The sequence below is a fragment of the Schistocerca piceifrons genome, chromosome 2, assembly GCF_021461385.2.
Source record: "Schistocerca piceifrons isolate TAMUIC-IGC-003096 chromosome 2, iqSchPice1.1, whole genome shotgun sequence".
Lineage (NCBI taxonomy): Eukaryota > Metazoa > Arthropoda > Insecta > Orthoptera > Acrididae > Schistocerca > Schistocerca piceifrons.
Window position 1 is genome coordinate 156,405,157 of NC_060139.1, and position 288,358 is coordinate 156,693,514.

Genomic DNA, 288,358 nt, shown 5'->3' on the forward strand with positions numbered 1-288,358 from the left:
TGTGGAGGTACGTGGCGTTAGAGGCCTACACTAGAGTCATGTATTTCTCGTTAATAACGAGTCTCTAACTGCGTACGCGGTGATGACGGCGGATAGCAACCCAGATGGGTTAGACAGGATTTAACGGCAGGGGAATTTGGTCACCGAGACATCAACATGAGGTCTCTCTGATGCTCCTCAGACCACTATAGCACGGTTCTGGCTCCGACACACGGACAGTTATGCTGCTGAAACATGGCTTCGCCGTTGAGCAAGACACAAAGCATGAAGGGATGCAGGTGGTACGGATCTATCAGCGTGTCTTGGGTTATTACCTATACAAGCGCAGGGGAATGTCTCCCATGCATGATACTGCTCCCACCAACCTGCGTCCGTGATGCACGTTTTGAGCCACCCTTCATCTCGATGATGGCGTTTATGGAGACGACCATCGATCTATTGTAGTACAAATGCGATTCACGCTAACAGCCGACAGGATTTCAGAGATCCACGGCCGAGTGCCGATGGTCTCGTGCCCACTGCACGAGAATACGTAGAGGTGGTCTGCTGTGGAGTTCCATGTTCAACGATGAACGGTTTGCTCCGAAACACTTGTGCTCTTTTGGCAGAGGTGCCACAGAACACCGTCTATTCTACTTTACTGAGCAGACAAGCCTCCGAACCCTACGTCCTGTGAAGAGTCCAGGACATCGAACCGTTTAGCGACTAGTGGTTGTTTCACTGTCCTATCTCTTTCCGTAGATGCTCACGACAGTAGCACGTGAACATTCAACCAGCTTTGCCGTTTCAGATATAGCTGTTCATAGGCTCTGCGTAATGGCAGTCTGCCCTTGTCAGCATCGCTTATCTCAATGGATTTTCTCATTTGCAGCCCGTAAGTTCGCTAGGCTCGTCTCCCATCCGTGTCTCTCCGCTTACATACTTTTGTTACCGCGTCACGTGCTGCAACGCCACCAGGTGGCATCCAACGGCGCGGTGTGCAGTGGTCACAATGTTTTGCTTTTGTCAGTGTATAACCGATTAGTAGTATTTTTATTTAGACATGTCCATTCCGTTCTAGCGGTCGAATTGTTGGCACTGAGTGGCACTAATACTCCAAAAAATTATCTTCTGAAATGTAATTAAGTGAGTTGAATGATCGTCACTTTACTTCGATTACTATGTCGAGTACTGATTAATATTAATACCTTGGTCACTGATTGCAGCTACCTCTTTTTGGCGTACTGGAAAGTTTCTAAGCCTAGTAAATTATTATTTACAAAATCTGTAACCACTTTCGTCCCTTATGAATCATGAAACCGACAACTTTTCACTGATAACGTCTGTGAGGTCCCTAAATTTTGTAAACATTTAAGACTGCACAGTTATAACAAACTTTCATGATTTCGCTAAGTTAGACTTTAAATAGCACTTTCCCTCGACTTGGTAATACAATCTAATTCCTGTTCATAAAAAAGCCGGCTGCTGTGGCCGAGCGGTGCTAGGCGCTTTAGTTTGAAACCACGCAGATGCTACGTTCACAGGTTCGAATCCTGTGATGTCCTTAGGTTAGTTAGATTTGCCTCTGAGCACTATGGGACTTAACATCTTAGGTCATCAGTCCCTTAGAACATAGAACTACTTAAACCTAACTAACCTAAGGACATCACACACATCCATGCCCGAGGCAGGATTCGAACCTACGACCGTAGTTCCGGACTGCAGCGCCTAGAACCGCACGGCCACTCTGGCCGGCTTTTAGCTAGGTTTAAGTAGTTCTAAGTCTAGGGGACTGATGACCTCGGATGTTAAATCCCATAGTGCTCAGAGCCATTTGAACAAAAAAAAAAAAAAAAAAAAAAAAAAAAAACTCTTCAGATCCTGAAATTCAGAAAGGTGATTCAGAATTTTCCAAAATAATAAAATCCAATCTTTTTTTTTGTTTTCCACCTTTCTCTTAGCTGATTTAAATTCGTGGTGGTAAGAACCGTCTATACATCTAAATGAAGGCAGTTGCCATACACGTTTCGCATCTTTTATTTTGGGAAGTATCATCAGTGGCCTGAAATACATGTTTCCTTTTATACATGCAATAAACGTATCATGTGGTAGATATAAGATGCTGTTGTATTACATTTTGTCATGTTTTTCTCTTGTTTTCTAGGTTAGAATCAGCTTTTGTAGCACCAATTTCGTAAATTCTATACATACTTTTATCTTCTTGTCCAAAGAAACAATCCGTTTCTTTTCGTCACACTAATGGACAATACTGCCACATAGCTAGTTTGAGCGTGGCTATCAGAAAACTGATCGTATATTATTTAATTTTTGTTTTATAAATGCTATATGTCTGAGTCGGGCACTGTCTTGGCTCGGTGTACAAGTGTTCTCAGTTCCTGTTCTTCTGCGTCGAATGTTGGCAATTGTCAGCCTGTAGATATAAGTCGGTGTGTGTTGGTTTGGGACGACCCATCGCCACTTACTCAGTCTGTTCATAAAATTGACCTGAACGTATGAAGTAAATCGATGTTAAAATAGGTTTAAAAAGTAATATTTTCCGATACTCCTTCACGAAAGAAGACGAAATAAATATTCCTGAATTCCAATCAAGATCAACTGCCAAGATGAGAAACATAGAAGTAGATATCCTCGGTGTAACGAAGCAGCTTAAATCACTTAATAAAGGCAAGGCCTCCGGTCCAGATTGTATACCAGTCAGGTTCCTCTCAGAGTAAGCTGATAAAATAGCTCCATATTTAGCAGTTATATGCAACCACTCGCTCACAGAAAGATACGTACTTAAAGACTGGAAAATTGCTCAAGTCACACGAATACCCAAAAAGGGAAGTAGGAGTAATCCACTGAATTACAGGCCTATATCACTAACGTCGATTTGCAGTAGGGTCTTAGAACATATACTGTATTCGAACAGCCGGCCGGGGTGTCCCTGCGGTTCTAGGCGCTGGAACCGCGCGACCGCTACTGTCGCAGGTTCGAATCCTGCCTCGGGCATGGATGTGTATGATGTCCTTACGTTAGTTAGGTTTAAGTGGTTCTAAGTTCTAGGGGACTGATGACCTCAGAAGTTAAGTCCCATAGTGCTCAGAGCCATTTCTACCATTTTTGTATCCGAACATTATGAAGTACCTCGAAGAAAACGATTTATTGACATATAGTCAGCACGGATTCAGAAAATACCGTTCTTGTGAAACTCAACTAGCTCTTTATACTTATGAAGTAATAAGTGCCATCGACAGAGGATGTCAAATTTTGTCAATATTTTTAGATCTCCAGAAGGTTTTCGACACCGTTCCTCACAAGCGTCTTCTAATCAAACTGCGTGCCTACGGAGTATCGCCTCAGTTGTGGGACTGGATTCGTGATTTCCTGTCAGAAAGGTCACAGTTCGTAGTAACAGACGGCAAGTCATTCAGTAAAACAGAAGAAATATCTGGCGTTCCCCAAGGAAGTGTTATAGGCCCTCTATTGTTCCTGATCTATATTAACGACATAGGAGACAATCTGAGTAGCCGGCTTAGATTGTTTGCAGATGATTCTGTCATTTACCGTCCTGTAAAGTCATCAGATGATCAAAATGACTTGCGAAATGATTTAGATGAGATATCTGTATGGTGCTAAAAGTGGCAATTCACTCTGAATAAAGAAAAGTGTGAAGTGACTCACATGAGTACTAAAAGAAATCAGCTAAATTTCGATTACGCGATGAGTCACACAAATCTGAGGGCTGTAAATTCAACCAAATACTTAGGGATTACAATTACAGATAACCTAAATTGGAACGATCACATAGATAATATTGTGGGTAGAGCAAACCAAAGACTGCGATTCATGGGCAGAACATTTAGAAGGTTCTAGAAGGTCTAACATAGAGACTGCTTACACTACGCTTGTCCACCCTATTCTGGAGTACTGCTGTGCGGTGTGGGATCCGCATCAGATGGAACTGACGGCAGACATCGAAAAAGTACAAAGAAGGGCAGCTCGTTTTGTATTATCGCGAAGTAGGGGAGATAGAGTCACAGACATGATACGTGAATTGGAGTGGCAATCATTAAAACAAAGGCGTTTTTTGTTGCGACGGGATCTTCTCATGAAATTTCAATTACCAGTTTTCACCTCCGATTGTGAAAACATTCTGTTGGCACCCACCTACATAGGGATAAGTGATCATCACGATGAAATAAGAGAAATCAGGGCTCTCACGGAAAAATTTAAGTGCTTGTTTTTCCCACGTGCCGTTCAAGAGTGAAACGGTAGAGAGACAGCATGAAGGTGTTTAATTGCACCCTCTGCCAGGCACTTTATTGTGAATAGCAGAGTAATCACGTAGATGTAGATGTAAATAGCACTTTCCCTCGAGTTAGTAATACAATCTAATTTCTGTTCATAAAAAAATAACTCTTATCCAGTTCTCGAAACGCAGCAATGTGATTCAGAATTTTTCAAAATAATAAAATCTCGTCATTTCTTTCTGTTTTCCGCCTTTCTCTTAGTTGCTCTGAATTCGTGGAGGTATGTACTGTCTATGCAACTAAAGGAAGGCAGTTTGTTTATTGCCATACACGTTTCACTTCTTTTATTTTGGGAAGTATCATCAGTGGCCTGAAATACATGTTTCCTTTTATACATGCAATAAACGTTTCATGTGGTAGACATAACATGCCGTTATATTACATTTTCCCGTATTTTTCTCTTGGTTTTCAGTTTAGAATCAGCTTTTGTTGCACTAATTCCATAAATTCTATACAAACTTTTATATTCTTACCTAAAGAAACCATCGTTTTTTTTTCGTAACACTAACTGACAATACTGCCACATAAGTAGTTTGAGCGTGGCTATCAGAGAATGAACATATATTATTTGATGTTTGGACCATAAACGATATCTGTCTGACTCGGAAACTGTCTTGGCTCGGTGTACAAGTGTCCTCAGTTCCTGTTCTTCTGCGTCGGATGTTGGCAATTGTCAAGATGCAGATATAAGTCGGTGTGTGTTGGTTTGGGGGTACCCATCGCCACTCCCTCAGTCTGTTCATAAAATTGACCTGAACATATGAAGTATTTCGATGTTAAAATATGTTTCAGAAGTAATGTTTCCGTGAGGTGAGATTCAATGGCCGTAGAGAATTTTATAAAATGCATTTTAACCATCAGCTGCTTACCTCCTCGTAATGAACCTCATACAACATGGTGCGCAATTAACGGGATCGAATCTCTTATGGTGCCCGAGGCGGCAACTACTGCCTCAGGAGAAAACTGTAGCGCTCACGAACAAGGGAAGGAACATCAACCACCCGAAACCTGACGCCCCACACATCCTAGGAGCAGACACAGTACAGAACTCCAGACGGCGGCCACCGAGGCGAGTCTGCTGCGGCGTGCACGGACAGAATACGCAATTCCTACAGCAGCCTGATTCGGCAGACAGCGCACCTTGTAAGGGCGTACCGAACTCACAAAGCCAAGAGAATGACAGGGGCACGATAGAAAACCGGAGCAGCCGCCATCAGTATAAGAAAGGTTTCTAACATGTCGATAGTGCTGGGAAGGCACCTGGCGGATGTGGACCTATAGTGCACGTCATTTACGATGGCGGCCGAGTTTAGGTTCGTTCTGCGCATCTGACGTCACAAAACACAGTCAGTCAATGAACAGAGAACGACGTTGCCAGAGCTCGACTGCAGCGCAGAGCACGGACGAGTGGTTTCAGTTTTAGAAACGTTCAGTCATAAATAAAGTAATTGAACAAAAGCAATGTCTTGATAGCAGATTTTCTTTTATAGAAAGTTTGGAAAAGCATTCTCTATACCAGTTGCTTCATATTCTATTAATTAATTAAACCAAACAAGCAATAAGCCTCCTAATTCAGGCGATTGCAAGGACAGGTATTTGTATCATTCTCACAAACCGCTTTTTCGCAATAAAGAGCAGCAGTAATTGTTTATTTCCTGTTGTACTTCGACGAAACGTGAATAATTTTCATAGTTAAACTAACAGTGTTTGTTGGTATGTTGTGTGATGTTTTAGAGTCCTCCAGGAGTGTACTTAAATAACGAGCTGCGTTAGCATAATGGTTAAGGTACGTGGCTGCTAAGCAAAATGTTCCAACTTCAAACCTTGTTCGGAGCAAAACATTTTCTTTATTTAAAAACAATATCGATGCGTCTTACTTCATGAATTTTATTCGTTTGAATGTAATTCTTTGAAATTTCTAGTTCTTTATCTATTCATTATAATCATAACAAGTTTTCGGTTTTTCTAATTTTGTCCTCCAATATTTCTTTTCACAGCAACTAAAACAATGAAAAGGCACACATACAATATTAATGTTATCTGTTTTGTTTGAATATCTTCTCTTCTGCAGTCGCCTTTTTTACTATTCATATAGAAATATATTCTTTGTGACTGTATTAAAAGTGATGACTAACTGAAAATCTCAGCTGCCGACAGGTGTTGATATACCTCGATGTGGACAGCTGAAGATGTGTGCCCCGACCGGGACCCGAACCCGGGATCTCCTGCTTACATGGTAGACGCTCTATCCATCTGAGCCACCGACGACACAGATGAATAGCGCGACTGCAGGGACTTATCCCTTGCACGCTTCCCGTGAGACTCACATTCCCATTCTTTCGAGAACAAGTTACTGTCTTCGCATATACGTATGAAAAGTATTATTTACAGCAGAATTTCGGCTCGTACGTTGCCGAGCTACTTGATTGTCTGACGCAATTCTTTGCTTCGTTTCTTTGCCAACATCATCTTATCCAATGTTTTCGTCAAATGATCTTTGTTTTGGCAAGTATTTGCTGTCCATTGTGACAAACACAAATTTTTTGCGCACTGCACCTCACTGACAATATATTTTAGTTTCTGTGTTTTATTACGTCCACAATTCAGTTTTGTGTACTTCGCCAATTTTGTTTTAATCAGAACTTTTTAGAAAAAAGCGAAATGATTCTGGTACAAATAAAACTTTTATTACAGTCGCGAAAGACGGAATGATTCTCAATATTACATACGACACCTATCTGGTACTTAAATTAAATGAGATATTTTTATACAGTAAATTTTATATGAAATTTAGGTATACTGTCCATATTTCATTCTCAACATTGTGGCAACTAACATCGACCATACGGAAAGTATACGCTATGGACTTTTACTTCTGCAAACTCTTCAAAATTTCGTGCAATGGTTTACTACATTTAATGCTGCTCAATAACTGCGTTGAACATCGAAACAAAATTAAGTCATTTATGGGGGGAAGGTATCAGTCAAGATGATGTGTAAAAATCAAATTTTTGGGCGAAATAGTTTTTGTGAAATCGAATGATAAGTGTGTCAATGCAGTCGGAACACCATGTGTCAGCACAGACGAGCAGTGAAGTGATGAGAAAATCGCGCACAGCGTGGAATGCGGGGAGCACGTCTCTGAAGAAGCGAAAGGGCTAATGCGGCCGTGGTGGCTTTACTTCATAAACTGCGCACTCCCCCCTAAACGTAAGTTTGCGAACTATACTATACTATGGCGCTGCTTCTCTTGGCATGTGCGTCGTTTGCAACTGGCAACGCAGCAATCTCCCGCGTCTGGGCGGGCATGCGCGAAGATAAAAGAATTCAACTACAGTAGGGAACGCCTTGGTATGGCCGCCACCAGGGAGAAGAATAACACAACCAAGTGACAACCAAGAAGACGAGGCGAAAGGGAACGAATACACTATGATTCACCTAAGCAGGAACAGCAGGCTCTGCTTACTTGCATCGGCCGTGTCTGGACTGCACGTGTGTCACGTCTGTCTGTCTGGTCGCAGTGGGCGCGGATGACTTTGGGAACACCGCCCACTGCGCAGGCATATAAGTATAGGACACGGTCAGCTTGTCGACCTGTCGCTGGAAACAGCTGATGATGACGCCGAGTTACGACGTCGAAATTTTGTATCAGAAGACGCAGGTCGCCGGCAGTACACCCGATTCCACGAGATGACATATACAGGGCTATTCAAAAAGAAGGAACAGATTGAAAACATTTATTGCTTTCAAACTACAAAAGGTAGAAACCCAATCCAATGTGCCTGGAAAGACAAAGGTTCACATTTTTATGTATTCAATGTGAGCACCATGTGTTACACCAAAAATGTCAAACCGATGGCTCATTTTTACCACACACGAAGCAGCTGGTCTCTCGTTACCACATTCACAGCTTCAGCAGAGCGATGTTGCAGACATAAGAGTCAGGCATAGTGGGGGATAAAAACGCGGTCCCTTACGTAACCCCGAAGACCTGGGAGGCCACCGGCGATGAAATTCGTCTTCTGCTCCTTCTCTTAATACAACGTCCTGGAATGGTGTCATTCGAGTAACGTCGGACGTACTTAGAAAATTTCTCTAAGCACGTCTGACGTTACATGAATGACACCAAAAGTCTACTGAATGACACCAGAAGCCTACGACATCACATTGCTGAAGCTGTGAATTCGATAACGAGAGACCAGCTGCTTCGTGTGTGGCAGGGAATGAGCCACAGTTATCATATTTAACACATGTTTCTCACATTGAATGCATAAATATTTGAACTTTTGTCTTTCCAGGAACGTTAGAATTGTATTTCTATCTTTTTTAGTTTGGCTGCAGTAAATGTTTGAGGTCTGTTCCTTCTTTTCGAATAGCCCTGCATTATGAGCTTTTATGCTTGCATATGTATTCTTCTAAGGTAGTAATGGTATTTTAAGTCGTTGGGAAGTATAGAGCGTTGATCTTGTTCCTGTCTACTACGACAGCGGTTACATATGAAAAAGATAGGTGCATAACTGTATACGCGCACATAGGTTGGTAGGGTATAATTATTACGATAGGTGCAGAAATTTAAAATAGAATAGCACAGAAATCAACTGATCGTGATATAACTGACATTGCCTGTATAACACCCAGGGTGGAAAATGGAATTTTGTTTTATTTGTCCGAAACGTAAATGTATGTGTGACTGAGAAGTCCACGTTAACAGTTTCGAAATGAACAGAGACTTATGAAGGGTGATGCTATAGAAGAATGCCGAAGATTCGAGGGATTGGATAACGATTGAAGTCTTACTGAATTGGATTGGGGAGAAATAATTTTATGGCGTACGATCAGTAAATGAAGCGATCGGTTGATGGAAGACATCTTGAGGCATCAAGAAATTGTCAATTTGTTTATGGAGGCAAATTTGGTGCGTAAAAATAGGAGAATGAGATGAAGACTTGACTACGCTAAACAGGTTCAATTGGGTTTAGGCTGCAGTAGTTGTAAGCAGGTGAAGAATCCTGAACACCACAGTCTGGAATGCATGGAATGCTGCGTCACACATGTCTCTCGTTCCAAGATCACAGCAATAAGATGTTTCTCAAATATTTCACTCAATGCTCAGTGACTTTCTTTCTATAACTAAAATAAATAATTTTAAAAAATAAAATAAATAGAGAACAGAATTTTCACCTGGACTTTTACTGGCAAAAATTTTGATCGGAGCGAAAACAAGACTTCCAATTAATTGCATAATATAGAGTCCGAATTTTCACAGCGAAATTAAGAGTAGTAAATGTGCTAATGTGATGCCGAATTGACCGTCAAGAAGACTAGTTTTGCAGTAAACGGTTTATTTGCTTTAATGTAACTGCGGCAATTAGAAAAACTGTAATTAGTCATTTGAGGAAAACTTTTTGTCCGAATTTTCAAACCCAAACTAAAGGTGGAAAATGGACGAATGGGGTGTCAAATTGACCTACATGATGCATAGTTTTGCTAAAATATACCTTGTTGCCTGGAAGTTGTCAGGATGATTATGAAAAACTTACGTAGTGATTTGAGGGGAAAATGAAATATTTCTTGAGGAGTTGGTGCTAGCAATGTAAATAAACTGTCAAAAAGTTCGTCTTTTCAAGATATACTTATTTTACGCATAAAAAGTTCCATTATTGTGATGCTTTGATGTTAAGAAGGCTTCCTTCGCATTAAATACTGGATTTAGAACATTTCGAGGACAGCAGGCGCTAGAAAAGCGAATGATGTGTCTAAAAATGACCAAAACTTGAAGAAGGGAAAAATAACTGCCATGCATTTTGGGAAATCATTTTACTAAAAATAAGAAATAAAACAGATAATAGAAACATTTAACATGTTTCTAGAATGACGCTCGAATTTGTGTACCGCCAACGACTTACTGGTTGAGAATTTAAATTTCAATGTTTAACTCATAATTGGCGGATATTTATCCGGTGGATTGTGTAGTGTGAGGTTATGTGGGATTGATATATTTTAATTATCTATGCCTGAAGGTGTAAAAAAAGTTCTTTCAACTTGTCAGTCTCAAAATTTTCTTCAGTATTGACCCCTTCAGATATTAGGAGAAGGAAAATAGCTTCTCGTTCGGCACATCTGCAATGCAACATTTAGGGCATCATTCGAAGGTGAGTCCAGTATCTCTCTAATTTCTTTTCCTTCTAATTTTTAGACAAGTCTTTCACAAGCATTTGACGGTCTTTTGTCAAAAAAAATTTTAATGTATTTATTCACCACGTGTTCGATATAAGTAACAAAATCTGTATGTACAGTTCCATCTACTTGTGTCTTTGTTACAAATGTTACTTTTATTAAAATATATTAACTATTTGTAATGCTGGATATTTGCTTTCACAGGAGAATGGAGACACTATAATTATTTTGAACTAAGCTTCCTCGAAAGTGACTAGTACTGATCAATGGTCAAAATACAAGTGAGACTACTGTCCAAGATATACTGAACTACACGAACTGTGAAACACGAATCGTTTTTAATACAGTGATAATTTGAATGCCGCGATACTTAAACAGTACCTCAGTGCAACATTTCGCATACTATGGGTAGTGAATGCGAAGCGGGCAGTCAGACGCACGTTCTAATAATTCGTCCCAATAATTAGTCCTGCGGTACGGAAACTACAGATACGTCTAATTAACGAGCGTTTAGCCGCAGTCAGAATAGACGTAGTCATTTCAATAGCATCAATACTGGTATAAATGCGCATACTAAGCGTGAAATATGGTAATTAAGAGCCACCAACGTGGGAATTCGTCTCCCATCAGCTAATTCTAAACTTTTTAGTGACTGAACGGAATTTTCTCCTTCCACAGTCTGCTGCCACAAGGTTTAAAGAACACATTGTGTTTCTGTCGAACAAATCTTTGTGACGTGTGGAGTATCTTTCCTGTTCGCATTCTCTCATTATCTCTGTTATTGCCTCAGGTTGGCAGCACCGCTGGTTGTTGCAATGAAACGAGCGGTGGATTTGCCAGCAGAGGAGAGATCGCATGGTGTAACATGCGATTTCAGGACAGCTGATGTCAGTGGTCTCAGATATTTCCGGGTGGGTATTGAGCTGCAAGGACATTGTCTTCGCAGCTAGGAATAGGCTTCGCAGTAGCTGCGCTTGGAACGCCACTCTGTGATTCCGAGGTGCCGTTTGTTGTTTTCTGGCCTGTGAATATATTGCGGAGGGACACTTGTTCCCGACGTGATTGTTGGACGGTTGCTAGTCCTCTAGAGCTGAATATCTCAAGCAACCCGGTGTCAGCTTTGGTCGTGTGCTCCCTACCTGTCAGTCATTTCCGATTATTGGTCGTAAGGGCTGCCTGTAGATTACGACCTGTTGGTCCTATTTGGTGCTGCTGTTGGTTTCCTCTTAGATTCTCAGAAATGGCGGTGAGCATTTCACTTCATGATTGTTAAGTTTTTTTATGTAATTTGGCCGTACCTGTGGTCGCCGTCCTAATTATCCGAAAACTTGCCAGAAGAAACGCCGGTGAACCAGTTATGTCTGCTCGGCTACGAAATTTTTACCTACCAGTAACATGCTATTAGTCCTACAGTACCAGTAGAGCACCTAGGTGAAGTCGGGGAGGGTAAAGTGTGGGTCCAAATGGCAAAGCTGTATGCAATTTAAGTCACTTCTGTGACGAGATAGTTAAACTTTGTTTATTCTGCCTTATTCTACATTGTGTGGCAAAACTGTCCCTTACTTTGAAGGTGGTTTGTCCTATGTATGTATAGGGTGCAAAAATGGATTGTTCATCTATGATTCCTGTCTTGCGGAGACGTCGACTCTTGCAATTCTGACTGTTCGTTTTGTGTGCATATGGATCCCGTAACCGGTGAGTGCATACTGTAATTGTAACAGTAAATCTGGTGGGCAGTTGCTGTTTAAGTAATTATGTCACCAGTTAGTCACTATTAGTCTGATGGTCAGTTCTTGTTTAATTCATTGGATAATTTTATAAAATTCTGCCAGTAGCTCATTTCTATAAACGCAACAGTAACTCTGGTGTGTAGTTACTGTTTAACTCATTGCATGATCTTACGAAATTCTCGCACCACCTGATTTCAATTATAGTGACAGTAAATCTGGTGGGCGGTGCTTTTTTATTTATTGGATCATTTTATTAAATTCTAAGACGAATTGTTTTCAGTAAGTGCAATGTTAGATTTGGTGGACCAGCATTGGTTAATTTCGTTAAATTCTGCCACAATTATGGTGACATATGGTGTTCGTATCAAATTTTCTGATTCTTTAAATAAAGGGGTTTGCTTAAATTTGTATGACTCTATTCTGGTGCAGCTCATTACCGCTCACACCATCTCCCTAACGACATCAATTTTGACTTGGCATGTTCCTAGGTTTTACTACGCAGTTACCTTCTTGCTGATTTACCTATTTTTTTGCGACTATGTAAAAGTTTATTTGTCCGCAGCTCGTGGTCTTGCGGTAGCGTTCTCGCTTTCCGGGCACGGGGTCCCGAGTTCAATTCCCGGCGGGGTCAGGGATTTTCCCTGCCTCGAGATGACAGGGTGTTGATGTGTCGTCTTCATCATCATCATTCACCCCCATTACGGTCGGAGGAAGGCAATAGAAAACCACCTCCGCTAAGACCTTGCCTAGTCGGCGGTGAGGATGTCCCGCATCGTCCCCTATGCTCCTCAGAGTATGGGAATTCATCATGATCATGTAAAAGTATCAGCAGCCCAACAAGCACAGTATATGTGCATTTACCGTTATATTCTTTCTATGTAGTGTTTTCACATACTTAATTCTTAAATCTTCACGTGCACATTGTATCGATTTCAAGAATTTTGGACCATGCTCTTTTATGGGTGTGGGTATTTAGTTCATAATCTATGTGTCATAATCCTACGTCCAAATGCAATATGCTAGGCCTTCTTAGTGTCCGCCACTAGCTAGGTTGAATCTGGCCAGTTAGTGGAACGTTCAAACACTGGAATCTGACTGCTCCTTAATGGCAGTAGTGTTTGTTTATTTATTAGACTCGTTATGTGCCCGTGTTTCAGAGTCGATGGGTAAATTTGTACCACTGTTGAGTTAATATAGAAAGTCATTTCAACACAAATTCCGAAAGCTATTATTTTACTTTCCTAATTAACAATTTTTTTGGCTTAACTTATTATTACAGCCAAAGGGTCCCATAGGGACTCCGATTGCAAGGATCAGGCTTTTCAGTCCCAAGAACAGTTGTGTCGATTCTTGAGATGTTTTGTTTATTTTTTCGTACATAGTTTATAGTAATAAACGTAAATAAAGTGAGACGTGATTATAATTTGTACGTATCTGATTGTTGGTAAGAACCTTACTACACAATAGAACTACCCAAATATGATGAGATCTAAGAAACAGTGGAGGGTGCTGCGACATCCATAGGGATCGTTGTACTTGCATTCGGTGACTCCACCTTTCACACATGGTTAATGAACTGAATAACTGATTAAGATACCCGACACTGCCTGATAAGGTTTTGAAGCCACCGCTCTCAAACGTCGACGCAGTAAAGCAGAAAACTATGCATCTCTCAATTTGTCATGAGGAGCAGACCTTTTGTTAGGGATAAAGTGTTCGCTGATGCTTGCCAGCGATGCAATACGCCTTTTTACTGAATTCGCCGGTACTGGGGAGACGAGATTCCACCGAAACAGCAGGTCTTATACTAAACTGATTTTCGAAATCTGCCTACTACTGCGGCGGGGTGGGTTAGGAATGCGTCGTCTGTGTTTGTTCACTGTCTCTCGTCATGCTGTTCACTACAAAAGTTCCACCTACCTCAGTACGGCGTCAGATCACCGGCCCGTTTCTCTGTATACGTAGATACTGTTCAGACGATGTTAGAAGGTGCGTTGAAATAAAAACACCGTCAATACTTACGTTTGCAAAGTCCGCGTAAACTCTGCCGGCAAGCTATCCTGTAATATCTTATAACACAATTTTCGGGTGGAGGGCGATTGCTTCATCTCTTTAGAAAAATGAAAAAATTCTGCAGCGAGTTCTTTTATTTCTTTAGGTTCAAAATTAAGCACTTTCCACAAGCCCGAATTTAATTAACGAATAACAACACTGTCCTCAGCTCACATTTCATGCAACCCAGTACACAACTTAGGTAGCTAGAAATGTACTAATGTCCAACTCGAATTGTTAAGCGATCTACAGTCATTACTCTGCTACAATATATGAGTTTCACTTTCAGTGGATTTCTATTAACAGAAATTGCTCGCCAACTATTACATAAACGGGTATGAAACATGCCACGCGGAATTCTACATTGGCCGAAAGTTCACATACGTTTATCTTTCCAAAAGATCACTTCACAAAGCTAAGATTTTCACAATCTATCCGTAAATGCAACTGTTTTCACGACAGTACAATCCGGTCTCGAGAAACCAGTAACTTCTTCATTTTACTCACAATGTAGACGGACACGTCCAACATGAACTGTACGTCCGATAGCTATCCAGCGACTGACTCCCTGCCATTCCTTCCAGGGCCTATAACTACTTGACAGTGTGCGGGAATTGCTTAACGCTGATTTGTTGTTCAAAATGACCAGCCAATCAAAACAATCCTTCGAGTTCTTACTCGTGCTAAAACTGTCTTACGCCAAACAACATTCGCAAATGCGTTTACGCCACTTCAACATGCAAATATAAATAAAATGTTTAGCAAAACCGAACGAAAAGAAAACTAATCTTGAAATAACTTTTGAAAACTATTACTCTGCAAATGGCGATTCTGGCTGCCTTCTTACCAAAGCAAGTACCGTTGAATATACATCAGCACGGTGTGGAAATTACATTTTTCATTGCAACTTGCTTGCTTAACACTTTCCCATGACATAGTTACGTTATGTTTAACATGAGATAATATTCTCATTTACTCACAAAACAACATATTAAATAAATAATTATCTTCTTTGAAATTCAAACAAATTTAGCTAACATTTTGTTATGTTCAGTAATGATTCCAAAAGATGCTAAAAGGCAAACTGTTATCAATCCTAACTGACTTTGATCTTACAAGTGTCGGTTTGGAGTGTTTTAGGTAATTTTCTCTAACTCTGAAAGTATGCCAGCTAGAAAGCTGAGATTTTTGCACAATCTTCTTTTAATAACAAAGGGCAAAATATTGACTTTTAACTAAATTGAATAATATTTAATGTAGATTATTTGGATTGTTAGGGGCTTGAATAATCTGTCGCTCGAATTGACACAGGTACCGCTTCCCACGGCTAGGCTAGCGACAGGTGCGAATCAGTCACGCTAAGATACAAGTGGCTGTTTCTATCACCGCCAACGGCTACAAAGCTATGAGCCGTACTGCAAAGTTGTGCAATAAATGCTATGGCGTATTGACTCGCGACGTTACACAACCTACCTCAGGAAAATAGTAAAGTGATTTTCAACAGTTAAAACTTAACAATGAGTAGCTCTAAGAGGAGAAAGATAGTTTTGCCATTTCACACAGAGCAGATGATTGATTGTATGCAACACAGTCTGCAAACGCCTGACTCGGAGGGCCTACTCATGCCACCTCTCAGAGATGTAGTTAATAACGAAAGGTGCTCGAGGTCGTCAGGAAGCGTCAGCGAACATATTACGTTTCAAACAACAATATTTACCCTTGACGTAATCTGTTCTGTGACATAGAAGCTATGCCAAGTATAGTGGGAGAAACTCGAACACACGCCCTATAGTCCCGCTCTCTCCCCATTCGATTATCACGTCTTCGGTCGGTTAAGAAAGGCCAACGATTCCTGTCGGACAAGGGTGTGCAGCAGATAGTTACGGACTTCTTAGCGGAGCAGGACAAGGCATTTTACGTCGGTGGGATGAGTGCGCTCAGTACTCACGGCAGTTTTGCCTGATTGGCTTGCCGACTCTGAAGTGTATCGCCTTCGAACTGAAACTTTCTTCTCTCCCATTACGCGGGATGTAAGTAGTATAAGTACAGTATAGTATATTTCCACTGGTGACTGAGGAATGTGCACTGAACCACAGTCATCAGTATTTCAATCATCGCAGATCAATACACTACCGGCCATTAAAATTGCTACACCACGAAGATGACGCGCTACTGACGTGAAATTTAACCGACAGGACGAAGATGCTTTGACATACAAATTATTAGCTTTTCATAGCATTCACACAAGGTTGGCGCCGGTGGCGACACCTACAACGTGCTGACATGAGGAAACTTCCCAACCGATTTCTCATACACAGACAGCCGTTGACCGCCATTGCCTGGTGAAACGTTGTTGTGATGCCTCGTGTAAGGAGGAGAAATGGGTACCATCACGTTTCGGACTTTGAGAAAGGTCGGATTGTAGCCTACTGCGATTGCGGTTTGTCGTATCGCGACATTGTTGCTCGAGTTTGTCGAGATCCAATGACTGTTAGCAGAATATGGAATCAGTGGGTTCAGGAGGATAATACTGAACACTGTGCTGGATCCCAACTACCACGTATTACTAGCAGTGGAGATGACAGGCATCTTATTCGCATGGCTGTAACGGATCGTGGAGCCACGTCTCGATCCCTGAGTCAACAGATGGGGACAGAATGAGATTTTCACTCTGCAGCGGAGTGTGCGCTGATATGTAACTTCCTGGCAGATTAAAACTGTGCGCCGGACCGAGACTCGAACTCGGGACCTTTGCCTTTCGCGGGCAAGTGCTCTTTCAACAGATGGGGACGTTTGTAAGACAACAACCATCTGCACGAACAGTTCGACGACGTTTGCAGCAGGATGGACTATCAGCTCGGAGACCATGGCTGCGGTTACCCTTGACGCTGCAACTCAGACAGGAGCGCCTGCGATGGTGTACTCAGCGACGAACCTGGGTCCACGAATGGCAAAACATCATTTTTTCGGATGAATCCAGGTTCTGTTTACAGCATCATGATGGTCGCATCCGTGTTTGGCGACATGGCGGTGAACGCACATTGTAAGTGTGTATTCGTCATGGCCAGACTGGTGTATCACCCGGGATGATGGTATGGGGTGCCATTGGTTACACGTCTCGGTCACCTCTTGTTCGCATTGACGGCTCTTTGAACAGTGGGCGTTACATTTTAGATGTGTTACGACCCGTCGCTCTTCCCTTCATTCGATCCCTGAGAAGCCCTACATTTCAGCAGGATAATGCACGACCGCATGTTGCAGGTCCTGTACCGGCCTTTCTGGATACAGAAAATGTTCAACTGCTGCCCTGGCCAGCACATTGCTGCTCGCGTTTGTCGAGATCCAATGACTGTTAGCAGAATATGGTATCGGTGGGTTCAGGAGGGTAATAGGGAACACCGTGCTGGATCCCAACGACCTCGTATCACTAGCAGTCGAGATGACAGGCATCTTATCCGCATGGCTGTAACGGATCGTGGAGCCACGTCTCGATCCCTGAGTCAACAGATGGGGACAGAATGAGATTTTCACTCTGCAACGGAGTGTGCGCTGATCTCTCACAAACTGAAAACGTTTGGTCAATGGTGGCCGAGCAACTGGCTCGTCGCAATACGTCAGTCACTATTCTTGATGAACTGTGGTATCGTGTTGAAGCTACATGGGCAACTGTACCTGAACACGCCATCCAAGCTCTGTTTGACTCAATGCCCAGGCGTATCAAGGCCGTTATTACGGCCAGAGGTGGTTGTTCTGGGTACTGGTTTCTCAGGATCTATGCACCGAAATTGCATGAAAATGTAATCACACGTCAGTTCTAGTATAATATATTTGTCCAATGAATACCCGTTTATCATTTGGATTTCTTCTTGGTTTAGCAATTTTAATGGCCAGTAGTGTAATTACAGCCATTAAAAGTCGTATGTTATTAGGTTGGTTAGTACCTCCAAGCACATTTGGACGCGTGGATGTAAAAACGTTGATCTGTACTGACAGGCGTAGTCCACTTAGTCCTGCAGTGGGACTGTGTAGAAAACATCAAGTCGTAAAGTTTGTGAAGTGTTTTGGAAAGACTGTTAGACGCAGAACAAAACAACAAATACACTACTTTGTTTACATATTAAGGTACCGCATAAAAATATCTGCATATATACCCGTTATACCCTGCATATTGCTGACGACGTTCATGTAATTGTTTAGTTAGCTCTACAGTTCTTTTCGGGTCACTATGACACAAAACGCTTATAAATTTCGTTTCCCGTTATTTAAATACCAAGATAACCTTGTAAATTCGGTTGATTTGTCTGAAAATGCTTAGGAAATACGTGTGTGAGAATGCTTTAAAATATTTTAGGTCGTTTGGTCAAAAGCTTAATAGTGATATATGTGTCGTTCAGGTCATAATGATAGGACATAAATATGAGTAATGTTAAGTATTTGTTAGTTTTCCGTTCGTTATGATACAAGGGCACAGTTAAAAGTAATGCCTCAGAATATTTTATGTGAAAACACTTAAACCTTTTAAAGAAAAAAAACCTTATTAACATTACTCATCTTTATTCTTCATGTCTATATATTTATTTCCCAATGTCATCACGCTGGTGATGAACACATTTCTTCCAACGAGACACCCATTTGTTGGTACCGTCACTGTAGAGTGTTTGAATTTGTTGACGGAGCCACAACTTCACTTCTGCTTGCACCGCTTCATAACTATCAAAATGAAATCGTAGAATGTGTTCTTTAAATTTCGGAAACGAATGAAAATCGAATAAAGCCAACCCGGGACTATGTGGAGCGTGATCATTGACAGTAAACAGATGACACAGGATTGATGTAGATGACACAGGATTGCTGCAGACTGGCAGCGCTCGTGTGTGGTCAGGCATTGTTGTGCTGAACCAGAGTGTGCTCCATGTGTGGGCCAACTCTTCGAATACGAAACTCTATTACAGCACACTGTTTCTCACGCACCGACATAGTTACGTTACACACAGTCAAGTTAGACACAACAATTCGGAGCTCTCTAGCGGCAGAGGGCTATAAATATATAAACATCGTGAATAAAGATGTATAGTGTATAGATTTAAGTGTCAGGAAGTCGTTTCTGAAAGTATATGTATGGAGTGTAGCTATGTATGGAAGTGAAACATGGACGATAAGTAGTTTGGACAAGAAGAGAATAGAAGCTTTCGAAATGTGTTGTTACAGAAGAATGCTGAAGGTTAGATGGGTAGATCACATAACTAATGAGGAGGTATTGAATAGAATTACGGAGAAGAGGAGTTTGTGGCACAACTTGACTAGAAGAAGGGATCGGTTGGTAGGACATGTTTTGAGGCATCAAGGGATCATCAATTTAGTATTGGAGGGCAGCGTGGAGGGTAAAAATCGTAGAGGGAGACCAAGAGATGAATACACTAAGCAGATTCAGAAGGATGTATGATGCAGTACGTAATGGGAGGTGAAGAAGCTTGCACAGGATAGAGTAGCGTGGAGAGCTGCATCAAACCAGTCTCAGAACTGAAGACCACAACAAAAATGTTAATAAACTTTGTTTTATATGAAAATAATTAGGAGTTTGCATATAAAAAATTCGGAGGTTCAAAAATGGTTCAAATGGCTCTGAGCACTATGGGACTTAACATCTATGGTCATCAGTCCCCTAGAACTACTTAAACCTAACTAACCTAAGGACATCACACACATCCATGCCCGAGGCAGGATTCGAACCTGCGACCGTAGCAGTCGCGCGGCTCCGGACTGAGCGCCTAGAACCGCTAGACCACCGCGGCCGGCTATTCGGAGGCATTGCCACTCAGCACACCCTCGTAATAATGATCTTCGTCTTTCCAACTTATTCTGAAAAATTAGTAAAGACTGTGTGTTTACAATAACACGATTTCTTCTTACTTTTCAAAAGAAATTGGTTAATACTTCACAGTTATTTGAATATTTATTGTTCTTGCTCGGTTCGATTTGTAACACTAGCTGCCTGAATGATTTTCAGTTGGAAGAAGCAGTAAATTACTCAACAGATGAAGTGACATTTTCCGAGTTTGAAGACCGGGTCAGTAACGCATCTGAAAGCATGTGTTCTAATGACAGTGATTACGATCCACAGCCTGTGCAAAACAGTATAAGCCTACAGCCCTTTCGTTCTAAAAATAAGAGTATACAGTTGAAGTTACACCCAGTGACTCAAAATGGTTGCCTATTAGCTTCGAATGTCTTGAAGAGTATTCCAGCAGTTACCTGGTATGCAACTAGCTGAATAACTGACGTCAAAACTTCATTTGAAGTAGTGTGTTTGTAAGGTGCTTCAAGATGAAATACCAGAGATATCAATTACTGAGGCGTTGCGAACTGATCATCTACAACTACAGCAGATAAATATTGAGTATTCTGTTTTCACATGTACTTAGGACTTATTACTTACCGGCATATCACTGACGTGGGGAATCTACAAAAAAATTCGTGTGATTGGGATACTTGCGGGACATATTTCGAGCAACCATGTCGGATCAAACATTCTGTATTACGTATCCCGTGAGTTGATAAGAAATCCACGAGAAAAGAAAGGTGATGTACTGATAAACTTGCTGCAATTCTGGGAGAAGTAGATTGAACGGTGTTATCACTGTTTCCAATAACATACTGGAAGACAAATATGACAAAACTATGAGAGAAATGTTTCTGGACGTTATTTTTGCAATAAATTAATGTCGGGTCATACTGACTAAAACAGTTTCCAAGAGGGCCAGAGACAGAAAGAATGTATGGTATTAACCTTAAGGCTGGTTTGCTTCGACACAGTGGATCGTTATGGGAAAGCCACTGAGCTGGCCTCAGAATTTCTTTTAACATCAAAGCAAACAGTACATACATTGGTACTTGAGTAATACAGGAAAATACATACACAATTAAAATCATTTTGCTCCCAATAGCAACAACATTGTTAATTTAAGAAAGCAGTTACAATTAAATTTCTGGTGTTGGGAACTACAAACAGTTTTACTAAGTCTGTACTTGCATTACATTTCTTGTCACGAGGAAGTTCAAAGTTCAGAACAGTTACTCTTTTCCCAAAAAGCACTAGTTTCAGAGAGCAGCTTCAATTATATACATACCAATTTATTTTCGTTAAACTTTTTACGTATCCCAAACAGCCATGACTGACAAACGGAAAAATTATCGAGATAAATTTAAAGTAGTTATGAATAGACAAGATTGCCAGGACCAAGTCAGACACAAATAGAGAAATCAAGTTGGTTGCAAAACACGAAAATTTCACTCAACCTAATGAGAGCAAAGGACGGAACCGTTAAAACATCAATTTCTTCAGAAAATGGGCGTGAACCGAAATATTTTTTAAACACGCCACTAATTTCAGCAGAAAACTGTTGTGTCGGTAGCTGGGCCGACACCGTGAAGTTGAGATGGCTGAAAAGGCAAGCTAGACTAACGCAGACGGGCGTTATGTACTGGAACAGGATACGTAATTAATGTTAGGAAGAAAAGTACGGAGCAGGATTAATACTTATCTTTAATATCATTGTGGTACATCGATCTTGACGATACACAGGAGACTTTAAGTTCAATCACTGTATGGCTAATGGCGCCTTGCTAGTTCGTAGCCATTAACTTAGCTGATGGCTATTCTGTCTCTCGGCTAATGAGAGAGAAAGGCTTCGTACATCTGGTCGGTAGCTAGGTTCTCGTACAACTGGGGCGAGTCCTCTCTCGTATCACGAGACCTGCCTTGGTGGTGGCGCTAGGTCTGCGATTACACAGTGGCGACACGCGGGTCCGACATGTACTAAATGGACCGCGGCCGATTTAAGCTACCACCTAGCAAGTGTGGTGTCTGGCGGTGACACCACAAAAACTAGGCGTAATTTTCCGCTGTGGCTAACTGGCTGTACCAGTACACAAACATGCAAGTTTTCATTTAGCAAGGACGGCCATTACTGACCAATATAAGAGGTTAACTTAAATACGAGGGTTGGTACTTTAATAATGGTAACTACACTCCTGGAAATGGAAAAAAGAACACATTGACACCGGTGTGTCAGACCCACCATACTTGCTCCGGACACTGCGAGAGGGCTGTACAAGCAATGATCGCACGCACGGCACAGCGGACACACCAGGAACCGCGGTGTTGGCCGTCGAATGGCGCTAGCTGCGCAGCATTTGTGCACCGCCGCCGTCAGTGTCAGCCAGTTTGCCGTGGCATACGGAGCTCCATCGCAGTCTTTAACACTGGTAGCATGCCGCGACAGCGTGGACGTGAACCGTATGTGCAGCTGACGGACTTTGAGCGAGGGCGTATAGTGGGCATGCGGGAGGCCGGGTGGACGTACCGCCGAATTGCTCAACACGTGGGGCGTGAGGTCTCCACAGTACACCGATGTTGTCGCCAGTGGTCGGCGGAAGGTGCACGTGCCCGTCGACCTAGGACCGGACCGCAGCGACGCACGGATGCACGCCAAGACCGTAGGTTCCTACGCAGTGCCGTAGGGGACCGCACCGCCACTTCCCAGCAAGTTAGGGACACTGTTGCTCCTGGGGTATCGGCGAGGACCATTCGCAACCGTCTCCATGAAGCTGGGCTACGGTCTCGCACACCGTTAGGCCGTCTTCCGCTCACGCCCCAACATCGTGCAGCCCGCCTCCAGTGGTGTCGCGACAGGCGTGAATGGAGGGACGAATGGAGACGTGTCGTCTTCAGCGATGAGAGTCGCTTCTGCCTTGGTGCCAATGATGGTCGTATGCGTGTTTGGCGCCGTGCAGGTGAGCGCCACAATCAGGACTGCATACGACCGAGGCACACAGGGCCAACACCCGGCATCATGGTGTGGGGAGCGATCTCCTACACTGGCCGTACACCACTGGTGATCGTCGAGGGGACACTGAATAGTGCACGGTACATCCAAACCGTCATCGAACCCATCGTTCTATCATTCCTAGACCGGCAAGGGAACTTGCTGTTCCAACAGGACAATGCACGTCCGCATGTATCCCGTGCCACCCAACGTGCTCTAGAAGGTGTAAGTCAACTACCCTGGCCAGCAAGATCTCCGGATCTGTCCCCCATTGAGCATGTTTGGGACTGGATGAAGCGTCGTCTCACGCGGTCTGCACGTCCAGCACGAACGCTGGTCCAACTGAGGCGCCAGGTGGAAATGGCATGGCAAGCCGTTCCACAGGACTACATCCAGCATCTCTACGATCGTCTCCATTGGAGAATAGCAGCCTGCATTGCTGCGAAAGGTGGATATACACTGTACTAGTGCCGACATTGTGCATGCTCTGTTGCCTGTGTCTATGTGCCTGTGGTCCTGTCAGTGTGATCATGTGATGTATCTGACCCCAGGAATGTGTCAATAAAGTTTCCCCTTCCTGGGACAATGAATTCACGGTGTTCTTATTTCAATTTCCAGGAGTGTATTTATTTACAGCTCGTACAAAATAGATATGTGTTTCAGGGTCTTACTGACCTTCAAAGTAGTCACCAACAATGTGTATAACTCTTTGCTAGTTATGTGGAAGTCGTAGAATACTCTTAACAGTGCCAGTTGTGTTGACAGTTCGAGCGGCGCGGTCTATTGCCCGACGAATCTGCAGCAGTTCTGAAGCGAATGCCGTGAAGTGTTTCCTTCAGTTTAGAAATCCAGTTGAACTCACAAGGGCTTAAGTCAGGGGAGTGCAGTAGGTGGTACAGCACTTAGCAGCCTAATCAGTCGAACAAGTCAGTAACAGCTTGCACTGTACGTGCTTGATGCATTGTCCTGCAAAAAGATGGTTAGGTCCTGCAGAAAGTGTCATCACTTCTGTCTCTATGCTGTTCACCTTTGGAACACAACCTACGACCAGCTTGGGCTCTCAGCTCGGAGACCATGGCTGCGGTTACCCTTGACGCTGCGTCGCAGACAGGAGCGCCTGCGATGGTGTACTCAACGACGAACGAATGGCAAAACGTCATTTTTTCGAATGAATCCACGTTCTGTTTACAGCATCATGATGGACGCATCCGTGTTTGGCGACATCGCGGTGAACGCACATTGGAAGTGTGTATTCGTCATCGCCATACTGGCGTATCACCCGGCGTGATGGTATTGGGTGCCATTGGTTACACGTCTCGGTCACCTCGTGTTCGCATTGACGGCACTTTGAACAGTGGACGTTACATTTCAGATGTGTTACGACCCTGGCAATACCCTTCATTCGATCCCTGCGAAACCCTACATTTCAGCAGGATAATGCACGACCGCATGTTGCAGGTCCTGTACGGGCCTTTCTGGATGCAGAAAATGTTCGACTGCTGCCCTGGCCAGCACATTCTCCAGATCTCTCACCAACTGAAAACGTCTGGTTAATGGTGGCCTAGTAACTGGCTCGTGACAATACGCCAGTCACTACTCTTGATGAACTGTGGTATCGTGTTGAAGCTGCATGGGCAGCTGTACGTATACACGCCATCCAAGCTCTGCTTGACTCAATGCCCAGGCGTATCAAGGCCGTTTTTACGGCCAGAGGTGGTCGTTCTGGGTACTGATTTCTCAGGATCTATGCACCCAAATTGCGTGAAAATGTAATCACATGTCAGTTCTAGTGTAATATATTTGTCCAATGAATGCCCGTTTATCATCTGCATTTCTTTTCGGTTTAGCCATTTTAATGGCCAGTAGTGTATTAAAGTTAAAGCCTTTACACTACCTTCACTAAGAACGCCAGTAATATATCAAAGGAACCCTGCACCATTTAAAAATCATATTTTTTCAAGAACACAGCTTTGACTGGCCAGCGGAAAACGAGCAGTAACACAAGAACAAATACGAACAACTTAAATTAGAACCATCACATAGACAGTGTTGTGGGTAGAGCAAAGCAAAGACAGATTTGTTAGCAAAACATTTAGAAAGTGCTACAGAGCTACTAAAGATTGCTTACACCACGCTTGTCCGCCCTCTTGTGGAGTATTGCTACGCGCTGTGGGGTCCGCACGCAGATAGGACTGACGGGGGACATCGAAAAAGTTCAAGAGCTCGATTTGCACTATCGTGAAATAGAGGACAGAGTGCCACTGACGTAATACGTGAATTGGGGTGGCAAAAATTAAAATAAAGGCCATTTTAGTTGCGCCAGTATCTCTTCGTTAAATTCCAATCACCAATTTTCTTATCCGATTGAGAAAACGTTCTTTTGCTGCCCATCTACAAATGGAGAAACGATCATCGTCATAAAACAGGAGAAATCAGAGGACGCACAGACATATTTAAGCGCTCGTTACTCACACGCGCCGTTCGAGTGTGAAACTGCAGAGAAATAGCTTGAAGGTAGTTCGATAAACTCTCGCCAGGCACTTAATTGTGAACTGCAGAGTAATCATGTAGATGCAAATGTAGTTAAAGAGAATTCAGAGCCTTCATGCTGAAGCAAGCAACAATGAATTAATAATATAGAACAAACTGATGTAAAGGCATACGAGCTTTTCGTACAGTTACAGAACAGTACTCATACATGGCACACCAAACTTCCAGCCAGCTGACACACACTGAATGGCGCCGTTTTAGCGTACACTTTCTCAACTGCCAGTGCATCATCACACTGTACAAGGTAATTCCAGGAGATGCCGAAATCACACAGAACACTGTAACAGACAGAGAAACGCAGTTAGGTAGAGCATAAATTACGTAGCACGATCGCCACAATACGACCTTCACGACGTTAGTTGGTACACAGCTGCGTCTGACTTAGAAACTCGCCTTCAAATCAGTGCCTTGCAGAAATTTAACAGTTAACTGAAGCGTGAGAAAACAAAACACACATTCACCTTCGCGCTGGCCCTCATAGCCCAAAGCACAGGAAGTCTACTCGTAAATGAAAGAGAAACGGAGAAACGGAGAAAATGAAGGAACTCGTTTACAAAGTTCGGGAATGCTCACCACAGCTGCACAGGCAGGGCGTAATTGGAGCCAGATCGCAGCCCTCATCACAACCACGCACCAAAGGCGGCGCCGCGGCCACAGGCCCGGCACCAACAGGCCGCCGCGCTCCGCCGCATACGCCCCCGCTGACGGCTGACGGCGGCCACCCGCCCACGGTCGCACCGCGCTGCCGCTACGGACGCGCAAGCAAAGTGCGTGGTCCCAACAACGGGCCCTCGCTCCGTGCGCTCCGCTGACAACGTCAGCTACCTCTCTCCACGCAGCTCGCGCGCACTCTCTCGCCAAATCCCCACCTACGCCGTGGTCCGCGCCCCCCGCCCCGGCACCGTACGTCAGTATCCTTGCATGTCCGAATAGATCACTGAGTGGATTACATGGGCTCTGTATAACAGCCTTGTATGTACAGTCGGTGACAGAATTCGCGAGATCGCGCGCCTATTCATTACGCTCAACCGCAAGGCTTTGCTGTCCGGTTCACAGCATAACGGACTAGGAGACACAACGCTACCAACGTCGTCAGTTACATGGGTACCGAGTGTATGTTTCACGATACAAAAGTTGAGAAGAAAACAGCTATCTCCGAGCGTCACAGACGGTAGTAACAATATGCTTTTTACTGAGACATGAGGTAGGTCGGACAGATAGATTTTAAAAACTCCACTGACCTTTTCCCAAACCTTTTTAAACTATTCACAACCGACACATTCCTTTCTCCATCCCTTTCCTCGTAACTTAGTGAACGACACCTGCAATAAGAATTGTGATGTTACAGTTGGAGGCACATTATTGAGGAATATCTTGCTTAACAATGGGCTAACATGATACGGATGACAGGAAGCAAATTATCGACAGTATCTAATATTTAAAGTAACCTTGATCACAAAAAATCGAGTCGACCGACGTCCAATGGGTGCTTTACTGGCACACTTGTTGGACTCATGCTAACAATACTTGGTCGTTGGGGGACAGACAAAATGCGTCCTGTTTTACAACGTGTAACGGAACTGAAATGATGGTGGGCTGACAGTAATTTGGAGCCCGCGTGTCGGAAACGGGCTCGCTGGTGTGAGACTGCCAGGGAGTGCACCCTGATGCCATCTATTGGCGAAACTGGGAATTAGCGCTGCCTCTCAGACAATGCACTAAGATATCGGAGTCAAATGTATTCTTTTTCTTGGTAATTAAAAGCTATTACTGTATGATTTAATGTTATAAAGCGCTAGTAGTAAATTATTATGACTGGTATGAACTCCAGGGTAATAAATATAAATATTCTTAAATACTAAATGATTTCGGTGAAAAGGTGGTAGGGGAACGCCCCCGCTCTTGGTGATATGAGCGTAGCTAGAGGTAGCTGGAGACACAGGGACTGAACAATGGAATGGCCTGGGGAGGGTTGACGTGACCGGACGTGCGTAACTGTGCTCACGCAAAAGTGATTGTGCAACAGCGAAGAGGCGAATATCGTCGCCGTTTGTGGAGTGGAACGCGACGAATGGTTGTCGAAGCCGTCTCTATGCCACTGGGGCTGATGGTAAGAGTTCCTGCGCCCAGATTTTATGGCGGACGTGCAGTAGCTTATACGAGTGCTACAGCTCGTAGTTCCAGCCGCCATTAAGGGCATGAGGCGTGAAGAGCTGCGTTAGCCACATGCATCTCACCACCAGCACCGACACGTCTACCCAAGGCAAGACTGCTTGCAATTGTTAAGTCGAACTTTGTATACATGTAAAAGGAGAATACCAGTTTTCTTTTGTGCAAGTGCAGAAGACAGAATATAGTAATGAGTAAAATTACGACGCATGTTGTTCATTGTAAAGTGTAGTGAAATCAGACTGAGGCCACCATCGCCTCTTTCATTTACAATTCTTTTGGTTGTAGAATACTTTAGCGTTTAAGAATGTTGAAAAGAGCAATGGTCAAACCAGAATGAGTCGCCTATTTATAGTTACTTAAATTTTTCTGAGTAACCTTTCAAGTAAAGTCACTTAACTAATTCTATAGCAATTGTCCAAAGAGTAATATCCAAAATCATTAAATAAGTTGAAGGATAGAATTTTGTTAACCTAAGTTGCATAAGTTGTCTTGGTGGTAATTACCAAGCCAACTCACAGAAATTGAGAGAGTATTTGCTTTGTAGAATCACCTAGAATGATCAGAAATAGTAATATTCAGAATTAAGTTTAAATTCAACTTAAGCCGTTTCACTTTGAAACGAGCCAAAAAACTGATTTATTCTTTTGCTCCTTCAGAGCTGGCGACCGTAGTTATAAGTATTTTCAGGAGGATTCGACGGTAAGTCTGCTGCTCTCGTCGTGCTGATAGGATTATCCACTGCTGCTAGCAGTGGTGATTGGATACATAAGCTCACTACCAAGTTAAGTGGGTCAGGTAGGCAGTGTTACCGTGTGAACTGTAGGGCACTGTAGGCCGTGGATCGAACCCGTTCAATCATCACAGCTCTTTGAGAAATAGTCCGGTTAGGAGTGTACTAATCCAATAGGTAAATACTGGCGAGTAACGGTCAAAAATGTATACGCAAGTGAATTTAGCAAGGTCCATGTAGCACCTAGTTAATGTGGTGCAATGGCGAGGGTAGGAGTGGAGTAAAAGTGAGCTGAGCTTGTGGCAGCTGTGCTGTCTTCAAAGATTAATAACGTGAATTCACTACTAACTCTTACCATTAGGGCTGAGCTATTTACGGTTAAAATACGTAGCAGTAAGCGCAAAGGCGTGACAGCTACAAGTCCGTATTGGCTTTATACATACGGAAGTAGGAAACGGGTCATTCCGTCAGTGGAGGGGTTAAAACAACCGAGTCAGTTGAGAACATACCCCATTTACTGATGGAAAAATTCGGCGGTTCGGTCACAAACGTTTGTTACGGATCACTAGGGGCCACGGTGCACCACGATGTTAAGTTTCCACCGACCCGTCCTGTCAGGCGCTAGATTGGCGGCAACTGTTTGGCGTGGAGGATCGCTGGTAGTTTTCTCGAGAGATTTCAACACTTTCGGTTGATGTTGCAATGAAAATGATAATGTAAATTTAACAAATATTAGCTAGTTGTGTTGTTTCTAATACACTTCCTTCTATAGAAAAATTATGAATATATTTTACAGGATGGGACGTATGGGCAGGCGGTGGGCGTTATGGAATGAAAAGGATAATTTTTAGATAAACGCCATTTATTGGCGAAAGCATGTTAAAAAGGGGTCACATGGGCCTAGGGAGGTGAGGGTGAGCCAGAGCGTAGAGTTTGGCGAAACATAGTTCGCGAAGCTAACGAAAGTGGTTGTCTGCCAAAAGTAAGTCCACAGTGCCACAGCACCGGGAGAAGCGGGAAGTTCTACACTGCTACAGGCCGTGTATCCGACTCGCGGGTGAGCAAGAATACAAGAGAGCGGGCCCGGCAACGGGCGGCCGGGTAAGCCTATATTCGACGAACCACGCGGCTTCCTCCGCCCTGATTGGTCGAGATGGAGAAAACCGTGTGGGCGGCACGGAATTTTCCAGAGAACCGCCTGCTAAGCGACGCCTGGGGCGGTGTTATCTCGTCAGCACATGAGGGAGGTGCGTAGCCTAGGTGACCTTCCTCATTGCTGACTTCCTGTCGCTAAACCGTGGGACGAAAGAATTTACAGGTGGTCGACACTGCCAGCCGAGGCTTGGCTATAGCAAGAAAAAAGAAGTTACCGTTTGAGAGCTCATACAATAAAGCATGTTGCCTCGATCTCGAAATAAGAGTTCTAACGGTATCCAAACAACAGTAAAACTTCCAGGAGCAGAGTACAGTGGTTCTTAATTTTATTAATGACGTTTAATACACAGAAACAGGAAAACGAATTTTGTAATTTCTCGCGTAAGAATAGCAAATGCACTCAAAACTACTAATCGGGAACCATCATAGCTGCGGCTAATTGTTCCAAAGTCGGTAGCTTTTTAAGTAGGCTGTTTAGGTTCTTATGTTGGTAACGCCAGGTAGCACTCTGTATTAAAATCACTGACTGTGCTGTGTGCAGTCCGTGGATGATTTGCATTGTTGGAATATTGTTATTGTAATGATGGACAGTTAGATGTGAACAGCGCATAGCGTTGCGTAGTTGGAGGTGAGCCGCCAGCAGTGGTGGATGTGAGGAGAGAGATGGCAAAATCTTGAGAGCGGACGGTCTGGGCGTGTGTGCATCAGAAGGAGTAAATTTGTAATATATATATATATATATATGATGACTTTTGAACATTATTAAGGTAAATACATTTTTTGTTCTCTATTAAAATCTTTCATTTGCTAACTATGCCTATCAGTAGTTAGTGACTTCAGTAGTTAGAATCTTTTATTTAGCTGGCAGTATTGGCGCTCGCTGTATTGCAGTAGGTTGAGTAATGAAGATTTTTGTGAGGTAAGTGATTCATGAAAGGTATAGGTTATTGTTAGTCAGGGCCATTCTTTTGCAGGGATTGTGAAAGACAGATTGTGTAGCGCAAAAAATATTGTGTGCCAGTTTAGTGTTGATCAGAATAAGTAAACAGAGAAATGTCTGAGTATGTTCAGTTTTGCTCAGCTGTTTGAAAATCAAATAACGTAAGAGGTTTACCGGCACTGTTATTTACAAAATTTTTCTAAGGGGATGTTTCAGCTTATTAAAATCATATACGGCACCAAAATATACTGGGATCTAATACTAACCCATACGATAATTTCAAATAAAAGAACCGATCTTTGCTAAAAGATAAGCTTATTTATTGAATCTTAAATCATCGGTGACCAGCGATGGTTCGAGTGCTGTCTTTGTCCCATTTTCTTTCATGTTGGCTTATTTCTCATTATTTTTTCGTGACACAGAAACAAACGCATATAAAATTTTAATAATAATGAGTTTCGTAAACATTATGACGAAATTATTGTTGTAATTCACAGTCTGGTTCCAAAATCAGGATAAAATCTGGACACTAAGGAAAAAAATTTGAATTTCTGGAAGCCATTGTGTTTAAACAAATAATCTCTTCGTGACATAATTACGTTTTTATTCCGTATTTTTCAATAATGGCAAAAATCTACATTTTGAATCGAAGCAATATTAAGAATTGTAAATGGGCACGACATCCGCCTCTGTCCTGCTTTATTCTAATCCGATTTCGTGCCAGTCGGCAGCGGGAGGACATCAAGATTGACTAGAACTCCGAGTAACACATGGATCACCTTTTACTGAACTCGGACATAGTTTCCCAAGGAGCAGGCCTTAATTTCATACTGTGTACAGCGAAGCTGAAGGTGCTGAGTAACTTGCAATAAGTAAAAATTCGAGCCTGAGATTCGAATTTTGGAGTTTATTCTTCGAAAGTCGTCCTGTGTCAAAACAAGGAGAAAATCCGACGAAGTGCGACTAAGACTTGTGCTCTGACTGTGTCATACAGACTAAATTATATACATTGGTAACAGTATGTAATAATTTCTTGTTGTTCAATGGCTTGGTGGTTGCCTCTCAATTGGATGCCACTCCGGCGACTTGCATGTTCCTACGATATGCTAGTTACCCAACTGGGGAAAGGTACCTATTGTATACAAACCACGTGTTGCTTCTGACAACTCTTCTCATTGTTGAGAGGTGAGGGGTAGGTTAAAACTAAGACTAAAAAATTCCGTGGGTCGAGAAAGATTCATTCTAGCGACCTCTCGAATTCCATACAGGCCCTTTACCGCTAGACCACGAGGACCGAGGTATCATCAGGTAGATGGTCTGTAGGTTTTGAAAGGTTAGTTTGACAGTGTCAATATATGTGACATATTTGGCCGTATGTCTCTATTACAATGCCTTAGAAACTTGAATAATTTACCTCGCCAAGGGACAGTAGACCTCAATATTGGATATAAATTTTAATTATATACATCTATCCGTTCCTAAGAAAAAGACGTCTTAACAGACGAAAAGATAGACTGACCATAAATCGCAAAAAATGTTTGTTGTGCGATATGATTTCAAATTAGCGGTTTTCGCACTTTTTCCTTTACTCGTACTGTGAAACATTACATCTCATTAAATTTCATGAGTCTAGGCCACTGGGCAGTATCCAATAGGTAGTGATTGAGTTAGAGAGTGTCTAAATGCGTGACATAAATGGACCAATAATATTTTGACAGCATTGACTTAAAAGCTTAATTTTCTCAGACCGCCAAGTGACCGTAGACCTCGCTACATCAAATAAATTCCAAGGTGTTACCTTTACCTGTTGCTGAAGAAAAGGGGTCTTAAGAATTGGTCAGACATACAGATAGGCAGGCAGAAGATGGAAGAAGGACAACAAAATGAGGCTACAAGCAATACGTTTGTACCGACTCATTTGCAAAATCCTAAAAATGAGGAAATATGAGAGGGTTAAACGATTCCTACTATGAACTTTTGAATATAGGAGCCGACATTAATTCTGCTATGAGCGCATATGAAGTAGGAGAGCGTTGTCCTGCGGTGAGACTCAGTTACTAGCTAGGAATCAAAACTGCGGCGCCCTGTCTGTGATGAAAGGGTGTAGGTTTCCGGGTGGCGTCCGTCACTTCTTCATAAATACTATGTCCTTGCAAAATATTGAGAGTAAGTAATACTTTTCTCCTTACAGGAGAAGGGTAGAAAGTTTCCTCACCCACTCGATCCATTTTATAAGACAAGTTCATGACCTAGACTAAAAATAGACAGAAGCATAAAATACCATTAATGGCCAATCTCTAGAAAATCAGTTTCAAAGTTATCAATGCTGTTCGTAATACGTAATATATTCAGAATATATTTGGAGATTGATGGCGCAGGTGTTAACACGCTGACGCGTAAAGCGAGGTCCTAGGATCGAGTCGCTTCCCAGCAGGTTTATTTATTAATGTGCAGCCTTGTGCGTCACGAAATTTGCTATCAGTATAGTTGGTTTTCAGAAATACGTAAGATATGTGTCCAGTAACCATTTTTTAAGAGAATATGATATCTAAAAATCTGAACTCTCCAATCAAACCTTTCATATGATGACTCACATAATCACAGAAAGAACCATTGAACGACTAACCAAAATATTTTCTCATCCGCTGGATAAGATTGTGTTCCTGCTTCTCCCCCCCCCCCCCCCCACTGCCAACGGAAAATCTGATTGTGTGCAGATGTTATGAGGAGATCATCATTGTCACCGAGAAAAAGTAACAGAGATACTTCGAATCATAATGTGAATCTGTTCTATGGGCACTTCTTATTTCTACGTAAAGAATGTCCTTGAACACAGTCCTTATGGGACATATTGTATTCATTTATTAATAAAAAGCACGATAGTGAATATAATGTACTATATCAAATAAGTGCATACTGAAGAAGCTGCCTGATGTGAACTGAAAACGTCGACATTCCATGCGCAGACAGAATGCTGATCACTGAGCTCCTACTGCTCCAGAACGAAAAGCATTTATCCCTATTGGACGTCACAAAAAAAAGGTTCAAATGACTCTAAGCACTATGTTACTTAACACCTGCGGTCATCAGCTCCCTAGACTTAGAACTACTTAAACCTAACTAACCTAAGCACATCACACACACAGCCATGTTCGAGGCAGGATTCGAACTTGCGACCGTAGCAGCTGCGCGGTTCTGGACTGAAGCGCCTAGAACCGCTCGGCCTCAGCGGCCGACTGGACGTTACAGTCATGTACTTTACATATGTTGAATGACGGCTGGATAGTTGAAGGGAAGTTCGCATACCTTCGCACCTCTCCCTACTAATGAAAATTCACTGAGTGAAAAGCTCATCGTGCAATGTCCGCTGACTGAGAAGCGTTGGAAATGTGTTCCAGGGTCCCCTTACATTTGGAGCTTCAACCAATTAATTGTGAAAATACTGTGTATGGAGACATCTGTCTCTTTAAATTCATAAAAATAGAAATATTCGGCCGTGTCTTCAAACGCCGAATCTACGAAACCGATAGGGATCTAAATGTTTAACGTGCACTTGTTTCTCATCGTATTCTGTCTCGTTAATGAAAATAACTCTGTATTACATTTCCTCTGACTGCAGTGACACTGAGAGACCTATTTACTCATAAAAAAATCTTTTACGTTCACAAAGACATACTAATGTATTACGATAGCATGAGTTACCATTTTGCAACTTTATACTTTCACGTTACCAGTACACCTAACACAAGAAACATTAGTAAAACGTCTGACGTATACTGAAGACCATTCCATGAATTTTAGCTGCAGAAGATTGCCGTATAAGACGGAAATCCTGTTTATGCCCGTTTTCCGCGTTGTTGCATGTTTCAATTTGTTCTTAAGGGCCACCTCCTACCTACGCAAGTGTCAAAAGCGACATAAGGGGGGGGGGGGCGGGGGGGGGGGGTGTTGTTTGGCTGTGTGTCGGGGCGGTACGCTCAAATGTCCTGTATGTGAGCGACGATCTCCTGCTGCACGATAACTACTAGAGTCAACCAACTGTTTTTGTAAAACAGCGTCCATAAATCGTAGAATATTGTAACTCAAGAATAAGGCAACAAAATTAGCCTTAATTGGGCAAGTAAGGCGATAAAGGAATTTTGTGCATGAAATTTTCAAAGCGAGAAATCTTCATGGAGATTTTCATAATTATTTATATAAGTAGCTACGAAGGTCGCTAGACAAATTATTCGAATTTATGGTGATGAACAGAGACACTTTCGACTGTCTCATCAATAAATTAAAGTACTTTTGTATTGTATTGTATTGTATTGTATGTCTACCGGGGACCTAGAAACGACGGAGAGGCTCCGTCCCCGCTGCAGCCGCAGTGGTCCACAACCCCACGACGACTACCGCAGTCCACTTCACCCCTCCGCCACCCCACACCGAACCCAGGGTTATTGTGCGGTTCGGTCCCAGGTGAACGTCTCACACCAGACGAGTGTAATTCCCATGACTGCGTGGTAGAGTAATGGTGGTGTACGCGTACGTGGAGAACTTATTTGCGCAGCAATCGCCGACATAGTGTAACTGAGGCGGAATAAGGAGAACCAGACCGCATTCGCCGAGGCAGATGGAAAACCGCCTAAAAACGATCCACGGGCTGGCCGGTTCACCGGACGTCGACTCAAAAACTCCGGGTGGATTCGTGCCGGGGACCAGGCGCTCCTTCCCGCCCGGAAATTAAAGTACTTGGTCAGATAAGAAACACTCGTCTCTAATTTATTGCCGGCCGGAGTGGCCGAAAGGTTCTAGGCGCTACAGTCTGGAACCGCGCGACTGCTACGGTCGCAGGTTCGAAACCTGCCTCGGGCATGGATGAGTGTGATGTCCTTAGGTTAGTTAGGTTTAAGTAGTTCTAAGTTCAAGGGGACTGATGACCACAGCAGTTAAGTCCCATAGTGCTCAGAGCCATTTGAACCATTTGTAATTTATTGACGGGACAGTTGAACACATCTCTGCTCATCCCCGTGTATTCGTATAATAAGCAATGCTGTAACCAATTATAACACTTTAAGTATGGCGAAATATGCACTAAAATTCAACGCTGTTAAATGTGTAACTCAACGAATTCGGAAGTTGCATTCACTCGCAGTCATATCTTAATCGTGAATCATTATGAAACAATAACTTAATTGTGACATGTAGATCACATTTTGGCTTCAACATATGACTTTTGCTGCTCGAATTATTTTTTATTTCGTTACTTTAGCTGCAGACAAACAATATAAATGTCTGGAAGCTAGTACTGAAACAAATTGTGATATAGAATGGACCCAAATTACAACATGCTTCGAACTACTTGTCGCAATGTCGCAATAGCTGCCAAGTGGTCCAGAAATGCATATTACATACGAATTCAAACAGAATCTGAATGTAACCTTATTAAAGGCCCATGATAACAAGATCAGAATTGGTGACGACTAAAATTTTTACTGTTACTAGACAGGATGTGTTATGCTTATCTATCAGTGTAAAGGGCTCCGCAGCCAGTTCCCAGAAAACATACTTTGAAACATTCAGAACTTTCCCTACGTCACACGGTACAATTTTTGAAATAAAACCTGGCCGGTGGTCGGCCGCTGCAGAGTCTAAGCCCACGCCGATCTCGCGATGGGACAATAAACTGGCTGCACTGATAATTCAGGTCTGGCTGTCTATACAGTCTTGCAACACTGTGAGAGGCTGCGATATTTCATGGAGGAAGTCTAGTCTTCAATTCGAGTTTGTCGTGTTGTCTACACCCATGATAAAACGCATGACATGTGAATACGACATCAAAGAGTCGAAACCACTCCGTGCTTACTTTTTTTGTTTAGCGCACTTCGTCTGAATGCTGATGTCATGAGAATAATGGTAGAGCAGCTACAATGCATTTCGCTTTCCAACATACCAGTAATAACAGTTCCACCCAACAACATTTTTGGGACACATTTCTTGGCAGTCTGTCTGCCTCTGAACACCACAGCTATCCGGGACCAATTTACAGTCTCCCGTCAGCAACTGCTACTCTGAGTCTAACAAAATTGTCATTAGCTATTACAGAAATTTAGCACAGAGTAAGCATATTAATCAATATGTTGATTTCATATCTATTCCCCTGGCATATGGGTACTATGTGACTAACTAAACTCAAATTCGTATCGTTGACGGTCGATTCGGGCTTCTTCAGGGAAGTCTGTGTAATCATACAGCTTGATATTCCCAGGACGGACATACATGGCCATTAAAATAGCTTAGTGAGTTGAGAGTGTGAGAAGATGTGTGAAGATTTTCTTCAGATTTCATTAAGGACTTCATTCAAACAGTTTTTGTTTCCATTAAGTGAAGCGGGAAAAAAAAGAACTCTTAGTGCCCTGTCACCCACAGCGACTAGAACCAACAACCCAGACTGCCTCATTCATTGGGTTGGATTGGTTTGTTTGGAGCAAGAGACCAAACAGCGAGGTCATCGGTCTCATTGGATTTGGCAACGACGGGGAAGAAAGCCGGCCGCTGTGGTGTAACGACGTATTAGTTTTCGTTTGATGTATGTATGACCATGTGCAGACTTCGTCACCTACGTCAGTTACAACCCACTTCAAAATGATTCATATTCTTTTAAATTGTCATAGGATGGTTCTTGAACGAAACTGTAAAACATCCGTTGAGTCGTGTGCAAAGAATTACATCACTTGGGCCAATTGGTTTTTGTAACTTTTCCCAATTTAAATTTCGTTTGTTTCTCCTCAGAAATTATATTGACACACGTTATCTTGATCTAATCGATATCAGAATCACACATTAAATAAACTTTTTAGATTCAAAGTTTCGGTGAACGACGTAAGAATTACTAATTTTGTCAAATATATTATTAATCCGTTCACACAATTCTTCATAAATAAATCTTCAAGACACGTGTTTCAACTTTAATAGCATACACTATTTTATTAGCTTCCTACACATACAGATGTGAACTTGAGCGTTGACAGACAGTGACTGACATTTCAATAAGATTAAGCTCTATATGACATCATTGTTGTACAAAAAGAGTATAAAAATTCATTTTTAATTTTTAGAAACACGACGCAACAACTCGGTTCCAGGATCTTCTGTTGCTCCTTGGCTGTCGACCCGCGACGTATAGCGGCCAGCAATTTCCTCTCTGGTCGCGGCAACGAAGATGCTGTCCCCGTTCGTTGCGCCGACCTCTCCGTACATGAAACACATAAAAAAAATACAAAACTTTTAGATAATTCACATCTATTACAAATAATAAGAAAACACATAAACAAAACTAAATTAAACTTATAGTCACCTGCAAACTGGGCTGACTTTGGTGGATGGGTGACGCTTAATTTCGTCCCACTACATACCCCACCCACAAGCTCAGTTTGTCAGGTTTTAACCGAAATTAAAACTTTTCAATATACAATATTTAACTGTTAATACATTTTCCTCACATTTTACGTAACCTAGAGTCCTTGCTATTAGATAGATTTAATCCTTTTAATACGATATTGTTGTGACTATTCGTCATTTACTCTTAATTGTGCTATTATGGTAATTCGTAACCGAATATAGGGAGATTGCTCCTCTTCAGTTAATAGTTGCTAATAAATACTAATTTAGTACGTTCTTTAACGTTGTACATTAGGACAGAGCGTTCAAATGGTGATAGATTAGTTTCAGTTTCATTTATTTACTAGAGTTATTCTTTCCAAGAATGTATATTACTAATAAGTTTCTCACAATAACTAATAGTACTATTTACTTTACGTCATTCTCTTCCCTAATGCCTTATTTATGCCTGAGGTCAAGAAGAAATCAAGCAAAACTTTCTTTAGAATCTCGGCACGGCTTTCTTTACCTTCGGACACCTTGTTGGGTAATGGCCATTTATTTAGGAGAAACAAGCGAGAGAGCCCCGTTTGGTGTGTTCTATATTAACACTATTACAAACCTCTATTAAAGGCACTCTGCTATGTTCTCGTGAGCCATATAGCTCTGGACGCCCATGGTCCCTAAAACTATTAACCATCCCCTTTGGTTCCTACTATCCGAGTAAATTTAAAATATGCAAAATTCCTTTTGACCTAAGAGCAAAATTTCTTCCATCTAAATCCCCCTTTTGATTATCTTTCTCTTTTTGAAGTACCAGTAGATTATTGTAGAACACATGTTTAAGCTTTCTGTCATTTATTTAAAATAACACGTAACTATCACGAAAAACTTCACATGAATAAACTATGAACGCTCTTCCGTGTGTAACATATACTAAATATTAACTTATTTAGGAATGAAGGGTTTCATTTGATCAACACTATATAATCCTTTAATTACACCTGATGAAGGTTCCATAAGAAGTAATACTTTGGGATGTACAATCTTATGTACAACATATGGACCTTCAAAGATAAAGAAGAATTTTCTACATTCCTTACCGATCTTAGAACTTTTAGGATGAGATCGTACTAACACAAGATCTCCTACCTGAAATGAGGGTTCTATAGCCTGTTGATTATAACTTTTAATTCTCCGTTCGGCATTTTTTACAATCTGTTCGCAAACTTTTTCGTCTGGAATGCATTGTTGGATCTCATTTACTGGTGGCCAAGGTAAAGCAGCTAGAAAAGGCTCACCTATAATTCGTTTGCCTAAAATTTCTATAGGTGATAATCCCGTCGTTAGGTGAGGCAATTCATTTAATATCTTTTCGAATTCAGGCATTAGTTTGGCCCACCGAGTATGTTTATGTGCACAATAAGTTCTACATAATCGTCCTAGTTCTTTCATGACTCTTTCTACTAAATTACTTTGAGGGTGATATTTCGAAATTAAGATATGTTTGATTCCATATTGTCTTATCATATCTTGAAATCTTTGACTAATAAAGGCACTACCGTTATCAGACATAAGTCGTTTAGGAATGCCCCAGTTAACAAATTTCGGGTGAGGCAGCGTATAACGCTGGCTGTATTCGCTCGTTTCAAAGTATATAGCTTCACATGTTTGGACCAACATTCCATTACAACAAACACATAAGTTAATCCTCCTGAACTACGAGGCAGAGGGCCGAAAAAATCTAATGACAGTAGATCCCACAAACCTCGAGGAATTACAGCATATAATTTATAAGGCTTAGATTTGTTATTAACTTTAACCTTTTGACAGGTTTCACAAGCCCTAATAATACTTCTCACAATACGGGACATATTTTTGAAATAATAATACTTCAATAGATGTTTAATACATTTATGAATTCCAAAATGCCCGTAACCTTCATGAATATAAGTAATTAACTCGTCCACAACAGTTTTCGGAATGCAGATTTTCCATCTCTGGTATTCCCTCTGTGCTTTCCAATACAACAAGTCGTTAGAATATAACCACACACCCCGGGTGTTAACTGCTTCGTCCCCATTATTAATGTTTTGTATAATTCGTAGAATAACATTTTTCTTTCCTTTATATAATACGGTAACCTACTAATTAGGACTCGTATTAAATGACTTTCAATAATTGGTTCTTCAATTAATTTAGCACGGTTTAAATGCCATTCAAAATAATTCCTATAACCTCCCCACCGTTTAGAATATGGAGGAGGGTCTAACAACTCTAAAGTTAAGTGTTGTTGTTTTCCTCTTGACCAATAATTTTGTTTAAACTGCTTAACAAAATCATCCCAATCCCTGAATTCAGTTCCATGCAGTACTGCCCATTCCGCAGCTTCTGCTTCTAAATGTCCTATTACAAATTGAATGCGTTTTTCATTACTCCATTTAGGAGATAATGATGTTTCAAAAGCTTTTATAAAGATTATAGGGTGAAGTTCGCCTCCTGGTTTGAATACAGGAAATCGACTTGCTACATTTGAATTTGTCGTTATGTCATCCAGACATTCTGCGAGAGAAATAGTCGGATTTTGTTTAGGTTTCAGAGACGGAGTTGCATCGGATTGGCTTGCCGTGATTGCTTTATTCATATTGTTGTCGTCCGTGCTAGCAAATTCGATGCGACTGTTGTCTCTGATTATGTTATTACCTCTGCTAGCTGAAATGTTCTCGTTATTATCTAATTCCGATAACCGTTTAGTAATTTCCTGTATCCGCATTTCTGTATTGGATACGCGATTAGCTAATATCGATTCTTCACTGTGTTCACGATGTGAACGCTCTGTACCTTCATCAGTGTTATTATCTTTGGCAGTCTCAAGATTACTGCATATTTCAGTAATTAAAAATTTCATGTTTTCGATTTCGGTATGGTCCTTTTCTACTTGATGAGTTAATGTCTCTAATTCTACATTATCTATTGAAGAAATCTCTACAGGTTTGGTAGAGACCTCTTTAATAGATTTCAATAATTCTCTGCGAACAGTTTCTGTTTGCATAGAAAATTCATCTCGTAACATATCGTTATTTTTCTGTATTTCATTTACAACTAAGATATTGACACTATCTAGTCTCTCGGTTAAGTCAGTGATATCGTTTCGCATGCGAGCTTTTTCCTCGCGCGATTCCTGGATATGTTCTTCTAACCTTTTACAATTATCAGCAATCTTATTACTAAGTCCTACTAGTTTTTCCTGCATTTCAACTTTAGAAGCCTCTATTTTATCACTTAATTCTCGACTGGTTTCATTAAGATGTTCCTGTAACCTGTCTGTCGATTTTGTTAGCTCCCCTTTAAGTTCCTCTTTTAATCTAGCCGTCGATTCGTCGTTAGACTGTTTTAATTTAGCAATAGATTCTTCGTTAGACTGTTTTAATCTAGCCATAGATTCTTCGTTAGACTGTTTTAATTCCTCTTTTAATCTAGCAGTAGATTCTTCGTTAGATTGTTTCAATTTAGCGATCGCCCTAAAAAGTGATCTCATGCTCCTATCGGACATGGATTGCTCTGCGTCTGACATTTCACTTCCCGACATTATTGTAAGATATTAACTAGTTACACACGCAGACTTGTAATCAACAATCCTGTAAAAGCACACTCCCTATGTACAACACTCCACTTCCAACTTGAAACAAACTCACCGGACACTTAATATTGTAATTTGTAGTTCTCGATGATCAGTGTGCTGCTATGGGCTGCAGATGTAACAGCCGTCGATGCAGCCGCTGAGATGCTGCGACCCCGTTTCCGCAACCGGCAGGACGCTGAGTCGAACACCGGAAACGTCGCTGGCTGCAACCACGCCCGGCACCGCCGTAGACAGGCGAAGCCCTCAGCAACACCTCTAATACCAGCCGGAGGAACGCCCCGCAGCTGACGTACTGGGCCTATTAGTTTAGGGAGAAAAAAGGTTGTCGGGGTCAGCGTTCAGCTGCTGCCCAACAGATGCGCCTTCTCGTGGAACCACTGCGTGACCGTACTGCTTGGCTGCGCTCCGTCAGATGCCCACACCCGCGAAGTCGCCGCTGGCTGGTGAAGGCTCCACGAAACTCGCGTTGACTTCCGAAGGACTCTTGATGCTTTGTTTCGTACCTGTGTGCCTTAGTTGCACACAAGTCCTGTTTCTAAGGTCGCCACGGTGCGGTGTAACGACGTATTAGTTTTCGTTTGATGTATGTATGACCATGTGCAGACTTCGTCACCTACGTCAGTTACAACCCACTTCAAAATGATTCATATTCTTTTAAATTGTCATAGGATGGTTCTTGAACGAAACTGTAAAACATCCGTTGAGTCGTGTGCAAAGAATTACATCACTTGGGCCAATTGGTTTTTGTAACTTTTCCCAGTTTAAATTTCGTTTGTTTCTCCTCAGAAATTATATTGACACACGTTATCTTGATCTAATCGATATCAGAATCACACATTAAATAAACTTTTTAGATTCAAAGTTTCGGTGAACGACGTAAGAATTACTAATCTTGTCAAATATATTATTAATCCGTTCACACAATTCTTCATAAATAAATCTTCAAGACACGTGTTTCAACTTTAATAGCATACACTATTTTATTAGCTTCCTACACATACAGATGTGAACTTGAGCGTTGACAGACAGTGACTGACATTTCAATAAGATTAAGCTCTATATGACATCATTGTTGTACAAAAAGAGTATAAAAATTCATTTTTAATTTTTAGAAACACGACGCAACAACTCGGTTCCAGGATCTTCTGTTGCTCCTTGGCTGTCGACCCGCGACGTATAGCGGCCAGCAATTTCCTCTCTGGTCGCGGCAACGAAGATGCTGTCCCCGTTCGTTGCGCCGACCTCTCCGTACATGAAACACATAAAAAAAATACAAAACTTTTAGATAATTCACATCTATTACAAATAATAAGAAAACACATAAACAAAACTAAATTAAACTTATAGTCACCTGCAAACTGGGCTGACTTTGGTGGATGGGTGACGCTTAATTTCGTCCCACTACACCGCGCCCTTTCAGAGGAACCTTCCCGACATTTGCATGGAGCGATTTTGGGAAATCACGGAAAAACAAAATCAGGATGACCCGACGCGGGATTCAACCGTCGTCCTCCCGAATACGAGTCCAGTGTGTTAACCACTGCGTCACCTCGCTCGGTCCTAGACTGCCGTCGGTTGGGAACAACCATGCTGAACCACTTTTTTCCATTTTGTTCGTTATTGTGTTTGTTGTTTCTTCTGGGCGTACGTAAACTGATACCTCCTTCAGCTGACCGATAAATGCTTCACTCAGCTCGTTTCATTTCACAGAGCAGTGAAACCTCTGACCGAACACGCTGACTACCATGCTGGCATCACTGAGCTAACGAAACGCTGCTACCAGTGGACCTCTCACATCGCATAATTGGTCATTGAGCCTCATGGCGCACCGTTAAACGTAAGTACAGTTGTTACATATATAAAGGACGTGCGAAACCCTGAAGCATCGACTGCACACTGATCAGCGCAGCGCTGAAAAATGGCATGAAGAAGGCGCTTGCCCACGCGCCAATCTAAGGCGCCCCGATCTTTTTGGATTTCTGTCATCGACCATTACAAATTCTCTCCTTCCTTGTTTGTGTCGGTGCTGACTCCCACGGTAGCCGACACACGATCTGGCGACGAGGATTGCAGAACCAACGCTGCCTTTGGTCTTCACTATTCCATCACAGCGCCTTACTAATTGTATAATGAAGGCTTTCACGACCGGGTGACATGGCTGTTGATATACTTGCCGGGATGTGAGGTCGTGGTCCAAGAACTTTTCTGCTCCTTACGTTTCGTCCAGAACTGCGCTGGACTTCCTCAGAGGCGCTGCTCCGCTGAGTCTTGCCGACGGCCTTACTAATATTTCTCTCTTTTCTTTCAGAGGCGCATTCCTACTAATTGTGTGCTCCTCATTAAAATGGCTTCTAACGCGCCTCCTACAACACGTGCGCCTAACTCTCCGGCTGCTGTTGGCTTTGATCTAGTGCAGTTTACTCCAGAACCAACAAATGTCGCAGTTGATGACGACTCTCCAGCAACTCATTAATGGGAAAGCCGCCGCCGCATCAGCTCCGCCATAACAGCCAGACACGTCTACAACACCGCCTCCGTGCTTTGCACCGTTCCGAGATTTCAGTGAACAACAAGAGGAATGAGACGAGCACTACATTCAGTTCGATGCTCAATGTGCTGCACATTAAGTCAACGGCGGGAACAGGAGTTTACCGCTTCGCTCAAAAGTTATTCCCGACTAGTAGGTCAGATTTGCTTCCTTTTGAAGATTTAGTTTCTCACTCAGTATTATGATCAGGCACAGGTTGCTGCAGCTCGTCACAAGGTCTTTACAATACTGAAAAACTCATAAAAGACATACCCTCAGCGAGTCACTCTATTTCGGTGTTTGACATGACAGTGTAGTTTTCATTGTAGCTATGGACAGTACTATAGCGACGCAATGATTTGTGATACAATTATGGAATGTGTCGGATTGTAGGATTCGTGAACAAATTCTTAAACATTTTGATCCTACTTTGAAACAAGTGTGACTCATGTGATAGTGCCGTGGAAAACTTTGAGGAAGCTCCCATTCTATTTGCAATGTATTAACCCAAAGTGACAAACAGGTACGATCTTGAGACCGATTGCAGCCGCGTGGTCTGAGGCGCCTTGCAACGTTTCGCCCCCCCCCTCCCCCCCCCCCGGTTCGAGTCATCTCTCGGGCATGGCGTGTGTATTTTCAAAAATTGAGACCGACCGCCGCAGGCAAACAGGCCACAGTGCCGTAGTCAGAGTAAATAAGGGTCAATGCGTGTGTCTGCTGTGAAGTCGTGTCTCCACTGCTTTTCCACGCATGAAAGACAACATTGCCTTTCACGGCACGCGACTTGCTTTGCCTGCGGAAACCAGCTTATGTATAGCTCTAGTAATCGGAGAGTACTTTCTGACTCTGTGAATGTACTTTTTTTCTAAAGTAGTATGGACCGAATCACTCCGCCCAAGTGCTGTGCAACGACAGTAAAAAAAAAAACAAACGACAGTTGACAAAAAATCTTGCACGCAACCTACTGCGAACAAGGGCCAGGGCATTACAGTCCTTGGTACGTGAAGTTTGACAGCCATATTCCAGTCTCACACAGAACAAGGACATTTACGATTGTGAAAATATTTTTGAATTAGATAAATTTGATTTGTTTGATCTTCATTTTCAGGGCAACGCACATTCTGTTTCTGCTTTTAACCCAAAAGACAGTCTTACTCACTTGACTGAGGAATTTCCTGATTTATTTTCTGAAGCTGTTAACAGAGCAAATAATTTTATGGTGTGCGTTAAAAAAAAGATCAATGCGCAACGTAATTTATTTCGGGCGGGTCCCGTCCGTCATGCAATTAGAGACAAAGCTGCAAGTGAACTTACAGAATGGCAACACAATGGTGTTATGGCTTCTGTTCAGGCTAGTCAATGGGCTTCCCCTTAGTCATCTTACCAAAACCTCCTGGAAGACTTTAAATCCATTGTGAATAGACAAACAGTAGCTGATACTTGCCCTTTGCCTCGCCCTGAGTAATTAATGGACAGGTTAGGTGCAGGCTACTAAAATGCAGGCCACTATTTTAAAAAAAATTTACTAAGACAATGCATATTTGCAAATTCCGTTAGATGACGAGTCTCAGAAAGTGTCTGTGGTCAACACACACTTAGGGTTGTTCAAATTTTTTCGCTTACCCTTTGACAGCGCTTACGCGCCTGCCATATTCCAAACCCACGTAGAAAAGCTTACCGCATAAGTTCCTTGCTGTTCAAATTACTTGGACGATATTGTGCTGTCAGGACGGACACCGGCGGAACATATAAGTAACCTCCGTACTTCTTTTAAACGTTTTCAGCTGCATGTTTGAAGTGTTTCCTGGAAAAATGAGCCTTTTTATAGACTGAAGTTCAGTACTTAGGTCGTGTCCTTAACAGTAAACGTGTTCATCCCTTTCAGTGAAATTTCCTGGCTATCCGGGACATTCCTGCCCAGCGGAACGTGACGGAATTGCAGTCAGTTGTTGGGCAGATGAACTATTTTATTCGGTTTGTACCGAACGCAGTCCTGATCTCAGCTTCGATGCATCGTTTGTGCCGGAAGAATGTGCTTCCTGTATGCAGCAAAGAGTGTCAGCGTGCATTCCAGAAACTGAAAAATGCCTTTTTGAGTGTCAGGTGGCTGGCCGCTGTGGCCGAACGGTTTTAAGCGCTTCAGTCCGGAACCGTGCTGCTGCTACGTTCTCAGGTTAGAATCCTGCCTCATGCATGGATGTGTGTGATATCCTTAGGTTAGTTAGGTTTAAGTAGTTCTAAGTCTAGGGGACTGATGACCTCAGATGTTAAGTCTCATAGTGCTTAGAGCCGTTTGAACCATTTGAGTGACAGGTGTCTTTTTCGTTTCGATCCGCGAAGCCTGTGGTTTTGGCAGTGGACACTTCTTCATACGGAATCGGAGCAGTCCTGTCGCACAGATCTGGTTTACATTATAGGCCGACTGCTTTACCTTCTAAGTTATTGACCAAGACTCATTGTGACTACTGTCATATCGAGAAGGAAGCGCTCGCAATTATATAAGGACTGACACAGTTTCACTATTATCTGTTTGTTCGGGAGTATTACCTCGTGACGGACCATAAACCATTCCAGTCTTTGTTTCATCGATCCAAACCTGTTTTACTACGCATGGTTAAGAAACTGGAATGCTGGGATGCTGGGATGCTGGTATTTGTTACAGTCACGGTAGCAGTATGAAATATTCTACCGGCCCACATCGAAGCAAGCGACTGCTGACGCCATTTCTCTCCTACCTGTTGGTGCTGATCCTGAATTCGATGCTACTGCCGCACATTGTTATCAGGTCGATGCGCAGGACACTGAACTTTCACAGACTTTTCCGCTGAACTACAGGTAAATTGCACAGGCCACAGACCCTCACTTGAACTTTTTGTTGCACTATTTCGGTACTGCTCGGACTAGTTCAGTGAAAAACATTCATAAATCTTTTGTGCACCGATATTTTGCTCGTTCGCGTAGCCTCTCCATCCAGCACCATGTGATTTTATTACCAAACGACTCTGGACATTCGCTCGTGCTTATTCCTGAAGTGTTGCTAAGAGATGTGATGCGATTGCTAGACCAAGGCAATTGGGGAACTGTATACACAAACCTTTTACCGCCTCGACACACTACTTGACCGGGCATGGATGCCCACATTGAACGGATGACGTCACAGTGTCGCGCTCGAGCTGAGAATCTGTCGGCCCCTCCGCAAACGTTTTCAGCTTGGCCGTAGTCTCAATCGCTGTGGCAGCGAAAGCATATTGACTTTGCTGGCTCCTTTTGGAGCGCTCGTTGCCTTATTGTCGTCGATTCTTTTAGCAGATATCCGTTTGCAGCGCCCATGAACTCGAGTACGTCGCGTAGTTTATCCTGACAACGGACTACAGTTTATGGCTTAGAACTTTGAACAGTTTTTTGCTGCCAGTTGTGTCACTCACCCTACCACTGCTCTGTTTCATCCTCAGTCGCACGGAGAAGCTGAACGGTCGTGCATTCGTTAAAGCGACAAATGAACAAACTATGCACCTCCCACACACGGAAGCAAGCGCTGCTGATCTTCCTCACAACGTACCGCTGCCAGCCTCACAACGGTCCGTCACAGGCGGAGCTTCTACTTGGTTGTGCCGCCGCACGCTGCTCCAGTTGCTGCCACTTCTGCACCATCTGTGTAACAGGTGAAGCTGGACCCATCGCCTTCCTCAATGCAGCAGCTCAGTCTCCTGGCGCTCGTCCCGGCGTCCACCATGGACATGGCACGGTCATCAATCAGACCGACTGAGGAACATGGTGGGTACCTTTCCGGGGGTTTTCCGACCAACGTTCCTCTCGGAGTGCACAGAGCGCAGGACGGATGTGGGGAGTCGGGCGAGAGCTCGGCCTGGGTCCCAATTGCGGCTCCAGCTTCCTGCCCCCCCCCCCCCCCCCATACCCCCTCCCAAAGTTGTCGCTAGATGGCTCCCTACATGACAGCGGTGCTGCATTTTGTGGAGGAGGAGTGTGCAGTCCTAAAGCATCACTTGCACACCGGCCAGCGTAGCGCCGCCAAACGGCATCAAAAAGACGCTGACCCGCGCGACAGTGGAAAGAGTGGGCAGTGCCACACCTCCAGGAAGACAGAATTCAGCCCCTCCTGTCTACACTGATGTAAGGAGCAGCCCATCGCTGGTCGGCCCATTCTGGTTGCAACTTCGACAGCATCAATACTGAGTAATAGAAAGACGTTACTTAGCCTGCGTTCTTCGAGTAGTAATAGCGAGTACGCACTTGTATGCAAGAGGCACAGGAACCTTAGTGTGCCGTGGCGGCGGTATTCCCGATCGATTCTCGATCGTTGGGCCTCCGAGTGGTGTTTCTTTCTCCGTTGCGGGGCGCCTCCCGGCGGCGGGTGGCGCCTTCTCTGCCCGGTGGCGTGTGCGCGGGCTGTGAAGTTTTGGCCTTTTGCGCTGGCCGGGGCTGGTGTTACTCGCTGCTCCCCGGGTCGGTGGTTGGACTCGTCGCCTCATTACCAGCTTTCCTGCCCTGTCTGACTGCGCCTTGCTGAGGTCTGGGTGACAATACTCGTGCTGGATCATCTTTCTCGCGGCGATTTACCTGGACCGCGCCTTGGCAGGAACTTGTGGCTGTGCTGCTCCCGGATATAGTTTACAGGGGAGTACTTTTCTGTCCTCGGAAGTTTGGTGCTGTTTGTGTGTTTCAGCGTGCTATGGCTAAGAAGATTATCTTCGTTGTTATGACTGTGTCGGAATCGTGGGCAAACCTCAGTGTTCGTGTTTCTCGGCATTCTGTGGGGTGATGTACCTTACTTAGTGTGTTTTTCTTGGCGTTTTATTGTGCCGTTGCAGAACTTCGTTTAACTTTTTCCCTCCTTACACTTCTGCGGAGTGCCTTTGGATCCTGTGGACTGTAATTACGCTTGTGTCAAGTTCCAGGGTTTTGGGGGATAATTCATTAAATTATGTTTTGGAATTTATGGGATTCTGTGTGTTTGTCTGGGAGTTTTGCTGGCCTGTGCCCGTACGATTTCCTGTTTCCACGCTCGGACGTCGTACGTAAAGATAAGGCGAGTGAACTTTGGTAGTTCCCGTCCAGTGGTTCGGTGGGCCCCGTAACGAATTGGTCTTTTTTTTTTTTTTTTTTTTTTCCTTGCACCCTGCCTGTCGTATCTCCCTGGCTTAAGGTTGGCTCCTCTGGGCCCGTGGGCGAGTGTATATGTGGGCTACGGTGATCGTTTCCTGACTTGTTTGCCGTTTCTTGCCGGCTTCTCTGCATAGACTGCCGAATCTGTAATTTGGTCTGTGCCATGTTATAGTTGCTCAAGTTGGTTCGCACACTCCCCTTGGTAATGACATCTGCGCACCTATGAGACTGAATAATGTTTTGAGCTATCGTAAGCTGGCGGTTGTCGCTGTGTGTATTACATTTTAATTTCTATTTGAGTTTTGGTGTAATTGTATTTTGTCAACAGAGTTAATTTGACGTTGCCTACTGCTGCGATGTCAAATGTTAAAATGTAGTCTTGGGCTCCTTGTGAATTTTTATGTTGATAACTGATGCAACATTTTAGTGTAATGATTTATCTTTTACGTTTTGGGGAAATTTTATCTTGGCAAATCCTTGGGATTAAATTGTGCAACTTGTGTCTATGATCTATGGAAATGTTGGGGTAAATTGCACTTTCTCGTTAGGCCTGTCACTTGATGTTTTACTAAAGGCATTAAGGGATATTTGTTGAACGTTTAGAAAATAGTTAACTATCATAAATTTAATCCTACCTGTGAAACCATATTTGTGTAGAGTTCTTATTTAAATTTCATTGTCTACTGTTCATTCCAATAAAGCCACCCTGTTAAAGAAAAAATTCTGGTGCTACCATTTGTTTCCCCCTTGTTCCCCTACCAACGGCTCACACAGGATTCAAAAGAAGCTTATTTTCTTTTTAGAAATATCACTTTGTTTTCCTGACATTGGTCATTGTAACTTCTCACCTTCCTTGTTTGTGTCGGTGCTGACTTCCACAGTAGCTGACACAACAGTTCTGAATACCTACAGTCCAGAAATGAAATATTGCTTCTCAGCGTCTCATCGTACACGAAGATTATACTGCGTAAGCCATCGAGGTGGAAAGTGAATGTCAAGTGAATTTAGCAGATCTATTTAGGGCCATACGCGGAAGCATATGCACTCCCACAGTGTTTTAAAATATTTACGACACTGTTGGAAATTCTAACGTGTGCTAGAAACAGCAGCGTAGCGAGGTGCCTGACGCGCTCGTCTTATGCGGGCTCTAAGAGAGGCGGCGCGAGCGCGTTTGAATTTACGCAGCGTTATCCTCTGACGCTTTTGACGTCGCCTTTTAGGCTATCTATTTTTAAGTCAGTCAATTAGATTTAATCCAGAATTTCTCATTCTCTAATCTTTCCGGCGTGAAAGGGAACTGTTATGCTCAGCGTTATATTGTATCCATGTAGGGATATCAAAGCCGGTGATGTAATTTTTAAAGCATTCCCGGCGAGGTGTTGTCATGTTGATCAATCGGGTTTCTTCCGGTTATTCCTGGCTTTCCTGCACGGTATTTCAACTGCGTGACTCGCAGTCTTCTTCAGGAGCTGTCTGATACTGATTCCAGTGTGGAACGAGTCTTGTATTTATGCCTACGTAGTGCTAGGCGTCCGCTCTGCGGTCCGCGCCGTGTCTGGCGCTCTGTCTGTGGTGTGCGCCGACCAATAGCAACGGCTGTAGCTTTCCTTCTAGCTGCGGCTGTTCCGAACGCTGTGAGCGTACTTTGTGGTTATTATCCGTTAACAGTATAGCTGAATTAAGTTCTGAATGGCGTCCAAGCTGTGCTTGACGTTTTATCTTCCGATTGTCGTCATTTGAGCCCTTCTGTGAGTTAGTATGTTCTGTCACCTTGCTGTGTAGTGTTAGGCGTTCCGTCCGAAGATCTTGGCCCCCAGGAGCGGCTGCAGTGTTAGTTTCATACGGATTGGGTTCAGATTGTTTCTCCAGACTCGGAAGAACGTCCTTAGATACTGTGTCTGTTGTTTGAACTACCCTTTCACGTACATCCTTTGTTACATATACTCGGCTGTTATCTCCAATTCCATCTTTATACTCGTGTCTCTTGAGGTCTGGATGTTGTGCACGTTGCGTCTTCAGAAGATCGAGTGGTGGGTTCCAAGCCAAGCTCAGCTGGAAACCGGTGTTCCGGTTACTGAGATTCTCCACAACCTTAATCTCAACAGATTCTTTGACGAAGCTGCCCCAGTATCTCGATGTTTGTGTTAAAATCTTGGCATCATTATACTTGATAGAATGATTGAGTTCCGAACAATGCTCGGCAATCGCTGACTTGGTTGCCTGTCTCAGTCTGGTATGCCTCTGGTTCTCTTTGCACGTGACGTCAATGGTCCTGGTCGTCTGGTCGATGTATACCATACCACATTCACATGGTACGTGGTACGTGGTAAACGGCCGATTTCTGTAGACGCAGATCGTCCTTCACAATCCCTAATAGAGCCTATCGGCCGAGCATATTGCAAATGTGCAACCTATTGCTTTTATTCTTGTATATCTTCAGGAACCCCACGTGTGGAAACGGCGCAGCCCCTTTTGAACATCTCGAGAAAAGTACCCATTTTTGTAGAATACGGATTGTAGATGTTCTATCTCCGTCCACAAGTTGTCTGGATCTGACGGAGTTCGTGCCCGGTGAACCAGTGTCCTGAATACATCATTTTTCTGTGCCGTGTGGTGGCAACTGCTGCCTTGCAGGTACAATTTCGTGTGAGTGGGTTTTTCGGTACACGCCTAACTAGTACATCTACGAAAGGGAGTAGTCCATCGTTTTCCATGGTAAATTTAATGTTAGGGAATAAATACCAGACTCGTTCCACACTGGAATCAGTATCAGACAGCACCTGAAGAAGACCGCGAGTCACGCAGTTGAAATATCGTGCAGGAAAGCCGTGAATGACTGGCAGAAACCTGATGGATCAACATGACAAAGCTGGTGATGTTAGTTCCGCTTATGCAGGATCTTCCATTACGCTTACAAACGAATAAAACATTTACATTATTAGTTTATAACGAAGCTTATTTCAGTGGAATAAAAACTATCTGGATATCATTTCCACACATCACGAAACAGAGAGATACCAAATACTTTGCACCTTGAAATCTACAGTCTGTGTGTAATCTTGTGTGTTCGTGGGGATGGAAGCAAGAAGAAATATAGTTAACTAATTATTCGATGCCATGCAGTAATCAACTCATCTATATACTAAATAGTCTGTTCATTGCTTTCTTAATATTTCCCACCGTGTTTGGTCCGCAAATGATAAAAAGTATCCAAATCCAAGTCACTGATGGTTTCTTCGAGTCGTCGTAGCGACGTTGATGGTTGGCGTTCGGAAGTAGAACACCACACCAGCTCCAACTTATTGCGTCAAGATGATTGGAAGACTTACTAACTGACTGACTTCGAAATCGAATGTCACAGGTGAAATAAGCACAGGATTATCTGGAATTTAAATAATACTTTGCATAGATGTGTAAAGAAGGAGCTCTAATTTATGCACTGCCGTTACTCATGCGAATAGCATCACAACAAAATTGTCAAACACAGTTTTGCCTTCAGAGTTATTACATCATCACCAGCAGCTGAGCCAAGGGTATACCACGGTCATGGTCACAAATTCCCAGGTATCCGTAGCAGTTGCAGAGTCCATACTACATATTCGATTGTCGAGTAATACACTGTGATGGGAATTTATCTGTCATCACGGTGAGAAATGAACAAAAAATTGTTGCAGAGCCCTTCCTGCGTCGTTGGTTGTTGTTTATTCTCATTGGGTTTTCCTTATTGCCCAAAACACAAGACGCCAAGCTGCATGAGTACATTCTGCGTGTGGAAACATCCAGCATTCCATTCTTCCAGAACCATTGGTAATGTGCATCGGCACGCGTCTGAGGAGAAGGTTGATGATTAAAAATAAAAACTGGCTGATCGTTCAGTTGGCGCAAAGAAAAACTGTTCTTGTCATTTTGTCACTGTATACCGTTCTTGATATATGCGGCCAAAAAACAGCAACTGATCTGATACGTATCGGTAGTGTAACGAGATCTGAACTGGACATTAGTCTTACGTTAGATCACAGGACGAACATGGTGCCTTGGGGTTAACATGACGCTAATGCTTTCCGATTCTTTTACTACTCTGGTGGTAGTTAATATAGGCAGGTCAGAACGGAATTAAAGATTGACGTGCAATATAAGCGTGTAGTGACCTTCCTGGAGAGATTTAAAACAATTCTCATCTATTCTTCGACAGCTGCCGCACATTTTTGAAGACTGTGAAACAGACTGAAGAATACATATCATTTGTTTTAAATATCGATACAGTTGCTATTCTCTCTCGCTGTTTATATCGGCGATAGTGACTAATCAGGTTTATCAATAAGGAAAGAATATTGCGGGAATTTAGCAGAATGGAAATAAGAGAACGATCATAGAAACGCCAAACATCGTCAGCAGTAATGCTAGTGCCATGGTCATGAGAAGAACTTCATGGAGAGCTAGCAATGTCCTGACTGCTACCCGTAGCCTGCCTCTGGCAGTCTTCAGGAGAGCTGCGCTACCCGACGCAGGTCTAAGACTCACTGTGCATATCGTGGGAAAAGCTTTCCATTAGATCGTTCTGACTATTGGATTACGGATATCACATAGAACAAAGCGGGAATTATATTAGAATATTAGAAGTACTCACAATCGAGCTGCAGTAGCCCATTAGAAAGAGTATTTTATGGTGGTTTAAAATGTTATTAGGGAGGCAAAGCGTATGTAGCACGCAAATAGCAGATAATACATAGTATAAAATTAAAACCATATGGCCAATCTGAAGGAAGTGTCTGGTCAGCAGCACAAGGTTGACGATAAAAAGTCAGTTCGTAGTAATAATGTTTCTGATACTGAAGTCAGATATATGTACAGTATTTAACACTTTCTCAGCATTGCTGCTGAATTAAACAAACACTTAGTTTCTGTAGCGAACCATATAACTCTCTTGGAAAATGCCTTTCCCAGACTGACGTCAGAAATACTCCTCTGTGTTACTAACAAAGGGGAGACTGAGTCAATAATTAAATCACTAAGGACTCATGGATATAATGGGATACCGAGGAGAATGTTAAAGCGCTGTGCTCAACATATTAGGTCTGTACTTAGGCATAATTGTAATTTTTGCTTTAAGAATGGTCAGTTTCCTGAACGCTTAAAGTACTCGGTAGTTAAACCGCTTCATAAAAAGGAAGAAAAGGGTAATTAAGACAATTTTAGACCTATTTCTATGCCATAACTGTTATTGAAATGGCGGTGTATGTAAAGACAATTGATGATTTTATTTCATATAATTTGCTATGATGTGTACAGTTCGGTTTTGAAACTGCTGAAAATGCTATATTCTCTTTTGTCTGTCAGGTACTGGATGGATTAAACAAGAGGACTCGAACGTTGGGCATCTTTTTCGATTTTACTAAGACGTTTGATTGTGTTGATCACAAAATATTGCTCCAGTAGTTGGACCATTACGGAATACAGGGATTAGCTCACAATTGGCTCATCTCTTGCTTTAGCAACAGACAGCAAAAGGTCATTCTCCACAGTGTTGTGAATGGATATGATGTAGGGTCTGAGTGGGGCACAATTAAATGAGAGGGTGCCCCTGGGATCAGTGCTGGGGCCACTCCTGTTCCTTATTTATATAAATGATATGCCCTCTAGTATTATAGGTGATTCTAAAATATTTCTGTTTGCTGATGACACTAGCTTGTTAGTGAAGGACGTTGTGTGCAATGTTGACACTGTTTCAAATAGTGCAGTTCAAGACATAAGTTCATATCTTGTAGACAATAAACTAACGGTAATCACAGCACGACTCAGTTTTTACAATTTCTGACAAACAATTCAACATAACCTGACATTTTAATTTCACAGAATGGGTATATGAATTTTGGGACTGTACAATTCAAATTCTTATGTATTCAAGTAGTAAATTATAGTGGAAAGCCCACGATCGGGATCTTGTTCAAAGACTTCATGCTGCCATTTTTTCTTTACGAACGGTGTCTGAAGTAAATGATAGTTCGACGCGAAATTACTCTCTTTTGTTTATTTTTCTTCGCTTATGACGTACAGTATTACATTTTGGGGTAGCAATTCCCACTCTCAAAGGATATTTTTGGTTCAGAAACGGGCTGTTCGGTCATTAAGTTGTCGACCACTGTTCATTAGTCGGTGTATTCTGACATTGGCTTCTTGAGATATATATTTACTGCAGTTTCTTGTTAAAAATATCTGATTATTCCCAAGAATTAGCAGCTTTCTCTCAGTTAATATTACACAGAAATGCAATCTGCATTTGGATCGCACTTCCTTGACTCTTGTGCAGAAAGGCATCCATTTCCTGTAAGCTACCACAAGAATTCAAAAATCTTAGCTGTAATCCACGCTCTTTCAGATCGAAACTAAAGAGTTTTCTCATGGATCACTCATATCCTGTCTAGGAGTTCCTTGAAAAATTTAGCCGATTTCTGTGTTATATTGTTGATTGCGCTTACATGAACTTACGGCTTGCCTCTTTTTGGGTTCATAAACATTTTATTTTATCTGCTATTACTTTTATGTTGTAGTTTCATGCACTAACACTTTCCAAGACATTGGAGATTTGCTCCTCAATTTGATCCTATGGAACTAGAAGTGTAAAATAAAAGGTGAAAAAGCTGAGTTCCCGACTGGCAGTGAAGTTCAAACTGGGCAGTCATGCCTCCAAGAAGAAAGACCAAGAAAGCTAGAAGACCTGACGAATGGATGTCCTGGCGTGTTTATATGTTGAGCTGGTCTACGGGACGGCTGAAAATCGCTAGCAGGTTACACTATTTACAAATACAAATGAATTGCGCTCTTAGGCTATTCGGTTTGCGGTGGAACCTTATTTTAACATACCTAAAATTGATTGCAAGACTACTTTGTCCAAACCATCAAGAAACCTTAAGATAGCTCGTAGTGTTGCTGTGTTATGCACAGTCATGAATCCTATACAACTAGACTTCAGGAATACGACTAAAATGTGGAGATATTTTGGGTAAAAGACTAATATAATGGTATGACCGGGAAATAAATCAAATTGTGAATTCACGAGAAAAATGAGTATCACTCCTGATGCAAAAAAGAAGCAGACGTTGATAAATATGCAGTTTTGCACTCTCTTGCTTTCTTTGCCACCAAATCTACCATAGATATTCCATGTAACAAGCTTGTGCAGAGCTGAGCTTGCTTAGTTTTTCCTGTACCGATTGATACTGAGATGAACGAAGTAAAGATTGTGGAGATATGACTTCATAAACACTGAGATGCGTAATAAACTGATGAGGCAGGCATGATGTTCTGTTTTTTTTCACTTTTTCGCTATTAAAGCTGTTCCCAAAACCTCTTTACAAATGTATTAAAAAGTATCTAGAACCACACATGTGTTCCAGTGCAAAGTTGTGTAAAAATTTCAAATCAATCAGTCTAGAACTTCTCGAGGTTTGCTGCTGTCAAAATGTTCGGCTCTGCTTTCTTTCTCGCAGACCTGATAGCACAATGTTTGGCTTCTGCAAATTTCCGTACTGTACTGTTTGACTTCTAATTCTGACCACTTGCGGAAAATGTTTATCGTGACTAGTCCTACTTTCAAACATTCGCTGACGCAGAAAACCTAGGCGTGATGGACTCACTGAAAGCAATTAGTTGGTATTACAGAAAGCTTTTGGGTCCCCTGGGAACCTGTATTTACTATTTACATTCAGATAGTTATATTATTCCTGTTAATGTCACTAGTGAGAAGAAAAATACAGAAACTATTAAAATGTTCCTGAACTGTATACTGTGCATTAAAATTCTATGCTGCTATGCTACTGCATTGGTTATTATAATCTTCATATACAACATGGTATCCAAGGATGACGAAAATTTCAGAAAAACTCAGAATGGGAAAAAAATGGCATATCGTCTATGGCTTCTCACCATCAAGAATATTCTTACCAACTGCGTTTCCTATTATTTATTTGACCATCACTCTTTGCAGACCAGCCTGCTCTTCTCACAACGTCTTTTTCGACTTGCTTCTTCATCTGCATAATAATTACAGATTTGTTCAACAAATAAACCTTTAAAGAGTGTATTCCTTAAATTAAAAACTTTCGTTTAATTACTATATTTTGAAACTTATTACTGTATCTTTCATTGAAATAACACGTAATAATGAAGTTTTGGATTAGAATGTCAAAGCAAACTGCTAACGCTTTCAATAAAATAAGCTAAGAATCATGTCATTTTCTTTTGAATAACTTATTAATTTTTCAGAGAAGCTCTGTACCTCTCAAAATGTTGGACACGGTTGTTGTGTTGACGGTGACTCAGAACTCTATTGCGTATTTTGCTTTCTTTTTTTCCGGTCCTCCTTACCTCCCGGTCCTGCCCGATTTTCGACCTCCAATTATGCCTCCAGCGGTGAGCTTCTCCGCTAGTATATTTTTAGCGATGGCATGGATATAGAAAACGAGCACTTCTCTTGACGAATTAAATATTACACATCCTGTTGAAAATTAATTTGTTAGTCCAATTTAAACTTGTAACTTTTCCTTAAGATGACATGAACTTCTACTTTTTCACAAAAAATAGAGATATCTTTTGAATGTGGTTGGTTGACAAAAAATAACGTATCTGATAATGCTGCTCATTATCCGGTACAGCCGCCTACTGTTTCCACAACGGCCCGAAGTCTGTTGGGCATTGATGCCACAACTCTAGTCACGTAATTTAGACATTCATAAGTAACTTGTTCCAAGCCTCATTAATCGTATATGAAATGTATCGGCGGGTAGAAATTAAAAGTCCCTTTTCGTTTATAATTCTAACCATTTCTGCCAAAATATTCGGAGTGGCCGTGCGGTTCTAGGCGCTACAGTCTGGAACCGAGCGACCGCTACGGTCGCAGGTTCGAATCCTGCCTCGGGCATGGATGTGTGTGATGTCCTTAGGTTAGTTAGGTTTAAGTAGTTCTAAGTTCTAGGGGACTGATGATCTCAGAAGATAAGTCACATAGTGCTCAGAGCTATTTGAACCATAATATTCTCAACTGGATTAATGTCAATTCCTTAACATGGCCATTCAAAAACAATATTTTTGTGGTCGTCGAACCACCTGTTAACCACACGTGGCATAGGAACGGACCATCGATCATGCTGGAACAGGATCTGATCATTGGGAAATCTGTCGGCCGCAAAAGGCAACATGACATTCTCCAGAATGGAAATATACTGTAGTTGCGCGCTTCGAGTTTTCGTTCAAGTTCCCAAAGGAGCCCAAATCCGTGGGTCGATATACATGCCCATACCGTTACTGATTCCCTACCACTTCTTCGGGAACTGTAAATATAGCTTGGATCATACACAGCATATTTTGTCTGGTAAACAACTACTCTTCGTGTCGAGGCCGTGCAAAAAACTTTTTCGTTTGTAAAATTCATCCACCTCCAACAATGGACAGTTCTAAGGACATTTGCAGCAGCAAAAGCAAGGAAATGAAAATGAAATGGCTCTGAGCACTATGGTACTTAACTGCTGTGGTCATCAGTATACTAGAACTTAGAACTACTTAAACCTAACTAACCTAAGGACATCACACCCATCCCTGCCCGAGGCGGGATTGGAACCTGCGACCGCAGCGGTCACGCGGTTCCAGACTGTAGCGCCTAGAACCGCACGGCCACACCGGCCGGCCCAGCAAAAGCAAGGCAGTCTTTTCTGTGGGAAATAGATATGTCTCTTTCTGACCAGCGATTCTCGCTCGCAGTCCACCTTATGGACGAAGAATGACGGTTCTGTGGCTAATAGGGAGGCTCAAGGCTTGCTGAATTCGTTGTGCGTTAACGAGTGGATCGTTTTTACTGAAACGGCTATCTGCCGATCCTGAGCTACTGCTGTTTTGCAGCGAGCATCAGTATGAGGCGGTTTGTTCACGTTACAGTCTTCTCCCACTCGTCTGCTGCATCTCGCAACCGTCGCCTTGTGAAGACCCATAATCCTTGTCTTGTAGCCATTCGGAAAAAAAATACTTGTTCATGTACTGCTGTTACAGCACCCCTGCCTGCCTGAGGCAAATGATACATTTAGCACTGGCTGAATCCTCCGTTGCGTATTAGGGGAAGGCGGGGCAAAATGGGGAAGCTAACTTTAAACCCTTACAAAAGGGAAAAAATAAACAAATTCAATTATATTTGACTATAGTTTGTTTGCTTAACCAGTGAATTACAATAGCATGCAAAGAAACCTGCAAACTTGTTGAAACATAAGCTACCAATTCCCTTCTTGCCCCATATGAGGGGTAAGATGGGGAACTAACATGAATTCATCTCTAAAGCTTAAATAAGGACTGGAATAACGAAGTCATGTGACGATAAGGTTTCGAAACATGGTTCTGCAAATTGTAGAATCAGGTATTACGTTTTATTTAATCCTCTTACTTTCACACAGTACACAAGTGTTGACAGCCTCGTCATCATCACTATCCCTGCACAAGTGTCGTGGGCCCAGCGTCCGCAGCTAGTACACCGTGACCAGCCTCATTCAGAGAAGTCATAGCAGTATAAACATTCTTCGCTCTCTTCCTCGCTGTCATTCGACCTCAGTTTATTATCCCTTGAGATGAAGGGGTGGTAGAGACGTCAGTAACGTTCCTCACTTTTTATTTGTCATTATGTCGTTCTGGTGCTATCCCAGGTTTATTCAACGTCTTTGTGAAGAGTTTTCGTTTACATGCAGCACGTTTGGGGACTCCTTTTCGTTTAATTTCTTCAGATAGTTCACTCCTATAACGATATTCGGTTAAAACAACGGGTTTCCCACACCTGTTAGATGGTTTCCTTTTGGTTTTTTATCCACCTTTGGAATAGCTAACAACATTTCAGAGCTGGTAACCTGAAAGTTAGACGAAACAGAGGCTTGATCGTCAGTTGTTAATTGTTCAGGTGTTTCACATCTTGACAATATCTCTGGCATTTGGTCTTCCGTTTCTGTAAAATTCGGGACTAATTTTCGTAAAGGAGGGGGATGTGTAGTGTCGCGCAATAGTAAAGAGTTGGAAACGTGGAATATTGTCAGTTTCGTTGCCTATGCCGAGAGCCAGAGGCAGTAGGTTAGCCAAGAGGTAAGTGGATTGCTCATATATCGGAATGTGTCGTCACGCACGGGCAATGGCCTGGTTACACACAACAGGCGAGGGAGAATTAGTGTTAGACGGAGACTTTCGTAGAGTGCAAGACAGAGGTATAGCGTCAGCTGTACTGCATTTCACAACTTCGTGTAAGTCTGCCGTAACAACACGTAACTCTGTCGCAAGAACACCTAAGGGGCGAGTACGACTGATGAATCAGCAGTGTAAGTGGAACGAATGCGTTCAATACAAACGAGCATGACGTCAGGACGTCGCTCGTGCTTCCTTTAAATACGCCTGCTTTGATAGCAACAAGGCACTCCCAGTTAGACTTGCAGTTAGATGTGTACTTGGTCGCTGCATAGCGCTCAGCTGGGTGATAGACATGTTAATCTTTATTAAGAAGATGTTGCAGTAAGGGCGGCCCATCCAGCAGCTGACGTGAGGGGACAGTACCAGCTCTGGTCCTCTCTGCTGCCGCTGTCAATCATCAACCCAGGATTAGCAGACATCGCGGCAGACTCGCTCACCGCCAATGCTGACCACGTCAGTGAGCCATCGTTGAGATCGTGCGGGGCCTAGACCCTGTGCATCCGACGTCACAACCGGGTGAGCCGACGATGCTGGCGGACTGCAGCCCGTTCCGCCCATCCACCCCGGACGAGCCACCAGGAGGAACAGGGAAGAAGACGGGGTGGGGTAGAGTACACTCCGCATTACGAGAACGCCTCTCGTGCTGACAGCGTTGGGACGCCAACCCAGAGCCTCCTACGCGCAGCAGCTTGCTGTCCCCAGCCGAACCGGTCGCCCAGCCGGGCGCCGCCAGTCACGCGCGGCCGAAGTAAGGACATTCCTCCGCTACGTCACAGCTTGCGGCGCTGCCCTAGCAAGACTGTGCGGCCCAGATCTGGTGTCATCGTTACGAGTCAGCGAGGACTCGGGGAAGGTCGTTAATATCACCAAGCCACATTGTACTCGGCAGGAATAAAGGTACTATGAATTAATAATGTTTCTTTGGCGTTTCTTACGCTTCTGCAGCCATTTCCTAGCATCCTGACAACTGGAGAGGTCACTGCTCGGCCATCCAGTCCACTGTAGGCGACCGGGACCACCAGGGCGCCTACAGTATTAAATGAATTGAATAACCAAACATCAGCCACTGGGAAATTTTTTGATCTCTCAAAGCCTTTTGACTGTGTGAAACCCAAAATTCTTGTAGATAAGCTTAATTATTGTGGTAAGAGTGGGACAGTGCACATATGGTTTAATCCATACTTAATTGTATGAATGCAGAAGATTGAAATTAACAGTACAGGTAGATTGCAAAAATTACCAGAGTCCTCTAATGGGGAGATATCAATAATGGTGTCCCACAGGGTTCAGTCTTGGGTCCCTCATTGTTCTTAATATATATTAACGATATGTCACTCTGTATTCATGAAGGTGCGAAGTTACTTCTTTTTGGTGATGATACAAGTATAGTAATCACATCCAACAAGCAAGAATCAGCTGAGGAAATTGTAAATAATGTATTTCACAAAATTGTTAAGTAGTTCTCTGCAAATGGACTCTCACAAAAATTTTGAGAAAACACAGTTTATACAATTCTGTACAGTAAATGGCATAACACTATTGATAGATATAGACTATGAGCAGAAGTGTGTTGCTAAGGCAGAATACTCAAAATTTCTGGGTGTATGCATCGATGAGAAATTGAATTGGAAGAAACACATCGATGATCTGACGAAACAGTTAGGTTCAACTACTTATCGTATTAGGGTTATTGCTACTTTTGGTGATAAACATATCAGTAAATTAGCCAACGGTGCCTATTTTCATTCACTGCTTACATATGGCATCGTATTTTGGGGCAATTCGTCATTAAGAGAGAAAGTATTCATTACACAAAAGTGAGTAAGCAGAATAATAAGTGGGGTCTACCCAAGATCACCTTGCAGACATTTATTTAAGGAACTCTGGATACTGACAGTACCTTCTCAATACATATATTCACTTATGAAACTGGTGATTAATAGCCCATCCCAATGCAAAAATAACAGAAGTGCATAGCTACAACACTAGAAGGAATGATCTTCACTATTCTGGATTAAATCTCACTTTAGCACAGAAGGGGGTGAATTATGCTGTCACAAAAAAGTCTTTGGCCATTTGCCAAATAATATTAAAAGGCTGACTTCTAGCCAACCAACATTTAAAAGCAAATTAAAAGCATTTCTAAATGACAACACCTTCTACTCAACAGATGAGTTGTTAGATATGAGGTAGTAACTGTAAAAAATAAATAAAAAAAATATTATTTTGTGTAAGGAAAACTTATATGAAAGTGACACGTTCCACATCATCATGAAATGTATTCATGATCTATAGAACAAGGATTAATGTATGTGTTATGCACATAAAAATATAGAAACTTCGTCCACAGTGCTTTGTAGAATGTGCTTTGCTTGGGAAGCATGTGATGCACCTTAAAAGAACGCTGGACCAAACAAACCACATAACATCGACTCTGGCAACTAAAAGATTCTACATAGTTTTCAGGATCTACACTAGAATTTGTCATCAATTACCTTAGTATCCCATTCCACTTACGTTCACTATCACCACCAGCCTACTGGCGTGGGAACGGGTCATCACATATCCTCGCTGTGCTGCTAAATTGGGGAAGAAAGAGTTAGCTGGGTTTGATTCCAGGTCGTTCCAAGACGGTTCCGAGATTTAAAGTTGGTTTTCTACACTCATTTAGGCGAATGGTGGCATAAGCGATTTCAAAATTCCTATTGCAATGTTAAAATAAAGAGACATTTCAATACGCATCCATAGACTATTCTAAATAACAATATGCTGCATTTACTGTGTGAATCATGGGCGTTTACACCAATAAAATCAAATTGTACTATCACCAAAACAAGTTATTTTCTTGTCTCGCAGAAAGGCATGAAAGGATAACTCCAATTACTTTTATTAAATATATTTTCATTATTTTGGTAATATGGTAATTTGAATGAATAGTTATTTTTAAAATCGTTGCAATATCGTCAGTTCCAGAATGTATCGATTACATTCACGCTTATCAGTCAGAGGACTTAAATAGTGTGTATCATATAGAAAATTCTGACTTATTGAAGGTATAGTTTCTCGAAACTGACTGCGAAATCTTTGGCACCTCTTATATCAGAATAATATTCCCAGTTTACGAAGGTAAACTAATCGCTAGCTACTGTGACATTTAGATCGCGGAACATTTACGAGATTATATTCCTCTTCTGTTCGATGTTTTATGCGATATCCCCTTCTGAACACGCTAAAAAAATCATCTGCAATAACCAGTTCTGAAGACGCTGGCGGATACAGCGATGGTATAACAATTAGTTCCAGTCTTATTATTTTTTTTAGGTTTATACGTCATACTTTCTTTCAGTCTTACTTCCGAGCACTTGCGTGTCTTGTTTACCGATGTAACTAGTCAATTAACAAATAATAAAACGGGCAAGTAACCTCGACGTTCAAAAAGTATGTAAATGACGTGAGTTAATTAACAAATAATTTCCCTTTCAATTGTTGCTTCTCTGCCTCGTGATGACTGGGTGTTGTGTGATTTCCTTAGGCTAGTTAGGATTAAGTAGTTCTAAGTTCTAGGGGACTGAAGACCAAAGATGTTAAGTCGCATAGTGCTCAGAACCATTTGAACCATTTTTTTGAGTTGCTACTGGCCGCAGCCGTCAGGTTTACCCTATTCCATATTCAACAAAATATAACTTTAGCGCACTACACACTATGTTCTTAAAGCCTGACGACTTGCTTCTTACGTTAGCAAGTCAAACATGTTATTCAAAACGTGTCGTTTAGCAACGAAAGAATTATCGCGAAATATGGCAAGTAAGAAGAGGGCTATAGCAACTACCTCTATAAAAAAGGAAATTTCCAAACACGCAACTGAAAAATCGAAGAAATGCGATGCATTCTCTAGTCTACTCAATCACAGCCCATGTCGCGTCGTCGAACCGGTGCATACGGTCAGCGAGAGTTCTGCATCATAATAAACTGTGAAATTAGACAACACGGTGAGCGAAAATGAACATTTGATTCATACACGGCAGTCTACTGCAGCTAAAATTCATAGAATGAACTTGAGTTTGTCTTAGACGTTTACGTTAGATGCACCAGTAATATAAAACTGTTAAATGATGGCTCAGAGTGAGATAATAACTGAAAAAGCTTCTGTGATATCACATATCGTATATAAATAAATAGTTCTCGTGTTGTCATTACAGTCGGAGGAAATAGAATACCTGGTGCCAGTACAATAAACATCTCCACGTACCAAGATCTTACTTGTATGTGTGTTGAAACCAGACTGGTCTATAGGATAAAGGATTTCTTGTCCTACGCTTTCCATAAAATTACTCTGTCGTTAATGCAAGTACCTTTCGAATAAAGATAAATTTTCAATCACAAGACAGAATACCTTGAAAACATGCCAATATTAAAAATTGATATTCGTAACTCTTGTATATTCGGCCTAGGTTAATAAAGCTGAATAATTCCATCTTTATGAACGAGTGCACATAAAAAAAATAAACCTATGACATGGACTTGATCCTACGACCTGATTTTACGCATCGGTGGGCTACCCATCAGCTAATAGAGTCTGAAAATATTATGTATTCCACAGCATCGACAATTTTTTAATCCAATTTTCTCGAGATTGGTGCAGAATTGCATTAACTTGAGTTATGTCGAAAATGGATCGAATGGGTGAGAAAACTTCCCTCCACCCTCTTGTAAGAAGAGAGCATTTTCGCATAGTAGGATTTCCTCTCCAAAGAAGAAGTTGAAAATCCGAATCTTGCTCGTGGACTTTTATTTCTTACAATTTACCTTGCATGTTTAATTTTACAGTTCACAATATCAAATTAATGCTTTCCTCTTGGGAATGATGTCAGAGGGCAGTATAAGACAACTGTTGAGAAGTCCGCTTTCTCGAGATTCTGTGTCTGTGTGTGTGTGCGTGTGTGTGTGTGTGTGTGTGTGTGTGTGTGTGTGTGTGTGTGTGTGTGTTTTTATGGGGATGGGGGTCTTACGGGTTTGTGTTTGGTATAGCAAAGATCCTGTGTTCAGTACTCACCACCAACAAGAATTTTAGCTCACATCAAAAGGCCTCCTTCGCTTCTGGCAGTGGCAGGTGAAGAACTCTAGGCTCTGCCGTCATTCGGAATTCTCGTCAAATGTGATGTCCTCGTCCGACCACCAAATGGAGCGCAATCGGCTTATAAGGGGCCACTGATACTGAAAATAAAATGACACGTGTTTGCCACTCCTGAATTATTGAAATAAATCAAGGTCAAAGCTGATGACGGGAAATCACATTTTCATGCTGTAGCTTTCGTACACGTAATTACGCGTCTAGCCAAGCGAGGTCGGCAGTCGAGGCATTAGAGCACCAAACCACTGGTTCGTGTTCGACTCTTGATCGTAGCTTTCTTTCGTTCCATATTTTTTTCTGTCCGTCTGCTAATATTTTAATGACCTAAATACCCTTATTTGCCTCTCTGCATCGGGCGGTGCATTTAGAACCTGGATCACACATGTTTTCCACGAGCAATGCGGCGAGAATTCGTTCGTGTGTTGCGTATGGTGCGAGAACTATTTATGTTTTGTCTGTTTCTACGATAAGTGTCACCCTACTCACAGTGAAAACGTCCGCAAATAGACAATCAGCTGGAATTACGAAGTAATTTACTTACTGTGTATTTTTCTTCTACGTACAGGGTGTAACAGAAATGTTCGACGCAAATTGCAGGCCACATTCCTCACATGCAGACGAATAAATTATATGTACAGGGGTCTGGAAACACTTCGGTCCCATGTTACAACTCATTTCCTCCAACTCATTAATCATGGGAAACACACAAGAACAGAACGTTAGAATCATGGGGAATATGCACTCCTGTTGACGTCTGATCACTTTGTGCACCGGAATTGTTCTGTTTTACATGACTTAGTTGCCATTCGACGCACGTCGTTGCTTGTATACAGGTAACGTCAACTGTACCAGCGAGCAGTACGAGAGTTGCAAGCACACGGGTTATTATGTATAGTTATTCACGGAGTTCGGTCGTGCAGTGGCAGTGTTCACAAACGCAGGTAGGGCACGTGCCCATTCGAAGTACGGATTATCTGACGGCAATGGCTCTTGCGCTCAACATTTCTACCGAGAGAGAAATCCAGGACTAAGGTGCCCCTACAGGAAAAGCGTGTGAACCCGTTGATGACGTGGGACATTTAAGCCTGATACCCGCGACCGAGAACCAACTAGAAGGACGGGGACATTGCTAGGGGAGGAGGCAATTCGTCATGCAGTTGACGACGATCCTAGAGTCAGTGAAAGACATTGTAGCTGCAACAATGAATGCTGACCACATGACTGTCTGGCGAGTGTTACACGACAGCCAGCAGTGTCCATACCATTTACTACGTGTGCAGGCACTATCAGCCGCTGACGGTCCTGCTCGGGTACTCTTCTGTGCTGAAGAAAGTGTCAACACTAATTTTAGTATAATGGTGCTGTTCACAGATGAGGCATCATTACAGTGACATCAGCTGTTCATGCATGGGCATACGTCAATCCTGACGCAACTGCTGAAGCAAGTCACCAACAAAGGTTTTCTATCAATGGTTGGGTCGGCATTGATTGTGACTATGTGGCTGGGCGTCATTTTCTTCCACCCAGGCTCAACGGACAACGTTATCATAATTTCGTAGGTAATGTTCTACCTGATTTATTAGAAGATGTGTCTTTAGCTGTGCGACAAAACACGTGCCGGTACTTCATGCGCTGTAGAACACTTCATTTGAGTGTTAATGCCGGTAGCTTCGAAATAACAGATTCGTTGACAGAATAATAGGTAGAGACTGACCAGTAGCCTGTTTTCATGCTCTCTGGACCTAAGCGCATTGGACTTTTATTTGTTGGGGCTTTTGAAAGCTCTTGTGTACTGGAACACGAGTACTAGATGTTCAGAGTCTCCGTGCCCGTATTATGGAAGGCTGCTAAACCATAAGCAATACTCCAGGGATACATCAGCGCATCCGAGATTCACCACGACGGCGGGTCGCTATATGTATCAGTGTCCACGAATTGAAATATCGAATATTTCTTATGAGAAAGAGATGCATGTGATATACTGATGCGTTCTGTTCGTGTATATTTTCCATGATTAATGAGGTGGAGAAAATGAGTCGCAACATGGGCACAAATAGTTTCCCGAGCCTTGTTCATGTAACAATTTTTTCGTCTACGTGTGAAGAATATGTCCTGCAATTTGTGCCGTTCACTTTTGTTACACCCTGTATTCAGTAAAAATAACCTTAAAAATGTATACTTTTTTGGTTATTTATCACAGCTCCAGATGTTTTACTTCCACAAAAGCCAAAGAAAAGTACTCCGGTTACACAGGAAAAAATGTCAAGTAAAAGTGTGCAAGGATCAAAAATCAGACACGGACCTGCAGTCTAACAACTCGGTCCTCATCCCCCCCCCCCCTTTTGTTTCTGCAATTCGTCGGGGCGGACGTCATATGACACGTGGTTCAGTTGATCACTGAATACACTGCTGGCCATTAAAATTGCTACACCAATAAGAAATGCAGATGAGAAACGGTTATTCATTGGACAATTATATTGTACTAGAACTGACATATGGTTACATTTTTATGCAATTTGGGTGCATAGATCCTGAGAAATCAGTACCCAAAACAACCACCTCTGGCCGTATTAACGGCCTTGATACTCTTGGGCATTGCGTCTAACAGAGCTTGGATGGTGTGTACAGGTACAGCTGACCATACACCTTCAACACGACACCACAGTTCATCATGAGTAGTGACTGGGGTATTGTGACGAGCCAGTTGCTCGGCCACCATTGACCAGACGTTTTCAGTTGGTGAGAGGTCTGGAGAATGTGCTGGCCAGTGCAGCAGTCGAACATTTTCTGTATCCTGAAAGGCCTGTACAGGACCTGCAACATGAGGTCGTGCATTAACCTGCTGGAATGTAGGGTTTCGCAGGGCTCGAATGAAGGGTAGAGCCACAGGTCGTAACACATCTGAAATGTAACGTCCACTGTTCAAAGAGCCGTCAGTGCGAACAAGAGGTGACCGAGACGTGTAACCAATGGCACCCCATACCATCACACATGGTGATACGCCAGTATGGGGATGACGAATACACGCTTCCAATGTGCGTTCACCGCTATGTCGCCAAACACGGATGTGACCATCATTATGCTGTAAACAGAATTTGGATTAATCGGAAAAAATGTTTTCACACTCGTGCACCCAGGTTCGTCGTTGAGTACACCATCGCATGCCCTCCTGTCTGTGATGCAGCGTCAAGGGTAACCGCAGTCATGGCCACCGAGCTGGTAGTCCATGCTGCTGCAAATGTCGAACTGTTCCTGCAGATGGTTGCTGCCTTGCAAACGTCCCCTTCTGTTGACTCGGGGATCGAGACGTGGCTGCACGATCCGTTACAGCCATGCGGATAAGATGCCTGTCGTCTCGACTGCTAGTGATACGAGGCTGTTCGGATCCAGCACGACGTTAGGTATTACCCTCCTGAACCCACCGATTCCATATTCTGCTAACAGTCATTGAAACTTTACCAACGCGAGCAGCAATGCCGCGATACGATAAACCGAAATCGCGATAGGCTAGAATCTGACCTCCTCCAAATTTGTCCTCCTTACACGAGGCATTACAACAAAGTTACACCAGGCAACGCCTGTCAACTACTGTTTGTGTATGAGAAATCGGTTGGAAACTTTCCTCATGTCAGCACGTTGGAGGTGTCGCCACCGGCGCCAACCATGTGTGAATGCTCTGAAAAGCTATTCACTTGCATATCACAGCACCTTCTTCCTGTCTGTTAAATTTCGCGTCTGTAGCGCGTCAACTTCGTGGTGTAGCAATTTTAATGGCCTACAGTGTATTTCACTCAGGGTCTTTTTTTCCTTTTTGTTACGGAGGGCAGCCCCCCCCCCCCACCCCCCATGAACCATGGACCTTGCCGTTGGTGGGGAGGCTTGAGTGCCTCAACGATAGCCGTACCGTAGGTGCAACCACAACGGAGGGGTATCTGTTGAGAGGCCAGACAAACGTGTGGTTCCTGAAGAAGGGCAGCAGCCTATTCAGTGGTTGCAGGGGCAAAAGTCTGGATGATTAACTGATCTGGCCTTGGAACACTAACCAAAATGGCCTTGCTGTTTGGGTATTGCGAACGGCTGAAAGCAAGGGGAAACTACAGGCGTAATTTTTCCCGAGGGCATGCAGCTTTACTGTATGACTAAATGATGATGGCGTCCTCTTGGGTAATATATTCCGGAGGTAAAATACTCCCCCATTCGGATCTCCGGGCGGGTACTACTCATGAGGACGTCGTTATCGGGAGGAAGAAAAACTGGCGCTCTACGAATCGGAGGGTGGAATATCAGATCCCTTAATCGGGCAGGTAGGTTAGAAAATTTAAAAAGGGAAATGGATAGGTTAAAGTTAGATATAGTGGAATTAGTGAAGTTCGGTGGCAGGAGGAACAAGAATTTTGGTCAGGTGAACACAGTGTTATAAATACAAAATCAAATAGGGGTAATGCAGGAGTAGGTTTAATAATGAATAAAAAATATAGGAGTATGGGCAGCCTTCTACAAACAGCATAGAGAACGCATTATTGTGGCAAGATAGACATGAAGTCCATGCCTACTACAGTAGTACAAGTTTATATGCCAACTAGCTCTGCAGATGACGAAGAAATTGATGAAATGTATGATGAGATAAAAGAAATTATTCAGGTAGTAAAGGGAGACGAAAATTTAATAGTCATGGGTGACTGGAATTCGAAAGTAGGAAAAGGGAGAGAGGGAAACATAGTACGTGAATATGGATTGGGGCTAAGAAATGAAAGAGGAAGTCGCCTGGTAGAATTTTGCACAGAGCGCAACTTAATCATAGCTAACACTTGGTTCAAGAATCATAAAAGAAGGTTGTATACATGGAAGAACCCTCGAGATACTAGAAGTAGTCAGATACATTATATAATGGTAAGACAGATTTAGGAACCAGGTTTTAAATTGTAAGACACTTCTAGGGGCAGGTGTGGACTCGGACCACAAGCTATTGGTAGATTAAAACTGAAGAAACTGCAAAAAGGTGGGAATTTAAGGAGATGGGACCTGGATAAACTGAAATAACCAGAGGTTGTACATGGTTTCAGGGAGAGCATAAGGGAACAATTGACAGGAATGGGGGAAATAAATACAGTAGAAGAAGAATGGGAAGCTTTGAGGGATGAAATAAAGAAGGCAGCAGAGGATCATGTAGGTAAAAAGACGAGGGTTAGTAGAAACCCTTGGATAACAGAAATATTGAATTTAATTGATGAAAGGAGGAAATATAAAAATGCAGTAAATGAAGCAGGCAAAAGGGAATACAAACGTCTCAAGAATAAGATCGACAGAAAGTGCAAAATAGCTAAGCAGGGATGGCTAGAGGACAAATGTAAGGACGTAGAAGCTTATCTCACTATGGGTAAGACAGATACTGCCTACAGGAAAATTAAAGAGACCTTCGGAGAGAGGAGAACCACTTGCATGAATATCACGAGCTTTGACGGAAACCCATTTCTAAGCAAAGAAGGGAAAGCAGAAAGGTGGAAGGAGTATATAGAGGGTCTATACAAGGGCGATGCCACAGGACATCGTGTTACGACTCAAACTGTGCGCAATAGGCTGAAAGATACGAAGCTGCACTCCCGACGTCCATGGCAAGGTCCATCTTTGCAACCACGACACCACGCAGCTCGACAGAGATGGGCTCAACAACATGGCGATGGACCGCTCAGGACTGGCATCACGTTCTTTTCACCGATGAGTGTCACGTATGCCTTCAACCACAAAATCTTCGGACACGTGTTTGGAGGCAACCCTGTCTAGCTGAACGTCTTAGACACATTTATCAGGGAGTGTAGCAAGGTGTAGGTTCCCTGCTGTTTTTGGGTTGCATTATGTGGGGGCGACGTACGCCCCTGGAGGTAATGGAAGGCGCCGTAACAGCTGTACGATACGTGAATGCTATCCTCCAACCGATAGTGCAACGATATCGGCAGCATATTGGCGAGGCATTCACGCCCCCATCGTGCACATCTTGTGAATGGCTTCCTTCAGGATAACGACATCGCTGGACTATAGTGGCCAGCATGTTCTTCAGACATGAACACTATCGATCATGACTGCTATAGATTGAAAAGGGCTGTTTATGGACGACGTGATCCAACAACCTGTGACATATCTACGCCGAAACGCCGTTGAGGAGTGGGACAATCTGGACCAACAGTGCCTTAATAAACTTGTGAATAGTATCGTGCGACGAATACAGGCATGCGTCAATGCAAGAGGACGTGCTACTGGGTATTAGAGGTACCAGTATGTACAGCAATCTGGACCACCACCTCTGAAGGTCTCGCTGTATGGTGGTACAAAATGCAGTGTGTAGTTTGTTGAGCAATAAAAAGGGCGGAAATGATGATTATGTTGATCTCTATTCCAATTTTCTGTACTCTCGAAACGGAGGCGATGCTAAACTTTTTTTGATGATTGTATTAATTACGTATCTATAGAGGAAACTTTCGCGTGTCGTAACACAGCTTATTTATATCTGTTAGTTTCACACTAATATTTTAGTTGCAGCATCAATAGAATAAGTTGAAACCAGTCGACGAGAGCATTTGAATTAAATTTCCACTCTAGAGAAAACTACCAGCGATCCGCTACGCTGACAGTTGTCTCCATTCTATCGTCCGGTAAAGCTGGTGGGCGGAAACCATCGCACGTCCTGTCGGAACATTGTGATGCAGAGTAACCTCTAGTGATCCGTAACAAAGGGTGTAGAGAAAGATATCCTTCCTCTGTCCTGTCAACGAATAAGTATCATTAGCGTGGTTCCAGCATGTGGGCCCGTGAGGCTCTCACCAAACGTTTGTCGAGTCGATATGGTGTAATCAAGGTTGCTTTAAGTGATATATAATTCCTTTCCGTCCGCTAATTCAAGGATTTTCGTGTTATGTAACCAACTTTTCCAGTCTAGTGCGTCAGAAATGTCAGAATCACGTTGCCCAACTGAAACTGCGACAAAAGGGATGGGTAAAAGAATGTCTCATTCGTGACGGGCTTAGCGTGTAACACCGAGATGACACGAGCAAGACAGTGAGCGATAACCATTGCAGAAAGAAATGCGTGAATTGGTTTTCTGGCTGTGATTGTCTTAGATAACTGTTTTCCTCTCAGCTTTCGTCTCGTTGTGAGATTTATTAGTTGTAACGTGTAATGTTATGTACCAGACAGTAAAGGTTTGCAGTTGAACATAACGGATAGAGAAGGGGTTCCGCGAATTCTGTCACCGACTGTATGAAACAAATGTAGAAATGGCAGAAATGTATAGCTCCAGCTGTGACAAAATATTTTCTTAGAAATGTTGATTACCTATTGCGCCCCATAGGGGCTGAATTTCCAGAAAAACTGAACGCGTATTTTTTTTATTTCTAACCGAGAAGTCAAATACCATTTGTCATCTATATACCGTTAAAAATCCGTTAGTAGTTCTTCAGTAATTTTTTTTTTTTCAGAAAAACTTTCATCCAGTGTTTACCCCCTTAGTGGCAGAATTGCTAACACTGTTTAAAGACTTTTTTTATTTTCTCGCAGAGAAACGAAACACCAGTTTTCGTAGTTGTACCTTCAAAATTCCCATTATAGAGACATACTTTCAGAGAGCCTTTCATCCCCTAAGTTTGGACAATCCCTTCTTAAAGGATGCCTATAGTATAAGATCCAAATCCTCTGCAAATTTCAAATTTCTATCCTTAGCTGTTTGGCCTGGGCGATGATAAGTCAGTGAACCAGTGTGACCCTACTTCCACCCCCCCCCCCCCCCCTTTAGGGAATGAATTAAAAAAACAGGAAGCGCATATTTCTTCATCTATAATCGAGAAGCCGAACACCGATGTTCAAATATTTAGCTTTAAAAATGCTTTCGCAATGAAATAGTTTCATAAAACGTTTCACCCTCTGTCTCACCTCCTTAGGGGTTATATTTCCAAAAACAGCGACATTCGTATGTTCCATTTCTAACAGAAAAGCCAGATACAAATTTTCGGAGATTTCGCTTCAAAATGCTTGCACAGTGAAATATTTCCCTCCCCCCCCCCCCCCCCCAACCCGGTTTCCCCACATAGGGGTTTTATTTATTTCTAACTGAGAAGCCAAATCAAAATTTTCATAGAGTTAGCTTTGAAAATGTTTTCATAATAAAATAATTTCGTAATAAATCTTGTCAACTAGTTCACCCGCATAGGGGTTCAATTTCCAAAAACAGCGAACCACGTATTTTTTTATTTGTTACCGAGAAGTCAAATACCAGTGTTCAAGGATGTAGCTTTAAAAATACTTTCTAGCTCTTTTACAATGATATACTTTTTAAAAAGCTTTCACCCATTATTTCACCCCATAGAGTTAAATTTCCTACGCAATACCAGTTTTCGTAGTTCTAGCTAAATATTAGCTACATCTTTAAACATAGGGTTGATGGGAAAAATCTCTTCTTAGTCGACGCCTACAGTATAAGATACACACTTCTCCAAATTTCTTATTTCTATCCTTCGCGGTTTGGGCTGAACGGTGATCAGTCAGCCAGTCAGTCAAGACATTGCCTTTTATGTATAGAGAGCTACCCGTGCGATAATTTGTTTCCCACATTTGTGGCAGATTAACGCTACAACATTCTGTACCGAGTTGGTGGGGGTGTGGATAATAACGCACCAGCCTTTTACTCAGTAGATAGTTGGCGCAGCTGCTTCCAGTGTAGTCAGCAATGTGTGAATCGTGGGAAAACTGGAAATCAGTCAAAATTCTTTCAACAACCTGCTCGCGTTTTGAACTTTGCAAACGTCGGTGCCCCTTGTGTTTGGTAACTGCTCACACCTACTAAAAAAGCCCGCCGAGAAGAAGCAGTAATACAAATGTTATCGCTGTGTCATACCAGTACAGATAGTGTCTTTAGCCGCCTCATCACCACGGAAGGGCGTTTCGTAAATCACTAAAATTCCGAGCGAAACAATCAGCGAAAAGCTGTTGATTCACCACAGCCGAAAAAGGGGAAGATCCACCGATCGCTGGACAAGTTGGTGTTGAATGATTTTTGGGACTGCGGTGCTAACATATACACGTATGGGGTAAAAAGTTCCGGGAGTGTATTACTGAACTCTCCTCACAAAGCTGCCTAACAAAGAATCGGGAGAAACTGTCCAGACTGATGACCAAAGATGTTAAGTCCCATAGTGCTCAGAGCCATTTGAAACTGTCCAATTGGGCACCTTAAATCCACGACCAATTTCAAGCTGAACATTGTCATCACACAGACACACATGCTGCTTTCGTACACACTGTATCTTTAGGTTACCAAATTTTGCCTCAGTCTCTCCCTCCTGACCCCACCCTCCCGTATTCTCCTGATGTATCACCTACTGACTTCTACCTGTTTCGTTGAACAAATAATCCGTTGCTTGACAGATACTTTCAGAACAACAACGTGATTTTCGATATGTAGCGTTATCAGAACAATCAGAATGCAAACTTCTACAGCCAAGTTCTCTGTCGAGGCATAAATCGTTGGTAAAAATGTGTCGTAATGAAAAGTGAATTGGTAGAAAATGGGCTAATACTCTCTCACATTTATGGAAGTAGTTTGATTTGTTGCGAGGTGATAATTAAAACTTAATGACTGAACATCAGATATCTACCACTGGCTACGCCTTACAATCCAAAATCTGCTTTAGAGTTCTTTGTCTCACTACTATGTAATCCAGCCGGTATTTTCCTGTGTCTCCCTCTCTTTTCACCTCCTCTTACAATTGATGAGACGTGTGTTCGCTGTTACTAGTTGAAATATATTGCACACTCCCCTCTCGTTTCTACTACCTGGTCGGTATTAGTCCGTACATCACTGTTCTATCCTTTCCACTATAACAGCGTTCAAATTCCCCTTAGTTATCGGACCACATACTGACGTACCCGTGTAATGAAATTGGGCTATTCGAATAAGGGGCAAAGTATGCGAAGTACAAGACCACAACAAAGAAACATTCAACTCGACGAAATTCAATTAGTTTGTGTAAAGCATCCCATACGTCCTCTCGAAACGCGTAGCTGTGAATGAACACTGCTTTATTACGTGTTGTATGTTACAAAAATGCCACTATTGGTCGGTGGAGCAACATGTAGTACTCACAAAGGGGTATGAGCAGCATTCTCTCCTCTTTTGTACTTCATCTACTCTTCCAAGAATCGACATTTTGAGCGGTGAGGTAATTACGGAGTTACAAAGCAGTTCTCAGAAATCTAGAGCTTGGACGTGCAAAGCGCTGTTTTCAGTCGGAGACACCTTTATCACCGACAGTGACCTCCTACAGAGGTAATTATGCTGAGGGACGGCAACAAAACAGGACGGAGGAGACTAGTAGTTGGCAATTTGGAAATGGCTTTCGACGATGTTGCTTACGAATTTTTATCAACACTTCTGCACATACTAAGCTTCGTCTGTTTGCCAGTTTGCCTGCCTAAAGATAGAGTATAAGTCTTTCTGCCTGATTTTGGTCCTCCTTATGTTTCTTCAGACCATTGTTTAAATGTTCAAATGTGTGTGAAATCTTATGGGACTTGAATGCTAAGGTCATCAGTCCCTAAGGTTACACACTACTTAACCTAAATTAACACACACACACACACACACACACACACACACACACACACACACACACATGCCCGAGGGAGGACTTGAACCTCCGCCGGGACCAGCCGTCAGACCTTTGGTTTGTGTTTCAAAAATGACTAAGCACTATGGGTCTTAACATCTGAGGCCATCAGTCCCCTAGACATAGAACTACTTAGACCTAACTAAGCTAAGGGCATCACACACATCCGTGCCCGAGGCAGCATTCGAACCTGCGGCCGTAGCAGCAGTTTGTGTTTCAAATTATTAGTTGTCTGTCAACTTCCATCCTCTTTCCACAAACTTCTAAATTCTTCCACCTTTTCATTTAGAGACATTAATTATTATTCTGTTTCTTTCTCTGTAAGGGATAAAATACAACGAGCCTAAGGCTATCTACAACATATACAAAAGGGCGTGGAAGCGAGGAAATATGTAGGAAGCGAATGGGATAGACTTGTAGCGAATCCCACATAATACTAAATTTCTCCATGGAACAAGCAGTATGGGGAACTAAGGAGAACTATGGAAACTGAAGTAAAGCTCAGGGAACTCAAAAGAAAATTTTTAGTTTTACCAATAATAATTCTATCAGTGGGCACAGAGTGAAAGGCAAAATATTTGGAAGATCAGCTGAACAGAACAAATGGTCCTGAACCATGTTTATGAGATGAAATTCAATAATCTGAAAATGGGGTAAAGAAGGGTAGTTAAATTTAATCTACTGAAGTCAGGGGAGGTAGATTACTGAGATTCTAAAAGTAGTTCACGAGTTTTTACCATCTGGACAGTGAAATAAATGCCAAAGGTAAAAATAAATGGCATATAAAAATAACCTTACAACACTGCAATACAGTACTTCATTATCACATTACTTATTTTTGCGTTTTCGATGTTACGACGGCTATCAAGAAAGTACATTACGTTTTGGAATTAAAAATAAATAAAGTATTGGAAATTTTTTTTATTATATACAAATGAAAGCCACACTTCAATACTACTCTTCTACATAGTTGCCATTTAAATTAAGGCACTTATCGTAGCGATGGACGAGCTTGGAAATTCCTTCGTCGTAAAATTCGGCCGCCTGCGCCTTCAACCACGTGGTTACCTCTTTTGGGACAGAAAAGGTGTGATTTTTGTGGATTTCCTGGAAAGAGGCACTACAATAAACTCTCAAAGGTATTGCCAAACTCTGCACAACCTCAGAAGAGCAATACAAAACAAGCGCAGGGGAAAGTTGGACTCAAAGATCTTGCTAATTCACGACAACGCCCGGGCCCACATGGCAAATGCCACTCGTTAAGTTCTCGAATCTTTTAAGTGGGAGTTGTTTCCTCATCCGCCGTACATCCCGACCTGGCACCGAGCGACTTCCACTTATTCCCAGCAATGAAGAAGTGGTTGGCTATGCAGTGTTTTGATGACGACCCACAGCTTGAAGAAGAGGTAACCACGTGATAGAAGGCGCAAGCGGCCGAATTTTACGACGAAGGAATTTCCAAGCTCGCCCATCGCTACGATAGGTGCCTTAATTGAAATGGCAACTATGTAGAAAAGTAGTATTTAAGTGTGGCTTTCATCTGTGTATAATAAAAAAAAATTCCAATACTTTATTAATTTTTAATTCCAAAACGTAATGTACTTTGTGGATAGCAATCGTATTTTAAGGTCATAAACGTACGTACTTTATTTTCTTGAAGGATTGTAAATGAAACTTATCGAAAGTAATTTAAAAACAACGTTGTGAGAAGTGTAGGAGACATACTAATAAAGTCACGGACTTTACAATGTATAACAACAATCTTTAACAAAAGATAGTGTCGGCAAGGCACTAGTACCATTGGTACGCGAGAGCTCACACAGAACGCGATGCAAGTTGACAGAGTATGAAGTAGGACGCGAGTAACTGTGAAAGCGCGCAAATTATATGTGTGAACCCATGTGGTGATAAAATAAGCAAGGCATTCTTAAGATAGCAAGCAGTCAGTGGTGTGGGCCACAGTACAGTGTTTATTTGGGAAGATTTTCAAGAGTATTAAGGAAAGAAGTGTGCTGTGTAGTCAAATATAACAAATTTTGCTCGTCATGGAAGACGAGCCTTTTGTGTAGGAATTGTTTTTGTCTAAGCCTTATGTTCCACATGCAACAGTGCTGCTTCAAAGTAATACTGTTCGATTTCGATGTTTGGAAACGTAAAATACTTCTCAGCGAAGTAGGATCCGTTACTGATATTTTACAGTTTTTGTCAACTTTAATTCTTACTCACTGTCAACACTTTTCCTACGTCATTAGCACCAACATTCGTATTCTATTCCTATCATTATACAACCTGTAAGTAGGCTGTTTAGGTTTTCTTATTGGTAACGCCACGTAGTGCTCTGTATGAAAATCACTGGCTGTGCTGTGTGCAGTCTGTGGCTAGTTTGCATTCTTGTCTGCCATTGTAGTGTTGGGCAGCTGGATGTGAACAGCGTGTAGCGTTGCGCAGTTGGAGGTGAGCCGCCAGCAGTGGTGGATGTGGGGAGAGAAATGGCGGAATTCTGAGAGCGAATGATCTGGACGTGTGTCTATCACAAACAGTATATTTGTAAGAATGGATGCCATGAGCTGCTATATATATTATGACTTTTGAGCACTTTTAAGGTAAGTACATTGTCTGTTCTCTATCAAAATATTTCATTTGCTAACTATGCCTATCAGTAGTTAGTGCCTTCATTAGTTTGAATCTTTTATTTAGCTAGCAGTATTGGCGCTCGCTGTATTGCAGTAGTTTGAGTAACGAATATTTTTGTGAGGTAAGTGATTCCTGAAACGTATAAGTTAATTTAGTCAGGGCCATTCTCTTGTAGGGATTATTGAAAGTCAAATTGCGTTGCACTAAAAAATATTGTGTGTCAGTTTAAGCACAGTCATGTACAATTTTTCTAAGGGGACGTTTCAAACCTTACGTTACTTTATTTGAAACAGAGGTGAAGTTTAATATGAAAATATTCATTATACCAGAAGTTAAATCGTAAATTTTGCTATTTCAGTGAAAAGAGAAAGTTTACGATACTTGAAAGTATTATTTAAATTTTTGAAATTTAACTATATTTTTTCAGAAATAAGCATATTAATGATCAATTATAATTTCCCTGCCAAAGTAATAATGCATAATGTAATTCAGTAGTGTTATATAACTTTAGGTATTTATTTTTGAACTATGTAGTTCTGGCTTTGTACTTTAGGTGTCGCCTTTTCTGATTGCTGTTAACTGTAACATATTTAGTGTTCAGGTGTTAAATTTCTTGTATAGAGTTTTGTTAGTTGGAAAGAAATGGTTAGTGAAACCTGAACACAATGAAGATTATAGGAAAGTATCGTTTTTCTATTAGTACCATGTTACGTGTTGCAGTTAGTAAATTACTTATTGAATTGTTGAAAAGCGTTCAGTGTCATGTTAATAAGCTTTACATATTTTCTTATACCTTGCATTTTCAATACATTTCTCGCGCGTACATTGACCCTTGTCGCTTAGATGAATTTTGGTAACCCTTTCGCAAATTTAAAATTCAACTCGACATGTTTGATAACTTTTTCTCTCAAGCGAACTGGTGACCGCATTAATTCAAAATCAAATTACAGTTTTGCTAGATTTCAAGTTCTCAGTTTATAACTTGCGTTCTAATTACAAACCATCAATACAATGCAAGCACTGCAAGTGCAATATGTTTCGTTTGCACTATAAGCTCCAGTAGTACGCTTATTTGCATTCTGTCAATAGAAGTTCTTCGGAATTGATATCTTTTCTGAAAATTACGAAACATTAAGTACACGTATCGTCAATTACCGGGGAGTGCCGGTAGCCTACAGCCTGACAATAGCAAGGAAAGCGTTTTTGAAAACAAACCGAATATATCGAATACAAATTGACGTGCTAGGGTGGTGCTTCTGATTGTCTTAGTCTGGATTCTAGCGTTATCTGCTGGTAAAACGTGAATGATGAACAGCAAGGGTAAGAGGTGATTAGGAGCTACTCAAATGTGCTGCAACAGAACAGTGCTGAAGATTACGGAGGCAGGTCGAAAAGTAATTAATCGGTATGAAATCGAAACGGGGCGAATGGAAATTTAAGAAAAAGAAGTAGTCTGTTGACAAATTTAGCCTGATTCATTTGGAAATGGAGGAATGCGTCTATGTGTGTGTGTGTGTGTGTGTGTGTGTGTGTGTGTGTGTGTGTGTGTGTGTGTGGAGGAGAGGAGGAGAGGAGGATATGTAGGCAGGACTGCAGTAACCACGTTCAACTGGATTTAGTTGAAGTAGTCATGTGGAGGTGAAAACAGTTGCACACGATAGGTAAACATGCATCTACATCATCTAACCTGCCCTAGGACTGAAGGCTGCCACAGCAGATGGAGCAACATCCCCATACAGAACCTGACTCTCTGGTCCCAGCTCTGCTTTTTCATGAGATATAAAGCAAAATTAGCCAAAATCTCATTGAAGGAGCCTTGCTGCAACTCTTGCAAAATGTACAGCCGAGGGGCCATTGCCTGCTGAGTTCGTCCACAATGACGTCTTATTGAACGTTCAGCGTTCATACTTGAACTATCTGATCAAAAGTATCCGGACACCTATTAGTGGAACCTAATATCTGGTTTCTCTGTCCATTCATAATGGCTTTAAATCTGCTGGCGATAATTTCAGTGAGGTCTCTGAATGTCTGTGGAAGGAATAGTAGCCTTTTCTTCATCAAGAGCCGTAACCTTAGAAGGTACAGATGCTGGTCTAGGAAATATACATCGAAGTCAGTTTTCTAACTGATCTCAAAGGTGTTCCATTGGGCTCAGGTCGGGACTCTGGCCAGGCCTGTCCGTTTCAGGAATCTCATTGTCTACAAACCATTTTTTTAATGTGGGACAGAACCCCTCCTCGCCAACACCGGCATTATGGGCAACACGTAGGTCTACTGCCATCTGTGCATAGCTGTTAGTTTTCACTAAGTGAGGCCTTCGCAGAATTTGGGTACTACGATGTCTGCGTACGTCTTGTTACAACCATTAATACTCGCTCCCCTGGAGATAGATTTGGTGGAAAGCTAAACGAAGGGTAGCGGTTAAAAGGGCAGGGAGAAAAAAGTGCCAAGGCAAGAGCCATGGGAAGGAAACATCTGCAATAGTCGTATCGGGCAGTAAGGACAATAGCGGAGTGCTTGGTATCTGTGACAGAGCACGCAGTAAGTTAGTGGTGGGTGTCATGAAGGGCGATATCTTTGACGTTGCGAGGCGTTGTCACTCTGAGGCTGCAGCTGGGTACTGGCGTTGTCCTCTCGGCCAGCTTCAGCACACCTGTAACAGTTGAGTTAATCATCGGTTAGCGTTCAATAGTCCATATACCGGATGCACAGTGTAAGGTAGTGTTGGCAGTTTGTGCGTCGGTGGGCGAGTTTATCGGCTACCCTGCTGCTGCCTGTTGGTCGGCTGTGGTAGCAACTGGCATATCCAGTAAGTATTCTAATAGTTCATATACCGGATGCTCAGTGTAAGGTAGAGTTGGCGGTCTGTTGGTGCGTTGGTGTGCCAGTTTATTGGCTTCCCTACTGTTGCTTGTTGGTTTGCTGTGATAGCAGCTGGCATGTCCAGTAAGCATTCTAATGTGTAGGAGCTTCCCGATGTTGTCGCCTGTGAGTGTGTGTTAGCTCGCCATAGGTGGTTTTTTTTTTGGGTGGGGTTTAAGGGCACTCAACTGCTGAGGTCATTAGCGCCCAGTCACTGTTGTTAGAGCACATGGAATCTAGTAAAACTCAAGGGGATTGGGGGGAACACCAGAAGGACCTGACAAGGATGCAGATAAAATAAGTAAAACAGGTTAGATGTCTTTGGACAAGCCAGTTAAAGTTATAAAACGCAGAATACGAGCAGCTGCTCGAGCGTCATCAGCTAAAATATCTGGTAAAGTAGATGGCAGGGACAGGACAACACGAAATTGACTAAAACAGGGACACGACAATAAAGCATGGTGCACTGTTAATGCCTGACCACAAGGGCACTGCGGGGCTAGGTCACCGGAGAGCAGGTAGCGGTGGCTAAACCGGCAATGCCCAATCCGCAACCTGGTCAGAAGGACCTCCTCTCGCCGAAATGGTCGGGAGGAGGTTGTCCAAGCAGTTGGGAGCGGTTTGACTGCCCAGAGCTTGTTTCCTTGGAGGGATGACCAAGCATCCCACCACAACGACACAAGGCTCTTACATACATGACAGGGCACAATGGGAGGCTGGCCGAGGCAGGAGGACTGCAGCCTTGGCTGCAGCATCCGCAGCCTCATTCCCAGGCACTCCTACATGTCCGGGAACCCACAGAAAGCTGACAGGAGAGCCACCATCAGCAAAAGAATGGAGGGACTGCTGGATCCGTTGCACCAAGGGATGGACCGGATATGGAGCTCCAAGGCTCTGAAGAGCACTGAGTGAATCAGAGCAGAGTACATACGATGAATGGCGGTGGCGGCGGGCATACTGAACGGCCTGATGGAGAGCAAAAAGCTCGGCCGTAAAGCTCGAACATTGGTCGAGGAGCCGGTATTTAAAGGTGGCGGCCCCGACGACAAAGGCACAGCCGACACCATCGTCAGTTTTGGAGCCATCGGTGTAAATAAAGGTGTGACCGGCAAGTCGAGCACGAAGTTCGACAAACTGTGAGCAATACACTGCAGCCGGAGTACCCTCCTTCGAGAGTCAGCTGAGGTCAAGATAAATATGAACCGGAGCCTGGAGCCAAGGTGGTGTCGGGCTCTCACCCTCTCTGAAGGTGGTAGGGAGGACAAAATCCAATTGCCGAAGCAGGCGACGGAAGCGGACTCCGGGAGGCAGCAGGGCAGACACATACAACCAATACTGACGGTCGAGAGAATCGGCGAAGAAGGACTGGTAAGAGGGGTGGTCGGGCATAGAAAACAGCCGGCAGGCATACCGACACAGCAGTATGTCGCGCCGGTAGGTCAATGGTAACTCGGCAGCTTCAGCATAAAGACTCTCCACAGGACTAGTGTAGAAGGCTCCGGTCGCAAGACGTATCCCCCGATGGTGGATGGAGTTGAGCCGGCGTAAGAGGGATGGCCGAGCGGACGAGTAGACGAAGCTCCCATAATCCAGCTTCGATCGGACAATGGACCGATACAAGCGAAGCAGGACAGTGCGATCTGCTCCCCAAGGTGAACCGCTAAGAACTCTGAGGACATTAAGGGAACGTGTACAATGGGCCGCCAAATACACTCCTGGAAATGGAAAAAAGAACACATTGACACCGGTGTGTCAGACCCACCATACTTGCTCCGGACACTGCGAGAGGGCTGTACAAGCAATGATCACACGCACGGCACAGCGGACACACCAGGAACCGCGGTGTTGGCCGTCGAATGGCGCTAGCTGTGCAGCATTTGTGCACCGCCGCCGTCAGTGTCAGCCAGTTTGCCGTGGCATACGGAGCTCCATCGCAGTCTTTAACACTGGTAGCATGCCGCGACAGCGTGGACGTGAACCGTATGTGCAGTTGACGGACTTTGAGCGAGGGCGTATAGTGGGCATGCGGGAGGCCGGGTGGACGTACCGCCGAATTGCTCAACATGTGGGGCGTGAGGTCTCCACAGTACATCGATGTTGTCGCCAGTGGTCGGCGGAAGGTGCACGTGCCCGTCGACCTGGGACCGGACCGCAGCGACGCACGGATGCACGCCAAGACCGTAGGATCCTACGCAGTGCCGTAGGGGACCGCACCGCCACTTCCCAGCAAATTAGGGACACTGTTGCTCCTGGGGTATCGGCGAGGACCATTCGCAACCGTCTCCATGAAGCTGGGCTACGGTCCCGCACACCGTTAGGCCGTCTTCCGCTCACGCCCCAACATCGTGCAGCCCGCCTCCAGTGGTGTCGCGACAGGCGTGAATGGAGGGACGAATGGAGACGTGTCGTCTTCAGCGATGAGAGTCGCTTCTGCCTTGGTGCCAATGATGGTCGTATGCGTGTTTGGCGCCGTGCAGGTGAGCGCCACAATCAGGACTGCATACGACCGAGGCACACAGGGCCAACACCCGGCATCATGGTGTGGGGAGCGATCTCCTACACTGGCCGTACACCACTGGTGATCGTCGAGGGGACACTGAACAGTGCACGGTACATCCAAACCGTCATCGAACCCATCGTTCTACCATTCCAAGACCGGCAAGGGAACTTGCTGTTCCAACAGGACAATGCACGTCCGCATGTATCCCGTGCCACCCAACGTGCTCTAGAAGGTGTAAGTCAACTACCCTGGCCAGCAAGATCTCTGGATCTGTCCCCCATTGAGCATGTTTGGGACTGGATGAATCGTCGTCTCACGCGGTCTGCACGTCCAGCACGAACGCTGGTCCAACTGAGGCGCCAGGTGGAAATGGCATGGCAAGCCGTTCCACAGGACTACATCCAGCATCTCTACGATCGTCTCCATGGGAGAATAGCAGCCTGCATTGCTGCGAAAGGTGGCTATACACTGTACTAGTGCCGACATTGTGCATGCTCTGTTGCCTGTGTCTATGTGCCTATGGTTCTGTCAGTGTGATCATGTGATGTATCTGACCCCAGGAATGTGTCAATAAAGTTTCCCCTTCCTGAGACAATGAATTCACGGTGTTCTTATTTCAATTTCCAGGAGTGTAAGAGAAATGTGGAGACCAACACAGTTTCCTGTCCAACGTGAGCCCTAGAAACTTAGTTGTTTCCACGAATGGAAGAACAACGCGACCGAGATGTGAGGATGGCGGAAGGAACGCTTTATAGCGCCAAAAGTTGATACAAACCGTCTTCTCTTCAGAGAACCGGAAGCCATTTGCCACGCTCCTTGAGTAGAGGCTGTCTAGACAACGCTGAAGGCAGCGCTCCAGGAGGCATGTTCTCTGGGCACTGCAGTAGATCGCGAAGTCATCGATAAAGAGAGAGCCTGAGACATTAGGTGGAATACAATCCATAATTGGATTGATCGCGATGGCAAAAAGGGCTACGCTCAAGACGGAGCCCCGAGGCACTCCGTTCTCCTGGAGGAAGACGTCGGACAATACGGAACCCACACGTACCCTAAACTTTCGATCCGTTAAAAAGGAATCAATAAAAAGGGGCAGGCGACCGCATAGGACCCACCTGTGCATAGTGCGGAGGATACCTCCTCTCCAACAGGTATCATAAGCCTTCTCCAAGTCGAAGAACACGGCTACCGTTTGGCGCCTTCGCAAAAAGTTGTTCATGATGAATGTCGACAAGGTCACAAGGTGGTCAACAGCGGAGCGGCGGCGACGAAAGCCGCATTGGACATTAGTAAGTAGCCGTCGAGATTCAAGAATCCATACTAACCGAGCATTAACCATGCGCTCCATCACCTTACAGACACAGCTTGTAAGAGAAATGGGGCGGTAACTAGAAGGAAGGTGTCTATCCTTCCCGGGTTTGGGTATAGGACCAACGACGGCGTCACGCCAACGCATGGGGACCCGCCCCCCGGTCCAGACGCGATTGTAGGTACGAATAAGGAAGCTTTTGCCCGCCGGAGAAAGGTGTGCCAGCATCTGAACGTGAATGGCATCTGGCCCCGGAGCAGAGGATCGGGACAGTGCAAGCGCACGTTCGAGTTCCCACATAGTAAAGGGGGCCATTATAAGTTTCCAGATTCAGCGAGTGGAAGGAAGGTCGCCGAGCCTCTTCTGCCTCTTTCCTGGGAAGGAAGGCAGGGTGGTAATGGGCGGAGCTTGAAACCTCCGCGAAAAAGCGGCCAAAGGCGTTGGATACAGCCACAGGATCAACAAGGACCTCATTACCTGAGGTCAGGCCAGGTACCGAGGAGTGGGCCTTAATGCCCGACAGCCGGCGCAGGCCACCCCAAACGACGGAAGAGGGAGTAAAACTGTTAAAGGAGCTGGTGAAAGAGGCCCAACAAGCTTTTTTGCTGTCTTTGATGACTCTACGGCATTGCGCTCGGAGTCGTTTGTATTCAATACAATTCGCCAACGTAGGATGGCGGCGAAAGGTGCGTAAAGCACGTCGTCGAGCATTCCACGCTCCGATCTATAGAACGCCAGTTTTTGAGTTTTTGTACGTTTCCATTTTTTCTGACGTATGCACAAGACCCCCACCTTATGTATTAGTTCATGAATTTACATCTGTGCTGAAAAACAGATATGCTTACGCTGTACCCTCACTAAAACTTGTGCTAACTGTACTGTTCCTTGTTAAATATTTGCTTGTAGGCACGCTTATTTTATTTCCTCACTCTCTCAATCAAAAGATGTATTCTCGTAGGCCTTAGTTCTTTTGAGGCAAAATTTTCCTGGTGATGCATTTTTCTCTTCTCAGAATAAGATTTACTCTCTAAAGTGGAGTGTGCGCTAACATGAAACTTTTTGGCAGACTAAAGCTGTATGCTGCCCCGAGACTCGAACTCAGGACCTTTGCTTTTCGCGACCAAGCGCTCTACTGAATGATCTACCAAAGCAAGACTCAGGCCTTCTCTCTCCCCCCCCCCCCCCCCTCCCTGCCCATCACAACTTTACTTTTCTGTCAGCATCTGAAATAGATCGAACGATGTTCATGTTCACACTGCACACGACAGCCAATTCGTTCACAGTAAACAATTAACTCCAAACACAAAGTAACGTTTCTGTAAATCATTAAACTCAAGTAATATGCCTACCAACATTGTCACATAACTATAAATAGAAATGAGGCGCTTAGACCCATAAGGGCCTAAAGCATACCGCCGTCGATCCCATATATCAGAAGAACCATTGATACACCTTGTCGTGAACTTTCATGTGTATAATGTGGGCTTACAACACAGATAAACTTAACTCATCATAAGGTCAACAGACTTCAGAAGCTCTAATAACTGCTCACAATTGATGGAGATGTGGTTTAAGCGCATCAAATGGATGACTATGATAAAATTCATAACTCATAACTCATTCAGAAACAAACAAAATAGGTTTACTATCGGTAAATTCTACTATTGGATATAGAGAGTGAATTAGCATATCTTGCTGTTATCTAGCAGGATTTATGCCGAGCGAACGGGCTTAAAAGTCTACTGCCGTGTACTACCATCTGGTGGCACTGACAAACTTCTGGTTCAGTAGGACATCGTTAACCGTTCACGTTATTTGTCAAATACGCATGTATTTGGCCCATAATGCAATTACGTTAACCGGGTTCCGCATGTGCAAAAGGTCCGTTCAAAAAAAAAAAAAATAAAAATAAATAAAAAAAAATTAAAAAAAATGTGTGTGGTTATTCCTAAGGGACCAAACTGCTGTGGTCATCGGTCTCTAGACTTACACACTACCTAAACTACCTTACGCTAAGAACACACACATCCATGCCCGAGGGAGAACGCGAACCTCCGACGGAAGGGGCCGCGCAATTCCTGACATGGCACCTCTAACCACGCGGACACTCCGCGTGGCACAAAAGCTCCCTAAAACGTGCAAAACTGAAGGTGTGCTCGCGACCCTAATGCCAAGTTTCACCGAGTCTAGACGAGCAGTGGTGCGGAGATTTCAATGCCGTATGTTTCCGATTGCAGGGTCTATGATACGTCTAACAGCATTCAAATAAAAATATCCAGTAGATCAGGAAGATCTTGAAAGTTAGAGTGTTTACGTGCTCTTGTGCTCTTACACAGCAGCCGACAAATAAATGTTAACCAATGTCATTGTACTGCTTCATGTCACCCTCAGTGTGTGATTCAAAGCTGTCTGTATAGTGCTCCAGTATGATATTGTCACCACTAGCAGTCGCGTTCCCACACTCTGAAGCCATCTGCCGCACAACTCACTGCACGGTACTGTGTCCCTAATCATTGTAGAGAATTGGCATAGGGAAGAGAATCTAATGATTAGTACTAGGAGTACTGCTGTAACCGGTCACGCGGAATATACCCAGATGCTAAAGTAACACGGACCCCTCACACAAAACAAATACGCTTCTCACGGCGAAAGATGCTCCTAAGTGCACTAGGAGGGTCTGTGAATAAAATAAGGTCTTAGTGCCAAGGGCAAGAAGTGGATATATAATTCTATAGAAAACATAATTTATGGGGCTGGTGAAATAATAAAGAGAAGGTGCAGAGACTGATGGAACGGAGGTCTGATCATTTAATATTAAAAGACTACAACCAAGGTGTGGACGGGGCCAAGGAATTGACATATCAGACGTGATTTAACACATAAATAATTTGTTCATAACAAACAATACGTAACACCAACTACGTAAATCTGCTTCGATACTTACGATTGCCCAAAATGGGAGGACCACCACTTTCGAATTGGAAGGGCTTTAATGTAAGAAACTAAAACGCTTATTATAATTTTTAAAAATTATAATAACACAGCACATAAGTAAGCGCTAAGTGAACGCACTCTTAAATCTTTAATTATTAATCACAAAGCGTGGGTTTACCACATTTAAATTCTCATTCCAATATTAAACATAAATACATGAATTCACAACACAGCATGGCTTCAAAATTTCTACCTGGACAACCTATGGTCCCAAAACTCTCGTACTACATTCCAGCCAATCACATTAATAACTTATAAGCACGGTTGGTAAAATAGAAACTTTTGCACTACGATCAATTTTAATAAGCCACAATCACTCCAAAAAACATCAGAAGTTCGATACGCAGTATGTAAGCATGTTTATACAATCCTTCGGACCAAAATACGCACGAGGGCCACCATAACAGAAGTGCGCTAGTTGCTTCTAGGATAGGTGCTTCCATTAGCTTAATCACTGAGCAGATATTTACTTAAGCGACAGGTAAGATAGTTAATGCAAATAGAAGGTATTTCTAAAGTTTTTTTTCCTTCCTCCCTTTTAACGAGGGGGGTTTAGTAAGGTGGAAATTACACTTTGAGGAGACGCAATATCAATCTAGCGGACACGCCTTCACGAGAACGCCATGCCACTACACACGTACTAAACAAGCCGCATATCCGCTATTCAAGCTAAACATTAACAACACAGTGCCATATTCCTGACACCCCAATAGTCGGGATCACAACAAAACCAAAAATCCCAAGAGCGCAAGATCCAGCATAGCTTCAGAACAGATCTTACTTCATGCGATTATCTTTACAAATACAGGTATCGAAATGAAAACAAGAACGTGTAACAACATTCCCTAATCAGCACAATGTTCTTCTTTAGGTCCCGATAGCGCTAGACAACGCTGACATGCCAATGTTAACAAACCTCTAAGGCAACACCCTCCAACTGACAAGCCGAAACCAATGTGACCCCTTATCAGCTCCGTGACAGGTCTCGAACCCCCAACTACTATCAGTGCAACTCACTTAGAATAAATACAGCGCAAATAGTATGGCGGACACATATACCCAGGGATTAACAGAACACTAGACTGAACTAGAATTAACTTTAATAATAAAGCACTAGATCTTGGGAGACAAGGAACTAACTCCCCAGCCGAAATTCTGCAACCACAGGGCGGGAGAATGAACTACCAAAACGTAGAAGTGCCAACGTACACAAATAAGTACCAAAATACACCACTACATCGGTTAGCAAGGATGAGTGGAGGAATCTGCACTGTCAGAATTGCACCAATGAACAGAACAGAGGATTGCCACGGCGGTGGCCACAAGGCGGGAAAGACTACTGGATGAACTCAATCCCAAAGGACGATCAACTTGAAACATTCACACTTAACTTCTTTTCTCCTTTCCCTCGGCGCACTTCGTCGTTTGTCCGGGACTGCTGTGCACAATTCTGAGCCGTCCCCAGTCGTCCCGGTAGACACCCACCCAGCCGAACTGCTCCCGGACTCAAACCCTCGCCGAACCGCGGCTCCACCCCCCCATGATGGTTACTGTTTGTTTGCCTTCGTTGACGCAGGCGATGATTAGAGTGCCATCCGCCTCCCGCGGACAATCACCGAAGAGCGGACAGAGTGGCCCAACCAGGCCGGCATTCCTCCACGGGTAGAAGTGCGGGTTCGATAACAACACCCGCACGCGGAAGGCAGGATGTCGACGTCACAAGAGCAGACACGAAGGCCACTGCGCGACAACCTCCTCCATCGTGACCGCGCTTGCCTGTAAATAGTACAGGCCAAAGAGTCTGCTGCAGTAAACACGTGAGTCGGTCGTGTTACCAACCTACGGTTTCTAAGTACGCCAAAGACAGAACTCGCCATCGATAGTGGGTACACTACGGGCGGGAGTTCAAACGAAAGAGCTTCATAAAAGACCAACCCTGAACAACCGCGGAAAAACGAAATAGAAGCGAAGCAATAAAAGACAGAAACGAGATGCTAGAGCCCGATCCCGCCCAAACACTGTAGATTACCAAAAATATCGGCTCCACACGACGCTCAGGAAACGAGCCGTGGAACGATGGAAGTACACACGGCTCAACTGAGCTGCCTAACTGTAAGGTTCTAATTATAAGCATTTTCGCAGCTGAGTTGGAGATAGTGCTGGATATGCACTCGTTACATATTCGGGTTACAACAGGGGCTGCAACACATGAGCACAGGTTGGAAAATTGAAATGAAACCCACACTAGTATAAGGAATGTAGTAAACATACGAATGGCCACAAGTGCACCTACCTGCTATATAATAACTTATAGCTGCTTCATTATACATATCTATGTAACTATAGGAAGTAGGGAGCAGTGAAAGAAACAACCAAGATACTGTTCAGGTAACATAGTTTATTTCAATGATGGGCTGAAAACAGATGAAGATGCAGGAGCCAGGAGATATCCCGTACTTCCTGGACTTGAGGATCCAGTCTCCTTAGGAAAACTGGTTACGGTGTACCAAGAGGAGCTATTCCCTATCAGAATATGCGCGGAAGAGAATATACGTAGGTGTTAGAACTGTTGAAGCATCTACATTCATGCTTTCACTCATTCAAGCACCTCAGAGCTCTCTATCAGACACTGAACGAGAGCAAAGTTCGTTGCTCGGGGACTGGATGCTGCGTTGGTTTCACGTCCCCATCGTCATGACTAACATTTCACTACTACCATGGCTGTATGGGATACCAAGAGGCCCTGGTGAGGCTAGGGGAAAGCACTTTCCCTCTCAGCGGTGTTGTGAATATGTCTGTCAATAATGCCTCCAACCTTCTTGGCATATACTCAAAAGCAGAACATAAATGATGGGGCTTCCAACGAAAATACTGTAGTAAAAGCGGGGTACGCAAATGGAATGAAGCGACCCCACTTTTGGCGCCATAATGTAGTAATAAAATACTATTCGCACTGTATTACATCCTATATTGGGCGTTAACAAAAGTTAATCATTGAACGCAAAATGACTGAAATTAAGACAGTTGTTGGAAGAGCAATAGTCGTGTTCACTCTCTTGCGAGATGACGCACAAATTATGCATATAGAGTTCTCAGTGTCTATTTGACTCTACAAAACGACGAAGCAGTAACTGGGCATGTATGAGACATTAATCAGTTTCACCACCTGTTGAGTGACGGAAGTGGTTGTATACGATACGTTGGTGGATGGCTTAGTGCCGCCTCGATGTGTTGATGTCGACGTGAGCCGATGACGATCGCCTGTCGATTGACAGTCTGTGGCTACTGTCTCCGCATCTCCGTGTACTCCCGGCTCTACTGGCATCGATGGGATCATCACGACCTGCGGTCTGCTCGCTGCTTCTTGTGTCATAGGCGACCGCCCATGTCGGTAGACTAACGCTACTCCCCTTGCTTAGGCGCTGGTCAACACCAAGTACGAATTTTACAAAATGCCTAACACTGTGCTGTCTGTGATAATGTTATTTATTCTGTTACCGGTTTCTGTCGTAAACCATCACCAACGGCTGAAAAAATTATCGCAGATGTATCACATATCATACACGTAACGTACATCAAAGCATATATGATATACGTTACATCTGCGATATTTTTTTCTGCCGGTGATGATGGTTGAGGACCGAAACCGGTAGCAGAATAAGTTATATTATCACAGACACCCAGTGTGATGCATTTTGTAAAAATAAGTCTACTCCATTGTCTGGACCACAGCGGCCATTCGGAGCCTTCTGATGCTCTTAAGGTGTCTCATGCAGAGTGGAACGGCATTTCTGCAGACCTTTAATCATTACAGTCGCAGTGATCCACATCGAATAACGCTTCAGAACTGTTCATCTACGTTACGGTATAATGCAATTTGGCAGCGCACACTTCAAGTAGCATTAAATGACGTTTATAAGTGTATCCAGAATTCATTTTATTAATATGCTAGCGAACCACATGGGCTCACCACTGGTAGTACTAAATATCATGCCGGGCGACATGTCTTGCGTAGCAGTGATAACTCGTACACACAAACCTTCCTCGTAAATCAGTCTGTCTATTAATGAAGGCCGTAGCGAAATATCGACAGTAGTTCCACTGCTTAGCTTTCACATACGGACAGAAAAACGTGACTAGAGACTTCAATTCATCATAAGCCAGCCAATTTTCACGAAATATTTATAAATTTTATAGAGAGATATTACGTTTATAGAGAGATATCCCTCGTAAATTAATATTTTTGTTAATAAAAACCGTATCGAAATCCCTACAGTAATTCCTCAGGTTAGCCTTCACATACAAACAGAAAGCGGCCTATAATTTATAATACGTATAGATTGCGTGTTTCTAGGTTACCATCGCCTCTCCATGTACAAATAAGGTAGAAGAAGGAGACCTGATGGTGGCGAAGTTGATCTTACGAGTGACAGACCACACTAAAGTAAGGAAATCTAACCGAAACTATTACTGGTTATGTTGGTACATCACTCTCTGTATAGGAACCTATTACGTACACTGAGAACTATCTGGCTTATTCATTAGACTCATGAGTTACACATACAGGTACATATGGATGGATAAACAGCCCACTACGCAATCGCCACTCTCGGAGACCGGGTTTTACATTAGAGTACCTTCTCCTCGATAAAATGCAAATCTGGGGTAAGAGATCTTTTTCTTCCTTGTTAAATAAACAGCAGCGGAGCGGGTTGGTGCTTCCACCCTCCTAGTCACTGTAGGGAGTGCTTGGAACAAAGACTCATAAAGGAATAGAAAATGGTTGAAACTAAAGATAACACTGAGGGAGAATGGGAAAGATTAAAATCAGTAATGCTGAAACTAGCTAATGAGGTACTTGGAGAAAGTAAAGTATAAAACTGAAAAAGGGGTCTGAAAATACTGAAAACAAAAATAGCTAACAGTATTAAAGAAAACCAAATTGCTTATTACGGCTCTTTACAAACACAAACAAAGGAAACCTGTGGAATATATAACAGAAAACAAATAAAACAAAGAATTCAACAAAAAGATATCATAGTGAATAATGGCAAGATTCACTGCTAACGCTGAATGTGTCATTCATGGATACAGACTGTATCTTTTAAACTTACGAAGCATATGAATAAAATGGAGAAAGACACTGCAAACATTGATATAATAACAGAAAATCAATGGACACATCACAACAGGAAGGTACGACGAAGACAATGCGGAAAGTCATTCTATAAAAAGTGATAACTCTATAGATAAAATTGACGTAAAATAATTAAAAACTGCCTTGAATTTAACAAAAAGTAGAAAAACGTCTTCCTTAGAAGAGATTAATGCTGAATTAATCAAATATGTAAGAATCATATTAAATTTTTAGTTTCTACATTTTTAAATATATTTTGGAGGAGCTGTTCTGTACCTGAAGAATTGAACACAGCTAAAATTATTTCTATATTTCAAAAAACAATAGAAAAGACACAGGAAATTATATGGGGATGAGTTTACTAAATGCAGGATATAAACTATATGAGAAAATTCTTAATCACAGATTACAAACCATTGACTATGCAATAATCTCACAGGAACAATCAGGCTTCCGAAGGGGACGTTCGTATAATGGTAATATGGTTATAATAAGGCAAATTCTTGAGAAACATCGCGAATTTGGTTTAAAACCTCATTTAGATTTATTGATTGTGACGAAACCTTGAAAAGGTAAAGAGTCTGCTTTTATGGAAAATATAGAAAGAAGAGCTTTTCCTAAATACCTTACGAATATCAGAAAGAGTCTATACGTAAATATAAAAGTAGTTATAAGTTCATATTCCTGAATGTCAGATGAAAGTTCTATAAATCAAGGCGTTTGACAATGATGTAGCCTATTACCCACATTATTTACTTTGTGTACTGATGAACTATTTATGAAACGGAAAGATGAAATATTGTTAGGAATTAAAATAGGATCTAACATGCCATTAAATACTATTATATACTGACGACTAGGTAGTTATTCAGGAAACAGAAGATAATTTACTAAAGTAGTAAATAGATTGAGCCAAAATGCGAGATACTACAACCATATCTGTGAATAAGACGAAGATAAAGGGCTTCAAAGGAAAGAGTCCAGTCAGATCGAAAATAATAATTAATGAGAAAACTTTAGAATGAGTATCCTACTTCAATTATGTAGGACGTGATATTACTTTTAACTACGACAAAGACATTGAGAAAGAGGTTAATAAATAAGAAGATATCTGTGTAACAACTGGGAGAACTTTAGGAAGAGAAACAAGAAAAGAAACGCAAATGAAATTAAATAAAGCACCTACTCTAGCATATGGTTTCGAATCACGGACAGTAACAAAAAAAATCACATATACAGGCAGCGCAGATGAAATTTATTAGATGTGTACGAGTCTGTAATGAAATGGATAAAATAAGGAACGAAAGACTAAGATCACAGTTTAAATTTTTTTTTTACTGACGGGATACATAATAGAACAAAGTGGAAGGGTCATGTTGATAGAATGACAGAAAACGTATTGCCAAAAAAGGTAGTGGATTGTCGGCCGACTCGAAAGAGGGAACTGGGTAACCATCGTAACAGACAGGTGGATGATAGAGACCTGAACAAGTGACCACAGCACCTAATCCTTAGAAGGAGATGATGATGATGATGATGGTGGTAATGATAATAATGTGCACTGCTACCTGTTGCCCCAAAAACTCATGAACACTCAACTCTGCACATGTTCAGAACAAAGTCCTCCCAAACTAAGGTTATATTTTCGTAGAGTCAATGTGGCTACCGAGAAAGACAAATGGTACTAAGCATAAAAGTATTTACTCAAATTAAAATTAAAATTTTTCAAGTTTTTAAAATAACTTCATTATGAGGCCCATCAGTAACAATTACAAAATTTGTTTCAGCAGTCGTTCTGTGTTCTCTCAAGACTCCTGACATATACCACTGGATAATGGCCGAAATCAGTCATGGTTTTTAAAATAATACGATAAGTCCAACTCCTGCTAACATTTTATTCGAAGCTAATACTACACTTAGCTGTGGAACTGCGTCAAGATGTTCCAAATGTTGGACAAGAAATTTAGTTACAGGATTAACAGTATCATTCATAAATTTAATGCTTGAAGTATAAAGTAAAGCTATTTTACTCCTCAAGAAAGAAATTAACTTGCTACGAATGCTTAAGATTTTTTCCATTTATGTAGTTATTAAAGATGTAACTAAAAGTTGTAGAATGTAGTTATTCGGGAAGCAAAATACTTATGCTCACCAAAGTGCAAAGGATATCAAAAGCCGACTGCCAAAGACAAGAAAAGCGTTTCCGAGAAAGTGGAATTTGATAAAATCGAATGTATATTTGGTATTGGGAAGTACCTTCTGACGATTTCTTGGAGTGTAACCTTGTACAAAAATGAAACTTTGCTGGTGAACAGTTTTGAGAAGGCAATAGAAGCGTTTGAAATGAGTTACCAACGAAGTATGATGAATATAAGTGGATCTTCAAGTAATGAATAGGAAGTGGACCGATGTACAGAAAAAGGAAATTTATGAAAAAATTTGACTAAACGAAGAGATCGGCTATAGGAGACGTCCTAGAATATCAAGGAATTGCCAGTTTGGTAATGGAAGAGAATATGTGGGGCTGAAAACTGCAGCGGGTGGTCATTTCTTCAATACAGAAAGCAAGTTCAAATTGAAGAAGTTATTAAGAAGTGAAAAGGCCTGCTGAGGCTAGACTAGATTGGAAAGCTGCAGCAAAGCAGTCTTGGACTGTAGATGACACAAATATGAATCTAAAGTTCTCCTAGTCTTGGCTGTCGTTTTATGTGCATAGCTCGGGAACGGTGCATTTATGACCCATGGTTATCTGTCAAATCATGCTCTGTTCACCGCCTGCTGTCCTGAACATAGACACACGTTCGTCAGTCACGTATTGTTCACTGTATTTTTGATGCAAGAGTTATTTCATTTTTGCAGCTACACAGACAAAAGAGTAACCCATATTACGGGCTGCGTGGAAAAGGGAGCGGGCAATTCATAATAGTTTCATGGACATGGGCGAAGCAAAACGGATTACAATTTCTTGCAAAGTAACACTCAGAAATTCTGGAGAACTGTATTGTTAGTAATCATCAAACATATTAAACCTCGCTGTTTTAGAAACAGGTACCTTCTACATATGTACTTAACTGACGTAGTACAATCAGTATGATTTTTCTGCATATTACTTTCCTCTAAGACAGGTACCTTTCAGGTACATGGTAATACTTTCTGTATTCAAATTTTTTATAGTTTCTGACATTGGCTTTTAACACGAGAAGAAATATCGTTAACTGAAGGCACAACGAACAGTTGTGAAAGCTTATATAACAGACAATCGTCTCATCTTTTCAGCAGCAAGAAGAATAGCGCCGAACGGTTAACCTCTAAATATTTATGAAATTTTACGACAAATGGCTTTGGGTCCACTTGCACAAATCTGAATTGATACGCATGTTTCTGTGGCAGCGCAAGGATATATTTTCCGTTTACGAAAATATTTGGGTTTTAAGACGGGTGATTTTGTGGAGAGGGGGGAGGGAGGGGGGGGGGGGGGGGTGGGAAAGGTCAGACGGCAGCTGCTCTCCACAGCCGCTCGCTCTTTACGACGTCGTACGTAACCGCGTGACAGTAGTATTGGGGGGGGGGGGGGGGGGTAAAACGCAAGTAGTAATATGTGGTAAGGCATACCCACCAATGTGTTGTATTAAATATTATACGTAAATGGAAAGATGCAGCTAAGATATGTTTCCAGGTCACTCGTGATAACACTTCTTTGCAATAACACTATGTTGTCTTTGGGAACTAGATGGTGCCAGAGAGTGCTTGCATTTATTCATCGAACCACAAAAAGTCAAAATACTTTCACACCAAACTTTTACGTCAACGAAAGATAGCTTGTTATTCCTTTTAAGCAGATTTTTCCTCCACAGCAAGTATACCCTTCAGGATGCCCCAGTATGAATAACAGAGATGAGCATGACACACACGAGCACGCATATTGTGTTCATGCATGCAGTGAGTAACCTCAACCAGTGCGTGAGCCCTCAGCGGAAGTGAGTATGTTAACAGGAGAGCAAGAGCAGCGAAGAGATGGCTTATGCAGGATTGCTGCGCGCGAGTGAAGAGGTGACTAAATTCAAACGTTTGAGTGCTGCTTTCTGTGAGTTCAACACATTCGTCTTGCATTAATATGATCTTTCGCCGTATTTTATAAACATTCTATGACATTTCATTACGACGTCTCAACGTGGTCTGAAAATCGAAGCCGAATACCGCTGCAAGAATATTTCGTGAAATGTATCTTGGTGCATCTCTGGCCTCACAAGTCCGACGTGAGCTTCTACCGTGTTCTGGAACATGTTGAAGAGGATACTTACCCCTTTGTTTGTCGTGTCAAAGAGCTACTGTACATGGAATCCATATCGTTATGTAGAGTGTGGAAGCAATCTTACCACTGACTTTTCAAATTGTCCAAGGCGTTGAGTGCACTGCCAGCCCAATGAGGCGATTTACCTGCAATGGAAGCTCCCGACTCAATATTACAACAGCCATACTCACAAGGCTGCATGCGTACATTCCTGGTTTGACAAAGGCTCAAGCAACCTATCACACTACGACTGGCCAGCTAAATCACATTACTTTCGTACAACAGAAAATTTCGAGACTGTTGGGAGCGTCGGATGAAATGTAGCAGTCAGCATCCAGGCAATTTCGTAACTTAACGAGAGGGTTTCAGTTGCGTAGGGCGTACCTGAAGCGATTAGTGGATTCTCTTCTTCCCCAAACTGAGGCCATTATCAACACTAGCAGCAGTGTCTTTCATTTATTTGCTCTTCAGAGTGACTACACTATTATGTCATGATCATTTACACAACTCAGCTTTCAACAGTTGCACTACTAAGCCACCAAAAATTAAAAAAAATGTTTTGATGGAGAAAGAAAAATCTTTTTAATTTCTAAGCATTTCAGTTATAATTAAATTAGTCTCTACAGAATTAGTTTGTAAAGTCATTAATTAGTGCAATAGAAAGAATTTTATAATTAACAACTGAACAATGGTAATGGCACCTTTTCTGTAAGTCTGAGAATAGATTTGTAAACTGATAACTAAAATTAATTTTATTAGGCATCTGAGAACCGCCACATCATTCGTAGAAGACCAGTAAACCTGTAGGGAATGGTATTCTGAGCTTTGCCAATTCTGAGAAGAGTTGTTCTCGATCTTGTTGGAACTTGGAACAAGCGAAGATTAAATGATTAATTAATTGTTACAGTTCATTATTGGAACCACAGATTTCTGAATTTCTTAGTTTCAGCACTAAAAATCAAGAGGAGAACGGCCTTGACTTAATCACATTCGAGTGAGTAGAGACAGCGCTGCAGGTCTTCTTGATGAATAAATGCGCTTCAGTTCCACTTGATAAATCCTTTATTGGGATAAAATCGTACACGACTCGGGCTTGAGGATATAAATCCCATCTTCACGCGCTTGACTGCGTACGAGAAAGTCGTACCAGTCATGTAAAAAAAACATAAAGGAAAAAAACCCGGAAAAATTTATCAAGTAGCATGAGAGATCCCATGCAGGTGAGGCATGAACAGATTCACCGAGTCGACCAGCACCACACCGAGTGAAAGGACAAGGAAAGTGCCCAGCTCGACGCATATCATGCTAGCCCAGCAAAACGGGTCGACAGGCTGCAGTGTACTGACATATAGTGAAACCAGAGCCGCGTCTGTGGAGTTGATCACACTCGCAACACTTCCCATTACCTATGTTTGATGCTTCTTATTCCGTTTCCCACAGGGACCTGATTTCCATTTTTATTTGATGTAATAATTCGATAAATTGTGGTAAGTTGTACGTCATTAATGTAATGTCTGCTACAGATAAATACTAATTTTCTTCCAGTGTGTTCATGAAGCACACAACTGTTGCAAAAAAGTGGCGTTCCATGTCATAAAGTTTATCGCAAAAGTAATCTCTCTCTCTCTCTCTCTCTCTCTGTGTGTGTGTGTGTGTGTGTGTGTGTGTGTGTGTGTGTGTGTGTGTGTGTGTGTATGTGTGTGCGTGTGTGTGTGTGTGTGTGTGTGTGTGTGTGTGTGTGTGTGTGTGTGTGTGCGAAATCTTATGGGACTTAACTGCTAAGGTCAACAGTCCCTAAGCTTACACACCACTTAACCTAAACTATTAACACACCCATGCCCGAGAGAGGACTCGAACCTCCGCCGGGACCAGCCGCACGAAAGTAATCTGTAAAACATGAACAAAGTATTTAATCATAAACTGAGCGAAAAAAATCTGTGAATTTAGGGCTACTTTTTATCGAGTTCAAATTTATAGGTCTCTTTTACTATTAATACTTATAAAGTTGTGATTTTTTTACACATCGTATCTGATGAGGCAGGTAGTATTGCTGGCTACTGACACAAATCCTGCATTCGAATTCTGGTGTCTTATGGCGCGTGAAGTTCTCAGAGTAGATCCACTCAGAGCCAGAAAGCAAAAATATAAGTAAGCATCAAAATTCGGCTGTAGCTACATCGAGGGAGGGTCTGGGAATAATTCATTTGCAGCAATAGCGGATACAATGGGAGCCACCGGCTTTGAGCGGGACACAGGGTCCGCAGATAAATTGTGATTTATACCACATTTATTTATTTCATTACATCAATACAGTTTTCACAGCGTCCATCAGTATTCTCCGTGCCTTCCGTAAAACTGTTGTTTCCAAACAATTTATCCTGGTATAGTTAATAAATTTTAAAGTTGTGTATGGAGAATTGGCTCGTGTGCTCCACGTTTGTGAACACGGTGCTAAAGGAGTAAAGATCGCTTTGTCATCGAATACAAATACAGGTACAAAATTGTCCAATGTAATGGCAACATTATTTGACTTTTTAACTAACTCTGTTGTGAAATGAGCTGCGTAAAGTAGATACTTTACAGTCTGGAGCGGCCATGCGCTGTACAGAAACTTCCGGCCACTGCGCGGCCACTGCTGCTCAACCCCATTTGCCCAGAGGTGGAGGTGGCCGCCCGTGGCGCAGGTGGCGGCTGGCGGTAGCTACAGCGAGGGAGGGTCTGCGAATAATTCATTTGCAGCAATAGCGGATACAATGGGAGCCACCGGCTTTGAGCGGGACACTGGGTCCGCAGATAATTGTATTTGCGCTACTCCAGTGGAACCCGCCACCCCGTCTCCAGATACTTGCAGCCTACCTCTTCGATGTAGCCTTTGCTGCAGACACAGGACTCAGATTCAGCAACTGTCAACTACAACGGCTGTAATTTGTGTTCTGCCTTATCGCAACCAGCAGCAGGCAAAACAGAGCATGCCCGTATTGCACCTACGTATTGTGAACACCGCAGTATTCACCACCTGCTGCGGAAATTGTCGTTTGCTTTTCGCGATCGCTGTGAAAGAAGCTACAAAACGAGAATCCCCTTTCCCCTCGATGAACGCACAGAAAAAGTTCTATGACAGCCGTTAATTTTAATCTATTCGTCACTTTGTATACTGGATGGAAATGACAGTTTTCGGTTTGCTGGGACTGGTATCAGTACAGAAAAATGGTACGGATATAGCAAGGCTCCAGGGGCTCATATTCGTAAGGAAGGTTCAGATCCCCATCCGAACGTTCAGAATTAATTTCTCACTATTTCCATAATTTACTTAAGGCAAACGGTGGGTTGGTCCCATTCAACTGCACAAAATCTCCTGGAACTCTTTCAAATCTCCTCAGAAGCAAAATAAACTCCAGATTGAAACGAACGTCCGTAACCGTCATCCAGCGACGCAACAGAGCATCGCATTCATAGGACACAAGCCTTTCTACGCGGCAGCTAGCTAGCTCCATCATATCCACTGGCCATTGTGTCAAGTAGCTGCAATCAATGAGTAACGGACACCGTTAAAACACGTTCCGCCTACGGTCCGTTAGCACACAAACGAAGTTAAATTTACTGCCGAATGTATGGCACAGTGGGACCGCCGGCGCTTGTCCCTTCAATGCTCAGTAGTGTCGGTAGGATGACATTTCCGGACATAGGTTCCTGTCCTGGATTTGGCCTGAAGACATTTAAAGTGTCCTGGACGTAAAAATGACTGAAAAATCGGAAAAAAATTTTAGCCACTATCTGAAAGACAAATTTCTCCCGTTTCCAAAAATGTATGGTTTATTAACCATTGTTATTATAGTCTTAAAAACTCGTTGACCAGATGTCTGCACACTGGCTTCAGACAAGGAATATCACCATAAACATTCCATGCCTGCCACAGTCATGGAAACAGTAAAGCCAATACACAGGCACCTTGCAGATAAAAATTACTTAGCAAATGTCTACATGGCCGTACAGAAAACCCTAATATGACTTTCAACAGCTGCGTGTGGCAGCGAGTACCAAAAACAGAGTTTGTTGGATGGACAGTACGGGTGTGATGGATGCTGCCATTTGTTTCAATGATGGTGTAATCAGTAGGACAAAACTAATGGACAGATTAGGCATCCATCCAGGAAATAATATGGTAGCTGCTTTAATTGCCATTGATCATGAGCGACTAGTCAAAGCTGAAAGGGCTGTTGAAGCCACCACTAAAGAGTCTAGAGTAAGGAAAAGGCTCCTGAAGAAGTCTTCAGAGGATAAAGAAGCGGTTGACCAGCAACATTATGCTGCTGGAATGATCTGAAAGAGGCATACGGTGAGTCAAAAACATTGTGAACATTCTTTCTCATTTTCTCGAAATTACATTTTCAGACCATTAGGTACATATAACTTCACAATGGCTTTATCCATGTTCACCAAATTTCTCTCAAGTGACGAATGGTATAGTATCTTTTTATTGTGCTTAATACATCGCAGAAATGATCTATGTTTGTCGTTCTGTATATAATTATAGCGGTATTTTTTAGACAAAATAGTAATGTGGTATAATAAGGGTTTCTATCTTTCCTCAGATATACTCCAAACTACAAAATGAGAGGCATAATGTGTTCCTACGAATGTTGACAGCAGACTACCACAGTTTTAATGCCATAAAACTGATGATGCACCAGAAAATGGTACCAGAATGGGAGGTGTATTATAAAAAAACTCTATTAGGGTAAATACTGTAATTCTTAAACTGTAACAGATATTCCAATAAGTTTCCTTTCACAGCATGGGCTAATGTCATTCATTGTTGTTAAAAAACCACAACTTCCTCCGCATTGTAGATCAAGAGTAATGTGCACTGACAGCGAGGTATAAAAATGCACCCCTTTCCCGTCCAGGTCCCCTTAAAAGAAAAAAAAAAAAAAAATGTAGCCCATGTCTCTCCAAGCGTTTACATCTACATCCAAATCTACATGGATACTCTGCAAGTCACATTTAAGTGCCTGGCAGAGGGTTCATCAAACCACCTTCACAATTCTCTATTATTCCAATCTCGTATAGCTCGCAGAAAGAATGAACACTTATATCTTTCCGTGCGAGCTCTGATTTCCCTTATTTTATCGTGGTGATCGTTTCTACCTATGTAGGTCGGTGTCAACAAAATATTTTCGCATTCGGAGGAGAAAGTTGGTGATTGGAATTTCGTGAGAAGATTCCATCGCAACGAAAAACGCCTTTCTTCTCATGCTGTCCAGCCCAAATCCTGTATCATTTCTGTGACACTCTCTCCAATATTTCGCGATAATACAAAACCTGCTGCCCTTCTTTGAAATTTTTCGATGTACTCCGTCAGTCCTATCTGTTAAGGATCCCACAAAGCGCAGCAATATTCTAAAAGAGGAAGGACAAGCGTAGTGTAGGCAGTCTACTTAGTACATCTGATAAATTTTCTAAGTGTCTTACCATTAGAATGCAGTCTTTGGTTAGCCTTCCGCACAACATTTTCTATATGTTCCATTCAATTTAAATTGTACGTAACTGTAATTCCTAGGTATTTAGTTGAATTTATGGCATTTAGATCTGACTGATTTATCGTGTAACCGAAGTTTAACGAATTCCTTTTAGCACACATGTGGATGACCTAACACTTTTCGACATTTAGGGTTAACTGCCAATTTTCGCACCATTTAGATATCTTTTCCAAATAGTTTTTTAAATTTTTTATGATCTCCTGATGACTTTATTACTCGATACACGACAGCGTCATCAGCAGACATCTAAAGATGGCTTCCCAGATTGTCTCCCAAATTGTTTATATTGATAAGGAACAGCAAAGAGCCTGTGACACTACCTTGGGGAACGCCAGAAATCACTTCTGTTTTATTCGATAACTTTCAGTTCAGTTACTACGAACTGTGACCTCTCTGACAGGAAATCACAAATCCAGTCACATAACTGAGACGATATTCCATAAGCACGCAATTTCACTACGAGCCGCTTTGGTGGTACAGTGTCAAAACCTTTCCGGAAATCCAGAAATACGGAATCGATCTGAAATCCCCTGTCAATAGCAATCAACACTTCAAGCGAATAAAGAGCTACTAGAGTTTCACAAGAACGATGTTTTCTGAACCTATGTTGAATGTGCGTCAATAGACCGTTTTCTTTGAGGTAATTCATAATGTTCGGACACGATATATGTTCCAAAATTCTATTGCATATCGACGTCAACGATGTTGTTGTTGTTCTTGTGGTCCTCAGTCCTGAGACTGGTTTGACGCAGCTCTACATGCTACTCTATCCTGTGCAACCTTCTTCATCTCCCAGTACCTACTGCAACTTACATCCTTCTGAATCTGCTTGGTGTATTCATCACTTGATCTCCCTCTACGATTTTTACACTCCACGCTGCCCTCCAGTACTAAAATGGTGATCTCTTGATGCCTCAGAACATGTCCTACCAATCGATCCCTTCTTCTAGTCAAGTTGTGCCACAAACTTCTCATCTCCCAAATCCTATTCAATACCTCCTCATTAGCTATGTGATCAACCCATCTAATCTTCAGCATACTTCTGTAGCACCACATTTCAAAAGCTTCTATTCTCTTCTCGTCTAAACTATTTATCGTCCACGTTTCACTTCCATACATGGCTCACTCCATACAAATACTTTCAGAAAGGACTTCCTGACTCGATGTTAACAAATTTCTCTTCTTCAGAATAGCTTTCCTTGTCATTGCCAGTCTACATTGTATATCCTCTCTACTTCGACCATCATCAGTTAATTTGCTCCCCAAATAGCAAAACTCCTTTACTACTTTAAGTGTCTCATTTCCTAATCTAATACCCTGCGCATCTCCCGACTTAATTCGACTACATTCCATTATCCTCGTTTTGCTTTTGTTGATGTTCATCTTATATCCTCCATTCAAGACGCTATCCACTCCGTCCAATTGCTCTTCCAAGTCCGTTGCTGTCTCTGACAGAATTACAATGTCGTCAGCGAACCTCAAGGTTTTTATTTCTTCTCCATGGATTTTAATATCTACTCCAAACTTTTCTTTTGTTTCCTTCACTGCTTGCTCAATATACAGATTGAATAGCATTGGGGAGAGCCTACAACCCTGTCTCACTCCCTTCCCAACTACTGCTTCCCTTTCTTGCCCCTCAACTCTGATAACTGCCATTTGGTTTCTGTACAAATTGTAAATAGCCTTTCGCTCCCTATATTTTACCCCTGCCGTCTTCAGAATCTGAAAGAGAGTATTCCGGTCAACATAGTCAAAAGCTTTCTCTAAGTCTACAAATGCTAGAAACATGGGTTTGCCTTTCCTTGATCTTGCTTCCAAGATAAGTCGTAGGGTCAGTGTTGCCTCATGTGTTCCAATATTTCTACGGAATCCAAGCTGATCTTCCCCGAGGTCGGCTTCTACTAGTTTTTCCATTCGTCTGTGAAGAATTCGCGTTAGTATTTTGCATCCGTGACTTATTAAACTGTTAGTTTGGTAATTTTCACATCTGTCAACACCTGTTTTCTTTGAGATTGGAATTATTATATTCTTGACATACATCTTGCTCACCAGATGGTAGAGTTTTGTCAGGACTGGCTCTCCCATGGCTCTCAGTAGTTCTAATGGAATGTTATCTACTCCCGGGTCCTTGTTTCGACTCAGGTCTTTCAGTGCTCTGTCAAACTCTTCACGTAGTATCATATCTCCCATTTCATCTTCATCTACATCCTCTTCCATTTCCATAATATTGTCCTCAAGTACATCGCACTTGTATAGACCCTCTATATACTCCTTCCACCTTTCTGCTTTCCCTACTTTGCTTAGAACTGGGTTTACATCTGAGCTCTTGATGTTCATATAAGTGGTTCTCTTTCTCCAAAGTTCTCATTAATTTTCCTGTAGGCAGTCTCTATCTTACCCCTAGTGAGATAAACCTCTACATCCTTACATTTGTCCTCTAGCCATCCCTGCTTAGCCATTTTGCACTTCCTGTCGATCTCACTTTTGAGACGTTTGTATTCCTTTTTGCCTGCTTCATTTACATCATTTTTATATTTTCTCCTTTCATCAATTATATTCAATATTTCTTATGTTACCCAAGTATTTCTACTAGCCCTCGTCTTCTAACCTACTTGATCCTCTGCTGCTTTCACTACTTCATCCCTCAAAGCTACCCATTCTTCTTCTACTGTATTTCTTTCCCCCATTCCTGTCGCTTTTCCTTTGTGCTCTCCCTGAAACTCTGTACAACCTCTGGTTTAGTCAGTTTGTCCAGGTCCCATCTCCTTAAATTCCCACCTTTTTGCAGTTTCTTCAGTTTTAATCTACAGTTCATAACCAATAGATTGTGGTCAGAGTCCACATCTGCACCTGGAAATGTCTTACAATTTAAAACCTGGTTCCTAAATCATTATATAATCTATCTGAAACCTGTCAGTATCTCGAGGGTTCTTCCATGTATACAACCTTCTTTTATGATTCTTGAACCAAGTGTTAGCTATGATTAAGTTGTGCTCTGTGCAAAATTCTACCAGGCGGCTTCCTCTTTCATTTCTTACCCCCAATCCATATTCACCTACTACGTTTCCTTCTCTCCTTTTTCCTACTACCGAATTCCAGTCACCCATGACTATTAAATTTTCGTCTCCCTTCACTATCTGAATTATTTCTTTTATTTCATCATAAATTTCTTTAATTTCTTCGTCATCTGCAGAGCTAGTTGGCATATAAACTTGTACTACTGTAGTACGTGTGGGCTTTCTATCTTGGCCACAATAATGCATTCACTATGCTGTTTGTAGTAGCTTACCCACATTCCTATTTATTATTAAACCTACCCCTGCACTACCCCTATTTGACTTTGTATTTATAACCCTGTATTCACCTGACCAAAAGTCTTGTTCCTTCTGCCACCGAACTTCACTGATTCCCACTATACCTAACTTTAACCTATCCATTTCCCTTTTTAAATTTTCTAACCTACCTGCCCGATTAAGGGATCTGACATTCCACGCTCCGATCCGTAGAACGCCAGGTTTCTTTCTCCTGATAACGACGTCCTCTTGAGAAGTCCCCGCCCGGAGCTCCGAATGGGGGACTATTTTACCTCCGGAACATTTTACCCAAGAGGACGCTATCATCATTAACCATACAGTGAAGCTGCATGCCCTCGGGAAAATCACGGCTGTAGTTTCCCCTTGCCTACAACCGTTCGCAGTATCAGCACAGCAAGGCCGTTTTGGTTAGTGTTACAAGGTCAGCTCAGTTAATCATCCAGACTGTTGCCCCTGCAACTACTGAAAAGGCTGCTGCCCCTCTTCGGGAATCACACGTTTGTCTGGCCTCTCAACAGATACCCCTCCGTTGTGATTGCACCTGCGGTACGGCTATCTGTATCGTTGAGTCACGTAAGCCTCCCCACCAACGGCAAGGTCCATAGTTAATGTGCCTGTAATTAAATGGATTACTCCTACTACGTTTCTTGAATATTGGTGTGACCCGTTAAACTTTCCAGTCTTTGGATACGGATCTTTCGTCGAGCGAACCGTTGTATATGATAGTTAAGTATGGAAATAATGCGGCAGCTTACTCTGAAAGGAACCTAATTGGTGAACAGTCTGGACCAGAAGATTTGCTTTTATTAAGTGATTTAAGTTGCTTCACTACTCCGGGGACATTTACTTCAACGTTACTCATGTTGGCAGCTATTCTTGATTCGAATTCTAGAATATTTACGTCGTCTTTTTTGTGAACGCATTTCGGAAGGCTGTGTTCAGTAACTCTGCTTTGGCAGCACTGTCTTTGATAGTATCTCCATTGCTACCACGCAGCGATGGCACTGATTGTTTCTTGCAGCTAATATACTTCACATACGACCAGAATCTCTTTGAATTTTCTGACAGGTTTTGAGACAAAGTTTCGTTGTGGAAACTATTATAAGCATCTCGGATTGAAGTCCACCCTGAATTTCGAGCTACTGTTAAAGATCGCCAATGTCGAGCACTTTTGTGTCTGTTTAAATTTGGCATGTTTGTTTCATTGTTTCTCCAACAGCGCTCTAAACCGTTTTGTATACCTCTCAATTGCTGCCGATACTATTTCTCTGAATTCAAGGGGTCTACACTTATATTATAAACTTGGGAGGAGTGGAGATTGTCTCTCTGGAAGGTGTCAAGTGATTTTTTATCTGATTTCTTGAATAGGTATATTTTTCGTTTATTTTTGGAGGATTTGGGGGTTACAGTATTCACTCTCGCTACGACAACCCTGTGTTCACTAATCCCTGTATCGGTGTTGATGCTCGTTATTAACTCAAGATTATTTGTTACTAAGAGGTCAAGTGTGTTTTCACAACCGTTTACTATTCGCGTGGGCTACCTCGAAATAATTTTCGGAGAATACGCTTAGCACAATTTTGGATGATGTTTTATGTGTACCTCCGGAATTAAACACGTATTTTCGCCAACATGTCGAGGTTAAACTGAAGTCACCACCAACTAAATCGTATGAGTCGGGTACTTGTTTGAAATCAAACTCAAGTTTTCTTTGAACCTTTCAGCAACTGTATCATCTGAATTGGGAGGTAGGTAAAAGGATCCAATTATTATTTTATTCCGGTTGCCAACAATGACCTCTGCCATACTAACTCACAGGAAGTATCTACTTCAATTTCGCGACGGGGTTAACCACTTCTAACAGCAATAAATACGCCACCCCAACCGTGTTTCGGGAAACCATTAGGTTCTTCGCAAAAATTTCGACTGAGCTAATATCAGGCTTTAACCAGCTTTCAGTGCCTATAACGATTTGAGCATCAGTGCTTTCTATTAGCGGTTGGAGCTCTGGTACTTTCCCAACACAGCTACAACAATTTACAACTGTTATACCAATGGTTCCTGTATCTACGTTCTTCCGTTGTTCGGACTGCACCCTATGTGGCTGAAGCCCTTCCTGTGTTTTCCCGAGACCTTCTAACCTAAAAAACCGCCCAGTCCACGCCACACAGCTCTTGCTACCGTGTAGTCCCGTCCTGCGTGTAGTGAACACCTGACCTATTCAGCGGAACTCGAAATCCAACCACCCTTTGCCGCAAGTCGAGGAATCTGCAGCTAGAGGAAAGTGCAAAAATTTTGAATTGTCAGGCACTGTAAGAGAGTATACTGGTAGTGAAGTAGTCTGAAGGTGGTTCTATTAAACCTATACCAGGAATTTATATATGAATTGCAGAGTAGTTACGTAGATGGAGAAATCAACCTGAACTTTTCGAGATTTTTGGAAACAACGTTTCCCTTCATATAAAAATTAGAATTACACTGGTCAAGAACTTTTCGAGATATTTCGTACCGACATTAAATAACGGCTGATGTTTATATTGTAGTATAGATAACGTGTTCCTATTTTTCTGAGAGTTTCGAACTTGCACGATTTACATTTTCGAATGCTTTCTGTACGTCATGATAGCCAATGAAAGTGACTTGATTTTTGTAAAGTATTGCTCCCATTACGGAACTCAACGACAGAACAGCCTTCTGGTGCCAAATTGATCGGCGTGTAACGATTTTCTTTTGCAATCTTCTATTTATTATTCTTGGCAGTGATCTGGATGTGAGAGACCTTAAGCTGACTCACACTTCTCTGTCTTTTCTATATACTGAGGGGACAAAAGTTACAGGATGGCTCCTAATATCGTGTCGGACAGCCTTTTGTTCGGCGTATTGCAGCAACTCGACATGGCATGGACTGAACAAGTCACTGGAAGTCCTCCACAGAAATATTGAGCCATCCATAAATACGAAAGCGTTGCCGGTGCAGGATTTTGTGCACGAACTGACCTCGTCATTATGTCCAGGAAACGTTCGATGCGATTCTTTTCGTGCGATATGGGTGGTCAAATCATTCTCTCGAATTGTCCGTAATGTTCTTCAAACCAGTAGCGAACATTTCGGGCCGGTAACATTATTGGTAATATGAAGTCCATGAATGCCTGCAAATAGTCTCCAAGTAGCCGAACATGGCGATTTCCAGTCCATGATCGGTTCAATTGGACCATAGGACCCAGTCCATTTCATGTGAATATAGCTCTCACCGTAACGGAGCCACCACCAACTTGCAACCTGCCTTTTTCACAGCTTGGGTCGATGGCTTCATGGAGTCTGCGCCACAGTCGAACCCTATCATCATCTCTTACCAACTGAAATCGTGACTAGCTTTGTCAGACAACAGTTTCCCATTAGTCTAGGGTCCAACTGATGTCATCAAGAGCCCAAGAGAGGCTGTAGGCGATGTCGTGCTGTTGGCAAAGGCACTCACTTTGGTTGTCTGCTACTTTGCGCCATTAACACAAAATGTCGCCGCACTGTTAAGATTGATACGTTTGCTGTACTTCCCACATTAATTTCTGAGGTTATTTCACGCAACGCTGCTTGTCTCTTAGCACTGACAAACCTACGCAAACACCACTGCTGTTGCTCGTTACGTGAACGTCGTCAGACACTGCATTGTCAGTGTGGAGAGGTAATGCCTGGAATTTAGTATTCTCGGAAGACTCTTGGCTCTGTGGATCTCGGAATTTTGAATTCTCTAACGATTTCCGAACTGCAATGTCCCACGCGTCTAGCTTCAACGACCATTCCGCTATCAAAGTCTTTAATTCCAGTCGTGTGGCCATAATCAAGTCGGAATGTTTTTCGTGTGAATCACGTGAGTACAAATGACAGCTGCGACGATCCATTGCCCGTTTATACCTTGCGTACGCGATACCACCGCCATCTGTATATATGCATGTCATTAGCCTTCGACTTTTGACATCTCGGTGTATCTGGGAGAGTTTGAAAGATATTTTTTCAAGAATTTTGACGGTGTATCACCAGTCTCAAAGATTATACTCACCAACTTCACCCACTTCTTCCCAAAGTTTTTAGAAATTTCGAAGGAATATTGTCCATCACTTCTACCTTCTTAGATACCGAGTCTTCCAAAAATATCACGTCTTCAGACAAGTCTTCATCCTCGTAAAGTCCATCAACGCGCTGTTTCCACCTCTTCGTACCCTCACCTGTGTTTAACAGTAAAATCTCCATTGCGCTCTTCATATTATCCCCACGCTTTTAATTTCCACGAAGGTTATTTTGGCTTTTCTATATTCTGAATCAGTTCTTCTGGCCAGCCGGTGTGGCCGTGCGGTTCTAGGCGCTTCAGTCTGGAACCGCGTGACCGCTACGGTCGCAGGTTCGAATCCTGCCTCGCGTATGGATGTGTGTGATGTCCTTAGGTTAGTTAGGTTTAAGTAGTTCTAAGTTCTAGGGAACTGATGACCACAGATGTTAAGTCCCATAGTGCTCAGAGCCATTTTGAACCATCAGTTCTTCTGACGACCACTTCTTCTTTGATCTCCACATTCTTCTGCAGACAATTTACCTTGGCTTCCATGTACATCATATTATTTCCTAGCTAAGCGACTAACATTGTTATATTCGTCTATTTTTTCTGAACACTTTTACATTTCCTTCTCTCGACGAACAACTTAAGTGTATCTTCTCTGACGCTATAATTCTCCTCAGTTAACCTACTTGTCCTTATATTTATATGTGCAACAGATAGAGCTTTCCATGGCTCTTGAACTAAAGTTCCTAATTTGGTATTCACTGTCGCAGTATCTACAGTGTTACAGAACTTGAAACGCTCTTATCGTTCCTCATTACTTCTGTATCCATTCTTACTTCCACACTGATTCTTTCAGACGATTCTACTACACTTGAGTCTACTCTCCATCGTCACTAATAGTGATCTACGTCTGGATATGTTCACAATCCGACAACTGATTTCGGGATTTCTGACGATGTCGAAATCTATCTGGAATCTTCTCCCCTGAGATTTATTTCAAAACTCCACCCGTCCCTTGCTACTACCAGAGTGCAAATTATCACATAATTTTAACCTCCATTGCTTCCCCAACTATCTCGTAACAATGGCACATGGTCTATAAATTCTATGATGTCAGCATCTATACGTGGGATAGTTGGTTTCTTATCAGTGCTGATGAGAGCAACTTTTTCGCAGGGCTGTTCACAGTAACTCAGTCTTATTTTCCTATTTGTACCAAACTCTACTGTGACTATACTATTTTCTGCTGCTGCTAGCATTATCATATATTAACCCTTAGTGTATCTAGGTGTCCCTTTGCAGATTTTCTAACTACCATTTTCAAACTTCTGACGTTAATTGATTATTCAGTCTTTTTCTCACGGTTACGTTGCGGGCTTTCAAATAAACTGAAATGAGATGGCCCTCAACTACGTACCCTCAGACTCAGAGTTGAAATATTAAAAGTTTGGACTGGTTTCGTAGTCTAGGGGCTGGGATATGTAGTTGCCGCATTACAAGCGTAATACTGCTGAGTCTACAGTATACAATATGAATTCACACATGAATCGAATGGTCGAAGGTTCCTGTCACTCGGCAATTGTGAATGTTGAATGTAACACAGAAATTTATTAATGAAGGCTTGCTATTTAATAAAATCAGCAGATACTATCCTTGACGATTTTAAATGATGACTATGATAGCAGAAGTACATTTCAGAATGCTGTTTATTACTGCAAAACACTTATTGGTGTCTATGGTCCAACAATTAAATAAAATTTAAGTTGAACAACAGGGAAACAATAGATTCCTACTTCACGCAATTAGTTATGAACAAGAACATAGCTTGCGAGATATTCACTTCTAAACGCATACTACGTCTTCATTGCAGAAGCCACGAAAATCTCACAAGTGCTCAAGTCGGCACTACGAAATATTTCTCTCTCCTGCGACCAAGCTCAAACTGCTCCACTCTCCACGTAGTTCCTGCAACTGACTGTCGCGCCTCCCCCACAGCACTATCTGTCCTCTGTGACCAAATGCTCCTCCCCCACTTCCATACAGTCTCTCCATACCGTAGTAACGAGCGCTGTGATTGGCTAGAGCTCTCCCGCCATTTCTCCAAGCCAACGTACACTCACCAACATATTGAAACACATACGAAATGCTGAATTTATATTTAAATAACTTGAAATTAAATAAACGCTCCTACGGCTGGACCATAAACACGCTCTAACACACATTGTTAAATGCAAAACAAATCAAATAAACGTATATCAAAGGAATAGGAACAAAAGTAGGCCAGTAGCCTAATGTGTTTGTGCTTTCTAAAACACAGTGAATATTTGACCAATTTCTTCACGAATAGTATATAACGGAGATAAACAAAGACATAGATGAATAAATATATTTGTAAGCATGCTGCTACCGTTTCCTCGTGTGACTGTGGAATACTTATGACTTGACGTGATCAATAGTAATCGGCCACTTTGACCTCCAATAACTCGTGTAGTATTCAAGTTACATGCCTGTAATTCATGCCACTTTAGATTTGCACTAATAGCTTTCGAAAGACACATCTATCGACAAAATCGGAAGAACCGTTTAGATTTTGGAAATTCATTGCTGGGTGTTACTTGTATAATTTACAGTCAGACACTAAACTTTAAACTAATAAAGATATTGAAAATCGGATTACACCATCACAATCGTTGTGCAAATAATGGTAATGTACTTGTTTCTTTTTGAGTTATCGTGATTCCTCTGGCTATTGCTAATTTCTAAATGAACTGTGAAATGTATAACATTATGGTTTCACGAAGTCAGCCATCTTTGGTTCTCCCGGCATACAAATCTCTTTCATCGACACAAAGCACAGTCCTCGTCACACTGTCAACGTGGAATCCCCAGCCTCCCAGCCACGCGGTCAGCCTGGACCACATGCTGGGACTACCCCTCTTGCTCCGGCCAACGTTCGGCACCACGTGGTTGCTGACTAGCCCCGGATTGCCAAGCGGCCCGTGAGGCCGCCGCATCTCCGAACTCAGAATATTTTCACGGCGCCACAACTTGCCTGATATCTCACAACCTCTTGCCTGACGGTCCACTGCGAGAGCTACGAAAATGGGACGAAATGGGAATGATTTTCAATAGACAGATCATGACGATAGTTATTTCAGTTATAGGCAATATATCGTGTGGCTATGCATTATGTGTCTCTAATGCAGTAGATTCCATTACCTTCTGCATTCACATGCCATTGATCATTACTGACTTTTAGAGGTAGTTTCCCACCATGTCTGTCTTCTCCTCCATCCTCATTAACAAGGCCGCTGCCAGCTTGAGGCTGAGTCATTATACAGGAAGTCCTCTGTCACCATTACTGATGCCTTTTATTCGAAATACAAAAAACGGTTGGCTTTGAACCTAGACCAATGGAGTTTCGAGCAGTAGTCAAAGATGTTGCCTCCCCATCCCCCTACCCCTTTTCAGTGGATCCTTCCTGTCGCCCAAAGAGAGATGCAAGGGCAAAGTGGGCAGAAGTCACAGTCCGAGGCCTGGCCACCATATCTGTTCCCTCTCCCAAAGATAAAACGAAAGCGCAGAGAACCAGGAGCAGTAGTTCGAATGGTTCAAATGGCTCTGAGCACTATGAGACTTAACATCTGAGGTCATCAGTTCCCTAGAACTTAGAACTACTTAAAAATTAACTAACCTAAGGACATGACAGACATCCATGCCCGAGGGAAGATTCGAATCTACGACCGTAGTGGTCGCGTGGTTCCAGACTGAAGCGCCTTGAACCGCTCGGCCACTCCGGCCGGCCGACGAGCAGTAGTAAAAAGAACAGTAATGAAACAGTCTTTATAACACACTGTCAGGAAATCGACACCGCGGAGGGGACAGAGGGACAAGTCTCCACACTCGATGAGACTATCGATGCGTATTTTCTAGGAGAAAAACGTTCCAATGACGATAGAATAGTCGGTGCTAAGAGTAGACAATGTGTGGACCATTGCAGCAATACCCCATGTTCAAGATGGGTTAAGAAAAACACTGCAAGGAAACTATAGAAAATTGTCGGAGATTGCTAGCAACTGCATAATCTCGATCATTAAGGTAGTGTCGAAAATCAAGGACATTTTTCTCGTCGTTACCAAACAAGTAATTAACCACGAGTCCGCGACTTCGTTTGTGGGAAGTCCTCCAGGCCGGAAAGAGGAGCATGAGAGGAGGAATCTGATGAGGACTCACAGGGTAATTAAGGCTAGCATCCGCCTCACCAAGAACTAGACACCTATCACCAATCGACACATGAGGCGATGCTAATCCATGTCCAGAATATCGTAGGTGACACGCAATGGGGAGACAGGGAGCGTGACAGGTATACTTGCTCTTCATTGACAGTGAGTTAACATGCAACCTGGGCATAGGGTGCGCCCCTAGACCACGGGTGACACAATACATCAGCTCCAAACGAATTACAAAATTCCAACGCACTGAAGTTTGCGATAGAGTCCTATATTGTCGAGCGCCTCTTCGACGATGTTTCCTGGAAAGGTGAATGAGCTATATATTTTTCCAATAATTGAGAACGCCTCTCTCATCGAGAGACCTACGCTTTACTGCTGATAAATGATACAGAATCGTTTAGTTATTTCGCTTTTGATTGACTTAGGTCACTTATTTAGATATCTGTGACTTTGAAAATCGTGCGACGAAATAAATGACGAACCGCAGTGCGATCTTCCTTATTGAAAGGAATTTAATATCTGAGCCTCTCTTTGTTATACTACGTTTCGATGCCATTATAAGCACAGACTGTCTGGACAGATGATTTACTGATTGAACATGAGACCAATATTTTTTGAAATTTTCTGTCAGATTGGTGGATCAAGTGCAAGTGTATTCGCTCGAATTCGTGATTCTTTGGAGGAATGATGTGTGAAAAATGTAGGGCAGAGTGGCCCATACTTCAACAAATATGTTTCCTGACATTCATGTGTGACCTGTTTTTCTAACTCTGACTAGCCTCCTGCAAGTAAATGGGACAGAGTGTTTTAAACACAGTGTATAAATTGCGTTAACTCGTTTGGTGTGTCCCTACTTTTCAGCACAGTGTGGGTACGCTGGCGGTGGCACAACAGCGGTAGTTAATTTGCGGGAAGTGCTTGGCTTAGACGTTTTATTACGCGCTTCTTTTAGAGCTAAACAAAAACTTAATTTTCCAGCGTAGTGTGGTGCTTTATTTACGTTTCTCTATTTTCGTCTGCATTTTTTTTTTTTACGAGCGTTAGTGTCACGTAACGCAAGTAGTGCAAAGTAGTTTTCATCCACATTTAGTTGTCAGTTCTTTAGACTGTCAGACAACAAAGCTTTAGTTTCTTTTTAAATCCTTTCAAGTACCTCATTTTGACTCAATTAACAGGACGTTTCCTTTGGAATATGCTTGTTCTGTATGGATCCAAAGGAAGTTAGTCACACTCGGTTAACAGCTACAAGCTATTCAGTCTCGGAATTTTGTGGCTTTGGCTGTGTCAGTTTCTCGTGTCATCGATGTGTCCCGTGACCCGTAACGCTGCTGAGGTATCTGCTGATGTACTCCATCTGACTAGTTCGGCCTCACCGAGCGTGAATCGCAGATAACGTGGAGTGCGTGAATCTCTAAGCAGAGGGCCTGTGGGTATTGGCAGTCTGCCTGACTCATATGCCTTAACAACAGGTATGTGATGAAGATAGTTTCAGAAATTGTGACTGAGTCAGCAACATCCGCCTCATACGTTCGTTAGCGGACTGATTTTTGTACGATGTCTGGATTTCATAAATTGATAGCTATCGAAAACGCGTCTTTGCCACATACTCATATCGAATGATCCGTACCCAAAGACTGGAAAGTTTCACAGGTCACACCAACATTCAAGAAATGTAGTAGAAGTAATCCACTAAATTACAGGCCCATATCGTTAACGTCGATATGTGGTAGGTTTTTAAAACATATATTGCGTTCGAACATTATGAATTACCTCGAAGGATATGGTCTATTGACACACAGTCAACATGGGTTTAGAAAACATCGTTCCTGTGAAACACAACTAGCTCTTTATTCACATGAAGTGCTCAGTGCTATTGACAAGGGATTTCAGATCGATTCCGTATTCCTGGATTTCCGTAAGGCTTTTGACACTGTACCACTCAAGCGGCTCTTGGTAAAATTGCGTGCTTATGGAATATTGTCTCAGTTATGTGACTGGATTTGCGATTTCCTGTCAGAGGTCACAGTTCGTAGTAACTGACGGAAAGTCATCGAGTAAAACAGAAGTGATTTCTGGCGTTCTCCAAGGTAGTGTAATAGGCCCTTTGCTGTTCCTTATCTATATAAAGATTTGGGAGACAATCTGAGAATCCGTCTTCGGTTGTTTACATATGCCGCTGTCGTTTATCTACTAATAAGGTCATCAGAACGTCAAAGCAAATTGCAAAACGATTTAGAAAAGATATCAGAATGGTGCGAATAGTGACAGTTGACCCTAAATAACGGAAAGTGTGAGGTCATCCACATGAGTGCTAAAAAGAACTCTTTAAACTTGGGTTACACGATAAATCAGTCTAATCTAAAAGCCTTAAATTCAACTAAATACCTAGGTATTACAATTATGGACAACTTAAATTGGAAAGAACACATAGAAAATGTTGTGGGGAAGGCTAACCAAAGGCTGCGTTCTATTGGCAGGACACTTAGTAAATGTAACAGACCTAATAAGGAGACTGCCTACACTACGCTTGTCCTTCCTCTTTTAGAATACTGGTGCACGGTGCGGGATCCTTACCAGGTAGGACAGACGGAGTACATCGAAAAAGTTCAAAGAAAGGCAGTACAATTTGTATTATCGCGGAATGTGGGAGAGAGTGTCACAGAAATGATACAGGATTTGGGCTGGAAATCATTAAAAGAAAGGCATTTTTCGTTGCGACGGAATCTTCTCACGAAATTCCAATCACCAACTTTATCCTCCGAATGCGAAAACATTTTGTTGACACCGACCTACATAGAGCGGATTGATCACCACGATAAAATAAGGGAAATCAGAACTCGTACGGAAAGATATAAGTGTTCATTCTTTACGCGCGCTATATGAGATTGGAATAATAGAGAATAGTGAAAGTGGTTTGATGAACCCTCTGCCAGGCACTTAAATTTGATTTGCAGAGTATCCATGTAGATGTAGATCGCTCCCCATCGGTTCGCTCATTACACGGCTGTACGCCGCGTCGTGTAGAGGGCTGGGCGGAAGCGATCACCAAATGCTGGATGCGAACACCGGTCACTCAGCCTTTCTGCCGCCCGTTTCTGGCAATCTGACTTCAGTTAGCAGAGCGCTGGATCCCACGTTTTACTGGGAGTGAAGCCACTGTCTCTAGTGATCTGGTCATCGGCCACTGGTGTCTCGACACCCGCCTGTGAATCAAAATACCAAAACGACTAGATCTATCTTAGCGTTGGTTCGTGCACTGACGGAAAGAAGAAAAGTGCAACAGCAAAAAATAATGAAATTACGATGGTACATTTTTCTAGGTAACATATTTAAGTTGTTAAAATTGCAAGATCACAGATTAATGCAAGCTCGATATAAGCCACTGAAAATGTGTAATGTTGTAGCCACCAAAATGTTGAATGCATTGTGCTGTACGGGTGTCGGATGTCTGTTTATGTGATGGAGTTCCACGCCTGTTGCACTTGGTTGGTCAGTATAAGGACGGTTAATGCTGTTTATGGATGACGCTGATGTTGTCGTTCGATGATTCTCCTTCATGCTTGATTGTAGACGGATCTGGCCGGGCCAAGGCAACATGTCGACATGCTCTAGAGCACGTTGGGTTACGACAACGGTATGGGAGCGAGCGTTACCTCAGCCTTGGAATGGCAGCACAACAGGTCGAATCACCAGATTGACGCACAACTTTGGATTCGGGAAGCGTGGGATAACCACGGGAGTGCACCAGCTATCATACGAAATCCCACCCCAGCCCATAATTCCAGGCGTAGGTCCAGTGCGTAGGTCCAGCCTTTACTGGCCTCCTTCTAACAACAAACGGCCATCACCGGCACCGAGGCAAAACCAGCTTTCATCAGAAAACACAACAGACCTTCACCCTGTCCTCCAACGAGCTCTCGCTTCACACCTGTGGCGGAGTGTTGAGGTCAGAGGAATGCTCGCTACAAGGTGTCTTGTTCGGAGTGGTCCTCGAAGTAACCGATCCGTAACAATTCGTTGTGTCACTGACTGCCAACTGCTGCTCGAATTGCCGTTCCAGATGCAGTACGATGAGCCAGAGCCACATGCCGAACACGATGGTCTTCCCTCCCGGTAGTGTCACGTAGCCATCCAGGGCTCGGTCTCCTTACGACCGCACATTTTCGTAACCACCGTTGCCTGCAGTCATATACAGTTGCTAAATTCCTGAAAAGTCTTTCTGCAATATCACAGACGGAAAATCCAACTCCTCGTAGCCATATGACACAACCTCGTTCAAACTCAGTGAGATTTCGATAACTGCTTCTTTGTCGCCTTAAAGCCAGTATTGACTAATATCAACTCACTACGTCTAATCTGAAGGGTAACTAACGCGCACCACCGCTACAGCGTGTATTTAAAGCAAATGATTAGCAACCTCATAGTGGCACTACTAACACCATCCTTATGCAACTGGCACGAAATCTGAATAGATGTCATCTCTCAGATGTGGAAACACGCCGCCAACTTTCGTTTATGTCGCACAACTTCTTCTTGCTGTTATCATTTTTTCCGTCAATGTATTTCGAACAAATGCAAAAGTCAGTAAGATTTAGAGGCGAATATGCAGGCTCAGCTTTACGTCTTTCCCCGATTATAAAAATTTATCTCTACAGAACTAAGTATCCCGTTGTGGGAGATGCATGCACAAACTGAGAAAGGTGCCTAGGTAGCCAAGAAAACTAGAACTTAATTACTACGTATTTCGTAAACGACTGCACCCGCTGGAACAACCGAGAGCATTAAAAACAGGTTATTCGCCAGGAGAGCTTGGATCACAGGTCACGGTCCCCTCCAGCTGGCCTTCTAGTTCCGCATCCTTAGGGAAAAGAAAACTGAGAGAAGTAGCGATCAACTAATTTTATTGTTCTTATAAAGGACTTTTCGAGCCATTGGAACATGGAACTATTGATACCCAAATTGTTTGGTCACGAATTCATACGAAACATTCCGCAATACCAACGAGAAGCTGTCCGAGAGCTGATGCATCGTGAGAAGTGGTCCTCACTAACTGTTCCACGCATTAAGATAATTCTTGTTTATTGTTCCGTCTCAGTTGAATATTTTTAATTATATTCCCTGTTTCCATTACTCTGGATCATCTTCAGATCTAAGTACTGTGATAGGTGGTTCTGAGCAGAGAAGGTAAGTTGCGTCAGTTCATCGATCTGTAGAGGATCCAGAGTGATCGAAACATGAATTATAATTAAAAATATGCAACTGAGATGGAATAATAAATGAGAAATATCTTAATTTATATAACAGTAAGTGGGAACCAACTTGTCACGGTGCATCAACTCTGGGACAGCTTCCCGTCGGTATCACGGAATGTTTTGTATGAAACTATGACTAAATACTTTTGGTAGCACAAGTTCTGTGCTCCTTTCGCTCCAAAAGCTAATCTCTACTTCTACCGATCTTTTTTCTTTTCTTTTTTTACTTTGCGGAAGTAGAAGGCCAGCTGAACGGAATCGTGACCTGTGATTTTAAGCTTTATTGGCAAATAAACTGTTTGTATTACTGTCGGTTGTCCCAGCGGATGCAGTCGGTTACGAAACACGATATTCCCACAACGTAGCTTCATGTGATACCAGCAGCTTTACGACAATGTATTTCCTTTATACAATTATCCCTCACAATTTTGAATGTCTTAGTCAGGTGTAAAGCGGCACTATGTTACAGTCTGTACTGTAATGCTCCCACACCGATTTTGTATCTACACACTTCCAGTTGCACCATCGTCCACAGCGTGAGGGAAGTGCTACGTGTATGTACACTTTCCCAAAGGGCGCTATGTACACTTTCCCACAGGGCACGTGCAATACTGGGCATAAGAAGTCTATCAAGGGAGCTCATCCCTCTTAACGACGTGTTGGAGAGGACCGGACACAGCGAGAGACAAATCTGATGGGCTTTCACGCAGAGGTTACAGCGTACGTAGAACCCGACGAAGTGGATAAGACATCTGCCGTACGTCAGCAAAGTCTCGAATGCAATCGTTAGAGACATGACTCGACCTAACATTAAATGCGTGCCGGCTGGGGTGGCCGAGCGGTTCCAGGCGCTACAGTCTTGAACCGCGCAACAGCTACGGTCGCAGGTTCGAATCCTGACTCGGGCATGGATGTGTGTAAAGTCCGTAGGTTAGTTAGGTTTAAGTAGTTCTAAGTTCTAGGGGACTGATGACAACAGAAGTTAAGTCCCATAGTGTTCAGAACCATTTGACCCATTAAATGCGTTTTCCGTTCGCCTCTGGAAACTCGTGCACCATTAGGTAAGGTGAAAGGGACTTGAGGCTTCATAAACCAGTAAACCAGATGACTATTGTACTCCACGCCAATCTGGAAAGGGATACATCTCGAAAATTATGAGTAGAGTCAAAGAAAGGCGAACTCTACCAACCCAAAAAATTTGCGGTTGCTCTTCAGTTATTAGCTGTAGGAGAGTGAATAAAATACACTGACGGAAAAAAATCTCAGCACCCGGAAGGAGTTGTGCGACATAAGTTGGTAGGCATGTTTCTACACCTGAAAGATGATGTCTATTCAAATTTCATGCCAGTCGCACAATAGTGGTGCTAGAAGTACCACTATGAAGGTGCTAATCGGGTTACCTTCAAATACACGCTGTACAGTCGTGAGCACAACTGAAACGGAACAATAAATGATAATTACCTTAATTATCTGAAGAGTTGCTGAAACTCTAGAAGAGATTATGTCGACTGTAGTGTTCGATAAATTTTGTGTGTCGTTTCTTTTCCGACTGCATGACGAATCGCCAGCTCTGACATCATTGTGAAATTCCGTCGTTCCATTCTTCAACAAACCACACCACTGACGCACAACACTTTCATTCATCACTTACGGTTCACATGTACCAAATTTTTCGCAATGAATATAAACAGCTTATGTTTTTTTTTCTTTTTTTACCACTACGACTTATTACGGATAGGATTTCTCATTTGGAAGGATCTTAAGTTATCGAAAAGCTCCATTTGGAAAAGTAATACATATTTCTCATTTTCGCAGCTCTAGGGACACTGACCTGCAGCGTGAGTCAGTGTGTCAACTGTTTCTGTCCAGTCCATACCAGCTCTACCCAGCCCCCCCCCCCCCCCCCCCAGCTTTCCCCAGTCTCTCCCTCCCTTTCCTTATCCCTCCCTCCCTCCGCAAGTAAACCTCTCGTCATACATGAAAAGGAGGTTACCTTTCGGATGGCCTTCGTAATTGTGATGTAGTATATCAAGCTGTGTAGTGTGTACAGCTATTCCTGCTGTACTCATCAATGCGCCTAAGCATCCCCCTATTCCGCCCATCATGACTCGTACAGTAAATTCACATTAATAATATCATGTGAGGTTTGTCAGGCAAGCAGCGAACACTTTGCTGCGAAACAGTACGCTCATAACACAAGCAGATATTTACAGGAAACGCCAAAATGGAAACCTACATGCTACAGCCACTGAGGGGGAAAGCGTGTAGGCTATGGACACTAACGATCGCTGACAGAGTGGGCTGAAAATTCATGCTTGCAGAGACAGTGCATGCGTATGCAGCGAACGAGGCAAAAACATTGGTTTCGAAGTAAACTCTACATGAGTCCTCTTTGTCCTTTTCAGTGTTTGCAGAGGACAGAAGGCACATGACATTTACACACGGAAGCGCGCAATGGAAGCAGCAAAACCGCGCTGGTCAAACACCGAGTACCGTTGCTAGGTAACAGTTGCCGCCAGCAGCTGCAAACAAACGCCGAAGCCCCCTCGACGCGATAACTGTCGCTCATTAGAAGGCGAAACAAGGCATGAAATGTCAGCCAGTAGTAGACACAGCTGGCGTGTCACAGGAGCCCATTTTTCTTGTTTTGTTTTGCTAACGATTGTAACATCATACAGTCACTCTCCGCTGTAGCATTGTCTCACCGTTACCTGAATAGACACTGAAGTGACCTAGAAAAAAATGACTCGTATTCACCCATAATGGTGTCCGATAAATATTTCTGTCTGTTTCTATAGCTCTGCTCTGCGGTTAAATACAACCTACACCATCAGAAACAGCAGAATTGTCGTTTAGTCAGTCCACCTTTAAATCAAAATATGCAACAGATCCCTAGAACGAAAACCTGGGACCAGTAACTGGTGCAAAGCACAAGTCATAGGGGAATAGCCGCTAGTATGGTCTATTAGTTCAAAATAATCATAAGACTTTTGTTGTAAACCTTCATCTGAACATTTATCTTTGCTTAAGTGGCGAAAATAAACTTTCTAACCGAAACGACACATAAGAAGAAAATATTTTCTTTGACATACAGCTCAAGATGTTAATAAGTGTATTAGGTAGTATGGGTCATACAACTAAATGTACGTTTTTAGATTTAAAAAAAGTTCCAGCTGCGAGTAGGACTCGCGCACTGAGTGTTCCGTACAAACGTATTATGGATACAGACAGTTTATACTTTCTGGGTATCGAGTATAATGACGATTTTTGCCTGTTATTCACACAGATACTGGCAAGACACTGGTCCCAGAAATTCCAAGAATTTAGAGAATGTTTTAATTCCAAGTCTGAAGTAAAATGTCGCATGAGAAGAAGAAATAATTTTGTGATGTAATACAATTACAAATTAACAACTTCAGATTTTTCCCTTGACTTGTACTGTGTAATCTTACTTCTTGCCAAATTTCATGATTCTAATTCAACGAGAAGTACCCTACAGGTTTTGAAGAGCGAGATATCAAGTATCAAAATATTTCACACAAATGGCTGTATCTTCTGACTGTATTGACTAAGAAGCTTAAAATTTTTACACCGCCAATTCACCATAGGTCTCAAAAAGCGATATAACTTTGAACTTGATACGCCTGCTCGTTCCGGAGAAGAAGGGTTCTTAACAGTCGGACGGACAGACAGACAGAGGGACAAAAAAGCCATCCTGTAACAGTTGTGAAAATTACCGAACTATCAGTTTAATAAGTCACGAATTCATTAAGACGAATGAAGAAACTGGTAGAAACCGACCTCGGGGAGGATCAGTTTGGATTGCGTGGAAATTTAAGAATACGAGAAACAATGCTGATGCTGTGTCTTATTCTAGAAGGCACATTAAGGACAGGCAAACCTACGTTTATAGCACTTGTAGACGTAGAGAAGGCTTTTGACGATGTTGATTGGAATATTTCTCTTTCAAATTCTAATGGTGGCAGGGGTAAAACAGAGAGAGCGAAGGGCTATTTACAATTTGTACAGAAACCCAAATGACAGTTATAAGAGTCGAGTGGCACGAAACGGAAGCAGTGGTTGAGAAGGGAGTGAGATAGGGTTGTAGCCTATCCAGGATGTTATTCAATCTGTATATTAAGCAAGCAGTAAAGGAAACAAAAGAAAACTTTGGAGTGGGGCTTAAAGTTCAGGGAGAAGAAATAAAAACTTGGAGGTTTACTGATAACACTTTAATTCTGTCAGAGACAGCAAAGGACTTGGAAGAGTAGCTAAATGAAGTGGACAGTGTGTTGAAAAGAGGATGTAAGATGAGCATCAACAAAACCAAAATGACGGTAATGAAATGTAGTCGAATTAAATTAGGTGATGCCGAGGGAATTACATTAGGAAACAAGACGCTTAAAGTAGTAGATGGGTTTTGCTATTTGGGAAGCTAAATAACTGATGATGGTGGAAATAGGGAGGATATGAAATGTAGACTGGCGATGGCATGAAAAGCGTTTCTGAAGAAAAGAAAACTGTTAACATCGAGTATAGATTTAAGCGTCAGGAGGTCTTTTCTGAAAGTATTTGTGTGGAGTGTAGCCATGTATGGAAATGAAACGTGACCGATAAACGGTTTAGACAGGAAGACAATACAAACTTTTGAAATGTTGTGCTGCAGAAGAATGCTCAAGATTAGATGGGTAGGTACTGAGTAGATTTGGTGAGAGAAGAAATTTGTGGCTCAGGCTGAATAGAAGAAGGGATCAGTGGTAGCACACATTCTGATGCATCAAGGGATCACCAATTTAGTACTGGATGGAAGCGTGGAGGGGGGGGGGGGGGAGGTAAAAACCGTAGAGGGAGACCAGTAAGCAAATTTAGAAGGATGTAGGTTGCTCCAGCTACTCGGAGATGAAGGGGCATGCACAGGATAGAGTATCGTGGAGAGCTGAATCAGTCCGGTCGTTGGAAGGAAGACCACAACACTAACATAATAAGAGTTCCGTTTCTACAGATTGAGGCACCGGCCTCTAAGAAAGTGTTTTGTGGCTCGCAAGCAAATGTAAAATGTTTATATATTGAAGGTACAACATAATAAAAAAATTGAAGTCAAAACTTACAACAAAAACTTAAATTTTAATATGGAAAATAACATCATTGATATTTCAGGCGGTGTAAGTTATCTAAACAATACTTGTTGAAAATAAAGAACTTTTTTCTTTGTAGTACAACGAATACTCAGCGTCGTGTCACCAGTCTTCGCATCTTTCAGACTAGATCCAGTTTTCCTCGAAAAACTCCCCGTGAGCGATATTAGTTTGAAAAATCCCATGTGAGGTCTCACAGATGTCTGTTCTAACCTCCTTTTCAATATAGTTCTAGTAACATTAAAACGATTTTAATATTTTACTTTTTTTAACATGCAAGAGCGTCACCGAGCTTCTGAAGGAGCTGAACTAGAAATTTTTTGAAGATAAACACCAACGAGCCAACAATCTCTTGAAAGTCAAAATCAGTATTAAGTGATGAACATGGAAATATGATACGAGCTCTTAGTGCCAGTCCGATTTGGACCGTGAAGGAAAGACAATAGTAAATATAATAGACAGCATTAAGGGACCGAAGGAATTATTCTTCTCCCGCTCAACATGTGAATATAGCGACAAGGAATACTGGTAAGTGGTATTACGCTAACTAACTCTTGTATGTACGTGAATGTGGTTCCTAGGGTGTCGGTGAAGATGATGAATCAACAACGATAGTGTTTCGTCATTGATTATTGCATTACCTCTGTCAAAAGCTACCTGGTAGTAAGCGATCAAACCACATGCACACGTATGGTGTTGTAATACAGGAATACATTCAGAGGTAAAAGGAAGACACACCACGAAGGAGTTACCCGAATGGGACGAAAATGGGTGAATGTGATATGCAAGTACAGACACACAAATGGTTCAATTTCAGGAAACTTGGTTGATTTATTCAAGAGAAAGAGATTCACAAATTGAGCCAATGAATAACGCTTAGGTCCATTTCCGGCCTTATTCAGTCTGGTTTTTGGCTTGATTGACAGAGTTATTAGATATCCTGCTGAGGGATATCGTGCCAGGATCTGTAATATCGATGCGTTAGATCGTCAAAATCCCGAGGTGGTTGGAGGACCCTGCCAATAATGCTCCAAACTTTCTCAATTGATGAGAAATCTGGCAACCTTTCTGGTCATATGTAGGAAGTCGTCCACGCTACGTGCCACTGTAGATGCCTTGCAGCAAATAAAGGCGAAACGCGTGTGGCACTAAAATTGTGTTTCATTCAGTTATAGTCAGACGGTCCATAAAGCTCAAATTATCTGCATACCAAGGGTAAGTGTCCTGGTAATTTTGAATATTTCTTTACCCAGGCAGTCGTCCGTAGTACTGTGAGGTATGACTTTGGCAGTGACTTGAGTTTTACAGCACCTGTGGCTGTGCTATTAAAAAAAATTAAGGAATTTTGTTTTTATGTTTATTGCTGCGTGTAAAAAATTGTTTTTGATGTTTGTTGCTGCGTGTAAAAATTATCTCCCGTCTCTTGCTATTTTTAGTACGACACCAGAAGATGGGCGTATAAGAGCCCGAAACCGGTCGTGTTTTAAATAAAAGAACCTTACAACTGTAGCAGTATTTTCAACCTCTTGTCATCTAATTTAGTTTTACTTGTCCGACTGGCGGAAGAGCGGGTTGATTGGGCAACTGAAATCACCCCCCCTCCCCCCCCCCCCCCCCCACCCCGTGCCTCTCCCGCCCATATGGGCAGACGGGGGTGTGAAGTAACGAAGTAAAAGAGTGACAGAGAGGTAACACCAATAATTACAAGAGTGCCCACTGCCAGTATTCTCAAATTCATCAGTAAATTTTACACAACCTCTTGGTCTATCAACTCCTGATGCGTGTTTTTCAAAACTCGCAGCAGTTGCCCATGTGTTTTATTTATGAGAATGTAAATACACTGATGTATCTCGAGTTCCTAAGATTAGCTGCGGCTGCAGTTACAGGGGGATATCCCGCCGCACGTAAGGCAATAAGTTTGGTATCAGCACGACAGACGTCCCTCCCATTCCACACATGTAATGACAGATCCTCCCAAGAGAACATCTGTAGAGCATTGGAACGGTCGTTCACGAAACACACAATGGTCTCCACACTCACCAAACGTAACACTTCTATACTTTTATCTGTTGGGAAGATTAAAACACTGTTAGGAAACACCGACGATTCCCGTAGGCACGGACTGCCTTATAATATAGGCCTGTAATGCCGTTAACTCTAGATAAAATTCAACGTGCAGCATTGTTTCTTCACAATCATTCTAAAGCGTGTAGCAACGCTCAAGGTCAAAATTTTGAGCACTTGGTATGATAGCCGTCACTGTAAACACAACAACCGTACCTGACTTACGTGCTGGCGTACGTTTGGTGCAGTAGTATAAACGTTCCCAGTACCTCTTCTCCTGATGAAGGGACGGTTGTCTGCGACGATGTTATATTGATAGTATTTGTCGTTGAAGTTCTCCTAGAACCTGTTTTCAAATGCGATTAGGATGAAACAGAGCCGATGTCATAATTGGGCGACTGTGAACGATAAAAGTTTTTTGTGAACGTAAGGAAATTTGCCATATTGTCCGCTGTAACTTGGCGAAAACCGCATCTCGATATATTTATTCATGCTGCATGTACAGAGTGGTGCACATAAAAACGGCCCCTGCGCTGAAAGGAATATGAATGAAGAAAATCAATGTACATCATCGATTTCTTACATTTGTATTGTACAGTTTCATTATTAACTATGTAATTAACAGCTTAAGTATCAGATTTACTTTTATTAGTTTAATATGCATATTTTAGAAAGGAACGTAAAGTCTGTTTTCAAAATGTTCTCCGCCAATATCCAAGCAAATGCATATTTAGAAAGGAACGTAAAGTCTGTTTTCAAAATGTTCTCCGCCAATATCCAAGCAAAGTTGTGCACGTCAAAGCATGTTAAGGAAAACACTTTTCAGTTGTCTTTGAGGAATGTTCGAAATTTCTTCACATACGTTGTTTTTTAATGTGTCAGGTGTTGTGGGGTTGTTGACGTAAACACTAGCCTTTAGAAATTCCCAGAGGTAAAAGTCACATCGTGACAAGTCGGTAGAGCGGGGTGGACACGCGCCCTTACCCATGGTCCTCTTTTCTGTATACGAGCTAAGCACAAATCCGACGTATGAGAAGTTGCCCCATCTTGCTGGAAATATGCACAACATTTTTAGTTTAGAGTTAACAGAGCCGAAAATTCACTGTAGAGTTGCAAGTAAACATGTGTGTTGACAGTTTCGTTGAAGAACAATGGCCCGATAATTCTGTTACCAGATACAGCACACCATACAGCAATTTTTAAATCGTGTAACTGCTTTTGCAGAATGCCATGGGGATTCTCTGGAGCCCAGTGTCTTGTGTTTTGTGAATTAACGTAACCCGACTGATGAAACCAAGCTTCATCCGTCGAAAAAAGGATTAACGGATCGTTTTATTTCCTGAACAACACTCACTCGGTAAGGTTCAAATGGCTCTGAGCACTATGGGACTTAACATCTGAGGGCATCAGTCCCCTAGAACTTAGAACTACTTAAACCTAACTAACCTAAGGACATCACACACATCCATGCCCGACGCAGGATTCGAAACTGCGACCGTAGCGGTCGCGTGGTTCCAGACTGAAGCGGTCGGTCACACTGGCCGGCCACTCAGTAAGGATTCATTTTTAAGCCATGAAGGACGCGTTGACATGACCTGCGACATATTCCACATTGCTGTGATAATGGTCGTGTTCACTTGTAGGGACTTCTTTCAATACGTGCCGTCACGTTTGCCACAACTTCAGGTTTACGTACACTGGGTGCCTTATTTCTCTTTGCATTAACAACACACTGTCGAACGCCATTTTCTCACTAGACCCTGATTCGTTGGTTTTGCAGAAATATTACTTTCAGGAAACTTTTCATGAAAAATGTCACTAACAACTATAATGGATTCAGACCGCATATATCCTTCAACAATGAAACAACGTTCTTCAATGGAGTAATGCATGGCAATGAAGAACCCGGTTTATAACGACAACTTTCCATATGAACTACTCACACGCTACTGCTGTTGGAAGGTGGCAAAGAAACTGACAAGCTAGTAATGCTGCTCACGCGCGTTCGCATTCCAGTTCGAGCCGGTTTTATGTGCACCACTCTGTATTTCGGTGGCGTTTCAGTTACCTCACTCTGCACGTTTCTTCAACATTTCATTAATTCACAATTACACTCCTTTTGACTCCCCACAACACAAGAGGCATAACACAGTCTTCTCACAAGCCACCAGTATGGAAATCCTGTTTTTAAATGCGTTACGTGCTGTGTAATGTTTCCTTATACACATGAAGAACATGGAATTACTCCCGCCTATTTCGTGTGGTTCGGATGATATGCTAGACCTTTGTATACGCAAGTCAGTGCCAGTTCCTTACAAAAGTGTATAATATAGACTACTGGACATTAAAATTACTACGCCAAGAAGAAATGAAGATGACAAACGTGTATTCATTGGGCAAATATATTATAATAGAACTGACATGTGATTACCTTTTCACGCAATTTGGGTGCATAGATCCTGAGAAATCACTAACGAGAACAACCGCCCCTGGCAGTAATAACGGCCTTGGTACGCCTGGGCATTGAGTCAAACAGAGCTTGGATGGAGGGTACAGGTTCAGCTGCCCATGCAGCTTCAACACGATATCACAGTTCATAAAGAGTAGTGACTGGTGAATTCTGACGAGCCAGTTGCTCAGCCACCATTGACCAAACGTTTTCAATCGGTGAGAGATCCGGAGAATGTGCTGGCCAAGGCAGCAGTCGAACATTTTCTGTACCCAGAAAGGCCCATACAGGACCTGCAACATGCGGTCGTGCATTATCCTGCTGAAATGTAGGGTTTCACAGGGATCGCATGTAGGGTAGACCCACGGGTTGTCACAAATCTGAAATGCAACGTCCACTGTTTAAAGTGCCATCAATGCGAACAATATGTGACCGAGATGTGTAACCAATGGCACCCAATACCATCACGTCGGGTGATGCGCCAGTATGGCGATGACGAATACACGTTTCCAATGTGCGTTCACCGCGATGTCGCCAAACACGGGTGCGACCATCATGATGCTGTGAACAGAACCTGGATTCATCCGAAAAAATGACGTTTTGCCATTCGTGCACCCAGGTTCGTCGTTGAGTACACCATCGCGGGCGCTCCTGTCTGTGATGCACCGTCAAGGGTAACCGCAGCCATGGTCTCCGAGCTGATAGTTCATGCTGCTGCAAACGCCGTCGAACTGTTTGTGCAGATGGTTGTTGCCTTGCAAACGTCCCCATCTGTTGACTCATCGATCGAGACGTGGCTGCACGATGCGTTACAGCCATGCGGATAAGATGCCTGTCATCTCGACTGCTAGTGATATGAGGCCGTTGGGATCCGGCACGGTGTTCCGTATTACCCTCCTGAACCCACCGATTCCATATTCTGCTAACAGTCATTGGATCTCGAACAACGCGAGCAGCAAGGTCGCGATACGATAAACCACAATCGCGATAGGCTACAATCTAACCTTTATCAAAGTCGGAAACGTGATGGCACGCATTTCTCCTCCTTAAACGAGGCATCACAACGACATTTCACCAGGCAACGCCGGTCAACTACTGCTTGTGTATGAGAAATCGGTTGTAAACTTTCCTTATGTCAGCACATTGTAGGTGTCACCACCGGCGCCAAACTTGTGAGAATGCTCTGAGAAGCTAATCATTTGCATATCACAGCATCTTCTTTCTGTCGGTTAAATTTCGCGTCTGTAGCACGTCATCTTCGTGGTGTAGCAATTTTAATGGTCAGTATTGTACAAAGTGCACAGGTAAGCTGGTAAAATTGTTCCAGCAGAGCAAGCGGAGTGGGTGCAGCGCAGCCAACCTATAATCGGAGCAAACTCCCAACATTTACACAGTTCACTCAAGACTATTCTCAGCGTCCTACCTTTTAAAATACAATTCACCAAGAGATGTGCATGCTATCACTCGTGATTGCACTCTTTATTTTCAAAGTAGCAAACTAATTCCTTCAGATGTTAAGCCCAAACCAAGTACACACCAAGTTATCACGTAATGAACATGGGCCCATTGACAACACAGTAGCTACAACTAGAAAAAGACGGTAAGACATATTCCGCTTGCTCCCATCTCAACTCCGTCGTGTGACGAACTGCTTTGGTCAAAATAATATATACGTGCTTGGCCATCGTTCGTTTCCTATTCCGACATCGATCTGTCTATAATAACGAGAAATCCACTCACCCGAAAATCTTCTTTTCCTTCAAAAGTAGTATTAAGTTCTGCTGTTTCGTCCACTTTCAGAGGCCGGCCGCGGTGGCCGTACGGTTCTGGCGCTGCAGTCCGGAACCGCGGGACTGCTACGGTCGCAGGTTCGAATCCTGCCTCGGGCATGGGTGTGTGTGATGTCCTTAGGTTAGTTAGGTTTAAGTAGTTCTAAGTTCTAGGGGACTTATGACCTAAGACGTTGAGTCCCATAGTGCTCAGAGCCATTTGAACCACTTTCAGTTTTCTTGACTTTTCCTCTTTGTGATTATTTATCTTAGTCTTTTCAATGTCAGCGTTTTCATACATCGTACATAGAACAATTCTCTCGAACGTATTTGAGGTAAGGATAGTTTAGCTTTATTAGAGTCCCAGTCTCGACATCCACAATTTACAACGATTTATTTGCCGCATTAAAGCTCTTCAGCATTATTGACCAAAAAGTTTTCATTATCGCAGTTTGCAGACACTGTAGACTGCTCAGAATTCCAGTCGCCTCGCATCTTAGTGCAGCATTTTGTGTTTCAGCACCCTGAATAACTTACAAAACGGATATTACTTCTACGCTGTTGAGACTTCAGCAGGCATTGACACGCCCTGACCAGCGTATTTCCTATGGTTATTTTACGGACACTGACTTACTTAATTCCGACTGAAAAATATTCCAAAGGCTCCTCGAAGCAGAGAAGAAAGCGTAAATTTGTTGCAACAAACGAAAAAAAGTCGCTTCAGGGCAACACTCTGCTGCACACAATCCCACAAAGTTTATGGAGTCAGTTGCACACGGAATATATACAGCTTGGGGACCAGAGTAATAAGTATCCAACATATTGTTTGTATTCTCATATGACTGACCTGTACACAAGTGAAGTTCAAGTCGTATTTACTCAATAAAATTGGTTGATGAATCAGCTAATTCTTCTCATTTGTGCCCTGAATTTGGGGCAAAACAGATACATCTTTTAACAGAAAACCTATCCTTTGGTAACTATTATGCAACAAGAGACAACTGATCGACACGTGTAATGTCGAGGGTGGAGTGTAAGATGGTGGGAAAAGATTTAATTTCTTTCACTTCCTCTACAATATACTATATGACCACCCTTTCTGTCAGAATTGATATAAACACGTTACTCGTTTAAAAAGAAAGATGTGCTCCTTTTTCCTTTGTTTCCATAAGGTTCTATACGTTTAGCTAGAAAAGGACAGGATTCTGCTGTTAGCTTCAGTGCTGTCTAAAAATTTCCGCGATATGTTGATCCAGATCCATAGATGTGACCATTGAAAGATACGTTTTGTGTTGAAAAGTTTATGACCACAGCAAAATCTCGTTTTGTAATGCCCCTCCAATATTTTTTGGTATGTCTCAAGTTTAGGTGTTAGTATCTTATCTAATCTTCCCGTGACTTGTCCTCTAGTATTTAGTGTTGACACACACAGTTCATATGTTCAGCTGAATTTGCATAGGCAGCCAATCTGGACTGACCGTTTTTCCAGTCATTAAACCAATCATCAGGTTTTCCAAACTGCGATATTCCACTAAATAACAAACATGGGAAATAAAGTACATTGCCCTTGGTTTGAGAGTTTATTAAAAAGATGCTTTGTCACTTCTTGTCATTCATCATGGATCTGAAAAACGCAACTTTGTCAAGTATCCTGCGTGAATTACTGAAATCACTATCCCTACTCTGTGTCACTCGATTTTGTTTAGCGAATTCATTAATTATTCAGTTGCCAGAATCGTCAGAAACGGAATCGCTGACATCACTCGTTTTATGTACGTAATTTGAGTCAACTTAAATGGTGGTTTCCACGTGATTATTAATGTTTCTATTACAGGAAACGCCTGACTCACATAAACCACACTCTGCACTACTTTGGTTACGGTCATCGCATTATTCCACTGCGCATTATAACACTTTGGTATTTCTAGACTGTAGCTGGAACTAGATGAAGATATTTAATTTTTAAATAACACATCGATTTTTGCGTGCTTTTTACAGTTTCTTTTATGCCTTATCTTGTTCGAGAGCCACTTTGTCTTCTCCGATTGTTACTAATTTCATTAATACTAAACTACACTGATTATGACCACCTACCTAATAGCCGATATGTTCATCTTTAGCACGGATAACAGGGACGATGCGTCGTGGCAGTCGTGGAAAGGAAGCAAAGAGGCCTTCGCAGGTCGCTGGAGGGAGTTGGGATCAGATCTATTCTCACAAGTCACGTAATTCCCTTAAATTCCGAGGGTCGATGAGCTCTGATGCCACGTTCAATCACATCCCAGCTGCGTGCAATCGGGTTGAGATCTGGCGAGTTGGGGGGCCAGCACATCAGTTGGAACCCACAAATGTGTTCCTCGGAACACTCCATTACACTCCTAGCCATGTGACGTGGCGCATTATCCTATTGAAATATGCCACAGCTTTCGGGGAACATGATCGTCATGAATGAGTGTAAGTGGTCTGCAACCAGTGTACCATATCCCTTGGTCGTCATAGTGCCTTGCTCGAGTTCCACTGGACCCATGGATGCCCACGTGAATGTTTCCCAGAGCATAATGGAGCCGTCGCCAGCTTGTCTCTGTCCCGCAGTACAGGTGTCAAGGAGCAGTTCCCCTGGAACACGACAGATTAGCGCCCTCCCATCGGCACGATGAAGAATATATCGGGATTTATCAGACCATACAACGCTCTGCCACTGCACCAGCAGAGTTGACACTGGCACATGCAAGGGTCGTCGGTTGCGGAGACCCATCGTTAGGAACGTTCGGTGCACTGCGTGTTCAGACACATATGTGCTCTGCCCATGATTAAAGTCTGATGTTAGTTCCACCACACTTCGCCGCCTGCCCTGTTTTACCAGTGACGTCCGACATCTGTAATGAGGGGTGGCTACCAAACTTCACGACGTCTGGAAGTGATTTCACCTTGGTTTTGCCTCGTGTTGAACACAATCACCACAGCACTCCTCGAATACCCGACAAGTCGTGCAGTTCCCGATATGCTCGTGCCGAGCCTCTGGGCCGTCACAGTCTGCCCTCGGTCAAACAGACAGACAGCGTGCCTTCCCCATTCCCCACACGGACAGCATGTTCACTAAAACTCCATATACCATGTGTGTGTCTGACTAGCAGTCATTCCTCACCAGGTTTTACATTGATAGTAGGTCGGTGGTCAGAATTAAAATGATTTTCCATCTAAGAAGTTGGCTGTTAGAGTGACTGACGATGTTTTCTCCGCATTTGAAGTTTGAATAGGCACATTTAAGTGTAGGCCCCGGTTGAGTATGACAGTGTTGGCACCGTCTCCCTTCACGAAGCTTAACAGAGAGCAACGAGAAGTTCCTTCCTAACGCACACCACTTAGCAAGCCAAGAAACTGAATAAGGTAAACAATGTGCTTGTTACCAATGTTATTCATACCCATTTCATTGCGAGGTTAGGTTGCATTCTCCATTCAAGAGTTGTGAATAAGTAAAATTCACTGTCCCTTAAAATCTGCCACCCTAGGCTGCTGCCCAGTCTGTCTAGGCCTAAATACGCCTCTGCATACAACCCTCCGTTGCCACAGTGGCAGTGACGAAAGGTACCAAGAACTTATTCCTCTTGCTCATCGCCCTGAGGACTGCCGCTTTCGATTGCGAAATGTGCGAGAATCAGAGCCTCAAGGAAAGGAGTGGTTTCATTATCGCCATTATGCCACACTCTGAGGACATTTGGTGTCCATTATTGGCGACGGTGTGCCAGAAGTCTTTCCCTCGGCCACCCAGAAGAAAGCCGTTCTGGACTCCGTCGCAGAGGCGTCAAAGTGTGAAATGTGGTTAAGAGGGTATGTGACGAGCTTCCACGGTGGCGTTGCGTAGAATTATACTGCAATTATATGACAATCTGGCATCATCATCAGGCCTGAAACGTCAGATGAACTGCGTATCTATCGACACCCATCTGTTTGAAGCGTCGCCGAGCCAGAGGGTGACTCGCAAAGCGTTCTGCTTTTATGTCATAACAGAGGAGGGCACCTTCGAGCCAATTTTCAAACTCATGCATCGCATTGGGAAACCATTACGGAGTTGCAGAAACCTAATCATTTAATTCTGTTGCACAGTGTACGTGCAGTATCGTCCTTGTGGTAGACGGCTGTTGCCTCATGATCCGGCCACATGCCAGACAACCAAGTGCTTGGACACTTATTTCGATGTCAGCCATTTTTTCGTTTGTGCGAGGATTTAGAGAAGGAACTGCAGTGCGGTCTTCCTCTGTGAAACAGCTTTGGAAAAAGGTGTTTAGTATTTCAGCTTTACGCGTGTCATCCTCTGTTTCAATGCCATCATCATCCCGTAGTGTCTGGATATGCTGTTTCGAGCCACTTACTGATTTAACGTAAGACCAGAACTTCCTAGGATTTTCTGTTAAGTCGGTACGTAGAATTTTACTTTCGAATTCACTGAACGCTTCACACATAGCCCTCCTTACGCTAACTTTGACATCGCTTAGCTTCTCTTTGTCTGAGAGGTTTTGGCTGCGTTTAAACTTGGAGTGGAGCTCTCTTTGCTTTCGCAGTAGTTTCCTAACTTTGTTGTTGTACCACGGTGGGTTTTTCCCGTCCCTCACAGTTTTACTCGGCACGTACCTGTCTAAAACGCATTTTCCGATTGCCTTGAACTTTTTCCATAAACACTCAACATTGTCAGTGTCGGAACAGAAATTTTCGTTTTGATCTGTTAGGTAGTCTGAAATCTGCCTTCTATTACTCTTGCTAAACAGATAAACCTTCCTCCCTTTTTTTATATTCCTATTAACTTCCATATTCAGGGATGCTGCAACGGCCTTATGATCACTGATTCCCTGTTCTGTACATACAGAATCGAAAAGTTCGGGTCTGTTTGTTATCAGTAGGTCCAAGATGTTATCTCCACGAGTCGGTTCTCTGTTTAATTGCTCGAGGTAATTTTCGGATAGTGCACCCAGTATAATGTCACTCGATGCTCTGTCCCTACCACCCGTCATAAACATCTGAGTGTCCCAGTCTATATCTGGTAAATTGAAATCTCCACCTAAGACTATAACATGCTGAGAAAATTTATGTGAAATGTATTCCAAATTTTCTCTCAGTTGTTCTGCCACTAATGCTGCTGAGTCGGGAGGTTGGTAAAAGGAGCCAATTATTAACCTAGTTCGGTTGTTGAGTGTAACCTGCACCCATAATAATTTACAGGAACTATCCACTTCTACTTCACTACAGGATAAACTACCACTAACAGCGACGAACACTCCACCACCGGTTGCATGCAATCTATCCTTTCTAAACACCGTCTGTACCTTTGTAAAAATTTCGGCAGAATTTATCTCTGGCTTAAGCCAGCTTTCTGTGCCTATAACGATTTCAGCTTCGGTGCTTTCTATCAGCGCTTGAAGTTCTGGTACTTTACCAACGCAGCTTCGACAGTTGACAATTACAATACCGATTGCTGCTTGGTCCCCGCATGTCCTGACTTTGCCCCGCACCCGTTGAGGCTGTTGCCCTTTCTGTACTTGCCCAAGGCCATCTAACCTATAAAACCGCCCAGCCCACGCCACACAACCCCTGCTACCCGTGTAGCCGCTTGTTGCGTGTAGTGGACTCCTGACCTATCCAGCGGGACCCGAAACCCCACCACCCTATGGCGCAAGTCGAGGAATCTGCAGCCCACACGGTCGCAGAACCGTCTCAGCCTCTGATTCAGACCCTCCACTCGGCTCTGTACCAAAGGTCCGCAGTCAGTCCTGTCGACGATGCTGCAGATGGTGAGCTCTGCTTTCATCCCGCTAGCGAGACTGGCAGTCTTCACCAAATCAGATAGCCGCCGGAAGCCAGAGAGGATTTCCTCCGATCCATAGCGACACACATCATTGGTGCCGACATGAGCGACCACCTGCAGATGGGTGCACCCTGTACCCTTCATTGCATCCGGAAGGACCCTTTCCACATCTGGAATGACTCCCCCCGGTATGCACACGGAGTGCACATTGGTTTTCTTCCCCTCTCTTGCTGCCATTTCCCTAAGGGGCCCCATTACGCGCCTGACGTTGGAGCTCCCAACTACCAGTAAGCCCACCCTCTGCGACTGCCCGGATCTTGCAGACTGAGGGGCAACCTCTGGAACAGGACAAGCAGCCACGTCAGGCCGAAGATCAGTATCAGCCTGAGACAGAGCCTGAAACCGGTTCGTCAGACAAACTGGAGAGGCTTTCCGTTCAGCCCTCCGGAATGTCTTTCGCCCCCTGCCACACCTTGAGACGACCTCCCACTCTACCACAGGTGAGGGATCAGCCTCAATGCGGGCAGTATCCCGGGCAACAACAGTCGTAGTCCGATCAGGGGATGCGTGGGACGAGCTGGCCGTCCCCGACAAACCCCCATCCGGACCCCCACAGTGATGCCCATTGGCAACAGCCTCAAGCTGTGTGACCGAAGCCAACACTGCCTGAAGCTGGGAGCGAAGGGATGCCAACTCAGCCTGCATCTGAACACAGCAGTTGCAGTCCCTATCCATGCTAAAAACTGTTTTGCAAAGAACGTCTGAACTAATCTACAGAGAGCGCAAACAAATCAACAAAATTTAAACGGTTATTAAAATACAAGATTGCCTAGTAAATGCAGTAATGCTGCTACTTGCGCACTGCTGACACTGCTCGGCGGCAGAAGGAGACTACGCGAATTTACACTATTCAGGTACTAAAACGCGATGCTACAACTCTCAAATACTATAATACGCCCGAAATTTATGAATTAAACAATGCAAGTACCAAAAACACGCAAAGAAATTAAGAATTAAACTATGTAACAAATGAGTGAGCTAGGAGTATACGACTTGCTGCTCAGCTGCTTATCCAACGGTGGCAGGAGCCAAATCTAAACCCTTCCGTTGGATTGCCTCAGTGTACAGCGTGTTTTATCATTCCATATCACTCGTTTCCGGCTATCCGGTGTCTAGTGCCTTCGTTCTCTACACCACTTCAAGCATCGCTTAGCACTGACGTCAGAAATGCTAGGATTATGAGAAACTGCTCGACCATAGTACCCAGTTCGTTTTAACTCCATACGCACAGACATTGTGTGAGGTGGTCTGCTGATGGGAATGAGCTAACGGCATTGTGGCCGGAGTCCCCCATTCGGAGTTCTGCCGCCGAGGGCAAATACTTATTGCACTCGACGCCACATTGGGCGACTTGCGCGTCGAAGATGGGGATGAAGTAAGGGTAACACGACACCAAGTCCCTGAGCGAGGAAAATCATCTCCTGCCCCACCCGGGAATCGAACCCGAGCCCCTTGGCGTTGCATTCCGCCGCGCTGACCACTCAGATAACGGGGGCGGACTGGACTGCTGACAATACTTTGGAACTAACGAGTGATTCCTTCCATTAATGTCATGTGAATTTTCAAGACAGTGCCTCGCAATTTTCGATGGTCACTATGCGTCAGTAGATGAGACATACCTGGTCTTCATTTAGTTGTGGTTGTTCCTTCGCGTTTCCACTTCACAATCACATCGCAACTGTCGATTCGCGCAGCATCGGGAGGGTAAAATGTCCCTGGAGGATTAGTTATTTGTCATCCGATTATTAGTCCACGTTCTAAGTCGCTGTGATCTGCTTCCTCAACCATTGTGCTGTTACTGGTATTCAACCGACAACACAGTACTCTCCGCCTCCTTTTATATTGGGCGCTGTTGAAGTAATGTGTATCTGTAGAATATGTAGCTCCTTACTCACGAGCGAATACTCCCTGAATAACAACTCTGGATAATCTTGGTTCCTTATCACTATGTGTTTGCGGACGAATCCTAATTTTCAATAAATTCACCCTCAGTATGTGGACTGTCATGATCCGTTTTCTAATGACTTCTGATTATATGAGAAGGATTCTATTAAAATACATTTCTTTGTACTTCAGATGATTTCGGATATTTTTTCTGCTGTAATATTGTAATTATTACAAGCTCTTTTATCTGCTTATAAAATGGTATGTATTAGCGACGAGGTTCACCATACACAACCAACAAACATATTTTCTCTTCGTCAGTTTCCGACACGCACAAAGAAAAGACTACATAACTGACCTTGAAACTATGAGCTGACATTCGAGGCATAATTAGCACCAGAGCATTCTCTAACTTTGAACAGGAAAGTGTAGGAAGTATTCAAGTCTATCTTGAGAGTTAGGGTCTTGATACCTGGAATGTTACCTTCTTTTTTATTTAATCCATATTAATACTTTCTAATACTAATAATCGAGTGAGTAAAAAGAAGGTCTAAGAATTTTTTTTCATATTGTGTCACTTAATCGGTTCAGTAGCTGTATCTAAGTATTCCACACGAAGAAAATTAATGCGAGCAGCTATTGCAAATCCAGGGGATACAGGGAGTAAACAGAGCGGACAATTACTGTCGCTGTATTGGTCTGATGCGCGATTGTGCCCAATTCGGGGCGTTGCGTTCTATCGCCGAGATAATTACGCAACGGTTCATGTGCAGCTGCGACCGCTGCGCCGTCGTTCCGGTTGCTCATACTGCATATGCAATGAGGCCACCCTGTCCAGAATTAGAGCCACAGGAAAGAGATACCTCTAACTGACACAATCAACAAAGAAAAGCATATTGCTCTCAATCACACCACAGGGCGTTAAACTTTTTCAGAGTGTGGGCACTCATTCAGCAAACAAATTTTGACTAATTCTGTCCCATTATTATACATAAAATTGCTGAAAGAATTTTATGGAAGAAGTATTAGTATACTACGTAGATTTAGAATATTTTTGTAGTATATACATTAAGAGATAAGAGGTGAGGTTTAACAGACAGGAAGTTCAATTTATTCAATAAAAACTTTGTAGTTGACGCAGAATCATAATTCTTCTATTGTGATTCGCGTAATCTACTGTACATAATGGGTGTGATTGCTACTGTTGAGTGGTACTTAAGATAGGTAAATAAATTAGTGAAATCAATGTGAAGTGAAGTAGAAATTAGAAAATAAATGAAAAACTTAGTTTAGTTGCACACTGGCAAACAGCGGGCACAGCAGAAGAGGCAAGTACCGTGAATCAGCACGTTCAGGAGAAGCCATTGCCCTGCGCATTTAAGCGGAAGCTGTCGATTCAGCCGTCAGGGCATCGCTCGACCAGCTCACGTGTTTCTCAGCTGTCACATGTGATCAAAGGCCCTCGCCTACATTCCAAGAGCTGTCGATTCAGCCGTCGGGGCATCGCCCGACTGGCTCAAGTGTTTCTCAATTGTCACATGTGATCAAAGGCCCTCGCCTACTTTCCAAGAGCCAATGACCGACGTTAAGAAGATTCTTCGAGAAGCTTTTCAACGTGACAGAAGAGGCAATGATCGTGAAGTCGTTCACCTCCAGTGAACTGAAGTGAATAAATACGCGAGATGCAGTGGGCCCGACAGTAGCAGTTTTCAGTTCAGTTTTCAGTTCCAGTACAGTTCAGTTTCGGAGCTGAAGACCGTCAAGCAGGAAGAGACTACATCGTACACAGAAGCACCAAGTCCACTGCAGTAATGGAACAGCAAGCAGCAGCCTCGTCGCCAGAAGTAAGAAGGTATTTGAAGACTGATTTTTATGTACCCGGTTGACTCGTGAGGATGGGAAGGAGACGGCCTCACATCAGCAGTCACCTGTGAGCTGGTGATGAAGATCTGACAGCCGAAAACTGGCAAGCTGGAATCCATTGTTCGAGTCCGGAACACTGGCCTTACCACGCCGCGCCGCTCCGCTGGCCGTCACACAACACTGACACACGCGGTCGCTTAGAGAAGAGAAACACTGGGACGCCACATCCAAGGTATCACCATCCGATTCACGACTTCGTTCTGAATAATTAAACGGCCCACAGCACGATGCGCGTCTCCAGTCAACTGGGCGAAACAGCAACACGAGATACACACCGCCAGGCGTAATCAGACGCCGCCGCTCACGCAGCAGAAGGCTTCGCAAACGACACAGCTGCCGCTCTCCCAGCCAGAAGAATCCAGTAAGGAAACCACTGTACAAAACTTTCAATAAAAGTTATCTTATGTAAAAATGCTGTTTCATTCTACCTCACACCCGAGCCAAGGAAGAACCCACCCTGCCCACGTGTTGTTAAGAGAGAAAAAGTAATTTATTTAGTGTTTTTTCAACCAGATATAATGCTTTAGAATCAAATGCCCTTTGCAGTAATGCTCATCCTGACAATTGACTAGCATCAAAAGAGAAAACCCAGTTACACTACAGAAAATATATGCTACACATGATGTTCAGTTCAATTATTTAGTAACAGTCTCCGTGGAAATATATCCTGTGCGAGTCCCTTCATGCGTGCATGTTGGCTACCGCAACTTACATCATCTTGAACCTGGCTACTGTGTTCAACCCTTGATCCCTCTCTATAATTTTTACCGTCCACACTTCCTTCCACAACTAAATTGGCAATTCGTTGATGCTTACGTTCTGTCCTGTCAACTGATCTCTTCTTTTAGTCAACCTGTGCCATAAATTTCTTTTTTTCCCAATTACATTCAGCGTTTTCAGTTCGGTCTATCGATTTAGCCCACTTCTTTCTTTCATAGCAACACATTTCGAAAGCTTCTTTCTCTTCTCGTCTGAACGGCGTATCACCCACGATCCAGTTCCAAACAAGCCTATTCTCCACGTAAATACTTTCATAATAGGCATCCTAACATATATAGATATACCTCTATTTCAGAAATTTCTTCCTAGCACCATCATGCACATTACATACTCTCTATATTGGTCGCCATAGGTTGATTTCCTTCTTCAGTAACTAAACTAATCTACCGCTCCACGTCTCATTTCCTAATCTAATTCTTTCAGGATTGCCCGATTTAACTGGACTCTATTCCATTACTGTTGACTTACTTTTTGGACATTCATGTTACACGCTCTGTTCAAGACATTATCCATTCCTTCGACAGCTCTTAGCAGTCATTTGACGTCAATTACGAAATTACAATGTCGTCGCAAACATCTGTTTTAGTTCTATTTCCAAAGATCACCTTGGCTCCATTCACAGGTTCCTCAGAGTACCAATAACACAAGAAGATTGGTTACAACCCTGTCTCACACTCTTTTCAACCACTGCTTCCCTTTCATGTCATTCGCCTCGTTTTCCCGGACTCTTGTTTCTGTACAAGTTGTGAATAATCGTGGGTTCCCTGTATTTTGTCTAATACCTAAAAATATCTAATAGTGTAGTCCAGTCAGCATTGTCAACGGCTTTCTCTAAATCTAGTAATCTGTAAAGTAGGTCTGCCTTTCTTCAATTAATCTTCCATGAGAAATCCTAGGGTTCCATGTCCTTTTATTCCTCGGAAACCAAAATTGGTCGTCCCCGAGCTCGGCCTGCTCCGCAATTTTGCAAGCGTGATTTATTCGCAACTGAAAATCATACCTTATTCAGAAATAGTATACTACTGGCCATTAAAATTGCTACACCACGAAGATGACGTGCTACAAACGCGAAATTTAACCGACAGGAAGAATATGCTGTGATATGCAAATGATTAGATTTTCGGAGCATTCAAACAAGGTTGGCGCCAGTGGCGACACCTATAACGCGCTGACATGAGGAAAGTTTCCAACCGATTTCTCATACATCAACAGCAGTTGACCGGCGCTGCCTGGTGAAACGTTGTTGTGATGCCTCTTGTACGGAGGAGAAATGCGTACCATCACGTTTCCGACTTTGATAAAGGTCGGATTGTAGCCTATCGCGATTGCGGTTTATCGTATCGCGACACTGCTGCTCGCGTTGATCGAGCCCCAATGACTGTTAGCAGAATATGGAATCGGTATCTTCAGGAAGGGTAATACGGAACGTCATGCTGGATCCCAACGGCCTCGTATCATTAGCAGTCGAGATGACAGGCATCTTATCCGCATGGCTGTAACGGATTGTGAGCCACGTCTCGATCCCTGAGTCAACAGCTGGGAACGTTTGCAAGGCCGAAATCAAATCTGCATGTGGAATTCACTTCCTTGACTCTTGTGCAGAAAGGAGTGCAGTATTCTGCTGCATCCATTTTCAATAAGCTACCACAAGAACTCAAAAATCTTAGCAGTAGCCCAAACACTTTTAAGCCTAAAATGAAGAGTTTCCTCATGGCTCACTCCTTCTATTCTGTCGAGGAGCTCCTGGAAGAGCTAAAAAATTAAGCAAATTCCAGTGTTACATTCTTGATTTTCTTTTTTTAAACTAACGACTTGTCGCCTGAATATGTTTCTTATATTTGATTTTATCTGTTTCTATAATCGTGTTACAATTTCATGTATTGACTCGTTCCATGACCATGGAGACTTCTCCTAAATGTGGTCCCACGGAACAATAAATAAATAAATAAAATAAAAAAATAAAACAACAGCCATCTGCACGTACAGTTCGACGATGTTTGCAGGAGCATGGACTCTCACCTCGGAGACCATGGCTGCGGTTACCCTTGACGTTGAATCACAGACAGGAGCGCCTGCGATGATGTACTCAACGACGAACCTGGGTGCACGAATGGCAAAACGTAATTTTTTCGGATGAATCCAGCTTCTGTTTACAGCATCATCATGGTCGCATCCGTGTTTGGCGACATGGCGGTGAACGCACATTGGGAGCGTGTATTCGACATGCCCATACTGGCGTATCACCCGGCGTGATGGTATGGAGTGCCATTGGTTACTCGTCTCGGTCACCTCTTGTTCGCATTGACGGCACTTTGAACAGTGGACGATACATTTCAGATGTGTTACGATCCGTGGCTCTACCCTTCTTTGCCGGCCGAAGTAGCCGTGCGGTTCTAGGCGCTATAAACTGGGACCGCGTGACCGCTACGGTCGCAGGTTCGAATCCTGCCTTGGGAATGGATGTGTGTGATGTCCTTAGGTTGGTTAGGTTTAAGTAGTCTTAAGTTCTAGGAGACTGATGACCTCAGAAGTGAAGCCCCACAGTGCTCAGAGGCTACCCTTCTTTCGTTCCTTGCGAAACCCTACATTTCAGGAGGATAATACACGACAGCATGTTGCAGGTCCTGTACGGGCCTTTCTGGATACAAAAAATGTTCGACTGCTGCCCTGGGCAGCACATTCTCCAGATCTCTCACCAACTGAAAACGTCTGGTCAATGGTGGCCGAGCAACTGGCTCGTCAGAATACGCCAGTCACTACTCTTGATGAACTGTGGTATCGTGTCGAAGCTGCATGGGCAGGTGTACCTGTACACGCCATCCAAGCTCTGTTTGGCTCAATGCCCAAGCGTATCAAGGCCGTTATTACGGCCAGAAGTGGTTGTTCTGGGTACTGATTTCTCAGGATCTATGCACCCAAATTGCGTGAAAATGTAATCACATGTCATTTCTAGTATAATATATTTGTCCAGTGAATACCCGTTTATCATCTGCATTTCTTCTTGGTGTAGCAATTATAATGGCCAGTAGTGTATTGTTACATTTATCTTGAGGTCAGAGAATACCTGACCTGTCTTGTACAGAGTGATTCAACTGCCCCTACCGCTTTAGTTTTGTGCAATGCGCCATCTTATACTTGCTTCATAAACCATGCGTGAGATTTTCCTATACTCTTGCTCGCTACAAGCAAACTATTAGTCTTACTGAAAATATGAGATGGACCATTTTGTAGGGTATCTAGTTAAATTTTGTACTGGCTTGTATTTTCGTTGGTGGCCACGGTTTTCGTGTTATTCAAGAAAAAACAGAACACTCTTCGAAAGGTTCTTTGGCCCCACACTCATGTCTTACCGGTCAGAACCTCTAGTATGTTCTTTGCGCTCCATCATACTGTACAAAAATTTCCGACTAAAGTAACTATTCCCGATATTCAACATTTTGGGTCTCCATTGACTGGGCTATTACGTCATCAGCATAGTCGGCTACCTCGTTAACATTATGAAATTAAGCGTTTAATGAAGGAAACATGACTTTTGCAAACGTTACGCTAAAGCTAATTACGCTAACAATTCGATCCAGCCTTAGCCCTTACAAGCACATTAGTTTCGTAGTCAGAAGGCCTGACGAATAAAATGATATAATTATTCATTTTATACTGTTAAAATTCATAAAATTGTTAGGTAAAATTAACACAAATGTCAGCTATACATTTTGTAAGTCCTTGACGAAGCAGGTGGCGTAATAAGTTCAATCAATGAAAAGCAAAACGGTCGCAAACATTTGTGCAGCGGTAGGAGCGACTGCAGTGAACAACATGCTAGAAATCCTGAATGGTGGGGGCTCAGCGTGGGAGTGGTAGCGCGTTTGACGATCACGTTCGCACATTTTTTGAACAAACCCAAAAACTAGAGCCTATAGCGAAAACGTATCCCGATGCAAAATTTAACTGCACTAAATATCCTGCGAAAAGGTCTTGCTCATTTTTTCCGTAGGACTAATAGTTTGTGCGTAACGAGCGAGAGAACAAGAACATCTCGCGCGTGGTTTATGGAGGTCAGATTTAACACAGCGGCTTGCATAAAGCGACAGCTGTAGGGCAGCTAGATCACCCTTGTATGAAATAATTTTGTTAAGACTGGCTCACCTAATGTTCACAATAAAAGTGAGGGACTTATGTTTCCACTTAGGTCTGTCAGTGCTTTGTGAAAGGTCTTCTGCTATCTCATTTTCACTTGTTTCTTTCCTGTAATATTGTCAATGAAGCTTGTGTCCCTCACAAATACGCACTGTTCTATCACAAAATTTGATAGTAAAGAGCTAATGCAACTGTAGGTCATAAAGGAGGCCAAAAGATACAGCTAAATATAATCTTACTGACATTACAGCGGCCCTAAGGGGCTCAGCAGTTGTTTGCTGATTACGGACATGGCGACTCCGGGGTTCCTGAACTGGGGATTGGTAAGCGCCGCCAGTCCCCTGTCACCGTAAGCTCTGGGCATGCTTCAGTGACCACCGTGAGGCGCGGCGGTGGGACGTTGTGAGTCAGGGAATTAGGATCTTGGCTTGACCGCCCAGATCACGAGGATGGAATAAACCTCTATAAAAAAAACCTCAATCTGAAGGGGTGCTGCGCACTGATGAGATTCATGGCTGTTGAGGTAGAACAGTCGTTAGCCGGCAACCTCTGAGGAACCTGCCGCACCTCAGCTGTATAAGGCTTACTCAGACGCGCCGGGCTCTGTCTGAGTGAACCCTCATTTCCCTAGCTGCTCGTGGGACCGAGATGGAACCCTTGAATTCTTCTTCTTCTTCTCCTAGCTGGAAGGGTGTACCGCCTCGGAGTTCTCACGCCCATTCATCAGAAAGAATGAGGTAGGCTAGTCCTCCTGGTAATCAACTTGCTGTCAGTAATGGGGTTCAAGGAGTCATAAATCACAATGTCTTTCCAGTGATCAAGAGGAAGGAGACGACGTTTGAAAAAGTGTCCCCCCCCCCCCCACTTCTATATCCATAAAGGCTTAGAAGGGCTGGCTGATACACTAAAGTCTATTAAGCGGTTGCTCAATGGTTCCTTGCTTGTTGAGACTAACCGGGAAAAGCAGGTGAAACTCCTTAAGAAGTCACAGAAATTGTTGAGTTGCATAATTCCCTTAGCTCCAGCAAAGGTGTGGTAACTTGCCGTGATATTATGGAATAGACGCTGCTGAACTGAGACGAGAATGGGCATCACAGCCGATCATAGATGTCGAACAAAAGACATGCCAGAACAATGGAGAGACTGAGAAGACTACCAGTTTTATTGTGACCTTAAATTCCCCAACGCTATCTGAACACATCATGGCAGGTTTCTTCCGAATTAGGGTTCGGCCCTATGTACCTAACCCTATGCGATGCTTCAAATGCCAGCGTTTTACCGAAACAACGCTGAGTTGCAGAGGCGAAGGGACTTGTGGGAAGTGTGGAAAGGCAGCTCATGAAGCTGCGACAGACTGTCTATCTCCGGCAGTCTGTATTAATTGCTCTGGCAGCCACCCAGTCTGGAGCCGAGCCTGCCCTGTTTTTCCAGAGGAGCGAAAAATTCAGGAAATCAAAGTGACCAAGCGGGTCCCCTACGCAGAAGCCAAAAAGGTCTATCAGGCGATGAAAGCCCCTGTCTTTGCCACTTCTAATGTTACGTCGGTGCAGAAACCTGTTACTAAGGTCGATGCTGCGACTCAGACGACGTCCAGTGTTCCATTATCCACCTCTAGCACCTGTACTTGCACGTGTGGGTGTCAAAGTAAAGTGAAAGACATAGCGACACAGACAGATATGATGGAAGAGACCAGTAATGCTTCCAGTGCACAGCCCGAAGGCACCCCAAAAGCAGAGTACCCCTCAATACGAAGTTTCTTCGAAGAAAAGTGGCTCTCAATGCTCCCTTTCCCCCTCATCCTTACTGCGAAAGGGAGCAGGGAAAGGATCCCAACATTCGGGTCGAAAGTTGACCCAGGCGCCATCAGACGTTATTCTGGTACGTCTGACTGATGATGAGGACATCATGCATTTTGATGCTTCAAAAATCACCAGACCCAGTCAGCCCCACAACCCTGCCTTGCTCTACAAGCGCCTCACCACCACAGCGCAAAGACAGGGGTAAATCAAGACCACATTGACAAAAAAGCTCCCATACTTCAATGGAATATAAATGGATACATGACTCATTTGGCGGAACTGAGACCTTGTACAGGACAGATCCTTTAGACTCTGCCTTCAAGAGACTCATTTTAAAGAGACTGACACACCTGTACTTGGAGGTTATCACCTTTATAGAAACGACGAACTTTCTGGCGACAGGGCAAGAGGTGGGGTAGCAGTGTTCGTAAAGGACACTTTTCATTCCTCACCTATTCCCTTAACAACAACACTATAAGCTTTCGCTGTTCGGATAGTGGTACATGTTGACATCACAGTATCTTCTGTGTGCTTACCACCCCATGTGCCTCTTCACACTGGGGTCCTAACTCATCTTCTTGATGAAACCCAACCGTTTCTCCTTTTGGGAAACTTCAATGCACACAGTGCACTACAGGTTTCTATCACCATATGCCCAAGTGTCGGGTACTTGAGGATATGCTACACACAACAGATCTTATACTGCAGAACGTGGGTGAAGCCACACATTTAGCACCGCTACAGGTCCGTCTACAGCCAAAGACCTCTCCTTCTGCTCATCTGCTCTTGGGGACATTTCTCAGTTGGCAGTTGGCGGCACCTGAAAGAAAGCCACCGAGATGGTTATTCAGCTGATTCCAGTCAGAGTCCTACCATCCGTCGATATCGGGAGGTCCAGAAGAAGGCTGATCTTGATTCCTCCTCTGTGGGAGCTGGATTTTGCATTGTCAGTTGCTTGTGATACGACCCCTGGAAACGACCTGATAACCTACAGCATGTTGCAACAGTTGGACCAATGGTCGAAGGAAGTCCGCCTTCAGCTCTTCAACAAAATTTGGATAACTGACGACTTTCCCAACTCGTGGAAATAATCTATTTTAACCCCAATTTTAAAACCAGGAAAGGATCAGAGAGACGATGGTAGTTATCGTAGTATTAGCCTGTCATGCTTCGTAGGAAAGACACTGGAGTGTATGGTCAATCGGCGCCTAGTGTGGGTTCTTGAAACCAGGTCCCTACCACACTCCCAGTGTGGTTTCAGGAGGTATCGCTCCACTCTCTGTAACCTGATCCTTCCGAAAGCTGCAATTCAACAAGCTTTACTTCGTAAGCAACACGATATCGGTGTTTACTTTGATTTGGAAAAGGCCTACGACACTACCTGGAGGCATAATATTTTGTCGCAGCTCCATTAGTGGGGATTCCGTGGACGTCTACCGACCTTCATATGGTTCTTTTTATCGGACAAATATTGTAGATACATGGTTTTGAATGCTCTGACTGATCTTTTTAAGCAGGAAAGTGCTGTCAAATGGTTCAAATGGCTCTAAGCACTATGGGACTTAACATCTGAGGTCATCAGTCCCCTAGAACTTAGAACTACTGAAACCTAACTAACCTAAGGACATGACACACATCCATGTCCGAGGCAGGATTCGAACCTGCGACCGGTGCGGTCGCGCGGCTACAGACTGAAGCGCCTAGAACCGCCCGGCCACACTGGCCGGCAGGAAAGTGCTGTTCCTCGAGGGAGTATTTTAAGTGTCACGGCATTCGCCATAGCATACAATAGTATTACAACCAGAGTGCGATATCCTGTACTATGCTCCTTGTTTGTGGACGACTTCTCCGTCTTTTGCGCTTCCTCCAGTCTCATCACGGTTACTCGGCAATTGCAACTGACGATCAAGCGGTTGAAGGAATGGTCTTGCACCACAGGTTTTAGATTGTCATTAGAGAAAACAGTTTGTGTTGATTTTATTCGTTCCCGCTGTCTGTGAAATTTGCCCGTTTTAAAACTGGGGGACACCGTACTCACTTTTAAGGAAAATGTGAAGTATCTGGGTCTTATGTTTGATTAGAAGTTAACATGGTTGCCACACGTTAAAGAACTGAAACTGAGATGTCTCATGGCCTTAAATATCCTTAAATGTGTCAGTCTTAGGTCCTGGGCAGCCGACAGAGCGTTGTACCGCTTTGTGACACGTTCTGGTTGTCTTAAGGATCTTTAGATCTGTGTGGTGGGGCTAGCTGAATGCGGTTTCTGTGACGAGTCCCGGGACAGCGGGGGCGAGAGGTCTGTTGTGTGTCTACGACCAGGGAAGTAGCATCAGTACTAGTAAACCGCAGGCTGCATTTAGCTGGCGAAGCTATGGGAGGTGTGCTATAGTACTGGTCAAACTCTTGGCCACATTTTCTGCAGCACGTTGTTCGTTTGCATTCGTACTGGAATCCCGATAAGCACGCAGCACTGTATAAATTGTATGTGCAGTATTATGAGAGCACAGTTGAATTTCCAAAATGGGGAAATATTTTGTGAATGGACACACAACATTTCAAGAAATGTAAAACACAAGCTTGTTTAAACTAGAATGAGTCCTAGTGTACCCGAGATTGTGGAGATAATCCCTGCTCTTTTGAGGCGTCGTGTACGAAGTCTTGTGATTCGGCTTAAATAAGGGAACTTATTCAGAGGCCGCAGGCGACGCCTCGGGTTTGGTAGTCGCTGTTACTGACATAACGAGGCACTGGGGCTTGTGTTTATGATATTCTTGCCACTGTGGGTGCTGGGCGCTTATGTTGTACGGCCCAGATGTAAGAAGTGGTATTTTGAAAAACGTTTTACCCTAGTACCTGTTATTAAACTGATTTTATATTCTGAAACTCAATGGTGGCTATGGAGTGAGGTAAAAATTTTATCTATTGTGTTTTAAGAAGTGTCATGCAGTGTTTAGTAGTTTGGTCTTATAAGTTACTTTATATCTGCTGGGTTGCCCTGGGGTTTTAGAACGTAAGTGGCTCCCCTGATGATAGTACTTTCATGGGATGTTATTTTAAGTTATTTTATCGATATGTTTCTTAAATGTTGAGTCTTAATCAGAGTGAAGCTTTATAGGCATGTTCCCATCATATAATAATTATTTTATGTAGTATGGTTTGTGGGTTTGTTAATGTATTCTGACGAGTTTAACTTCGTGTTGTGACTAAATGTAATATATGTATCTGGGCTGGAGCTGGAACGAAGGTAATAGGCACAGGCAAAAGTTAGTTCGGTAAGAACTGTAGCCAGCTTTCTAGGCCAGTCATTTTCCAGTTGACCAGAGTCATTTCCTATATTATCTGTAACTGAAAACACAATATGCAACTTAAGTAATCATTATTCGTTCCCGTGGGCGCAGCCTCCTTCCAAGTATGTACTAGTACTACCCATTGTGTTACACCATTTATATAACTTCCTTTAATTCCATTCTTTTGCCTCTAAGCTTTGTTTCTTAAAATGTATTTGTTAACAAAGTGTTTGTAATCCATACAAACGCTTGTGTGTGTGTGTGTGTGTGTGTGTGTGTGTGTGTGTGTGTGTGTGTGTGTGCGTGCGTGCGTGTTTATTTCCACATATCCTTCAGAACCACTGGACTGATTTTAACAAACTTGGGACACATATACCGTACTGTCAGGTGCGAAAAAAATTCTCCAACCTATGTAAGGATTGCAAAGGGGATGGGAAAGAAACATAGACTATGAAACGTTAATTCTCAGACTTTATTCATTCACTACTTGAGATTGAGAGCACTTAGCGATTCGAAACGAACTTTATGCATAAACTCAAACCCATACGAATTTTTTTGCTCGGTGACTGACAACCCTGACAAAATGATGAAAGGAAAGTAACTTATTGCTTATTACTTATCCGCTGATCATTCAGTAAAAGTACCGAATAAAACAGGACTTAATAACACATTACTTTTTTAGTACTGACTATATTCGTGACACGTTTTACAGACAGTACTCACATATACCACTGAATGTTAAGTGCAAAATTCTATCATTGTACGACTCTGAATTCAGGAGATATGAAGTCATAAACAATGAGATGCGTGAAAACTGACCCATAGGACATATCATTTAAATTTATTACCTCAGGGCCACCAACTCCGTCCGCAAAAGATTTTGCAGACAGTATCCATATATACTACTGATGTGCCTTCAAAATTGTATCATCATCCGACACATAGTACAGGAGTTATGACACCATAAACACTAGACCTGGGTAACGCCGGGAGTCTCCGCTGGTTAATAAATATTTTAAGCTGTAATTCTGCGCTTTAATAGCCCAGATGTAGCTCCACTACGCTCAGTGGTACAACGTACAGCTGCCAGGTTTTCGAATTCATTTGAGTTATGCGAAAATCAATGAATTTGTCTCCCTAAGTGTACAGATAATGAATATCGTTAGTAAAAGCTACCGCCGAGAATTACTGGGTGATTTGTAAAGCTATTCAGAAGTGACATTCAAGTAAGACGTAAACAACTTCCTAACAGGACAATGCTACGCCCCACACGTCTAGAATTGCTGTAGAGTGGCTCCAGGAACACCCTTCTGAGCTTAAACACTTCCACTGTATACCAAACTCCGCAGACATGAACATTATTGAGCATATCTGGGATGATTTGCAACGTGCCGTTCAGAATAGATGTCCACCCCCTTGTACTATTGCGGATTTATGGACAGCCCTACAGGATTCATGGTGTCAGTTCTCTCCAGCACTACTTCAGACATTAGTCGAGTCCTTGCCACATCGCCGTTGCGAGCTTCTGTGTGCTCGCGGGGTCCCTACACGATATTAGGCAGGTGTACCAGTTCCCCTCTCTCTTCAGTGAACATAATATTACTATTGTATATTAATGCATTGCGTCAGTTAGTCGATAGTGTTGTTGATAATTCTTCGGTTGTATGGCCGTGGTCCAAGGACTAGAAGTATTCCATGGACCAAGGCCATATAGCCCGGAAGAATTATCAACAACAGTACCATCCGGTCGTGAAAGCCATCTTTGTATGATTAGTTAGTCATTGGTCATTTTCAGCATAAAGATTCATGCTGTTTATGTCCGTATTTGGAAGTTTTTGTGATCAGTTTCAATACTAAATCAGATTACAGGAAACAGATAGCAGATTACTACGTACCACGTTTTGGTTTTGATTTTCCAATGCTTTTGTTTTAAAACATGATCAAGATCCGAACATTGAAGTGAAATCATTTGTAAATGTTAATCGGGAACACATAAATGTAAAACAGCAATAGCTGCCCGTTATAGCTCCTCACATCGGAAATAGGCATTATATAATGGTATCGTTGTCAATGTGGGCAAAATTACCATCCGTATTGCTCGTGTACGGAACAGAAGGAAGTAATGACAACTTGATGAGTGATCCATAAATGTAAACGTTTTCTGTACCTTTTATATCATCAAGAATGCGAAATACTTCCTCTGAGATCTGTAAACACCTAGCAGATGCTAGTTCTAATAATAATTACACAAAATTTTGGCAAGTTCCGTGCAATATAAAGAACTGGGAAATGCGGTAGCCTTTCAAAAGGTCTATAATAACGGCCACTGCATTTCAGAAGACAGCTGCTGAGTTCATGAGTTTGATGCGTTTCGTTTTATTTCAGGAACGAAAGTTCTGTACCGTATATCTTTTGATTATCTGGATATTACATACCATAAACGTAGAGGTATTTCAGTATACAAGATTATATTTCTTTAAAGCTTATGCCAGAACTTTTTTTGTTTTTTTGTCTTACGTCTTCCTCTGAGACGAAATATGGAAGACATTTGGAATTGTGGTTTTGGCAACAATGTGCGCCAATTTTTAACTCGGTTTCCCAGCACGCTTTAATAAGAATGAAATTGCTCTCTCTATCATTTTGTCTGCGCGGAATGCAGAGAACCGTAAAATTTCCGTTATCCGCTTCTTTCATTCCACACGTACGCGCTGAACCTTGCCATGGCGTCGCCATAAATTTCCTTCTACGAGCGATAGCCGGAATCAGCCCATCCTACTATGTCTCCGATGATATTGCATTCATGCGACTGAAACTCTGCTATTGGCCGCATTCCAGAGAGAAAGCGTGTTCCAGAGAGCTGGGTGGCCAATCAGTATGCATAACAAAGCGGCTATTTACCTGCTGAGGCCAGGAGCCTGTTAGCTTCTCAGAGCTAAGCTGTACACAGCCACTTTGGAGGATAAAGAAAACTACTAACACTTCAACACTTGTTTGCAGGCACAGAGCACTGCGATCGGTGATAGATAGATAGCTGAAATAAATTACTATTGAAAACACCAATAACTTCGGATATATTTCAACATAGCACCGTTCACTCATCTTCATGTGGCACAATATAGTCATATAGAAAATATTATTCTTGAATTGTATTTTGAAATCTGTGTCTCTCTCGTGTTAAATAACTACCGACTGCACAGAGCTGCCCGTTCCTGATCCAAAGCCGATCTGCTATTACACCCACTGTTTTATATATAGGAGATCATAAACAACATTGTGCTTTTCATTTATAATTACGTTGTTACTGCAAGAAGCGACGTAAGATGAGTTAATCTATAATTCTCTTCTGAAACGTGAAAGGTATGTCACAGTGTGTGACGCACCTGCCTAATAAGCAGAAAACCACGTTTCAATTACCGGTCTTGATACAAAGTTTTCATTCGCCACTACAGTTTATTCACGTAATATCATATCTGTACGAGACCAGTGAAGTCTCTGAAATGATATCATAATCGTCAGCTGATAAACGGTGTTTCAATCCTCCACAAAATATATTTCGGTAGAATACAAATTTTAAAATTACATTCGCATCACTCAGTCAAGTGCAAAAGTTGAGAAATGGGAGATAGATTGTGATATAACAGGTCGTATTGTATTTCGAACTTCATCCTTCCTACGTTAGAAGGTAATGATGATGACCATTAACATTAAATTCGTTTTGCTTACTGCAGAATTCACTTAAAAAAAGGTCCGCGTAATAATTATCAAGACAAGATAAGAGGAATTATGGCTCGTATTGGGCATACAGATTCACTTTTTCCTCGCTCCATTTGCGAGTGGAATAGGATAGAAAGTACTAGTAGTGGTACGTGGTACCCTCCGCCAAACACAAAACAGTGGTTTGTTGATTATATATATGTACTTGATTTTCCTCGAATCTCTTCTTGTTATCAGTGGGCCTTACAGATACATACCTTCCTTTAGAGTGAACTCAGCTTTACCATACGGAAACCAAATTAACATTCTTCAGTTCCTCTTTTTTGAGGTTTGGCAATAGCTCACGTAACGAAATAATCATGGATCTGAATGTATCTGTGAACTTCACCTTTGCGTTTTCAGAGTGCTCTCTGGAACGAGTGAAATATTTCTTGGGTATATATTATCCAATCCATCGTTTTATTACATCATAATTCTTTCGTTTATATACATGTCTCATAACCAGATAGACTGCAGAAATATATTATATTTTAGTAAATATGGATTGGTTGTGTGTTAAGGGACTAAAACAGTGAGGTCATAAATCCCTTAAACTAGGTAACCAAGTCAAAACAGTTTCGCTACTTACGTCTTAGATCTCTGCATACAATAAATTCCTTATAATAACAATGAATGTGTTACGCTTTGATACAGAATCGAGATGGTTTGTGTTGCTAGAACGTCACTGTATACGAATCTTCATAATTCGCACAACGTGCGTTCATTTACGCGTGTAAGATCTCAAATTCAGAACAAATCATGAACATATCTGCCATTCGTTTCAGCAGTTTAGTGTAAATGTTTGTTCTTTCTTAGGCACTCCAGTCGGTAGTAGTTATATATGATAAAGTAAAGAATAAAATCGAAACATTCTGAGAGATTAAAACCGTGTACCGGTCTGGGACTCCAGGCAAGTGGAACTGTCAGGGTCCATAATGAGTCATAGTAGAGTTAGAGCAGAAAGGCAAAGGTCCCAAATTCGATGCTCGGTTGGAATACATTTGTAATCTGCCAAGAAATTTCGAATCGGCGCATACTTCGCTGGAGTGTGAAAATTCATTTAGAATTATATTTATTAAATACGTTTTCTGAATAAACTCAAAATTAACGTGAATCACAGATATAGTTCTGACTGCTATTAGACTTAGTGATGTGTGTGGAACTTTTTCCTTTATCTCGATAGATCTCTACACGGTCCAGTCAAACTAATCTGACCACCACCTATGTTCGACGTCAACGTGAAATAATCGTTCACAGGTGGATGGTGGTAGCACTGGCAGTGGAGGGTGAATAAAGCGTTTCGGGGTGTTGCAGAAAAAGCTGCCGTCATCGTAATGCGGAAACAGGGCGATTTATCTGACGTCCAAAAGGGCATGATCCTTGGTTCTCCGGACAAGCACGAAAGCGTTTCACAAACTGCTAAGTTTGTAAACTGTTCGTGTGTTATCGTGGTTAAAGCATAATGTGCCTTGCAAAATGGCGCTATCTAAAATCGGGGTCCAGGCAATTGTGGTGCACTACGGGCCATAGATGACAAGGGTGAACGATGGCTGCGAAGGTGTGTACGGGTGGACAGTCGTGTAACTGTTGAGCAACTAACAGCCCCGGATGAACCGTGTGGCTACCAAAAGTGTCTCCTAAATGTCCGTCCAGTGGATGTTGCTCTGTATGGGCCTCCTCAGCAGCGCCTCGTTAATACACCCACGCTGACTACAGTTCATCGGCGACAAAGGCTGGAATTTACTCTCCAGTACCCCAACTGGACGTCCACTGAATGGCCACAGGTGGCATTTTCAGGCGAATCACTTTTTATGCCTCATGGGTATGAAACCTCTGGAAGCAAAGACGCTGCAACAATCGTCGGAACAGTCCACGCCAGAGGAGGGAGCGTTACGGACTGGGGAACGTTTTTGTGGAATCCCCTGGGTGATTTCGTCGTTCTGGAAGCACAATGGATCACCACACGTATGCAAATAGCGTTGAGGATCATGTTCACCACTACATGCAGTTTGTTTTTTCCCAGCACGATGGCATCTACCAGCAGGACACAGCAACTCCTCACTATACTCGTAGTTAGAGGAACACCAGGTTGAGATTAACATATTCTCATGGTCGCCAGACACCCCGGATTTAAAACCATTTGAGAATGTGTGGGGGACCACCTTGATCGAGCTGTTTACGCAATGGATCTTCAACTGAGAAACTTGGCACAGGTGACCGCGGTACTGGAGTCGGCATGGCTCAACATCACGGTCGGTATCTTCTAAAAATCCATTGACTCTCTCCCTGCTTGTCTCGTAGCAGTCCGCCCTGAAAATCGATGTTATTCGGGGTTTTGACAGGTGGTAACATTAGTGTGCCTCGACAGTGTGACTAAAGAGTCTTGTAGGTTTTGCAAAATATTAAGTTAATATGTTACCGCTTTTACATGTTCTGCTCTTCTCATTACATGGAACTATGTCAACGTGATGCTGAGCTTAGCTTCTGTATTTAGAATAGTACACGTTTTGAAAATGGTTCAAATGGCTCTGAGCACTATGGGACTTAGTATCTGAGGTCATCAGTCCCCTAGAACTTAGAACTACTTAAAACTAACTAACCTAAGGACATCACACATATCCATGCCCGAGACAGTATGCGAACCTGCCACCGTAGCGGTCTCGCGGTTCCAGACTTAGCCCCTAGAACCGCTCGGCCACTACGGCCGGCAGTACACGTTTTGACAATTTTAAAATGCTCCTTTTCTCGACAATTATCACCCTAACTTCTTTATGCATTGTGCTCTTAAAATATTCTTCAGCACAGGATATTACTTTTTTTATAGCTGAATGGAAGTATTTTCCACCTCTAAGTTTGTAGAACATGGAAGCTATCAAAAATGTTACAATTTCTGGTAAAGAACTGTCAGCAAAGTGTTTATACAATATTAAAAAACAGCATTATATGTTTAAATGTAACACAAGGAACTAGCGATTTAAGCGTTCTTATATGGTTTTAGTATCAACGCATGACAACACTGAGGAGTACCCCATGTCAGCACGATTGTAGCTGTACTATGTGCGAATCAGTTTTCGGTGGAGCAGAGAGTCCGCACACCTCATAGAGTACGAAACGGAGGAAAACACAACACACGACTTGCGCAAGAGACTGACTGGTGAGCACACGGAAAATAGAGCACTGAGCGAGACGAAATCTCTGTCCGTGGGCGTCGAAATCAGTGTCAGAAGTGTCGCGTCAGGCCTACTGTCGCCAGCAGGTGAACACCTAAATCAGTGCTCTGTCCATGACACGCTTTTCACGCTCCCTCCGTGGCAGTGTTCCGCTGCGATAACCATGCCAGCTTCAGTGTATCCATCTCGACGTCTACCGGCGGAGATACTAATGCAGTAATGAGGAAGCATCTCAGCTACGTCAGTTGTCTCTTATTTTCTACGTTGACTGTTTCAAGTCTGTCTCCATCAGTTTTCTGACACAAGCATTTCTGATACGCCCTGCTAAACCCGCAGGAGAGGACAGGTAGTTTTAGTTGTGGAAAAGGGCCAAAATAAGCAGCTGTCTGTTACACTCGAACATACAACCTTTTATTTGATCAAACATTACAAGAGCCAAGAAAAATAAAAAAAAACACACATCTTTAGTTTTGGAACTTAATTAGCGTCTGAATGCGCCGTACCATCTCATGCCTTAAGAGCATGACCACTTTAATTTAAAAATGGCTGAAACCAGTAACTTAAAGCTCAACCAAAATCAGAAATTTAAAAGGCAAACCCTTATCTCAGAACGGCTCCTTAATTAGGCTGAAGGCCCAAAGAATCTAACACTTTAAGAGCAAACCCCTTAAATTCAAAATTGGCTGAAGGCCCAACACTTAAGACTCAGTAACATTAATTTTAAAAATGCCAAAGGCTTTACGTAAAACAGCTCTTAAACTAGGCTGAAGGCCCAAACAATCTGACAGCTTAAAAGCAGAACAACTTTAATTCAAAATGGGCTGAAGGCCCAAAGAATCAGACACTTTAAGAGCAAAACAACTTTAATCTAAAAATCGGCCAGAAGCCATACAAATACAAACAACAAGAACAAAAAGAAAAGGCAGTACACCCAAGGTCGCTCAGAAGTTCCGAGGGTTGACCTGGAATTCAAACACTAACTCTCGCTTAGGTGAGACAGGCAGTCGGCCCAAGCACTGTCGATCCAACGATAACCCAACTGACAGGCAGTCAACGGACCCATCGACAAGATAACCTCCACTTCACCCGACCAGCACACAACAGGGAGTTCAATGGAACAACGTAGAAGGTATTGGCGCCCACAACCAATTATACATTGAGCTGTCAAACTGCACAGCGACAACACGATTAGGAAATTACACAGCCTGAATTTACGTCAACGGCCAGGGCAGGTAACTGGAACGTTAGCGGCCACAAGACAGAAGTCTCCGCTGGTGCACTTCAATTCAAATAACCAAGTACAGTTAAACTCCATCGGAGGTTGGCTAAAATTTGCCAATTTGAAAACACGTGTTGTTGCTCGTGGGAATATCCCAACAGCCAACAACGAACTCCAAAGATACAGTGTGAACAGATTAAGTCAAAACTCAACTTTCATATCCAAGATCGGTGAGCTACGAATCTTGTAGCAATGGAAACAGCACCACACACTCAGATACCGCATAGAGGCTGCCAGGAGGCCCAGCCAAACCGCACGCCACGGAGATTTCCTCACTGCTCAACGCCAACAGACCTACTGCCCACACACAGCCCAGGTGGAAACTATAAGCGCCAGGCTAAAGATAGTCCAAGTGCGAATAGCAATACACACTGTGCTGCCTCCCGTGGAAAGAGAGGATAACAGCATAATTGTGATAAATGTGGGAAATTAAACACAAGATAGCAACCATGGTTTAATCCAACGCATAGCATGAGCCAGGTATTGCTCAAATTTATATTCCAATTTCTTCTTGAGCCTCTTCAAATACTTCTCAGAATGAGAGACAAACAAAATCTTGACCTTTTTCTACTCAGAGACGTATTACCTTACATTTACCACAAGTAAACATAAATCGATAATACACTTTCCAGTCACGTTAATGTGACCAGCTATAAGAAGACAGAATAACCACCTTTTGCAGCACGGACCACTGCGAGAAGTGCCGGAAGAGAGTCACTGAGTTTGTAGAAGGTACTGAAAGGGACATGGAACCGCATCAGCTGCAGTGCCATGGAATGGTGGACTAGTTTTCTATGCTGTGGATTCATGATCGAGGTCGTCCCACAGAGGCTTGATTGTGTTGAAATCCGGGCAGTTTCGTTGCAATGGCACTAATGCAAACTCACCCTGGTTCTCTTCGAACCACGCATACATAATGCGAGCTGTGTGATACGTGGCTTTGTCCTACTGGTAGATGCCATCGTGCAGAGGGAAAACAAACTACGTGTACTGGTGGACACGTTAACCAACGATATATGGATACTTGTGTCGATTCTCTGTGCCTTCTAGAATGACAAGATCTCCCAGGAAATGAGACGAAAGCACGCTCCAGGCTATAACGCTTTCTTCTGCGGCAGGGACACTTCCGAAAATTGTTGAAGGGAGTTCCCTTTCGGACTTTTCAAGCCAGACACGCCAACGACTATCTGTCTAATGGAGAGTAAAACGTTATTCATCTGAAAAGGCCACCTATCACCGCTGAATGAACGTGCAGTTGCGAATCGACGTCCGAATTCCAGTGTTCGTCGCCGATGGAAAGCAGTCAGTATGGGTGCATTAACCAAGCGCCTGCTGTGTAGTTCCATATGCAGTAACGTTCGCCGAACGGTCTTTGAAGAGACAGTGTTGGTAGTCCCGTGTTTCATTTGGGCGCTCAGCTGCTCAAATTTGCACCGCTATTCCCAAGTACACATCTCCACAGTCGTCGTCGACCCTGTCATCTATGACCCGTTGTGCACCTCCGTTGCCTCGGAGCCCATTTTGAATAGCACGGTATAACTTTACCATGGTGGCACTCGACCAGTTTACAAATTTAACAGTTTCGGAAATGCTTCCACTCTTGGCCCGATAGTCTATAATCGCGTTATTTATGACGTCCGATAAATCTCTTCGTTTCTGCATTACGGCAACAACTACACTGTTTTTCACGTCCTATCGACACGCTTTACACACCCTCCACTGCTAGTGCAGCCACCTGCTGTCCGTGCACGGTTATAGGCCATGATCACATTAATGGGCTGGATAGTGTGTTATGTCTTATTACTTGTGCGAAATTAAAACAGTGTGCAGCTATGAACTTTATTAGATCATGTTCTTGCAGTTTGCAATAATATTTCTTCTGCCGTCTACTTGTGTATTTATTAGCTTTCACGTTGCTTCATTTCTTCACAACCACCCCATCACCCATATGTCTGGGAAGGGGAGGGTCTTCGGTCATCTAAACATCATTGTATCGTAATGTATTCAGTAGGAACAGATGACACCGTTACGGTCATCAGAGGTAATCCAGAGACGTATGAGAAGCGGTTTTTTTCTCTTACATTTCCATCAACATCACAGTGAACGCTCAGGTTCATTATTATCATAGCGACAGCACCACAACTGACACCCAGTCATTATCTCACCTTCACGAAACATTTACACTGACGCAATCCGCAATGGAATGGGGACCATTGTGTGAGACTATAAAAATGTTTCCATTTGTAAATGGCTAGCGAATCAGATGACAACCAAAATACATTGATATCTGATAGTTTTAGTGATCCGTTAGTCCGATGAAGCCTGTTGATTTCGACGGCCCAGGTTTCTCTCTCTCTCTCTCTTCCTTTTATTTGGATAATGGACCATAATAACAAAAGCATGAGAATATACTGTGCAGAAACCCATCGAGCCGTTGACAAGACGCAGAAAAAGGAAATGAAATTATCTAAGGCAATTTTTAGGTAAGTGTCACAGCCATGGAAATCGGCTTTAGAATTCGGTATCGAGCGTATTTATTTTACTTACTCTTGCAACTAATGACCTGGTACCAGCTTCTCAATTTAAAGGCTCGCATTTTACGTGTCTTTATTTTAATTGCCTCGTGAAGGTGAGTAAGTATTTGATACAGTATGACATCTATAGATGTAATAAAATTTAGCTGTCCTATGTCTGTACATAGGAGATATTTAAGAAAACTTAATATGAGGGGTATTTATATGCATGCGGTTTCTACAGTTATATTGTAGGACGTCTAACTTAAAATCTGGTAAATATTTCATCTTGATATGTCACCTAAAAACCGAGTTATCTGTACATACAGTGTTTTCTTTAACTGGATGAGTACAGAGAAACTGGAATCCATAGAAAGAACAGAATACTGTCTTAGAAACCTTTAGGTACTTTTTGATGAAAACAGTTCTGTCATAATCAAATTTTTGGGCAAGCTTTTGGATCTATGAAATTTTGTGTAAGGATCATTTCATTATACTGGAAGAAAAAATTCGGGACAGCATAAGTTTTATAAAACTACATTAAACCAGAAGAGAAGTGATAGGATTTTTGAACTTTTTATCATCATAATAACTATGTGAAGCGTTTAATCCCATTGTCCAGAGGTATTCTTGAATCACTGTTGTCAAATTGACCGGACCGATGCTACCACTTATCCGTTACAATTTCTTAACTCCCTTTCTGATGCTGGACTCACTGCGCTTAACATCGCTCCGAAGATGGGTATTCCGATTATACTGCTTCGGTCATTAACCCATCCGAAGCTGTGTAATGGAACTTACCTTAAAGTGGTGCAGCTTCGTAATAGTATTACGAAAGGTGAACTTCTCACGAGCAGTGGAACTGGTGAAATAGTTTTCATATCCCCCCCCCCCCCCCCCAACGCACACGTTCCGAACATTTCACATCTTCCCTCTCTACTTCAAACATGTGCTGTTTCTCGCAAGCGTATGCTTCACCATGACTATCAACGAGTCGCAAACACAGACGCTTCGAGCCTTCGGCGTCGACCTCAGGACGAACTGTCTCTCACATGGACAACTCTACGTATATCGCACACGGGTCTCTAGCTCAGGTAATGCGTTTATTATGGCTCCTAAGGACAAAACGTCAAATCCTGTGTATAAAGAAAATCTCTAATTTTCGGAATTTCTTTAAATACAAATGTAGGTTCTTCCCCTATCAAAGTCTACTGGAATTTCATACTGCAAATATTTTTATCTGTTCTTACAAACACATCAATTCTTTATCGCTGCGTGCTTTTGACAGCTTCACCTTCAGTTTTTTGCTTCCGTTTTTCCCAGCGATGATAAGTTTCAGGATTTTTCAGAATTGATGCGGGCCCGTTATCAACGCGGACGAAGTCGCGGGCGATACCTAGTAACTAATATAGCTGCTATTTATGATGATAAGAGAGGAGGAAGGAGGTGAACAAGTTACTGGCAGATAACCTACCTCTTCCCATGTCTCAATCATCATCATAATTATACGAGTATATCGTCATATCATGGGATATTCTGGAGGATCTTGAACTGAACCAAGGACATTAGTGTAACGAGTTGATGATCAGGAAGGGCACCTGCTGTTTCCTCCCTCCCCCCACCTTGCTGGTTCAAAGATACTTTCAACCCTAGGGGTTCCATCTAGATGGTAAAGTTAGAAAATATTTTGCAAAAGGGGTTGTAACTAAATATGTCCAACATCTCCTAAACAACTGGACCGGTTTCAGCCAAATTTGCTATGCACATCACTTGTTACCTGGCTCCCAAAGGGCTTGAGGGGGGATGAAAAAGGAACACAACGCACAAAGTGCAGAAACCAAGGTTTTATGCATCCAGTATTAGAGAATGAGAGCAGTTACCGACTTGCAACAAACTTTACACTTAATTTGAAACACTTGCCAAATTTTGTTTCGCTGACACTCCCCGCAGAATGCTGAAAGGAAAGAGGTTATCACTTACTACATATTTTATGTTCACGCTGTAAAACTGCTACATCAGGCGTAACGTTTTTATTTGTAACATTCTTAGTACAACCTCTTTTTGGAATACTTTTTGCAAGCAGTATCCATACATGCCATCGATGTGCTGGAAAATTATATCATTGAGCGACAGATAGTTCAGGAGACGTAATGCCATAAACATTGAAATGAGTGATAATCTGCCGCATTAGGAATGATGTTTACATTTATTACTTCTTAACTACTTACTCCATTCACAGTTCATTTATTCGACACATAACTCAGGAGATACGTGGTCATAAACACTTATGTGCGTGAAATCTAGGATTTTTTTGAAACGGAGAGACAATTTCTCAGGCTATACTCACTCAGTGTTTGATAAAGAGAGCAATTAGCAACATCTGGCAAACTTTAAACATAATTTCAAATCTTTCATAAACTTATTATGACTTTCATGCTTAACATCGAGTATTTAACACGGTAATCAGAAGTTCCAAACTATTAGATGCAGTGGAATTCGGGTCTTTAAAGAATTAGGTGTTTAGAGGTTGCTTACGATCTGGAAAGAAGCACTGTAAGACTAAGATCTACCAGCATCCCCTTGCGGTGGTAATGGAAACGGGGTAGCGTTGAGGCATAACTCAGTAACACGTGGAGCAATTGCATTCAAATTTTTTCGGTACATGAATTGTTATTTGTCTCAAGATACTGCGGAAGTAAGATTCTTCTCTACTATTAAGGGGTGGACGTGTTGGTGAGAGAGGTAGAAGTGAAAATATTCGAAATCGATCTATTAGTATTATACTTGGATAAATTTTAACGGTATGAAGTGCAATTATCTCTTATCTGTAATCTTCAGTGTGTCAGTCATGTCGTGAGACTCAACACATCAACGAGCCAATAACACTAGCCAACAGTAAAAATGTGACTAGAATGAAATGAATGATTTTTTAGTGTACCGACCACGTTGATAACGATAACGACAATGAAATACTCGAATTAGCTGCCATTTCCTAGTTAAAGGAAATGTGCAACTAATTATAATTATATTTTATTAAAGTTCATAAATATAGGCTTCGAAATCCCGCTGATGGTAGAAAAAGTTATGAAGTTTCAAGCACCAATAGGTGTATGTATTCTGACGTTATTTTTAGCCGGAGCTCGTAGCGACAAGAGGAAGCGAAGAGGAAGGGTGGAGCCTAGTATGTTTCATTTAAGCATACTTTTAGCCTGTTACAAGCTGTGTTCTGTTCATGCATTGGAAGAAATTGTTACTGAAGTGTACTTAGTTTGTGTGGCCGTTGTAATTCCTGTGATTCAAGATGTCTCGCAAATGTTTAAACAGTGCTGACAGCGCCAGCTGGAACCGTGCCACCGCTTCGGTCGCAGGTTCGAATCCTGCCTCGGGCATGAATGTATGTGATGTCCTTAGGTTAGTTAGGTTTAAGTAGTGCTAAGTTCTAGGGGACTGATGACCTCAGAAGATAAGTCCCATAGTGCTCAGAGCCATTTGAACCATTTTCTGAAGTGCTGAGAGTATTTGCTACAGCCGGCCGCGGTGGACGAGCGGTTCTAGGCGCTACTGTCCGGAACCGCGCGGCTGCTACGGTCGCAGGTTCGAATCCCACCTCGGGCATGGATGTGTGTGATGTCCTTAGGTTAGTTAGGTTTAAGTAGTTCTAAGTTCTAGGGGACTGATGACCTCAGATGTTAAGTCCCATAGTGCTCAGAGCCATTTGAACCATTTTTTAATTGGTACTTTTGTGGACAGGCTACACTGAAATCGCAAAGGAGACAAACAGTGCCTTGTATTAGGAAGGCTCACAGACTGTACTTTGGGTGTGAAATCGGGGAACAGGATAAGCCCTGAGCTCCTAGCGTATGTTGCATACACTATGTGATCAAAAGAATCCGGACACCCCCAAAAACATACGTTTTTCATATTAGGTGCATTGGGATGCCACCTACTGCCAGGTACTCCATATCAGCGACCACAGTAGTCATTAGACATCGTCAGAGAGCGAATGGAGTGCTCCGCGGAACTCACGGACTTGGTGTCACTTTTGTCATACGTCTGTATGCGAGATTTCCACATTCCTAAATATCCCTAGATCCAATGTTTCTGATGTGATAGTGAAGTGGAAAGATGACGGGACACGTACAGCACAAAAACATACAGACCGACCATGTCTGTTGACTGACAGAGACCGCCGACAGTTGAAGAGGGTCGTAATGTGTAATAGACAGACATCTATTCAGTCCATCACATGGGAAATCCAAACCGCATCAGGATACAGTGCAAGTACAAGTTAGGCGAGAGGTGATAAAACTTGGATTTCGTGATCGAGCGGCTGCTCATAAGCCACACATCACGCCGGTGAATGCCAAACGATGCCTCTCTTGGTGTATGGAGCATAAACGTTGGACGATTGAACAGTGGAAAAACGTTGTGTGGAGTGACGAATCACGGTACACAATGTATCTTTCCGATGGCAGGTTGTGAGTATGGCGAATGCCTGGTGAATGACATCTGCCAGTGTGTGTAGTGGCAACAGTAAAATTCGGAAGTGGTAGTGTTATGGTGTGGTCATGTTTTTCATGAGGAGGGCTTGCACCCCTTGCTATGTTGCGTGGCACTATCGCAGCACAGGCCTACATTGATGTTTTAAGCGCTTCATGTTTCCCAGTGTTGAAGAGCAACTCAGGGATGGCAACTGCATATTTCAGCATAATTGAGCACCTGTTCATAATGCACGGCCTGGGGCTCAGTGGTTACACGACAATAACATCCCTGTAATGGACTGGCCTTCACAGAGTCCTGACCTGAACCCTATAAAACACCTTTGGGATATTCTGGCATGCCGACTTCGTGCCAGGCCTCACCGACGGACACGATACCTCTCCTTAATGCAGCATCCTGTGAAGAATGAGGTGCCATTCCCCAAGAAACCCTCCAGCAAGCTGTCATCAAGGCTAAGCGTGTGCCAACACCACATTAAATGCCAGCATTACCTATGGAGGGCACCACGAACTTGTAAGTCATTTTCAGCCAGATGTCCGGATACTTTTGATCACATAGTGTATATGCTGGGAAAATATGTCACTTACCCACATGTTCAACACCTCCCCATAAGCCCCAGGCCCCATAACAACCAAACGTGATACATTTATTACTTACAATTGGGAAATAAATAGTGTGGGGCTAAAAGCGACCAACCTCTCATCGGTATGAGGTGAAATGGGGGTAATAAAGGTGTGATAGACGTAGATAGGGCGGAGGAGGAGGAGGACAGAGAAAGATGGTCAGAGAGATATGGGAGAAGGTCATTGACGAGAGAGGAAGGTGGACAAGAACTAGAAAGAGGGAGGAGGATATGGGCAGAGAGGAAGGGTAAGAGGAGATAGGCAGAAAGAGGGAGATAAGAGGATATGGATAGAGAGAGAGGAGGGAGAGAGAGACAGAAAGAGGGAGAGAGGAGGATATGGATAGAGAGAGAGAGGAAGGATATGGACTAATAAAACATGTGAATTAATAAATACCCAGGAAACGCTGGTAGTTAAACAAAACAGACTTACGCGATATGCTGAATAACTTACAAAATAAGCATATCGCAATGTACAATTCTCGTAAACAAGACATTATTAAAAACGTAACACAGAATCTACTTGGGCTCACCTGTACTAGCACACATTGCAGGTACCCTGGGAAACGTAACCTGTTCACTTGTTGGCGTTGAGAGTAAACAAATGGAAACGCAGCGAAATTCTCACCGGTCATCCAGTTAACAGTCTTCGGTTGAAAGTTTGCTCGAGTACAATATACACCAACGGAAATAAGGTGCCGAGAATGTAGGTTAGCAGAATAGCAACTGAAATAATATTTTCTTATTTACAGCTACAGAACTATTTTTAAACTGTTAGTTATGTACAGTAAAGGCAGTCTGTGATTAAAAACAGCATCACAATTACTCTTCTTTCACTATGATCGAAGTGTGTACTAAGACAGAAGGGATGTACGAAAAGCAATAACGTGACACAACCGACCTTCCCGACGGATGTTTGGATGTTTTCGCGTCTTGTAGCGACGCTTCCGGAAAGCAGAAGTTTGAACTCGCAGTCATCGTAATGCTCGCAGAGAGAAAGCTGCCGAAGTTACTGTTCCAGCTTCTGTTGTATGTAACAATGAATCCATACGTGAGCACATGACAAGGAGACTGGTATTTCTAGCAACCCAGCTTTCTTCGCCTTCTGACACCAGTTCCATTCTTATCACGTACATTTTACATTTACACCTTAGTTCTTTCTTTCTTTTTTTTTATTGCCAATGAATGTTACTTGTCGAACAGAGAACATGCATTACAGGTCCACGAAAACACCCGATCCAATGGACAGTGTAGAGCCAACTTCTGGTTTGGGATGCTACGCACTACAATTTCCGATGCGTATTCCATCAATGGTAACGTTAACGATCGGGCATGTTCCAACTGTTCCCCATGAATTCTTCATCTTTTGAATAAAGTGCGTATACGAACCAGAATGATTACGTTGTGCCAACACGATGAATGTCCAGTACATAATGCCTAGCGTGCACGTCGTATCTGAAGGTACCCTGCCAGATACACCATTGGCGGATAGACCTACTGACTTTCCTTACTTAACTGCTCTGGAATTTTTTGTTTGAGGATGGATTAAAGACGCTGTCTAGTTCGATGTTCCATCAAGTCTTGAGAAGATGAAGGAATGTGTCATTCTCTCTTGTAGTACTTGCAGCAGGAAACACGGGAAGCACCTATGAATTGTATCGTACAACATATGGACTTTTGTGTCACTGTCACCACTGAACATGTTTGAATGTTCTATACTTTTTTGCCACAGTGAATTAAAGTACTCCAGAACCGTTGAAGAAGACCGTTTCTGTTTCATACGTAAATCACTGAGGTGCCAAAAGTCATGGCATAACTTGCAATATCGTGTCGGGCCTCCTTTTGTCTAACGTAGTGCAGCAATTCTACGTGACATGAACTCAACAAATCCTTGGAAGCCCCCCGCAAAAATATTGAGCCATGCTGCCCCTGTAGTCGTTCATAACTCCGAAGATGTTGCCGGGCAGGGCATTGTGCACGAGCTGACATCTCAATTATGCCCCGTAAATATTCGATGGGGCTCATGTCGGGCGATCTGGGTGGCCAAATCTGAATTGATCTGAATGTTCCTCAAAACCCACCGGGAACGACTGTGGTCTGGTGACATGACAAAGTTGACTGGGAACGTGAAGTCCATCAATGGCTGCAAGTAGTGTCCTAGTAACCGAACATAGCCATTTCCAGTCAATGGTCGGTTCAGCTGGATCAGAGGACCCAGTCCAATCCATGTAAACACATAGCCCACATCATTATAGAGACACCACCAATTTGCACTGTGCTTTGTTCACAACTTCGGTCCATGGCTTCGTGGGGTCTGCGTCACACTCGAATTCTATCATCAGCTCTTAGCAACTGAAATTGGGACTCACCTAAGCTTTCCAAGGTTTTCCATTGTGTAGGGTGCAACATATATCGTCAGAATCCCAGGAAAGGCGCTGCAAGCTGTGTCCTACTGTCGACAAAAGCAATCATATAGGTCGTCTGCTTCCATACTCTATTAACGCCTAATTTCGCCGCACTGTCCTAGCGGACAGGTTCGTCGTACGTCCCACATTCATTTCTGCGATTATTTGACACAGTGCTGCTTATCTCTTAACACTGACAACTCAACGCAAACGCTGCTGCTCTCGGTCGTTAAGTGAAGGCAGTTGGCCACTGCGTTTTCCTTGGCGAAAGGCAGTGCCTGAAATTTGGTATTGTCTACACACTCTTGAAACTGCGGATCTCGGAATATTGAATTCTGTAACAATTTCCGAAATGGAAGGTCCTATGCGACTGGCTACATCCACCATTCCGCGTTCAAAGTATGTTAATTTCGATCGTGTGGCCATAATCATGTCGGAAACCTCACATGGAGCACCTGAGTAAATATGACAGATCCGCCGATGCCCTTTAATAGCTTTTGTACGCGATCCTGCCGCCATCTGTATAAGTGTGTATCAGTATCCCACAACTTTCGTCACCTCAGTGAGTAATGCTGTATTTACGTGACTACGTTTTATCCCTCTTGAGGGAGGGAAGGAAGTTACCATTTGAAACAGACGTACTGCTATTCATATCTTGGTAAACAAAGATAAAGGCAATCGTGCTGGTTAATGTCTCCCTTGTAGCTGAACAATATTTTAGTTGACATATCTTTTATTTTTATTTAGGACCAAAAGTTATTTGGGGTGATCAAGTTAGACGGCACATACAGTACATGAGATTCTTAGCATACATAAATTAGACATGTCTCGTGTCTTTTGCGATATTCAGCGTTACTACAAAGCGTCATAAAAAAGTTATAGGACCAATAAAGGGCTGAGGAAACGGAATGAATCTTCACTCACTGACTGAGAGAGTATACGTTACTATTTCAGTGATTACAACTTCGTGTCAAATTTTGGAAGAACTAGGCAGTATGGGCACACTTATCATTACCTGTTGCACCCTCTCTGGTCTGGATGCATACACTGATTCCGTTGGGAATTGTGTCATGAGAACACAGTATTGTTCTCTTAGATGATCTGGCCTATACTGTTGTAGCTGATACTTGGATACTGGCTATGGGACAGAGTTGATTCCACTTATTTTCTGTTGGGACAGAAGTGGGGTTCTTGCTGCTAATGGAAATACCTCAAAAGCGTGCGAACGGATCATAATGATATGTACCGTGTGGTGATGAACATTGAACCATTGAAAAATTGCACCACAATACTGTCGCATGTGAGTTAACACATCAGCACTCAGGATGTCCATGAAGTACCTCCGTGCTATCGAAGCTACCTCGATCATTACGAGCTATGAGTTGAAGTCACATTTAATTGGCTCCCCACACCATGACACGAGGAGTAACGCCACTGTGTGACGTTGGAAGCGTGGAACCTCTCTCCAGGTCTCCATTGTAGTCACCGACGGTTGTCAGGCGGGATAGTGCGGAGCCACGAATCATTGCTGAACACAATACAACACCATTCAATGGCAGTCAAAGCTTCCTGGACACGGCACCTCTGGAGGCACAGCCTTTTGTGTTACGTTAACAGCAGACCGCGCTTGGGACGGTAAGTGCCTTCTCCGAGAGCTTCTGGTCACCGACAAATGGTACAGGACGGTAAAAAAATGTTGCATTGAGTTTGTTACTCGTTCTCAGATGGCAGGCGCAAATGTGAAAGTTGCGATGTTCCTGGTGAGTAGTAAGTGGGTGACTTGAGCGCAGTTGCAGATATATGGTAGACTGATTTACCTTTGTTAACCAATTCATTTTTATTTTCTTATTATGGGCCACTTGGGTGCAGTTGCAGATATTTTTTAAAGCATCCATCATTGTCTTATAAACTGCTAGACTGCGCTCACTAGCTACTAAAATTTTTTATTAACGCATTCAAACCATAAAAATTTTTAAAAATTTTCAACTAAAATTCTATGCTGCAAATCATATTTCAAATTCTCTATACCATAAATTACCACATACATAAGCTTATCTTTCGGAATTTTATTAGTAAAATTTGCACACAACTTCATTGTAGATTTCTGTGTAGCTAATACATTCATTCTTCTACACATATTTATAACATAGATAGCATAATTTTGAATAAAGCTGAATGGACTCAAATTAACATCATCATTCAATTGTGTAGTTCTCTTAAAATCTAAGAAAGCATCATAAGCTTTTAAATAATTATTTGGCGGAACTAGATTCCACATTTCTTGAGGAAAAATCTCGTTTCTGCCATTTTTAATATAGATATTCTGTAGTTTAACGTGATCGAATAAGGAAGTGTCAATGAGATGATTATTTTTCCATTTTGTCTGGAAAACGACAAAGATGAAATAAAGCATATCAAATTCTGCAGAGTTATAGAAATTTGTAATATCCAACTCAATATTTCTTTTTTCATCTAATCCAGCAATCTGTACAGTCTGTGGTTCAAAGAAAGATATGGCAATTGATGGATTTTTAGTCTATCTTGTCCTAGTTGAAGCGAATATTCTGGTTCAAATTTAACAACAGGAACAAGAATTTCCATTGATTCTACAACAAGTTTACCTTCTTTTGGCAGTGTAGTCATATCTTCAACACCAGTATCATATATATCAGTCCAATGAAGAATACAATCTCCAGCACTTGATGACTATGTAAAAATAAGTGTTAAATCTCCTTCCCACATTGTTTCTTTATAATCATTAAAAAAATCTACCGAATAATTCTAATGGATAATGTACTTCATTTTTCTTACTTTTTATTTTTTCATTACTAAGAATATGGCCTTCCATGGTTAACTCATTGGCTATAGTTGAAGTCAATCGAATAAGAGCTGATGAAGAAATAAATGGAAATTCCATTCCAGATAAAATATTGTTACCTTTCTTTATGGTGATAACATGAAACAGTTTTGCTACATAATTACCAATTAATTTTTTTATTGGATTTTCCATCATAAGTTGGATAATCTGTACCATAATTTCCAATAATACTGAAATTCATATACAATTGAGCTTGATTTGGATGAACCCAACCATCTCCAATATCTATATTAGTCTCCGTGTTCTTGTTGGGGAGATTCAAATTATTTTTCGTCTTTTCATTCACAGGGAATGAATAAAACTGATAACTTTCGACTTTGTTCATGATTTATTTAACAATAAAAAACATTAGCATCAGTAAAGCAGACTTTAGTCTGCGACTAAGAAATTTCTAAAATAACTCTTACACAAGCACCATTAAAGTCAATTAAATTATCGTTTTCATCAGTTACAGTAATTTCCAAGTCCTGAACTGGATCAAAAATAGGAATATTTACAGGACAATTTGATTCATGAATTATTGGTCCACCAAATTCTGCATTAGGCTTGAATGAAGCAATTATATTAGTTTCTCTGTGAAAATGATCAGTATACTTTACATACATTCCATCAGCAAGATTGAAATTTATATTTATTAATTCAAATGGAATAATTTTAGGAACATCTTTAGCAATAGCATTTTCTTTAGCTTGAACAACTTGATTCCTAAATCCAAGCACACTACCAATACTATCTTTTATATCCATGTACAATTTTACATCACTTTCAATAACAATTCTGTCTAAAATTTCATCTGCTTTAATGTGGATACTTAGCGTCTTCAAATGAATAAATTTTTTCAATTTTTTCAAACTATACTGACCTACAGGAATTTCTATCATTTAACCATCACAACAAAGTTTATTATTTCTCGATATAATGTTTGGAGTTAGGAAAGTTGAATAAAAACCAACTAATGAAACACTACTAAAACTGTTCCTTATTGGAACAGTTAATCTTTTGTTGAGAATAGATGACTTACCACTTAATTGAAATAATCTACTCATTTACTATTAATATTTTTTATTAATAAATGAGCAAAACAGATTGGCAATCAAAAATAACAATTCCAGAAAGGAAGTCGAAAAATGTACATGGTAAACATTTACCAAATTCTATTAGATGTGCGATAATTGGACCAAGTGGTTGTGGAAAAACTACATTAATGATTGGTAATTATATTTTAGCTCCAGAATGGTTAAATTGGAATAAAATTAATAATTTATATGTTTATTCAAAATGCTTAGATCAACCAAAATACTTGGAATTTATGAAAGGATATGAAAAAGTTGAAGAAAAAATAGCTACATTCATCGGAAATAATGAAGAAATTGTCCCATTATATCAATGCCTAGACAATTCTGTTGTTGTATTTGATGATTTTATTCTTGAGAATGAAGATGTTGTTAGAGAATATTTCACTAGATATAGACACAAAGGTATAGATTGTTTTTACTTAGCTAAAACTTATTCAAAAATACCAAAACAGTTAGTTAGAGATAATTTAAATTTTTTAAAATGTATTTAGACAAGAAGATACAAATTTAAATCATATTTACCATGAGTTTGTTGGTGGAGATTTAAAGTTCGATAATTTTATAAAAATGTGTAGTAGATGTTTGAATGATCAGTTTGGATTTTTCACAATAGATATGACAAGAAAATCAATGATGGTAAATTTAGAAATAAAATACAACATTTCTTTTTTAATTAATTTTTTCTATTCTTAAATAAATGTTTGCAAAATAAGATCCAGAAATCGTTAAAAAAGCTAGACAGAACAGGAGAGTAAAGGAACAATTAAAAGAAGAGTTTAGAAAATGGCAAACACAACCGAGAACAGAGTATGAAAAATTTAGAAAAGATCAACCAGTTATCTATGCCATGGAACAAGTCAAACAAGGAATTGAAGGCTTAAGTGACAATGTTTTGAAAGCAATTGAAGAAAATGGTTCCATATTATTTTGATGAATTTAACGATGTTCCAGCAATTAAACATGCTGAAAGTGATAAAAGAGATTATACATTAAGTGAATCAGAAATAACAAAGTTGTTAGATAATTATGATGAAGAAAGACAACAGAAAGATATTAAGAAAATAAACATAAGTGAAAGAATGTTAGAATACATTAACCATAGTGAAGATAAAGTTTTTGGATTAAAGCCTTTTGGTACATTTAAATTTATTGGTAGACTGCCTGTAAAATTTGAAGACAATAAATTAACAATTGTTATGGATGATATGAACACACTATTCACAAGTTCTGATCTGTCAAATTATGCAGTTAAATCGATTGAATCAGAAGCATTATATTCTGACAATAATCCAAATAAAATAAAATCAGGTAAAGGTAATAAATATGAAAATTTGATAAAAGAGATTGTTGAACTTTATTTTTTCAAAAAAACGGCATCATCAGATTCATGTGAAAAAACAGGTGAAGGCTTGGTTAAAAAATACACAGAAAAACCAATTTTATATGTTTGTATGAATGATGTTAGACAATTAACTTATAGATTAGCTGTAATTCATGGTGAAGAACTAGCTGGAAATAAGAATTATCACAATGAAAATGTTGGAATAATGCAAATGCTGACTAATAAATTTAGTGATTTCCTTATCAACAATCCAAAAGGAATTCCATACTTAATTAGAATTTTGAATAATCTTCGTCACACATTTTGGAAGAGTCAGAAACATGGTAAAGAATTAGTCAATTGGGTTTTGAATAATGTTCCAATGCCTGAGATGCATTTACCAAAATATAATTACTGCGAACCCTTTACTAAACTTTAAGAAAGACTAGAACGTGGTGATGCAGGAATAAATCCATTGAGATGAAGCTTGTAAACAGCATGATATTGCTTACAGAGAAAATAAAGACATATGGCTGATAAAGAACTTAAGTTAGCTGCAAAAGAAAGAATGTATGCAAATGATGCTTCCTTAGGAGAAAAAATTGCAGCAACAGCAGTTAGAAGAATAATGTATGGAAAACAAAAATCTGGAATGGGCTTAGGCGTGGATGACAAAGGTTGGGGAGTTTAATATTTATTAAATTTTTAATCTATGTAAATGAACAATTTTACAATTGATTAACTTTGCTACCTAGTGGCAAAACTAATTGAAAGTCAATTAAATTAAAGTTAAATAATGAACAATTAAATGCAATTGAACCATTTTAATAGAGGTTCAAAAAAGGAGTAAAGAAAAGAAAGTTGGTGGAAATTCACTTATTACATTAGGTATTCCTTTTGTTAAAAAATTATTCAATATCTAACAGAAAAGAAGGATGGTAAAGTATTAACAAAACATGAAGGCGGATTTTTACCATAATTATTAGTCGCATTACCATATTTAGCAACTACTGGTTCTTTAGCTGGTGGATCTGCAGCAATTGCAAATGCAGTTATAAACAAAGAGAAAGCTGATAAAGAATTAGAAGAACAAAAAAATTCCAAAACATAATTAATAAACATCCTAACACCTTAAGTAATTTTGATATAGAAGAAATTACTAAGTAATTAAAAATTAAACACTTTTGTGGAGTATATATGGTTGATGAATTACCAAATAAGCCATTTAAAATTGAATGTGGTTTAGTAAATTTAGGTACATCTGATAATCCTGGTACACATTGGATTTGTTATTATAAAAATAAAGGTAAAAAATTTTTTTGATTCATTTGGTGGTAATATACTAAAACAATTAGTTAATTATTTAGGAAAAGATGAATTATATTACAATATAGAAAGAATACAAAATTTTAATGAAGTAATATGTGGCCATTTGTGTCTTTTTGTTTTAAAATTGCTTTATGAAAATTATAATATTAATGATATTTTAGATTTAATTAATGGACATTTTAGGAAATAAGATGCATCAAAGTGAACATGTAGTTAATACATCTACATTCGATCTAGAAAAAATTTAAAATATGATTAAACGATTTGATAAAAAGATAACTAATTCAATTAAACAGTTTCAAAAAGAATGTAATGCTATTTTTAAAGTAACTAAAAGTTATATTGGTTTTAAAGGTAGATGATGTGCTAAAGTAAATGATCCAATTGGTGCGAAAGATGTAGTTAACAAACATTATTTTGTTAATGAACTATTAAATTTTGTTAGAAAACCAGAATAAATAAGTATTTTAACGCAATTTAATAACTGTGTTAATAAAGAAGAATATAACAAGTATGTTTTAGACTTAAAGGAAAAAAATGATATTATATATGGTATTATGGTGCATAATAATAAAAATATAAACTTTATGAAAAGGAATCTTATTAATGATTTAAATGAAATTGATTAAAAGTTATGTTAAATTCTTAGAAACAGAAATTAAAAATAGCTTCGACAAAAAAGTAAGTAAAGATCTAGAAGTATTGGAAAAATTAGATTAATTTAAAATTTAACAAATTTTTTGTCTACATAAATGAACAACCACACTTCACATGACTATCACATTTATTGCTTGAAGTGTAAAAAAATTACTGATACACATAATCCATACAGATTAACAACAAAAAATGGAAGAGAAAGAATTGAAGGTCTTTGCAGAGTTTGTAAAAAGAAAAAAAGTAAATTCGTCAAAATATTTGGAGGCAAGGGACTATATAATATTCGAGAAGAAATTATTAATGAATTACATAAACCAATGAGAAAAAATTTTACACAGAGAAATGTAATTTCGATCGGTATAGATGATTGATGGCAAGCCGCCTTAGTAGAAATGGATTCCGGCAAGTTGAAAGGAATTTCTAAAATAAACAAAGGATATTAATATTTGTTGACTGTTATTGATGTTGTTTCGAAATTTGTTTCGGCCGTTGCAGTTAAAGACAAAACAGGTAGGAATGTGGGTGATGCATTCGAAAAATTATTCAGCTAAAGGAGACCAAAAAATCAGCAGACAGATAATGGTTCATAATTTTATAACAAATAATTTAAAGATCTGATGAAGAAATATAACATTAATCAATATTCAACTTTTTCAGAATTAAAACATCTGTTATTGAACGATTGAACAGAACACTTAAAGGAAAGATGTAAGGAAATTTACTTTACAAGGAAATTACAAATGGGTTGACATAATCTCGAAACTAGTTGACGAATACAACAACAAAGTTCTCCGAACTATAAAAATGAAGCCAATAGAAGTTAATGAAAAAAATTTAAAGTCGTTCAATTGGGAAAGGTTAATGTCTAATGAAAAAGTGAAATTTAAAAAAGTTGATTAAGTTAGAATTAGTGAACTTAAAGGTCTTTTTGAAAAAGGATATACAGCTAATTGGTCAACAGAAATATTTGAAATTGAAGATGTTATTCAGTCTAATCCATTTACATATGAATTAACAGATATAAAAGGAAATTTTTATGACCAAGGTTTACACAAAACAAAATATCCGGATGTATACTTAGTTGAAAAAGTTTTAAGAAAGAAAGGAGATAAAGTTTATGTTAAATGGTTAGGCTTTGATAATTCGCACAACAGTTGGGTAAATAAAGATAAAATAATAATCGGTTGACCAACTCTATTAAAATTTTTGTCTGTAGAAAGGGCTACAGTATGAATGAAAAAACTAGCACTTTCATTCTTTGTAGCTGCATGTTATCCGAATAAATCAGTTAACTGATGCAAATGTGAATTATTTATATAATCTCAAAGTAGATGAAATTTGTACTGTTTATGAATACTTTAAAAAACAATGGCCATGAACTGCACTAATGCTCAATTTAATATTAATTAATTCTCTTTTAAGAATATCTTCATTTAAACTTGTCTCAAAATGATTTCCTTGAGAAAGTATTAGTAATCGTTCTTTCATTAAATTATATAGATTTATTGAGTTTGGATTATTGATTCTCAACATTATTTCCATTTCTTGATAATCTGCTTGTAATTAATTCAATCTAGAATTTACAGAACAATTTTGAGTTCTTATAACATAATATGGATACTCCCACATATAATTTTTCTTAATTAACATAAATTCACTATGCTTATCTTGAGTAATGGTTGGAGGAGTAGCATGATTATCAATAATTTCGTCTTTCTCATTAATTTGTTGATTTAAGTTTTGAATGTCTTCTCTTCTTTTCTTTAGAATGCACATCGCCATTTCTTTCTCAATTTGCAAATCTTCAATTTTTCTTGTAAGTTTTCGATTGTTGACTGTAGTTTGTATTCACCATATTTTCTGATTGATGGTAAAACCTCATGCGTTACCCATTTTTTAAATTGTTTGGCTGCTGGGAATTTTGAACTTATAAATAAATCATAAAGACCATATTCTGTAATAAAAACAGTTTTCACCTCAATATTATGGATGTCGCTGCGAACGACATCCAAAAAATTTCTAAAATCTCACCTATCTTCTATATCAACATTTTTAATAATTGCATGTCTAGAATTAGAATATTCCAAAATTTCACAAATGTCCTTTGCTTTAAACCATGGTTCGCAATTTTCATCAATAATTACTAAAATATTTTGGTTGTTATAAGAGAGCTTATTATTTTTTAGATCAATAAGTGCCTCCATTTATATAGAATTAAAATACATTAGTAAATCAAAATTTTACAGCAGGCACAGTTAAAATTTCATCATAAATATTTTTCCATTCCTCTTTTACTACATCAACAATATCATTGGATTGGTCACATAATTTCTCTACAAAGTAAGATAGAATGTTGAAGTGTATATTGTATATTTCTGTTATCTACTCTGTGTACACCAAAATAAATATTAATCATTTACTCTATTAATATATAATCACTCCACATATATTTTCTGACATAAAATATATTATCATCTTTAGGTCTTCCACTATTATAGCTTGGTAATCTTTTTGAAAGATGATTTTCAGATAATACGCCACCAACTTAAACATAATTTTTTTCGCATACTGCTTGGTTGTGGCAATGTATATAATTTGTTTTTTCTTCATCTCCACTACATCAGATATTACATATTTTACTTGTAGACATTGTTTTTCTTTTTCTTCCAACTCTGTCGCTTGTTGTTCGATAATTTTTTGAGATTTCTCTTTTTCGACAGATGTTGTGTATTTTAGATAATCAACAAAGATTTTCTCAATGGTTAGATAGTACTTTCTCACTTGCTTGCATTGCTTTGTGTTGAAAGACATAACAGATTCTTTAAAATTGGCGACAGGCAAGAGAATCCATTTCTTCTGGACGAGATAGTTGGGTTTCAAGAGTTTCTTCTCTTCTTGAATGTATTCGTACTCTAAAGTGAGAGGATCATCATGATTGATCTCGATGAAGGGGATTGCATTGTCCTTGAGGAATTTAACATAATGTTTCTTGTTTTGTCTTAAGTTTTCAGATGTCAAATTATTGACCACTGTATTTCCATACAAAAACTCAAGAATGTCATTGGTGATCAACACGTTCTTCTCTTCAAACAAAGGAATTCAAATGTCATTGAACCAACTTCCTAAACTTAACTCCTTTCTTGAATGAATTCGAAAATGTTCAACATGATCGATTCTGTACTTGTGACTTTGGCATTTATATAGAATTAAAATACATTACTAAATTAAAATTTTTAATTTTACAGAGTTCTAGCTCGAATCCCTGCAATTCAGGTAACGAATTGATTAGTACATTCTAGCTTTGAACCATGCATTATTAACTACCTTGTTGAGATCAAAAATTATCATTTATATATAATTAAAATATATTAGTAAATTAAAATTTTTCAGGCATCTGCAACTTCCTTAATAGTGTGTCATTAAAGATAACAATTTCCTTTTCGTGTAATGTGTATTGTACTAAAAGCTCATAAATAAAATAAAAACAATCAGTAGAAATACTAGTGAGGGAAGGAAAATTATGAGTGTAAATATTTTATCTATACAGCTAACAACCCTGCAGCAACATGAATGAGGATTCATTTATTAAGGAAAATTTTTAATTATTAATGAAAATTTATCTCAATAAATGGAAGCACACAAGAAGTGTAAAAAAGTGAAGTAGAGAAATCAATTGATAACTTTCATCAGCACAAATACTGGAAGGATAAGCTTTCATATATATGTAAAGAATGTCATAAAATTTTTACAAGAAATACACATAATAATAGAAAAGAATGTTTTGAACGGTTTATATTTAATTATAAGAGTTCTTTGGCAATGTTTAAAATATGACAGATTTTTTTTAACTTTTATAAACAACAACAACAGGAGTTACAACATTTTAAAAAAATGTATTGGTTGTCAAGGAATTAACGATCTTTGCTGTTCTTATGTAAGTCATACATCTAGGGACAAGCTCGCAGGCAGATGTAAGACTTGTCAACTAGAATAAAGACAAAGAAGAAAAATAGTGTGTGAGTTTGGAAAGGAAGTAGTTAAAAGTGATCTCAAAAAACATTTACAAACAAATAGACATATCAAAAATGAACTACATACTTCAAGTGTTAAAAATAAATTAGAACAATCTCTCCAAATTTTCAAATCTATTAAAAATTCATCTTAAATGAATTAAAAGTCATCTTTGCTGATGCTCTCCAATTTTGAATGTCTACTAAAAATTATCTTAAATAAATTAGAAGTCATCTTTGCTGTTGATATTCAATTTTGCAAGTCTACTAAATAAATTAGAAGTCATCTATACTGCTGATCTGCAATTTTTCAAATCTATTAAAAATATATCTTTAATAAATGGAAGCCTTCCTGAGAAAGTTTCCAGTCACTCAACTTCATGATTATTGCAGAAGGAATAATTTACAAGGATATAGTGCACTTAGAAAGGATGGTCTTATCAACTTAATTACTTCAAATAATTCACAAGTTGTTACAAAAACTCTAGAAAATTTGAAAGTAAGTTAACTCAAAGATAAAGCTAATGATCTTGGTATTAAAGGATACAATAGATTAAAGAAATCAGAATTAATTAATGCCATTGTATTACAAGAGTTTAATCTTCATCCAGATGTATTTCAAAAAACTAGATTAAGACCAAAACGTGTACCAAATATAGATTACTTTTACAGATTTGATGATGATGTTATTGAAAAGCCTCATCCATCAAGAGAGGAAAAAATAGTAAGGCTAGATCAAATTTATCCATTTAGTAGTAAATTACTTGACAAAGAAAAGGAAACTGAGCCATCTGAAAAGATAAAAGAAATTAAATCGAAATTTAATGAAAAATTTAAAGCATGGTCTGTTGACTAAAAATGGTCTTTAACGATGCTAACATTGCCAAACTCGATACTGTTAGTGAGAAAACAGATTATGTAACAAAACCAATCAATTCCATGGTAGATGTAGGTAAAAAGAGAACTAATTTCAGGAAAGGAGCTAAGCTGAATATAACAGTCAATAATCCAAAAATGTTATATCCAATTTGAACAGGTTATAATGCATCAAATAATGCACTAGAGTCTGTTCAAATTTTGTGCAACAAAATGAGGGATATCTTAACATCAGATGAAACTGTTGATATACTAGAAACATCATTTAATATTCAGATGTTATCAATTCCTAGAGGTAGTGGATATAAAAAAACAATAAATCTAGCTGAAGACAAAGAGACTAAGAGATACATTACAAGAATTAATAACAATGATAATTTTTGTTGTCCTAGAGATGTAATTGTGGCTTTGACATATCACACATAAAATGTTTTGGGAAGAGAACTCAGTGATAATGAAATTAACAAAATAAGAGTTGGAAATAAATACAAATTAGAGAAAGACTTAACTAATATATTATGTAATCAGTTGGGCGAATACAATGAAGAAGCGTTTACTTTAGATGATATTAAAAATTTTCAGGAATTGTTGGATATCCAACTGAATGTAGTATGCACTGAAAATTTTAATGCAATTATCTATAGTGGTCCTGAGAAAGAAATCAAGATTTATCTGTACAAAGATCACAATCATTTTGATGTAATTAACAGTATGACTGCTTTCTCAGGATCATCATATTTCTGTGATAAATGCAAGAAAACATGTCACAACAACGAGAAACATAGATGTAAAATAGAGCGAAAAGTGTGTATACGAGGGCTATCCACAAAGTACATTACGTTTTCGTTTGTGTCAGTTAGGGGCGGGGCTAGCGCGGCCATGTTGGTGTCATGGCCTTCCGCCGCTCAGTCGGCATCCTGCCGTGCTAGTGAGAGGTTCGTGCCGTACTCTGTTGAGTTACTCTGACAGTTTGAAATGTCAGTGTTAATTGAAAATGCTGCGAAGTGTGAAGTGCGTGCTGTAATAAGGTCTCTGACTGCAAAAAACTGTACACCGATAGAAATCTATCGGCAGCTTTGTGCAGTGTATGGGGACAACATAATCACTGAAGGTGGAGTGCGTCAATGAGTCATAAAATTTAAAAATGGCTAACTAACGTTCACGACGAAGAGCGAAGTGGAAGACCCAGCATAGTGACTGCCGAACTTGTCGAAAACGTCGATGCCGCGGTCCGTGAAAACCGTAATTTCACAATAACAGAACTCTATGAGTTTTCTACAAATTTCACGAAGATTGTTGCACGAAATCATTACCAGAAAGCTTGGTTAGCACAAGTTTTGTGCAAGATGGATACCAAAAATCTTGGCAGAGATTCACAAAAATCAGCGAATGGCTGCAGCGTTAACGTTTTTGGACGCTTACGAGAAAGATGGCGACTCATTACTCGATCGCATCGTTACTGGTGACGAAACATGGGTTAAGCATGTGAACTGTGAGACAAAATTGCAGTCAATGCAGTGGGGGCACAGAAATTCCCCCCAAAACCCAAGAAATGCATGCAGACAATGTCGGCAAGGAAGGTAATGGCGACTGTCTTTTGGGTCAGAAAAGGTGTGATTTTTGTGGATCTCCTGGAAAAAGGCACTACAATAAACTCTCAAAGGTGTTGCCAAACTCTGCACAAACTCAGAAGAGCAGTACAAAACAATCGCAGGGGAAAGTAGGGTTCAAAGATCTTGCTGATTCACGACAACACCCGGGCCCACACGGCAAATGCCACTCGTGAAGTTCTAGAATCTTTTAAGTGGGGGTTGTTGCCTCATCTGCCGTACAGTCCCAACCTGGCACCGAGCGACTTCCACTTATTCCCAGCAATGAAGAAGTGGTAGGCTATGCAGCGATTTGATGATGATGCACAGCTTCAAGAAGAGATAACCACTTGGTTGAAGGCGCAGGCGGCCGAATTTTACGACGAAGGAATTTCCAAGCTCGTCCATCGCTACGATAAGTGCCTTAATTTAAATGGCAACTATGTAGAAAAGTAATATTTAAGTGTGGCTTTCATATGTATATAATAAAAAAATTTCCAATACTTTATTTATTTTTAATTCCAAAACGTAATGTACTTTGTGGATAGCCCTCGTATTATGCAAAAGTCCAGAACATGGAAGTGAAGAAAAGATTTATTGTGAAAAATGTAATAGATACTGTTATAATGTAGAATGCTTAAACAATCACCAAGAAGTTTGTGATACATCTTACAAATGTGAAGGATGTAAAAAGATTTGTTTAAGATCTAAAGAACATAAGTGTGGCTTTGAACTTCGTAGAAATTGTCAACAAGTAGTGGAAATGGGAAATCATAAATGTTATATGCAACCTGTATTGCAAAAAGGTGATATCTGTGAAAGACAATTTGGTGATGACTATATAGTGCAAGGTTGCCCAAATTGTAATAAAGAAGGTTGCTATGTTAATGGAGAATTCCAAGATGTTTATATTTACCAGTGCTTTGTGTGTAGTAAAATAGTTGGTGGTAAAGAGTTGAAATGTTGTGAAAAAGGCTTTCCAAAGAAAGTGAACTGTATTTATAGTGAGAGATACATGTGGTTTGATTATGAAGCAACTCAAGAAACTGGAACACACATTCCAAATCGTATAATTGTACACAATTTTAAAGGTGATACTGTTTATAAATTTAAGGCAAATGATGAATTCTGTAAGTGGATGATATCTCAAAAGAACAGTTATCACACATTCATAGCTCACTGTGCAAAAGGTTATGATTCCCAGTTCATTTTAAAGTACTGTGTTGAAAATACAATAAGGCCATACAGCATCTACACAGGAACAAAATTGATGTTATTGGAATCAAGCAGTTAGGTATAAAAATTATAGATAGCAGTAATTTTGTACAAGGTCCACTTAGTAGTTTTCCAAAAACTTTTGATTTGAAAGAATTGAAGAAAGGCTACTTCCTGCATCTATTCAATACACCAGAAAATGAAAACTACATAGGACCGATTCCTGATACTGAATATTATTGTGTTGACATTATGAAGCCAAAAGATCAAGAAGCATTTCTCAAGTGGCACAGCTCTAGAGTTAAAGAAAATTATGTGTTCAGTATGAAGAAAGAAATTAACGAGCACTGTAATTCTGACGTAGATATATTAAGCCGAATACGAATATATTAAGACGAATTAAGAAAACAGTTTCTGGAAATTGCTAAAATTGTTCCATTCTGTTATTTAACAATTGCTGGCGTTTGTATGGCAATTTAGAGGTCGAAATATTTACAGAAAAATACAATCGCTGTATTGGACAAAGAACAGAAGGAGAATTACAGTAAACAATCGATAGCTTGGTTGAATAGTTTAAATAATAGCAACATCTCACATGCTGTTAATGGTGGAGAAGTCACAATTGCAGGAGCAAAAGTAGATGGAGTTGATAAAGCAACTAATACTGTTTATCAATATCATGGTTGCTTCTGGCATGGTTGTAAAAAATGTTTTAAAAGTGAAACAATTAACAATAAAAATAAGGAAATGATGGATGATCTTTATCAAAATACATTGAGAAGAAGTGCAGAAATACGAAATGCTGGATACAATCTGGTGGAAATGTGAGAATGTGATTGTGTGAACTCAACAGAATATAAAAAACTTGAACAGTTACATAAAATTGTTAAACCATTGAATCCAGGAGATGCATTTTATGGTGGACGAAGAAATGCAATAAAATTAAGAGCTAAAACAGATGGTATTAGCTAAAAAATAAAATATATTGATGTATGTAGTCTTTATTTAACTGTGCAATATTATGATTATTATCCTGAACAACATCACAGGAAGATGTATAGACCAAGATAGTATTCTAAAAATTCGTATAGGATAATAAAATGTAAATTATTGGCTCCTAGAAGATTGTATCATCCAGTTTTGCCTATACACATGCAAATTGATAAAAATGAAAAACTATTGCTTCCATTGTATGTCAACTGTGCAGAAGATCAAATAAATAAATGCAATCACAGTGATGAAGAAAGAAGTTTCACTGGAACTTGGGTAACAGATGAACTAAAGAAAGCTGTAGAAAAAGGATTTAAACTTTTAGAAGTTTATGAAGTAAGCGATTTTAAAAATTAAAGCAATTTGCTGTTTAAAAATTATGTTAAAAACTTTATGAAAATAAAATTAGAAACTGGTCCACATAATTTTGAAAGTGATGAAGAATACATCAAAAGAATTAAAGAGAAGTAGGATATTGACTTGGAGCGTGATAGAATAAAAGAAAATCCTGCAAAGCGAGCTGTTGCTAAGATCTGTCTGAATTCTTTATGGGGCAAATTTGGACAAAGACAAAACATGAGTCAAGCAGAATATGTGACAAATTGGCAACGATTTTATGAGATACTGTTGGATGATAAATTAGATAACTTAGATGTAAATTTTATTACAGAGGAAATGATCCAGATGCATTATAGTTTCAAAGACTGTTACATGGAAAACAATGCAGCTACGAATATCTTTCTAGCTGCATTCACTACATCAAATGCTAGATGTAGATTGTATGATATGTTAGATAAATTAGGAAAAAATGTCATATATTTCGGTACTGAGTCTGTAGTATATATGGATGATGATATAAATACTGTGGAAACAGGTTGTATGTTAGGTGAGTGCAGGAACACCTGTCATCAAGATTCTGATTGATCGCAACTTACAATGACAGAGGAGCACTTTGGAATTTTGCACCAGAGTAGTAAGTGGGTGACTTGAGCGCAGATGCAGATATTTTTTTTAACGCATCCATCATTGGCTTTAAAATGCTAGACTGGTTTACCTTTGTTAACTAATTCATTTTTATTTTGTTATTGCGGGCCACTTGAGAATTGGGAAATAATTGGATTCCAGATTGGGCTTCACAGGTCGAAAAAGTTATTATTATGAGAAAAATGATAAAAAGACAGAAATGAAGGTAAAAGGATTCACATTAAATTACAAAAATATTCAAAAGTTAAATGGCGAATCTATGATCAGATTAATTGAAAATGAAGTGAAAGAATAGATACAATTAGAACATAACCAGATAACCAGAGATGTTAATACTAAAAATCTAATAAACAGTTAAGAAATAATTTTCATTTCAGTATGATAAAAGAAGTCTTCTAGATAACTATGATACAGTGTCTTATGGATACTAATAATTATCTATATCTTCTAATGTAAATAAAAAATTCATACCACATGCCTTATACAAATAGAATAAATTAGTTTGTTGCATTTGTTGTATTCTAAGATGTCTAACTTTTTAGTTATAGAATGATAAACTTTTAAAAATAACGATTAGAGTTTAATGCAGTTTTGAAATTTTGTAGATAAATTATTAATTGGTAAATTAGAATCTACTATTTGTTTTACTATCATAGAAAAGAGATAATTGGATTTTTCTATTTCCTCCCATATTTCTATATCTGTTTCCTCTTAGTTATCAAAGTATTTTTCGTATTCTTCTTTATAAATTCTCTTTAATGCACTAACATGTTTAGTATGTTTCTGACTTCTCAAGTGTTCTATAATTAATGATGGTTTAAAAAATTCTGTGCAAGTATTACACTCAACTTGTTTCTCTCTTGGATTATTACTTCTCTCAACAAAGATGTCAAACTTAATTTCATCCCATACATTAGTCATATTTATATAGAATAAAAATTTAAAAGATTATTAAAATTTTATTCTATATAAATGGACAATCTACTCAAGAAGCTCAATAATGCTAACAATTCTAATCTGTTTAAAAAGATTAGTGAGCTTGATGCAAATGTGTCTTATTACATTACTGATTGTGATCGTTTAAAAACTAGATATGGTGATAAAATTTGTCTAGAGCTCGATATTAAGTTTAAAATTATTTTGCCAGAAGGGTTCAATAAAATAATAGATATCTCGGACTTACAATTTTTTAAAGATGGTGAAATTAAACTAAAATATAAAGGAATGGAGAGTACTAAAAATAATGATAATGAGTTTCATGATCTGGAATTTGTTGTGTAGAATTTTAGCTCATTGACTCTTCCTAATTCGATCATGTTAAATTACAGATTATCTATATTAAAAATGGCAGAAACGAGATTTTTCCTCAAGAAATGTGGAATCCACATCGGCCAAATAATTATTTAAAAGCCTATGATGCTATCTTAGATTTTAAGAGAACTACACAATTGAATGGTGACATTAATGTCAATCCATTCAGCTTTATTGAAAATTATCCTATCTATGTTATAAATATGTCTAGAAGAGTGTATGTATTAGCTATACAGAAAACTAGACTGAAGCGGTGTGCTAAGTTTAATGAAAATATTCCGAAAGATATGCTTATGTATGTGGTAATGTATGGTAAAAAGAATTTGACATATGATTCACAGCATAGAATTTTAGTTGAAAATTTTTAAAAAAATTTATGGTTTGAATCCGTTTATAAAAGATTTTAGTAGCTAGTGTACGCAGTCTAGCAGTTTATAAGACAATGATCAATGCATTAAAAAATATCTGCAACTGCACCCAAGTGGCCCACAGTAAGAAAATAAAAATGAATTAGTTAACAAAGGTAAATCAATCTAGCATATTACAAGACAATGATTGATGCATTAAAAAAATATCTGCAACTGCGCTCAAGTGGCCCGCAATAACAAAATAAAAATGAATTAGTTAACAAAGGTAAACCAGTCTAGCATTTTAAAGACAATGATGGATGCGTTAAAAAAAATATCTGCATCTGCGCTCAAGTCACCCACTTACTACTCTGGTGCAAAATTCCAAAGTGCTCCTCTGTCGTTGTAAGTTGCGATCAATCAGAATCTTGATGACAGGTGTTCCTGCACTCACGTTTCCATGTAGCTCAACACCAGGCTTGTGCCATATTTCACGATGGGTGTCCAGAAAGTAAGTTCCGATCAGTTGCGAAATGGACACCACAGTGAAACCCCAATGCAGCTTTGCTTCCCCTTAATGAATGCAGCCCACCTAACACATCTGCCACGCACTTCCTTCTTCTTGGCAATTCTCAGCCGCACTCTGCAGGGCAGTACAGACGCTCCTGTAGCCCTTTCTATGGGAAAAGTTCGATCACACACAACACAGCCCTAATTAGCTCGTCGTGAGAATCATCTCTGTTCACATGAAATGCTGAATACTAGGACAACACTTGGACACAGGCTACACGCTATAGACCAGGGTAGAGAACTATTGGAAAGCAAAGGTGGCTGTCTTCTATGACGATGGTGTTGGAAATTTGGTATGACGCTCCGACTATGCAGAGAAGTATCTGAAAAGTATAGCTAACTCTTGCAAATAAAATGTTTCTGAATTTGGCTGTGGTTTCCATGTAGCGACCGATCGGAACTTACTTTCTAGACATCCCTTGTAATAACCCACAGATTCGGATTACGCGCGACTCTACTAGCTATTCAAATGGAGACCCACAAGAAGGTCCTTTCCAACTCTGCCAGTTGCTGATAATGAGGTCTCACCCAAATACGCAGCATCTCCGTACCCTTCACAGTGTACAACCAACATCTGGTGCTGTCTCGCCTCTTATGTAACCTTTCACTTGTGGTAACAACACTGAACAGGGACACCACTAATGCACTCTTGTTTCTGTGTGACGCATTAAGGATAATTGCAATTGTATTTACCTACATACCTGCCAACGGTGCGTTTGCTGGTAAAGTGGATCGAAATTTGATGTTTTCTTAAGGAATGAGGATTTAAATGAATAATGAGAATCTGGCAAAGAATCATATGCTATTTTACATTTATGATTTTTCATATTTCACTAACAGGTCACGGTCACTAACATAAAAATTGTAAAAGATTGATCTCCTTTACCCCACTGCAACTGCAATAACAAGCCCAGGATCTTGTATCGGTGTATATGGTTTTAAGAATTTATACGGTGAAGTATTTTATAGTTTACGTGATGTGCTCTGTAACTGGGGCCTCAGTCATCCCAAAGAGGTTTAGATACGCGCGAAAATTTCATAACTTTCCGCACTATATGTATGGTTGCGCTAGTGCCCCTAGAGACACACTTGAGCACACTGAACAACAGTGTGGGCATGCATGACGAGGTGGTTGGAGAATTGCTGTCTGTTGCTTCCTGATATGAAGTGAATTTTCTTAAGTATGGGCTTTCAACGGCACCTTTTAACTTTTATTGTTTTCTTATTTCATTTTCCTCTTTGTCGGTAAACATGTTTTTAACATATCAGTTTTTCAGCTCGTCATTTTGAGCTATGACGCTTTGCTTGTTTCGAGTAACAGTATTTTATTTTTGGGAAAGTAGAGTCCGTCCTTCCTGTATAGGGAATGTTTTACTGACACGTGAATGTTTCGTGACAATTGTCATAGAGCATAGATTATTAGGATAAGTATATGCTTTTTTTATCATAATGTCGATTGTACATTTTCTATCTTGCAGATCTACATATGAAGATCTGACTTGACATCACGAAATCGGTAGCGTTTCTGTAAAATTTCACTAACGAGTGAAAGCGGGTTACTTGGGAAATATGAATTACCTCAGCTTCTGTTGCTCAACAGAAAACTATTTGCTCTGTGATAGTGTTTCTCTCTCCCGTCACCCAGATGTCAGTGATCAATAACAGTTATGCGTCTTTGATCCGCTGTACCGCAGGTGATCCACCTTACGCCGTTTTACCCGCTGCAAAGCTACACTGAAATCGAACAATGCTTTCTGGGTGCTTTACTTTTATGTCAGGCAGTACATGAGAATGAAAGGCAGGTCAGACGATGTCCTAAATATCCAGCTGTCATCCACTTAGGTAAAATTGAAATCCTGCTCCATTCGGAGCTGCTGGAGGAGCGTCGTCAGCAGAGGGAAGGAGTGCGCCTCGGAGCAAGCTGCGAGGTCCCACACATGCCATGAATACTTCATGCTGGCTGTCCGCAGAGCTGAGCGCCGCATTCTGGTGTGCCGACCTCTCGGGAGAAGGCGTACAGTGTCTGGACTGTCTCACTGCGCTGCTCCTCGTGTTGCACTCCACCCCCAAACTCAGTTTTCCCGTAATCTGTCTGGGGATGCCTTTGTTACACCCATAAAATATTATCTCAGCAGTGGAAAAACCTTTTAGGTACGCGACGTTATAAAATTACCGTCTTAATAGCTTTCTGTTATAACAGGAAGGTTTTAGACCAAATTTGAGAAACAAATTTAGTTAGACAAATGAAATAACAGAATTTCAGAGGCTTTACTGGTCTCGTACGGATATGATTTTAAGTATATAGACTGAAGCGGCTAGTGAAAAGCCTTAGTCTCCGAAATTGTGTCATTTCTTTTGTATGAGTACCTGCACCTGGGTTTCAGGCTGGATCCGCATTGACGTTCGATGCTGAGGCGCTATTCCAGGACACGGAGACCCACGGTGATTCTGTTCGTGCGTAAGGCGGAATTTAAGGTAGACTGTGGCGGCAGTGAGAATTTGAATCGAGGAGGAAGGCAAGCCAGGGTAATCCTTTCAATTGCGTGAATCGATGTAACAAGATGGCTTAGTGACTAACGCACCTGCCTACAAAGCAGAAGACCCGGGTTCGATTCCCAGTCTTGGTACAAATTTTCACTCTCTGCTTCAAGCCATACTCACAAAATCATATCTGTGTGAAACCAATGAAGTCACTGAAGTTGTGTCATTTCATTTGTATGAGTACGTGCAACTGGGTTTCAAGCTGGATCCCCCATTCACGGTCGATGCTGAGCTGCTATTCCAGAACATAGAGAGCTTCGACAGTTCTGTTCGTGTGTAAAGGGGATTTTTAAGTTGACAGGGGTGGCAGTGAGAATTTGGGTCGAGGAGCGAGGCATGCCAGGGTAATCTGTCCAGTTGTGTGAACCACTGAGTCAGGGTGGCTTAGTGATGCCCGAACAAATGAAACGAATAGTAATGAACACAATGAGATTAACAACAAAGAAAAGTGGCTAACGCACCTGTGTAGAAAGCAGGAAACCCAGGTTCGATTCCCAGCCTTGGTACATTTCACTCGCTGCTTCACTCTATATAAACAATTTAAGTAGGTATAATGTCATATATGTCACTGGATCCTTCGATGCATCTCTGTGGAATAATTTCCTATCAATCGGAAAAAGTTTTTACTGTATAATTAACATTCTTTCTCACTAACTCATTGAGCCTAAATCGGGTAACACTTGGCTAGCATCCATAAAACCAGCAAACTTTTAAAGCAAAAGATTTTAGTATGTAATTAAAATCTTTAGTAGTATCGTTAGACTTGAAATATCAAATCAAGTGCTCATCACTCGTATTATATGTGTATTAGAGTTGAATGTGGTGGGAATCAACAAAAGTAAAACAACGATAAATATTGTAGTTGCATCAAAGCAGGCGATGCTGTTGGAACTATTTTAGGAAATTAGATCCTGAAAGAGGAGATGTTTAATGCTATATGGAAAGTAAAATAGCTGATGGTGGTCGAAGAAGAGAACATATAAACTGCAAACAAGGAATTGGAAGGAAGTCATTTCTGGCCAATAATAATATGTTAACATCTAACATAAATGTAATTATTTTTTGAAGGTATTTGTCTAGTGTGCAGCCTTGCATCTAAGTGGAACGTGGATGGTAAGAAAAGCAGACATGATGGTAACAGAAGTTTATGAAATATGATGCTAGAGAATGTCAAACATCAGACGGTTCGCTCGAATAACTAATGAGGTGGTACTGAGTCGAACAGAAGGAAAAAAATTGTGGAAAAAATTAAGTAAGAATATTGAACGGTTGACAGGAGAGATCTTGAAGCATCAAGGAAAAGTCCAATTGGTAATGGAGGGATGCGTGGGGTGGGAGGAAAAAAATGTGAGAGAGGGTGACCCAGGTGTGAATACAGTTCCCTGATTCAAATGGGTCTAAGCTGCAACAGCTATTCAAAGGTGAAGAGGCTTGCGTAGGGTAAACTAGTGCAGAAAGCTGCAGCAAACCAGTCTTCGGACTAAAGACCACAAAAACAACAAAAGTTTCATTAGTTATAAGTTTCTGCTTAATATATTAATATAAAAATTTTGAGACTTAATAGGTAACAATGTAAATACAAGCAAATATATAAAGGAAATATTTCAATACAAACTTCACATGTCCAATTTTCTAATTGAACAAACACATTATATTGATATAAAATTATCGTTTTTACTGTAGAGAATTACAAATTTGTATCACGCAGGATGATAATAATTTCATAACACCTAACGATACAGGACAAAAAATTAAGTTTTACAGAATGAATGTTACCATGGATTGTTTGTTTGTAGTATACAGAAGGTATAGACATTTTTTATAGAAGGAAAGAGTGCTAGGAATACAAATTATGTTACCAAGAATATATGATTACTATATAGGCATTAACGTCCACAAATTATAGTAAGCCTACTCATAATGTGTGATACCTAAATTCCAGTAAAGAAGCTCATGGCAATCTAATAGTAGTTACAGTACAATAAACAAATGGTATATGTCGAAGGCTGTGCACGAAATGAAATAAGGCAAACGTGATATCTGCATGTCTACAGTACAGTTTAACAATAACTTTCTGGAACAAGGAGGGGTACCCAACTATTGAGAAAAAGCAAAGGTCGTTGCTGTTTTCGAGAAGGGTCGTCAAACTGATGCACATTGTTAATGTCATATAAGGTTCACGTCAATCCTTTGTAGAAGTTACGAACGTGTTCTATGTACATGCTTTATGACGTTTCTGGATAACGAAACTGTCCGTATAAAAAAAAAAAAAAAAGAAACTGAATATACATACATCAAAAAGTGTTTTGCATCACCTCGGTTCCGAGCGTTCCGGAACGTGTACAGAAAAATGGAACAGTGATCAACGTAAACATCAGTTCCGCCATTTCTATTGCTCATGAAAACGACACATTGCATGTTGTACTGCCACACAACGACACCTTCAGAGACGGTGGTCCAGATTGCTGTAGACACCGGTACCTCTAATACCCAGTAGCACGTCCTCTTACATTGATGCGTGCCTGTATTCGTTGTTACATACTATCCACAAGTTCATCAAAGCACTGTTGGTCCATGTTGTACCAGTACTCAACGGCAATTCGGCGTAAATCACTCAGAGTGGTTTGTGGGTCACGTCGTCCATAAACAGCCCTTTTCAATCTATCCCAGGCATGTTCGACAGGTTTCATATCTGGAGAACATGCTGGCCGCTCTAGTCGAGCGATGTCGTTATCCTGAAGGAAGTCATTTACAAGTTGTGCACGATGGGGGCTCAAATTGTAGTCCGTGAAGACGAATTCCTCGCCAATATGCTGCCGATATGGTTGCACCATCGGTCGGAGGATGGCATTAACGTATCGTACAGCCATTACGGCATTAAGCCCGACCGGGTAGCCTCCAAACACGTCTGCGTTGATTGTCGAAGGCAAATATGGCACTCATCGGTAAAGAGAGCGTGATGCCAATCCCGAGCGGTCCATTCAGCATGTTGTTGGGCCCATCTGTACCGCGTTATATGGTGTCTTGGTGGCAAATATGGACCTTGCCATGGACGTTGGGAGTGAAGTGGCGCATCATAAAGCCTATTGCGCACAGTTTGAGTCATAACACGACGTCCTGTGACTGCGTGAAAAGCATTATTCAGCATGGTGGCATTGCTGTCAGGGTTCCTCCGAGGCATAATCGGTAGGTAACGGTCATTAACTGCAGTAGTGGCCCTTGGGCGGCCTAAGCGAGGCATGTCATCTACAGTTCCTGTCTCCCAGTATGTCTTCCATGTCCGAGCAACATCGCTTTGGTTCACTCCGAGACGCCTCGTCATTTCCCTTGTTGAGAGCCCTTACTGGCACAAAGTAACAATGTGGACACGATCGATCCGTGATATTGACCGTCTAGGCACGCTTGACTTACAGACATCACTAGCTGTGTACCTCCTTCCTGGTGGAGTGAGTGGAAATGATCGGCTGTCGGCCCCACCGTCTAATAGGTGCTGCTCATGCGTGGTTTTTTATATCTTAGGGCGGATTTAGTGACATTTCTGAACAGTCAAGGGGACTGTGTTTGTGATACAGTATCCACAGTCAACGTCTATATTCAGGAGTTGTGGGAACCATGGTGATGCAAAACTGCTTTTGATGTGTGCATAAGCACAGACATCACGAAACAAAACTCACTCTGATCGTCCATGGTATTCAGACGACTATAGACAAATGTGGTCTTGTTGATGCCGTGTTCCTTGTCTTCCAGAACACATTCAATACAGTTCCACACTATCGTTTAGTGAACAAACTATAAACTTATGAACACCGGACCATATTTTTGAGTTCTTTCAGGAGTTTTCGGGAGACAGTACTCAAAACATTGCTTTTATCGGGACGAAACTGACAGAAGCAAATGTAATTTCGGGAGTACTACAACATACTGTAGAAAGGCCACTAATTTTTTCAATATGGTATTATTATTATTGTTCACATTTGGGCTTACTTGACCATGCGGAGGATGGAAGGAAGGAAGATTGGGTTTAACGTCCCGTCAACATCGAATTCATTAGAGACGGATCACGAGCTCAGATGGTGTCGAGCATGGGAAAGGAAATTGACCGTGCCCTTACAAACGAACCATCCCGGTATTTGCCTAGAGAGATTTAGGAAAATCACGGAAAACATATATCAGGATGGCTGGACGCTGGTTAGGATCATCGTCCTCCTGAATGCGAGTTCAGTGAGATAACCACCGAGGGCCAAGCGCCGTACAACAAGCCACTATTTTCAGACTAATGTTTTAGCTGTTCTTTGTGCCTATATTAGATTCATGAATAAGAATGTGCTTGTTTTTACTCGTCAAAATAAGGTGGTCCAGACTTCCTGGATTTTTTTCTGCCAATCGAGAATTTCCTGCTTACTAAATTTCTGTCTGCATATTGTGTTTCTCGTGCTTAATTTGTATCCATTTAATTATTTCAGCTTGAGTTTTCTGCTGATTTCATGGAATTCCACAATTTCTCGAGTTAAGCTGTACGTTTCCGTTCTCTTCTTGTACGCACAGTATTTTTGCCTGCATTTTTTCATGTCTAAATAAATGTTGGGCTACCTTTTCATATGGACCGAAAATTTTCCTTATTACTCATCGTTCCCTCTTTTGGATTTCTGTATGTTAATCGTTTTCCTCTACCTCTAATGGTCTCTGCCGGCCAGAGTGGCCGTGCGGTTTCAGGCGCCACAGTCTGTAGCCGAGCGACCGCCCCGGTCGCAGGTTCGAATCCTGCCTCGGGCATGGATGTGTGTGATGTCCTTAGGTTAGTTAGGTTTAATTAGTTCTAAGTTCTAGGCGACTGATGACCTCAGAAGTTTAGTCGCATAGTGCTCAGAGCCATTTGAACCATTTTTTTCTAATGGTCTCCCTATAAACAATTCACATAATTTACTACCTAATGTTTTCTACATAGTCCTATATGATCGCCGAAGTGGACGACACCTGTCACTATAGACTATCCGTTTCACGCCCAAGCTTGCACAATTCAGTACCCAGGGGGAGATAACAAGTAATGGATTGCTTGTGCCTTCTTACTTGGAGGTTCTAAACAACCTACAACCATACTACTCGTAATAGCTGTAATCGTTAGTGTGCAAATGAAGAACATTATGATGTAATTTGGTTCAGTATATCGTCATTAGTCATCAGTAGAAACGTCTGCACCTACACCCCTGACACCCCTTGCACATAATGGCAGAAGCCTCATGAGCCTTTTTGTAGATGGTGCTCTTGTCTGTACCAAGATTGCAATGCAGAAGACTGTAGCGAAATACTGTAAGATCTGCTGAGTATAAAGATCCTGTTTCCTAATTTTGCACTACTGCTGGAATAATGCAACTATTGGTAAGGTCGTGGGTTCGATCCTCTCTCAATTCTAGGATTTTTGTGTCACTTACCACTTCATTCACCTTTATCTTAAAAATGCCGAGTTGCACCGTGGTTCGCAATCCGTGTTAAACTGTGGGTCCTCCTATACCTGGCTGGTTCACTACACACCAAGTTCGGAGGAAGGCAATCGCGTACCACCCTTAGCAGGACCACCGTCAATAATGCACTGTGGTGTTCAAATCCGTGTTCTGACTGATGACTGCTTTACTTACTTATATACAACAGCTATTAATAATTGAACTGCTTCTCGCACCTCTGATCATAACTTTGCACTAAATGTTTGTACCATTGCACTAAAATAATCATAGCGTATTTGGAAACGTGTCCTGTTATTATTCTCACCATATTCGTCAAAGTTAAACTTCCACCTTCTTCTATTAATTTGTTAACAATATGATCAACATATAACGGGGCTTCTGCTGTCCCACTAACCACTTGTCCACATTTACTTTCAGTTTCCATCATTTTTATAGTTTTCACTAACAGTTTTAGTCAACATTTAAAGTAAAACGCATGTAAATTTACTTATCTTTCTTCGCTGTGGCTCATTTCGTTACCATTATACAGTTCTCTGGTTCCTTTCGTCGACTTCTGCCTTTTCTCTTTTAGTTTGGTTACATGCACTGACCTTGCCGTTGGTGGGGAGGCATGCGTGCCTCGACGATACAGATAGGAGTACAGTAGGTGTAGCCACAACGGAGGAGTATCTGTTGAGGGGCCAGACAAACGTGTGGTTCCTGAAGAGGGGCAGCAACCTTTCTAGTAGTTGCAGGGCAACAGTCTGGATGATTGACTGATCTGGCCTTGAGCATTATCCAAAAGGGCCTTGCTGTGCTGATACTGCGAACGGCTGAAAGTAAGGGGAAACTAAGGCCGTAAATTTTCCCGAGGGCATAAAGTTTTACTGTATGGTTAAATGATGAGGGCGTCCTCTTGGGTAAAATATTCCAGAGGCAAAATAGGCTCCCATTTGGATTTCCGGTCTGGGACTACTCAGGAGGACATCGTTATCAGGAGAAAGGAAACTGGCGTTTCTCGGATCGGAACGTGGAATGTCAGATCCCTTAATCGGACAGGTAGCTTAGAAATTTAAAAAAGGGAAAGAGATTGGTTAACATTAGATATAGTGGGAGTTAGTGATGTTCTGTGGCAGGAGGAACAAGAGTTCCGGTCAGGTGAATACCGTGTTATAAATACAAAATCGAATAAGGGTAATGCAGGAGTAGGTTCAACAATGAAAAAATTAAGAGCGCAGATAAGCTACTATCAACAACATCGTGAAAGCATTATTGTACCCAAGATAGACACGAAGCCCACCGCTAACACAGTAGTACAAGTGTATAAGCCAACTATCTCCGCAGATGATGAAGCGATTGAAGAAATGTATGATGGGACAAAAGAATTTACTCAGATGGTTAAAGGAGACGAAAATTTAACAGTCATGGGGGAATGGAATTCGATTTTAGGGATAGGAAGAGAAGGAAAGTAGTGGGTGAATATGAACAGGAGATAAGGAATGAAAGCGGAAGCCGCCTGGGAGAATTTTGCCCAAAACATAACTTAATGATAGCTAACACTTGTTTTAAGAATCATGCAAGCAGGTTATATACGTGGAAGAGGTTTAGAGACACTGGAAGGTTGATTATATAAAAGCAAGGCAAAGGTTTAGGAAACATGTTTTAAACTGTAAGACACTTCCAGGGGCAGATATGGACTTTGACCACAATGTATTGGTTATGAACTGTAGATTAAAACTGAAGAAACTGCAAAAAGGTGGGAATATAAGGAGAAGGGACCTGGATAAACTGACAGAAACAGAGGTTGTACAGAGTTTCAGAGAGAGCATTAGGGTAGCTTTGAGGGATGAAATAGTGAAGGCAGCAGAGGATCAAGTAGGTATAAAGACGAGGGCTAATAGAAATCCTTGGATAACAGAAGAGGTATTGAATTTAATTAATAAAAGGAGGCCCCGTTAGAACTACTGACAGCCTTGAGAAAGCCTGCCCAGACAAAACTCTATCATTTGGTGAGCAAGATGTATGAGACAGGCGAAATACCCTCCGACTACAAGAAGAATATAATAATTCCAATCCCAAAGAAAGCAGGTGTTGACAGATGTGAAAATTACCGAACTATCAGTTTAATAAGTGATGGCTGTAAAATACTAACACGAATTCTTTGCAGTCGAATCGGAAAACTGGTAGAAGTGAACATCGAGGAGGATCAGTTTGGATTCCGTAGGAATGTTGGATCACATGAGGCAATACTGACCCCACGACTTACCTTAGAAAATACATTAAGGAAAGGCAAACCTACGCTTCTAGCATTTGTATACTTAGAAAAAGCTTTTCACAATGTTGACTGGAATACTCTCTTTCAAAGTCTGAAGGTGGCAGGGGTAAAATACAGGGAGCGAAAGGCTATTTACAATTTGTACAGAAACCAGAAATCCTTGGATAACAGAAGAGGTATTGAATTTAATTAATAAAAGGAGAAAATACAAATATGCAGTAAATGAAGCAGGCAAGAAGGAATACAAACGTCTTAAAAATGAGATCGACAGGAAGTGCAAAATGGCTAAGCAAGCATGGCGTGTATCACTAGGGGTAAGATAGTCGAGGGGCATGAAAGGGAAGCAGTGGTTGGGAAGGGAATGAGACAGGGTTGTAGCCTATCCTCGATGTTATTCAATCTGTATATTGAGCAAGCAGTAAGGAAAACAAAAGAAAAATTTGGAGTAGGTATTAAAATCCATGGAGAAGAAATAAAAACTTTGAGGTTTGCCGATGACATTATAATTCTTTCAGAGACAGCAAAGGACCTGGAATAGCAGTTGAACGGAATGGACTGTGTCTTGAAAGGAGGCTATAAGATGAACATCAACAAATGCAAAACGAGTATAATGGAATGTTGTAGACTTAAATCGGGCGATGCAGAGGGAATTAGATTAGGAAATGAGACGCTTAAAGTGGTAAATGAGTTTTGCTATTTGGGCAGCAAAATAACTGATGATGGTCGGAGTAGAGATGATATAAAATGTAGACTGGCAATGGCAAAGAAAGCGTTTACGGAGAAGAGAAATTTGTCAACATCGAGTATAGATTTAAGTATCAGGAAGTGGTTTCTGAAAGTATTTGTATAGAGTGTAGCCATGTATGGAAGTGAAACGTGGACGATAAATAGTTTGGACAAGAAGAGTATAGAAGCTTTCGAAATGTGCTATAGAATGCTGAAGATTAGATGGGTAGATCACATAACTAATGAAGAGGTATTGAATAAAATTGAAGAGAAGAGAAATATGTGGCACAACTTGACTAGGAGAAGGGATCGGTTGGTCGGACATATTCTGAGGCATCAAGGGATCACCAATTTAGTGTTCGAGGGCAGCGTGGAGGGTAAAAATCGTAGAGGGAGTCAAAGGGATGAATACACTAAACAGATTCAGAAGGATGTAGGTTGCAGTAGGTACTGGGAGATGAAGAAGCTTGCACAGGATAGAGTACTATGGAGAGCTGCATCAAACAACCTATCTTGTGCATGCAAGATAAAATTATTTTAGATATTTTGGCAATCACATGGCGAATCTACTGTAGTATTATAACACTGCAACTGTATTTACGTAGCTTACGTAATCAAATACCAAATTTGGGTTATGGCATACTATGCCCCAACGGAACAAAAAGTCCTGTCACGGAAAAGCCACGTATAACACCTCCATCCGCTGCTGCTGGACCATAACCTTAAAGTTGTAGGCAGGTCGTGAAATAAAACTACCTTATTAAATCAATTATGGTATATCGCAACAGAGCAGTGTTACCCTCTGAGAGGAATTTTGTTATGTTGACCGTGTTGTACGTAACGGAAGTGGCTTATCGGAAATGAAAGTCAGAATTGCGTAAAATTTTAAACGGTAACCAAAATTATTTTTGCCCATCTACACTGTTTAAAAAATAAAGAAAACGGTCGCCAGCCTAATTAGGCAAGAGAATGATAAACATACTTGTTTAAGAAAATAGGTATGAGTAACTTCAACGGACAAACACAACCTATGTTTCGCCACGCGCGATTGCAATGAACTCTGACACCTGCATGTGTTCATGGTTAAGATTAGAAGCTGACAGAGCAGAACTGACTATTTGCATAAATGTAACAGATAACATTACATACTATAACTTTTCACCCTTTTTCATACCTGACATAAAATCGTATATGTAGTTCACTGCAAAATTATGAACTGATCACAGGTTAAGTCTCTCTGAGCTACATACTATTTTATTTAGAATGAAAGTTAATTGGAATTCACTAACAGGTTACGTCTCACTGTCTTTTGAATAAAGAAATTATTGTTTTCATAAATAGTGGTCTTTGTATGTAATTGTTATTTCTCATAAGCATGAAGGATAACCTGTGGATCCTATTATACTATTAATATGCACTTTCACTACCCAAAAGAAACAAGTATTTATCAAGCATGAGTATATAACTTTCCACTATTGCAGTTTTCCACTTTTACTACAGTGAGACACAATGTTGACAAATTTGCAAGAAACTGACTCACCTTTTAAAATTTACTACAGGCAGCGCTATGATCAATAACCAAGCAAAACTTTATACACCTCAGTTTTAAGATCTTTTAATCTTTAAAAGAAACAGTAAATTATTAACACAGTCATCTACTTTGAAGTAAATGATTAAATAGATGACTTTGAAACTCCACCAAACTTTAAATTGGACTGTTTCCATCACTGGGAGGCTTTCACAAAACTACATTTACTACTTCCCACAATTTCACTAAATTCACAGTAAATCTGAATACTCCCTTCTTACCAAAGATCAAACAACATTATTTAATTAACTATTTGGCTTTGAGGCTTTCAGTTTTTCCACAAACTAGGACACTCGGTAATCATAGTTCAAATGGAGAGGAATCTGAGAGGTGTTGTGATAGGGTACATGAATCAGTTATAACTTACCTTATATTTGTGCACACTAAAACATCCAATGAGCTGATCCATCACTGTACATTACTATAGTGCTCCATTATAGTGATTGCGCAATGTGGTGGCGATTGCATGTTGGTAGGTGGAATTGCAGGAAGAATTGCTGGACTCTGTCATTTCTTGGTGGCGATGATAGATACCAATTCCAAAATAGTTACAGCTATTTATCCATCCATCCGAGGCATTGGAAAGCGGCAGGAAAAGCTTCTCTCGGAACCAGCACAATATAAAACTTTCACATGGGCAGTGCACAGTTCGGTAGCTCGTCCCCGACTGACTCTTGGTTCGACCTTTTCTACCTAGGCCAACCACAATTTGCGCCCGCTACACAGTTCCGTTCCCGAAGGGAACCACACTACCTATTACACACAAAATAACTAAGAATCCTAAATGAGGGTCAGCAGTTTACATAACAGCAAACACTCATTTTAAACAAAGCATATCATTTGCACATATAGGTAGTTCTAAACAAAGTTATTTAAACAAATTCCAAATATATACAGTAAGTTTCGTCTCCCTCCAATTGGGACAAAGAATTTAAATGACAGATACACTACATCGCACAGAATCAACTCATGACATCAAAGTTTCAACAAAGAAAGGAGTGTACAATTTTGTGTTATCGATTCAAATACATTCACAGAAGCTCAACGATATAACATTAAATGAAACAAAAGCAAAATAAATCAGTAGAGCATTAGAGTTATGGTGTTACAGTATTACTAAAGTTTACGTGGACACAGTAAAGGTACTTACTACCTTACATAACTACTAACAAGTGCTTGATCAATAGTAACGCTCATTTGGCATGGCGTGTCTTCTACAAGACGTATGATGACAGGCTATTATACTTGCTATTTGACATCACAGGATAAAAGAAACTTATGTAGAGTATTAGACGCTACCGTATAAAGATCATTTACAAAGTGTTGTTGTAGAGACTAGTCATTACATGTAGCTTTGAAGCATTCTAAAGGTTATACATAAACAACGTGTCTCGTTGCTAACGAAAATATCATAAGATGAAGTTACTTTGTGATTAAATCTTGTGACATAACAATAAATGGGTATCAATTAAAGCTGAGCAGCCCATGTAAGTATCTTAAATATTTGCAGGTAATGTACCACAGTATTATTTTGTGATAAGATAGTAAATGCTCTTCAAAAGAGTACATAACTTGATCGAAAAAACTATAGTTACTTTGTATCTGAAGAGATAACAGAATTTCAGGTCATAATCATGCAACAAAATGTGCATCTCTTTTTATTACTTGCAGAAGCCTTCTTTCGACATCTGTAGCACTTTACAAAGTATGACATTTGTTATAACCTCATGATTCGCATTACACATGGGCAATTCTGATTGCACTAGGTGGAACCATCCCCTACACTTACAAACCATTAACTCAGAATGGAGATATATATTATTCCCTTCCCAGCTTTAAAGACAATATTCATATATTAGCCACATTTAATACACAGCAATGAGAGAACTAAAATGAACCATACGCAAAATCTAGCCAACGCGTTTTTAACATTGTAAACTCTTAAAATTTCTATGTCGAATAACTCAATTCAGTTCGTTATCGAGAGAACAGGCAAGGCAGTAAGATACAAAGGAATCAAATTTCGTCACGGAACAGTTTTCTTAAACTCGAATTATAAGTTTTCCATAGCAGCGAACACGTCCGCTCTACTACTTCGCTTTGCTGCAGGGCTGCACCTGACGTCAGTCTCAATGTTGTCAGTGATTGTTGGTGCGTACCTCCAGCGTAGTATGTGGCAGCAGCGGTTCTAAAAGCACAACCAGCGATGCGACACTTACCACGAGGTGCTGCAGTGTACTGCAGACAGTTGTTTTCAGCGAAACCCTGATGCTGCCACTAATTTTTCTGCTTGACAGTGGCTAGTTTCCATCTTATGGTCCTCAGGGACGAAATGTGTAATTTTTATCTGAATAAGTATGCCACATGACACTATTATGGAAATTTCCACATCCTTAACTCGACAAGGGTTGCCTTAATCTTAAATATTCGGCTCATCTTCTATTAAAAATATTGAGAGTATTTTTTTAACTTTACACCCAACCAGATCTATAGCGTGTATGTTCATAACTTTATACCCGATTGCTAAAACACCGGAACATTTTATAGACAATTACTATGTTCTTTATCATTACCGATTAGTCATTATGTTACAATACAAATCGTTGTCAAATCATTGTCAGTTAAGACTTCTGGTCATAGTGGTCGTGACTAATACTCTAGCCGGCCGGAGTAGCCGAGCGGTTCTAGGCGCTACAGTCTGGAACCGCACGTGCGCTACTGTCGCAGGTTCGAATCCTGCCTCGGGCATGGATGTGGGTGTTCTCCTTAGGTTAGTTAGGTTTAAGTAGCTCTAAGTTCTAGGGGACTGATGACCTCAGAAGTTGAGTCCCATAGTGCTCAGAGCCATTTGAACCATTTGAACTAATACCCTATATTACCACCTGATATATCATCTCCACCTGTGGAACACATATTTAGAGGTTAAAAGGCAACTGGGGCTCATCCTCGAATTTATAGAAGGCATCAATATTAGTCACGTGATGCATAATGCGTGATTATCTCTGCCTGGCGTCATTTCTATTCTGCTGGTGCATGCAGAGTACAGTTCCGGAAGCTCTTACGCCCTTGATTCAGTTGCCGTTCTATCTCCAAAGATGTCTCCCATAATCGCAGAAAAAGTAGGGGAATTAATGTTACCAGTGTGTATCGTGCTCAGCCTCTGAGTCCTGAAGTCTTAAGTACACTACCGTGAAGACATACGAAGGATTACTGATGCAAGTGCTCTGGGTGCAGGATGGTGCTTCGGTTCTTGATGACGATGAAAGTGGAGGAATTGAAGATAAATGCTTTGCTATTGAATATCAACAATGGGCTTCCGACACGAACTTCCGCAATCGTCAACTGTGTCATACGGAATACAAAGACTTTCGATTTTTTGTAGAACCAAGTAGCACACTGAAGATTGTTTGTTTCTTAAGAACTGTGTTTTATAAGAAACACTGTGCCAGTCGTTCACGTAATTAACTGGTATGCTTGGGATAAAAAATACATTACAGTGCGCTTCCTTAAAGGAAAAATAAGAAATGACACTATCGGAGATATAGAGTAAGTAATAAAAGTGAGGATTGTCAACAGCAACAGTGCAGTAACACAATTGTTTTATAAGTACAGGGTGGGGAAAATAAAAGTGGCCTGGAGAACAGAGGTACTGGGTACAAAGAAACACAGCAGAGGAAAGGAAATACGGAACTGACCTACAAAATGGAGGATGTTGAAAGTGATCACCATTCATCTTTTGGGCCTTGGTCAGCAGGTTGCTGCAGACGGATTGAAGGTAGACTGCTGGAATTGCTGCAGTCTCAACCGAAATGTTCTGCTGTAGTTCTGGAATACGATGTGGGTTGTTGCGATACGCCTTAGATTTGAGGCTCCCAACACACGGTAATCGCACCCTAACGGATCAGGTGACCTAGGTGGGCAACTAGGACCGCCACCAGATTGATCTCTGATCTCTGTTAGTAACTGTGTCAAGCCTGAGGATTGTGTAAACGTACTCCAAGGTTCGGCCGGCTGTATGGGTGGTTGCTCCATCCGGTTGGAAGTAACTGTGGGTCCTTCCCTCCTCCTTCAATGTTGCCATAAAAAGTTTCAAAACATCCGAGCCACTTTCATTTGCCCCACACTGTTGTGTGCTCGCAGCATATGTATGAAGCAGAGGGTAGAGGAAAGATGACCAAGAAAAGATCAGAGTATGAAGCACATCAAGCAGTATTTGTGGATATATGGTGGTGATAAAGAGCATAAAGAAACTAAGTAATTGGTGGAGGAATTTTCTGCGGAAAGCAGGGCTAAAACGCTGAGAATAAAAACGGTGCACTGGTTTTACGCACATGAAATACATACGATTATCAGGAAGAATGAATACGCAATAACGTATTGAAAGGGACACTAAAAGCTTGGAAATGTTTTAACTGGTCATTTATTCCTTACAAAATTTGTAACAGTGCTTACATGAAGTAATAAGATTTAACATGCGTACATAAACGGTAAACGATTATACGAAGCGGATTGGATTACAGGAAACGGGGGTATTTACGTTGAGCTCCTGCTCTCCATGAATATACATGAAGTAACGTGATGATCGCGACAAATTTACACTGTTCAAACTAATAACATACACTGCCAATAACTGACAATCAATAACGCGAGTGAATAAACCGTACCCACATGCGGAGGATCTCTTTCAACCAGCTAATGTCACAACAGTGAGGGAACACCTCTACCAGGCGCAATAACTCTATTAAACGCACGCGCACTCACTTACACACACGCACACACACACCCAAATGTAGTAGCGAAAATGGTACATTGAGAGAGAGAGAGAAATCGACGAACGGCACAGTTAAAAAGTAGGCGAAGTATGTAGATAATAAGACCTACTGAGTAGAATTTTACGATTTATGAGTGCAAGAATATATCTAAATGCTACAGTTTTAGTCGTACTGCCACCGCACTTCATTCTTTCATTGAATATGTGATTGGCTACTAAGCTATCCTCGTACAATGCTTAGTGTTGCTCAGAGCACATAGGGCGCTGATGAAGCTGCCTTTCATTGCTGAAAAACGCTAAACCCTAAGTAAGCAACTTACCTCAGATTCAATGCTCAGTTTGTCTGTATATTCATTCACAAGCGAGAAGAGCCGTTCCGTAGATATTTGCTGTCAGTTTACCAGATAGATATGTACCGCTTGGAACTGCAACCTGATATTCAAAGTTCTAGCCAAACAGTAACTCACTTGACGTTATACACATTCACGTTTACCTATGACAGCTATTGCCGTAAAAGTCGACCTACAGGTAGGTGACTCAAATTCTGTTGCTGGATGATGCTGAATAAGCAAAAATGGGGATGAGTTCTAACTGAGTCGAAACCGGTTGCGTGAGGAACACAGCTGGCCAGTGGAATGTTTGCTTTCAATAATCTTTCCGGTTTTCATTTCTTTTTCTTTATTTCTTTATCTTTAGGTGCACTAATCACTTAGTGAACGAGATGTAAAACTAATAATACTCTGCTTCTTCCCCTCTTGCCCTCCTCCCATCTTACTCTCCACTTATTCCTTCATTCGCTGAACTATGGTTTCAAAGGCGAAAATATTTAAAGGACTTTAACACGGAGATTACGAAGCACCGTGGACAAAACTGAGGTTTATTTAATTTAAAAACACAACAAGTTTTGTTAAGACATCATCCCATGATGTAGTTCTACCTGAATGGTATTATGTCATGAGAAACAGTGAAAGATAACAAGCAAGCAGCAAACGTGCATTTTCACTGTGCCTAATGGCATAAAGCTCTTAAAAGAGAACTTCATGATGAGATCATAGTACCGAAAGACGACGTATTTTTTAAATTAATCGAACTTCTGGATAAGTGGTTGCGAGATACAGTTGTAGACGCAACAGATATTCGAAGAACTGTCACTGTTGTTACTTTACCACTGCCATCCGTATGAAACTACCGACAGGCGAATACCTTAATTAACGATCAGGAACAGGTAATTTTTAGAGGAGAAAAGTTGCCAGAGTCACGACATGAGTCTAGAAGTGATTCAGATTTTACAAGCAGAGCTAGCCATAACTATAAAACGAATCGATGTGATAATTTTATTGACAATACATAAATGTTAACTGAACTGTTTCATAAATAGCTTCATATTCATCCAGACAACTAGTAAACGAAAAACAGTGGTTATTATAAATTGTTATGTAACTGATTTACAGGCATATTCCCATCTACCCACATCAAATCGACGTATGGCGTTGTTAATGAAGTGTGTATGCAGTAGTGACGACCTCTCTCATGCTGTTCTGCTAGTACCTACATTCAGTGAATATTACGAGGGATCGTTATGGATCGTCGGTAGAAATAACAACTTCCCATGGGCAGACCGACTATCAAAACTACAGCCATTTCCAGCGATCGTAAAGCGATCGTATTTACTTGGTTTATAGCTCGGCACCTTGCAATAGACATAAGGTGTGAAACGCAAAACAGGGATATTAAGTACTGCACATGTCATAGCCTGCGTTAGTAGTGATAAACTAACGGCAATATTTATGTCTACAGCAGCATGCCTTTATGTTGTTTTTTTAATGAAATATCTACAACCTAACTTTCCAGTTAGTCGACAGTGATAATTATAGATGGGAAACTGGAATGAGTATTATCCAATGAACAATAATAATCATACAGTTCAAGTCTCACTCTTATTTATTTTCGAATTAATAGTTTCCGCTTTTTCATCTTCACCTATTAAACAGCTATTGAAGAATGCAGATGGGCACAAAAAAACACGCTAAAATTAATCCGAAACAATTGTTGAATGAACAAATTGACATCAAAGAAGAAAAATCTGTAATCCTTTCTTTGTCTTGTTGTAAGACATATATTGAATTTTGTCAGTTAATTTTGAGTATCGTTTAGTCTTTTTTTATAATATTTTAGTTTACTTCAGTTCCTTTTCCTCCTGAATTACAGTGAGAGAGCGTCAGGATATTTACGTTATATAGCACGAATGGACCCTAATTTAATAGGAAAATCTGATGATGACTATAGCATGAAGCGAAAGGAAACGCAAACTACATAAACAATGGGAAATAATACTTCTTTAATGAGAGGTGTACTTTCAACTATCACTGACCTGGGAAAATTGACAGTCTATTGTAGTGATCCCATGCAAATGTTAAAAATAACAGCCGAAAGAAACACTTGGATTCACATTATGAGGGCGATGAAATTAAAATGCACAACTTCAGTAACTTCATAATACTTGATCGTAAAATTTTTTTAATAACCTTGTCTTCGATCACTGGTGAAGTGTCCAGAAAAACATTCCCATTGCGCAAATATTGCCCATCAGTCAGAGAACAATGAGCAGAGAGATGAAAATATAGCCATGCTGTTCGCTGTTGATGTCGTGTTGACAATCAGAATCATATGTGCCGTAATACCACGTGGAGCCGTGACACATGGTCCAGTCGATACAGAATTTTGTTGATTGCTTAGAGAGGCTGCTCGTCGAGAATGGATATTTAGTGCGGAAAAGGCAGAAGGCTCCAATCGGGAAGTGGCCATCACATATATTGGAAATCTGGTTGCGATGCCGGATTACTCGTGTAGTTATACATGTCCGTGTACTCTGGAAATTACTGTACGCTGCTAAATGAAAGTTTTTTGTTATTTATTATTTACTGCTTTGTGGAATGCACTGGAGAATGGGTTTGTTGGTAACCCATCCATTGTTCTTCTGTTTCCCATTCCCATGGAAATAGCTCTTGTACAATTTAATTTTAAATTTTAGTGAGCTCGATGAGACTATTTGAGTCTATTCATAGCTTTAATACACGTAACAAAGCTAGAATCACCGTCAAATCTCTCTCTCTCTCTCTCTCTCTCTCTCTCTCTCTCTCTCCATCGGCTGCATAGTTAATTAATATACAAATAATAAACAGCCTAATTTAGAAACTGGAGAAAACTGTTTCTGGTAGTTTATTACTCTTGACTCCTCGTTTCTGCAATTACCACCCTCTGTAGACATGTTAATAGAGGGCTCGCATTAATTTCGTGGGCATTTCTCAAGAATTTGGATATCATGAACGCGTGGGCGTCTTTGTAATGTTTGAAATTATTAGCGCGAAGTATCAGCAGAGATGCTGTTTTCTCTGAAGGCTTGTTTGCACATCCAAAGACCACGAGTTATGCGCAACAGGTAATCCAAAATTAAATAATAAAAAAGGGAACATCGAATTGTTCCGGGGCAGTTTATCGGTTTATAAGTTCAATGATTCACAGTGTTCAATTCAGACTGTATTCCTACCATTACGAATTTTTAAACAGGAGACTTTCAAGTTAATTCCTCACTATAAGATTTGCAACACATTCTCGGAGTCAATATTTATGTTTGAAGTTTACGAACTCCTATGTTGAAAGCTTACGTAAGCTTGCAGTTAGCTTCCAGTGCCAGGAAGCAAAATTTTTATGAGTAACAGCAGTTATATTTTTTATACTAAGATAACGCTCACCGTGTACTACCGTCATCCATTTATCAAGTAAAAGTTTTTTAATATGTGTTTATCATTTATGTAGTTTGCTACTTTGCGAGAAATCAATATTAAATTCAACTTAAGCTATGATACAACATAACGGGCCTTTGTTTCTACACGTCGATCCACTGCGGCACTTGAAGTGGCGGCGTAAACATACTACCCAATACCAGCACAGAATCTATACACAACAAGTAGGTAAGTGGATTTTTGCCAATTTTTACTCAGACCTCATCCGAGGTATTTTAACAGAAAACGCAACAATAGAAACTTCTAAGTAATTCGCTGAAACAAACTTATTCTCTGTGGTTGCATTTCTTAGTTTCCTATTTTTCCCAAATTCTTTATGAAGCAGCATGCCTAAAATGTGTTCAGGAAAGGCACTGTAATTATTTTGCGTCTGTGTAACATCCCCACACTCCAATTGCTTAAACCACGTGACCGTGTGATCATCCACGAATCGGAAGCGAAATGGAGAAACATATACAACTCACTGCTGAGGATGGCAATGAGAACTCACTTATGAATATATATTTTCGTCAATAATGAGGAATAACTCTGAATATAGGTGATACACAACAAAATGTTTTGGATAATAGTTGTAGATGGCAAAGAGTGTCATGCATTGCGACTAATGTCCGTGACTTTGAAGCTGATTTTCAATTTAATTCGGACGTTAAAGCGGTTTTTGAAAATTGGAATCGAAATATTTGATATAAGCTATGGAAAGAGCGGTAAATTTTACTTAGAAAATTATACAGTATTCAAAGTCATGTCAAGGTTCAATGAAGGTCAATAAGCAGATGTTTTTTGTTCTAGCACGGATTAACTCGGGACAGAGGAAGGATGCAGCAAAATATAATGTTAGTCACAAATTAGAAAGGATATAATGAGCGACATGTCATGGAAACATGGATTTGGAAAGAACGAAGGGAGATTTGAACTTAAAGTTTTAATTAACTAGTTTATTGGCAAAAATAAGCACATCACAACGTGTAAGTGTTATTTTGACATTTATAAGACAGAACAAACATAAATCAAAAGTAGAGCATTGATTTACATGTCGCTTAGTGAATACCCTAGCCTCTCATTTCTTGGGAGGACTTGATTTAAAGAATTCCCACGCCTTTCATGTTGTACCTGGAAATTATCAGATCATGTGCTCAAGATGACCACCATTTGCTTCAATTCACAAATTAATCCTCCTTAAGAAATGTCTGGAAAGCAGACCAAGTCGTGGAATGGTTGCACAAGCTCTCTGGGTACGTTCGATCATGTTGCTTTTGTCTTTGGCTCCTGCCCACAACAAATATATTTCAAATAGTCCCGAAGGTAAATATCAGGAGAAGTTGGATCTGGTGAACAAGCAGTTCATTAAGCGACACCAACAAATCCAATCCATTGATGTGGATATTGTTCATTTAAAAATGACATTACGATCTATGAGTAATCTGGTGTTCATACATTGAGTACACATTCCCTGTCTGGTATCTAAGTCAACACCTTCAAGTAAGCCACGTAAGTTATATCTCAGTATTTTTAATAAATGATGTTGATTTACATTACCATTAAAAAAATAGTGAGCATTCAGATAGCCATTGACAATTATGTACCACACGTTAAGACTCAAACGATGCTTGTGTCAACTGTTCTGTACCAGTGTTGATGGAAGTCCGACCTGTAATAGCGGTTTTGCTTATTTCATTCACCAGTAATTGTAAATGTGCTTTCTTCTGGAACCATTACTGATGTGGACACTTCCTGATGATGTATTGCCCAGAGGTAAAATGCAAGGCATTGTTCTAACTTCCGAAGGCAATTCTTGGCTCTGTGTGATATGGTAAGCACGGTATCTCCGCGTATAATGCAAATCAGGGCGATAATTTTGAGCTTTATGCAAAATTCATATCGTTCGTATACTTTTGAATATGATTGAAAAGTTCAAATCATGGAATTATTGTAAGTTACTTACTTTATTCATTTTTTAAAAAAGATTTCAGTCCAATGGGATACTTTGAATGTGATGCAACACTGGTTGGCTCCACTTTGTTTTAGTAGCTGTTAAGTACTGGGATGTGATTGGCTGTTTCATTTTGATGTCTGGTAAAATTTTTAAATTTTCTACCGGGACCATAATGAATTTTCGAGTTCCCACCACCTCCACCTGTATTATGACATCTTGGACTGTGGGACATCCACAAATGTTACGCGAAAAGTTCCCGATTAAAACATCCACTACAGTTGTACAGTTATTTATTGACTGAAGCCTGAGCGACTCATCTTCAGGTGTGACTGTAAATAGTAGGACGCTGTGTCCTGTCCCAGGTAATTTCCAAGGCACATCTAGGTATTGTATCTGACGACGTCGTTGGCTCTGCCCCTGCATCCACATAATCCACAGATCTCGACAAACCGGCCCTCATCAGGTCCTGGGACTGGGACGTCTAGTGCTGAAACAATGACTAAGGAATGAACTGGATATTACATTGCCATACTACTTCTATCACAAATATAGTGTACCAGGACATTGTGGCAATGTGGCAATGCAGCAGTGAGAGTTTAAAACTTGTTGTGGTCCAAAACTCGAGCCTGGATACTCTGCTTCTCTAGAATGGTTGCTTCAACCACCTCAGGCACTTGAACACATTTTGTGTCACATCCAAGTTCCCAAATTCGTGCTTACCTCAGAGACATCACCCCCGCCCTAATCTGATTGCTTTAGGAGTCCAGACATTGGTTGTGCATCCGCACTGAAACTTTTTCGTCAAACGGCCGCCGCACTCATAGAATTACGTATATGAGTGGTGTCTGTTCTGTTGGACACCACACATATGTGTCATGACCAAGTCTTCCGTGCAACGCGGGCGTCCTGTATGGCTCGACGACCGAGCTTGTTCGCGTATAGATATTGCTGGCCCAGGATGTGATTGTGCCAGCGCGTTTCTGTACAGACGGAGGGCGAGAGGCCGCTGTCATCAACGGGGTGAGGCAGTTGCGCTGAAAGAGGAGGAGTTGAGATCAGCACGTCAAAGCGGAAACGGCCGACAGGTTTCTGCTCTAAAGTGGCTACATGAAGAGCAGCAATTCTTGTTGTGGGTTGAACACGAGATGTAATTCTGGCTGGAGCAGTGTTTGTATTCACACTTCCAGGGATCATAGTGCAGCTGGAAGCAGGGAGGTGCTAGCAGAAGTGTGGTTCAGTGGAAGGCACTGTGTAGTGGTTATGTGTTCTATCTTGCGCGAATCGTTGTACCTGTATTGTATACTTAAATATCCAAACGCTCATGTTGGGAAAACACGACGAGGTCCGGAATTTGGAGAGTACGTTGTTAACTGACTAAATTGAATTTTGTGTTACTGATTTAGAGTTTCTTTGTGTCTTTTGTATAAGATATCCATTTAGTTAACGTGATAACGTATATTTTTTGTGCCTGTGCTGTCTGTCTAGTGCCTGACAAGGTGAGACAGGGCGCGAGCATTTCCCCTACGGCGTTAATGCACGTTAGCAAGGTAATTAGGTACTGTTTCTAAAGAAACTCTTAAAGATAGAACCTTGAAACTGGGAACGGAGATTTCCTAAGACTATTGCTTTAATTTAGTGCAGAGTCAGGCACACTGAATTCGTTGAGTTCTATTAACATTTATCCATGAAAATGGATTTCATTTAAGAAAAAAGGAATCCTTTTTTTTCATTCTGAAACAAAAGAAATACACTCACAAAACCACACATGTATTTATTTTTTAGTTTGTGTCTTGGAACGACTGCAGATAATTTCAAAGTTTCTGTGACACACAGTTCTCTAAATAGTGCCACTTACGTCACAAAAAATAAAGTTCTAGAAAACCTGTGTATTATTTAGAAATTGTATTAGAATTTTTATAATTAATATTTTCCTGAAACACATTCATCATCATCTGAATCCTAAGCATTTCTTCTTTTATTCATGGCTTTTCTTTGTTTTCTCACCTCTTTTGTGCATCTGAGTGCAACTACGTCTGCTTTACGAATTTTTGAGAAATCAATATTTCGTAACGCCAGTCTTGTGTTTGCAACTGCATTGATACCTAGTGTCCCCAGTAGGTACTTAATGTTTTCTTGATATACCATCGTTAAAGCCACACTTGCAGGATGGGCGTGGATATATAGCAAAAATCGTATACATAATTTCAAACTATAAATAAACCATTACATGAAATATTACTTTGTATAAGCCGTTGTATCGTTGTGGCATGGAACCGCTGAAACATTAGAATAATTATGCAGTTCAGTTGTCTTGCCGAGAAGACGGCACCTTTTTCGTTCTGGAAGCCGTCCTGACGGGACGCATTTCTGCCATCGCTGCAGATAATTATTTGGCACACCACCATCATTCTCACTAGGCGTGGGAATTTTCCTAGTCCTCGCACTATAAAACAGCTGAAGTCACATCTAGGACTCTGTTCTTTCTTTCGACGTTTCCTGTCACAACAACTACTGAACAGTAAGCATCTCCTAGATGTACTTAAGAAGAATTAGGTATGGATCTGGTCTGAGCAGTGCCTGCGAGATTCTGATAACATTAAGCACGCATTGTTGAATGCAAAAATGTTAGCCCATCCAGACTTTAGATTTCTGTGTGACGTGTGACGCGTCATGCTGTGTCTTGGGTTGTTGCCTATTTCAAGTAGTTAAGAATGGAGAAGAGGAACAGATAAAAACCATTGGATTTGCAAGCCGTACTTTAAGTGAATGTGAACGTACTTATTCAACCACGGAACTTTAAACTCTTTCTGTTGTCAGGGCGTTCAAATAGTTTATCTATTATTTGTATGGTAAAGACACGAAAATTTATACAGACCACCAAGCTCTGACATTTTTGTTAAGATGCAAGTTAGTTCATCCAAGATTATAACGCTGGGCTGTGTCTTCGCAAAATTACACATTTCAGATTGTATACATTAAAGGTAAAGACAACATCATTGCTGATGCTTTGTCCCGTCTTCCACAAGGTATGAATGATTGTAAAACTGATCTGATAATGTCATCGACTACAGAATACTCCTAATACAGGATGAAGAATATTACCAATATTACATTGATTTGTGTAGAAATATGGCAGCTGTGCAAAACTCTGATCCGCACTGGAACAAGGTAAGAAGTTTAGTCATAAATCAACCTCACCATCCACTGTATAGCCATCATCTTATACATAGTAACGTGTTATTCTGTTGTGATGGCTCTAACAGGTGTTTATGTACAGAAATTAATCAAACACTCACACTTAGTTTGGGGACATTATGCAACGAAGAAGTGCTTGCAAAACTTGGCACTTACTGTTATTTCGCTGATTTGAGACGAAAAATTCACAATGTACTTAAAACGTGCATATCTTGTCAGAACTCAAAACCTCAGAATGTATATTCAAAGACAAATCTACATTCCATATTACCCAGGAAACCTCTGGAGACTGTAAGTACGGACGTAAGTGGTCCACATCCAGCAAGCAGTGGTGGTTTGAAGTATATTTTAGCATTTTATGACATATCTTCTAAACATGTTAAGATGTACGCCATAAAATATACAACTGCTAACGCAATCATCAGATGATTCTCAAGCAGGAAAACCCAAGACAATTTTATCTGATAACGCCACGTATTACACAGGGTACAAATGGCGTAAATTCTTGAAGTACAATAGCATTAAGAGCATCTCTATCTCGAAAATTAGCCCACAATCTAATCCTATTGACGAATTTTCAGATAACTGAAGAGATTCATGAGCACATATATACCTGCATAGCATTCTAATTGAATACGTTATTTGTCACTGTTTGAAGACGTTCATAACAACTTGAATATATATGACACAACCTATAACCTAACGAGCTTACATTCGACCGCAAAGAATCAAATGAATGGGGCGATCCGTTTCCAAAGCTTTGGCCTCAGCAACAGTCGCACGATGAAAAGATAAAAGAAGAACTAACTTCGTATTATTAAGCGAAAGCATGAATTCAAAGTAGGCATTAATCTTGTGCAAGTGTAGTAGCCATTAATCTTGTGCATTAACACGGCGGAACGCGAAGTGGCGTCTGCTGTACGACGGTCCATATGTAATTGGCAATATACCGCATCCGAGTGCATACCTGTTGCAGAACACAAAAACTAATAGAATCAGTGGGCTTTGCGCTCATCGAGACTTAAGAGTATTTCATTCTAAGCAGGAAACATATATCGCTTAGTAATGAGTAAGTAAACTGTATATTTGTAGAGCACACTTACCTCTCACTAAGACTGCTAGGAAATAAGGTAGCATAAGAAATTTTATTTCAGCTGACCAGCCAGCAGCAGAAGAAGAAAGAAGAAATTTCGACTTCGCCGAACGTAAATAAACAACATCAGCCTAAATTTTAATGCAAATGTTATGAAGACTAAAATATTTTTGAGAAAATATAATTGACTGTAGTGTCGTTCAAGGACTATTCATGACTGATTGACATATACACAAAATCACACCACAACCAAACATATAACCTAGGAACGGATTAGATGCACTTCATACTGCATAATACTTGTTGATGTGAAGCCAAGGCCATATACACGTTGTACACGCACTCGTAGCGCGAGAATTCTGTAGGTTTGATTCCGGTGTGTTGCTTTAGACATTTGTCCATTAATATATGTGGGCCTGGCCTTGTTTGCTGATATATCCTCATGTTGTATGTAATCTTTCCAATTGAAGGTGAGATCATTGCGTGAATACAGTATGTGGCTAAAAAATCTCTAATGTCTGTAAAATTATGTAAATACTTACATTCCGTATAAAGCCAAAATATAATATATTTATTTATATGTAATTATCCGTATTGATGTAAAGCAAAATGTAATATGTTGGTATGTAAATATTACCAGACTTTGTAATACATATCAAAATGTGTAAAACCATGAGATTTATGTGAAAGAGACTGCTTCACATTCATTCTACATATATCTCAATGCCTGTACCCGCGATGAAGTATATGTGCAAAATTATTAAAAAATTATTCTTCACATATCGCTGAGAGAATGATCTCGTGAAACATTTATGTAAGAACTTGATAACAAACATTCTTTGTACGTCGCCAGATTAACTGTGAGCGCGGTGACGGTGTACATGTAAAGCGCAATAACATTTGTAGTGCATCGGCTAATGACATTTACCGTGGTGCAACTGTGCAAAATAAGGAGCTGGTAAACCACTGGACCTACGGTCGCGACGCACAAAACCATTGAAGACAACTCCACGGGTAGAGGAATTTCGAATGGGACTTCAGGGAATTTAATGTTCTTGGAATACGACGGCCACTCTTACCCGGACAAATCGAGTATCGATGCCAGCAGTTTGCCGTCCGAAGTCTTGCATCCATGCCTTCCCGAAACGTATGTTGTGGAATGGGAATAGACTGGTCTTCAATCACGCGACGCATGACCTAGGAAGAACAGTGTTATCAGTAAAAATAAACAGTGCAACGAGTGAACATTCCCACATACCGGTTCTCAAATCTGTGTACAGTGACGTCGATATGCAATAACATTTACGTTAGGCAAACTACCAAAACAGAGCTCACCTTTGCATCATTATTGTATGTATTGTTTAAATGAACTACAAAGGACAACACGTCGTACAAGGACGGCTAATCTAAAACAGAAAGACATTTTAAACGCTATACTTTCCATAAGAAATGTATTTTGCTTCAACATACGTAGTACTTTTAAGATTATTGTACCTGTACTTGGAATATCCTGTCACAGTGATGTCTTGCGCACACGCACTACTATATAAACTGTGATGACCGTGTCGCGAGTTCAACTAACGGCTACTGCCAGACTGAAATACACGCGACTGCGCATGCTGCAATACCAACACTGAAATCTAATGGGCGCACGCGCCTCATTCAAACATTGTATACCATGAACTGTATTTGAATATGTATGTAACCATTGTACTGAATGTACTTTAGGGTGAATTGTTTGCCTGCAGGTGCGTCCTTTCTTCTTGCAATGCAGGGTGCAACTTATAGGCACATTTGCAGGATGGGCTTGGACATATAGTAGAAACGTAGATGTAAGTTCAGAATATAAACATAGAATTACATAACATATTAATTAGTATAAGTGACTGTATCGATTATGGCATACAACCCCTGAAACACTAGAATAAATATGCTGTTCTGTTGTCTCGCCGAGAAGACGGCACCGTTTTTGTTCTGGACGCAGTCCTGACCGGACGCATTTCTGCCATCGCTGCTGATAATTATTTGGCATACCGCCATCATCCTAGGAGACGCAATCTCACTAGGCGTACTCATAGTTGCATACAGCAACAGAATTAGTGGTGGTGTCTATACGGTTAATTTAATGTAATGTTTTGTGAATACAGTCCTAATATTCAATCTTGCGTTTCATTTATGTTACAAGCTATTGTTCTAATTAAACGGCGTCTTGGCAAGGCTAAAGGTTCCGTGTCACAAATTATATCAAAGGTCCAGAACGAACCGAAGCTACGAAGGCCGATATTTTCAGAAAAATCACGGCCACTTTACAATGAACGGACCTTATCAAGCCGGCAAAGTTTGTATAAACTAATCACATACTATTATCATTAATTATTATTATTATTTGCTTGTTCTTCGATATACTCAAACCAGGCAGGAGAAGCCACGATAACATCAAACATCGTTAAAATATAAAGCACCATGTAATACACAAAATATTAAAATTTCATAGTGTACAATAATTGTTTTTGGAGGACGATTCGAAATTACAGAATTCAAACTTTCGTTGACATTTTAAGTTTGACCAAATACACACTCATGAGCAGACCATTATTAGGCATGTTCCTAAATATAGGCTGTACTGTTCTCATAACTGCCAGTGGCAAAGCGCGTTTACGCTCATAACTTTCGCCAGAACATAATGCCGTTGAAATCTGCACCAGCTTTCAGGACCCCTTGGGCGAGGGCTATCTTATTGGTCTTCATCATTCGATACCTTACGAAAAAAAACTGCCCCTGCAGTTCTTTCATACTTTCTAAATCATTATAGTTTTTTATGGTTAACTCATAATAAGCTTGCAGCTAGTCTATTTTAGAATTAAGGAGACTTCCTTTTCCTCCAAGTTTTTCCCAAAAAAGCAAAAGAACTATACCTTTATCTCTCATATCGACAAATGATGTTCATTTTTCACCTAAGTTACACTCTGGGAAACCATTGAAATATAAATCAAAGATGCGTACTTCACATGAAGAAACTACGATACGATATCCCTGAAAACTTACAGTAACGCGTAAATGTGTGTGGCACATACTGTGCAACATAATGTGAAACTGATAATATCTCGGTAAATAAACTTCAGATTTGCACGAAACAAAGATCATTTTACGAAATAAACTGCACAGCATTTAAAATGACAAAAAAAGAAATTCCGATTTTGTTAGCCGATTTACCGCATGCCTCCCCGGTGTTGACCTTCGTTGGTGGCTTTTTATGATTACGTTATGGAACAAGATCCTTAGTAGTATGACCTTGTGTTTTCCTATATATCCATAGCGCTTATTACATGTGATAATTTGTACCCTATTTACTGTCAAGTTTTGACATTTTAATGTGTTGATATCTGGCGCTGTGTAGTAAGTTAAGGTTTAACTGACTTTGTATGTTTGTTTGTTACTCTTTTGTGAGGATAGTTATTCTCGTCAGATAAGAGTTTTATTGCACTAGACAGCCAAGGCATTTGACAAACTTAATAAAGTCCCCTGGAATAGGGCTAGGATTGGAACTCCGCTTGGAAGGCTAATCCCTGGTTATGATTTCATTCATAATTTCTCACAATATGAATTCATTTTTTCAAGGAGATAACCGCAGTTAAAGAGGGCTAAATTACCACACAGAATTCCAACAGTTGTGAAACAGTTAATGACATTACAAGATCAAATATCGTGCTTCACAATTCAAATAATTTTTAAAAAGAGAAGCAACGAAAATTTAAAATTATCGATTGAGGAATTGCTGAATGACAACTACAACAACTACAGGATTGACATATAAGTTGCTGGAGAAGCAGGTAAAAAACTCACAATTGTATTTAAAGCAGTACCAAGTCAGCAGTGGGCCCCGAGACAATTTCAGAACAAAAATTTTTAAGAAAGATCCCTTCTCAGAAAATAGATTAATTAGTAAAAATACAATTGAGTAACAATTGTCTGAGTGAGTCCTGAATACTGCACCGGCAATAACGATCAGGGACTAGACAGGGAACGTGAGACACTGAGGAACAAGCGGCTAAGGGTTACACAAGGTAATTACAGAAGGAAAACAAACTCAACTTAAGGAGCTGACGAAGCGTCATGAAAGGTGCCCGAATAGGTTTGTAACGGTATCAGACCTAGTGCTGCCTGACAAACAGCTTGCTGGCGTCGCGCTGTGCCTAGCAGAAACACGCTGCTATACGACAATACAAAGCCATTCCAGTACTGCGTGTCTCCCACCCCCCCGTCCCCCCCCCCCCAAAAAAAAAAATACGAGGCACCGCAACCAAGGTAAAATGTGCTGTCAGATAGGAAACAACACAGCTAAGGAATCGCCTTGCAGGACAGGTCCAGCCAGATCAAACATAGTCGCAATAGTTCTTCACCCAAGAAAGCGCAAGATAGATATACACCTAAGCCTGTTCAATTTGGAGTGATTAAATGACAGCTATTAGAATCATCTTACTAACCACTACGTTAGAAGTTGAGTATTCATTAAATTATGTACTAAACAAATTCATTTAGTAAAAGCTCTACAAGAGACAAACCAAATTTAATACAATGTGGTGCAGCAATTAATTAAATTGGAAACAGTTGCAGTTGCTTTGCCTGAGAGATACGAGAAAGGTCAAATAGCACCTCCAAAATCTTTGAGTGTTGAGTCATGGACGTAAGGCCCAAGACAGATGAAGTAGCATAAGAAAAGGCAGACAACATCGGAACCAAACATGGCAATGGCGAGTAAATAACCAATTTTTCCTTATTAGCAGCCTCATTAAACACCATGAGGACTTGGCCAGGCCACACATCTAAATATAGCTACTACGTATTAAATCATGGACATACCTTAAATGAATAACCCAGATTAAGCATAAATAAGCAGAAACTAGTACGATACTAGCACCCCGGGAGGGGAGAATGTTAAAAAACAGTGTAATGCCCCGAAACCTTTAGCACACCACAATGAATTTAAACACACATTGGGGTCACTATGAAGGGCAGTGATCTTGACTTTCAGAGGAATTCTTACAAATTATTTGATAATACTGACAAAGACATTAGTAGGGGAGCAATTACCAATGGCAATACTTAAGGCTATATTGAAAAAATTACGCTCACAGTAACATTAAGAAAATGTTGGAGAGCAATACGAATGAAGATCAAGGCAGAGGCGGCCCGCCCCAAAACAACTCGCACTATCAGCCACCACGCGATTGAGCGTCTCGCCAAATGTACGAGGAAATATACTGTCGCAAGTTGATACAGCATAAACCGGCAGGAACGCAGTGGGCTGATCCACTTAGCCCATGAATTGATTGCACACGTTTCGAAACGCCAGGCTTTCTAGGTTCCCCATACGTCAGCCTTCCACCGTAACGGTTACCGTGTTCATGGCAACACACTACTTCAACACGGGCACTGTCTCGTGCCGCAACGGCCGTCTGTTCCTCTCTGTCTCTCCCCAGAGAGACCGGTCTTGCTCTCGATTCAGAGATCACTGCAAAAATCCCGCCGCGCCAGAACGGTGAAGACACTTAGCCCGCGAAGCAGAACTCGATACCAGCAAGCATGGTCTACTTAGCGTTGGTTGCTGGTTTGTGATTTCTGATGCATATGCGCTCTGGTTTATCATCGCCTACACAATCCCCAGTCAGTTTCCACTCCAGCGGTCATTCTGCAAAACATTTGAATTTATCTTCAATTTTAACCTGAATTTGAATCAGCAGTTATCATGTACTATGTACGTACTCTTTTATCAAAAGCACTTACTGCCTGAAAGGCTTTACTAAGGGGTAAAGAACCATTGTATACATTCTACATCGTCCAGTTGGTGATGAAGTGTAGGGTTTTATCAGCAGATTTGTGTCCATGTGACTCTACGATAAAACAAATCGTCGTGTGGTATTACTGTGGAAAACCAAATGTCAATTTTGAAATACTTCTTATGAAAATTTAAAAACATAAATAACTATTTCGCATCATATTTGATTTACTTTCGTTACAGTATACTGACTGAAATTACAAATATGCGTTCCAAGAGGAAATCAGGTCCCACGTGGTTTCAGATAGCACTATTCTGATCCCAAATGCATTCTAAAAAATGCGTAAATGAAGCACGAATGATTTCCTCGATCTGCGAACAAGTGAAGAAATACTTAAGCAGCTGGCATGTGTTTTTAAAAGGACATTCCCATTTTCGGTCCATTCTTTACATCAACTTACCACTGTGTCCTGTAACTCCAGCATCCTATCACTATTAATTCTTCAGTAGAGATCGTTAGGTATATAGTAATGGATATGCACTTACGAGCAACTACGCCTTAAATGGAATCTAACGTGAATGCATAATTATTAGAAGATTTGGTTGCTGATGCAGATACAGGTTAGACCGTCCATACAAATTGATCATGTTTATTTCAGATATTTCAGAGTGTGACTAACTCACGCTAAGATGAAACGACAATGGGGAAGAATTATTGCAGAGGCCACCGCGGTAAAACACAGCTCGTGCCATATAAGATAGAAGAAATATTTGTAGCTCACTGATCGCTGAACAAATGACACATAAGCCAGCCACTCCGCAGCACACTACAACCTCCCACATAAAAGTGTAGGAAGGAGCCCCAGACAATATGCTCAACACTGAGAGCTTTACCACACTTGTGATTCGCTAAAGTCGAGGACAGGTCTCATAGCTGATCTTGCTACATTCAGTTAAAATGTGTTGTACACCATTAACTTTGGGGGGGGGGGGGTGAGGGTTATCTTGCTGGAGTTAAGTAGACGTTTGTGGTGAGTGCCCTACTTACAGGAAGGCAACGGTGTCTTTACACCGATGGAGTGACGTCACAGATCGTAGCGCACTGCCGCTTACTTACTTTTCTCGAGATGTCTATCTGGCAACATTGTGATGACATCCTGCACAGGGATGGAAATCTGTGTTCCTTGGAAATGTCCTTGGCTGCTTGGTATGCTTGCTCATTTTCACAGAAGTCCTTCTCTTGCTGTAGAAGGAGCAGTACACTGCGTATTGTTAATTCTATTCTGGGTAAATTTAATGCAGTGCTTCTAGAGCACTAAGTAAATTTGAGCAGATGAGAAACCTCTTGCACAGTTGAAGCATCATCTGCTCTAGGGCCCTCAGGTTCGCGTATAGTTATATATACACTAGAAGGTGAATCCTGAAGAAGCTGTCAATGAACTAGACTGAGCAGCCAAGAGATTCCAGTTGCTCCGATCCATGCGTGTATGTTGTCTTAAAACCGTGGCTACTATCTAAAATGGTATAAAGCAGTGACGTGTAAGTTACATTTGCAGTGCATTCCCTTTCAAAATTTGACGTATATGAAATAATTCTGGCCATCTTTAGGAGCCAAGGTGCTTGAACGAACATCCGAACCCATCTCTAAAAGCAAAATCTTTGAGCACATGCCAGATGGTCTTGTTTCTCTGACTCTAATGTTGAACTGGAGGTACATTTGTAGGCGTGGAGTATGTGTGGAGTGGATATTACGTCATAGGCTTGTCTGTGTGGAGTCGCCACCTGATGATACACAGAACAGAAGTTAGGAATAAGACTGGGCCGAAAGGCTCCTGTGGCGACGTAATTTCGCTCACGGTGCAGCACATGAAGCAGTTTTAAATACATCGATCATGCTGACTCACAGTCTGTGCGACAATCAAAAACAGAAAGTGATCTGTTAGGAAGACTTACACAGACGTCTCGGTCGAAAAATTAATTCCTTTGTTTCCCACCTAATCCTCAAACTTTTTAATTGTAAGCTGTGACTGACAGTTTGAGAAAGGCTGGAGGAGCAACAAGTGACTGAGTCGCCCACAAGGAAAGAAAAGAGGTCATTTAATTTGCTATTAATAACTGTTGCAGAGATACTCTCACTTAAAACGCTATCTTGTGCAACACCATTCTCTTGTTTGAACCAGTCACTCAAGTCATCTGTTTGCGATAGTTGCAACACCAAGAGGAAGACATGTGATTGCAATGAAACTTATCCCACAGGTTTGGGTCATGTAATCACACAGATGGTCAGAGTTACAGATATTTACATGCACTCTGACCATGAGACTCCAGTTCGTCATGAATCTGCCACATGTTTCTGTTGGAGTCTCTGGATGTCATGGCATGGACTCAGAGAGATGCTGGAAACACACTGTCACGCGGCTTTTAAACACGGTCACAAAACATAGGCAATGGTTACAGGAGAGCCAGAAGAACAAGCTACCCACCGAAATCTCTGACATTTTCGATGGGCGACATGTCAGGCGAAGGTGCAGGCCAACGATAAAGTAGCGCACGTCGTTCCGAGAAGAAGGCTTGCATATTCCTCGTCGCATGTGGCCGGACATTGTCTTGCTGAAATTGGAATGTTGTAGCTAATGGCGCCTTAGCCATAACACTTGACGTTTGTCCCCTATGCAGTCTACAGCATTGCATTCCTCACGGTAGCATCTAACACGTACGCAGGGGCCACGGTGGGCCACGATGAAGAGGAACGTGTTCTAAAACACATTTTGGCTCTGAGCACGCCAGTGATCGCATTCACTTGCTCACTGCAGTGAGAAACTTTGGTAGTTTCTGTTGAATGGAGATCAATGGCATGGTATACTTGCCACCAGTTTAGCCCTTTCCAGAAAGCGTCGAGCCGTCGACGTAGACAAGTCCACACCCTTTCCTGTGCTCCAAAGTTGACGGTGACGAGAACAAGGTGGCGGTCACCCCGCTCTGTGGTCACATTGCGTGGTCCAGTACCCAGTCGTCGCTGTGTACGGCCGTCCTCTGTCCGCTGTTTCTACATATGCATCACTGTCCTTGCAGCGAGCTCTGTACGAGCGAGAATGTAACCGAACGACAAGCTCGTTCGCCGGTGACCAATCGAAATGGCAACATCATGTGCGGAGTTTACATTACATGGCTCAAATGGTTCAAATGGCTCTGAGCACTATGGGACTCAACTGCTGAGGTCATAAGTCCCCTAGAACTTAGAACTACTTAAACCTAACTAACCTAAGGACAACACACACATCCACGCCAGAGGCAGGATTCGAACCTGCGACCGTAGCGGTCGCGCGGTTCCAGACTGTAGCGCCAGAACCGCTCGGCCACCAGCGGCCGGCTTTACATTATATACACACATTATTTTTACATTATACACGCACATCAAAAAAGTCTTGCGTCACCCCGGTTCCCAGAACTCCTGAAGATAGACGTTGACTGCGCATATTGTATCACAGACACAGTTCCTTTTACTGCTCAGATATGTCACTAAACTCGCCCAATGAAGTAGACAACCATGCATGAGTAGCGCCTATTAGACGGAGGGGGTCCGACAGCCGATCAGTTCCAGTCATTCCACCAGGAAGGAGGTATACGGCCCGTGTTATCTGTAGTTCAACCATGTCTAGATGGTCAATACCGCGGTTCGATCGCGTCGGCATTGTTACTTTGTGCCAGGAAGGGCTCTCAACAAGGGAAGTGTACAGGTGTCCCGGAGTGAAACCAAAGCGATGTTGTTCTGTGTGGGATAGGCAGGCTGCTAGATTGTTGGTCTAGAGAATATCTAATAACAAGTCAATACCTAAATACACAACTCTAAAACCGGCAGTATATTTACAGTGTGCACCCGATATTTTTATAGGCCGAAGTGTCGGTATTTTTCCCTTTCTTATATAATACGTTTGTCGATATATCGAGGGACAATAGTGATATATTTTTTAAAAATATCGCTATATCGGATTCCCGAGTTTTGTTTAAAAATATCAACAGTTCTACTAGGCATCCTCCGATTTTCCACTTGTTCCTGAACCAATTGATGCTCCCCTGCAGTATGGGTAAACAACGTAGGGATGATAGTTCCTCCATGGCTGGCAATTATCAGGCATAAGGAAGTTATTTGATGGACTTCCCAGCTTCCCCTGACTACCTTCCATGTCAATATGATCAAAGAATGGATGTCGTTTTCCACTTGTGGGGAGGTTCGCAAGTTTGATTTACAAGACAAGTGTTATTTCTTTTCTATTTCCTCCAGCAGTGACAGCGAGTGATTGTACTACTACTACTACTACTACTACGTGATCAGGCCCAGTGGACCGCACGCATCTACAAGTTTCCTCCTACACTGTATCCGCCATCCGTTCACATCTATTGAAACTTGGTTTAAATCTTCATGAAGTCCATCCCTCCAACGCTTCTTGGGTCTCCCTGGCGGTATCTTTCCTGTAGATGTGAAATCCAGGAGCTTCCGAGGCCATCTGTGATCTTCCATCCGGGCCACATGTCCGGCCCACTGCATTCGTTTGGCTTTCACAGTTCCTGCTATGTTGCGCAGCTGGTATAGTTCCTCAAGCTCTTGGTTGTATCTGATCCTCCATTCCCCTGTATCTGCATCCAGAACCGGGCTGAAGATCTTCCGAAGCACTTTTCTCTCAAAAACAAGGAGCTATGGAAGTCCTGTTTCCGGATACTCCATGTCTCACAGCCATATAGAACAACAGGCTGGATCAGGGTTTTGTACAGTGGAATCTTGAACTGTCTGGAGAGATATCTGGACCGAAGCAGTTCTGCTAGGCTGTGGAAAGATTGGTTTCCTGCTTGTATTTTGGCATTGATGTCTGCTTCACATGACGAGTCCTCAGTGAAAAGTTCCCTTGCGTATTTGAATTCTTGCACTCTCTTGTAGGACTGGTTCCCAACCTGCTGTGGTTGTAGATGGTCAGCAGTCTGACAATGACCAGGAGTCATAACGAGGTACTCTGTCTTGGCTTCGTTTATGTTTAGCCCAAATTTGTGCCCGGTAATTCTTCCTGTTGCTACTACTGTGTTTGCTGTTGTCATACCTCTTGGTTTCACTAACAGAACTAGATTTCAGCTACATTTACAGGTGCGACTTCTTATAGTTTCATAATCTGCCAATGTGAGTGCCCTGGAAGAACCAAGTTTGCCAAGACCACTAGTAATTGTTTTCATTACAATTATCTATTTAGAAAGATCTACGCTGTCGCTATCGAATCTTGTAACAACTAAAAATCTGCGCTGTCCTCATCAGATCTTGCAATCTATGCTGTCATCATCAGATCTTGTAAAATTACTAGATGTTGCAAGATCTGATGATGACAGCGTTGGTCTATCGAAACGGATGACAGCAGTAAAAGAATTACTAGTGATTTTGGCAAACTTGATTCTTGAGGTATAATATAATCATCTGATCGCCCCCAACGACTGACGCAATGTCAAACGTACATAAACTTTTAATTAGATTTCTTCAATTTCTGAGGTGAAGGAGTTAGGAAAGTAGATGGGCTCGTATAGTTTAATTTCTTTGCCTCAGAGTCTGAGATGCATAGCGCAAACTTTACATCCTGAATTGGTTTGCCTTCTGTAGCTGCTCATACTCCCTTCTCAGAATAGGATGGTCATGGTAAAAAGTAACAAAGTTGGCGGATGAGTTCACTGAGTGCTTGATTCGTGGGCCGTTGATTCACATCTATTGTACAGGATGTGTCCTATGCAACCCACGATGGAATGACCGAAGTAATGACACTTAAGGCAGCGCATACAGTTAGGTATGCAAGGTCTACTTTCAAAGCGGGTAAAATTGCTGCACAGCATATTCAAACACCTTTATTACACCGAACGTCAAAATAAAAGCTGTTGTCTTTTCAAGCTCGCCACTTAGCCTCCTCATGATATGTTTAGCTGAAATGACATACTCGGGTTCCCATGCTTGTTGCAGCTCTCTGTTAGCAAAATTCATGATCTCCCAGCAGCTTACAACATCTTTACAGTAATTTAACGTGGTGCGCTACTAACTGTGTAAGGTATGACCTCCAAGCGATGTGACACAGCTTAGTTCCTTCTGTAGATCTCGCTGTCTCGACCAGGAATGAGCTATTACGTAGCCTCTTGATGTAATGTGAAACTTCAGGCCATTCCAGTGCATAGAAAAATTTTACATCTATCCTAATGTACTTTTTACACGTTTAATCAAAGAAGATAGCCTATATTGCACACTAAGATGTCTTTATTTTGCAGTGGTTTCTCTACTGTTAGCAGGCTTCTCAGGTTGACTAACCACACTAGATATCTCTGTTGTCTGGGGAGGGGCGAGAGAGTTAATAGTAAGCAAAGTGACCACATGAAACATTGTGAACATCTGAAGTAGCCGCAGAATACGTATTTGTCTCGAGCAACTTGTCCCCACATACGTAGCGTCACCTTCCTGATAGGTTTGATATTACTAGTCGTTCACAAGTGGGAGTGAGGTCGGCGAATCGTGAGTTTTTATGGGGATATTTCGTGAGGACACGCTGTACCACTTGATGGCATTTGCACACTTGTCTTGAAATCAATCACATTGCGATGCTTTTTCCTTTACCCCAACTGTGCTAGTTTACAGTGACGTCAACGCATGTTTCCGATAAGTGCAGTAATATCGTGATGGGGTACTACAACTTGGATACGACAGGCGTCTCAGTCGTTGCCAGTAAACAAAATAAAGCTTACCCTTACACAGGACTAGCAGTGCTCACCAGTTCCCAGGTCAGGAACGCAGTGTTCAGCAAAATGTTAACCAACAAACGGAGACTCATCTTTATGAGCGGCTATCTATTTGGCACAGATGAGGAGGCATGTGTGACTTATCAAATTCATGGTACGTAACATTCAGACTTCAAACATAAATCACCCAAAGCGAGGGGATGCAACTCTCAAAAAGTCTCGAGAAAGTCGACTTTGAAGTTTTCAATGGACCTTTAAGTCACTAAAATTAAGGCGAGTTTTCTCAGCTGGCAGTTTAGCTCACTCTGTAGCGTCAGAGAATGGTACTTGGGTCAATGGGTTGCTGGTTATACTTTTGTTACGGTCTTCTTTCCTTTCGTTTCATGTTTCGCTCAGTTAGAATCCCTACAACATTTAAACATAAAATTCATCAAATATATACTACGTAGCTCATATCTCATCATAGTTTTTCGTCACAAATATAAATTCTTAGCTATCGATATATTTATAAAAGCCTTTTATTAAATTTCTAATGTTTTTAATGTAAACAATCTTTATTAACAATTTCTTATAAAATATCGATAATTAAGAATTTTTACTTGCAATGTGTGTGATACGTAATGCGAAACAAGAAGACATGAAATGACTAACTTTGTGTTAATTAACACACACTGAATGAATTTTATATTTAAATGTCGCAGGAAATCTAACTAAACAAAAGAAAAAAGGAATAAAAGTAAAAAGTACCCTAGTGAGAGTCGAACCAATGATCCACTGAGTACCCAGTTGCCGACGTCCAACGCATCCAAGTAAGCCACGAGTCCCATCTTGAAATTCCTCTTAATTTTAGGGGATTAAAGTCTCTCGGAAGTCTTTCAAAGCCAATTTTTATGTCGAGAATTTTTGAGAGCTGCATCGAACTGTTTTCGGAATTGATATTTGAGTTCTGAACTTCATGTGCGATAAATATAGAACGGTAAGAAAATTCGATTGACGGGTCATCTCCATGTTAGAAGAAAATATAATTATTCTTTACACATTCTCATTCCGTGCTGATATTATTAACGATCCATGTAGTCAACAATATAAACTATCTTAATATATCAAATAGCAGAAACAGCAGCAAAAGTATGCCGTCTATGTTACTGAATGCGGATGTACTTCGAAAACTTTGAGGGCAGTGGTACGAATTTACTCACTGGAGGTAGCCAAATATTGAGGAAATCGAATAACCTATACATTTCCGTCTGATGATGAGTGTTCCACGTTAGAAACGAATAAGAGGTCAGTTTGGTTAATGTAGATACATATGTGTAGACTCCTAAATTCAGAATAGGTCCCTGAGAATCATTGACTGAATGCAACATGAATTTATCAATGAAACATTACACGTTTCGGCATTTGTCATCAAAGATACCTGTTACGTAAAATAAATCACATAACTACATTTGAAATAAACTGGTTTAAAAACCATCGTAGACAGACTTAGATATACTTGAAGTGCTTGAAAATTAGTAACACAATATGAGTATTGGACACAAGGTCCTGAACGAGCAGATGAACTCGAATCATAAATGGTTCTTTGTTTTTATGTATACCCCTAGTTTTGCTTTCCATGTAGCAACGTCACGAATTTGTCCTGTGCCTATTTGTCAAGATGTTATTTTTAATTACTCCGTCCACCAACCCTCGCGCCACTTTCCCTCCCATGTCTCACCTTTTATTACATTGTTTAAATTGCAAATGTTTATAGTTACGTTTACGGCTTTCACTTTCAGTTTTCGCCAGTGATCTCTGGTCGTTTCAACATTATTTTGTCTGTTATAAACAAAGTGTTACTTATTACGTGTTCTGGTTACTACGCTGTGTGGTACCACGGCACTTATCAATTTCAGTTGCACGTATTTCTATAAACTTTTCTATTTTGCTTTGTTGTGATAATATAGCGGCGACAAACTGTTTTAACTATTTACGCCATGCAGTGAATGTAGCTGTATTAGCGCTTATGTAGCCAAATTTTCGTTTAGAACAGACAGAGGATTGTACTGTTCAAGTTTTTTTTCGCGCTTGTCACCTGCAAGCCAGGATTACTTTTTTTTATTGAGACTGCTGCTATTTTTCTATTCATTACATTTATACATACCACCAATTAAAACTCTGTCATTATGTAGCGTCATACTTGCATGTTCAACGACATCTGGAATCGAAATATTGTACATTCGTCAGTAGTCACACTGACAGTGTTGTGAACTACACTCTGTAATTATTTCATGTTACATTTAATTCTGTTAACTTATCATACTTTTATAGTAAATTGAGCTCTATTCTCTTGGTTTATGCTGTCTGTAAGTCATACGACGGCGCTGTAGGGCGCCAAGCCTACTTTTGCAATGTCATTTGTTGCTCAAAATTTGTATCTTCATTTAGTGAAAGTAATCTCGTGTCAGTCCATTCATGTTTATTACCATTACAAAATGCAGCTATTATATCCATTGTTTACTTGAAGTTCCTGGGTACGTGTCTTCTTATGATTACAATGTTTTTAATTTTATGTCTATGTTAGTTTTGTAAACCATTTCATTTCATGTATAATTATTAAGGATCGGACTATAATGATCATAGAAACCATAAAATATGCATGAAAAATGCTTAAAAATGCATGAAAAGCGTCGAAATATGCAAGATCAAATAACAAAAAAAAAAGAGGAAACACATGGTAATTACTGCGCGCATTATATCTCAAAGTCGAACTTGTGCATATTAGTTTTACGAGGAAGAGCGCCGGCCATTCAAAAAAGCGGTACATTTAGAACACTGATCATTTTCTGACTACTTTCTGGTAAAGGTTAGGAAGGGAGTCTTTCTGGGAATATTTTCTAAAAATTTGCAAAATGGGCATTCATACTGTGTTTCAAGAATTGTTCCCTCTTTGCTGTTGCTGTCGATAACAAGCGAATGCGATATGACTAAATCGCAGCGAAACAATTTTTTTTTTTTGGGGGGGGGGGGTTTAAGGGCACTCAACTACTGAGGTCATTAGCGCCCAGTCACAATTGTTAGAGCACATAGAATCTAGTAAAACTCAAGGGGGGGGGGGACACCAGAAAGTTCTTACAAAGATGCAGATAAAATAAGTGAAAGAGTTAGATGTCTTTGGATAAGCCAGTCAAAGTTATAAAACGAAGAACACGAGCAGCTGCGCGAGCGGCATCAGCTAAAATATCCTGTAAAGTAGATGGCAGAGACAGTACAACACGAGATAGACTAAAACGGGGACACGACAATAAAACATGGCGCACTGTTAATACATGACCACAAGGGCACTGCGGAGCTGGGTCACCTGAGAGCAGGTAGCGGTGGCTAAACCGGCAATGCCCAATCCGCAACCTGGTCAGAAGGACCTCTTCTCGCCGAGATAGTCGGGAGGAGGTTGTCCAAGCAGTTGGGAACGGTTTTACTGCCCGGAGCTTGTTTCCTTGAAGTGAGGACCAAGTATCCCACCACAACGACACAAGCCTCTTACAAACAACCCGACTAACATCAGATGACGGGACACAATGGGAGGCTGGCCGAGGCAGGAGGACTGCAGCCTTGGCTGCAGCATCAGCAGCCTCATTCCCAGGCACTCCTACATGGCCGGGAACCCACAGAAAGCTGACAGGAGAGCCACCATCAGCAAAAGAATGGAGGGACTACTGGATCCGTTGCACCAAGGGATGGACCGGATATGGAGCTCCAAGGCTCTGAAGAGCACTGAGTGAATCAGAGCAGAGTACATACGATGAATGGCGGTGGCGGCGGGCATACTGAACGGCCTGATGGAGAGCAAAAAGCTCGGCTGTAAAGCTCGAACATTGGTGAGGAGCCGGTATTTAAAGGTGACGGCCCCGACGACAAAGGCACAGCAGCGAAACAATTAATAAGTACAGGACCAACTTTGAGATATATCGCACGCAGAGGGGCATGTTCAGAAACTCCGTAATATTTTATTTGAAAAACAATATACGGTCACGAATTTTCCGGAACAGCATTAACTTTTAATTAATACTATTGATCTAAAGCATCATTTACAATTTATTTTACATTTTTCTTCCATTGTAAACATAAACGGTAATGTACTGTTACAAATGTTCGGTAGTAAGACTGTGTCTTCGATCACTCAAAATATTTTTATTAGGAGAAAGGGTTGTCCTATATAAACTGGGTTGTATTCGAATTTGGGTGCTATGCTGGCACTTATTGTTTCTGGTAAAAGTTCACCCATGCCATTAATAAAAACTATCAACTTGGCACAAGGATTCAAAGCCTGGGTTATTGTTTAAAAAATATACAAACTTTTCGTTAAGTTTTCTTGGGAACACCTCCGGTAACTAGGAGTTTCCTAGAATAATTTTGTTCATAATTAGAAAAGATTCATTCAACGCCAGAACTTGAGCTTCAAACATTTTCATACTTGCAGCTATATACGAAAAATGAGCGCTAGTTCCAGCAATGTCATTTTAATACCGGAATCATTAAAAGCTTCCTTGCACTGCCAAACTGCGAAACCGTCTGCACTATAGAAGTCGTTTACTACCCGTCTAATGGCCTCTAAATTTTCACTGTAAAATAACACAGCTTCGACCCACGTACCCCAACGAGTAACCGCTGGTTCTGTAGGTAAAGGCACAATTGGCAGTTTTTCTTTGTAGATCTTGATGCGGGCAGGAGCCTTTGGAAACACTTTCTTTGTGGATGAAATCAGTTTATTTACATTCACAAACGTGGAACGTACATCTTCAGCACGACGATGTACTCCATGAGCAAAGTAAGTCACATGAATCTAATTGGGATAAAATATTCGGAGTGATTTTCCTGCTTTGATCATATAGTGAGCAAACCTGGCATAAACAAAAACACCCTTTCATCTGCAGAAAATTCTGGAAATATTTTTCTAATACTCTCATTCACAAATCTGGCGATCATACAATGATTTACTTTGCAAGTTATTTGCACGCCGCTAAATAGGAAGAAGAACGCTCTTCCTTTAATGCAACAGCAACTAAATTTGCAGTGTAACGGCCACAAGTGGTTGTAGTTTCGTAAACTGAAATCCATATAAAGTTGTCCTCGAGTTCATTGCGTATTTCTTCCAGAACATTTACATAGATTGTCGGTATGTAATTTTTACGCGATTTTGCTTCATCTGGTATATTTTGATTTTAGGAATATTTGCGCAGGAAGCCTTGAGGTTGGGGTTTGTAAGTTTGTGAAGAGGGATATTGCTTGCAATGAATGCTTCACATAGATCCATGTTAGACCGACTTTTTTTATTACCTTTGGAAGATTCCTGCTACTGCAACTTGCTGTTGTAAGAAGTTGTTGTCGTGGTTCATTTTTCTGCATTCCTGCGATATGAAAACTTGTCTTGACGTGCTGGTCTGTTTGGAACTTCTTTTGCACGAAACGTTTTTCTCGCAAAACTCGACAGTATAAAACTATTCCGTCATATGTAAATGTTCCTGGATGGTCAGCTATCCACGAAACGACGTTTTTTTTTCGGGTGGCATGGCGCACAACACGTTATACACTGCACGTCGTAAACGCGTTCAACTGTGTACAAGTAAACAGAAAGCTAAACTGAAACAACGGACCTGCCATTAACAGTTTGGGTAGTTTCATTTAGCTGTTGCCGACGCGTATGGTATGACAGTGGAGGGGAATATCCGGGGGCGTGGGGGCTGTAGCATTGATCTGTCTGTCTGTTCCTTTTCCTCTTCTGTAATGATTTCGCGAGGCAGTGGCCTCTCGGTTAGCGATTGCACGCAGTTCTGGGTCGCGGTAAATACGTGAGACGTCAGAACTAGATCGCGCTAGAGACCGGCCGTCAAAATTTTTAAAATATTGTAAACATAGAGCGAAAATGTGCATCGTCACTAGTTTTTACTTAAAATATGCAATAACCGTTGAAAAGGAGCCAAATATGAAAATGCATATGCATCATGCAAATGCATATAATCCAGTCTCTAGTAAATATATAATTTGTTTTAGTTTAACTGATATCTCGTGATGGCAAACGCCGAAACATGTAATTTTGGTTTCACAAACTCATTTTGCATTCAGTCAGCGAACTTTCCGTCACTACCTATTCAGAGTACACACCCACGGCTGTGTGAATGTAGACGCAGTTAATAATAGGGACTAGCTGATCTTCTGAGAGACGAAATTATTTATTGCTTCTCTCACACATATTTATAATAGCATAAGTTTTTTCTTATAATGGACATGAACCATGGGTCTTGCCATTGGTAGGGAGCTTGCGTCCCTCAGCGATATAGGGGTACCTGTTGAGATGCCAGACAAGCGTCAGGTTCCTGAAGAGGCCAGCAGGCTTTTCAATAGTTGCAGATGCAACAACCTAGATGATTGACTGGACTGGCCTTGTAACATCAAGCAAAACGGTCTTGTGTGCTCCCACTGCGAATGGCTGAAAGCAGTGGGAAAGTACAGCCGCAATTTTACCTGACGGCATGCAGCTCTGCCTCATGGTTAAATGATGATGTCATCCTCTTTGGGTGATATATTCCGGAGGTAAAATAGTTCCCCATTCGGATCTCTGGGCGGGGAATCAGCAGAAACAAAACTGGCGCTCTAAAGTATCGAAGCCTAGAACATTAGATTCCTTATCCGGGTTTCAAGTAGGAAATAGTTTGAAATCAGTCTAATGGGAATTAGTGAATTTCGCCGACAGGATTAACAGGATTTCTAGTCAGGAAAATACAGGAGAATGCGAATAAGCTACTATAAACAGCATAGTCAACGGGTTATTGTAGCCACGATAGACACAATGTCCACAACAACACAGTAGTACATTATTATATGTCAACTACCTCCGCAAACGAAGAAGAAATTGAAGAAATGTATGGTGAGATAAGAGAGATTATTAAGTTAGTTAAGCGAAACGAAAATGAAAATTTATTAGTCATGGGGGGACTTGAAGTTGATACTAGGAAAAGGAAGGCAAGGAAAAGTAGTAGGTGAATATTAACTGGGTGAAAGGAATGAAGGAAGAAGCGGCCTGGTAGAATTTTTCACAGAGCATAATTTAATCATGGCTAACACTTGTTCTAACACTAATGAAAGAAGGTTGTGTACGTGGAAGAGACCTGGAGACATCGGAAGGTTTCAGATTGATTGTATGACGGTAAGACAGATTTCGAGACCAGGATTTGACTTATAAGACATTCACAGGGGCAGATATGGACTCGTACAAGGAGCTTTTAGTTAAGAGCTGTAGGTTAAAAGTGAAGAAACTGCAAAACGGTAGGAAGTTAAGAAGACGGGACCTGGATAAATTGAAAGAATCAGAGGTTGCTGAGGGGTTCAGAAGGAGCATAAGTGAACGATTGACTAGAACAGGGGAAAGGAATACAATAGAAGAAGAATAGGTAGCTTTGAGAGATGAAATAGTGAAGGCAGCAGAGGGTAAAATAGGCAAAGATGAAGGCTAGTAGAAATCCTAGAATAACACAAGAGATATTGAATATAACTGACGAACGGAGAGCATTTAAAAATGCTGTAAATGAAGCAGGCAAAAGGGAACACAAATGTCTACAATATGAGACCGACGGGAATTTGCAACTTGTCTTAGCAGGACAGATGTAGACATTTACAAATTTCACTGGGGGAAAATGAAAGAGACCTTTGGAGAAACTAGAACCATCTGTATGCGATACATGATGAGGTCAGATGGAAAACCAGTCCTAAGCAAAGAAGAGAAATCTGAAAGCTGGAAGGAGTATGTAGAGGGTCTATACAAGGGAGATGTACTTCAGGGCAATATCGTAGAAATGGAAGAGGGCGTAGATGAAAATTAGATGGGAAATACGACAATGCGTAAAGAATTTGACAGGGCATTGAAAGACCCCGAGAATAGACAACATACTGTTACAACGACTGAAAGCCTTCAGACGGACAGCCGTGGCAAAACTCTTCCATCTGGAGAGCAAGATGTATGAGACAGGCAAAGTACACTCAGACTTAAAGAAGAATATAAGAATTCAAATTACAAAGGAAGCAGGTGCTGACAGGAGTGAATACTACCGAACTATCAGTTCAATATGTCATAGCTGAAAAATATTGACACGCATTCCTTACATAAGAATGGAAAAACTCGTGAGAGACGACCTCGGGGAAGATCAGTTTGGATTCCAGAGAAATGTAGGAGCACGCGATACGATACTGACCCAACGATTTCTCTCAGAAGATAGGTTAAGGAAAGCCAAATCTACGTTTAACGGATTTGTAGACATAAAGGAAGTTTTTCACAGTGTGGACTGAAATACTCTCTTTGAACTCCTGAGGGTAGCAGGAGTAAAATGCTGTTTACAGCTTACGCGGAAGGCAGATAGAAAAGCAATGGTTGAAGAGGAAGTGAGACAAAGTTGTAGTCTTTCCTCGATATTACTGAATCTGTACATTGAGCAAGCAGTAAAGCAAACAAAAGAAAAATTCGTATTCGGTATCTAATTCCAGCGAGAAGAAATAAAAAGGTTTGCCCATGAGATTGTAATTTCATCACAGAGAGCAAAGAACTGGGAAGAGCAATTGAACGAAAAAGACAGTGTCTCGAGAGGAGGATATAAGATGAACATCAACAAAAGCAAAAAGAGGATAATGGAATGCACTCGAATTAAATCAGGTGATGCTGAGAGAATTAGATGAGGAAATGAGACACTTATAGAAGTAGATGTGTGTTGGCCGAAAACCGGCAACAACAAGAAAACCGTTTCTAAATCTACATTTTCTACATCTACATTTATACTCCGCAAGCCACGCAACGATGTGAGGCGGAGGGCTCTTTACGTGCCACTGTCATTACCTCCCTTTCTGTTCCAGTCGCGTAAGGTACGCAGGAAGAACGACTGCCGGAAAGCCTCCGTGTGCGCTCGAATCTCTCTAATTTTACATTAGTGATCTCCTAGGGAGGTATAAGTAGGGGTAAGCAATATATTCGATATCTCATCCAGAAACGCACCCTCTCGTAACCTGGACAGCAAGCTACACCGCGATGCAGAGCGCCTCTCTTGCAGAGTCTGCCACTTGAGTTTGTTAAACATCTCCGTGACGCTATCACGCTTACCAAATAACCCTGTAACGAAACGTGCCGCTCTTCTTTGGATCTTCTCTATCTCTTCTGTTAACCAGACCTGGTACGGATCCCACACTGATGAGCAATACTCAAGTACAGGTCGAATGAGTGTTTTGTAAGACACCTCCTTTGATGATGGGCTACATTTTCTAAGGACTCTCCCAATGAATCTCAACCTGGCACCCGCCTTACCAACAATTAATTTTATATGATCATTCCACTTCAAATTCTTCCTCACGCATACTCCCAGATATTTTACTGAAGTAACTGCTACCAGTGTTTGTTTCGCTATCATATAATCATACAATAAAGTATCCTTCTTTCTATGTATTCGCAATACATAACATTTGTCTACGTTAAGGGTCAGTTGCCACTCCCTGCACCAAGTGCCTATCCGCTGCAGATCTTCCTGTATTTCGCTGCAATTTTCTAATGCTGCAATTTCTCTGTACACACAGCATCATCCGCGAAAAGCCGCATGGAACTTTCGACAATATCTACTAGGTCATTACACACATATATATATATATATATATATATATATATATATATATATATATATATACACTCCTGGAAATTGAAATAAGAACACCGTGAATTCATTGTCCCAGGAAGGGGAAACTTTATTGACACATTCCTGGGGTCAGATACATCACATGATCACACTGACAGAACCACAGGCACATAGACACAGGCAACAGAGCATGCACAATGTCGGCACTAGTACAGTGTATATCCACCTTTCGCAGCAATGCAGGCTGCTATTCTCCCATGGAGACGATCGTAGAGATGCTGGATGTAGTCCTGTGGAACGGCTTGCCATGCCATTTCCACCTGGCGCCTCAGTTGGACCAGCGTTCGTGCTGGACGTGCAGACCGCGTGAGACGACGCTTCATCCAGTCCCAAACATGCTCAATGGGGGACAGATCCGGAGATCTTGCTGGCCAGGGTAGTTGACTTACACCTTCTAGAGCACGTTGGGTGGCACGGGATACATGCGGACGTGCATTGTCCTGTTGGAACAGCAAGTTCCCTTGCCGGTCTAGGAATGGTAGAACGATGGGTTCGATGACGGTTTGGATGTACCGTGCACTATTCAGTGCACCCTCGACGATCACCAGTGGTGTACGGCCAGTGTAGGAGATCACTCCCCACACCATGATGCCGGGTGTTGGCCCTGTGTGCCTCGGTCGTATGCAGTCCTGATTGTGGCGCTCACCTGCACGGCGCCAAACACGCATACGACCATCATTGGCACCAAGGCGGAAGCGACTCTCATCGCTGAAGACGACACGTCTCCATTCGTCCCTCCATTCACGCCTGTCGCGACACCACTGGAGGCGGGCTGCACGATGTTGGGGCGTGAGCGGAAGACGGCCTAACGGTGTGCGGGACCGTAGCCCAGCTTCATGGAGACGGTTGCGAATGGTCCTCGCCGATACCCCAGGAGCAACAGTGTCCCTAATTTGCTGGGAAGTGGCGGTGCGGTCCCCTACGGCACTGCGTAGGATCCTACGGTCTTGGGGTGCATCCGTGCGTCGCTGCGGTCCGGTCCCAGGTCGACGGGCACGTGCACCTTCCGCCGACCACTGGCGACAACATCGATTTACTGTGGAGACCTCACGCCCCCCGTGTTGAGTAATTCGGCGGTACGTCCACCCGGCCTCCCGCATGCCCACTATACGCCCTCGCCCAAAGTCCGTCCACTGCACATACGGTTCACGTCCACGCTGTCGCGGCATGCTACCAGTGTTAAAGACTGCGATGGAGCTCCGTATGCCACGGCAAACTGGCTGACACTGACGGCGGCGGTGAACAAATGCTGCGCAGCTAGCGCCATTCGACGGCCAACACCGCGGTTCCTGGTGTGTCCGCTGTGCCGTGCGTGTGATCATTGCTTGTACAGCCCTCTCGCAGTGTCCGGAGCAAGTATGGTGGGTCTGACACATCGGTGTCAATGTGTTCTTTTTTCCATTTCCAGGAGTGTATATATATATATATATATATATATTTCTGCAGAAGAGACATTTGTTAGCACCGAATATAGTCAGAATAGTGTCCGAATGTCTTATCTGAAAGTATTTATACGTGGTGTAGCCATTTATGGATATGAAGTGTAGGCGTTAAGCTTTTGAAGTATGGTGTTACAGAAGAATGTTGGAGATTATATGGGTAAGTCACGTGAGTAATGAGGAAATATCGAACAGAACTGGAGAGCAAAGAAATTTGTGGCAGAACCAGACCAGGGCTGGAGGGAATTATGGAGGTTAGAAATCGTAGAGGGACACCATGAGATGAGTATAGTCAGCAGATTCAGAAGGAAGTAGGTAGCAGTAGATACTCAGAGATGAAAAGACTTGCACAGGATAGAGTAGCTTAGAGAGCTGCTTCAACCGGTTTTGGACTGAAGACAACAACAACACAGTCGACATAATCTGCTTGAGAGATTCACAACTGCATAGGTATGTAAGATAATTTTTCATTTATTGTCTTGTTGCACATTTTTATGTAGGTCACTTGTTTCGATCACTCTGGATCATCTTCAGGTCTAAGTAGTAGCTTCAGCAACCCGTCATAACTCTGCACTGTGATAATTATGTTTTCTGAGTAGACTAGACGGGTTGCTGACGCAAGTACCTATATCTGAAGATGATGCAGAATGATCAAAACGTGTAATCGAATTAAAATTGTACAACTCAGAGGGAACATTAAATGAGAAGTACCTTAAGATTTTTTTCATGATTTTAAGTTGCTGTATTACCTTCTTACTTGCGATATGATTCCACCGTCTGTTTGGTAGACGATGCTTTCGGATAACCCAAGCAACGTAAAGCACCAAGAAAATTTTGGCGACGCGAACTAGGAACATTCAAACGCCCGTGTACTAGCGTGGAGGTGGCCTTATCGATACGACACGGCAGCACGTTTGGACGCAGCTCTGGAGCAGAGTCGTGTTTTTGCGCGGAATACAGCCGCTCAGCGCTCAGCTCAGCCAACATGTGTCGCCGGCGTGGCAGGGGAGGACGCTTCAGCGGCGCAGCCGGCATTTCCTGTGGGAGAGCACTGTGACAGCCACCACGCGTCTCGCGAGACTGCCGCGCCGGCTCCCAGCGAAATCACATCGCATCGCGCCGCGTCGGGCGTCGCTGCTGCTGCTGCTACTGCCGCCACGCAGATAACTCTCCCTTCACTCTGTGGTCAGATCGTCCCTCCAAAGAGTGTAGCGTCCCGAAAGTGGCCGCTCCTAATTTATTTTTTCCATTTTAAAAGTTATCATCCACGTAGATGCCCACACTTTTACTCAAACAGTTTTTACCTCTTTCTCGTATCACAGACAAACGGATGTGGCATAACATTTTGCTCAATTGATTAACTGCGCATTTTTTTCTTCTTTTGGAATGCAATTCTTCAGCGATTTTCTTCTACATCTGCTTATTCATGACTATGCACAGTGAATGAAGACTATCGAAGCGCATTTAGCTGTTTTATAATCCTTTATGGGGAACACTATTGATTTCTTGCAATTTTGCAATACGATGACATGGTTGGAGACCATGTCTGTTATTTCAAGACAAATGTTGATGGCCGGCCGGAGTGGCCGTGCGGTTCTAGGCGCTACAGTCTGGAGCCGAGCGACCGCTACGGTCGCAGGTTCGAATCCTGCCTCGGGCATGGATGTGTGTGATGTCCTTAGGTTAGTTAGGTTTAATTAGTTCTAAGTTCTAGGCGACTGATGACCTCAGAAGTTAAGTCGCATAGTGCTCAGATCCATTTGAACCATTTGAACAAATGTTGATGATATTGAGACAGCAACCAACGACAATTTTTTTTCAGTTCCTCTATTCAAAGGGTATTGTTACCGGTTTCGAATCGCCAAAATTCATCTTCAGACGTTTTTCATGCTTTCATTACATGTGGTGCACTTTTTACAGATGAATTGTCCTAAAACATAAATAATAAATAATTATAAGCACGTCACATACATGGTTGCTTTACAGATTTTCGTTGGATGTGACTTATGAAATGTCGGGTTGGAATGTTTGTTTTCATTACATTTGTCCAGCAGAAGTGAATACATTCCCCACTGCATTCTTATCGTTGCACACCTAAATTTTTCTCACTGACACTTTAGATTTGTTACAGGCGAGATTTCTAACGCGCACCATACAAAGTGCTTACAAACATATGAGTGTCAAAGATGCTATGAGGTATCGTAACATTATGAAGATGCTCCATGTTTGGAAAAAGATCATATATTCACTTACGCGAATGAAACGCCTTTTACACCAGTACAGAGATACATTGATTTTGTGAGCCTTAGAGCGAATACTGTTACGTTAATTACATAGTTGTTCAATATTTTTTTGAGTACCGTAGGTATTTACATTTAGCATCATGAGAATTGTAGTAACAGATAAATTTCCTGCTTCATCTGCAGATAGGCGTAGGAATATTATTTGCTATGGAGGGTGGAAAATAATTTTTGGAAATTTTTCGGAAAGAGGTGTTAGGTAACTCGGTTTGTTCATTAAGGATATAGTCTGGGGTGCTGTTTTTGTGTGGCTGTATTTCTATTTCTTCTAATATATTCGTAGTGGCTCCTTTTTCTGCTAGATGTAAAATTTGTAAGTAGTTTTCAATGTTTCTCACTGAATGGTTTTATTCAGCAATATGGGGTGCAAGTGCAGATTTGTTCAAGTTGCCAAGCCTTAAAGCATCAATGTGTTCTTTGTATCTAACTTCGCACCATCACAGGTCCATCCTCAGCTGATGCAATGATAACCCTCAAACAGTCGGGGAGCTACTTATCCCTTTATTCACTTACAAACCGAAAATATTTATCCTTTATAGACTGTTGTCAATAGCAAAATTGGCATTAAGCAGCAGCAGGTTAATGTCAAACTGGCCACATGGAGTGATAATGCCATGAAGCAAATGTGAAAACTACATCTATATCGTCCTAGAAGCTCAAGTTCCATTCTACCGCACGCAACCAACAGCTGTACTGGAGATGTTTCCCTTATTGTTTCTGCGTCTAACGGTGTAAACAAGTGCCTTGGAAATGGTTTTCCTTGTTGTATGCTTTTTATTAACGCGTCTCTACAAAGAAGCCTCGGGGCTCGCACGATTCATGGTATCAAACTCGTGATGAATATTTGTGAGTATGGGATTCTAGTACAACAGCGCCAGTTACTAGTCCGTTGCATTGGCAAAATAAACAGCAACCATTTTCATATTTTCTTAATGGTCTTATCATCACCCCATGTATCCAGTTTGACATTCAACTGCTGCTCTGTAATGCCAATTTTGCTGTTGACAACAGCCTGTAATGGATAAACATTTTCCATTTGCAACTAAACACACTATCGGACATCGTAGCTTCCCGATTTTATAAAGCCTGTCAGTGCATCAGCTGAGGATGCACCTGGAACAGAGCGAAACCGGTCGTGTTTCCAATGAGGGGATACAAAGCAGCTAAAGCGGCTTCAAGATCTTTATTCACTGTGAATCCTATCAATTTATAAGACTTTTTTTGGTAAAAAACGGTTTGAAGATTTTAAAATAATAACAAATCATACTTATATGTCTTGAAGTGTTTTTATCGAACCACCTTCAAGCTCCATTAAATTTCGGGCATGCAGCCGCGCATTTTGAAAATGCACACCTTCAAGCTATTTGGTATTCACTGACATCATTAGTAGTGGGGACAGCAATCATTACAGAAATTTCCCAAACTAAAATAAAAAGAAAATTTCCCAATATGTTAACGCCTAGATCGCATTTACATAAGGACATTAAAACAACATGGCTAGCTAGTTTCGCTTGCAAGTAACAACTATCACCAGAACATGCGCATATTAAACGCAAACGAAAACTAAATGTAGCAGTAACAATCATGTTGTTACATGCATTTGTGTAGAAAGCAACATGAATAAGAAACTTAGAAATTTAGCCCAGTCATATACAGATTTTTCCGTAAAGGATATGGCAGAAGTTCTTTCATCAGCAGTTCTATATGTTTTTGGGATGCTGAATCCGAACTTCAAGTTTGCTGCTTCGTAGGCGGTCGGCTTCAAGACGTAAAACGCAAAAAAACCTAAAAATTTTCCGATCTTTTTCAGTTTACACATATATTAAGAAAACTATGGTTTTTCTAAGATAGAGACTACACAAAATTAAAGAACGAAAAATTGCCTACAAAATACATTTTCTGACGAAAGCATAAGCCCTAGCACAGCAGTGATGTTTTTTCCCTTCAACAAAAATCTCAAAAAAGCCCACTCCCAACACCCATAACTCGAAAACATACGTTTCATCAACCAACCTACCAGGTGAAAGTTTATTATATGTAACACTCAATTTTCTCATAAGGGGAAGGAGTAAGGCGAACATTATGAAAACTGCATTCTGTGGCTGTCTCTCTCGTCGTCGCTATGCATTCAATGCATTACGTTCAAAAGAGTTTGTTATGAAGGAACTGATTGGGAGAGTATTTTAGATGAAAGCTTCACCTGGCAGCAATGGCTTCGCCTCCAGACGCTCCGAAACCTTCGTGCCTGCATCAGCATTGTTCTCCATCGTCTGACTGCCACAGATAGCCAGCCAGCTATCGTGCTTTACAGGGCTCACGCGCCTGTCTTCCACGTTCTCTGATGAGACATGGCCCTCTAACAACTTATCGCCTACTCGTGGTTTCACGGTTATTCGACTATTTTACATAGAAGACCAATTTCGCCGTTTCTGCAACTCTCCCTCCCAGACGCAAGGCTATATCGGCCTACTCCTTCATGAAATTCAAGTATGTCAGTGGATTCCCCATTTACGTGCCACATCGCCGGTAGATCCATTTCCTGTTCTTAATTACTCCGCATATGTTCTATCCTTCTTGCGTCACTTGGCAGAAGGCGGCATTAAATCAAGCACTGGGTATGGTCATAATGGTATTACTTATGTACATACATGGGAGCCATTTGAGCAAGGAATTTTCTCTCTCTCTTTTTTTTTTTGGGAGTGAGTGGGGTGGGGATGGGGGAGGGGGCGAGGAAGAAGAGACAGAGCAACAGTGTCAGTGGTTACACGGCCCAAAGCCCAATGTGGTAGAAACTCAGAGAGTAGCAACACCAGTAGCACTGTCCAGTCGATGGGAAAGGGAAATGGGCAAAGAAAGGGACAGAAGGAACGTCGGGGTGGCAGGAAGGATAAAGAACAGGACAGGGTGGGGAAGGTGGGAGCGGTGAGAGGGACGAGAGCCCCAGAGACGCTACTTGTGATGTGGTGCCGGCTCCACCGCCGATCCATCTTGATTCCCACATCATAAAATAATGGCGATACAACGCGCAACACCAGAGGAAGAAGACATAAGAAAATTGAAAAGAAAACAATAGCCTTGTAGACAAGGCTGAAGGCATCACTAACCAGCACCAACGTTGACCAAGGGACTCCAATCCGAGAAGGAAATTCAGGTACGTAAGTCTGGGAAGACAAGCCAATTTTGAGAAGAAAACCAAACTGAGGATGGACATAACCAGGCGAGGGTCGTCTGCTAACATCTATGGTAAGAATAATGCAAGGGTGTATTTAGTGTGAAGGTCCAAAAGGCTGGGGCAGTACAGGAAAATGGTGACGAGCTTCCCACAACTACCAAGGTGGGCGTGGGGAGTCTCATTACAGAGTAGAAATCCATTGTTTCACCAACTGCGACATGGTCGAGTATACAGACAGTGATTAAATACTGTCAAATGTTTTTTATTCCAGTCTTTGATCACAATACGAATTCTTTAGATGATGACCGGTTTCAGTCCGTAATGACCATCCTCAGATCTTTTTTACACCATGTCATAAAGTGATAAGGCCATAATGGCATCGTCAAGACATGCTGATTATATTTATACGTTTTGACGATGCCATTATGGCCTTATCACCTTAGGACATGGTGTAAAATAGATCTGAGGATGGTCATTACGGGCTGAAACCGGTCATCGTCTAAAGAATTCATATTGTGATCAAAGACTGGAATAAAAAACATCAAACCCATTGTGTCATCTTGGTATAGTCAATACGAAGAATGTAAAGGATGGTAATGCCCGCTGGGAAAGGCAGAAGGAAGGATGCCACATGCTGGGAATCCCATAATCGTACAAAGTTTATTAGATATGGTGATGGCGCCCAAAAGTCAGCCCACGACCCATGACTGAACAAAATGGAATTTGCCACGAAGTCAGAAATCCAGCCCTTTAAAGGTCACGGAAGTAAGGCGGGGGGAGGGGAGTAGGAGGCTGCCCTGCCAGCTAGACAATTAGCAAGCTCAATATCCAGAGTACCTGCGTGGCCCACAATACAAAGGAAATCAACTGAACAAGCAGCGTAGTCAAGATCGGCGACAAGGTCGTGGATGGCAGAGACTGAGTGGTGGTGGGAAAAACACAGGCCAATAGCATGAAGGCCACTCATTGAGGTCATACATAACGAAACTTAGGAGAAGGAGGGCCATTTAATAAAGCAGACGGTCTAGTGTGTTGTCATTATTGCCACAGTAAACACTCCACACATGGCAGCAGGGATGATGAAGGCATATACCAAGTGATCAGTGGATTTAGAGCCATCTGTGTAAGAAACAGTAGCATCCAAAAATTTCCATAAAAGTGGACAGAATAAACAATGGAACACCATGTGGGTAAGGGAAGCTTTCATACCCCAGCAGAGATCCATCCGAATGAGGAACCAAGGAAATAACCAAGAAGGGGGAAGTGTTCTAGAGAGAATGTGGGGAACAGGGCGAAGATAGAAATCGTGATGGAGAGAAGCAAGGGGAGCGCAACCAGTAAATCTACCCTAGGGCAGACAGTCCCAAAGCCATAAAAGGATAGACTATGAGGAGAGCACAACGAAAGAGTGGGTAGGGGTGGTATAGTAAATCAGGAGCAGCGATTGCTGAACTGAAAAAATATGGTGATCCCTGTATCAACCAGGAGACTACTTACAGGGCTAGTGTGAAAGGCACCTGTGGCCAAATGGGGATAGCATGATAGTGGACCAAGACGAACAATACATGCAACTGAGCCATGCCCAAACAATACAGAACTAATGCCCCATAAGCGTGGAGAAGTGTCAAGTGATGAGCCCCTGAGAGTATGGGCAAGGAAGCGAGGGACATTGAGTTTAGGGAAACATCCAATCATCAGAAGTCGGATATGAGACAAAAGGTAAGCTTGTTGTCAAAAAGACGATTCAAGAAAGGGAACTGGATACCATGGTCAAGCGTTGGGTATCGAGGCAGAGCTCAGGATCAGGGTGAATTGTAGTACGTTGACAGAAATAAACCATCTGCAATTCAGGAAGAAGAGTTCAAACCCATGTGAGCCTACATGGAAGAGCGCCGGATGACATCATGGATCTGTCGCTTTGCAGAGGCCACTGAGTGGAAACTATCACAAAGAAATCATTCACATATGGAACAACGGTGACCAATGGTCTTTCAGAGGCTACAAGTCGATTAATAGCGATGTGAAAAAGAAGAGGTCCACAGAGAGCTGAAAATGGTGCCAAGCACTGGTGAGAAACGAAATGGGGGATAAAAAATGGGAGTGGGCCAAAAAGATTTCACTCATGAAGTGCAAGTAACATTTGTGATGAAGCCAACCCACGTAATAGACCGCACGAAGATCAAAGAAAAGGGCGACAAGATGGCAGCACTGAGGAAAGGCCTACCACACTTTGGTTTATAACTGAAGCAGATGATCGACTGGTAAGCAGGAAATGGTACTGACATCGAGGACCTAAAAGAGATCATGAGCCACCATCTGTTCAAATAACTTGTAGCAGACATTGGTCGAACTAGTAAGGAAATAGTTATCAACAAATAACGGCTCCCTGTTGGGCTTGAGAATGGGGACTGAGTACGGTCCATTGAGAAGGGAAAATGCCTTGGAGCCAAGTACAGTTAAACACTCAGAAGAAGTATGGTCATTGGAACTTGAGGTGTTGAAGCAGTTGATGGAATTAAGATTGGTCTGAATCGCGGGAAGAGTAGGATACTCATTCAGTAAGAGGTTCGTCGCATTCCACCTGACCTAATGGTTATGGAGGAGGGAGACGGCCAAGTAGGAGGCTGACGTCGATGCTGTGGCAAAATGGGTTGCAAGGTTTCCACGAGAATTGTACAAAGGCCTTCTGGGAGGACGAGGCCCGGCATGGAAGACGGTCGCTGCAACCTTGGACAACCTTGAGGTGTGCAGACTGTAGCCCACACCCATAACGATGGGGCAAAAGAATTTAGGGAGGAGACAAAGTGTTCCCAACAAACGAGCTAGCTTTTCCCGATTGAGTAAAGTCTTTGATACGAAGCCGTTTATGGGTAATAATACCGGCTTAAGATGGGCGCCGCTTAAGGTATTGCAGTGCTCTGCGGCGATTATGGATGGAGACAGCAATGGCCGCGCTCCACCAGAGGATCTGCCGGTGGCGAAAGGCGTCCGTTGAGCAGGGGACGGCAATGACGGCGGGGTTAATATTCGATTCGGACAAATCATTGACGATTTAGTCAGAATAATTTGAAAAAGAATAGGTAAACACGATCTGAGAGCTGTACAGAAGCCAATCAGCTTGATGGAAAGCCCAGCGACTTAACTTCGCCATCGGGGGACGTGAAGGGAAAAAGAGAATAAATGGAAGTGGTTGCTGTCGCAGAGGTCACCATGTGGCGACCAGAGTAATGAAGAGAGAAGGGGAGAGGAAGTGAGCGAAATATGAAAGGCAGAGAAATTAATACAGCACTAAAAGGGGTAGAGGAACCATCGTTAAGAAGACACAGGTCGTGCTCTGCCAGAAACTGGTCTGTGAGGAGATCCCGACTAGACGAAAGAGCACTGCCCCACAAAGGGGGCATAGGTATTAAATCCCCAAGGTTTGTAGCTACAATTACTGGGGCAGCTTCTGGTTTCACTAAAACAGTAGCCTGCAATTGAAGGCTGAAATCCCTAAATTGTACACCGTTTCGCATAACCTAGTACACACGTTTCACTCATTGAGTGCCACGGACGCAATGAGCGTTTCCCCCATAGAAAATGCCGAAGACGTGGAAGAAAAATTAATCCCACAAAAATATATAGAATTATTATTTGTTAATAAACATCCTTACTTGTAATAGCTACCACCAATTCGCCATATTTCTAATCTTTATTTCATCTTCAAAATATTCGGTTGTACTTCCACTAATGCGAATACTACTTCTTTTTCGCCTAATACGGATTGCTCGTAATTTAATACAGTCAGTCGTGGCTAAGCGGGTACCTTCGTCTTTAGGAGGCCTTTAGAAAGAAAAAGTATATGACACATTTTTGGAAAGTATTTCATATATTAACTACACCATCTATACATAAACTAAATAAAATCATAATTATTAAAGGCGGTTCTAAAAGCTACACACAAATATGAGCTGATAGAGGAGTTGAAATTCAACAACTTGAGAATAATCCTGAGCCAGTGAGTTTGTCGGGATGTCAGGAACAACGAGGACAATCAGTATACATGCACTTTAAGTGAACCAAAATAACCAGAGGTAAAGTAATTCTGCAAACGTACGACGGGACACAACTAGACGTAGCACCTACATTTAAGTGCGCTAGAACGTGACTTTCTCAGTGCCACAAATTGCAGACCATGAACTGAAGAGGGAGTTCAAATTGCATGGCGATCTCGCGCCCTTGATTTGACATTTCTTTATTTTTTCCTTGGGGCATGTCAACATCCCAAGTACGTATGACAAGCTCTCAATGCAGAAATACTTGCGGCGAATATGATTGAGATTCGTGCGATTCCTAGCGAATTTGGTAGTGTGTACCAAAACTTTCTAAAAATATCGTAAGCTCCTATTTCAAAATTCAATTTGTGCGCCACATTTGGAATCACGTACAAAAGAATTTTGGCGTTTCCCGTTTGGTCATATCACCTCAATTTGTGTGGTAAAGCGAACAAAGAGTTTCCTGTTTGAGGCCAAATGAGTATTGAGCACACTTACCATAAAAGACGCGTTTTTTTCTGTCCAACTATTACACATGAGAAGTTATAAAGAGATATTCTAAAGTATATTATATGCATGTAAATTGCTATTAGCTTTTCATCTTTGATCTGGTTGTGCTGCACGTTGCATCGAACTGACCTTTAATATTCAAGTACATCTTACTGATATTAATAAAAAACTTTCAGTGCAACTGATTGAAACTGATTACTTAAAGGCATCTGACTAGTATTACTACATCTTACTGAAACGGAACATTGTACCTGACAAAGGTTGAAAGGATTATGCGGAACAGAAAACAATTTCATGCACTATCGGTTTATTAATCAGTGAAGCTTAGTAAAAAAAAGCTCAAAAGATAAATACATGGTTCGCAACAGAATCAATTTACTATCTTTAAACCAAAAGCTTACAGCAAAAGACAATTCTCAATACCTGGCGGTTAAATTAAACTTCCCCTATTTAACACGCTGTAACACGGAAACTAACTACCGTACGATGACCAAACGTGGTAGCATTAGTGTGAAGGACATGGGAAAGAGAAATAATGGAGAACCAGTTCAATTGAAACACTTTTAATGAGCTGCTGCGGTACATCATACCATTACATATCGGTGCCGTTACTGAGACAAAAGGGGTTCAACATGGCGCCCATCAATACCAAGAAGAATCTGAAATCGCAGGAATGCATTCTGTGGAACGGAAAGAAGCATGTCCGTAATTATGCTGGCTACCTCTCTTGGTATGCTGCGCTTCAGATCAGCACTCTTGTGAATGTTTTCCTGGTAAACCCTGTACTTCAAGAAGCCCCACAACCAGAAATCACAGAGAGTGAGATAAGGTAATCGTGCCAGCCAAGCATTTGGAAGCCATCGGCTGATAATTCAATCGTTTCCAAATGTGTTTCGGAGAAGCAAGTGAACTTCACGAGAGATGTGCGATGGGGCCCCATCTTACATGGAAAGTGTTGTGTTGAATGCGTCTCTCTCTTGTAGGACGGGTATGACATGTTAGCCAAGCATATCGCTGTAACGCAGTCACGCTGCACGTTTTTGGGCCTTGAGCGCCAACCTGTTCAAAAAAGAATGGGCCAATGATGAACGTAGCCGTGAAGCCACACCATGAAGTGACACGTTCACCATACAGAGGAACTTTATGCACAGTGAAGATCCCCACACTCAGCAGTTCTGTTTGTTCACCTCACCCATAACGGAAAACTGAACTTCGTCTGTCCATAGGATGGTCCAAGGCCAGCCCTCGTCAACTTCAATCCTTGCAAGAAAGCGGAGAGCGAAGGTAACATACCGTTGTGCGTGCCGTGGTGCAAGCTGCCGCATGATGTGGACCTTTCATGGATACCATTTGAGAATTGTTCGAAGTACATTCCGTACAGTGGACCTCGGGATGTTTAACTGTCGTGAAGCAGTTCGCGTACTACCTGACGATCGGGAATTGAGCACTGCATTGTCTGGTATAGCAACAGCGATTTCATCAACCAGCTGTGGTGCAACCGGTCGTCGCACTGTTCCCGGAGCGACGCCCAGTTCTCCAGTTGATTCGAACTTCTTCCTCATGCTTCGCACAAGAGGTGGAGAAAAAGGACCCTTCCATAATCCTTTTAGCCGGCGACATTCTCGAAGTGCAGCTGCAGCATTACTGTTGTTTTGATGACAGAGCTTCACCAATAGCTTCCTTTTGTCCAAGCTCGTGTTGACACGTCAACGCGTGCACTGCGACTGGTCAGGAGTGTGAGACGATGAATCGCAATGACTGATTACGGCACCTAGTGGCCATTGTTGGAACTTGACGGTGGTGCTGTGAGTCATGGACATCATGCACCCCATACTCTGGACATTAATTTTACCAAGTTTGGTACTCGTACGGAAGTAGTTTCCGTGTTATAACGTGTTAAATAGGGAAAGTTTAAATATAACCACCCTGTACATAGAAGCAGCCCATACTATCTATTCTACTAGTCCTCACCGGAGAAGACGCGAAATATCCTAATAGCACTTTGGAGTCAGAGGACAGTTTGCCATCTACGTATAATACTGGTCGTAGACTGCTTTTCACCGAAACAGAAAGTTGAAAGAGAAGTGATGCTGTGCTGTTTGCTGTAACAAATTATCTTGCAGTGGAGTAATTTCGTAGTGACCAAGTTATTTTTAAGTTTTTTGTATCTTTCAAGCTGAATATTGTCTGTTTAAGACTTCTACATGTAAATGCCAATAAAACTTCTGATTACACTGCGAAAGTAGTGACTTAAGAATGAAGCGGAACGTTTGCTGTAAAATGAGGGATCCAACTGCGGATACAGACGGGACGTGATGAACAAGTACAAGATATACTGATTTTAACACAGATTAACCAAGTCAAGAAAAGGTAATACACACGTGCACTGTTCTAGATTCAAGTGGCTTTTATGTAGTGTGGTCAGAAACAGTCTGAAAAGCTTGTGCTTTGTTGCGGGTAGGTTGTGCTGAGAAATAATTTACAAGAAAAAAAAAATCGATACGTTGCGCTTTTTCCGGCTTAATTAGCGTTGAAGTTAGCCAATGAGCCCATTGTGCGCACGAGTTAAAGCGGCCCGCCAGATACAATTAGTATCAGTTGTTCTCGTAGCGTAGACTATAGCGCACGGAACTGCTCAGGGTTCGATCCTTGTTACCGCCCTATGTCCAATTTTTGTGTGGCTCTGTTGTTCTGCTCTAGGAAAACAAACGAAGAACACGTTCGTCCACATCGTCTCTGGTGGGACGCTTTAATTTGCGAGCTCAACGGCCTGATTGGCTAATTTCAATGCTAATTAACTCGGAAACGGCGTAACGTATGGAAGTTTGCTGTTAACAGTTATGTCTCAGCACAACCTACTCTGCAACACAGTTACAAGATCTTCAGACTGTTTCTGACCAGCCTGTATAATTGCACACATGTTCATAACATGTGTACTTCAAGAGAAGAGGATTGAGGTGTAAATAAATTGCTGTTTTGAAATAACTTACTAAATCTGCATTCATTAAAGAACAATGTATGTATTCATAAACGACTGGAATAACAGTGAAAGAATATAAATGACACAACAGTTAACCAGCGCTCTCTCTCTCTGTAAACGCCCAGTCGCTTCCTACACAAAGAGTCACAAAAGGTTACACTTTTCCACAGTTAATCGAAGGAAATAATATCAAGAGCCACTTAAGCAAGTATAAATTTCTACGCAGTGTGAGAGAGAATAGAATTTCCGTAAAAAAGGCACCGATCTTGGCCTAATTAAATACAGCCTGATAAGGCGAAGGGCTTAATGGCCACGAACAACCATTTAGTACACGAGATCTCAAATTTGAGAAGACACTTCACTCCCCAAAATTTTTTGAATGTACCACACATTTCAACGAAAAATGTTCCAAATTATTTAGAAGAGAATGCAGAAAGCAGCCACAGATAAGACAACTTAATTCACGCAACAGAAGTAACAAGTTGGAATCATCGATCTCGCACTATAGTACATAAACCATTTTACACGCAGAAATCAACTATAGTAAAGTATTGCATGGCTAAGCATTAACGATGATTAAAATCATAAAGGCTACGTGAGTTAGAAAAAGCACCGCAAGAAGCGACTCTAGATATTAATTTCATGAATCAATGAACAAAACGTGACTCAGTGAGTTAATGTGGGAAGAGATCTTTAACGGCAAAAGTTCTGAAAATTTATTTCTCCTCTCTCACGCAAACTAGGCGTGGCTTAACGAATATCAACTGATTATTGCGCAACAGCGCAACGCGGATGACAGCGGCAGCGTATTCATCGTAAGTGAATTATCTGCGGGCTCCTTTGTTCGCTATTTCTGGCTAGAATTCTTCTACCTGCGATTCTCAATATAAACCACTTGTCCTGGAGTCACAGATTTTCCGCACTTCTGTCATATATTGTCTTAACGGAAAATAGTTAAGACAAGATCTTTGGCCAGAACGACAGCCCGAATAGAATACGATAAATCAAAAACATTTACGAGGTATGGAAATCTCTCTCTCTGCTCGTGATGCCAAATAGACATGAGACATGACAAAGAACTATGAAAATAGACAAGAATGTTAACAACAATCATAAAAGTATTTGCTTGTATGCTGTTCTTGAATCACACTTTACTGTAGAAACGGTTCAACCGTAGTAATGGTGGTGAAACATATCTCGCACATAGTGTAATAAAATGATTGACCTCTGTTCCTTTGAAAGCTAACTGTGCGGAAGTGGGACACAAGACATTGACCACAGCGAGAGCGCAATAGAAACATGGACATTCAGAAATTTAATTTTAGCTAGTATTAAGACTGCTACTAGGCCAAAGGGAACTTCAATATCTCCTGTTTTCTAGATTCATTTAGAGTCAGATGCTGAGTCGTCACTGGGAAGCGGAAAAGTTGGTGACTGCGGAATGTGATAACATGAAATATAATGCAACGAATGATTTGCATTAAACGGAAACAGTTTTCTAACTAAGAAATTTAAATGGCAGCGTGCGAATTGCAAAAACGCAATTGTTGACTCGGGATCGACAAGTGACAGAATCAGTCGCTTACCAACGTAGTTAAGCAGCTGAAAGACAAACAGGGTCTATATATCATCTGTAATAAAATATAGACCAATAACTTCTAAATAAAAACTTGAATGACCTTAGATAAGATTATTATTATAACCAAGATTACAGAGAATAAGGAAATGCATCTTTTTATGAAAAAAGTTGCGAGACAAAAGATGGTAAGAAACTAAATTTATGTCCCTCATTAATTTTCAAGAAAATGTAACACGAAATCCAGAAGGATTAGGAGAAACAGACTTCCTCCATGACCTTAATGTTTAATGTCCTCTGAATTGGATATTTCTGCCTCCTGTCTTTTAATTCCACGTCGGCACATAGTCCTCTGGCCAGATTTCGTGGAGCGGACCGAATGCTTCTTGTTACTTGGGACTACTTTCTGTTTTCACCTTCCACAGCTCACAACTCTCAGCTCAAGTTCCTTGTACTGTTTGGGAAATCAACTTTTCTCTGAATATTGCGAATTGATTTACAGGCAAAATTCCCGTCCCTCAGTGAACTCCCACAGCATTCCGGATTGTAGCTGATTTTCCCCATGCTTGTTCCAGGACAGAAACAGATTGCATTTTCATTATCAGATGGCATCGATGTTTGAGCACTGATTGATGGAGGTCTAGAGAGTGTTCAGTAGCATGAGAATTGCCTTGCACAAAGCCTGGAGCCGATGTGTTGCATGACTGGGGAGGCAAAGAGCCACAACCGATATTTCATTCAACTACAGTATAATGCCACCTCTAGTTCTTGGAGCTACTGAATAAAACAGCCACGTTGCCGCGGCTACTGCCAAGGGCCACGGGAGCAGGCCAGCTCAGAGCCGACCACACACCGTCACGTTACATGCAGCAAGAACTGCTACAACACTCAGTTAGCACATTGCGAGCCAGGCAAAGGTCCAGCACGGTAGCAACCCCGACACAACAAAAAGATAAACTACTGCGTCTCAGATGCCCAATTACTTCACACTCGTGCAGTAAGCTTTGTTAGAGTCACGTGAGCGGATATGACGTTTTGGCCAAACAAGTATATTCACCAGCCGGTATAAATAGTGCTCATTTTTAGACAGCCACCACCTACGAGGAGAGGTTCTAACGTAGCTATACTCGCTGGTATATAAAAGATGTTGTGACACGTGAACCCAATGTTTTGCAGTTAACCGAAATAAGGCATCAATTCCGAAGAACAGCGTTTAACGAAAGAAATAGGTAGTTACATCGTGATCGTTACCACATGGGGTTTTGTTAAGTAAAAGAACAGTCGAAATATAAGCTTTATAACACCTTAATGATTCACTACAGATAGTAATAATTTAGATTAATTAAAGGCGTGAATAAATTTAATTCCCGGAATGATTACTGTCGCCAGCATAAAAACGAACAAAACTTAAATTTGGTTAATGACTTATGTGACTCTGAAATCATGTAATAACTGTGAGTGGATAATAATGTACAAACTGAAAGAAATTCTCTTGCGTGATAGTAGATATTAAAGATACTACAACATGAAGAAAAAGAACCTCATTTGGAATACACTCATATTATCTGCAGTTACTAACACTAATAATCGGTAATAACCCAATAACATTTGATGGAACCTGTACTAAATTACAAAACTCATGGTAATGATGTCTGTTCGAAAAATTGTAAAGTATGACCGAAACTAATTATTGTTTTCTAATGGTTACATCTCCAATTAAGAGCCATTTATGAACACAACCGTTTGGCAATACCGATATTAGTAGGCTATAAGCACATGACACATGAAACTATTTGTAGAAGACAACATAAAATTACTTTGCCTTCAGTAGCGTCAACATACTGTAGGTGCCCCAGTGGTCCCGATCGCCTACGGTGGACTGCAAGCCGAGCGGCGACCACTCCAGTTGTTAGGATGGTAGGAAATGACTGTGCACGCGTCAGAAACGCCAAAGAAACATTATTAATTCATGACACATTCATTCCTGCTGATTGCAATGTGGCCCGCGTAACACAATCTGGCTGAGTTAGTGATATCAGCAACCTTCCCCAAGTCTTCACTAACTCGGTGCGATGACACCACCTCTGGGCGGCACCAATCTTGCTAGCGCAGCGCTGCGTGCTGTGACATAGCGGTGGAGTGCCCTTACTTCGGCCGCGCGTGGCTGTCGGCGCCCGGCTGGCTGGCCGGCTCGGCGGCGGACAGAAGGCCGCTGTGCGTAGGAGGCTCCGGGTTGGAGTCCCGGCGCTGTCGGCATGAGAAGCATTCTCGTAGTGCGGCGTGTACTCTCTCCCACCCCTTCTTCTTCCCTGCTCCTCCTGGTGGTTTGTCCGCTGTGGACGGGCGGAACAGGCTGCAATCCCCCATTGTCGTCGGCTCACCCAGTTGTGACTGCGGATGCACAGGGGCTAGGCCTCCTCACGATCTCGACGACGGCTCACTGACGTGGTCAGCATTGGCGGCGAGCGAGTCTGCCTTGATGTCTGCTAATCCTTGGTTGAGGATTGACAGTGGCAGCAGAGAGGACCAGAGCTGGTACTGTCCCCTCACGTCTGCTGCTGGATGGGCTGCCATTACTGCAACATCTCCTTAATAAAGATTAACATGTCGATCACCGAGCTGAGCGCTACACAGCGACCCCGTACACATCTAACTGCAAGTCTAACTACGAGTGACTTGTTGCTATCAAAGCTGGCGTATTTAAAGGAAGCACGAGCGACGTCCTGACGTCATGCTCGTTTGTAATGAACGCATTCGTTACACTTATACTGCTGATTTATCTGTCGTACTCGCCCCTTAGGTGTTCTTGTGACGGAGTTACATGTTGTTACGGCAGACTTATGCGAAGTTATGAAATGCAGTACAACTGACGCTATACCCCTGTCTTACACGCTACGAAAGTCTCCGTCTAACATAAACCTGCATGCTAAGCAATTCTCTCTCGCCTGTTGTGTGTAACCAGGCCACTGTCCCTGCGTGACGACACATTCAGATACATGTGCAATCCTCTTACCTCTTGGCTAACCTAGTGCCTCTGGCTCTCGGCATAGGCCACGAAACTTTGACAATATTCCACGTTTCCAACTGTTTACTATTCCGCGACACTACAATACTTTCCTCAATGAAATATTAACTGCTTTGATAAAGCTTTTGATTTGTCGGACTGCCTGCAGTAGCAGAGCAACACTGTATAAAGAACTACTGTTACAACTTCCTCTGAGTCCATTAATTATTCGCCGCTGTGGCCGAGCGGTTCTAGGCGTTTCAGTCCGGAACCCCGCTGCTGCTATGGTCGCAGGCTCGAATCCTGCTTCGGGCATGGATTTGTGTAATGTTCTTAGGTTGATTAGGTTTAAGTAGTTCTAAGGCTAGGGGACTGATGAGCTCAGGTGTTGAGTCCTATGGTGCTTAGAGCCAATAATTATTCGACTGAAAGTTAACTGTAAAATTAACTAGATTTATGTACTTTCATTTCTTTCACTTGTAACCTTCTCGGGAGTTTTGGTGAAAGGATTGGACATGAAAGGATGGGTCACTCCTGATGGTTAATGACTTGTGTCGATTAGCTTCATTCACTAGATTTTGTGATTTGACTAAATGACACTATAAAGTTAACGAATTACCTACTCCGCGGGCAAGCTTTGACAAAACTACAAAATATCTGCCATGACAAACTTTGTTTATGACGAGACGTGACGATTTTTATGGTAACCATTATTGGCAACAGGCCCTTCACGGTTAGCCACCAGCTCGTGTAACTTTTGGCCACACAGTACCCTTCCTTAATTACCAAATATACTTACAGCCTTGTATTTTGCCTTCCCACATGCTACTAAATCAGTTCCAGAAAAATCTCCTCTTGGCATTAGCTCGCCAACACTCCACGTCCTCGCCACTCGGAGTGGCCGCGCGGTTTGAGGCATCCTGTCACGGACTGCGCGGCTCCTCCCACCGGAGGTTCGAGTCCTCCCTCGGGCATTGGTGTCTGTGTTGCTCTCAGCATACGTTAGTTTAAGTAGTGTGTAAGTATAGGGACCCATGACCTATGCAGTTTGGTCCCTTAGGAATTCACACACATTTGAACAGTTTTTCACGTCACAAATTACTCGCGACTCCTAACTTTGCCTCCACTACTACAACTGCGCTCGCTCGTGTCAAAGGTGTTATTTTCGCATTAAAACATATTCTTTGGGCTCCGTGCAGTATGAATTTCCTTGAAATTGCCACCGCGGGACTCACGACAGGACTGCGAGCCTGGCGGTGTCCTGCCCTGGTCTGCAGAAGGACGACGAGGCGGCGCACACGCGCCACCACACGCATCCAAATCCGTGGTTGTGGCGAGTCGCTGGCATCACCGCGGGCCGCCGAAGAACACAGGCAGCTTGCTTTCATTAGCACCAGCAGACTCACTATCTTCAGGACGCATCCTGGAAAGCGCTGAATCCACAGAGTGCCGCCAAGTTTTTGTAGCCCGTTCAGTAATAAAATATCTGTTTATTAATGATGTTCACATGAACAACCATTGGTCAATATCCTGACAGTCTCCTAATATATCGCAATCCCTCTACTGTATAGGTCTCCCACAACATTTAAGAAAACTGACCGACTTATTGTGGGTCACGTTGCTTTCCATCCAAAGCACTACAAGAACTGCTTGCTTTAATTTAGAAAAAAAAAATGCCTTGCATCGCTTTTAAGTATCCTGTTTTACAAATTTTGTGGCTAAGACTTTATTGCTTCATTTTTGTTTTAATACGTGACATGCTAATTTCAGAGTTTTATTACTTATGAAGGCACTAGTAGCAGTACCGAAACATGGTTCAAAACACTCGTTTTTTGCGACCAGGGGCTGCTATTGTTGTTAATTTTATTTGTAAACAGTCGCTTAACACGAATCCATGTTCAAAACTTTAAAATACACCTTCGTTACCCTGAATATGTCATATGGACCGCGGATCTTCTTGAAAATCTATTTTAAGATCATTTCAGAATAAAACAGTCTTGGTTGTAAAGTTATTTAATCTGAATAACGCGGTTCGTCCTTTTCGGATATCATCAGATTGTACAAAAGTAGCTAGGGTAAAACTTTCATCAGCCCCCATTTTGTAATAATGTGGTCAATTATTAAGAGAGCAAAACCCACAAGCTTTAGTGACACAATAACAGTTCAAAAACAACAGAATTACGAAAGCTGAAACTTGTCTTACAAACATAGATCTCAATTTACAACGAGCAAAGTACAGGGATTTTGATGAGGCCTTCATATATGAATTCACGTTAAGCAGCAAAGTGCTTCACAAATTTGACTAAAGGTGAAACACAGGTAATGGTGAAAATGTGATGCTCACAAAGGCGAAAACGCACTGGTCGGTACTACGGGGGCCGTCGTCCCACTCTCATTTATGTGCGACATTTCACCCGGATACGTCGTGTCGATTGGCTTCACACACCCTCTGGGAGCTGTTGGGAAGCCTTCGTTCCACAGGGGAATAGGAGAGACGCCCGGGAAGAACGTGTGGTGGAGCTGCCTACCCGCAGGCGACGGCGGGTGTCATGCACAGTGGTGAGAGGGGCAGGCGACCCAACTCGGAGCGCCGTCTTTCTTGTGGAGGAGTTCTGCGACGGCCGATATGGGAGCCGAGGGCCACTCACAGAGGGCATTCAGCAAAGAGCTTTCCGCTTCCACTCGACGGGCGTCGATACTGGGGCGACTGCTATAAGTGGACCAAAGCTGCGGGCAATGCGGAGTGGACATTGCAGCTGCAAACAGCACCAACAGAATAGCTTGCTGTAAAAGCCTTTTAACTTCTTTCAACGCAACTGACAAAGCCCCTAAAACGGAAGTGGTCGTTCGTGAGTCAAGTAGCTGTTTACGAGTTAAGGCTAAACATGCAGGGGTTTGCAGCTAAAAACATGAAGCAACGAATAACAACTTTTTATAAAGGGCCAAGAACAAGTAAATTCTCCGATTAGCTACAACTGCTTCTACAATATGCCAAAGTGTACTTTCGTATAGTTTTTCCTAATGACATTTGCTGACAGCTCTAGTGGATAGTGACACCAGTTATTGTCATCCTCATTTGCTAACAGAACGTTGTGTGTGAACCAAAATTACGCAAAATTAATTATAATTTTAAACATGGCTCCGCTTCAATAACAGTACATGTAGAAACTGACTAGTATTAGAAAATAACAGCCAGTTGCAGAATTAAATTCTTTTTAATCCTTTACCATGGTTCTGATAAACATAAAATTCTTATCTTCAGAAGGGAAACGGAGTCATTCAATTAAATATTGACAAAAATGGATGTAGGAACCAAAAGTCTCTCACATAGTACAATGAGCATGTGAACCACAAATATCAACATTTAAAATGCATAATTGAACTTGGTAAACTAATGCTGCAAGGTCTTGTAGTAAAACTTGTAAAGTAAAGCAATCATGGGCCATTGGATCCGGCTGACATAACTTTGTCGTAAGACTTTTAAAAAATAAATCGCACGTGACACTGAACCAGCTGACACTTACCATGGCATATACATGGCTGGCAACATGAACCATACCAAAAAAGGTCATAATAAAACAGCTATACATAATTTCGGTTGGATCCAATGCTAAATGTGTTTTATTTTAAAACTTTTTACGACAACGACTTACAGCTTTGGGCTACTATTTCCAGTTATGTACTGCAACTATTTATCTGCAACATCCGTTTCTGTCAATATATGATTTTACGAGAACATTTCTCTTCTGAAGAACACAAACTTACATATTTCGCAACCATGGTAAATTGTTAATAAAGGTTTCTTTCCGCAACTGCTTTGCTGATATTTTCCAAGCCTAGTAAAATTAATTAATATAGTTAGTAGGACGTAAACTTCACTATGATGTACAAGATTCAGGGGTTTCAATGGTTCTTACAAATGTCATCATCCAAAGTTAGCTGTCATTATTGTCACTCAAGCGATACTTAATGACTAATTAACTGACCACGATGTGAACTGTAGAATGAAGAAAAATAATTTGTTTTACTTTCTAACAAAGTTATGGTCCTCGACATTTATAAAACTTGCGTTAATAATGTGACAGTCACATCGTATGGTGATAGGACATGGACCTTGTTCCATGTAATAATTACTTGGGATAACAATGCCAACGAAATTATAATTTAAGTTTACACAAAATTATACTGTTTAAATGAATCAAAACAGTAGCAAGCGTTTTACAAAGCTAAAAGACAGAAGTGTTTCAATCATATATATTTAGACGATGAAGGTGCCAAACAGCAGCTCAGCGGCTACAATTACAATTATAATGTCCCATATCCAGATGGAAATAATCTTTATACTTGCTGTGACCAAACAGCGTTCTTCCATATATTCGTGTTGAAGCACCATTATAAGTCACCAGTGTACAGAAAAAAAAGTGAGAAGAGAAGATATCTAAGAAAACGTTGGTCATTATCTCCGCCAATATAGCAGTCTTGTTATGGAGACTTCAAGTGCAACTATTGGAAAAACCACCATATTCCTTAGGTTTGACACGCTCTTACATACACTTGTTTCAGGTTCACTAATATTAGTGGTGAGATAGTGAAGATGTTGCAGTTCAAATACTCCAAAATCGCTATTGTAGGATTCAATATGCCCTTAAAACCTTGATGAGCAATTACCTGAAAGACGACTATGTTGAAGAACATTTCTTGTCCATATAAGCATAAGGAATTAATCAATAACTCTGATATAATTTTAAAAATTTAGGATATAATTTGTTTAATCTGTTTCTGTGACGAAAAATTGCATAATTTCAACAACCAGCCATTGAATGTGCTACTGATAACCGAGAGAAACTTATTCCGTAAATAGCGTCCGGTGAGCGAGATATAGCCAACCTGTGGCAACTTACTCCAGAATTGTGTGTGTACTTCATTGCAACCAGTAAATTAGTTCAAACCATTCTTCTAGTGGAAAATATGAATGCATATGAAAAGTCCGTCTGACGGTGAGGGAACTGCAGACGGCGATCGGGCTGCTACCTTTTTCTGACATTAAAGTAGAGAAAATTTTTACGCGAAAACAGACGGAAAGTTCGTTAGATGTAAGGGCCAAGAAGAATAGAACATAATTTTATTTTTATTTTTTAGTAAATTTTCCAGAATAAAGACATAGAACAATGGGCTTTATTCGGCACTCTTAGAATTTACCACATTTCACACATTTTTTTAACGGCTCAGGTAACGGCCACCACCAAGAATGGCTGTACCACAATAGTTAACCTATTGATACCAACAGAAATAATGATATCGCTGTATTTAGAAAAAATAGTTTCTTCAAAATACATATCTTTTGACTACGCGATCAATGTCAGCCACTGACATCAGCTGCAGCCCTCTAATATCTTGGTACATATGTCCAGATGGAAATAGTCAAGAACTATCACGTAAACAAGTGAGAAACAGCATATGTCAGACTCTTAGCAAAAGATTTTTTTTTTCAAGTCGTTAGTCTTTCGACTACTTTGATGCTCCAGCCACCTTTTCATATCTTGTGGCAATATTTTACCTCTACCCAATCGCTGCACCCAAAATCCCCTGTAATCTGTTTCGGATATTCTGGGCCTTTTCCTCATTATTTTTTTCTCCAACACCTCTCCAGTGCTACGTTAACTATCACCAGATACCGTAACAGGTGTGTTTCTGATCTGTTATTTTTTCTAGTAAGAATCTTCCGAAGACATCCTCACCTACTCTTTTTTACTTTCTTTCATACATTACTTATTCACGTCTCTCTTAAAACTCTTTGGCAGCACCAGATGCTTACAAATTAGAACTTGGATTTCTGATGACATATTTTGACGGTCTGTATGTCTGTTACGCAACTTCAGGAATTTATTTCTCTTTTCCATATCAAAATCAGATACCTTTACTCTTTTGAAGTGTCAAGTGTCAAGTTGCTTTCTCTTTCTACTGATACACAGTCTCTGTGAAATAATCATTCTGAAAACTGCAATTAAAAAGAGGAATGAAAGATATAGTAGGATACAAAATTATAATAAAATGAGGGATGGAAGTGCATAGAGAAGCACTGAAAAACATTCTATTCTTGACAACCGTGTTTATTAAGTTTATTCTGCCTTGTAAGTTTCGACGTTACACTATTCTCACAGGATCTACCGGAGAAATACATGAAAAGATATCACTGAGGAAACATTCGTAGAGTTACACAAAATGTACATCTTAAAAACGTAAAAAGCAAATCTGAATCGCAAACACTGACAAAAGTACCTGAATTGCACATCGTAAAAACAAAGAAAGCTAGAACGCACCAAAATTTATGTAATACATTTATTAGTAAAACCAAAATTTCACTGGCCAAACACGGATACAAATTATCTGATCCACATTACGTGATGACATCTGAGTGCGAACTAATTCTATATGTCAAAGTGCTATGTAAAGAGACTGCCACGTGGTACTGCCATCTGTTGGTCTTCTGTATCTAATACATTACAAGTGAATTTATTACATATATCTCATTAAGTTCTAGCCTTCTTTGCTTTTACGATTTGCGTTTAATGTTATTTTATCAGTGTTTTTTACTGGGTGTTTACTTCTTCCAGTTTTACGATGAACTTTATAAGTAATTGTACCAATGTTATTTCACTGTAACTTTTCGCGTATTTTCTATAGTAGGGCCTTTGAGCATAGCGTAAGGCCGAAATGCGAAAGGCACAATAAAATTAATAAATATGGTGGTCAAGACTAACATCAGTTCTAGAGCGCATCAGAATTGCCGCAAAGTCTCATAAAACATTTATGAATTTTGCTGCATAGTTAAGCATAATATCTGTTGTGAGAGGCAGCCTTGGTCACAATGTTGAAGAAGCATCCTATCATAGTTATCAGACAAGTGTATAAACCAATTTTTCATTATCATTTGCTGTAGTCCCATATACACTGTGTCTATAATTGTATATTGTAATGTTTTTAACCTTTCCTGCGTAGCTCACTTAACACGTTTCCTAGATAGAGAAAATCCTCAATTTTCAAATGATTTTGTTTTGTTTGTCCTTCGACTCTTTCACTCACATATGGATTTTTAGATGTAGCAGATCTTTCGCCCGTTTCTGGCCTTCTGTCCCGATCTCATTAAGAAATCTTTATATAATTTTGTCTACAATGCTATTCACCACAATACAAGCGCTACGTGGCAGACAAATTATTCGACAGTTTTCACATGTTTTCTAGTTACATGGTGATATGTCATCCGTTTCGCAGATGTAGAAGTGTAACATAAATGGCGCAAGGGAAGTCAATCCTTGAGTATTACTAGGCATAACACAACGTTACCAAGTTACATTGACGGAGGAGACAGGGTAAATATTAATAAACTTTGCACAATTCCCCATAGCTTTGTTTAGTAAGGGTGAGAGGTTCATAAAATTGTTAACAAATTCCACTTGAAGACACTGCAAGATAAGTGTTGTAAATTTCAGAAATCCTCATGTCGGTATTACTTCTCCTCGTATGTCATTTGCACATGGAATAGAACAAGGGGTTGTGATTATTGAGACACAACATGAAAACGCTTCCGTCCCCCCTCCCCTCTCCCATCGATAACAGAAATAACCAGTTGCTGTCAGGAGGCTTGAGGAGCGCTTATTGAGGAGTGCTTATTTGCATCTGCAGATACAATAAGACTAGAAGTCCACGAACGAAGTACTCGGATTAAAAAGTGTGTAAGGCAGGGATGTCCTCTTTCACCCCTCTTCTTCAATCTCTATAGCAAAGAAGCAATTACAGAAATAAAAGAAAGGTCCAATAGTGGGATTAAAATTCAAGGTGAAAGGATATCAATAATATCTGCTGATGACATTGCTTTCCTCACAGAAAATGAAGAAGAAGAGGATCCGTTGAATCCAATGAATAGTCTAATGAGTACAGACTATAAACTGAAGATAGTGGGAATGGAAACAGCAAGAAAGTTAATAACCAAATTGAGTATCATGAAGATGGACGATGGACGGAGCAATGAGAACATAAGAAGCATGCTAACACTGTAAGAAAGGACATTCCGTCCAAGAGAATTCTACTAGTGTGGGACAAAGGCGTTAATCTGAGGAAGAAATCTCTGAGAATGTATGTATGGAGCACACCATTGTATGGCAGTGAAACACGGACTGTGGGAAAACCAGAACAGAAAAGAATCGAAACACTTGAAAATTAGGTGGACTGATAACGTAAATCTCCGTGGAATCGGAGAGGAAAGGACTATATGGATGACGCTCACGAGAAGGGAAAAGACGACAGGATATATATAAGACATCAGGGATAACGTCTATGGTATTAGAGGAAGCTGTAGAGAAAGACAGAGACTGGAATACATACTGCAAATATTTGAGGACATAGGTTACAACTACTACTAAGAAATGAAATGGCTGTTATAAGATACGAATATGTTTGCATTGTGTCTTGAATAGTTTACTGTACAGCAGTGTCTTGAATAGTTTACTGTACAGTAGGGAGCTCTACGTTTCGTATACAGTGAGTTCCACAATTCCTCTTATAGGTTTCAGGCGTTGTCGAGATGTCTTAGCAGGTAAACTTTAGACAGGAACCTATGTTCGAAAATGTACCGTTCTGACATAAAGTAAGTTTGAAGCTCGTACCACTTTCAAATATACCGCTTCACGATACGCATACAAACTAAGAAGAGCCGTCGTCCATGCTGTAACTATGATATCAAATACCACTTGCATCCGACTACAAGAACAGCTGTCAGAAACTGGTACTTTCGCAGCCTGCGAAACTGTGACAGTTGACCGGGCTGCTGCATCCTCGCTCCAGAGTCTCGACTTTGAAGAGAGGTCTTTCGTCATGTAGAAGACAACCCGAACATGAGTACTTGAAATATTGCCCATGCCATGAGCTACTCTAGAGCACACAGGTCATGCCTCATGGTCTCCGCTGTGTGCATAGCGTGAAGCGAGAGATTTGAAAGCGATTCAATCTTCATAGTAACTTTACATCCACACAGTAAATTATTGGATGAGGATACCAAAATATTATCTACTACGCCGTCTCCTCAAACTCTAGAAGCCTATAATAGCAATCGTGAAGCACTACGTACACCTCAGCATTCTTCTATGAAATATTTGAGATTATGGTTAGGTGCTTCTATTACGTAACTGATGTGACTGAAAGACTTGCAATGTGTGTAAAAACCTGGAATGAGCTCTTTGGGCATAAAATAGATGAAACCCTTCGAAGCGTTTGGGGACACCCGACACTTACACTACCTTACCATTAGTTAAAACTCTAGGCGAACCGCCGAGCCCTAGCGGCGGCCGAGCGAAACTCGTTCAAGGTCACCCGCCAAGATGGCGGCGCACACAGCCATGCATTAACACCCACCCACCTCCCCAGGGGTCAGAACCCCTGCAACCCACACATAGATTATAATTAATAAATAATTAATTTAAAGATCTAAAAGATAAGAACTTAAAGTGAAAGTAGAGGTAGACTTTTAAAAAAAAAAATCTCACGAGATAGATAAGGATGGTTCGCAACTTTATACTGAACAATGAAATAAAAAATAAGATATAAAGGATCAAAAACTAAACCCTAGCTAATGAGAGAGTGAACAGAGATATAAAAAAGACAGTCACAGAGCATCCCAGAGTGCCCCAGAGAGCATCCCAGAGTGCCCTAGAGAGCTACAACACTAAGAAGAATCGCTTCTCGGCTTTTGGCAAGATCAATGTGTAGTACTATTTAATAAATACATGGGCGGACGTCAATGCAACTTCGTGCCCTTACACATCACCAGCGAGTATGTGAACGATTAGAGTCGCAATTCTCTGACAGGAACAATGGCCACCAGACTACGTCAGTGTTATTTGTGTTCAGTGTTGTTACCAGTTCTTTTAGGGTATATAAGGGACATGAGTAGCGTCAGATATTAAGTGACCACTATGAAGAACATGGAGATGCCGCGTACTTTTGTGAGATAGCATTATCAAGCACCTGACGTTGATTGAAGGGGCTTGATTGTCGGTCCCCATTTGCCCGTCCGCTTTAACCGTCCTTAAGAAGATTTCGGTCGATCAGACCACCGCAAGAGAGGATCACCATATTGTCCACCATCGCAGCCGCTTCACATTCGAGAACAACTCGAGCAATGGATTCTGTCAACATTCCGTGTCATCTCGCAGCATTAGTCAGAGATTAGCAGCAGCCGGTCTGAAAAACTGTCGTCCCATACGTAGGATGCCGGTAAAACCTCGACGTGATCGCGAGCTTGCAGTGGTGCGGTAAATGGGAAGCATGGACTGCTGTTGACTGGCATCGCACCGTGATCAGCGATGTATCGCAGCTGTACACTACCCGAGGGAACAGCTCGGACGTTAATTCCGGTATGCCGAGTGCTGTTGGGAAACGGGATGCACTCAGCCCATCTAAGACAAACGGAGGAGCTAACGGTACTTGATTGAGAAGTAGCGGTTCCAATCTCGTAAACTGACATACGGCCGCGAGAGAGCGGTGTGTTGACCGCATGCCCATCCGTATCCGCATCCGATGACGCCTGTGGGGTGAGGATGACATGGAGGCCGGTCCGTACCGTTGGGCCTTCATGGCCTATTCGGACGTTTAGTTTTTTTATTAGCCTGCATGAAACTTTAATGCTCAAATGTCTGGCACGCGTTTCGCGCTGCATAACCTGCAGGCGTAATTAAAACTTTTCTATATGACTAATTAAACTTTTCCATCACACTTCCGAGTTTTTCATCGCGTCTACCCGACCGAATACCTATAAGCGATGCACTGAAGAATGTTAAGAAGATAGAAGCAGATGATTTCTGGAGAGGTATATCAAAGGACCATTATGTGCCCTTTAATTGTGCTGCTAATCCAAGTGGCGTCTTTAGCTAGCGTAGTAAAGGCTAAACATCATAGAAAGCAACAGGTAAGAACTTAGCTTCCTAGAGTTCTATGTTTGTCTAGGCTGATTTTACATTATATTATACACCACGACAATATTTCTCGTTTACTAGATGACAAACCTGTCATTCCCCCCGTCATTCATTTTGCCGACTTTTTATTCGAAACGAAAAAAAAAGAAATGAACTGTGATTGTACTGTAATATTAAAAAAAAAATCGTTTTCATGTATTCGTGATAACATATTTGAATTTATGAAACAGTAGTACAAATAAATATGCATAATGTACAAATGTATGTATACAGTACCCAAATTAGGGAATGTGATGGACGATGTGACAGAGATGTTCTACAACGTATCAGGCAGGTAATAGCTAGTAACCAAAATTAAACCCTGTACTTTGGTTCTCAAAAATGAGTTTAAAGGATAAATTCATTTATACAAATCCATCCTGGAACCAATCACAACCTTTGGGATTGATTACTGGGAACGCATAGAGTTTTAGAAACATGCTGTCTGAGAGGAACCTCTAGAATCTGTCTACTTTATCACGTAATAAATGAGAAAATAAGACAAAGGACTCAGATTCATTAAGTATTATGGATAAAATAGAAGATATACAGCTAGGATAGTAGGAACTTGTCAAAAGAATGGATGAAGACATATGATCGAAAAGAGTAATTTGGTGGCAACTTCCTGGAAGAAGAAGAGTAGGAGTCAGATTCATTAAGTATTATGGATAAAATAGAAGAAATACAGCTAGGATAGTAGAAACTTGTCAAAAGAATGGATGAAGACATATGATCGAAAAGAGTAATTTGGTGGCAACTTCCTGGAAGAAGAAGAGTAGGAGTACCGCGGAAAAGTGTGGATAAGTGGTGTCCAAGAAGCGATGGAGGAAGAGGAGTGTAGGAGGATGAGGAAGAATGGTGAGATCGAGGCATTTGGCGGCAGAGATGCGGGATGCGGAAACAGCTATAGGGCGCCCGCAGGAAGGGGTATGAAGAATACAAATTCTCTGTAGTGTTCATTAAAGTTGTAACATGATTATAAACGATATTCTTAGTTACGTGACCAAGTACCTGGATGCAGCTGCTTCCTGTGTCTACAAAGGGGTTTTTCTTATGCCTCTATGGCAATGCTTTTTCATTGCCCTATAGATGGCTGTTGTTTTCACCTACAGCCGTTTGCGCCTCACAGTTGAAAGCTGTCCGAAGCTCTGCCAGTATCAGTATGAAATCATATCTCCCGCACTATGTGTGGTACCATGGAATAATGCTGCACGTACATTTAGCGGCGTATGTAGATTCTTTCTACAAAATTTATTGCTAGCAAGATTTAGTAGCACAGCAGTGATAATTAAAATCGATCCAGTGGCTTAGGACGAGATATAGAACACACCCACCCACCCAAACACACACACACACACACACACACACACACACACACGCACACACACATACACACGCACACACACATAAACACACACACACACGCACACGCACACATAAACACACACACACGCACACACAACGGCAAATAAACATTTCTACAACAGACCCTACGGAACACCTGTCATGATATTTTGGATATGCCATTGGTCAGAGATTCTATGAGGAGTAAGTTAGGGATTAATACATCATTGAGTCGTTTTTTACTGCTTTTGTAGTGTAGAACAAAACATAAAAAGTTCTTCTGGAAAACTCTGATTTTGACGTCTGCATAATTCATTAAGCTTTGTTTTTGCTCCTAAATTGTAAATACTACTATAATTTTGGAATGCCAAAAGAAGTAAGCAATTATTCTTCCTCATCGCTGAAGTATTTAGATGAAAGAATTAGCAATGGACGTACTTACAGTGACTTTTCCGACAGTGCTCATCACACAAATGCTTGCCTTCACCTTACCGACAACGTTTCTATGGACACACAACTCTGAGGCGCAGACTGCAAGCAGGACATGGCAGCGATTCAGTCGACCGTGAGGCACCCAGTGCGCATGATTGGTTGTCGCAAATCCATATCTCCTTCACCACGCCATGTGGAGAAACGTTCACTATAGTGGGACGATGTTATTCGTAATGGAACGGCAGTACTAAACCAACTTGTCTTCAAAGTCAGTAAGATATGATGTCGACTTTCGATACACGATGTGTCTTCATAAGGTCTCAGGTATAGTTTTTTAAGTCCGCTTAACGTCCGTGAAACCCATTATCTGTTTCTTTGGGCCTAGGCTGAGAGACAATTCTGCCCAATGAGTTGTCGGAGCAATCATCAGAACACTTGCCAGAAGCGATACGAGGAAAGCAAAGGGAAAAATAAATTTACGTGGTCACCATCTCTAAAAATTTTTTCGCCATCAGTATCTTAGCGATAATCGAAATAGTGACATTGATTAAACTTTCTTACATTTCCAGCGTCATGGTTTCATTATGACGAATGAAGACTGTTTTAAGTGTTATGTAGCGCTGCTTATTTACTACGAATATATATGAATGTGGACGGTGGTGTCATGATTTTCATGAGAATCAACGGTAGCTTAATGACTTTTTTCTGGTTTACTGCCGAAACGCTGCCGATTTGGTGCTAGAGTATTGTGTTCCAGTCTTATAGGGGTATGTCTGCATGGCCAATTTATTCGCTCTAATTGCAGAATTTTACAAGCACATGTAAATCATTTTCATATCTTTATAGTTCAACTAAAGAATAACCAGAACGTAGATTAATCATCAGAAATCAATACGAAACACTGAATAGTTCACATTTAATTGAATCATAGTGTGAGCATAACTGTAGTATCATTGCAATAAGGGTCAGCTTGAAATACAAGTGTTAACTATGGCTATTACAGGATGAAGTCAATTCTCAGTAGCAATGAATGAATTTAGTTACACACATGTTTCGCTACATGGAACTTTCTGATTACGCGTTCATCACCCTAGGATTCCTCAGTTATTGAACGAGCCAAAAAGATTTTAAATATTCAATTGCACTACAAAGAGAAATGATATGTTCAAAATTCTGCGGTATACCTAACACACTAGTCTTACGATTTTCATCGGTCTGTTGCTTAATATAGTTTTTAAAACAAAGAAAACTTTGTATTAGCACGTAATTAATACACCTTCACATTATATTCTTATTTTATATTAAGTGAATGTCTCTCAGATATTTTAGTAACTATTTTGGGCGTTAACTAATTGTATCTGAGTCATTATAAAATCGTATTTTATAATACAAGACTTTAAAATTATGATTAGGTCAAATGTTTTTCTGAATTTTGTTGATTGACTTAATTGTGAAATTTCCTGCCGATCCGCAAATATCTGCGTATATAATAACGTTCGTGATATTAATCACGTTTGCTCTTGTCCCTTACGAAAAGCGTTTCTGCATTCGTTACAATACTTAGCTGATCTGCAGTGTCTCCTGCTAAATTCAGAAAACAAGGGGTTGATCGCTTTCCTAACGCCCCTCTGAATACGCCTTTCTTATAATTAATGCTTTTCTCACCAAGCCATTGTTTTGTTGACAACAGTGTTGCAAGTATTCATGATAGCACGCAGTTAAAAGAGTTTGCTACACAAGATAAATTTTTCCCGAGTTCTCTAGACATGGAATGAATATTTTCCGTCGTATAACGTACTATTTACCTAACTGAATGTGTAGTATTTTAATATTCCATTGATAGTTCGATATAATTGTACACCTACGTTTCTCGATAGGTTAAACTGAGAGCCGAATATTTCAATTTAAAACTATATCTCCAGGCTCTGTACATAAGGTGAAGCGCCAAAGAAACTGGTATTAGCATGCGTATTGAAATCCATGGATATGTAAACATGCAGAATATGGCGCTGTGGTCGGCAACGCCTATATAAGATAACAAGTGCCTGGAGCAGTGGTTAGATCTGTTGCTGCTACTACAATGACAGGTTATCAAGATTTAAGTAAGTTTGTACGTTGTATTATAGTCGGCGCCCGAACGATGGGGCACAGCATCTCCGAGATAGCGATGAAGTGGCGATTTTCCGGTATGATCATTTCACGAGTGTACCATGAAGATCAGGAATCAGGTAAAATATCAAATCTCCCCCATCTCTGTGACCGGAAAAAGATCCATCAAGAACTGGACCAACGACGATTGAAGAGGATCGCTCAACGTAACAGAAGAACAACCCTTCCGCAATTTTGTGCAGATTTCCATGCTGGGCCATCAACAAGTGTCGGCGGGAGAACCATTTAACGAAGCATCATCGATTTGGGCTGCAGGAGCCGAATGCCCACTCGTGTACCCTTGACGACTTCAGGATAGAAAGTTTTGCCCCTGGCCTGGACCCATCAACACCACCGTTGGCCTGTTGATGACTGGAAACATGCTGCATGGTCGGACGCGTCTCGTTTCATGTTGTATCGAGCGGATGGTCGTGAACGGGTATGGAGACAACCTCACGAATCCATGGACCCTGCATGTCAACAGGGAACTGTTCAAGTTGATGGGGGCTCTGTAATGGTATGGGGCGTGTGCAGTTGGAATGACATGAGTCCCCTGATACGTCTAGATACGACTCTGAAAGGTGACACGTACATAAGCATCCTAGCTGATCACAAGCCGCCATTCATATCCAATTGCATTCCGACGGACTTGGGAAACTCTAGCAAGACAATGCGGCACCACACACGCCCAGGATTGCTACAGAGTAGCTCCAGAAACACCCATCTGAATTTAAACATTACCGATGGCCACCAAAATCCTCAGGCATGAACACCCCGTCGTATTCTTACGGAGTTACGGACAGCCCTGCAATATTCATGGTGTCAGTTCAGTCCAACACTACTTCAGATATTACTCGCGTCCATGCCACGTAGTGTTGCGGCACTTCTGCGTGCTCGCGGGGGCCCTACACGATATTAAGCGTGTTTCCAGTTTCTTTGGCACCTGACTGGCTCATCATCGCGCAGCCGAAACCGCTAAGAACAGAAACGAAATTCGGCGAGAGTGTTGATCTCATACTGCAGACATAATTAAAGAAGGAATTTTTCAAGATTACACCCCAAAGAGGGTAAAGTAGAGTATGAAAGCTTTTTTAAATATGTCACTCTTAAGACCACTTTGAAGCTAAAACTAAGAAAATTGGTATTTGCTTTCTCGAAATCAAGTAAAGAAATAAATGTTTCAGCGTTTTTGGATGTTTAACCCCTATGGGTTTAAATAGAGGCTGAAGTCATTTTCTTAAATAAATCACTATTAGGCAACTAATAAAGTATTTTTAAAGCTACACATGAAAACTGGTGTTTGAGTTCTTGGTTAGAAATAAAGAAATATGTGTTAGGGTATGGAAATCTCTATGGAAATTTCACTACAAGAAATCAAAAAGCAGGATTAACGTAGACCTGTGACTTCAGCTGCCGGAATCACGTTGTGGTAAGAAACATATTCGAAAATGGCCATGCTTCTATGGCCTTAATTAGAGTGAAAAGTTTAGATGATGTTGCAGTTTATGAACAACATAAAAATTCGATTGATGAAAAAAATCTGTGTAAGTCATACAGCCTACGAGAGTGAAGCAGAAATGGTTCAAATGGCTCTGAGCACTATGGGACTCAACTGCTGTGGTCATAAGTCCCCTAGAACTTAGAACTACTTAAACCTAACTAACCTAAGGACAGCACACAACACCCAGCCATCACGAGGCAGAGAAAATCCCTGACCCCGCCGGGAATCGAACCCGGGAACCCGGGCGTGGGAAGCGAGAACGCTACCGCACGACCACGAGATGCGGGCAGTGAAGCAGAGGGTGCTAGGCTAGTATGATAAATATGAATGCCTTATCTGTACAGTCAGTTTTAAAGCTTATTTGCCTCGGTGTGCCTTGTACTCTCTGTACTTACCGGAGGTACGTCACCAACGGAACGGGTGTGTCAAACAATTGGCGCCTCAAACAGGATCTTTCATGTAGGCTGATGTAACAATAGACTACGGAACCATGAGACAGAGGCTCAGTCGCATTGTGAGTCTAGAAAGTCTTTGAATTATCTCTAACGATCAGCTGCTTTCTACATAACTGTTGGAAGTTCTGTGCTCTTGTTAAGTAGCAATTTCTTATCTGGTGTTTATATTGCGAACTAAATTATGTCTTTTGGGAGACGAGGAAAAGCGAATAACTAATCCACGTTCCCTGTGATAACGAACGGATGGTCCCTATTTATATGACATAATTTGTTACGCGTTGCACTAACAGCCCAGGTGCAACCACGTCGTTATTCCGTGCCGTAGCAGTCAACAAACGAATTAACCGAGCTTACTGATTCAATACGTGTTCAAAGAATGTTTGATTCACTGGATTCAATGTAATTATTTATTTATCATTGTTTCAGTAGTTAAATGTACACTACTGGCCATTAAAATTGCTACACCACGAGGATGAAGTGCTGCAGACGCGAAATTTAACCGACAGGAAGAAGATGCTGTGATATGCAAATGATTAGCTTTTCAGAGCATTCAAACAAGGTTGGCGCCGGTGGCGACATCTACAACGTGCTGACATGAGGAAAGTTTCCAACCGAGTTCTCATACACAAACAGCAATTGACCGGCGTTGCCTGGTGAAAAGTTGTTGTGATGCCTCGTTTAAGGAGGAGAAATGCGTACCATCACGTTTCCGACTTTGATAAAGGTCGGATTGTAGCCTATTGCGATTGCGGTTTATGGTATCGCGACATTGCTGCTCGCGTTGGTCCAGATACAATGACTGTTAGCAGAATATGGAATCGGTGGGTTCAGGAGGGTAATACGGAACGCCGTGCTGGATCCCAACGGCCTCGTATCACTAGTAGTCGAGATGACAGGCATCTTATCCGCATGGCTGTAACAGATCGTACAGCCACGTCTCGATCCCTAGTCAACAGATGGGGACGTTTGCAATACAACAACCATCTGCACGAACAGTTCGACGACGTTTGCAGCAGAATGGGCTATCAGCTCGGAGACCATGGCTGCGGTTACTCTTGACGCTGCATCACAGACAGGAGCGCCTGCGATGGTGTATTCGACGATGGACCTTGGTGCACGAATGGCAAAATGTTATTTTTTCGGATGAATCTAGGTTCTGTTTACAGCATCACGATGGACGCATCCGTGTTTTGCGACATCGTGGTGATTGGAAGCGTATATTCGTCATCGCCTTCATTCGATCCTTGCTTAACCCTACATTTCAGCAGCATAATACACGACCGCGTGATGCAGGTCCTGTACGGGCCTTTCTGGATACAGAAAATGTTCGACTGCTGCCCTGGCCAGCACATTCTCCAGATCTCTCACCAACTAAAACGTCTGCCGGCCGGAGTGACCGTGCGGTTAAAGGCGCTGCAGTCTGGAACCGCAAGACCGCTACGGTCGCAGTTTCGAATCCTGCCTCGGGCATGGATGTTTGTGATGTCCTTAGGTTAGTTAGGTTTAACTAGTTCTAAGTTCTAGGGGACTAATGACCTCAGCAGTTGAGTCCCATAGTGCTCAGAGCCATTTTTTTTTTAACTAAAACGTCTCGTCAATGGTGGCCGAGCAACTGGCTCGTCACAATATGCCAGTCACTACTGTTGATGAACTGTGGTAGCTGCATGGGCAGGTGAACCTGTACACGCCATCCAAGCTCTGTTTGAATCAATGCCCAGGCGTATCAGGGCCGTTATTACGGCCAGATGTGGTTGTTCTGGGTACTGATTTCTCAGGATGTATGCAGCCAAATTGCGTGAAAATGCAATCACATGTCAGTTCTAGTATAATATATTTGTCCAATGAATACCCGTTTATAATCTGCATTTCTTCTTGTTGTAGCAATTTTAATGGCCAGTAGTGTACTTTGTTAAGACGAAGTTGCGGAAGAAGAATAAAAGTCACCTATCAAAGTTAAGATTCGTAAAAGACAGAACTATACATTTATTGTGAAGGTAAGGAAGATCTAGAGAAAAATCTACAGAAAGGAATAGCCGTAGTGATTAGCAGAGAGAGCATTTCAAGAATAAACGTCGTAAAGTGGAAGATAAAGAAGTATATTAAAAAATTGTATGAAAATTGGGTATGGCACGTCAGTGCCGTGTAGAGCTTTCCCTCCAGTGAAGCATGATTACTTAGCATTTCCGAGGCATGCAATTATCCGAAATACATTGGTGTTGGAGAAGAAAGTTTTCGCCAGTAAGAGAACACTACCGGTACAATTTTTTAAATTTTTATTACCTTTTTTCGGTAATAAGTCTTTGCCAGTCTTTTCTTTTGAGAGTAGCGCTTGCACCCTATGTCCACAGTTATTTGTTGTTTGCCGATTCTGTGGAGGATCTCCTCGTACCTTACCTTACCAATCCACCTGTTTTTCAATATTCTTCTGTAGCACCCCATCTCAAATGCTCCGATTCTCCGATTCTCCTTTATTCCGGTTTTCCAACAATTCATGTTTCACAACTATTCAATTTTGTGCACCAGATGTACATTCTCAGAATTTTCTTCTTCAGATTAAAGTCTCTGTTTGATACCAGTAGGCTCCTCTTTCGCCTGTGGTATTTGTCCTCATGGGTTATTTTGGCTATAATTGAATTCGTATACTTCTTGATCAGTAGCTTTGACGATAAGTTCCTCGCTACTCTCATTTCTTGTACTTTTCGTTACTAGCCTTTCCTTCTGTTGACTCTCCATCCATATTCTATGATCATGAGACTGTTCATTTCATTCAACAAGTCCAGCAATTCATCTTCAACTTCACTGAGAATAACAACATCATCAGCGGACCTTATAATCGGTATTCTCTCAGTCTGAATTTTAATCCCGCTTTTGAACCATTCTTTCATTTCCGTTACCGTTGTTTCGTTGAACAGCAGTTGCAAGACAACATCCCTGTCTCATTCCCTTTTTAATTCGTGCACATCGTTCTTAGTCTTTCAGTGCTATTGTTTCCCCTCGTTTCTTGTACATAACGTAAACTACCCGTCTTTCCCCATAGCTTACTCCTACATTTCTCAGAATTTCCCACATCTTCCACCATTTAACAATGACGAACTCTTTTTTTGTGTCGGGAGATCCTACGATCATGTTTTCATTGATCTTCAGTCTTGCAGCCATTATCAAGCGCGGCTTCAGAACTGCCTCTCTGGTACCTTTACTTTCTCTAAAGCCAGACTGATAGTGATCTAACAATACGTAATTTTCCTTTCCATTCTCCTGTATATTATTTTTGTCAGCAGCTTCGATGCACGAGCTGTTAAGCTGATTGTGTGATATTTCTCACACTTACCAGCTCTTGCAACCCTCGAAATTGCATGGATGATATTTTCCAAAAAATCCGATGATATGTCACTAGTTTGATAGATTACCCCTAGTAATTTCCACTTGTCACAATGATTTTAGAAACTGTAATGGAATCTATCCCTTCTGCTTTATTTGATCTTCCAAAGCTCTATTAAATTCTGCTATAATACTGGATCCTCCATGACTTCCATTTCAACTCTGATGTCTTGAATGATAGTGAAACGTGAACTATAGAAAATCTACAGAAGAAGAAACTGCAAATATTCGACGTTTAATGTTATGAAATACTGTTACGTGAATGGATGGAGTACGAAATGAAGAAACATTAAGAGTTGTGGGCGAGAAAAGAGGTGTGCTGAACCAGAGGAAGGGCGAGGTTAGTGGGATATTTGTAACGGTATGCAAAAGGAGTTGACTTCGGAAGAACCACCAGAGGCCAAACAGTTGTGACGACAATATCTGTATATGAAAAACATTTTGGTAGGGAAGTTGTTATAAAAGTTGTCTAGAAATGGAGAGACGGGCACAACATAGGAAAAGACGTAGGACAGACTCGGACAAGTCTAAAGACTAGAAAAGTCAATATGGAAAGAAAAGTAGCACCTCAGTCGTAATGAGGTTATTAATGTATTCCACATTGTTGTATATGAGAGTAACATATGCACCACGAATTTCTGCAGTTATTACACAGTCACATATGCATAATATTTATATATGCAGCATGCTTTTGCACACGAAGCGAAATATGCAGCATGACCTGAAAATGTTTGACAGTAAGGCACAGGTGCAGCCAAATGAAACACGAACACCTGCCACAAGGATCCCATGGATTGGTTCCATTCAAAAGTAATCTCCAAACGCATTAAGACGTTTATCCCACTGGGATAGCTCAGCTACGCTCAGCTGTTGACGAATTCATAATCACATCCACTCTTGCACTGCCTCCTCAAACAGAAACAGACGCCTACGCATGTCTTCTTTCAGGTCGCTAAAGATGTGAAAATCACACGGTGAAAGATCCGAGCTGTATGGAGTATCCAGGATGAGAATTTCACTCTGTAGCGGAGTGTGCGCCGATATCAAACTTCTGTGTGCCGGACCGAGACTCGAACTCAGGACCTTTGCCTTTCATGGACAAGTTCTCTACCAACTGCGCTACCCAAGCAGGACTCGCGACCCGTCCTCACAGCTTCAATTCTGCCTGTACATCCTCTCCTACCTTCCAAACTTCACAGAAGCTCTTCTGCGAAACTTTCAAAACTAGCACTCCTGAAGGAAAGGATATAACGGAGACATATGGCCTACTCTCCCAACCAAATTACTGCAGCGTTGACTTCACCCCATTGCAACTGTGGGGGCGGGCGTTATCGTGCTACTGACTGCATCCTCTGCTCGTCGAGTTCCTCGAGCCCGGAACCAGAATCAATGCGTAGCCCTATGATGACACTTTTCAGAAAGTACGAGGCGCGATAAAGCCAAAACGTCCTGGAAAGCTGTCGGGTGGAATCGGCCTGTTGGACGACAACCCCCACTCCCATACCAATAATCGAACGAAGACTACACTTCAACGATTTCGTTGGGAAATACTGCAACATTCTCCGTATAGCGCAGATATTTCACGGTACGATTTTCGTATCGCTGATGACCTGAAGAGATGGAGTGGTCGAGCGGTTCTAGGCACTACAATCTGGAACCGCGCGACCGCTACAGTCGCAGGTTTGAATCCTGCCTCGGGCATGGATGTGTGTGAAGTCTTTAGGTTAGTTAGGTTTAAGTAGTTCTAAGTTATAAGGGATTGATGACCTCAAAAGTTAAGCCTCATAGTGCCCAGAGCCATTTTTTGACCTGAAGAGAGGCGTGCATAAACGTCGGTTTCAGCCAGATGAGGTAGTGCAATAGTGGGTGCTGTTGTGGATCCGTCAGCGGCCAACCGCAGTCAATAAAAAGGGAACTGAAAGTCTCGTCTCTCAGTTTGATGAATATCTTAACGTGCATGGTGATCACTTTTGAATGGACCCATTCCATGGCCCCTTTGATTTATGCCCCTTTATTTGATTGCCCTCATACTTACGAAGTGGATCCTGTTATTGTTCCTATATTGCTGAATATTATGTTGATTAACTAATTTTCTCTTTGAGGTGACTAATTATCCAGCGTGGTTGTAATTAAATTTCCGCTACTTGACCAGTGTAGACGGAAAACCACTTCCCGTGTGGGTACCTACCTTAATAAGAATGAAGTTCAGATTATACACTATGAAATTTACGTTAGTGGTCTTAGTGTCATAACTTACTATTACGCGCCTTTGCTTTTACAGCGACGTCAGAGGATCTCGGACTCCAAGGACGAAGGGCATGTAGCTGCTGTATGAACGGCACACGGTACTGTGATTTGCTTCGCCGACATGCCATTCCTGCCGTACGGGAGAGAGATGCTTTCACTCGTTTGATGCACGCTGGAGCTCCAACTCACACTGATCGTTAGGTCACTCGTTTATTTGGAGATAACCCAATCATTTATGGATCGTTTCAAACCAAGGGGATCCACCGAGACCTCTAGATTTGACCACCAAGATCACTAGATTTGAACCTGTGGGGCTTCTAGTTGTGGTATTACGTGAAGGACAGAGATCAGCAACTGGTCACAAACACATGTTGGAGGTTGCAGATGTGAATAGCAAGGGGGGGAATGAACATCCCATCTGTGGTGTTTCGGACAGGAGTGGAGCAGTCTCTAGTGCGGTGTTTAAGTTTGGGGCTTTAAGCCGGAAGTGCCACTATACTTTATCAGGGTACCTGTCAGTAGTCCTCAAATGAGCCATCGAAGATTGACGAAGACGTCCTCAGCTTCACAACATTACAGAGCGCTGTGAGTATTCCGTGCATGCATCAAAATCAAGTTGACAGACGGGCCCGACTTCCTGCCGGCAGTGCCTTCGCTGGTGCAACCGCGGAACTCCACTGTACCTTTCCGCTCGCAGCGGACGTTGGCGACTCTGTCCTCATCTGTCAGAACAAATCGTGAACGCGCTGTCTACCAGTTTTTCCACCAGGCCTACTTTCAGGAGTCCTTTGATACTGGAGCCCTAAAAAGATGTTGCTGGGGTCAGAATCATTGTTTTCTCATAGTCAGTTGAAAGTTTAGTGGAAATACAGTGCTCGGCAATAGAGGACGTGCTTGTTTGTGGGTGCCACGATGACGTTCAGTGCAGCGTTCTTCCACAATGCGCGTGGTCTGACCTATATAAGCCATACCACACTAGCGTGGTATTTTATACATTCATGTCTTTCACTATAACATTTCCTCCTTTTGTGATTCAAGAAGGTATCCAGTCCTAGATGGTGAACGGAAAACGACTTTCACCTGAAATTTTCGGAGGATTCTTGATATTTTAAACGAAATGCTGCTTACTTCCTGGTTCTTGGTTTTAACTGATAGTGTCCCGTTAATCCGCCGGGTAGAATATCCATTTTTTCCTTAACATTGTCTCTAGGGGGCGAACTCCTTAGGCAAACTACCTGCATCTGAAACTTTCATTGTGTATGCTACTTCTATATCTATTTTCAGTTCGTTTTCAAAATCTGGTTTGGTTTCTGGTATAGATAGTAGGTGGTGCACCATAGAATCGAAGGCTCCATGTTTGTGAGTTATGGGATGCTGGGAACTGGCTGGTATTATTTTGTCTGTAGATTTTACGTCCCTGTATGCCTTAAATAACTGCTGATGGTCACTAAGATCAGTGGTAAGGTCTAGAAGCTTGATAGTGTCCTCCCACATCGACTCTAAACTTAATTCTCTTGTAGAACAAATTTATATATTGCACAAAGTATTTAACTGTCTGGTGGTATCCATCCAGAAGCACAGTGAATCGTATTCTACCCGGCAGATTAACGGGACTATGTCAGTTGAAACCGAGAACCAGGAAGTGAGCAACATTTCGTTTGAAATAGCAAGAATCCTCCGTAAATTTCAAGTGAAAGTCGTTTTCCGTACACCATCTAGGACTGGATACCTTCTGGAATTACTGAAGGACGATTTGTTATTGGGGAAAACATGGATGTATAAAATACCATGCTAGTGTGGTATGACTTATATAGATCAGACCACGCGCACTGTGGAAGAACACTGCACTGACCGTCAGTGTGGCACACACATTTTGCAGACAAGCACGTCCGCTATTGCCGAACACTGTATATCCACATTCAACTGACTATGAGGAAACAGTGATTCTGAACCCAAAACATCTTTTTGGGGCTCCGGTATCAAAGGACTCGTGGAAGTAGGCCTGGTGGAAAAACTGGTGGACAGTGCGTTCACAATTTGTTCCGATGGAAGAGGACAGAGTTGTACATACCTAGCCCACTAGCGTATTTGAGAAATTCGGTGTTTTTTCTGGAAATGTTTGTCCAAAATTATCCATAAACGTTACAGGTAGTAAAGGGCTCAGTGTGACCCCAATGCTAATCCATCTGATTTTACAGAGTCTGTTGCATCTAGAAATAAATTTTCTTTAAGCTATCTCAGTTGCCAATCTTATATCCTTTGTCTCCACTGGATTTGTTCTGGTTTATATAACAGTTGTACTAAAACTTTTGTATCTTCTTCAACAGGAATACTGGGTTCTCCACTCTTCAGCAGTTACTCTGTATTCCCATTCGTCAGCTCCCACGATCATGTCAGTCTTCCTTCTTCAGATCTTTCTTCCTCAACAATCCAAGTCATTACAATTACTCCCGCACTCCGTGTTAATCTCGGCTGTTGAGGCTTTCTGCTTCATGTCAGCGACCATTTCAGGACTGCTTTTGGCCACCGTCCTAGCTACATTCGCTGTACGTGGCCATACCACTGCAGAGCTCTGTTGTCAGTTTTTTCCACGACTGGTTGTTCCATGTCTATTATATCCCTAATTTCCTCATTTCTTCTTCCCTTTGTCGTGTATATCCTGGCTGCCCTCCTTATTCCATTAATCTCTACTGTCTGTACACTGCTTCTCTGCTACGCCTCCAGCGTGCATCACGTTAGCATACTTTCCACTACTGTTTGCAGAATCCACTTCTTTGTTTCTTTTGATATGGCCCCGCCTTACCAACTCCATTTAGCATTTTAATTGCTCCTCTTGCCTGCAGGATCCTGCACTCTACATCTGCTTCACACCTTCCTGAGAAATGGATAATCGATCCTTGCAGTAGTACTATAGAACATCATTTCCTCCTAATACTATTAGATATTCTGTTTTGTTCATATTGCTTCTAAGCCTTCCTTGCTCAAATGCTTCTGTTGACTTCTGTAACAAAAATTTGACATCATCTTCGCTTTGTGCTGTCACTATCTCATCATCGGCAAATAATAATCGGTAGATAGTTACACGCTGGACAGGAAATCCGATACCTCGGGGTGACTGATTCCGCCGTTCCGATTTATGCATGGAGTATACATTTCCATTCGGATATCCAGGAGGGGACTGCCAAGGTGAATGTGACCATGACGAAAAGATTGGAGTAACCAACTAAATGATAACGTTGTAGAAGTCGGGTCCTGGAGTATTTGAACGCATTAGGGAAGCTAGAAAACATCAAAAGGATAATGGTAAGGCTTACTATAAATGTATTAGGGTCAGTGAAGTGTAATGGAATGAAGACAAGGATATCTGGCCAGATGAATATCGGGTAGCACCAACAGCAGCAGAAAATGGTATAACGGGAGTAGGACACATTGTGAACAGGAAGGGCGCAGAGAGTGGATTACTGTGAACAGTTCACTGATCGGTTGTTTTCATCATAACTGACAGCAAACCATCATCGACAACAATAGCTCAGATATTCATGCCGATGTCACAAGACGAAGATGAAGGAATAAAGAAAGTATATGAGGATATTGAAAGGGTAATTCAGTACGTAAAGGGATATGAAAATCTAATAGTCATGGGGGATTGGAATGCTGTTGTGAGTGAAGGAGTAGAAGAAAAGATTGCGGGGAAGTATAGCCTTGGCACTAGTAATGAGAGAGGACAAAGACTTATTGGGTTCTGCAATAGACTTCAGTTAACGAATACCCTGTTTAGAAATCACAAAAGGAGGAGATATACTTGAAAAAGGCCGGCAGTTATGGAAGATTTCAGTTAAATTACATCACGGTCAGGCAGAGATTCCGAAGTCAGATACTTGATTATAAGGTGAATAGCCACAGACCACAATTTAGTACTGATGAAAGGTAGGCTGAAGGCCGAAACACTAGTCAGGAAGAATCAATTGGCAAATAAATGCAATACGAAAGTGCTAAGTAATGAAGAGATGCGCTTGAAGTTCTCTGACGATATGGATATTGCGATAAGGAGTAGTTCAGTAGCAAGTTCGGTCGAATTGGAATGGAAATCTCTAAAAAGGGCAATCACGAATGTTGGAAAGATAAACAGGTACAAAGGAGTAACTTCGAAAAGCCCATGGGTAACAGAAAAAATACTTCAATTGGTCGACAAAAGAAATAAGAATAACGTTCCGGAGAATACAGGAATACAGAAATACAAGGCACTTAGAAATGAAGTAAATAGGAGGTGCAGGAAAGCAAAGGCGAACGGCTACACGAAAAATGCGAAGAAATCGAAAAAGAAATGACTGTCGGAAGGACTGACTCACAGTATGGAAAAGTCAAAACAACCTTATGTGAAATTAAAAGCAAGGGTGGTACCATTAGGACTGAACGGGAAGTCCACTATTAAATGCAGAGGAGAGTGGATAGATAGAAAGATTGCATTAAAGGCCTCTATGAAAGGAAGACCTGTCTGATGGCATGATAGAAGGAGAAACAGCTGTCAATATAAAAAGAAAATAATGGATCCAGTTTTAGAATCAGAATTTAAAACAGCTGCGGGAGATTGCAGATCGAATAAGGCAGTATGAATAGATAAGATTCTATCAGAATTTCTAAAATCACTGGTAGAAGCGGAAACAAAACTACTATTCACGTTTATGTGTAGAATGTATGAATCTGGCGGTAACACATTTCACTCTTCGAAACATATCATCTAAGAACTGCGAATACTGCGAGATCTGACAAGTGTGAGAATTATCGCTCCATCTCCTTAACAGGTCATGAGTCCAAGTTGCTGATAAGAATGGTATACAGAAGACCAGAAGAGAAAATTGAGGATGTGTTAGATGATGAGTTTGCCTTCAGGAAAGGTAATGGCACTAGAGAGGCAATTCTGACATTGTGGTTGATAAGACACGTTCATGTGATTTGTCGTATAGAAGAAGCGTTCCACGGTGTCAAATGGTGCAAGATGTTCGCAATATTGAGAAAAATAGGGGTAAGTTATAGGGAAATACAAGCAATGTACTAAATATATAAAAACCAAGAGGGAACAGTAAAGGACCATGAAGGAATTGCTCGGATTAGAAACGGTGTAAGACAGGTATGTAGTCTTTCGTCCGTACTGTTCAATGAATACATCGAAGACTCAATTACGGATATTAAAGACACGTTCAAGAGTGGAATTAGAATTGAAAGGGAAAGGATATCAATGATATGACTCGCTGATGACATTGCTATCCTAAGTGAAAGTGAAATAGAATTACAGGATTTTATGTGTGGAATATACGGTGTAATGAGCACGAAAATGGATTGAGAGTAAACCGATGAAAGACAAAGTAATGAGAAGCAACAGAAATGAGAAGAGTGGGAAACTAAACATCAGGTTTAGTAAGATGAAGTTAACGAATTCTGCTTCCTATGCAGCAAAATAACACATGACGGACGGAGCAGGAAGAACATGAAAAGCAGACTAGCACTGGCAAAACGCGCACTCCTGGCCAAGAGAAGTCTACTAGTATAAAGCATAAACCTTAATTTGAGGAAGAAATTTCTGAGAATGCACATTTGGAGAACAGCATTGTACGGTAGTGAAATATGGACTGTGGGAATACCAGAAAGGAGAAGAATCGAAGCATCTGAGCTGTTGAAAATTAGGTAGACTGGCAAGATATGAAATGAGGAGGTTCTCCGGAGAATTGGCGAGGAAAAGAATATACGTAAAACACTGACAAGTAAAGGGGCATGATGGCAGGACATATGTGAAGTCATTACGGGACAACTTCCGTGGTACTAGATGCAGCAGTAGAGTGTACGAACTGCAGATGAAAACCGAGGTTGGAATACACGCAGCAAGTAATTAAGGACGTGGGTTGCAAATGCTACTCTGAGGGGAGGAAGTTGTCTCGGGATGGCGGGCCGCATCAGACGTGTCAGAAGACTGATGACACAAAAGTGTATGTATACATTGTAAATAGGGTCAGCTATATATTGCAGCTGTGCCTAATTCCCTTCCATGTTTGTATTGTGTCAGTCAACTTTCTCCGTACTTTAGTTGCTGCATATGGTTAGTGGTATATTCTTTGAGCTAGGTATATCTGTTGTGCTTCTACACTTCCATACTCCATCGCTTCCCATAGTCCTTTGACGAGTGCAGAATCATAAGATTTTTTTCTAAATACATAAAAATTACTCATAGTTTCTGGCCCTTAGAATAAACCTTCTCACTTATTTGTCTAGACAATGCAAGGTCGTCCATCTGCAAAATTCATCCGGTTCCTCTCGCATTTTTCCCTCAGTCTGTTTTTCAGCACAGAGCTAAAAAGTCTACTGATAAAAGCCATGACACTAATTTGTCTGCAGTTACTTGGATGCTTCTTGTTTCCTTTTCTGTAGATATCCAATATGTATTATATACACCCTCTCTCGGTACTTCCTCTCCGTTCACAATCTGACTGAACAATTTACATATAAGTCTCATCATTTGAGGGGTCCCGTATTTCCACAAGTCTATCACAGCTCCTCCTAGTTCACTTGGCTTTCCATCTCTCGCCTTTTTCAGCATCTCTTTTATCTCTTCCTCTAGTATAGGTTTTATACACTCCTGGAAATTGAAATAAGAACACCGTGAATTCATTGTCCCAGGAAGGGGAAGCTTTATTGACACATTCCTGGGGTCAGATACATCACATGATTACACTGACAGAACCACAGGCACATAGACACAGGCAACAGAGCATGCACAATGTCGGCACTAGTACAGTGTATATCCACCTTTCGCAGCAATGCAGGCTGCTATTCTCCCATGGAGACGATCGTAGAGATGCTGGATGTAGTGCTGTGGAACGGCTTGCCATGCCATTTCCACCTGGCGCCTCAGTTGGACCAGCGTTCGTGCTGGACGTGCAGACCGCGTGAGACGACGCTTCATCCAGTCCCAAACATGCTCAATGGGGGACAGATCCGGAGATCTTGCTGGCCAGGGTAGTTGACTTACACCTTCTAGAGCACGTTGGTTGGCACGGGATACATGCGGACGTGCATTGTCCTGTTGGAACAGCAAGTTCCCTTGCCGGTCTAGGAATGGTAGAACGATGGGTTCGATGACGGTTTGGATGTACCGTGCACTATTCAGTGTCCCCTCGACGATCACCAGTGGTGTACGGCCAGTGTAGGAGATCGCTCCCCACACCATGACGCCGGGTGTTGGCCCTGTGTGCCTCGGTCGTATGCAGTCCTGATTGTGGCGCTCACCTGCACGGCGCCAAACACGCATACGACCATCATTGGCACCAAGGCAGAAGCGACTCTCATCGCTGAAGACGACACGTCTCCATTCGTCCCTCCATTCACGCCTGTCGCGACATCACTGGAGGCGGGCTGCACGATGTTGGGGCGTGAGCGGAAGACGGCCTAACGGTGTGCGGGACCGTAGCCCAGCTTCATGGAGACGGTTGCGAATGGTCCTCGCCGATACCCCAGGAGCAACAGTGTCCCTAATTTGCTGGGAAGTGGCGGTGCGGTCCCCTACGGCACTGCGTAGGATACTACGGTCTTGGCGTGCATCCGTGCGTCGCTGCGGTCCGGTCCCAGGTCGACGGGCACGTGCACCTTCCGCCGACCACTGGCGACAACATCGATGTACTGTGGAGACCTCACGCCCCACGTGTTGAGCAATTCGGCGGTACGTCCACCCGGCCTCCTGCATGCCCACTATACGCCCTCGCTCAAAGTCCGTCAACTGCACATACGGTTCACGTCCACGCTGTCGCGGCATGCTACCAGTGTTAAAGACTGCGATGGAGCTCCGTATGCCACGGCAAACTGGCTGACACTGACGGCGGCGGTGCACAAATGCTGCGCAACTAGCGCCATTCGACGGCCAACACCGCGGTTCCTGGTGTGTCCGCTGTGCCGTGCGTGTGATCATTGCTTGTACAGCCCTCTCGCAGTGTCCGGAGCAAATATGGTGGGTCTGACACACCGGTGTCAATGTGTTCTTTTTTCCATTTCCAGGAGTGTATTATCGATTGTAGTGCTTCTGTTGTAGACCTATTTTGGGGTCATTTCTTTTTTTCTGCTAGAAGTTCTTAGCAGTGTCCAATAGATAGAGCCTGCGGATATTTAGTCATTTTCATCTTCCATAGCTTCCTCCATGCCTCTGCCGATCTCCTATCTCCAAGTGAATGCTCAATTTCCCCACACGTTCTTTCTCGTTCTTCTTGCTCTTGCATTTGGTTGTTAATTTCTTAACTCTCTATTTATAACACTTTCTGTATTACAGTCCTTTTCACTCCCAGAACTTATCGATATACGACACAGTCTCTTCTTTTCCTCAGCCACTTCTAACAACTCTGTCGTC